At 36.2% G+C, this 288,358-nt stretch overlaps 17 protein-coding genes and 2 long non-coding RNA genes across 25 annotated transcripts; 12 read left to right on the plus strand and 7 right to left on the minus strand.

Annotated features, from left to right (window-relative positions):
- Positions 1–780: 780 nt before the first annotated feature.
- LOC141386830 (alpha-tocopherol transfer protein-like) lies at positions 781–1,955 on the plus strand. Its single transcript, XM_073955738.1, has 3 exons — positions 781–1,082; positions 1,259–1,628; positions 1,701–1,955. The coding sequence occupies exons 1-3, from the start codon at positions 781–783 to the stop codon at positions 1,953–1,955; spliced, it is 927 nt and encodes a 308-aa protein (XP_073811839.1).
- Positions 1,956–10,892: 8,937 nt separating this feature from the next.
- Positions 10,893–49,233, minus strand: LOC141387423 (retinol-binding protein pinta-like). Of its 5 annotated transcripts, none has more exons than XM_073957083.1 (5): positions 49,072–49,233; positions 13,189–13,244; positions 12,855–13,102; positions 12,406–12,775; positions 11,969–12,337 (listed from the first exon to the last, which is right to left on the minus strand). In XM_073957083.1, exons 2-5 carry the CDS (start codon positions 13,201–13,203, stop codon positions 12,080–12,082), a joined length of 891 nt encoding a protein of 296 aa, XP_073813184.1. In that variant the 5' UTR covers positions 13,204–13,244; positions 49,072–49,233; the 3' UTR covers positions 11,969–12,079. The 5 variants fall into 5 exon arrangements, with proteins under 5 accessions (XP_073813179.1, XP_073813180.1, XP_073813184.1 ...); XM_073957080.1 differs by lacking the exon at positions 49,072–49,233 and adding an exon at positions 26,355–26,387; XM_073957081.1 differs by lacking the exon at positions 49,072–49,233 and adding an exon at positions 26,107–26,261.
- On the plus strand, positions 22,434–23,749 carry LOC141387425 (alpha-tocopherol transfer protein-like). The gene is made up of 3 exons (XM_073957085.1): positions 22,434–22,804; positions 22,864–23,233; positions 23,394–23,749. Exons 1-3 carry the CDS (start codon positions 22,503–22,505, stop codon positions 23,646–23,648), a joined length of 927 nt encoding a protein of 308 aa, XP_073813186.1. The 5' UTR covers positions 22,434–22,502; the 3' UTR covers positions 23,649–23,749.
- Positions 47,227–192,695, plus strand: LOC141387428 (uncharacterized). The gene is made up of 2 exons (XR_012408562.1): positions 47,227–47,402; positions 191,645–192,695. It is a non-coding gene; the product is annotated as an uncharacterized lncRNA (long non-coding RNA).
- On the plus strand, positions 58,218–59,501 carry LOC141387701 (alpha-tocopherol transfer protein-like). Its single transcript, XM_073957777.1, has 3 exons — positions 58,218–58,555; positions 58,615–58,984; positions 59,146–59,501. Exons 1-3 carry the CDS (start codon positions 58,254–58,256, stop codon positions 59,398–59,400), a joined length of 927 nt encoding a protein of 308 aa, XP_073813878.1. The 5' UTR covers positions 58,218–58,253; the 3' UTR covers positions 59,401–59,501.
- Positions 62,400–63,451, plus strand: LOC141387702 (alpha-tocopherol transfer protein-like). The gene is made up of 2 exons (XM_073957778.1): positions 62,400–63,078; positions 63,142–63,451. The coding sequence occupies exons 1-2, from the start codon at positions 62,407–62,409 to the stop codon at positions 63,394–63,396; spliced, it is 927 nt and encodes a 308-aa protein (XP_073813879.1). The 5' UTR covers positions 62,400–62,406; the 3' UTR covers positions 63,397–63,451.
- On the plus strand, positions 82,262–83,445 carry LOC141405888 (alpha-tocopherol transfer protein-like). Its single transcript, XM_073990754.1, has 3 exons — positions 82,262–82,630; positions 82,694–83,063; positions 83,118–83,445. Exons 1-3 carry the CDS (start codon positions 82,329–82,331, stop codon positions 83,373–83,375), a joined length of 930 nt encoding a protein of 309 aa, XP_073846855.1. The 5' UTR covers positions 82,262–82,328; the 3' UTR covers positions 83,376–83,445.
- On the minus strand, positions 114,558–115,178 carry LOC141404909 (uncharacterized). The gene is made up of 2 exons (XM_073988744.1): positions 114,988–115,178; positions 114,558–114,924 (listed from the first exon to the last, which is right to left on the minus strand). The coding sequence occupies exons 1-2, from the start codon at positions 115,060–115,062 to the stop codon at positions 114,565–114,567; spliced, it is 435 nt and encodes a 144-aa protein (XP_073844845.1). The 5' UTR covers positions 115,063–115,178; the 3' UTR covers positions 114,558–114,564.
- LOC141387756 (retinol-binding protein pinta-like) lies at positions 129,921–134,620 on the minus strand. The gene is made up of 3 exons (XM_073957891.1): positions 134,095–134,620; positions 130,402–130,771; positions 129,921–130,333 (listed from the first exon to the last, which is right to left on the minus strand). Exons 1-3 carry the CDS (start codon positions 134,394–134,396, stop codon positions 130,073–130,075), a joined length of 933 nt encoding a protein of 310 aa, XP_073813992.1. The 5' UTR covers positions 134,397–134,620; the 3' UTR covers positions 129,921–130,072.
- LOC141406026 (alpha-tocopherol transfer protein-like) lies at positions 135,688–140,676 on the minus strand. The gene is made up of 3 exons (XM_073990993.1): positions 140,375–140,676; positions 139,924–140,293; positions 135,688–135,945 (listed from the first exon to the last, which is right to left on the minus strand). Exons 1-3 carry the CDS (start codon positions 140,674–140,676, stop codon positions 135,688–135,690), a joined length of 930 nt encoding a protein of 309 aa, XP_073847094.1.
- Positions 177,730–179,400, minus strand: LOC141387422 (alpha-tocopherol transfer protein-like). The gene is made up of 3 exons (XM_073957077.1): positions 178,673–179,400; positions 178,230–178,599; positions 177,730–178,171 (listed from the first exon to the last, which is right to left on the minus strand). The coding sequence occupies exons 1-3, from the start codon at positions 178,978–178,980 to the stop codon at positions 177,914–177,916; spliced, it is 936 nt and encodes a 311-aa protein (XP_073813178.1). The 5' UTR covers positions 178,981–179,400; the 3' UTR covers positions 177,730–177,913.
- LOC141387426 (retinol-binding protein pinta-like) lies at positions 186,837–192,695 on the plus strand. 2 transcript variants are annotated; one of them, XM_073957087.1, is made up of 4 exons: positions 186,837–186,962; positions 187,176–187,487; positions 187,558–187,927; positions 187,982–192,695. In XM_073957087.1, the coding sequence occupies exons 2-4, from the start codon at positions 187,186–187,188 to the stop codon at positions 188,234–188,236; spliced, it is 927 nt and encodes a 308-aa protein (XP_073813188.1). In that variant the 5' UTR covers positions 186,837–186,962; positions 187,176–187,185; the 3' UTR covers positions 188,237–192,695. The 2 variants fall into 2 exon arrangements, with proteins under 2 accessions (XP_073813188.1, XP_073813187.1); XM_073957086.1 differs by having other exon boundaries at positions 186,854–187,096.
- Positions 192,696–193,491: 796 nt separating this feature from the next.
- LOC141387431 (retinol-binding protein pinta-like) lies at positions 193,492–194,653 on the plus strand. Its single transcript, XM_073957091.1, has 3 exons — positions 193,492–193,870; positions 193,932–194,301; positions 194,369–194,653. The coding sequence occupies exons 1-3, from the start codon at positions 193,569–193,571 to the stop codon at positions 194,624–194,626; spliced, it is 930 nt and encodes a 309-aa protein (XP_073813192.1). The 5' UTR covers positions 193,492–193,568; the 3' UTR covers positions 194,627–194,653.
- A 10,459-nt stretch (positions 194,654–205,112) lies between these two features.
- On the plus strand, positions 205,113–231,279 carry LOC141387429 (retinol-binding protein pinta-like). 2 transcript variants are annotated; one of them, XM_073957089.1, is made up of 4 exons: positions 205,113–205,441; positions 222,061–222,418; positions 222,485–222,857; positions 230,854–231,279. In XM_073957089.1, the coding sequence occupies exons 2-4, from the start codon at positions 222,117–222,119 to the stop codon at positions 231,109–231,111; spliced, it is 933 nt and encodes a 310-aa protein (XP_073813190.1). In that variant the 5' UTR covers positions 205,113–205,441; positions 222,061–222,116; the 3' UTR covers positions 231,112–231,279. The 2 variants fall into 2 exon arrangements, with proteins under 2 accessions (XP_073813190.1, XP_073813191.1); XM_073957090.1 differs by lacking the exon at positions 205,113–205,441 and adding an exon at positions 205,561–205,580.
- Positions 231,280–251,879: 20,600 nt separating this feature from the next.
- LOC141386831 (alpha-tocopherol transfer protein-like) lies at positions 251,880–253,257 on the plus strand. The gene is made up of 3 exons (XM_073955739.1): positions 251,880–252,287; positions 252,353–252,725; positions 252,883–253,257. Exons 1-3 carry the CDS (start codon positions 251,986–251,988, stop codon positions 253,141–253,143), a joined length of 936 nt encoding a protein of 311 aa, XP_073811840.1. The 5' UTR covers positions 251,880–251,985; the 3' UTR covers positions 253,144–253,257.
- Positions 253,258–256,994: 3,737 nt separating this feature from the next.
- Aldh (Aldehyde dehydrogenase) lies at positions 256,995–260,856 on the minus strand. The gene is made up of 4 exons (XM_073956882.1): positions 260,380–260,856; positions 258,504–258,652; positions 258,349–258,445; positions 256,995–258,286 (listed from the first exon to the last, which is right to left on the minus strand). Exons 1-4 carry the CDS (start codon positions 260,518–260,520, stop codon positions 257,093–257,095), a joined length of 1,581 nt encoding a protein of 526 aa, XP_073812983.1. The 5' UTR covers positions 260,521–260,856; the 3' UTR covers positions 256,995–257,092.
- An 11,233-nt stretch (positions 260,857–272,089) lies between these two features.
- LOC141386593 (retinol-binding protein pinta-like) lies at positions 272,090–281,849 on the plus strand. Its single transcript, XM_073955443.1, has 4 exons — positions 272,090–272,399; positions 280,675–281,017; positions 281,077–281,449; positions 281,522–281,849. The coding sequence occupies exons 2-4, from the start codon at positions 280,722–280,724 to the stop codon at positions 281,777–281,779; spliced, it is 927 nt and encodes a 308-aa protein (XP_073811544.1). The 5' UTR covers positions 272,090–272,399; positions 280,675–280,721; the 3' UTR covers positions 281,780–281,849.
- LOC141386600 (uncharacterized) lies at positions 279,182–279,876 on the minus strand. Its single transcript, XR_012408413.1, has 2 exons — positions 279,686–279,876; positions 279,182–279,613 (listed from the first exon to the last, which is right to left on the minus strand). It is a non-coding gene; the product is annotated as an uncharacterized lncRNA (long non-coding RNA).
- Positions 281,850–285,728: 3,879 nt separating the features above from the next.
- On the plus strand, positions 285,729–287,463 carry LOC141386574 (alpha-tocopherol transfer protein-like). Its single transcript, XM_073955363.1, has 3 exons — positions 285,729–286,069; positions 286,431–286,803; positions 286,999–287,463. The coding sequence occupies exons 1-3, from the start codon at positions 285,768–285,770 to the stop codon at positions 287,251–287,253; spliced, it is 930 nt and encodes a 309-aa protein (XP_073811464.1). The 5' UTR covers positions 285,729–285,767; the 3' UTR covers positions 287,254–287,463.
- Positions 287,464–288,358: the final 895 nt, after the last annotated feature.

Genomic DNA, 288,358 nt, shown 5'->3' on the forward strand with positions numbered 1-288,358 from the left:
GATCTTCGCGATTTTTTAAATAATTTTTTGACTCCGTTCTTGGTTTTCATAGTTCCAAACTGTAATTTCTTTCACTATTTGCGATGCATCTTAGCTTTTTATTTATTTTTTACGCTTTTGTTAGGATAAGAAGCGGCGAATCATTTTTCACTGATTTTCTTAGAGACTAATGTCGGTAATGACCAAAATTAATAAAACATATTGTCAAAGAAATTAATGTAGGAAAATTGGAGAAAATAACCGCGAAGATATGTCGCAAGGTGGTGGAACTGGTGCCGAAACAGTTGTATAATGTGATAATCTCCAACGGTTACTATAAAAATCTTTAGCGTGTAACAAAAATGTATTTTTCTCAAAAAATATGTAAAAGGCGAAATACTTTTTTGAGGTAAAATATTTTGTGTTGTTATAGATTTTTGCCAATATCTAGAAAACCATTAAGCCTTTCGCAGCGGTTCTTGCAGCCATTGGATACTAAAATATCCACAAACATAATGCATACAAATATTCGACTTTCTGACCACTAATTTGATGGTTGTAAATGAATTTATTTATATTTTTTCAATTTTCTAAAGAGGCAAAATACTTAATTGACTCACTGTATATACATACATACATACATACATTTATATATTCAATTTTTTACATCTTCTTATATTTTATTAAATGATAAGTATGTATAACGACCTCTCCGAAAATTGTTTATTGTTGACAAAATGATCATGTCTATCCGTCTGCGAAATGCATTTTCAGTTGTAAACAACACTTCAATTGTAAAACATGGCTGCAATAAAACCACTGCCTACTGCGTTGCAAAAAATTGCCATCGATGAACTTAATGAAATACCCACAAGAATAGCAAAAGATTTGGGGGCCCTCAAGTTATGGATAAAACAACAACCACACCTCAAGGCTAGAATGGATGATCAATTTCTAATACAATTTCTTCGTGGCTGCAAATATAGCCTGGAAAAGGCTAAATCGAAAATTGAACGATTTTATACGATGAAAACTAAGTTTCCTCATTTTCTCGGCGTTTATGATTTGGACAATGAGAAATTACGGCAAGTGAATCGTTTGGGGTAAGATGATAAATGAAGTTTTTTGCTTTGTTCCAGAACCTGCAAATTTTATTACGATAACAATTACTTTCTTTATGATATCGAAAAAATAGTAAATTTAGTAGATTCTTGCAGGTTCTGGAACCGAGCATTAATTTTATAAAAACATTTTTTTTTTATATTTCAACTTCCTGTAGCTGTGTTCTCCCCCTTCCCACGCCACTAAATGACAATGGCTGTCGTCTGATAATGTGCAATTTCGATTATAATCCCAAGGAATATCAAATGGAAGAAATCTTCCATCCAGGAGTTGCCATGTATGAAATTTTCACTATCGATGATCCATATGCCAGTATTTGTGGTATTATTACCATAGTTGATATGTCCAGGATGACAATGGCCCACCTAATGCAAGCAAATGTAGTATTTTTCAAGGCCGTTGTAACATACATGGAAAAATCTCTACCGCTGAGAATTAAATCAATATGTTTTGTGAATATACCCGCATTGGCTCATAGTTTCTTCAAAATGTTATTGCCGCTATTTTCCGAGAAGTTGAGACAAAGGGTAGGTTATATCTTCCCCAAAAGAATTTGTTGATTGTTGTCATTAAAATTTCCATTTGCTGTTTTTTCATAGATTTTCCTATTTGCCAACCTGGAAGAATTGCAACAACACATACCCCTTAAGTATTTGCCAGCCTACTATGGTGGTGAGAATGGCACAATGGAAGAGCACATCAAGGACCTGGAATCCAAATTCGATGAATATAGAGATTTTTTCAAAGAGAATGCCAAATATGGTACAGATGAGTCTTTGCGTTATGGAGAAACTTCGGATGTAGACAATCTGTTTGGTATTGGTGGGTCATTTAGGAAGCTTGAAGTGGATTAGGATTGAACGAAGTATTGAAAAAAATATGTTCTTTGCAGAAATAAAATAAAATTTAATATAGTGTACTTAATATTCTTATCAGTAATTTTCAATTCTGGGAAGGTGCGCTTTTAGTTGGAATAGGAGTCTTACACAAATCTTAAACGTGGAGTTTTTATATCCTCCACCATAATACGGAGGGCATAATATTTGTTGGAGACCCTATAATAACCATATCCATCTGTTGAAATCAAGATACAGCTGGCAAATATTTAAGGAGAACTTTATAATTTGGTATAAGAGTGTATATTTCCATATTGAATATGGGCTACATTGGTAGACGTTTTGATATAGACGCCATTGCACGATACCTCCCGATTTTCGGTATTTCCAAGGTTGTGACCTCAATATCCAACCGAAATGGTTGAAATTTGGTATTTAATCTTCAGCGTCATTATCAAAAAGAAATGCATAATATATTCCAGAATAGATTTATGAGTATAGCTTTACGTTTTCACATAGCCCTCATATAATGGTACCTCCGATTTTCGGTATTTTGATGGTAGTAGCCTCAATATACCACCGAAATTGCTGAAATGTGGTCCATAGTTTTCATTGGGGTTATACAAAATTCCACCTGAAATTTGTCGGTATAGGTCCATATAGCCCCGATAGAACGGCACCTCTCGACTTTCCGTATTTTGAAGGTTTTAGCCTCATTATCACACGGAATTTGGTGAAATTTGGTATTTAGTTTTCGTATGGGGCACATCTCGATTTTCTGTATTTTAAAGGTTGTGACCTCACAGTGACCACCGACATTGCTGACATTTGGTATTTAGTCTACGTATAGGGTAACAAACTATAGGCCAGATTTTTTTCGGTATAGGTCCACGTCTTCATATGGTCTCATAGAATGGTACCTCCCGATTTTCGCTGTTTTGAAAGCTTTAGCCACATTATCTTACGGAAAAGGCTGAAATTTGTTACTTGTTCTTCGTTGAGTATACAAAATCTTCCCCCAAAAATTTTTCAGTCCAGGTCCACGTTTTGTTATACTCCCCATAGAAAGGTACCTCCCGATTTTCGGTATTTTGAGTGTTTTATCATCATTATCCACGAATAAAGTTATTAATATAGGTTCATATATTGCTATATTCTCCATATGAGGGTACCTCAGGATTTTACGCATTTTTAAAGGTAGCACACGCATCGTCCTAATGGAGTGATTGAAACATTGTATTTCGTATTCTAATGGGTAGAAAACATCGATATCTCATTGGTCATTAAACTTTGTTTAAAAGAAAGCGATAGTCTTCAGTTAGCGTGGCGAAAGAGCTTAACAATTTCATAACGCCATTTTTACCTCGATTACTCGATTACATGGTTCGAGCAAAAACGTCCAAATGTGTGTATTGAAATTGGTTTTTGGGACAGATCTTATATTGATTTGGAAACTTCACATTATAATTCCCAGCAAAAAAAATCATTACAAAATAATGGGTTTTATAGTACTTTTTGGTAGTCGTTATTACTTATAAAACCCCCTACCCATTAATTTAATAAGGACGAGTCGCACTGAATTACTAGTTATTCTATGACCACTAGAATAACCAGTTATTCTGTGGCCACTAGAAGTTGAAAAATAAGCTAAAACAGTTCTATTTTTAGAATAGTTGAGGTGGAATTTGTTTTCAATTTTAACACACTTTATATTTTTATTTTATTTCGCTCTCTGCTGAATTTGATCATGTGAACTTCTGAATTGTAGCCGAACACACTACACACTCTTCCACGGGAACGAACATTAAGGGTTGTTTAAACGCTAACATGTGCAACGCCATATGTTCCTTATTTTGTCAACAAAAAGCGTGCGTGACAACGCACACTGGTCGAAACCACAGATCTAGCGGCGCGAAAGTCCAAAAATCAAACTATAAAATTGCGAAATATTTTCCATTGTATCGTTTACAGACACTTTGCTGACAAAAATTTTGTTTTTTCATTTTTTTTTTTTTTTGTTGTAAATATTCACTCAGTTATTTACTATCAAATACAAGAAATTTTGCAGCATCAGATTTTAAAAAATTTGTTGCTAAAAAATTGTCTTCATATTTGTTTAAATGTTGAATAAATTCGTAATTAAACTGAACATAATTTTTTTTTTAATTGATAGCGGAGGGTGAGACTTAAATTATAAAAAATAATTTTGTTTCAGGAGGTACATAGTTATTTAGCAATAAATTTAAAAAATACAATTTTCTAGGGTTTTCATTGATTTTACGCTCTTTTTCCCTAGAGTGCATCTTGTAAACTTGGCCGAACTTGGGTTCGATTATTTTTTGGGGAATTAAAAAAATAAAAGGGGACTACATCAAAATATAAATCCACATTGAAAATGTTTTGTAAGAAGATTTTACACGCAGTGATAACACGGAATGCAAAATAACAGCCAAGTCGGTTGAAAAATGTGGTCATGATATTCAAAATACCTTAAATCGGGAGGTACGGTTACATGGGGACAATATCAATATCAATCTATGTCCATAATTTTTAGTAGAAATGTTTTGTGACCAAATTACAACTAATTTGCAATGAAAATGTGGCTTAAATCCTCCAAATACAGAAAATCGGAAGATACCGTTATATGGAGTCTATACCAAAACATAAGCCAATATTGTTCATATTTGGCACATGATTACCCACAGACACAGGCTGTTTGTGCAAAATTTCATCAACATATCTCAATTAGTTTTTAAGTTATTTATTTCGAGCCGCTAGATCAGTGGTTTCGACCGCCGTGCGACTGTGAGCGTTGAACACACAACCCTAGGTTTTGTAGTCGGACACACAATATCCGCGCCATCGTAATCATAACTCAGAAGGGAATAATAATATATGTATTTATTTTTGTTTACATTACTTTGTAATGGATTACTAGATTTTCGCATATATAAAAAATTCCAAAATCGTTATATTTCTATCCCCTCACATATACTATGCCTGATGAGTTATTTCAAACAAGCATCGAAACGATCTTAATATATTCAGGCATGTTGTGGATTTCACCGTGCTTCCATTTCACATCACACATGTACTTCCCCTGTGAAAGCAATGGCGTTACTGTATTTCACGTGAAAAGAACTTTTAAAGAACTTTCGAAAGCTTTATTAGAGCTTTTAAACTTTATAATGAATAATGGAAAACATTAGTCTTCGTTGGCGCATCAGCGAATACACATGCGTGTGTGGGTATTGTACGCTTCGTTCTTTTGATTGCTTACGAAACAGACGTAAACACAGAAACGAACTTCTACTTCTGAAATTGGCACCTTAAGAAAAATAATTTTTTATACCATATTTTATTAAGAAAATAAAACAATTTTTTAAATGTTCATAGAGAACTCATTAACAGCGTGTTTTTGTAAAAAGTGTTTGCCCATTCTTTCGTCGATTTCATGAACGAAGACACAATTTGGTTTTCATAGGGGTTGACGTTTGTATTCGTGTGACAAACAAATGAAAGCTTTTTATTTTCGTAATTTTTTTGGTTTTCGTAACAAAATCAGACGAACGAATACGTCAAAAATAAACGAATGGAAAAGACCTATCGTTTCGAATGAAAATTAAATAATTTGAGTAATAAATGGCACAAAACACACGAAAACTGGAAGGGAATGCAATTTTATTTATTTCCATAGAAGCACACGCGTATATGTACATCCGTTTCTTCATATTATCACAATTATTTTTGGACAAGTTTGATTGCATTTTTTTCTTATTTTTTGTTTTTCATTTGTTTATCGGGGTTGCCATCAAGTAACACATTTTACGTGCAGATGCCTATGCAAAATTCACAAAATAAGTATCATGGAAACCCTGTAATATAAAAGCTTTTAAGAAATAGACGAAAGCTTTCAGATAAAAACGAATGGTTCGTAAAATTTTACAAGAACCAAATTTTGAACGTATACGTTTTAGTACGAAAGGTTCGTGTGACAGGCAAGCATTTTTACAAAAACACCCTGTAAATCAATTTGTAAATCAAATTGAGATATGTTACAAAATGTTGCAAATATATATTTGTTTGGATCCAAACATATTTCTAGCAAAAATTTTTCTGCGTGTAGAAAAGTAATATTTTATATTTCAAAATATTTTTATTTTTACTACCCACACCAATAAATGACAATGGCTGTCTTTTGATAATGTGCATTTTCAACTATAATCCCAACGAATATGCCATTGAAGAAATCTTTCTTCCAGACATTGCCAGTATTTGTGGCATTACACTGTACAACACAAAAAATAATTACAAGATAATTCGGACAGATTATGAAAGAGGACCGAAAAAAAGTTTTCGTCGGGAAGTAACCTATATAGGCGTGGCAAGTTCCGCCCATTTCTACAGGTTTTGAAATATTCGATATCAGATTCCTTGGAATCCTTGCATTTTAGGTATAAAGTTTCTTTGGCAATATTGCTGACAATATTGCGGGGTACCTTTTTAGTGACTCATTCGAGTCACTAAACGGGTCTTTTTGGTCCTTTTTTTCAAAAACGTTTAAAAACTCCTTTTATTTGTCATAAAATTTTACTATAGGTCCCTGAATAAACCAAAACTCTAAATCGTACCTAAAAGCCAGGAATCTGCCAAAAATAAAATTACATTTTAGGGTTAATGTTTTACTTTATCTTAGTTTATTAAGTTTTGTCCCACAAAACTTCATTCTAGATAGAAGACGTCAAAGACAAAAATATTCTCTATCAAATTTCAATATAATTTCTAGGAGTAAAAGCAATTTTTGTAACAAAATTATAAAGCTCTATCTCAAATATTGCGAGCTGTATCTTGATTTCAACAGACAGACGCTCGGATGTACGAATATGGTTAAAGTGACTTAGAATTTTATGCTGATCAAGGGTCTCCGACGAATATTTCGATGTGTTACAAACGGAATGACAAATAGAATTATATCCTCCATATTATGGTGGAGGACATAAAAAGCTTTAAAAGCTCCCACGTTAATTGTCTAAAATGACTGGTGGGCACGATAACTATCGAAAGGAGTGGACTGACGTTACCTCTCCATTTGGACATCGCAATATTCGTATCTAATTGAAAAATCGTACTTATTTACTTATGTGACTTAGGGTCATTATTATATGTGTTCTTTTACTATTGGATGGATTTTAAAACGCAAAATAAACCAATTTGGAGGAATTAAAAATATAATTTTAACGTTAAAAGTTAATGCCAAGAAGGTCCTCCATGAAATTTAATGATCAATTTTAACTTTAAGTTAACCGGAACGCTATAAATCTGTTCGGTAAATCCAAACTATAACAAAAGAAGACTTATAATAATGGGGGTTAGACTGATAAGTGCTGTTCGACGATCCATTTTTAAATTTTTACCGAAGTTAATCTTGTTGTCCTGTTTAGCTAAATATATATTTTTCGTGGGGACGTCAATGCTTCCTACATATCAGTAGAAAAGGGGTGCACGACAATGGTCTATGCAACCTGTTACATTATCTCGATAATGGTTCGAATGCTCCAAAAATTCGCCGAAATGGTAAACTGAGTTGATATTGGCAGAAGGAAGGCGTACCCGAACGTGAGCATCCTATGTCCCGGCCACATGAAAGGAGATTATTATTTGTATTTATTTTATTAAGAGATGGTATAGCACTGTGCAACATTTTCAAGGTTATTTGGGCAAACAATTTAATATTCGGTTTTTATGAAAGTACAGACCCAAAAGACAAAAACACTATTTGGGTTTTGTTTTGTTAGATCGGTTCTAAAATGGCTAAATATTGACTTTTTAAAGAAAATCGGGGCTATATCTTTGAAACCAGTACGAATCTTTCCATGACATCCGCAGCAAACTTATAGATAAGAACAAGAAGAATGTATTTGGAAACATAATGAACACGAGTAACCTCATTTATTGCCCCAAATTTTGTAATATATCTAAAATTTCCGTGATTTGTATATATTTCACAGCGTGTCTCCAAAACTGTAAAATTTTTCTTAATATTATCTTTGGGAAAAATATTCTCTGGAATGTAATACACAACTCTTCAGAACATATCATTGTTGTAAAACTCCTCTATCGCGTTGTTTCTATCATATTTTTCAACGACAATTTGATAAATATATGAACAATACATTGAAACTTCAAATATGAGAATAAACAACATTGTTTGAAATATGTTTTGTAGTATGTATGATATGAAATACCACCTAAAGAACATGAAATAAGTGTTTTACAGTTTCAGAATGTTCTGAAGAATTGCTGAGGACATTATTTGGAAAAATGAAATTATGCAATCTTTCCTATATTTTATCAATTTTGATGCGTTATATGCGGTTTTTGTGGTTCGTCTGTCTGACATATAAGTTCTACTATTTCAGGACTACAATATTGCTGACGACCGCACGGATCAATTGAAACAAGTAAAAATGTATCAGTCGGCTTTGCCGACAGAGATATACCCTCAGCCTGTGTATTTTGAAACAATTTTTCCCAAAAAACCTATGTATTTAGGGGGTTTTAAAAATTTTGGGCGTTTGAACCGACAAAAATATTGATTAGGATTAAAGATCAAAAGTTTTGCGGAGGAGATACTAAAAGGAATGGATCGACACTGACCATTATGGAAGTGGATCTCCAGCCACTACATATGGTGTCATAGGGGGTTTTTACACCCTTCGGGCTGTTTGCTCAAGAAGTATAGACTTGCCCCTGAAAAAAACTTTTACCATCGTAATTGAGGCAGCGAATGCAAGTTGCTTCAACAAAGATCAAACTGATTCGATATCAGGTCTTAAAGTGAACTTATCCGAAATTTTGTGCTGGAGGTACCGGATGGAGTGGACAAATATAGTCCATATTTGAACCTGATATATATCTGGTAGATATATTAGGATGTGTAAAGTATGGACCAATTCGGCCACTCCCTTCAAGAGTTACCGTACGAACAATTTTTCCGAACATTTTTGAACATTTGTGGGGAGGTTCCCGAAGGAGTGGACCGATATGGCTTATCTTCAAACTTAAACTATGTTTTGACAAAATGTTACTAAGGCCAAATTTTGGACCGAATCGGCAGATCCGTTCTAGAGTTATCTTGCGTTTCAACCACCTCACACAGTGTCATAGAGGTTTTTTGCAACTTTCATGCTGTTTTCTCAGGAAGTATGGACTTGCCGCTAATGAAACTTGTACCGTCGTATGGGGGCAGTGAATACAAGTTGCTAAAACAAAAATCAAATTTTTTGTGGGAGGTACCCGAAGCAATGGGCCGATTGATTCCATATTGAAACCTTGTCTAAGTCTGGTACAAATTTCACGATGTGCAAAGTATGGACCAAATCAGTTACTCCCTTCAAGAGTTATCGTGCGCAAAAATGTTCCGAACATTTTTGAACTTTTGTGTGGGAGGTACCGGATGGAGTGGACCGATATAGCCCATCTTCGAACTTAAACTAAGTTTGGGCAAAATATTACGAAAGCCAAAATTTGAACCGAATCGGTTCATCGCTTCGAGAGTTATCGTGCGCTCCATCCAGCCAGACAGACAGACGGACGGACATTGCTCAATCGAATCCAAATTGTCTGAAACACATTTCGTCCAAACATAATTGGGGCCTAAAACCATTATTTCGATGAGGCACATTTTGCCCGTACGAAAGTGTATATGACGGAAAGTCAAAAAAATTTTACATTGTGAAGCCAAGGTTTGCACTATTGTAATACGCGAACTATTCAAGTGTACCACAAAATTTGACCATAGTTGGACCAATTTAAGTGTTTTTAATCGAAGCTCAAAATGTGGCTAATTTCAGCGGAACCTATGACTTCGTAAATGACTAAAAATAGGTAAAAACACGTTGAAGCAAGCGAGTTTTTTTACGTTGTTATTCGATTGCCGGTCAAACCGTTTAAAGTACGGATATCTACCCAAAGTAAAAGTAGAAGAATACAAAATGAAGATAACACTTCTAATGTATCACTTTTTAAAATTTCCACTGCATCCACCTTTTATGGATGCTGACATTTTGAAGCGCATTCTGCTTTTTCTAAGAATCACTAATAGGATTAAAGTACTCGCGATTACGCATAATTTGATATGTATATTGACTATGTAGCACACACAGCATCACATTAATCTACTGCCAAAGGCCAAAATTTAGTGTGATATTTTTTTCGAAAAACCGTATTTTTTGGGTACAGTATTTACAATATCCTTTTGATTGTGCTGGGACCCCAACATATTTTAGTTGACGGTCCGGATCATACAAATCATAGATCGTGAAAATCCATCCACTAGAACGGCGAAAACAGCAACTGCAAAAACCGAAAAATGTGCGAAAAATGTTTTTGAAAATATCGCGGACTTAATCGCGTTTTCTGTGGATCGTTTCCTTGTCAATGAAGAAACCGACACATCAATCGCGGTTTCACGAAAACAGCAGTTTAAAAAATTTAGTGGCATGGGAGCTGTATCCGATTTATCCCAAAAAATAGTGTGTGTTGCTACATCCACGGTTCTTGATGGATTTGATCGAAATAGGATTAGATCGATGTATTTTTCCACGGTTGATAGTGAAATCGGATGCGCATAAAAAGTGTATGCACTTTGTGCAAATTATAAGCGTTATACCGTTTTTTGCACACTACGCTGCAGGCGATGCTACATCCTAGCCGCCAAAGTAAATGCTGGCAAATTTGTACAAATTAAAAGAGAAGAATTCGCCGTATTGATAAACCGCATGCGCATCAAGTGATTTTGAGAATTTCGCGATTTACACGCATTTCAAAATGAATATTACCCGATACAGTTTTATTTAAAGATTATACTCCATTCAAAGGAACCCAACATTTATTTGAACGTTACCCATACCTTCCGCTAGATGTTAGTATGTGAAGTGATTAGAATAAAAAATGTGATTTTTTGCGTGAAATTTAACTGAAATAGAAGAATAACTCCGACCTAAATTTCTTACATTTTCTTCAAAATAAATTTGAAAAAATATTTTCTCCTACAAAAATTTTATAACTTCCCTCAACATACATATACATACATATTTTTTTGTTTTGCTATAATATGCAAACCGCTAAACAGATTTGTATATTTTTGGTTTCATTTGAATCTTCGCGATGTTTAGATTACGTACATATTTTTAAAATATTTTTCCGAATCATAAACAGCTTAAATTCTATTAAAACAAGTTGGAAGCAAGCAATTTTTTTGAATTCTTTCTTAATTTCCCCGAAAATTTACAACTTTTTCACTAAAGTTATGGGACCTCAGTAAACGTATAGTATGTAGGAAGTCATAAATTAACAGTGTTTCTCAATATAATGAATAGCGTTTTTATAAGATTTGTTCTTATAATCAGAATTGAAACCGCCATAACTTTTGCGCGCAATAACCAAAATTAGTATCTCTAACAGATTTGAGAATGGGCATTTTTTCTCAATTCATGTACCAAAATTCTTTCGTGTAGCTTCAAAAACAATTTTTAATTTTTTCCAAATGGAATATTAAAAAATTTTGACTTTTCCTCATATACCCTCGTTTGCATAAATACTGAGGGTATAAACAGAAAGTACACACCGCCACCATTCTACTAAATATCCTATATATGTATTTGGTTATCACCAATAGAATATGACACGTTCTCTCTTCGAATCAAATTAAAAAACTCGCGTTATTAAAAGTGCAAAAATCGACCTTTTGCCTAAAAACCTGTCCAAATTACCTATAGTGCATTGACCAGATATTTACCTTGCGAAATCCTGGGAAATGCCCAAGGTATGCAGATCGACCTCTACCATTTTTGGTCGATTATATGTGAAAGCCTCATACATACATTCAAAGTTATTCCACGACATGTCTTCTGATGCAAATACCAAATTTAAAGTAGTATCACCTAAAACATCGTGAAGTCTATTCTTTGCTCCGTTTCCATGCACCGAAATAAGTTTGTTATTGAAATGACATAATCGTAAACTTTATCAGAAGTTTTTTTTTTCCACAGAAGTTTTTTTCCACATTTCTCAAATTGCTCTACATATTTTATTTACTAACAAAACATATGTTATATTTTAGCATTTTTCACCACACATTTCTAATCCACTTGAAGTTTCCTAAACGATCCACCCATGCCAAATGCCTGTTCATCCCCATTCGTATGTTCTCCTTGTCTCAACGTTTCATCCACACCATAATTGGCATTTTCTTTGAAATAGTTGCGATATTCATCGAATTTAGCCTCCATTGATTGAATGTGTTCCTCCATGGAACCATTTTCACCACCATAATATTTTGGTAAATATTTTAGAGGTATATACTGTAACAATTCATCCACGGAGCTGCAGACGAATACCTACACATAACAAAAAAAAATAATAATTAACACTCTTCAAGAATTTTAGCACCTACCAAATGACTTACCCTCTTGCGAAGTTTATCCGACAATAATGCCAAAAACATTTTTAAAAAGTTATTGGCAACTGATGGAATATTTACAAAATACAGGGCCTTGACACGCATAGGCAAAGATTTTTCCAAATACGTAAGCATAATCTTAAGTAATGGAAAATCGATGCCGAGAATATGTGACATTGTTGCCTTGGACATATCCAATATAAGGGATGTGCCACAGATGCAAGCATGAGGATCATCTATCATTAGGTAATCATACATGGCAACAGCGGGATGAAATACTTCCGTGGGGGTGAACTCATTGGGGTCGTAGTTAAAATGGTACATCACTAGACGGCAACCATTGTCATTTAGAGGTGTAGGCAGAGGAGTAAAGCAGCTGCGAAGAAAGAAAAAAAATATGATGTGAGATTCAATTTTATTGCTTTTAACATTTAAAACTAGTTGTTCAAAATTACCCCAAACGTGTCGATTGACGAAATCTCTCATTATTCACATCAAAGATAGCCAACTTGTCCGTATATTTCGTTCGTATCGTGTAATAATGATCGATTTTCTCCTTGGCTCTTTCTAGACTATATTTACAGCCACGCAAAAATTGTATTAGAAATTGATCATCCATTCTGGCTTTCATGTGGGGTTGTTGTTCTATCCATGATTTAAATGTCTGCAGATCTTCTGGAATTCTAGACGATACTTCAAAGAGCTGCTCATTTGCGATTTTTTGCAAAACAGAATTTAGTGGCTTTATTTGAGACATGCTTAAACGGGAAATGCTGGAATTCAACTAACCTTCAAAACATACATCAGCCACAAATATGCATGCAAGTAGTAGGTTTATAAAAAAACTAGAAATTTAAGAAAGAAATATATAATTAATACGTTAAAATTAACAGTAATAAAACAAAGCGAACAGAGAAGGCGAACAAAAGAAACCGATAGCTGTACCAATCACACATAGCACAAATTTTTAATTTTTATACCCTCCACCATAGTATGGAGGGTAGATAAAGTTTGTTTTTCCGTTTGTAACACATGGAAATAATAATTTGCGACCCTATAAAGTATATATATATACTTGATCAGGATAAAATTCTGAGTCTATATACCTATGTCCGTCTGTTGTTATCACTCTAGCGTCCCCAAAAATTAAGCTAGAAACCTATATTTTCGCACTATAATGTATTTTTGCCATAGGCAGGTCATGTTCGAAGATGGGCTATATAGGCCCATGTTTTGGTATAGCCACCATATAATGGTACCTCCCGATTTTCGGTATTTTAAGGTTTTTAGCTAAAATTTTTAGCCGAACAAGCTGTAATTTGACATTTAAGGTTCTTAGGAATCACAACGCTACTCAACCAAAAACTGCCTACATAGATCCATGTTTAGGTATAGCCCCTTTATGACGGTACCTCCCAATTTTCTGTATTTTGAGTGTTTTAGGTACAATTTTTAACCGAACTAGCTGTAATTTGACATTTAAGGTTCTTAGTTGTCGCAACACTAAAAACTGTCAACATAGGTCCAAATGTTTAAGTATAGCCCCCTTATACCTGCACCTCAGGATTTCCGTATTGTGCGGATTATAGCTTCAATTTTTAATCGAACTAGCTGTAATTTGATATTTGAGGTTCTTATGTGTCAACCGAAACGAACTAAATCTAATTTGACATTTTAGGTTTTTACAGGTCACAACACATACTCATCAGAAATTGTCAATGTAGGTCCATGTTTAGGTGTAGCCCCATATAACGGTACGTCCCGATTTGCGATATTTTATGGTTTTAGCTAAATTTTCTGACTGAATTTGTCATTTGAGCTTCACTGCAGTTACGAAATTTCTCCAGCAAAAATTGTCGACATAGGTCCAAGGTTTGGTATGCCCTCCATATAACCGTACCTCCCGATTTTCGGTATTTTGAGGATTTCAGCTAAAAATTGTAAGCGAACTAGCTGTAATTTGACATTTGAGGTTCTCAGTGGTCACGAAAGTTATCCACCAAAAATCGTCAACGTATGCCCATGTTTTGACATAGCCCCCTCCAGGGACGTACGCAGGATTTCATTTCGGGGGGGGCCCAACTTGACCAAAAATTATGAAATTAAAAAATGTTGTGTAGCATTACGTAAAGCTATTTTAAAGGGGTTTTAGTTGATTTTATATGAAATATTGATACAAAGTATATAGTTTCAATTGAGAGAGTTTACAATATTTTAGATATAAATTTGAAATTTGGAACAGAGTATAATAAATTAGTCTTTGGATGTTTAGAATTGAAATTAACCATATCAGAACATGTTCAGTATAGTCCCCATACACAAATTCCGCCTGGTATTTTGAAGATTTTAACTAAATTCTCCAACGCAATTGACGCAATAACTAAAAAATCTTTCAAATGAACATTACCCATATAGGTTTACGTTTTAATGTATCCCAGAATTTTTAACCACAGTAGCTCTTACTTGGCATTTTCGATTCTATTTCAAAGATTTTCAGTATTTCTTCTTCTTTAACCCTACGATCCATAACCAGGGACCCAGGTACTTTTTGAACTTTAATGTGCTGCTGTTCCTTTATTATTGAAGATATCAACATGAAACTCCGGATCATCAGAGATTTCGGCTAAACTTAGAGACTGGAAATATCAAATTTGGCTAAATATATTAACTAAAAAATGAGTTGAAAGTTTTTGTATACGGGGATCCATGACCAGGGTACCCGGGTACACAAATAAAAAACCCAACATTTCTACCTAAAAACACAAAACCAGTCCCTTTTTGTGAGCCTTTCAGGTAGAAAATGCTCATAGAAACCAATTTTATCTTACAAACATGAAATTTGTACAGTTGAGATGTAAAAACTAAGCGTTTTTAATAATCTGTGCATATAAATATTATTTTATTTGAATATAAACGAAAAAACTTCACTTGGGTACCCGGGTTCCCTGGTTTTGGACTCCTGTTCGTCCAGGTGGTTATGGATCGTAGGGTTAATGTACATATCCATATATCCCACATTAACTTCAGTCCCATTAAAAATGTTTTGTCTTATTTTTGCCTTATTAAGTTATCAATTGGACACTTTTTTACCACGAGGACTGATTCTGACAAGAAGATCTATCTAAAAACCTATTAATGTTATTTGTATACCATTAATTAATTGAAATCAATAACTCCAAAAAAGAATAAATCGAATCCGCGAGTGCAGATTGGGCTTGTACCGAACTATTGTTAGAAAATAATATTCTTTTATGTCATAAAAACACAAAACTTTAATATTTTACCAGAAGTGATAGAGTCCATGCAAGCCAACTAAAAAATTCAGAAAATTACATTTATGGTCTGTTCCAGTACTGCAAGAATCTACTCATTTTTAGTAGCAAAAATGTGTAGATTCCTGCAGGTTCTGGAACAGGCATTTAGAAAAAAGATAAAACATTTTTATCAGGATTCGGGCGATACCAACTACTAATCATAGACTCCGAATTCTACTCCACATTCTGTCTCGGCAAAATTTTAGCTAAGTCCTGACAAAATAGGTTAAGTCGAAAAACTCCATCAGTAGTGCGATTGTCTAACACATTTTTTGAGTTACCGACAAAAATTATATATGAAAAGTTCAATAAAAAATTACAACAGTCTTACTATCGGTATAACTTTACACTGCTCTTTATTCGTCGCTAACTTACCAAAAAAATCGGTAATTACCGAAATTATAAGGATTTTAATTTTACCGACAATTGTCGGTAACTCAAAAATTGAGTTAGAGAATCGCTCTACTGATATCCCAATTGTTGTTAATTGTTCGATTAGATGTTTATGAACTGGATGACATTTAAAACCTTCCAAGGACTATGACTTCTGTCGGCACTGCGGAGGTAAACTTATGAAAATTCATAACTTTTGTAACTAACTTTTATTTTCTCGAAAACAAGTAAAAAATATCAATCGGGTTTGCCGACAGCCTGTGTAAGTTGAGACTTTTATCTATAGAAGAATACGGGCTTCATAACCAAAATCTTTGTCCTATAAATTGTGTAGTCAGGGAGTTTCAGAATTTCGTGGCTTTTTTTGGACGTATAAACTTTCCGACAAAAATATCGAAACATTTGGGTATAAAACTTCAAGCGCAAAAGTTTTGCACTTTTGTGGAGAAGATACCTGAAAGAATGGTCCATTTTGGAAGTGGACCTAATTTTGGAAGTCATTCCTTTTGATAGTTATGGTGTCAAGCCGTTATTATAGTTGATCATGGTAAGATTTAGAGCTTTTCAGGAAGCATGGACTTACCACGAAAAATAGAATATCGCTGTAACCAAGACCGCAAGCAGTAGCATTGGTCAAAATGTCCAAAGGATTCTCGAACAGCCCATAAATTGCACTTATGTTGAAATTTTGTGAGGGAGGTATCCGAAGGTGTTGTCGCATATAGACCCTCTTGGTACTTGATATACATATCGCTCATTTACTCAAAGAATGGCATAACTCAAAAAATACACTTTCTGAGTTAGCAATTTCTATTTTTTCTACGGCTTCTACTTTATCTTGTGTCAAATTTTCAAATTTTTTACAACTGATTTACTACGAGCTTCGCATAGTTCAACACAAAAGTTATTGGAGTTTATGAAGCAATAAAACACGTCAAATCATGCTTGATCTTGCACAGAAATTTAACACTGATATCTGGCTAGGTGTTTGAAAAATATGGTCCACGTAGTTATTTTGTTTTTTATGTAAAATTCTTTTTAGTTGGGAATTCAAATTTCAATCGCCAATTAAAATCGCATTTTTCTCGAAACTCGATTTTTTGAAATGTGTCACTCTTTGTCTAAATGAGCGATACGAGTATGTACGTCCGGAAGTAATTGTAGGATGTTCAAAGTTTCGGTGAAATCGGATATTGAAATTTTGTGTGCGAGGTACCTGAAGGAGTGAGCCGATATAATCCATATTCGAACCTAATCTATGTCTCGAAAAAATCGATTTGGACCTTCGAGAGTTATTGTGCGCACCATTTTCGCGAAATATTTTGTAGTCTTGTGGGAAAAAGGAATCTTCCAATATGACTTAAAGTTCGATTGATCCGTTCGAGAGTTCTCATGCGCTCGAGCCAGACAGAAGAACGAACTGGGCTAAATCGACGCCAAATTATTTGAAGCGGCTTTTGTCGAAAGATATGAGAAGTCAAAGGTCATTATTTCGATGAGGTACATTTTTATTGTTAGCCTAAAGGCCGAAATTACAGCAGATTTTAATACCATTTAACCAATGTTTGAGCATTAATTTCGTTTACGGTTGTTTTCAGCTACAACTTTGTTAATGGAAGGAAACAAATTCTGGTGGGTATGCTACTAATAGCAGATATTAGCACTTTATGACGCACAACAATAAATTTTTCTCCATTAAATAAATAACAAAAAAATTAAGGTAGTAAAACAATTTTCTAATTGGTTTTAGAGATATACTCCACGGAAAACACTTGATAAACAATAATAAACTCGTCATTTTTTGAATACAGAATGAGTTTAAAGCCTCAAGACCTTTATACTCATTATAGAATTCCTCGACCCTATATTATTTGATAATGAATGAGATAGAGAAGTAATTCTGATTTTACTGGAAGTTTTTCTCAAAAAGAGTATTCAAACAAAAAATTTTGGAAATATTTCTTAGATAACTTGTTCATACAGTACATTTTTAGTATATAACCTTCAGAACAAACTACCTTTTCTTTTCAAAATTCCAAAAATAAAAATTATTTTAGAGAAAAACATAATAATTTGTTAAAGTAGCTCAAAAAATTGTAGTCGACCAAATCATTTCTATAGAACTGAAGACCACAGTAGGGGTCTTCTATAGAACAAAAGACAACCGTAGGGGTCTTCTTTAGAACAGAAGTCCTCGGTAGGGGTCTTATATACAACGGAAGTCCTCCGTAGGGGTCCTCTATTAAACAGAAGACTTCCTTAGTGGACCACTACAGAAGATATGACTTCCGTAGGGGTCTTCTATAGCAGAGAAGATTTCCGTAGGGATCTTCTGTTGAATAGAAGACCTGCGTCGCAGTCTTCTGTAGAATAGAAGCCCTCTGTAGGTGGCTTCTATAGAATAGAAGACCTCAGGTGGTGGTCTATACAGAATAGAAGACCTCCATAGTTGGCTTCTTTAGAATAGAAGACTTCCGCAGCTGGCGTCTATGGAAAAGAAAAGTCTTCTTCTATCTAAGAAAAGATCTATAGGATAGCGGACCTACATAGAAGTCTTCCATAGTATAGAAGTATAAGCAGACCTATGCAGGAGTATTCCATAGAATAGAAAACCATCATAGGTGGCTTCTATAGCATAAAAGACCTCCGTAGGTGGCCCCTGTAGAACACAAAACCTCCATAAGTGCCTCCTTTAGAATAGAAGGTCTCCCTAGGTCGCACCTATAGAATAGAAGACCTCCGTAAGTCGCTTCTATATAATAGAAGACCGCCGTTGAATATTGCTACAGCATAGAAGACCTCCGTTGTAGCCTTCTATCGTATAGAAGACCTCCATATAAGTCTTCTTTAGAAGATACCACAGTAGTATTTTAAAGAAGAGAAGACCTACCTACCCAGCAAAATAAATTGGAAGCAGTGCAATGTGGACTAGTTCTGTCACGGCATGTTTTGATGCAGTTCAAACGGAGTCGTGAAAAAGGCACCCCAGTCCTCACATTTTAACTGCATTTGGATGCAATCCAAAGAATCACATCCACTTGTCACATTTTAACAACATCCGGATGCAGTTCAGCGGAGTCGTGAAAAAGGCACTCCAATTCCTCACAATTTAACAGCATCCGGATGCAGTCCAAACGGAGTCGTGAAAAAGGCACTCCGTTCGCTACATATTATTAGCAGTTGTTAGAGATCCCTACATGTACATAAATCAGTTTGTACATCTCTACAGGCAGCGACATAAATTTTCCAATAAGAGATAAGCGTGTTAATATTTTCAAACATTTGTTAATACAAACTGAATAATATTTCATTTGTGAACATTTTTCCGGTAACTCAAGAGAAGAACATTTCCGAATGGAGTGCTGTTGGAGTACATGTCGAAATCTTAACTGGTGATGGGAAGACAACCCATTTAGCAAATGAAACAAAAACTGTTCAGCTTGGAACAAATGGAGAGCGGAGGAAACACACATGTTTGCGATTGAATTCAATGGAGAATTTTCATAATTTGTGTTAATGTAATAAAGTTCTTAATATTTTTGTTTTACACAAATAATGCATTTTATTTGTTCTGGCATATTTTGTAATGGCTTGCACAATTTCCGCAGAATGCCTGTATCTAAACACGTGCTTTGGACTGCCTCCTATTCTACCCCAAAGGGTTAGTTAAAATGCAGTGCCAAAGGGTCAGTTAAAATGCAGTGCCAGAGGGTCAGTTAAAATGCAGTGCCAAAGGGTCAGTTAAAATGCAGTGCAATGGAGTGCCTCTTTCCGTAGTCACGCTCTTGTAAAAATCATGAGTGAAAATGCATAATTTGATGCACTTCCAGATCACTTGTACATATCATTTAACTGCCTCTTTGGAGGCAAACTTTTTGCTGGGTAGGAGTATTTCATAGAATAGAAGACCTGCGTAGATGACTTCTATGGAACAGAAGAGCTCCGCAAGGGTCATCTATAGAACAGAAGAGCTCCATAAAGGTTTTATATAGAAAAGAAGATCTTCGTAGAGGTCGTCTAGAGAACAGAAGGCCCCCGTAGGGGACTTCTATAGTACAGAAGACCTCCGTGGGAGTCTTCTGTAGAATAGAAGAACTCCGTCGGATACTTCTATAACATAGATGATCTCCGCAGCCGTCTTCTTTTGCATAAAACTCTCTGAGTTTTCTTTTCCGTTGAAGTCTTCTATCGCATAGAATACCTATATTTGAGTCTTCTTAAGAATGGTAGACCTGTGTAATGGGTTTCTATAGAATAGAAGACCACCGCAGGCGGATTCGATAAAATAGAAGAAGAGGTCTGTAGAATAACGGACTTACGTAAGAGTCTTCTTAAAAATAGAAGACCTCCCTGAGGGTTTTCTATATAACAGAAGACATCCGTAGGGGTTTTCTATAGCATAGAGGAGGATTCGTTTGTATTATAGAAAACCATCAAAGAAGTGATCTATATAATGGAAGAACTCACTAGATGGCTTCTATAGAATAAAAGAGTTCCGTAGACCTCTGTAGGAGCCTTCTTCTATAGAAGAAGATATCTATAGAATAGCGGATGTAGGAGACATCTTAAAAACAGAAGCCTTCCGCTTAGGTCTTCTATAGAAGAGAATACTTCTGTCATCTATTGAATAGAAGTCGTAGGGGTATTCTATAGAACAGAAGACCTCCGTATAGTTCTTCAGTAGCAAAGATGACCTCCGTAGGTGTCAACTATAGAAGACCTTCGTACATATCTTGTATAGAATGGTTTTCTGTTTTTAACCCACTTAAACCCACTGGCCGTTTAAACGCCACCAAAAATATTTGCAAAAATTTACGTAAAACTCGGGTATTTTCGCATGTTTTTGTGGAGTTTTTTGCATTTTGTAATAGTATTGTATGTTATCTGTCATTCCACGCCTATAAAGTTTCATTTGTCTTACGAATTTCCACGCATTTGGCATAAAACGCAAGAAATTAAAAAAATCTACTTTTTGTAATTTTTGACTTTTTATGACAAATTTAGGTGCCTGTTTATGTACCCAGCAAAAAAAGTCATTACTAAGTAATGACTTTATTCAGTAAAATTTGGCAGTAGTAACTACTTACAAATATGCCGTAAAAGTCATTATTTTTACATGGGGATGTCATAGGAAGGAAGTTCTTCCCTAAATATGTTTTTTAAGTACATACTTAACCACATACCGGCAGTCGAAAAGAAGCTAAAAAGCATAGTTCTATTTTTAGAAAAAATTGAGCTGAAATTATATTCAAATTCAACACTACACATTTTTTTATTTTTTCCTTTTCAATCGATACCTACCAGTTTTGAACACACGAACTTCTGATTTGTAGCCCAACAAACAAAACACACTAGGCCACTCGCACGAACAACAAGGGTTGGTTTAACTCATCCATGTACATCAACATGTTTTTGTAATTTTGTAAACAAAAAACACCCATGCCGACGCTGAGCTTTGAACACACAACTCTAGAATTTGTAGTCGGACACACTAGCTCTGTGCCACCATACTCATTACTTAGTAAGTAAGTAGTAAGTAAGGAAGTAATAAGTTATGTGTAAACTGTTATATATATACTGCCTGATAATGCGGAGTGTAATGAGCACTCATTACCCGGTAATGCAAGAAGTAATGACATGTGCTTACCAAATTTTTGCTGGGTATGTTGATAAGAGAATGAATGCGTAAGAAAAACTACCAAATTTGAGTTCGTTTTTCAAAATTTATTTTTTGTTTTGAAGCAAAAGCAAAGGAAATAATATTTCCAAAACTAAAGTTTGGGTGTGTTTCATGCGCACACATTTTCGTTTCGAAATACATAAACAGGGGGTAAATATGCCTTAAAAATTTAATCAAAAGTGTTACATTCATATTACTTCAGAGATTTGTTAGGAATGTAGTAAGAGTATTTTCTCAATCAAATACCAAGGATTGTCATGTAAGAATACACCTACATATATCCCCCTTCAAAGTTTTCGGCACTTTTAAAAGAAGGCCCGATTGCAGGAAAACTATTCGTTGTAGAGAAAAAAAGTAATTTATTAAGAAATGGTTAAAAAGTCGCAAAAATATAATTTTCATACAAAATTTTAAGTTTTCTCGAAAAAAATTCTCGGCGCTAAGTAGGTTAAATCGAAATTGAAATATTTGTCATAAAAATAATCGCTTGTATAAACGTAATCTAAGCTTGTTTCCGTTTTGCTTGTTTATCTACTCTAATGCATAATTAAATAGTTAGCAATTCAAATCTTATATTATCAGTGACAAAAACCAGTTTTCTGCGACTAATTACAACCGATACTTACAACGTCAATTGTCAATGAGTTGAAATAATCGAACTTCAGACTAAAGAACAAATTACAACTTAGTGTAGAATAGGCAGGGCGAACTACAACATGACCCAAATAAAGCCACTCCCTAAGGCGTTACAAAAAATTGCCAAAGACGAACTATTCGAAGATCCCTCAAGAATACCAAAAGATTTGGAGACCTTCAAATTATGGATTGAACAACAGCCGCATTTGAAAGTGAGAATGGACGAACAATTTCTAATACAATTTCTTCGTGGCTGTAAATACAGCATGGAAAAAGCAAAGGAGAAAATCGATCAGTACTATACGTTGAAGACCAAATATCCAAATATTTTGGGTGTTTACGATGTGGATAATGAGAGATTTCGTCAAACACGTCGTTTGGGGTAGGAATACAAACAAATTTTTGTCGTATAATGTATTATTGTCTTGTTTTATTTACCAGCACTATTGTTGCATTACCCAAACCTTTGAATGGCAATGGTTGCCGTATAATGGTTGGCCATATGAATTACAACCCCGATGAATACACCTTCGAAGAACTTCTTCGTCCGATTGTAGCCTTGTATGAATTATTCACCATCTACGATCCATATACCAGTATTTGTGGTGTTCGGACAATCATTGATGTGTCCAAACTGACAATGGCCCAAGTACTACACGTAAATGTGTCTCAACTGAAGACAGCGGTCAACTTTTTTGAAAAATCTCTGCCGTTACGCATTAAGGCCATATATTATGTGAATATACCTCCAGTAGCTAACAGCTTTTTTAAGATAGTTTTCCCATTATTTTCGGAAAAACTGCGACAAAGAGTAAGTTGCCAAATGGAAAACTTAAAAAAAAACATTTTGCGAACGATTTCTTTAGAGTTTCTACCCAATTTCTGATTATCAAACAAAAACGAATTCGTTCACATGTCATTTTACCGAAACAGACTGCAAAAATCGAAAAACTAAAAAAAATATTTTTCAGATTTTCTTATGTGGTACTGTGGAAGATTTAAAACAACATATACCCGTGGAATATTTGCCGCAATATTATGGTGGATCAAACGGTTCAATGGAGGAGCATATTCAGGACCTTAATGCCAAATATGATGAGCATTGGCATTTTTTCAAGGATAATGCAAACTATGGCATAGATGAAACCTTGAGACAAACAGAAACATTGAGTGGGGATAATTTATTCGGTGCAGGTGGCTCATTTCGAAAAATGGAAGTCGATTAAAATAGAATAATAAAAGTTGGGATACTAGTTGTGATTTAAAAGAAGGGTAAACAATAATGATTTAGAATAAAGTATGGATTTGTGTTGCTATATGATAAAAAGTTGACTACTGAATGTTATGAAACTGAATAATGTATCAGAGCCAAAGGGGCTATCAAAAGGGATGGTAGACACCAAGCTGGATTCAGGGCACTTCTATAGAAAACAAGACCGCCGTAGGAGACATCTATATAATACTTCTATACACGCACAGAAAAAATATTTTTCGCTTTTGTTGGAACAAAAATATATGTTTTGGTTCCAAAAATGTATTTGTTTTGTTCAAACATTGTAATCCAAATCCAAAAATACCATCTTTTGTTCCAAACATAGAAAACAAAAACAACTTTCGAATTTCCGCAATATTGTTAAAATCGTTAACAATACCGATTGTAGGAACTATCATAATCTAATTTTGTTTACAAAAAGTATTGTCAATACAGAAAACCAGCCCAGAAATTTTTGATTTGAGTGCATATACTTCTCATATACACTTTTCGCATAACTTGGATATAAATGTCGCGTATAATATTGCAATCATTGATGAACACAATACATGGCTTGCTGCATTGGCTGACAACAAAGACAAACAAAAAGCCACAAGAACCCACCACAACATAAGGAATAATTAAACACCATAACAAACATGAAAAGGAAAGAAGAATGAAACAAAACAGAAACAAATAAAAACTAAAGTTGGGTAATCTAGTTCCTAGTTCCTTGTACTAGTTCCAAAACGTATGAGTAACATCATGAAATATAACGTGTGATGTTAAGTATACGCAGCTTGTTCAAAGAAAAAATGTGGGCCATTGGAACTGCGAAGTGAACGAGATAGTTCCATATAGTTCCTTTGGCACAACTCTAATAAAAACAAGAGTCTCACAAGTACATACACACAAAAACAAAGGTAAAGGCAGCATGTCATACAAACACACCACAACTCACCAAAATTGTTTTTTCAACACGGCATCGAATAGCGAGAGAAGAGAAACAAATTTTCGAAGAAAAGAGAGAAATATTGTTCAGTTGACACAAACTATTTTTGGATTTACAATACTACATGAGGAATCCAACAATATGTTAACAATACATATTTTGCTCTTGGAATATTGTTGGATCAAACATATTTTTTTCTCTGCGTGTAGAATAGAAGATTTGCGCAGAAAACTTCTATGGAATAGAAGACCTCCGTAGGAGACTTCTATAGAATAGAAGGCCTCCGTAGGAGGCTTTTATAGAATGGAGGACCTCCGCAGGAGACTTCTATAGAATAGAAGACCTCCGTAGGAGACTTCTATAGAATAGAAGACCTCCGTAGGAGACTTCTATAGAATAGAAGACCTCCGTAGGAGACTTCTCTAGAATAGAAGACCTCCGTAGGAGACTTCTATAGAATAGAAGACCTCCGTAGTAGACTTGTATAGAATAGAAGACCTCCGTAGTAGACTTCTTTAGAATGGAAGACCTCCATAGGAGACTTCTATAGAATGGAAGACCTCTGTTGGAGACTTCTATAGAATAGAAGACCTCCGTTGGAGACTTCTATAGAATAGAAGACCTCCTTTGGAGACTTCTATAGAATAGAAGACCTCCGTATGAGTCTTCTATATAATAGAGGACCTCTTCTATAGTACAGAAGACCTCCGTAGGAGGGAGGAGGAGTAGGTAGGATTGTTGTCTTTAAGAACCGTTTCAGTAAACTACCGTAGCGTTTACACGAAGTGAACTATTTCATTTTTCCTCAGGTACTAAATTTTTTTGTGTGTATTAGTGGACTAGAACTTTTAGGGAACAGCCTTGAACAAAGTTGTGTTTTTACAGAATGATGCCCGAGAGTGTCCTCTTTCAGCCCATATATACTTCTGTACCCGTCCAGTTCCGTCCGTTTAACACTTCTTTAAATTTTTGAAATTACTTGGGTAAATATGTGTGACTTTTTTACACAAATGGGAATTTTTTACCCTCCACCACCAAGAAACAGCTCGCAATTTTGAAGATAGAGCTTTGTAATTTGGTATAGAAGATTCTACTACTCCTAAGATGATTGGTATTGGACATGGGCTATATCGGTCCACGTTTTGATATAGCTCCCATAGAACGGTACCACCCGATTTTCGGTATTTTGAAGGTTTTAGCCTCATTATCACCCCGAAATGGCTGAACGTTGGTATTTAGTATTCGTTAATGGTATTAAACATTCCCCCCTCATTCCCACGCTTTCATATAACCCCCATACAACGATACCTCCCAATATTCTGTGTTGTGAAGGTTGCCGCTTCATATTCCACAGAAATGACTGAAATTTGGTATTTAGTCTTCTTCATAAACGAAAGGGAACTAATTGTTCCATTCTACTGCAATACAACTCGTGGTGGAGGGTATAACAAGTTCGGCTCGAACTTAACACCGTTCTTACTTGTTTCTAATATATGAATTTTTGTAAGAGTTATACACTCTGTTTCATGTCAATAGCACATTTCAAATTGCTTATTTATTTATTTATTTATTTATTTAAGTTAAAGGATCTCCACTTGATAGGGTTAAAAAAATTAATTTCAGGCGCTTCCAACTGCGCCTATTATTAAATGAAACACAAGTTATTCACGTTTTTAAGGATCACTTTTAATTATCTTCAAATTTACAAATAATTATTTTAATTCTCACTTCAAGTTAACAAACGAAATTATTTAATTGATTCAACACTATACTCCAATACGTCGTAACCAAGACTGGCTGCTTCTCTTCATTCTTGTTGGCTTATCACTTGTCCACTCGAGTTGCAATCAACATGCGTTAATGTGCAGGCGCTTATCCAGCAAAATCGTTTTCCCATGAATTAAGTGCAAGCAGGCAAATTTAAATTAGACCGGATACGCGTGTAGAAATTATTAAATTGCTGGTAAATTATTAATTGCTGATTATGACAAATTAATTTGGCTGGCATTGCCAGCGGTGTTGTTAACTCCTCCCTCTTTAAACATCTGCGTCCCGCAGATCACATTTTTTGGTTGAAGAGTAGGATCGGCTGTCTGTGGAAACGTAATCGTTGGCAGGTTAATTCTTCTAGTTATTTTATGCCACAGGACTCCAACGCAAATGCCCATTGCAATAGCGATACCCATATGTGTTCCAAGTGACAGGTTTAATTTCAAGCCAAGATATTCAAGTTCATCCACGTTGTGCAAACTTATATTGTGAACTTGATCGATGTCCACTAGTAGTTTTTCTTCAGCCACGTTGGTTAGGACAGGGGGAAGTGGTTGAAGCCTCGAAACAGATGTGCTGGAGAATGTTTCATTGTTGATCAGTAAGGTTTCATTATATAGTTGTATCAGGTAACTCCCATTGAGCGTTTTTGTATGCTGGTTTTAAGGACACCCTCGAAGTTTGTTAGGAATATTATATCAGTTGTTAACATTTCTATTACATGAGTCCTGATCATCTTGTAACGGCAGTTCGCAATTCCTCCTTTGAGCAGGCGTGGTATACAGGTTTCTTCAGCCAGTTTGATAAGAGATGTTTGTTGGCAGACTGTCACTTTGTTGATGTTTAGACAGGGATTTTTCACACCAAACGTTTCATTTTGACTTATAAGTATTTCATTAAATGGTAGTTCAATTTGTCTACCGATTGTTATTGTTGCCCTCACTATGAGTCGGTGATAAAAGTCTTTCTGCAGCTTTGGGATGGAAAGGACATATAGCAACAGTGACCCATTTGTGAATATGGACGGATTTCCGTATTCGATAGCTTCAATGGCGTTAGCGTATGGAAGCGTTTCCATTTCGGAAATGGTATCCTCGACTTCGGCTCTATTCAATAAGTTTGTGTTGATAATTCCTCTTTTAGCCAATTGACAAGCCCTTACTATTTCATTAATAGTATCCTTCAGAATGAGAACTTGGTTCATCGTGTTCTGTCCAATTCTCTCGGCCTCCTTCCCATTGCTAATTTCATTCATCTTGATAATAAGTTCATTAGTTTTATGAACGATTTCATTAGTGGTATTCATAAGTTGTGCGTTGATCTTGTACTGTTCATTGTTGTTGCTAACTATTGCATTTTGACTTTTCAAAATAGATTTCCAGTCTGCTGCATCGGGACTGCCAGCGACCCACTTCCATGCGGAGCCTATCCAGTCGATTGATCTTCGGGTTCTGCCCCGTGTGGTTCCCAATTCGGTGAGTCTTTCTTGCACTTGCGTCAGATGGTAAACAATTATTTCTTTAGTCTTCCCGGGCGGCATGTGTTTGTGGATCAGCGCTGTTACATTATCCGCAATTGTTGCGTAGTCATCCAGGTTGATGACGTGAACCAATTTTAGATTGCCATTAATAGTCCAAGCGTTGCCGGCTCTCACAGTAACTATAGGGGCATCATAACGAAATATTTTTTCAGCATGAAGGGTAAAAATATATGCCATAAAAATAATGCTTGGTTTGAGAATCATTTTTCCTGAAAATATACTTATTTATGTTAAATTACATTAGTGGTTAGTGCAATTCTGGCAAAGCCGTTTTTTTCTCTTTTCCTTCTTTCTGTTTTTCTTTTCTTTGCTCCTTATTCTTTGGGTTCTTTATCCCTTCTTTCCTCGTTTGCAGAGCGCTTTATTGAGTTTTTATTATTAGTTGCTTTTGTGGAAATGAGCGCTGCCAGGGAGTCGAACCCCAGTGCCTAAGGCACTCACCAATTTTGCAGAACGCTTTATTTAGTTTTCATTGTTAGTTGCATTTTTATTTTAAATAAAAAAAAAAATCTTGTGAAAAAATAGAAGTTTTCGATTATTTATGGAACTATTTCAAATTTTTTATGTGAGCTTTGTGAATACTTCTACCGCTTACCGTGCGTACTGTAACTCTGTTGTCTTTCTCTACAATTTCTTTTCTAAAAACTGGCTTATTCTTGGCCTTAACATTCTTAATCTTAACAAAGATCGTATCGCCTTTCCTGTATTTCTTTGGAGACGTGCGCTTTCTGTTCATACGCTTGTTTCTTTCTTTGGCATTTTTCCTAATTAGTTCTCTAAGGTCTTTGTTAGTTTTAGAGCGGGCTTCGAACAGTTTGTTAATATCAAATGTTTTTACCCTGTTAAAGAAAATATCACTAGGTCTTCTTCCCGTGACGGAGTGAATAGTATTATTATATCTATCTACGGCTACATACATTAACTCCTGCACACTGAGTTCTTCTTTTTCTGCCCTTAGGCATCTGTAAATTTCTATAAGGGTTGAATGGACACGTTCTACTTGCCCGTTTACTTCGTTTCGTTGCGAAGGTGTCAAATAAATTTTAATGCCTAGTCTTTCGATAAAATCTTTTACTAAGGGGCTAAGGAAACTAATCTCGTTGTCGGTTACTAAAATTTTTGGAACTGTGAAATAATGGAGGATTTTAACTAATTTTTCTCGAACATTTAATACAGACCTATCACTTATGTGAAACAGTTTAACGAACTTAGAGAATTTATCCAGTACGGACAGGAATTTTTGATTTTGTATCTCTATTATATCCATATGCAATATTTCGCACGGTATGGTTGGTGTAGGAGTGTCTTGCAGTAAAGGTTTAGCTGGATTTCTGTCGTACTTATTGCTTTTACATATATCGCAACGCTCAACGAATTTTCTAATGTGGGCGTACATACGTGGAAAATAGTATTTATCCAAAATTTGTTTTTTATTTTCTCTAGCGTTCCTGTGCGCTCTATGGTGTTCCTTCTGGATAATTTCGAATTGAATATTATATGATCTTACGTCTTTGACTTCCTTTTGAGCAATTCTAATTTTATATCTTGAAAAATGTTGTAAATACAGATCTTGTAAAATCGCTAAGTAATTCTCTGGCACTTTAATGCCATTTATTACGTTGGGATTCAGTGTCTTCTTTAGCACATCCGAAAGCTTCTCAGTATCCCAGTCAGGTGATGAGACATAGTGACGCATGAAGTGCTCATATGGTATTTCACTGGACTGCAATTCAGGACCTATTTTGATAATTATCTGGTTTTTGAAAACGTTAATGGGTACTTCCACGTGAGGAATTAAGTCAGATGCATCTTGGAGAGCACTGTGAATGGTTGAACCTGTTGATTCCATGTCATCGTCCCTAACTTCTGATGCTGTCCTTGTTGCTTGTGAATCTCCTTCACTGGCCGTATCTGTGGAAACGTCACTTATGTGGTTAACGCTAGTTTTCAATCTTGAGAGTGCATCTGCCACGACGTTAGATCTACCGGGTTTGTAGATCAACTCGTGATTGTACTCCTCTATACGAGCCTTCCATCGCTTTAATTTTGCATTGAAGTTCCGGTTACCTAACGCGTAGGTAAGCGGTTGATGGTCGGTGTATATTCTGATCTTTTTTGCTCCATACAGGTAATTCCTTAAGTTGTCCAGCGCCCACACAATCGCCAACATCTCTTTTTCGTTAGTTGCGTAGCTCTCTTCAGTTTTGTTCAGCGATCGGGATATGTACGCAATCGGTTTATCTTTACCAAACTCACCTTGGGAGAGGACAGCTCCAATGGCGTAGTTGGATGCATCAGTCGTAAGGTTAAACGGCTTGTCAAAGTCTGGAAATGTAACAACCTCTGCTGTAGTCAGAAGGATCTTCAATTTTTTAAAGGCCATTAGTGTGTCGTCTTTTAAATCTATTGGGACCTTTTTGGAATGATTAGCTTTTACCTGGGCATTCTCACCTCTTGTCAAATTAGTAAGTGGTTTTGCTACTTTCGCGTAGTCCCTTATAAAGCGCCTATAATATGAAGTCATTCCCAAAAAGCCTTTAAGTTCCTTAAGATTGTTAGGGGGAACCAACCAATATTTCCTTAATGCGGATCTTAGACGATCTCAAGAATAAAAAGTATTTCGAAAACGAGATAAACAAATTATCGGTAGCAAAAATAATATGTTAAAAACCTTTTTTCTAAGAATTCATTACTTAAAACATTAGCGATCTTGTAAGAATGACTCGCCTTACCTCTAACAACATATAGAGGTAGAATAATATGTCAAAACAGTCGGCAATAGTTATGAATATATCGTTTTTAGTTATATTTCGTGGAAAAACTCAATTTGATTTATGTATCTTTAATAGGAGAAACCAATTACTTAAATTTGTTGTGCTCTCACGGAGGACCAATTGGAGTTCGCGAGTGGATCGCGACAGTCTGAATCTTAATATAAACTCGTTAAATAAGTGTCATTAAAATAAGGTAGTGCTAAATTAGAAAATATCTTTTTCCCTATTACTCTCAATTGCCCTAAGTCTAGCTTCTATTGCCTTCATCTCTTGCAAGAGACGATTTACTGCACCCGTTAGGGTGGTTAGGTTCCCTTGGATATCTTCCATAATTACAACAAGAAAAAGGTATAAGCGGTAAAAGGAAACTTGGACTCACCTGAGGATTAAAATGACTCGTATAAGTTTTCTTTGCTGCACTGCACTTCTATTTTATTCACTTTATTATATTTATATCTTTTTTATTGGGCTGTATTCTTTAAATTTTATTTTTCTTTAAAACTTTTTTTATTTTTTACAACTTTTTTATATCCTTTTTTCTTTTTTTTTAAATTCTCTTTTTTATTTTTTATATATATTTTTATTAATTTTTTTGCAGCCTTAAATTTTTCTTTCCTTCTTTATAGGAATAATTGTATTCTTTATACTTTATCTTTTTTTTCGTATAATATATATTTTTTGAATTTTTTGCAACTTTAAATTTGTCCTCTTTTTTCCTTTATTTTTTATAGGATAGTTGTATATTTTTTATAATATATTCTTTATTCGGTTATGCATAAATTTTCTTGCAACTTAGAAATTTTCTTTTATTTTCTCTTAATTCACCTTTTTTGTATTTGATTTTTCTTATATTTTCTTGTAAAATTAAATAAAATTTTTTCTTTATTTTCTTTTCAACAAACTTCTTTTCTTTTATATTTTTTATTCGAATATCTTTTCACTAAGCGAGCCTTGGTTACGTGCCGCGACGTGGAGAACCCTTTTATTTCCTCGCGGAAGCTTCGTAGGATTCCTTTTTGGAAATCCACTTTTATAATCGTGGATACCTACTAAGGTACGAGTAACTTCACTTTCGCTCGAATAACCTTTTGTGATTAGAATAGTTTGGAATCACCGGGTTTATTCGGTTGGCGAAGGAGGGACGAGTTTTATTTTTTATTAAGTTTTAATTTTTATACGTCCTGGAGTGCTCCGTGGAGATCGCAAGAGTGTTATTATTTATTTTATTTCTGGAGTGCTCCGTAGAGATCGCAGAAATTTTAATTTGTTATTAAGAGACCTTTACTCAGGGTCCCTGCTCGGGCGCCAGTTAAAGGATCTCCACTTGATAGGGTTAAAAAAATTAATTTGAGGCGCTTCCAACTGCGCCTATTATTAAATGAAACACAAGTTATTCACTTTTTAAAGGATCACTTTTAATTATCTTCAAATTTACAAATAATTATTTTAATTCTCACTTCAAGTTAACAAACGAAATTATTTAATTGATTCAACACTATACTCCAATACGTCGTATTATTATTTATTTATTTATTTATTTATTTATTTATTTATTTATTTATTTATTTATTTATTTATTTATTTATTTATTTATTTATTTATTTATTTATTTATTTATTTATTTATTTATTTATTTATTTATTTATTTATTTATTTATTTATTTATTTATTTATTTATTCATTTATTTATTTATTTATATAAATATAAGACAAATTTGGAGAATAGCATTAGCAGCTTAGGCCATCAGCCAGTTGTAAGGGGAGAAATGCCCAAATATTGGAATATAATTCCCTTAAGTTTTGGATTTATTATTTTTATTATTTATACTGGGACATGAATAAGTCGCAATGCAGTATTCGTCTTCAGTTTGGCATGCATTTGTAGCCTTGAGGCTTCCAATGTCTTAGCGAATAGTATTTTTTATATGTTTATTTGTTTTCCAAATAAAACAAGGTTACTTTTTGTTACTTCAGTATAGTCGATATCCGTGGAATAACCTCGGGAAAGTTTATATATCTTGGTTTGTTATTTTTAATTTTCTTTCAAAAATTCCAAAAATTGTACGGTATAAATTGTTTCATCGAAATAGCACATGCTTTTAATAAATTGAGTAAAAATTTAAATTTGGAATGCTACTGTTACGATTCTTTAAAATTGGAATAAATAAAAGCTATTTCAAGTTTAAAATGCTAAAATTGGTCGAACTACGACTTTAATACCGGGGAAATAAGACCTTATGAAAGCTGTGGACTTTAATCTATATATATAAAAGAGTAGTGAGGTGAGTGACTGACTGACTGACTGATTCATCAACGCCCAGACGAAACGGCTGAAGCTAGGAACTTGAAATTTTGAGTGTGGGTTGCTGTTGGTGTGTAGGGGTGAGATAAGGCTGGATTTTTCGAAATTCGAACTGGAAGGGTACGAAAAGTACCAAAAGGTACTAAATATGGTACCCCTTATATTAGGCAAACGGTAACAACTAGAATTCTGAAATTTGTAATGATGGTCACTGATGGAGAGTTAGAAAGATGTACCAAAGGGTTTATGGCAATTTGAACTACAAGGGTACGAAAAGTACTAAATGGTACTAAATTTATTACAATTTGGATTTGTGTGAACGGATAGAGCTGGAATCCTGAAATTTGAAATTAGGATCAATTGTGGAGAGTAACAAAAAAAGGTTTTTGGAAATTCGAACCATAAGTGCACGAAAAGTTCTAAATAGTACTAAATTTAGTACAATTTGGATATGGGTGAACGGATAGAGCTGGAATCCTGAAATTTGGAATGAGATTCACTGATGAAGAGTAAACATGAAAGGTTTTTGGAATTCGAACTATAAGTGTACGAAAAGTAATAAATGGTACTAAATTTAGTACAATTTGGTTTGGTACTAAATTTAGTACAATTTGGATTTTGGTGAACGGATAGAGCTGGAATACAGACATTTGGAATGAGGGTCACTGATGAAGAGTAACAATGAAAGGTTTGTGGAAATTCGAACTATAAGGGTACGAAAAGTACTAAATGGTACTAAATTTTGTACAATTTTGATTTGGGTGAACGGATTGAGCTGGAATACAGACATTTGGAATGAGGGTCACTGATGAAGAGTAACAATGAAAGGTTTTTGTGCACGAAAAGTTCTAAATGGTACTAAATTTAGTACAATTCGGACATGGGTGAACGGATAGAGCTGGAATCCTGAAATTTGGAATGAGAATCACTGATGAAGAGTAAAAATGAAAGGTTTTTGGAATTCGAACTATAAGTGTACGAAAAGTAATAAATGGTACTAAATTTAGTACAATTTGGTTTTGGGTGAACGAATAGAGCTGGAATCCTGAAATTTGGAATGACGGTCACTGATGGAGAGTAAAAAAGAAAGGTTTTTGGAAATTCGAATTAAAGGTATACGAAAAGTACTAAATAGTACTAAATATAGTACAATTTGGATTGAGCTTGAATCCTGAAATTTGTAATGAGGGTCACTGAAGGAGAATAACAAAGAAAGGTTTTTAGAAATTCGAAATATAAGTGCACGAAAAGTACTAAATGGTACTAAATTTAGTGCATTTTGGATTTGGGTGGACGGATAGAGCTGGAATCCTGAAATTTGGAATGAGAATCACTGATGAAGAGTTAAAATGAAAGGTTTTTGGAATTCGAACTATAAGTGTACGAAAAGTAATAAATGGTACTAAATTTAGTACAATTTGGTTTTGGGTGAACGAATAGAGCTGGAATCTTGAAATTTGGAATGAAGGTCACTGATGGAGAGTAAAAAAGAAAGGTTTTTGGAAATTCGAATTAAAAGTATACGAAAAGTACTAAATATAATACAATTTGGATACGGGTTAACGAATAGGGCCGGAATCCTGAAATTTGGAATGGGGGTCACTGATGAAGAGTACGAAAGATGTACCAAAGGTCGAAAAGTCCTAAATGATAGTGAGTTTAGTAATTTGGATTTAGATTTGAAGAGCTGGAATTCTAAAATTTGGAATTAAGATTACTGTTGGAATATAGAATTGAGATATGGAGGTAGCCTTAGAAAATCGTACTAATGTGCACGAAGCAGTACTAAATGGTACGGAATTCGCTACAATTTGTATTTGCGTAAACAGATTACTGTTGGAGTGTAGGATTGAGGTAGTTTTAGAAATTCGTACTTATGGAAAAGTGCTAAATGGAACTACATTGGCTATAAATTGGGTTTAGGTGAACGGATAAAGCTGAGATGTGAAAGTACATTTTGGAAAATCGTGTGCGAAAAGTGCCAAATGGTACAAAATTTGGTACCTTTTGGTATTTGCTATATGGTATAGAATTTTGTACAATTTGTGATTTTGTAAAGGTTAGAACTGGAATTTTGAAATTCGGTATTAGATTAGCAATTGGTGTTTAGAGTGGATGTAGGGAGGAGGTTTTGAAAAGTTGTACTTATTTATACAAAAAGTACTAAATAGTACTATAATGGGTTTCAGGGGAACAGATAAAGCTGGAATATAAGGAAGTAATTTTTTGAAACGTTTACCTATGTGTACGAAAAGTTTGGTAACATGTTGGTACCAAAACCATTTTGGTATTGTGTAAACAGTTAAGGTACTAAATTTGGTGTTGGGTGTAAGAACAAAGCTGGGATTATATAATTTGGAAATACACTATTTGTACAAAAAACACGAAATGGAAAAATATTTGTTGTGAAGATCACTCTAAAATTTGAGACAAAGTTCTGAGTTTGAAAAATTGTACTGAATATTGTTCCATTGATTTGATGTTTTATTTATTTACTAGCAAATGCCCGCTACTTCGTATGCGGAAAGGGAACAGAATATATAATCAATATTTAATACGGGAATGGTGAATGCTGGAGATTCTGTTGTACTAAGACCTATTTTTATTACCAATATTTTTTTTCGATTGTAGCCAGAATTTAAAAAAAAAAAAAAAAAAAAAAACTGCCGTATATTTCGAATTTCCAAAACTACGTATTTCAGATTTGACTCCTGGTTTTAACCCTTCTAACATATATTCAAACTCCAATTCACTTTTCCAGCTTTATCTTTTCCCCTGAAACCCATTATAGTACTATTAAGTACTTTTTGTATAAATAAGTACGAATTTTAAAAGCCTCCTCCCTACCTCCACTCTAAACACGAATTGCTAATCTAATGCCAAATTTCAAAATTCTAGTTCTACCCCTTACAAAATCACAAATTGTACAAAATTCTATACCATATAGCCAATACCAAAAGGTGCCAAATTTTGTACCATTTAGCACTTTTCGTACACGATTTTCCAAAATGTACTTTCATATCTATCCGTTCACCTAAACCCAATTTATAGCCAATGTAGTTCCATTTAGCACTTTTCCATAAGTACGAATTTCCAAAACTACCTCAATCACACACACCAATAGTAATCTGTTCACGCAAATAGAAATTGTAGCGAATTCTGTACCATTTAGTACTGCTTCGTGCACGTTAGTACGATTTTCCAAAGCTACGTCTATATCTCAATTCTATATTCCAACAGTAATCTTAATTCCATATTTCAGGATTCCAGCTCTTCAAATCCAAATCATACTAAGCTCACTACCATTCAGGACTTTTCGACCTTTGGTACATCTTTCTTACTCTTCATCAGTGACCCCCATTCCAAATTTCAGGATTCCAACTCTATCCGTTCACCCAAATCCAAATTGTACTAAATTTAGTGCCATTAAGAACTTTTCGTGCACTTATGTATAGTTCGAATTTCCAAAAACCTTTCCTTGTTACTCTCCACCAGTGACCCTAATTTCAAATTTCAGGATTCCAGCTCTATCCGTTCACCCAATTCAAAATTGTATTAAATGTAGTACCATTTAGTACTTTTCGTACCCTTATAGTTCGAATTTCCAAAAACCTTTCATTGTTACTCTTCATCAGTGACCCTCATTGCAAATGTTTGTATTCCACCTCTATCCGTTCACCCAAATCCAAATTGTACTATATTTAGTACCATTAAGTACTTTTCGTATACTTTTAATTCGAATTTCCAAAACCTTTCTTTTTTACTCTCCATCAGTGACCTTAATTCCAAATTTCAGGATTCCAGCTCTATCCGTCCACCCAAACTCAAATTGTACTAAATTTAGTACAATTTATTACTTTTCGTACACTTATAGTTCGAATTCCAAAAACCTTTAATTTTTACTCTTCATCAGTGATCCTCATTCCAAATTCCAGGAATCCGGCTCTATCCGTTCACCCAAATCTAAATTGTACTAAATTTAGTACCATTTAGTACTTTTCGTGCATTTATAGTTCGAATTTCTAAAAACCTTTCTTTGTTACTCTCCACCAGTGACCCTAATTTCAAATTTCAGGATTCCAGCTCTATTCGTTCACCCAAATCCAAATTGTATTAAATTTAGTACCATTTAGAACTTTTCGTGCACTTATAGTTCGGATTTCCAAAAACCTTTCTTTGTTACTCTCCACCACTGACCCTAATTTCAAATTTCAGGATTCCAGCTCTATCCGTTCACCCAAATCCAAATTGTACTAAATTTAGTACCATTTAGTACTTTTCGTACCCCTATAGTTCGAATTTACAAAAACCTTTCATTGTTACTCTTCATCAGTGACCCTCATTCCAAATGTCTGTATTCCAGCTCAATCTGTTCACCCAAATCAAAATTGTACTAAATTTAGTACCATTTAGTACTTTTCGTACCCTTATAGTTCGAACTTCCAAAAACCTTTCATTGTTACTCTTCATCAGTGACCCTCATTCCAAATGTTTGTATTCCAGCTCTATCCGTTCACCCAAATCCAAATTGTACTAAATTTAGTACCATTTAAAACTTTTCGTACCCCTATAGTTCGAATTTACAAAAACCTTTCATTGTTACTTTTCATCAGTGACCCTCATTCCAAATGTTTGTATTTCAATCTGTTCACCCAAATCAAAATTGTACTAGATTTAGTACCATTTAGTACTTTTCGTACCCTTATAGTTCGAATTTCCAAAAATCTATCATTGTTACTCTTCATCAGTGACCTTCATTCCAAATGTTTGTATTCCAGCTCTATCCGTTCACCCAAATCCAAATTGTACTAAATTTAGTACCATTTAGTACTATTCATGCACTTATAGTTCGAATTTCCAAAAACCTTTCTTTTCTACTCTCCATCAGTGACCTTAATTCCAAATTTCAGGATTCCAGCTCAATTCGTTCACCCAAACCCAAATTGTACTAAATTTAGTACAATTTATTACTTTTCGTACACTTATAGTTCGAATTCCAAAAACCTTTAATTTTTACTCTTCATCAGTGATCCTCATTCCAAATTTCACGATTCCAGCTCTATCCGTTCACCCAAATCCAAATTGTACTAAATTTAGTACCATTTAGTACTTTTCGTGTACTTATAGTTCGAATTTCTAAAAACCTTTCTTTGTTACTCTCCATCAGTGACCCTTATTACAAATTTCAGGATTCAAGCTCAACCGTTCACCCAAATTCAAATTGTACTAAATTTAGTACCATTTAGAACTTTTCGTGCACTTATAGTTCGGATTTCCAAAAACCTTTCTTTGTTACTCTCCACCACTGACCCTAATTTCAAATTTCAGGATTCCAGCTCTATCTGTTCACCCAAATCCAAATTGTACTAAATTTAGTACCATTAAGTACTTTTCGTGCACTTATAGTTCGAATTTCTAAAAACTTTTCTTTGTTACTCTCCATCAGTGACCCTCATTACAAATTTCAAGATTCCAGCTCAATCCGTTCACCCAAATCCAAATTGTACTAAATTTAGTACCATTTAGTACTTTTCGTACCCCTATAGTTCAAATTTCCAAAAACCTTTCATTGTTACTCTTCATCGGTGACCCTCATTCCAAATGTTTGTATTCCAGCTCTATCCGTTCACCCAAATCCAAATTGTACTAAATTTAGTACCATTTAGTACTTTTCGTACCCTTGTAGTTCGAATTTCCAAAAACCCGTTGGTACATCTTTCTAACTCTCCATCAGTTACCCTCATTCCAAATTTCAGAATTCTAGCTCTTCCCGTTTGCCTAATACCAAGGGTACCATATTTAGTACCTTTTAGTACTTTTCGTACACTTCTAGGTCGAATTTCCAAAAACCCAGCCTTATCTCACCCCTACACACCAACAGCAACCTACACCCAAAATTTCAAGTTTCTAGCTTCAGCCGTTTCGTCTGGGCGTTGATGAATCAGTCAGTCAGTCAGTCAGTCAGTCAGTCACTCACCTCACTACTCTTTTATATATATATAGATTTATTTTTGTTTATATGTTGCGAAGAAGCCATTTGGCCTATTAATGTCACAACATGCAAAAAAACTACAAATGTGTTCTTCGAATCAGGAAATGTATCTTAAAATATTACAATTCAAATCTTATAATAACAAGTATTTAATAAAATGTACACATGTGTGTGCGCAAAACAACTACAAGGCAAAAATAAGGCTCCCCAGCCAAAATGAAGAAAGAGTTATCATATGCCTATTGTTGGTAATATACAAATTGAATCAATGTATCAGTAATTCCAATACAGTAGAATCTACAAAAAATGACAAGATATATACGTGACTATAATATCACATCAGACCATCGTATTATTAACAGCAAAGCTTTCAAACCTTCGTCGAAATACACTTCTGGAAAACGAAAACTGCCGTAGCTCTGCAGGAAGTTGATTCCACAAACGTGCAGAGCGAATAATGAAATATCTTTCGTATAAAGATGTGGAAAAACATGGACAAATTAATTGTGTGTTTCTAGTAGATCTAAAGAAAACAAGCCGATCGCGCAGGAAACCAGGTAGTTCAAAAATTACCGATTTAAAAAGAAATGAAACCACTCGTTGCTGAACAAAAACATTAAAAGGCACTCCTAGGAAAATCATTGCCTGTTCCGAAATATGTTCAGATAGGCGCATGTTATATACATATCTTACAATCATGTTGAACAGTTTTTCTACTTTTCCAAAAAGTTCCTTCGTTGTACCCGATATCACTTCTATACCAAATACTAAATGATCGATATTAACATAGAATAAGCAAGCTTTTCCTTGACAAAGAGGGGCAAATAGAATTCAGTAGAATACAATTTCCGAAGCATATTAACTACTCTTGGGTATAAGGCATATGCGTTGCGCTGAAAAATAAACGATCAACGAACTCAATCGACAGTCAATTAAGTTGTATATTAATACTACTATTTAGACGACACAATGGACCCAGAATCATTGCTTTGGTTTTAGAAACATTCACAACAAGGTTATTGTTACCTAACCAACGCGATATAGAGCATAAGGTAGTATTTATATCATGCTCTAACTGAGCGCTAGATTTACCTTTAAAAGGTAAATGTATGTCATCAGCATACAAAAATGGACGACAACTGCTATTATATAACGAACTTCCAATGTCATTGACGTATAAAACGAAAAGCAGAGGGCCTAAAATGGAACCTTGAGGTACCCCACTGTATATATTTCATCTGCTGGAAATAACACCGTTAAGGGAAACGTACTGAGAACGTCCCGACAAATAGGAACAAATTAACTTACAAGAAGTGCTATCAAACGCATATTTACAGCGTAGCTTCTCTATTAACCTCGAATGGTCCACACAATAAAACGCCTTGGACAAATCCAGGACAACAAGAACACTACTCTCACCTCCATCAACAGTCTCCCTAATCAGATCCTTTAAATCTACACGCAGAAAAATGTATGTTAGAAATATGTTTGGATCCAAACAAATATACATATGTTTGGGACCGGTTGCAAACAAATATATGTTTGGATCCAAACATAATATGTTTGGGTCCAAACAAATATATGTTTGCAACATTTTGTAACATATCTCAATTTGGTATGTTTGGGTAAAACATATTTTTTATGTTAGAACATTTTTTTCATGTGTGGAGATGTTTGTCAACGAGAGTAATAACAGTTCTCTCGCAGCTGTGGAATGCTGTTTTATAATGAAGAGTTGTGTGTATTGTACAATAGAAGACGTAGAAGCGAAGAAGGGGGCTTTGGTGGCATGTATGAGTCAAACTCGTGTGTTTCTTGTTTTGCTGTTGTTAACCAACTTAGCGGGCGAAGAAGAAAAGGAGAAATGATATCGCTCATTTACTCAAAGAGTGACACATCTCGAAAAATCAAGTTTCGAGAAAAACGCGTTTTAAGTTGGCGATTGAAATTTGACTTCCCAACTTAAAAATATTATTACACTAAAACTAAAATAACTACTTGGACCATACTTTGCAACCAGATAGCCAGATATCAGTGCTAAATTTCTGTGCATGATCAAGCATGATTTGAAGTGTTATAGTGCTTCATAAGCTCAAAAACTTTTGTGTTGAATTATGCGAAACTCGTAGTAAATGAGCTGTAACGCCTCGAGTTTTAGAGATATCAGCATGAAAATTTGACACAAGATAAAGTAGAAGTCGTAGAAAAAATAGAAATTGCTAACTCAGAAAACGCATTTTTTGAGTTATGTCACTCTTTGAGTAAATGAGCGATATGAATTATATTTTTTTCTTTCTTCAGTGTTTTAGATGCCTTTGTAGAGTCAAGACGGTAAAGTGAGTGAATAAACAAGTAAGAAAGTATCAGTCAGCTGAGCCGACAGAGATATACCCTCAGCCTGTGCAAATTGATACACTTTTTTCACAAAAAACTTATGTATTTAGTGGGTTTCAAAATTTTGGTCGTATGAACCGATAAAAATGGTACTTAAAGGAATAGACCGACATAGACCATGGGGGTGCCATAGGGAGTTTTTACACCCTACGGGCTCTATTCTCAAGAAGTATGGACTTGCCCCTGAAACAAGTTTTACCATCGTAATTGAGGCAGCGAATGTAAGTTGCTTCAACAAAAATCAAAGTGATTCAATAGCAGATCTTAAAGTGAACTTATCCAAAATCTTGTGTGGGAGATACGGGATGGAGTGGACAAATATAGTCCATATTCGAACCTGATCTATATCTGGTAGACATTATGAGAATGTGTAAAGTATGGACTAATTCGGTCACTCCCATCAAGAGATATCGTGCGCACAATTTGTCCGAATATTTTTGAACTTTTGTGGGGTAGGTACCTTAAGGGAGTGGACCGATATGGCTTATCTACGAACTTAAACTTACCGGAAGGAGTGGACCAATATAATCCATCTTTGAACTTGAACTAAGTTTGGACAAAATATTACGAAAGCCAAATTTTGGACCGAATCGGCAGATCCGTTCGAGAGTTATCATGCGCTCCAACCACTACACACGGTGTCATATGGTTTTTGTAACTTTCAGGCTATTTTCTCAGGAAGTAGGGACTTGCCCCTAACAAATCTTACAGCGTCGTATAGAAGACAGCGAATACAACTTGTGTAAACAAAAATCAAAGCGATTCGAGACCAGATCCTAAACTGAACTTTTCCGAAATTTTGTGTGGGAGGTACCCGAAGGAGTGGACCGATTGAGTCCATATTGGAACCTCATCCAAGTTTGGAAGAAATTACACGATGTGCAAAGTATGGACCAAATCGGTTATTCCCTGCAAGAGTTATCGTGCGCACAAGTTTTGCGACAATTTTTGAACATTTGTGGGGGAGGTACCTGAAGGAGTGGACCTATATGGCCCATTTTCGAACTTAAATCGAATATGGACAAAATATTTCGATACTCAAAATTTGAACCGAATCGATTGATCCGTTCGAGAGTTATCGTGCGCACCAGCCAGCCAGACAGACAGACAGACAGACGGACGGACATTGCTAGATCGACTCAAAATTGTCCGAAACGGATATCGTACAAACATACTTGGGGTCTAAAACCATTATTTCGATGAGGCACATTTTTGGCCGTATCAAAGTGTAAATACCCTCATTAGCCTAAAGGCTGAGGGTATAATCAGTGTTTTGTGTTTTCTTAAAGAAATGGTGCTTTTTAGTAAATTAAATGCCCAATACATTTTATAATTGAATCGGAAAGTTGAATGTAATTGTTTTATTGGACAAGGAAGAAATCGCATTTAATATTGGTAATTACATACATACTTATGTATATTTGAAACATGGCATATCCATATTTATTTATTTATTACATTACATAATCATTTGATTCTAGATGCCGATTCCCCGCTGATGATTTCAACTATGAGGGCAATTTATTTTATTTCACAACTAAGGAGAAGCGTTCAACTACGTTTCTATATATTTTTCCTTTTTAAAAGTGTGACTATTTACAAATTATTTCAATCAGTTTTTCTTTTATTAAAGTGTGTTATGTATTTCTTTAGAATTTTGTATGTACCTATGTGTTTGTTGTTCTTTTGCCTTTCAATAAACAACCTCAACATTTGTGTGTATACTATAGAGATAGCCAGTGAGTTCTTACTAAGAGCAAGTGAGCAGACATTTCAAAGTGTTTTACATTGAATTTTACGCTCCCTTGCTCTCAGTAAGCGCCAGTGGTGCATGTGTTTTTTTTTGTGCCTTTTGGGTTTGTATTTTTTTGCACCCAAACATATAAAATGTTTGCACCTAAACATAAAATTGTTTCCACCCAAACATATCTTTGTTTGCACCCAAACATATATATCTTTGCACCCAAACATAAATATCTTTGCACCCAAACATATATATGTTTGCACCCAAACATATATTTGTTTCCACCCAAACATATATTTGTTTGCAGACCCAAACATATATTATGTTTGGGACTGTTGCAAACATATATATGTTTGCTGCAATATATGTTTGGGACATATGTTAGAGAGGCCGTTTTTTTGCGTGTACTAACAGAGAGGTGGTACTAAGTCCACGCCTGAAGCCATATTGATAACTATAGATAAATTTATGGTCATCAATAAATGCCTGCATTTGCTCCCGTATGAGGTCCTCAGCAACTTTAGATGTTAACGCCAAGGCGTTTCTAAGTAATGTACTGAAATTAAGTAGTCAAACGTGAAATATCTTTTCAAAAATGTTTTTCGTTCTGACCGCTTTGGTATGTTAATTTGAAAACGTGGTCCAATGCGACAATTTTTTAACTAGAAGTTATTTACGTTATTTACCCCCTGATAATAAAAAAAGCCTAAATTGAAATGCCTCCAAAAAATTTTCGGTTATATACGGTTGACATGTGCACGGGCATAAAGTACAATTTTTTGTAAAAAAGTTTTTCTAACCTTTCATGCCACAAATTCCGAATTTCGGTTGGAAAATGAGCAGAAGATCTTCAAAATACTCTAAATCTTCAAAATATCTCTTCTAATAAACGTAGATTGAAGTGGACATTTTTAAATTAAACTTTTTTATTCTCTGAGCATTCAAGGTCCAAATTTAAAAAAAATTGGACAATATAGATTTGTTCTTCTTTTAAAATACACTAAGTCGAGAGGTACGTTATATGGGGATATATGAAAACGTGGATTTTTATGGCCATTTTGAATGCCGAAAATTTAACGGGCCTATTCGGGTTCTGGGCGAAACCGCTAAAGCTAGAACCTTGCATTGTAAATGTGCGTGATTGTTGTTGTGAAGGGGTAAGATAAAGTTTAGTGTTTGGAAATTTGAACTGGAAGGGAATGCTGTGTTAGTGAAGGGTTAAACCAGGAAACAAATCTGTAATTTGCAATATGATACGTAGTTTTGGAAATTCGAAATAAAAAATATGGTAGTTGTGTAGGGATGCGATACGGCAGATTTTTTTTTAAATTCTGACTACAATCGAAAAAAAATATTTGTATTAAAATAGGTCTTAGTACAACAGAATCTCCAATATTCACCATTCCCGTATTAAATATTGTTTAAATATATTTTGTTCCCTTTCGCATACGAAGTAGCGGGCATTTGCTAGTTGTCTATAAGACGTTAACAATTTGGCATAAATTGACAGGTTCTTCTTAGTTTTATAAAAACCTAAAGAAAAACGAAGGAATGAAGAGAGATGGTGCAAAATAAACTTGAAATTCTACTGAAAATTGGGTATTTTTGATCGAGAAACTTCAAATTCCTACGACTTCTATTCCATAATACGGGTCAATGATGGCATTAAGATAAGTTAATCATTAAAATATTGCTCTGAGTCTGAGCCAACATACTATAAGGAAAAATCGAGATCTTTCCCATACACAGAAAGAAAATAGGTTAGTCTTCCTCACTAAAAATGATGGACATTTATTTATATAGCCCCCATATAGCGGTACCAACTGATTTCAAGTGTTTTGAGGATTTTATCTTCTTTTTTAACCCGACTAGGCTGTAATTTGGCATTTGGGGTTCCCAATTGTACTGAAACTTCCCTACCAAAAATTGTGGACATAGGTCCAGGTTTTGGTATAGCCCCCATAAATCGGTACGGCCCAATTTTAAGTGTTTTAAGGATTTTATCTTCATTTTTAGCCAGAATTGGCTGTCACTTGGCATTTGGAGTTCCCAATGGTACAGAAACTTCTCCACCAAAAATTATGGACATAAGTCCAGTTTTGGTATAGCCTTTATATAACGGTACTACACGATTTCAGGCATTTTAAAACTTTTATCAAAATTGTCGGCCTAAATTGACTATAACTTTGTTCTCAGTGGTAAAAAAATGTATTTACTAAAAAGATAAAAATAAAAAATAATTTAAAAAAATTAAGTTTCAGTGTTTTATTTGGAAATGCACTTAAAACTAGAAAATAATTTGTCGCTTAGCCTCAATAAATATATTCTTTCTCATGATGGAATCTCTCAAATAAAACGCTTGTATTTAAATTTTTAAATGGTGGCAAAATTAAATGGCATGCGTTTTATTTGAGACATTCCATCATGAGAAAGAATATATTTATTGAAGGTAATCGACAAATTATTTCTAAATAAAACACTGACTATATACTTTTTAAATTATTTTTTATTTTCCATACTGTTTTCCATATAAATTACAGCTTTTTTACACAAATGGAAAATTTTTTAAATATATGCGATTTTATTAGAGTTATATAAAGGAGTGATTTTTTTAATTTTGGAGAAAAAATTATGTTTCTTTTATTTTTTGTATTTTTATAGTTTGTTTATTGGATATTTCTCTACAATAGAAGATCTCAGTAGAATACATCTATAGAATAGAAGACCTCCGTAGAAACTTCTATAGAATAGAAGACCTCCGTAGGAGAATTCTATAGAATAGAAGACCTCCGTTGGATACTGATATAGCAGTAGAAGACCTCCGTAGATGGCTTCTTTGGAGTAGAAGACCTCCGTAGGAGCCTTTTTCTATAGAAGAAAATTTCTATAGAATAGCGGAACTCCATAAGAGTCTTCCATAGAATAGAAGACCTTCGGAGGAGACTTCTACAGTACAGCAGACCTCCGTGGAAGTCTTCTATAGAAAAGAGGACCTCCGTAGGGGACTTCTATAAAACGGAAGACCTCAATTGGATACAGGTATGGCATGGAAGACCTCCGTTGGAGTCTTCTGTCCTATAGAAGACCTAGAAGGGAAGACCTCCGTAGAAGTCTTAACAACGTAATACGCTATGTTTATGGATTAAAAAGAACCCAACCTATTTCCCATCTCTCTTATGCCCTTTATGGGGTTAGTTTTGACAAACTACTAAGTATAAAATCGTTAATATTTCTACACAAAATTATTGAAAAACAAGAACCTAAATACCTCTTCGACAAATTAAATTTTACTCGATCTAGCAGAGGCAGAAAACTTATTCCCTTCAGGCGGAGAAGCCTAGTATCTGAACGGCAGTTCTATATCAATTCTACGCGTCTTTGGAACTCCCTTTCACACTCAATACAAATCATTAGCAACGCGTTTATATTTAAGAAAAGGCTATTTAACTTCTTCAATAACTGAATTAAATAATCTATGTAATAATTCAAGTTTGCAATGTAATCATTCAAATTGTTTAATTTAAATTTAAATATATATATTTTTTATTTATTTATTGTAATACCATCTAATTATAATCATGTGTTATTGTTAAACATTAATCGGATATTTCATAACACAACTAAACCTGTACTCTAATTATAAGAGTTAATCTTGTTGCACAGGTATTAACAAATAAATAAATCAAATCAAATCAAATCAAATACAGCAGACCTACGTAGTCGTAGGTGGTAGAATAGAAAACATCCGTAGGTGGCCTCTATATAATAGAAGGCCTCCGTAGAAGGCTTCAATAGAATAAGATACCACCGTAAAAGTCTTTCAAACAACAGCATACATCCGTTGAATGCTGCTATAGCATAGAAGACCTCCAATGTAATTTTCTATCGCATAGAAGTCCTCCATATAAGTCTGCTATCGCATAGAAGACCTCTAACGCATAGAAGACCTCCAAATGAGTCTTATTTAGAAGGGAAGACCTCCACAGGAGGCTTCTATAGAAAAATATACCACCGTAGTAGTCTTTAAAAGAAGAGAAGACCTATGTAGGAGTATTCCATAGAATAGAAGATGCCTTCTATAGAACAAAAGAGCTCTATAGGGGTTTTATATAGAACAGAAAATCCTCGTAGAGGTCGTCTATAGAAGAGAAGGTTTTTGTTTAGCATTGTTTGGTATTTTATCGTGGAAAGACCTACGATTGAACAATGTTAGCAAATCGTTCAACTTTATTACGAAAATTCCCTTTCTTTGAGGAATGCGTTTCGAACCAAATTTTGTTCAGCGATGAGGCCCATTTCTGGCTTAATGGGTTTGTTTAAGTAGCCGCGTTTAGTTTAAGAGCAACCTAGGGAGATTTAAATGGTGTCACTTCATCTAGAAACAACAACGGTTTCCTGTGGTTTGTCCGCTGCACTATATTTAATTTGCCCTGTTTTTTGAGGCAAACATTAATAACGGCAGCATTAAAAGATTTTTTATACCCCAGCCTTTAGGCTAAGGAGGGTATATACACTTTGATACGATGAAAATGTGCCTCATCGAAATAATGGTTTTAGACCCCAAGTATGTTTGGACGAAATGTGTTTCAGGCAATTTGGAGTCGATCTAGCCATGTCCGTCCGTCTGTCTGTCCTGCTGGCTGGAGCGCACGATAACTCTCGAACGGATGAACCGATTCGGTTTAAATGTTGGCTTTCGTAATATTTTGCCCAAACTTAGTTTAAGTTCGAAGATGAGCTACATCGGTCCACTCCTTCCGGTACCTCCCCCACAAAAGTTCGAAAATGTTCGGAAAGTTTGTGCGCACGATAACTCTTGAAGGGAGTGACCGATTTGGTCCATACTTTGTATAGCGTAAACTTTCTACCAGAGTAATGTGAGGTTCCAATATGGTATCAATAGGTCCACTCCTTCGGTTACCTCCCACACAAAATTTCGGAAAAGTTCAGTTTAGGGCCATTTATCGTATCGCTTTGATTTTAGCAACTTGTATTCACTGCCCTCCATACGACGGTACAAGTTTCATCAGGGGCAAGTCCATACTTCCTGAGAAAATAGCATGAAAGTTGCAAAAAACCCCTATGACACCGTGTGAGGTGGTTGGAGCGCAAGATAACTCTCGAACGGATCTGCCTATTCGGTCCAAAATATGGCCTTAGTAATATTTTGTCCAAACATAGTTTAAGTTTGAAGATAAGCCAAATCGGTTCACTCCTGCAGGTACCTCCCCCACAAATGTTCAAAAATGTTCGGAAAATTGTTCGTACGGTAACTCTTGAAGGGAGTGGCCGAATTGGTCTACACTTAATCTACCAGATATAGATCAGGTTCAAATATGGACTGTATTTGTCCACTCCATACGGTACTTCCCACACAAAATTTCGGATAAGTTCACTTTAAGACCTAATACCGAATAACTTTGATTTTTGTTGAATCAACTTGCTTTCGCTGCCTCAATTACGATGGTAAAAGTTTTTTTAGGGACAAGTCCATACTTCTTGAGTAAACAGCCCGAAGAGTGTAAAAACCCACTATTGCACCATATGTTGTGCCTGGAGATCCATAACGGTCAATGTCGATCCATTCCTTTTAGTATCTCCTCCGCAAAACTTTTGATCTTTAATCCTAATCAACATTTTTGTCGGTTCAAAAGCCCAAAATTTTTAAAACCCCCTAAATACAGACGTATTTTGGGAAAAAATTGTTTCAATATACACAAGCTGAGGGTAAATCTCTGTCGGCAAAGCCGACTGATACTTTTTTACTTGTTTTTTAACTTTTTAAATGATTTATATGTAAAAGTGAGATAAAATAAAGATTTCTGCAGTTAAATTCGGATAAAGCGAACAAAGGACTATAAGCAACTACGTATATAACGAACAAACCTATTTGTTCCAATATCATTTTCATTAGTTTTCTTATACACACCAAACTGCTGAAAACAATCACGGTTGTACGCAGCAAAAATGTTTTTTTTTTGGTTCGGTCGCATGTCACTTACTCCCGCCCCACCCGACCGAGGGGGCCACCTCCCTATATCGTAGGGAACGCGTACAACCCATAGACCGGACTATGGAGGGTTAGTAGAATGATGGGATGACCGGCTACTAATTAAATCAGCCGGCAGACAGTAATATTAAACATATATATATATATCAAAATCATGCATACTTGTCTGCCGTACTAACGAATGGCAAATTTATTGGAATAAAATTACGAGTTAAACGAGCAATTAAATTTTATTTCGCCTAATAAAAATGGAGAATCGATTAATCCACAAGTCAGTTTTAAAATAAACATTAATTTCAACATGAAACGTCTTGTCTCGAGTGTGGGCAGGTCAATTAACATAAGACGACTTTCGTAAGGGGGAGCGGTACAGATATATACCAATTTAAGCCACGGAGAGCAAACAAAAGGAATTGACTTTGAACGGATTCAATTTTATCTGAATAACACTTGTATGAAGGACTCCATATAATACAGCCATATTGTAAGACCGGACGAAACAAGCTAACGTATAGACGTTTGGTCACGTAAGGATCCTGAAATTCTTTGGACCATCGCTTAATATATCCCAATAATGACTTGGCTTTATTATGAAGATGAAATCTTAGTTTATTATCCAAGATTACACCAAGATCAACGAAAAACAAAATATTTTCTAATATGTATGAACCAACATGGTATTCAGTGCAGATATGTTTAATCCTAAATAGTGAAAGATTTGTAAATTTTTTAAGATTTAAGGACATTCCATTGACGCTACACCAGTTAGCCAAAGAATGTAAATTGAATTGTAATTGAAGTGAATGGCTTGAAGTTGTTATTTGATGGAACAATATAACGTCGTCAGCGTACATTAACATTTTACGGAAACGTATAACAGAAGGGAGATCATTAAGGTATACACAAAAAGGAGAGGTCCTAAGTCACTATTTTGTGGAACACCAGACGAGACAGTAACATTTTTCGATAAACAACTATTAAATAACACATTCTGTGTACGACCTTCTAAGTAGGTGGATATCCAGTTTAAGAAAACGCAAGGAAACAACATTACGTTATGTTTGTAAAGCAACAGTTTATGTACAACCGTGTCGAAGGCTTTACTAAAGTCAGTATAAATAACATCAATTTGATTCTTATTACTAAATGCCTTATGCACATGCGTAGAAATTCTAAGAGATTTGTGGTTGTTGATCTTCCTTGAATAAACCCGTGTTGGAGAGCTGAAAATATTGATTTCATGAAATGTTTTAATCTGCGGGATATTAATAGTTCAAATAATTTAGGTATGGCGCTTAATTTCGCTATGCTTCTATAATTATCAACCAAACATCTAGTACCAGACTTATGAAGTGGAATAACATAGCTGGACCACCACTGGAGTGGAAAATATCCTTGACGTAAAGATTCGTTAAAAATCCTAGTAAGTGGTAAGCAAAATTCATTTTGCACAAGATTTAAGAATGGATGTGGGAACACCATCCGGTCCAGGTTTATTAGAAATACGTAATGAATTGAAAGCTGCTGAAAGCTCTTTATCAGTTAATGTAATACAGGGAAAATTATTAAATGTTTCAATAGAAAAATTATATTGACCATTAAATCCAATAGAGGAATAAGATGACTTAAAGAAATCAGCAAACATGTTTGAGATTTCTATGCTATCATAGGAATTGTTGTTACAATTTTGTATATTTTTGAAATATACGTTAAAAAAGACGATTTTCTTAGTGCTTTTAACCGCGTCCATAACAAATATGTAAAAGGGATATAAAATAAAGCGTTTTACTGCCGAACCGTTTAAATCAAACCCCGGATATAATGAATAATTTGTTACCATTACTTATTTTACTTGCAATGAAATTATAAACAGCAACATTTTCATATACATATGGGCAATATTATTGAAAATTTAACATCGTTGAAGCCAAGGTTTACCCGTTTATAACTCGCGAATAGTGGTTGTATATTGTACAATTTACATGCTTTTGGATAAAATGAAATGTTTTTAGACTTGGCAAAAAATGTTGGCCTTCAAAGTTGATTTGCGTGGAAGCTGTGGCTATATTTATGTTAAAAAATGGGTAAAAATGGGTTGAAGCCAACGTGTCTTTTTTTGTTTTCTCTCGATTTGTAATTAAACCACACTTTTCACGATTTTCCCGTTAAAGTAAAAGTAGAAAGCAACTAAATAAGGATCATCTCACTAGTGTATAACTTCTCAAAATTTGATCTGCGTCTACCATTAAATGATGCTGACATTTTGAAGCCAGATTTTAAGTGTTTTTTGAATTTTTCTTATAATTTCGTTCCGCAAACAGGTTTTTCAAAAAATCATATATAGGAATGAAGAACTCACGATTCTGATTTATTTGATATATGTGTCGTGAATGTAGCCTACACAGCTTCAGAGAAATCTGTATCCAAATACGAAAATTTTGTGCGAACAAATTTCTAAAAATCATATATTTCGGGTCTAATTTGTACAATTGGCATTCGATTTACTCGTGCATGCTTGCAAATTTTGGATTTTTACGTTGTGGATCTAATAAATCATTATTCGTTAAAATCCATCTACTAAAACGCGAGATAGGAGAAAAGATAAAAGATATGGTCTTGTTGTACAGGAAAATCACATACGGACAAAACGATTTTGATAATTACGCGATTTACACATATTTTAATAATGCATATAAGTTAAAGCGGTTTTTTTGAACTCTATTTCCGTTTAAGAAGTCTAATGATTTATTACATCAACCCGATAACTTTCCTCAATGGGAAACCTTCTATGTGAATGTAGATAAAGCAAAATTCGCCCATTTTCTTGGGAGTTTCAAGAAAAATAAAAGAAGTACTCCTATAGAATTTTTCCAATATTTTCAACTCTAGAATGCATGTGAAAACTATTATTCCACACCAAAATTTGTTTTTTGTAACACAAATATGTGCTCATTTTGGCTATAATATCCTAACTACTATCCCGATGTTTATAAGTTTGGTCTCATTTGATTCCCCGTGAAGTCTTTCTTTAAAACTGTTACTTTTTTCTAATTTTTGACGGGTAAATGGACCTATATTTTCAAACAATTCGGATTACATTTAAAATTTTGTCAATTTTTTGTAAATTCCGCGAATGCTGAGTAACATTTTACAAATATTATGCAATCTACTAAATGACGTCACTTCGTGATAACCACTTGTGCTCAATAAAATAACTAGCGTTTTTATAATAATTTTTTCTTAAAAGCAGAAGTAAAACCGCGATAACATTTGTCCGCAACAACCAAAAATTTGCTCGCGAGCGGATTTGTACTGGGGAATTTTTTCTTAACCTATGTACCAAAAATCGTTAATGTAGCGCGAAAAGAAAAAATTCAATTTTTTGGAAATGGAATATGAAATTATTGGCAGTTTTGCCCATATATTATTTATTTCCTCAACTTCCATAATTTTATGAATTTCTCTTGAGAAGTAACATAATAAAAATTGATAAATATCAAAAAACGGTAATGAAACCTACACGCAAAAAAAAAACGGCCTCTCTAACATATGTCCCAAACATATTTTGCAGCAAACATATATATGTTTGGGTCTGCAAACAAATATATGTTTGGATGGAAACAAATATATGTTTGGGTGCAAACATATATATGTTTGGGTGGAAACAATTTTATGTTTGGGTGCAAACATTTTATATGTTTGGGTGCAAAAAAATACAAACCCAAAAGGCACAAAAAAAAAAAACAAACACATGCACCAGTGGGCGCTTACTGAGAGCAAGGGAGCGTAAAATTCAATGTAAAACACTTTGAAATGTGTGCTCACTTGCTCTCAGTACGAACTCACTGGCTATCTCTATAGTATACACACAAATGTTGAGGTTGTTTATTGAAAGGCAAAAGAACAACAAACACATAGGTACATACAAAATTCCAAAGAAATACATAACACACTTTAATAAAAGAAAAACTGATTGAAATAATTTGTAAATTGTCACACTTTTAAAAAGGAAAAATATATAGAAACGTAGTTGAACGCTTCTCCTTAGTTGTGAAATAAAACAAATTGTCCTCAAAGTTGAAATCATCAGCGGGGAATCGGCATCTAGAATCAAATGATTATGTAATGTAATAAATAAATATGGATATGCCATATTTCAAATATAGATAAGTATGTATGTAATTACCAATATTAAATGCGATTTCATCCTTGTCCAATAAAATAATTCCATTCAACATTCCGATTCAATTATAAAATGTATTGGACATTTAATTTACTAAAAAGCACAATTTCTTTAAGAAAACACAAAACACTGATTTATTCCCTCACTTTACCGTGTTGACTCTACAAAGGCATCTAAAACACTGAAGAAAGAAAATAAATATAATTCATATCATTTCTTCTTCGCCTGCTAAGTTGGTTAACAACAACAAAACAAGAAACACACGAGTTTGACGCATACATGCCACCAAAGCCCCCTTCTTCGTTTCTACGTCTTCTTTTATACAATACCCACAACTCTTCATTATAAAACAGCATTCCACAGCCGCGAGAGCACTGTTATTACTCTCGTTGACAAACATCCTCTCTCCACCCATGAAAAAAATGTTCTTACATTAAAAATATGTTTTACCCAAACATATCAAATTGAGGTATGTTACAAAATGTTGCAAACATATATTTGTTTGGACACAAACATATTCTGTTTGGATCCAAACATATTTCTAACATAAATTTTTCTTCGTGTAGTAATATCAATGCGGAAGACTTTCAGTAATGCGTTTTAGCTGGCGAAATCACGGCCAAACCCGGCCAATTTAGTAAAAGTCTACATTAAGTAAGTTTAAGAAAAATAAAATATTTTTTGACATGTTGTGTTTTTGGTCGCTACGCAAAATGTTTAAGGTATTTTACATATGAAAAAAAATTCCTTCGCGATGACCAATATATTCCATTTTTCAAATATTTAGATTGGGTTTATATTTCCAGGGTCTTAAATGTATTAAAATAGGCCTTACAATTTAATTTTGTTTTAGTTTTTCTCAAAATTCTCACTTTGACTGCAATTTAAACCGCGATAATGGCAATATTTTGAAAAAACAAAATCATTTATTTAATTAATTCTCTTTCGAGTTGAGCTGTTAGGCCTTTAGAGATACATTGAAAAATTAGGAGTCTTAGCGTTCTAAGCCACCATCAACTTGTCAAAACTTTAGTAGACAATAATTGATGATCAAAAAAATAAAATCTTCTGATATAGAAGAGCAATTACTAATGATGTAGGAATAAAACTTACCATAGTATTTGTGAACATTGAAAAATGGGATTACCAAAGCAGGACTATAGGAAAAGTTTGGAGTTTCAATTAACTGACATAATTTCGCATATACATTTATCTAATGAAGTTCGATATATATACCAGTTACCAAGCTTTGCCTTCGTCTGCCACAAAAACAACATCCTAATACACCTGAAGATCGGATTTACCACCCGTGAAACGTAGTGTAATGGTTGGATGCGTGGGACTTCGGTAGACTCCTAATTTTTCAATGTATCTCTAAAGGCCTAACAGCTCAACTCAAAAGAGAATTAATTAAATATCACTATAAATGGCCTTCGCCTTAATAAGGCAAAAATAAAAAACAAAATCATTTATATTCATAAATTTTGACATGTTCTTTTTTCAATGCCAACTAAAAAACTATTTTTAAATGTTGCAAAATTGTCTTTTTGCCTCAAAAACTGGGAAAATTACCTGTAGTGCGCTGGTAGAACAATCCGCCCATATGTCTTCAAAAATGAAGTCGGTGAGTACATAACCTTCAATGGCGACCAGGGTAGCCGACTATTTGATGCTTGAAAATGAAGCTCGTGATTTTGGCTACATTTTGGTTTAAGGAAAACAACGCTTCTTCCACACATGGCATCAATCAATCAATGGATTCATTAAGAGAACACTTCGATTTGCAGACAATTTTAGGTTTTGGGACGGTCGACTGGCCACCAAGATCGTGTGATATCACACTGTTAGACTGTTTCCTGTGGGGATATGTAAAGTTTAAAGTTGGACCGTCTGAGACGCGGCCAATGTCCTTTTCGTCCTTTATTTTAAGAGCCGCTATAAAAGTACCACAAGATGACGTTTTTCAGATTCGAAATGTTCTGCAAAAATGTCGCTCAGAAAATTTTAGGTATGGCTCTAATCGATTAATCGATTTTGTCGCGTTTTCATGGTCATCTTTGACATTTACCCTGTTTTTGCTTAGAAAAAACTGTGTTTTGTGTTTTTGTATGTTCTGTTACGAATGTACAAGAAACAAAATATAGTCTTTTTCTGAACAAAAACAAGGTAAATGCACAAAACGACCACGAAAACGAGACAAAATCGAATAGTTGTCAATGAGAGCCGTACCTATAATCTTCTGAGCGACATTTTTGCATAACATTTCGAAGCTGAAAAATGTCTGCTTGTGGTACTTTTATAGCGGCTCTTAAAATAAAGGACGAAAAGGACATTGAAGGAAGTGAGTTAGAAGGTCGAAGTGCTTTATGAAAATAATCCTTCTTCGGTTTGACTGAAATCATGCCATCTCAAAAATAAACTAAAACAACAGTGAACAAAGATATAACTCTAATTCCTGATGGCTTACAGGGTCTCTAGCAAAAACTTGATCACGCCATAACGCGGAAGTTCGACTCACGGCGGATCTGTCTTTCGGGGTTCTTAATATACTCACCAAGGCCTTTCTTCATCAAGAGGAATTTTCCGTGTCCCAGACTTTCACCTCCATTTTGTTGCACAGTGTAATAAACATTTCCCATTCAATTAGAATTTTCTGTGTTTTTCTTTAAAAAAAGTTAGGAACCTCTAGTTGGATCACACTATATTTCCGTTGAAGTCTTCTATAGCATATAATAATAAAATAGAAGACCTCCGTAGAAGCATTCTTCTATAGAGGAAGAGATCTGTAGAACATCGCAACTACGTAGGAGCCTTCTTAAAAACAGAAGACCTCCGTAGAAGACATCTATAAAATATAAGTCTCCGTAGGTGGATTTTAGTACATAGTTTCTATGGAATAGAAGACGTCCGTAGGAACCTTCTTATATAGAAGAAATTATCTAGAAAATAGCGGACCTATGAGTCTTCAGAAGACTTCCGCTTAGGTCTTCTATAGAAAAGAAGTCTCCGTAGGTGGCTTCTATAAAATAAAAGATCTCAAGGAGTGTCTGCTATAGAACAGAAGGCCTCCATAGGTGTCAACTATAGAAGACCTTCGTACCTGTCTTCTATAGAATACAATCATACAGGCTTTAATAAATCTAAATAGAAATGTTTGTCATAAAAATAATCGCTTGTATAAACGTATCTAAGCTTGTTTCCGTTTTGCTTGTTTATCTATTCTAATGCATATTTAAATTGTTAGCAATGCAATTCTTACATTACACTGCACAACAAAATTTAACTTTTCTTAAAATTACAAGAAACCCCGCACAGATTATGAAAGAAGACCGGAAAAAAGAACACACGTGTATCGCCGTTTTGAAAGTTTACGTCGGGAAGTAACCTAAATAGGCGTGGCAAATTCCGCCCATTTCTAGATGTTTTGAAATATTCGACATCAGATTCCTTGGAATCCTTGCATTTTAGGCATAAAGTGCATTTGGCAATATTACTGACAACAATGCGGGGTATCTTTTTATGAAAAAACTAACCCTCATGCGAGTCACTAAAAGGGTCTTTTTGGTCCCTTTTTTCAAAAACTTTAAAAACTCATTTAAAATATGATCGTATCAGATCAAAATATGCTACCAAATTATTTGTCGTAAAATTTTACTGTAGGTCCCCGAATACACCAAACATGTAAATCGTACCTAAACGCCAGGAATCTGCCAAAAGTAAAATCACGTTTTAGGGTTAATGTTGCACTTTATCTGAGTTAATTAAGTTTTGTCCCACAAAACTTCATTCTAGATAGAAGACGCCAAAGACAAAAATATTCTCCATCAAATTTCAATATCAAATTTCAATATAAGTAGTATGAAGTGAAGTATTTTAGGAGATTTTGACTCAGTATGGAATAAATTTTAATTAAGAGTCTAAAAGTTTAACAAATAATTTCTACCTATAATATCTAATTTTGTAACGTAATTTTCTTAACAAGGTATTTTATTTAGATATCTAGTTTGTTCTGGGACTTATAGTGAAATTTTGTGTAGAATATTTCTTCTTTTATCACCTTTCGTCTAAAACTAAATTTTATGTTACTCTCATGCATCAACTCGAAAAAAGAACAAACCAAATTTTTTCAAAAAATATTTGGGTGTTTTGTTGGCATATATGTATATATTTTCTTGATATATATTGTAAATACATATTTCATTTATTTGGCGACTTATATTGAAATTTGATGGAGAATATTTTTGTCTTTGACGTCTTCTATCTAGAATGAAGTATTGTGGGACAAAACTTAAAACTCAGATAATGTACAACATTAACCCTAAAACGTGATTTTACTTTTGGCAGATTCCTGGCGTTTAGGTACGATTTACATTTTTGGTGTATTCGGGGACCTATAGTAAAATTTTACGACAAATAATTTTGTAGAATATTTTGATCTGATACGATCACATTTTAAAAGAGTTTTTAATGTTTTTGAATAAAGGAACCAAAAAGACCCGTTTAGTGACTCGCATGAGGGTTAATTTTTGTCATAAAAAGATACCCCGCATTGTTGTCAGTAATATTGCCAAATGCACTTTATACCTAAAATGCAAGGATTCCAAGGAAACTGATGTCGAATATTTCAAAATCTGTAGAGATGGGCGGAACTTGGCACGCCTATTTAGGTTACTTACCGACGCAAACTTTCAAAACGCCATACACGTGTCTTCTTTTTCGGCCTTCTTTCATAAGCTCCTCAAATTATCTTGTAATTATTTTTTGTGTTGTACAGTGTTATCTGTACCAAAACACCGGTTTTCTGGGACTAATTACAACCGATACTTACAACGTTAATAGTCAATGAGTTGAAATAATCGATCTCCAGACTAAAGAACAAATTACAACTTAGTGTAGAATAGGCAGCGCGAACTACAACATGACCCAAATAAAGCCTCTCCCTAAGGTGTTACAAAAAATTGCCAAAGACGAACTATTCGAAGATCCCTCAAGAATACCAAAAGATTTGGAGATCTTCAAATTATGGATTGAACAACAGCCGCATTTGAAAGTGAGAATGGACGAACAATTTCTAATACAATTTCTTCGTGGCTGTAAATACAGCATGGAAAAAGCAAAGGAGAAAATCGATCAGTACTATACGTTGAAGACCAAATATCCAAATATTTTGGGTGTTTACGATGTAGATAATGAGAGATTTCGTCAAATAAGTCATTCGGGGTAGGAATACAAACAAATTTTTGTCGTATAATGTATTATTGCCTTGTTTTATTTACCAGCATTATTGTTGCATTACCCAAACCTTTGAATGGCAATGGTGAACGTTTAATGGTTGGCCATATGAATTACAGCCCCGATGAATACACCTACGAAGAACTTCTTCGTCCGATTATGGCCATGTATGAATTATTCACCATCTATGATCCATATACCAGTATTTGTGGTGTTCGGACAATCATTGATGTGTCCAAACTGACAATGGCCCATATACTACACGCAAATCTGTCTCAACTGAAGACAGCGATCAACTTTTTTGAAAAATCTCTGCCGTTACGCATTAAGGCCATATATTATGTGAACATACCTCCAGTAGCTAATAGCTTTTTTAAGATACTTTTCCCATTACTTTCGGAAAAATTGCGACAAAGAGTAAGTTGTCAAATAGAAAACTTAAAAAAAAAACATTTTGCGAACGATTTCGTTAGAGTTTCTATCAAATTTCTGATTACCAAACAAAAACGAATTCGTTCACATGTCATTTTACCGAAACAGACTGCAAAAATCGAAAAACTAAAAAAACTATTTTTCAGATTTTCTTATGTGGTACTGTGGAAGATTTAAAACAACATATACCCGTGGAATATTTGCCGCAGTATTATGGTGGATCAAACGGTTCAATGGAGGAGCATATTCAGGACCTTAATGCCAAATATGATGAGCATAGGCAATTTTTCAAGGATAATGCAAACTATGGCATAGATGAAACATTGAGACAAACAGAAACATTGAGTGGGGATAATTTATTCGGTGCAGGTGGCTCATTTCGAAAAATGGAAGTCGATTAAAATAGAATAATAAAAGTTGGGATACTAGTTGTGATTTAAAAGAAGGGTAAACAATAATGATTTAGAATAAAGTATGGATTTGTGTTGCAATATGATAAAAAGTTGACTACTGAATGTTATGAAACTGATTAATGTATCAAAGCCAAAGGGACTATCGTAGGGGATGGTAGACACCAAGCTGAATTTAGGACACTACTATAAAAACAAGACCGCCGTAGGAGACATCTATATAATACTTCTATACAATAGAAGATTTGCGCAGGAAACTTCTATAAAATAGAAGACCTCCGTAGGAGACTTCCATAGAATAGAAGACCTCTGTAGGAGACTTCTATAGAATAGAAGACCTCCGTAGGAGACTTCTATAAAATAGAAGATCTCCGTAGAAGACTTCTATAAAATAAAAGACCACCGTAGGAGACTTCTATAGAATAGAAGACCTCCGTAAGAAACTTCTATAGAATAGAACACCTCCTATAGAATAGAAGAACTCCGCGGGGGACTTATATAGAAGAAAAGACCTCCGTATGAGACTTGTATAGAAGAGAAGACCTCCTTAGGAGATTTATATAGAAGGTAATACCTCCATAGAAAACTTCTATAGAATAGAAGACTTCCCCAAGAAAATTTTATTGAAAAGAAGACCTCCGTAGGAGACTTCTATAGAATAGAAGACCTCCGTAGGAGACTTCTATAGAATAGAAGACCTCCGTAGGAGACTTCTATAGAATAGAAGACCTCCGTAGGAGACTTCTATAGAATAGAAGACCTCCGTAGGAGACTTCTATAGAATAGAAGACCTCCGTAGGAGACTTCTATAGAATAGAAGACCTCCGTAGGAGACTTCTATAGAATAGAAGACCTCCGTAGGAGACTTCTATAGAATAGAAGACCTCCGTATGAGACTTCTATAGAATAGAAGACCTCCGTAGGAGACTTCTATAGAATAGAAGACCTCTGTAGGAGGCTTTTATTGTATAGGAGACCTCCGTAGGAGACTTCTATAGAATAGAAGACCTCCGTAGGAGACTCCTATAGAATAGAAGACATCCGTAGGAGACTTCTATGGAATAGAAGACCTCCGTAGTAGACTTCTATAGAATAAAAGACCTCCGTAGGAGACTTCTATAGAATAGAAGACCTCAGTAGGAGACTTCTATAGAATAGAAAAACAAATATCCGTATGGGGCCTTCCTTAAAATAAAAGACCGTCCTAAAGATCTTCTGTAGATTAAATGACCGCCTATGTAATAGAAGAGATTTTCTATAGAATAAAAAAATCTCCGTATGTGCCTCCTGTAGAAGAAAAGATCTCCGTAGGAGTCTTCTATAGAATAGACGAAGACCTCCGTAGGAGTCTTCGATACAATAGACGAAGACCTCCGTAGGAGTCTTCGATACAATAGACGAAGACCTCCGTAGGAGTCTTCGATAGAATAGAAGAAGACCTCCGTAGGAGTCTTCGATAGAATAGAAGAAGACCTCCGTAGGAGTCTTCGATGGAATAGAAGAAGACCTCCGTAGGAGTCTTCGATAGAATAGACGAAGACCTCCGTAGGAGTCTTCGATAGAATAGAAGAAGACCTCCGTAGGAGTCTTCGATGGAATAGAAGAAGACCTCCGTAGGAGTCTTCGATAGAATAGACGAAGACCTCCGTAGGAGTCTTCGATACAATAGACGAAGACCTCCGTAGGAGTCTTCGATACAATAGACGAAGACCTCCGTAGGAGTCTTCGATGGAATAGAAGAAGACCTCCGTAGGAGTCTTCGATAGAATAGACGAAGACCTCCGTAGGAGTCTTCGATACAATAGACGAAGACCTCCGTAGGAGTCTTCGATAGAATAGAAGAAGACCTCCGTAGGAGTCTTCGATGGAATAGAAGAAGACCTCCGTAGGAGTCTTCGATAGAATAGACGAAGACCTCCGTAGGAGTCTTCGATAGAATAGAAGAAGACCTCCGTAGGAGTCTTCGATGGAATAGAAGAAGACCTCCGTAGGAGTCTTCGATAGAATAGACGAAGACCTCCGTAGGAGTCTTCGATACAATAGACGAAGACCTCCGTAGGAGTCTTCGATAGAATAGAAGTAGACCTCCGTAGGAGTCTTCTATAGAATAGAAGAAGATCTCCGTAGGAGTCTTCTATAGAATAGAAGACCTCCGAGTCTTTCCTTTCGATAATCAACATGCCCACTTGTTTATTTTAGTTTATCACCGTTGGATTTTTTTTTAACTATTGGACAATTGAATCACGAGGTATGCATGGACCACAACGAATAACTTCGGAATTTTTCTTTTAATGATCTTCGATCAGCCATTAAACTAGACTTAAGTAAAAATGTTGAACTTTTGTGCGGGAGGTACCCGAAGTTTTCGTCCGATATAAACCTCCTTGAATCAAATCGGATATTCAGTTAGTGAGTTATCCTCATTAATATTTTTGGTTGCTCCAGGCTGTGTTTTTAAAGATTTTGAGCTATTATCTCAGGAATATGAATTTGCCCCTAAAAATGGTACCATATTGTTCTTCTGCAAGACGTGTCCTAAAATTGCATATTTGCTAAAGAGGGTCAGAACGCCGAAAGTTAAATTGGACCTTATAACCACTATTTCTGTACGGTCATACCACCCAAAGTTATGTTTGGTCATTATGACCGTTCATGTCCTTATTATGTCAGGTCGGCGCATTAGTTTCCCTTTAAGGGGCATATTTAAATTTATGCGTCTTCTACTTTTTTGAGCAACAATTGTTTTGTGGCGCATTATTGCCCTTTTAGCACTTTCTTATCAGAACTGGTTTACAAAGATAATACACAAAGAACTCTTCACACCGATAAACAGGTTTTAAATTTAGAAATTGGATTGCATTATTGGTAGATAAGGTCTCGGAGAAGGTGTGCAAGATCACGGGGAGGGCAATTAATTTAGCTATTTAATGCCGACAATTTATTTGTTTGGAAATTTCTTATTGTTTAGTTTCAAATAAAGCGTCTACGAATTTAAATATGGCCCAAATCCAATGCCTGTCGGAAACATTGCAAAACGTTGCAATTAAAGAGTTAAATGAAGTTCCCGAAAATATAGAAAATGTTTTAAATGAATTTAAACTATGGTTACAACAACAGCCACATTTAAAAGCCCGCACCGATGATCAATTTCTAATACAATTTTTAAGAAGTTGCGAATACAATATGGATAGGGCTAAGGAGAGAATCGATGCGTTTTATTCACTGAAAACAGCGTATCCCCAAATGTTGGGCATTTATGATGTGGAGAATGAGAAATTTCGTGAAATTAATCGTTTGGGTTGTTTCACAGCATTGCCACGACCATTTGAAGATACGGGTAGCCGTATGATATGGTTTGATTTTAATTACAGCACTGAAGAGTATACCACAGAAGAAATCTTCTATCCCGGCCTCGCCATGTATGAACTGTTTATAATTGATGATCCCCATGCCGCCATTCAGGGGATTATGACAATTTTGGATATGTCAAAGGCATCCATGGCACATTTACTGCAGGCAAGTCCATTGTTTCTGAAAACCATGGTCGACTATTTTGAAAACTGTTTGCCATTGCGTATAAGGGGAATTTATTTTTTCAATATACCAGCAGCAGCAAATAATTTTTTCAAAATGTTACTTTCATTATTTTCGGAGAAGAATCGTAACAGGGTAAGCAGTAAGTGAATAAAAATTCAACAGTTATTTCACGACAAATTTTCCTTCTTTTCATAGGTATTTCTTTGTGAAACTATGGATGATCTCATGCAGCACATACCCCAGAAATATTTACCTCGCCATTGTGGCGGAGAAAATGGTTCTTTGGAGGAGAATATTCAGGTCCTTGAGGAGAAATTTAATAAATATAGTAATTATTTTAAGGAAAATTCACATTATGGAACCGATGAATCGTTGCGCCAGGGGCCACCGTTGAATGTGAAACCTTCCTTTGGTGATGGTGGTTCATTTAGAAAATTGGCTGTGGATTAGTATTGAATATGTATATTGAATGTATATTTATGTATAAAATATAAACAAATAAGAAGTTGGCGTATTAGCCTTTAGGCTAATCATGATTTATAAAAGAGCTTAGTGAGAGAGTGACTGACAGATCATTGCCCAGACGAAACTAAAAGGTGCTAAATATTGTACCCTATTTGGAATGAGAGTCACTGATAGTTAGAAAGATGTACCAAAGGTTTTTGGAAATTCGACCTATAAACCTATACGAAAAGTACTCAAAGTTACTAAATTTGGCACCAATTGCATATTTTAAACGGTTATCGCTAGAATTTTGAAATTTGGTATGGGAATCAAGGTTAGGAAGTGGTGTTAATAGAAGGAAATGGTTTTCGAAGTTCGTACTTATGGGTACGGAAAGTACCAAATGGTACCAAATTTGGTACAATTTGGAGAAGTGAACCTAAACCGCACTTAGATACCCTAAGGAGAGGACCGATATGGGCCAAATTGGTTGCCCATTCAAGAGATATCGTGCATACCATTTTAGTGACATTTTTTAAATATTGGGGGAAGTACCGGAAGTTGTGGACTGGTATTGCCCATCTTCGAACTGAAACTAAATTTGGACAAAATATGACGAAGGCCCAATTTTGGACCAAATCGATTGATCAGTTAGAGTGTTATCGTGCTCTCCAGCCACTACATATGGTTCCATAAGGGGTTTTCTTACTAATTGGACTTGCCCTTTAGAAACCTTTACCGTCGTAAGTGAAGTGAATGCAAGTGCTTCAACAAAAATCAAAGTGATTCGAGAATAGGTCTTAAAGTGAACTTTTACGAAATTTTGTGTGAGAGGTACTCGAAGGAGTGAACAAATATAGTCCATATTCGAACCTTATCTATATCTTGCAGATATATTAGGATGTGTAAAGTATGGACCAAATCCGTCACTCACTTCAAGAATTATCGTGCTCACATTTTTGAACTTTTGTGGGAGAGGTACCAGAAAGAGTGGACCGATATAGCCTATCTTCGAACTTAAACTAAGTTTGAACAAAATATTACGAAGGTCAAATTTTGGACCGAATCTGCAGATACGTTCGACATTTATTTTGCGTTCCAACCACTACACACGGTGTCATAGGTGTTTTTTTTTGCACCTTTCAGGCTATTTTCTCTGAAAGTATGGACTTGCCCCAGATGAAACTTGTGCCGCCGTATGTGGGGCTGTGAATACAAGTTGCTACAACAAAAAATTCAAGCGATTCGAGAGCAGATCCTAAACTGAACTTTTCCGAAATGTTGTATGGGAGGTACCAGGAGGAGAGGACCGCCAGAGTCCATATTGGAACCTCATCTAAGTCTGATAGAAATTTCACGATGTGTAAAGTATGGATTAGTACCTTCAAGAGTTATCGTGCGCACAAATTTTCCGAACATTTTCGAATTTTTGTGGAGGAGGTACCGAAAGGAGTGAACCTATGTAATCAAACTTCGAAATTAAACTAAGTTTGAACAAAATATTATGGATCGAATCGGTTGATCCGTTCGAGAATTATCGTGCGTACCAGCCAGCCAGACATGATTCCAAATTTTCTGGAACGGATTTCGCCCAAATATACTTGGGGTCTAAAACCATTGTTGAAACTATTTAGGTTTTGCTGTGGATGGTGATGTTGTCTATGTTCTAGAGAGTGAAAGGCAGGTCTTTACTGTTCGGCATCTTTATTGAGAGTGATCTTATTCTACTTAAATGCTACACACGAAACCTTATTTCTACACATAGAACTATTTACAATGTGTGTGCATGATCCTAATTACATTTCATGATACAATTAGGAAGGTAGATGCATCGGCGAATTGCTACAACAAAGCAACTTTTTTTGTAATGTAAACTGTCAAAATTTTCGCCGAATGGTCTCTTGTTGTCTCTTTTTATCGCTTGTGTTTGTCTTTAAAGTGATGACATGCTATCTCTTACTTACCCAATCATATGGTTATTTGTTTTGATTTTTCATGGCGAATTCCTAGTTTTTTGACGTTTTAGATTCGATCAGCTGGGCTGATGCATCTACCTTCCTAATTGTGCCGTGTTACATTTCAATTACCTACCATGTATGTATGTGTGTTGCCATAATGTAACACATACATTTGGTACTTCCAACACTCCTCCTCAACACACATACATACGAATCTACACAAGATTCTAGCCGAATAATTCTTTATTTCCTAACTTACATACTACTCTTGTAAACACATTACAAATACACATCAAATACAGTTTTATCTTATTGTAAGTATAAAGAATTCTAATCAGTAATCATCAGGCTCCTCCTGAATGGTGTCTCCCATTGACGTACAATGGCACTCTTCTTCGAAACACATTCGAGATTTTCTATTGCTTGCGGTCTGGTTGTTGTCGTGGACTCTCTCCATTCGTACAACTGTTAGGTTATTGCTATTTCTCCGTTTGCCTGCCAGAAACACACTCGATGGCACGAACAGATGTTTGACCCTTTTCGCCGTCAGCTTGATTATTTAGGATCGTCGCTTCTCTCGCGTCAATCTTTACGACGTCGTTCTCTGCTACTTCACCAACCGCAATAAACGCTTCAGATTTGAGGCAAACAACACATCATTAGGCTCGATGTTTCCGTTGTTAATTACCACTTTCCCTTTCGTTCTGCGCTCGGTCATCATCATATGTCGTAAACTCATTACGATCGCTGTCTAGACACCAGATGTTTTTTTCCATTAACAATTTTATTGTTCATCGTTGCCAAAACCGTGTACGCATTCACTGTGGGGGTTTCCTTACCCTGTCTCTTTACCTGAGAACTCGGACATTGTGCTGCATTGTTTTTCTGCGTACTCGATGAACTTCTCCTTTGACTCTCTCTCTCTCCTGTTTGTTGCTACAATTTGCGTGGATATTGCTGCCTTTCCTCGATGCCTGCTCGTTTACAACGGACGTAAACACACACATGTACTCTTCAATGACCAACATCAATTTTTCATCGCCAATACCTGCTTGATTAAGGATGCCTTTGGTCGATGAATTTCTGCCAGAGTACTCCACGCTTCTTTTGCCGATTCACAGTTTCTGGTATCTCTCTTCTCTGAATGACATTCCACAGCTCTTGATGAACCTACACGGACTTCATCTTCACGCTCCAGGTATCGCAAATGTCATCTGACAATTTATTGACGTTGGAAAATGAACTCATCATTTTCATTCTCGGACTCGACACACGATTTTGATTGACAAAGAATCGTCACGAGAATTCCTGGGCACTTCCACTTTGGACACTTTCTGGCTGCTACTCACACAGTTTTATAGGAACATTTCTTCTTCTCCTCTGAGAGTGCTCCTGGGCCCATAACCTATTGAAACTATTTAGGTTTTGCTGTGGATGGTGATGTTGTCTATGTTCTAGAGAGTGAAAGGCAGGTCTTTACTGTTCGGCATCTTTATTGAGAGTGATCTTATTCTACTTAAATGCTACACACGAAACCTTATTTCTACACATAGAACTATTTACAATGTGTGTGCATGATCCTAATTACATTTCAATTACCTACCATGTATGTATGTGTGTTGCCATAATGTAACACATACATTTGGTACTTCCAACAACCATTATTTCGATGAGGCACATTTTGTCCGTATGAAAGTGTATATACCCTCGTTACCCCATATAATTGTAGTGGTCACAAAACTTCCCCACGATAAATTGTCAGCATAGGTCCTCCATATTCTAGGAGTTTTGAGAAAATTAGTTACCCGTAATGTGACATTGGTCACTTAACATCTCCACTAAAATATATGTATAAACATAGGTCCACACTTTGATGTAGCTCCAAAAAAAAAAGGTACCGATTGAAGACATATTTAGGTAACATCCTTAGACATATTTTAGTAACATCCTTGGTTGAAAAACTTCTCCGCCTAAAATTGTGGACAGGAAAGGAAACTAACTATTCCATTTTGCTTCAGAATATTCTATGGTGGAGTGTATACCGATAACGATTTTTTATTATTTATTATTTTTACTTGTAATATTCATTTTATCAAATGTTTATATTAATTTTATATTTTTTAATCTTCTAGTCAGTAGATCTTTTCTTTTATTTGGATTTTCTTCTTCTATTAACTTTATTACCCAATTAATATTTAAAAATGATTTATTAATAATAAGTGTTAATAATAGTAAACTTTATTATTTGTCAACAACTCGTTTAGGTGTCATTATCAATCATCACATACACATAAACGTCGCATAAAGTTCAATCGCATTTAGACAGTGAATTTAAACAGCATGAAAAACAATACTTGTACATTAGGATTATAACTTTTTTGAACTTTTGTAAGTAATAAAAATACTGTAAAGTGGTATTTTGCGTGTAGGAGAAAATTTTTCATGTAGGAGAAATGCGGTGTCAATTATTTTCTGCCGTAAAAAGATGCCGCACTGAAGTTTTGATATGCATTCTTATATATGTATATGCTTCGAATCTTATACTTAAACAGAATCTTACACTTAATTAGGAGACCAAAACAGTTTGATTTTTGCAGTGACGAAAGAGTTTTTTAATGTTGAATTTTATTCTTATTTTGATTTCGAGTTTCAAATTTTGCAATGTAGTAAGATCGTTCTGTAAACATTACTCTTTGCAATACAGAGTAATAGGACGTTAAACCCTTGGCGGAATACTCCAGACTTAAACAATAGTATAATATAAAACCGCAACATATTCAATGCAGCTAAAAAGCAGATACTGAATGTTCGCTAAATACAATCCTGAGAATTCAAAATGCAGCTATGAGTTATTATAATAAAATAATTAAAATAATTAGCTTCTAGCGTGTCAACATACGCGCCTAGATTGTGATAAAAGTAGTGGCAGATACATGTTCGCTATTAAAAAAAAACTAAAACTATATTATATTTTACAATTTGTGGCATTTTTCTTTAATGCTTTCTTCTGAGAAATTCTAAAAATGCTGATAAAAATGTATAATATTAATTAGAGAAGTCTCCCTTGTCCTCTCCGTTATATTTGTGGGAACATATGTGCGTATATATGTTATATAATAATATTAATACTAATAATATTAACATTAATTAGTATATATTAATTAGTAATGTTAATATTAATTAATATCTATTTATTAATAATATATTAATCCACATAAAGCCACTGGTCCAGAAAAAATGGTTGCAAAAATTGACGTAAAACTCAGATTGTGTCGCATATTTTTGTCGGTTATTTGTCATTCCTTATCTATGAAGTCTTATTTAGTCGATGCATTTCCACGCATTTGGCCGAAAACGCAAACAATTAAAAAAAAAATAATTTTTTTACAATTTTCGATTTTGATGAAAAATTTAAATATGCGATATAATTTTAACTATAAATGTTACGTTCATATAATTTCAAGGATATGCTAGGCATTTATTAAGAGTATTTTCTTAATCAAAAACCAAGGATTGGTATGTAAGAATACACTTACATTACCCTTCAAAGTTTTCGGCATTTTTAAATTTCGGCATTTTCTCCCAGAAATTTGTCGGTATAGGTCCACGCCTCAATATTCCAACGAAATGGCTGAGGTTCATTTGGGGTATTAAACGTTCCATATGACAATTGTAGGTAAAGGTCCACGCCTTATTATAGCCCCCATAGAACGGTACCTCTCTATTTCCGGTACCATTTGATGGTTGTGGCCTCAATGTTCCACCGAAATGGCTGAAATTTGATATTTGGTCTTCATTTGGGGTATTAAACGTTCCATATGAAATTTGTCGGTATATGTCAGGCCTTCATATAGCCCACATAGAACGGTACCACCCGATTTTCGGTATTTTGAAGGGTTTAGGTTCATTAACACATCGAAATGGCTGAAATTTGGTACTTAGTCTTCGTTGACTTTCTCCCAGAAATTTGTAGGTATAGGTCCACGTCTTCATATAGCCCCCATAGAACGGTTCCTCCAGATTTTCGATATTTTGAAAGTTGTGGCGTCAGCAACCCACCGAAATAGCTGAAGTCTGGTATTTAGTCTTTGAAAGCCTTTCTGACTGAAATTCGTCGGTATATGTACACAGCCGGTATATGTACACGTCGGTATGTGTATAGCCCACATAGAACGGTACCTCCCGATTTTCGTAATTCTGAAGGTTTTGACGTCAATATCCCGCCGAAAGACTGAAACTTGTTATTTAGTCTTCCATGGTGTTATATAATAAAATATTCCAGAAATGAATTATCAGTATAGATCCACGGGTTCTATTTGAAAGTTTTACCGAAATAACGGAAATTTGGTATTAAGTCTTTTGTGGGTCTAAAAACTTTCCGGCAGAAATTTGTAGGTATAGATCGACGTTTTGATATAGCCCCCGTGGAACGGTACCTCCCGAATTTCGGTATTTTAAAGGTTAGCCACATTGTTTTACCGAACTTGCTGACATTTGGTATTTAGTCTTCTTCATTAACGAAAGGAAATCAGTGTTCGAAAAGAAACAGTACACTAAAATAACGTACCGCTCCAGTTACGGTATCACTAAAAAATATTTTAGTGTACCGTACCGGAGCACAACCACTAAAAAATATTTTAGCGTACCGTACCGGAGCGCAACGAAAATCGTAGTGAACCGCAGGCGGTACACTAAAAAATCGTAGAGTACCGCAGTCGATACACTAAAATATCGTTGTGTACCACTGGTCGGTTCACTAAAAAAATAACGTACCGGTAATGTACCCCACATGTGTTTTTTATTTATGAGGAAATATGAATTTTTATGTGCTTTCTTGGCAAAGAATGCAAGTATAATAAATAAAATTCAATATTGTGTAAATTAATTATATTTTAATCGTTTATAAACATTGAGAAAATGACTAGAAAATATAATGTTGTTTACCATGTTAGGCACTTAGACATGTATATTATCCAAAAAGGGTGAAAAATCCTGAATTATAAAATCATTTACATGAATGAGTAAAGAATAGTTTTACTATTTTCACGTCATTAGCTTTTTTTGGAAAAAGATTATTCAGAAAAATGTAATATTTGCTATACAATCCACATTAATATTACCTGTACCAATAAAAAATACCAATCTATTTTGTTTGTAGTAAACAGTATTCGCTAAAGGTGAACGCTCATCACTAAGGTTTTTTCCAAGCTATTTTTATTTACACATTTAGAAGTATTTGTAGCCAAATTACAAATTTTAATATGATTTTTTCAATATGGAATGTATTTATCATGGGTGACGTAGGGGATGGAAGATACCAAGCAACGGTCCTGACCGGCTTTAACATGGCAAAGCCCAGGATTTATCTTGGTCCCTCTTTCATCTCAAGTGGACACTGACCTCCCCGTGGTGTCACCTGGGGAACTGCCTTTAACACCCGTTAAAGGTAGTGAGCTAACATGTGCCGCGCGTTCTCCCATAAGAACGTTAAAAACTTGGGTTTGGGCGTCGGGTTAGTAACCATCCCCTAGAAAAAACAGCATACTATGAAAAAACGAAAGAAAAGAAAAACAACCCCCTCTAAAGTTGACTAACCCCGCAAACGTTTTAAGGACCATAATCTGCGAATCTGCACCTGGAATGTTCGCACTCTTTATAGAGAAGGTGCAGTCTTCGCATTGGCAGACGTACTTGAAAAATACAAGGCCGATATTACTGCCATACAGGAAATACGATGGATTGGGAAAGGCGTCACAACAACACCTAAAGGTGACGCACTGTATTATAGCAGCCATGATGTAAAGCATGAGTTTGGTTGCGGATTTGTAGTTAGTCAGAGACTAAAACATCTGGTATCCAGCTTCACTCCAGTGAATGAAAGACTTGCTGCAATTCGAATAAAAGCTAAATTCTTCAACATCAGCTTTATTTGCGCTCATGCTCCCACTGAAGAAAAGGAGGAACAGACCAAAGATATATTTTACGAGCGCTTAGAAGAAACATATGACAGTTGCCCTGCCCATGACATTAAAATCATTCTAGGCGATTTTAGTGCTAAAATTGGAAAGGAGAATATCTTTGGCCCAACAGTCGGGAAATTCAGCCTCCACAGTGAAACATCTGACAATGGTATGAGGCTGATAGACTTTGCAGCTGCAAAAAACATGGTAGTTAGCAGTACCAGATTTAATCATCTCGATATTCATAAGGGCACCTGGCTGTCTCCAGATCAGAAAACAAGAAATCAAATTGATCATGTTGTGATAGATGGAAGACATTCATCGAGCGTGTTGGATGTACGATCGTTCCGAGGCGCAAACATTGATTCGGACCACTACCTTGTTGCAGCAAAGGTACGCACCCGCTTAAACGTGGCAAACAAAGTACGAACAGACACAACACGAAAGTTAGACATCGGTAAGCTGCAATCACAACAGATAGCCACAGCATATTCCACTCAACTAGCCCAATTGCTTAATCAACGCACTCCTCATCCCGATAACATATCAGCGCAATGGCAAAGCATTGCCCACTCCATGCAAACAGCCGCAAAATCCATACTTGGATACCAGAGGCCTCCACCAAGGAATCCATGGTATGATCAGGAGTGTCGTGCTGCCACCGAAGAGAAAAATGCGGCATATAGGGCTACTTTACAATCCGTAGCAACGCGTAGCGCACGAGAGAGATACAGGGAGAAAAGGAGAGAGGAGAAACGTCTTTTCCGCAGGAAAAAGAGAGAGATGGAAAAGCGGGAGTGTGAAAAAATCGAGATGTACAGGAGCCAGAATGAAGTCCGAAAATTCTACCAAAGAGTCGAGCATCAAACTGATGGCTTTGGTACAGGCACATCCTCCTGTAGAGACCAGCAAGGTAATTTGGTTACTGATACAGATAGTGTACTCAGGATATGGAAAGAAAATTTTTCAAAACTGTTGGTATCCAATAGCAGCGAAGACGACGAAGATACCACAGTCCCAATCCCAGGAGATGGTATTGAATGTATACCGCCTAGCCAAGATGAGGTAAAGACAGCAATAAATCGGCTGAAGAATAATAAGGCTGCAGGAGCCGATGGATTACCAGCCGAGCTGTTCAAAACCGGAGGCGACACGCTGATAAGGTGTATTCATCAGCTAGTTAGCACCATCTGGCAGGAAGAACGAGTACCCGACGATTGGAACCTGAGTATCCTGTGCCCCGTCCACAAGAAGGGAGATAAGACTGTATGCTCTAACTATAGGGGCATAAGTCTACTTCCTATTGCCTACAAGATCGTGCCAGGGATATTGTGCGAACGACTAAAGCCTATGGTCAACGAGATAATTGGACCATACCAATGCGGCTTTAGACCTGGCAAGTCCACCATTGACCAGATATTTACCCTGCGGCAAATCCTGGAGAAGACCCAAGAGATGCAGATCGACACCTACCACCTTTTTGTCGATTATAAAGCAGCCTTCGACAGCCCGCTGCGTTCAAAGGTATTCCAAGCCATGTCTGAATTTGGTATCCCCGCAAAGCTCATCCGGCTTTGCAAAATGACTTTAACTGACACGAGGTCCTCAGTTAAAATAGGAAAGAACATCTCCGAAGAGTTTGGTACCAAAAGAAGTTTCAGACAAAGAGACAGCCTTTCGTGTGATCTCTTTAACATCCTGCTGGAAAAGGTTATACGAGAGGCAAACGTCAAAAGAAGTGGCACAATCTACACCAATAGTCACATGTTACTTGCTTATGCTGATGATATAGACATCATAGGCCGATCAGTAAAAGAAGTAACTGATACCTTTATGAAGGTCGAAGGAGAATCTGCTAAAGTGGGTCTGGCGGTAAACGGTGAGAAGACCAAGTTGATGGTGTCGACACGCAATGCGTCCATTGAGCTCGGACCGACTGTGGAAGTTGGTTCCTATAATATTGAGGTAGTAAACGACTTCGTCTACCTCGGCACCTCCGTAAACACAACAAACGACATCAGTTGTGAAATAAAAAGAAGAATTGTATTGGCCAACAGATGCTACTTTGGTTTAAGTAAGCAGTTCAAAAACAAAGCCACATCTCGTCAAACAAAAAAACGCTCTACAAAACACTGATACTATCCGTGCTGATGTATGGCTCCGAAGCCTGGGTACTTGCGCAAGCAGACATGGCAGTGCTTGGTGTGTTTGAGAGAAAAATTCTTCGAAAGATCTACGGACCAATCTGCGTTGACGGTGAATATCGACGTCGCATGAACCACGAGCTGTATCTGCTGTACAACGACATCAATATTGTTAAACGTATCGAGATGCAGCGATTGCGTTGGCTAGGCCATATCATAAGAATGAGCGATGATGACCCCGCTAAAAAGGTGGCGGTGCACGCAGAATTGGCAGGCCAAGGAATAGATGGCGCAAACAAGTGGATGATGAGATGAAAAGGCGCAGTATTCCAGAAAGCGAAGCAACAAATAGAGAGAATTGGAGATCTTGTCTTAGTTCGGCCTATAGGACAAATGTTCTGTAATGGGCCAGCTAAGTAAGTAGTAATGTATTTATCATAACACCTGTATGAGGTTTCTAATTAACGTCATAAGGATGTTTATTTTCAACAAAAGTCCCCTCGTGCAAAATCAATATTATTGGTGGCACCAATAACAGAAAATCTATTCATAGTAAGGTAATGTGGACGATCAACGAGAATTTTGCCTGTTACTTTGTCGTGCCACTGAAAAAGTCGAAGCAGTAAAAATTCGTAGTTCGTATTGTTGGAACAATGAAAATAATATGCATATCTGTAATGTACCATACATGTGTTTTTATGAATTATGTGAAAATGTAAAATGTTTAATGGTTTTTGTTTTATTATGGAAGACTATATAAATTGACCCCATAATTGTGTTATATACATATGTGTATCCAAAATATTTGTATAAAGTAATAAGACACGTGTTGGTGTCACATTGATGTTTTTTGGGCCAAACGAACAGTGGAAAAATACCGATATAGCGCCCCAAAACTGAAAAAAAAATCACATACGCTGATTTAACAATTATTAGTGCAGTATTGATCTAAGGTGTCAATTTATGGACTGGTTTTTATAATATATTTTAGTAGTAAATTTGCGATCGTCGTACAAAGTAATTTTAAAGCTTTATTGTATTTAACATTTCTTGAAGACAGGTAAGTAAAAAATATTTTATATATGTTATTTATTGTAACTCGGATTTTACACATATGTAAATCACGTGACATCCGCTTTTCTTTCAAATTGTGTACTTTGTTAAAGCTATTTAGTAGGGAGTGTCGCAGGATGGCGCGTAGATTTTTTATTTTATTTTTAGTACATATAGTTCTTTTAGCTGCAACAAACTGCAACAAAATATTTTATAATTGTTTTTATTAATATTTTCTATCTAAAATTAGCGAAATTCGGGGGGTACCTTTCTATGGGGACCATATCAAAATGTGAACCTGTGCAGACAATTCTGCGTCGGAATATTTTATACTCCCAACGTAGACTAAATGCCAAGTTTCAACTAATTCGGTTGGATAACGTGGCTATAACCTTCAAAATAACCGATATCGGCGGAACCGTTCTATGGGGGCTATATAAAAACGTGGACCTTTACCGAAAATTCTTATAGGAATGTAAGTATAACCCCAACGGACACTAGATACCAAATCTAAGCCATTTTGGTGAGATAATGTAGTAGAAATCTTTAAAATACCGAATATCGGCAGGTACCGTTATATGGGTAAAAATAAAAATGTATTAAATATAATAATAAATAAGGTACACTTGTCGGTCTAGAGCTGTTCTTATCCAAATTATGGACAAACATACAATAAAACATCGACTTTTATTTTTGACGCGCTAAATCGGTACTTTTTTTCCACTGTGAAACGTAAACGTATTCTACCAGCAGGAATTACCACTACGAAGAAGCCCTCTAAAGTTTGAGTTTTTGAGGCATTATTCTCATATTCTTACCATTTTGTTTTGTTACCTATTACAAACGGATTTTATGTTTTATGCAATTTTATTTTAATTAATTCAAACATATGTAGAGTGGTGCTTGCCCTGATGGGGATCCGCAGCGGATATGTGTTTCTTAGGATTGGAAATGCTGCGGATCGGTTGGGTGGGCATACTGGGGGGGGGGGCAAGATCAAACAGACCCCTCGGTTCAAGTGTTCTAGCCACATAGGAATATAACCTCTATGCATCCTAGCATTCTGCTTTCTTTTCTTACTTCCTCTCTCGACCTTGAGCACGTAAACTAAAATAATTGCATGTAGGTGGAGTGATGGCATAGAAGTTGGAACCCATCCCTTAACGACGAGCGATAAGGCCGGTCACAGACGTGCTCAAACTTCATTAAAATGCCTATAATAACACCTTCTCCTCATGCTGTACGTTGTATGCTACAAACACCGCGTATTGCCAGGCACCACTTGATTTTTTTTTTTGGAAAGTTTGGCAATTTTTATCCTGGAGTTACTCAGGACAAATAAAGAGGGGGTCCAAAAGATGGTAGAAGAAATAAGCGATAACATCGCAAAGACGAAGGTATAAGAAGAACCAGGCGCGGCTTAACAAAAAACAACGGGATGCTCCAAAAGAGACCAATGATACCCCCTCCACTTCCTCGGAAGCGGCGAAGAGGATAAGGTCTGTTCCTCGGGAGACCTAAGCCACCGCTAAGCCGAGTAAGAAGAAAAAGAGCTTCCCACACTCGAATGCCCCGAGCAAACAAATTCAAAATCCACACGAAGGAGACTGCCCAAGGAACCCTTCGAAGGAGGGCGAAGAAGTGAGCTCAGACATGAAGGGTGTGAGTGCGACTGCAGAATCTTCTGGACGACCCGGTGACTCAATTAAGAAGTCCAAGACCTTCCAGAAGAGGAAGATGGTCGCAGAAAACGGAGCGGAGCCGCCAACTTCTTACTACAGGGACGAATAGTGCTATGCAGTGATCGACGCCAGTAGAGGGTCCGGCAGATTGCCAAAAGAACACCAGGAGGCCATCGAAAAACGATCGGCGACAAAATATTGGATCACATCCTGAGAAGTGGCCCAATAAACATAATTAGCAGCGAGCTCAAGTGGGACTTCCTGTGGTTCTACTTGGGCCCAAAAGCAAAACCGACCGCTCTCGAGGAGGTTATAAGTGGAGTAACCACCCCTTGGGAAGGCGGTAAATTGAAGCTGGTGAGGAAGGAGAACGTACCTCACCTGACTAAAGCGGCAGTCTTCGTAAAATGTTATGGCTGCAAGTTGGAGACAGAGCGCATGCTCGAAGTCTTTGAAAAACAAAATGAGACTTTGGCAGTGAAGAGATGGGAAGTCTTCCACAGGGAGGAGAAAGAAGATGGCACTCTCCTTGTGGTAGGAATTGACGACCTCTCACTAGCCAGTCTCTCAAAGACGAAGGGCAGTCACCTTCAAGATTGGATGGGCAAGAGTCGGAGAGGAGAAAGATGCCCAACCACCTAGCCGGGAGGAAAACCTACCGAGCGAAGACACAGAGGGAGACGAACCCATCATCGCCTCCCAAGAAAACCGTCTACTGGACGACCAATGATTGAGGTCATCCAGATCAACCTCCATCGGAGCGAAACGGCAACTCATGCGCTGATGGAGAAAATGAACAAAGGTAATATACATGTAGGTCTAATCCAGAAGGTCTCCAGAAGAACAAGGTCTCTGGATTGAACCATATAAATTATCAACTTTTCTACGCTAGTACAGGTACCCGCCCGAGGACCTGTATTATACTCCATAAAAATGTATGCTTTCTTTTCTCTCCAGAGTTGTCATCGTCTGACGCCACGGTATTGAAGCAAGGGAATGGTAATATATACCTAGCGTCTATATTAAAGTTGTGCCAAAGGAACTATATGGAACTATCTCGTTCACTTCGCAGTTCCAATGGCCCACATTTTTTCTTTGAACAAACTGCGTATACTTAACAACACACGTTACATTTCATGATGTTACTCATACGTTTTGGAACTAGTACAAGGAACTAGGAACTAGATTACGCAACTCTAGTCTATATACCTACCGTTCGACTCCCCGACATTACCACCTACGTCGGAATTGCAGCAGCTGGTGAGGAAAATCAAGCAAACAGGTAACGAAGTACTAGTAGGTAGCGATGCTAAATCACCACATTTCGTGGGGTAGTACTAACACTAACAAAAGGGGTCAAGCCCTTCTAGATTATTTGAATACTAACGACCTAATAACTCTTAACGTAGGAAATAAACCTACTTTTGTTAACAGAATTAGGGAGGAAGTACTAGATATAAAAATATGTTGAGAAAACCTAATAAAAGAGGTAAATTAAGGTACAGACTAGGGCAAGGAGAAGATGAGGAATGCCTAAGTAAAGAGGACATTGACAGTAAAGTCAACAAATTAGCCGAAGCCCTGGTAAAGTCTTTCGAGGATAGTTGTCCCCTACGAGAAAGGAAGTCTGCCTACGAAAAACCCTGGATGACAGGGGAAATTCGTAACAAAGGCAAAGAGGTCCGTAGACTTTACAATAGGGCAAAACGAAAAAAATTAGCTGTATTCTGGGACAACTACAAATCAAAACTAAAAGAATACAACAAACTGGCAAGGAACGCCAAACGTAACTCTCTTAATAATTTAAAAACATGGTTCTCCTCTCCAATTGAGGTAACCTATATGTTTTTATTCAAACCTTAATTTTTTTTATATTTTTAGGAAAAATAGGACTTTCCTCAATTATCAACCAAAACTCAAAGACAAAGGAAAAAAATAAATTCCAACTAAAAAATGTATAAATTGTTTGATTCCATGGCATTCAGAAATAATGTTACTAAAAAGATCACAGCCACAGAAGAAATATGGAAATTGAAATGTAAGAATTAGAAAATAGAATGAAAGATATACACGGCGGAATGGAATCATTCCCTGACCCACTTTTCCAGCCATGAAAAGATTGACATTTATACTTGTGCCCCAGCCTGTGGTCAGAACCAGCCTAAATAACCAGAATCTGAATTCCAATCAGTTTAAGAGCATAAATAAAAATATCACTGATAGCCAATGCACAGAGATTCATCTAGAAAATGGGTTACAAAGAAATGGTATTACTAACTCGATTCTTTGCACTTCCCTACTTTCGAGTCGAACTCAAAAGATGAAATAATAGAATAATTGAAAAGACACGAAAAAGAAATACGTGTGTTTTACGAAGCCGAACAAAAAAAATATTGAAGTCATACTTTATAAGCACAATCGACAAAAGGTGTTGTTTGTTATTAAGTATATTGTTCGGGCCCCACGTTGGGCGCCAAAAAAATAATCTAATATGTAGCATACAACGTACAGCATGAGGAGAAGGTGTTATTATAGGCATTTTAATGAAGTTTGAGCACGTCTGTGACCGGCCTTATCGCTCGTCGTTAAGGGATGGGTTCCAACTTCTATGCCATCACTCCAGCTACACGCAATTTTTTTTAGTTTACGTGCTCATGGTCGAGAGAGGAAGTAAGAAAAGAAAGCAGAATGCTAGGATGCATAGAGGTTATATTCCTATGTGGCTAGAACACTTGAACCGAGGGGTCTGTTTGATCTTGCCCCCCCAGTATGCCCACCCAACCGATCCGCAGCATTTCCAATCCTAAGAAACACATATCCGCTGCGGATCCCCATCAGGGCAAGCACCACTCTACACATATCAACATTAAAACTTCAACAGAATAAACATATTAAAAATTTTAAATATATTAGCGGGAGACTCAATCTTTAGTGATCCGACTGTGGCTGTTTTGTTTGTTCATGTGGATTGGACAACAAACATAACCTTTTTATGAATTGACTTCTGCCACAAATAAACATCCTTATGACACCAACATAATAACCGCTTTTTACTTGTAAAAACTGTCTAAACAGTGTTTTAATATGTACATTGACTACATGGACTCTAATGAGTCCATAATAAAATTTTCTCAAAGCGAGTAAATAGAAATACATACATTAATAATATGGGTTTTAAACCTAATGCTATAATAGAGTGTGGTTCACTTAAAACTTCTTATAGAATTAATTAAAATATGTTTTGGTTGGAAATTTTATCTATTTTCATATTTTACACTAATTTTCTCAAAATTCGTATACCGACCGAATTTACCACATTCGTGCTTTTAATTTATATAATCTTGAATTTTAGTTACTATTCTTGCCCTTATTCTCAAAAACATCAAACATATAAGTTTTCATCACAATTTACAAAACACACATGTACGGTACATTACCGGTACGTTATGTTTTAGTGAACCGACCAGTGCACTGTGGTCGAACTTGTATGGGAAGAGCGGCCAAAAATACTTCCTGAGCAGATAACAATACGAAAATTTCAGTAAAGGCTAGTTTAGCAACACAAATAAAAAGAAGCAAAAAAAATTCAATATAGGTCCAAGGTTAGGTATAGCTCCCATAGAACGGTACCCCCTGATTTCAGGCATTTTGGGGGTCTTGACCACATCTTTCAGTGAATTTGGCTAAAATTTGGCTATCGGTATTCCCTAGTGTTAGAATATCTTCTAGATTTTTTTGAACTGGGTCCACCTTTTTATAGGGTCCCCATGTAATTGTACTGCCCGATTTTCGGAATTTTGAGGGTTTCATATAAGTTATTAAATCGAAATGGCCGAAATGCCACTTAATCTTTCGTGGATGTAGGCTACCCCCAGAAAATTGTCGATTAATGTAGGTCCACCCTTTGATTTTGTCCCCATAAATAGGTACCGCCCAAAATTCGGTATTTTTAGGGTTCTAGCCGTAATAATCAATCAAAATGGCTGAATTTTTCAAATTTTACATTGAGGACCACATTTTAACGTATTCTCATATAACTGGACCTCACAATGCCTCTTCTATATATTTAAAAAGCTGAAATGTATCACCTGCACATTTGAAAAAATTACAAAAACACCCTGAAATGTACCCTTAGTATTTTGGGAACCAGTTCCAAAGATGCGGAAAGATGCAACTGAAAGTTTGGAAAATATAACACTTAGACTACTACTGATCTTTTAAAAAAAATTTCGTTAGGGGGAAAGAGGGGGAACATAATTAAAACTTTACATGAAATTGAATTATATTGAAGAAATGACATTACAAAAGTCCTTTAGTCAACACACGTATTCAATAATGAATCCCAAAAATTAACAAACACAAAACTGCATAAAAATTAAGTTAATACATTGTTTTTCAATATTCGAATTATGTTTGGTCAATATAGAGTTCATTTAGTTTGATATTGATATTTTACGTTCACCTAACTTTTGCACTGAATTCACCTAGAAATCCAACCTCTTAAATTTTCTCTTTCTTGGTGCCATTCTCAAAGAGTACAGTAAGAAGTAGTCCATAACAAAATTGTTTTAGAGAAATTTAACATGTTAGTATTAGATATGAACACATTTGGTACCAAAAATTAGACTTTTATTTTTTAATTTTGGCCAATGCCAGCGACCACTGTGCAGTGGTACACTACGATAATCGTACTGTACCCCAGTCGGTTCACTAAAAAATCGTAGCGTGCCGCAGTCGGTACACTGAAAATCGTTGTTTACCGCTGTCGGTACAGTAAGATTTTCGTTGTGCTCCGGTACAGTATCACTAAAATATTTTTTAGTGTTTGTGTACCGGTACGGTACATTATCGTAGCGTACCTATCCACCTTGGTACGGTACAGAACGGTACGGTACAATACCATAGTGTTTATTTTCGAACACTAAAGTAAATTAGTTGTTCCATTTTACTTCAATACAACTCGTGGTGGAAAGTATAACAAGTTCAAATATAAGTATCAACGGAATATTTTTTTTTATTTGAAAATTTTGCCTTTTTAGGCGAGGATCATTTTTAGTATTAATTTTTAATTCATTTCTCGTTGGAATCGAGCTTAATGATCAATAATGCATCTGAAAAAGGAAAGTCGACGATTCGAACCCGACGATTCTGTGACATGCATGTTTCGCCTTCGGCAAAGGCTCTTCAGACATATCGGATGTGCATCGGCTTCGCTGTCTCGAACTTTTCTTCTTTCAAATGCATTTTCTTTTGTTTTTTTTACAACGACAATGGGGATTTTCCCATTTAGTTATGCTTTCATGACAAACGCTTAGCGCTGCCTTTAAAAGTAAAGAGTTTGGCTCTGAACGCTAACACGCCGTAATAAAGTCTATAGTGGAGATGGGTCGGCATATGATAACCTATAGCACTACCGCCGTGCATACCTTAATAGTCACGACTTCAAGTAACTATAGTTAAGTATAAGTTATAAGTTAAGTATAAGTATACTTATTTTAGTGGCCAAAAATAACCGCTTATTTCGCGCGACATGCTCTTGTTAAGACAAGGGATTAGTAAAGGATTTTGTAATGAATATTTTTGCTGGGAAGAACTATCTATGACAAAATTGTCAATCCAATCCAAGGGGTGCGCCTAAGCAACATAATTGTGTAATATTAACATTTTCGAAAATTCAAGACTCATATCCTGCGAAGTATGGACTACCGACGGAAAAATTTATAACATTGTGATCAGAATAACAAGGACTACCTATGGTGAACATTTCAACTAGATCGGTGGGATGCTCCAAAAACAAACTCTTAATGACAATTTTTTTTAAATTTCACAGTCTTTCCTAACCGGATAGGATGAATAAGGTTATTGTAAAATTTTCCTGTTTTCAGTATTTCAATACGATCTCCAAACAGAAATATTATTTGCATACATAAATCTTTAATAACATCTATAAATTGTATAAGAAATTATATTGACAAAATAAATGCAATGTAACACAGTTCGTTCGTCGTTCAATGTTTGCATTCAATTACGGATATAAATTAATTAATATTGCCATAATAAAATGTTCAAACAAATCGAGTTTGTCGACGAAATTAATTCAGTTTGAATGCAACAGTTGATATTGAAAGAACAACTTACACAATGAGAAATATCTCAATACTAAGTGAAGAATTGCAAAAAATTGCCAATGAGGAATTGGGTGAAGTTCCAACTCGAATTGCTGAGGACTTGGCCACCCTACGTTTATGGTTAGAACATCAGCCGCACATAAAATATCGTGATGATGATCAATTCCTGTTGCAATTTTTACGAGGTTCTAAATATAGCATGGAAAAGGCTAAAACAAAATTGGATTTATACTATTCGCTGAAATCCCGATATCCTGAAATGTTAAATCTCTGTGATGTTGATGATGTGAAATTTCGTGAAGTTTGTAATTTGGGGTAAGTATATTAAATAAAATTTCAAATTAAATACAATTTGCTGATTTAATGTTTATTTTGCAGCACCTTTCAAACTTTGCCCAAACCTGTCAATGATATTGGCCCTCGCATTATTGTTGGACGTTTTTGTTATCCCACAAATAAATATACCATTGAGGACATATTTCAAGCTGGGTGTGGCCTACACGAAATGTTACTAGTCCAAGATCCTTATGCCTGTATCTGTGGCATTGTCTACATTGTTGACTTTAAAGAGGCCACTGCTAGCCACTTTCTGCAAATGACACCGAACTTTTGCATGAAACTTGTTTCATTTTTTGAAAAAGCTATGCCTCTGCGCATCAAATCTGTGTATTACATTAATACCTCGGAGGCAGCTCAGCAATTTTTTAAGATTTTATTTCCATTCTTTTCACAAAAGTTAAGGGAAAGAGTAAGATATCTTGAAAAGAATTATGTAATAGTCATCTAATATGGTTTCTTTTAGATACATGTCATGGGCGATGATTTAACCGAAATGATAAAAGATCTTTCACCGGAGAGTTTACCCCAAGATTATGGTGGTAACTTGAAAAGTCTTAGGGAACTTACCTTGGATTTTAACAAAAACTGGGACAGCTTTCGTGAGTTTTTCAAGGAAAATTTGAACTATGGCACAGATGAAACTCTACGTCCTGGCAAGCCACTTGATATTGATGGACTTTTTGGTGTTGGTGGTTCTTTTAGAAAACTTAATGTGGATTAATTTTAATTGTGCGAATAATTTTCTTGGTAAATGTTAACGAAATCAGTGCCAGAGTATTTATATTTTTTCTTTTCAATAAAAAATCGATATTTTATTATCAATTATAAAACGTGGATTTTTAAAGAATATTTTCCAGAGTACCTTCCCATCAACAAACGTAGATTTTTAAAGAATATTTTCTAGAGGACCTTCCCATCAACAAACGTGGATTTTTAAAGAATATTTTCTAGAGGACCTTCCATCAACAAATGTGGATTTTTAAAGAATATTTTCTAGAGGACCTTCCCATCAACAAACGTGGATTTTTAAAGAATATTTTCTAGAGGACCTTCCCATCAACAAACGTAGATTTTTAAAGAATATTTTCTAGAGGACCTTCCCATAAACAAACGTAGATTTTTAAAGAATATTTTCTAGACGACCTTCCCATCAACAAACGTAGATTTTTAAAGAATATTTCCTAGAGGACTTTCCAAAGGTGGATTTTTAAAGAATATTTTTTAGAGGACCTTCCCATCAACAAACGTGGATTTTTAAAGAATATTTTCTAGAGGACCCTCCCATCAACAAACGTTGATTTTTAAGGAATATTTTCTAGAGGACCTTCCCATCACCAAACTTGAATTTTTAAAGAATATTCTGTAGAGGACCCTCCCATCAACAAACGTTGATTTTTAAGGAATATTTTCTAGAGGACCTTCCCATCACCAAATGTGAATGTTTAAAGAATATTTTCCAGAAGACTCTGCCAGGAATAAACGTGGAGTTTTAAAGAATATTTTCTAGAGAACATTCCCATCAAGAAACGTGGATTTTTAAAGAATATTTTCTAGAGGACCTTTCCATCAAGAAACCTGGATTTTTAAAGAATATTTTCTAGAGGACCTTCTCATCAACAAACGTGGATTTTTAAAGAATATTTTCTAGAGGACCCTGCCAGCAATAAACGTGGAGTTTTAAAGAATATTTTCTAGAGGACCATGCCAGGAATAAACGTGGAGTTTTAAAGAATATTTTCTAGAGGACCCTGCCAGGAATGAACGTGGAGTTTTAAAGAATATTTTCTAGAGGACCTTCCCATCAAGACACGTGGATTTTTAAAGAATATTTTCCTTCCCATCAAGAAACGTGAATTTTTAAAGAATATTTTCTAGAGGACCTTCTCATCAACAAACGTGGATTTTTAAAGAATATTTTCTAGAGGAACTTCCCATCTAAAAACGTGGATTTTAAAAGAAAATTTCCAGAAGACCTTCCCATCAACAAACTTGGATTTTTAAAGAAAATTTGAATTTGAATTTGAATTTTTAAAAGAATATTTTCTAGACGACCTTCCCATCAATAAACGTGGATTTTTAAAAGAATATTTTCTAGACGACCTTCCCATCAATAAACGTGGATTTTTAAAAGAATATTTTCTAGACGACCTTCCCATCAATAAACGTGGATTTTTAAAAGAATATTTTCTAGACGACCTTCCCATCAATAAACGTGGATTTTTAAAAGAATATTTTCTAGACGACCTTCCCATCAATAAACGTGGATTTTTGAAAGAATATTTTCTAAACGTGGATTTTTAAAGAATAAAGAATAAATTCCCATCAACACACGTGGATTTTGAAAGAATATTTTCTAGAGGACCTTCCCATCAATAAACGTGGATTTTTAAAAGAATATTTTCTAGGTCCTCTAGAGAGGACCTTCCCATCAAGACACGTGGATTTTTAAAGAATATTTTTTAGGTCCTCTAGAGAGGACCTTCCCATCAAGAAACGTGGATTTTTAAAGAATATTTTCTGGAGGACCTTCCCATCAATAAACGTGGATTCTTAAAGAATATTTCCTGGAGGACCTACCCTCTAGAGAGGACCTTCCCATCAAGAAACGTGGATTTTTAAAGAATATTTTCTGGAGGACCTTCCCATCAATAAACGTGGATTCTTAAAGAATATTTCCTGGAGGACCTACCCATCAGCAAACATGGATTTTTAAAGAATATTTTCTGGAGGACCTTCCCATCAAAAACGTGGATTTTTAAAGAATATTTCCTGGAGGACCTTCCCATCAATAAACGTGGAGTTTTAAAGAATATTTTCTAGAGGACCTATCCATCAATAAACTTGGAGTTTTAAAGAATATTTTCCAGACGACCTTCCCATCAATAAACGTGGATTTTTAAAGAATATTTTCTAGAGGACCCTGCCAGCAATAAACGTGGAGTTTTAAAGAATATTTTCTAGAGGACCCTGCCAGCAATAAACGTGGAGTTTTAAAGAATATTTTCTAGAGAACCCGTGAATTGTTAAAGAATATTTTCTAGGTGACCCTGCCAGCAATAAACGTGGAGTTTTAAAGAATATTTTCTAGAGAACCCGTGAATTGTTAAAGAATATTTTCTAGAGGACCCTGCCAGCAATAAACGTGGAGTTTTAAAGAATATTTTCTAGAGGACCCTGCCAGCAATAAACGTGGAGTTTTAAAGAATATTTTCTAGAGGATCTTCCTACCAATAAACGTGGAGTTTTAAAGAATATTTTCTAGAGGATCTTCCTACCAATAAACGTGGATTTTTAAAAATATTTTTTAGAGGACCTTCCCATCACCAAACGTGGATTTTTAACGAATATTTTCTAGAGAACCCGTGAATTTTTAAAGAATTTTTTCTAGAACACTCTGCCAGGAAAAAATGTTCGTAACATTGCAGTTTTCAGAGTTCGAAATATCGAAGTCATACCATACGAAAAATCTGATGGTACCTTTATATAAGGAATATACCAAAGTATGAATCTAGATGGATCAGTTTATTCGTGGAGCTATTCTACCCATTGATAATGCGAAATACCAAGTTACAGCCACTAGACTAATCCTTTAAAAGACTTTACATCAAGCGGTATCGTAATACCTTCCAATCCGAGAACCCACAATACCTCTTCTATGGAGGCTATATTAAAACGTACCTACTTTATACCTATTCGAATATTAAATACCAAATTACAGCCATTTCGGTAGGAAAATGCCGCTAAAAACTTTAAATAAATCGGGAGGCACAGTTCTATGGGGGCTATACCAAAATATGAACCTGTACTGAAAAAATGCTTGGAAAAGTTTTGTAATCCCAAAGAGGAGTAAATACAAAATTTCAGCCATTTCGGTGTGATGATGAGGCTAAAACCTTCAAAATACCGAAAATCGGGAGGCACCATTCTGTGGGGGCTATATTAAAATGTGGACCTATACTGACAAATATCTCGGGGAATGTTTGGTAGCTTAAACAAGTAAAAAAGTATCAGTCGACTTTGCCGACAGAGATATACCCTCAGCCGATGTGAATTAAAACTTTCATTTACGGTCATATCGAATGCATTTATGATCTTTTCATTATCTTGTGGCCTTTTTTGGACCTTTGAATTTGCCGACGAAAATATGGATTAGGATTAAAGTTCAAAAGTGTTGCAGAGGAGGAACTTAAAGGAATGGACCGACATAGTTCATTATGGAAGTGGATATTATTTTCGATAGATATCGCGCCACTAGTCATTTCAGTGGGTGGTCATCGTATAACTTATGGACCAGTATGCCAGGAAGCATGCAATTGTCCTCGGAAAACATAATAACGTTGTAAGCAGACAACAACGAACAGCATCGGCATACATTTCCAAAGGATCTTCGAACAGACCTTAAACTGCACTTAAACACAAATGTTGGACTTTTGTGGAGGAGGTACCCTAAGGTACATTCATTTTAGAAGTTAAATTAAATTTGGACAAAATATTAGGAGATCCCAATTTTGGACCAAATTTGATCAAGAGATATCGTGCATACCATTTAAGTGACAATTTTTAAAGATTCTAGGGAACTACCGGAATTTGTGGACCGGTATTGACTATCTTCTAACTGAAACTATGGCAAAATATGAAGGCGAAATTTTGGACCAAATCGGTTGATCCGTTCGAGAGTTAGCTTGCGCTCCAGCCACTACATTTGGTGCCATAGGGTTTTTTACACCTATCGGGCTGTTTTCTCAAGAAGTATGGACTTGCCCCTAAAAAACGTTTACCGTCGTAATTGAGGCAGCGAATGCAAGTTGCCCCAAAAAAACAAAGACATTGCAAATGGACTCTTAATTGTCTGAAACACATTTCGTCCAAACATACTTGGGGTCTAAAACATTAGGCACATTTATCCCGTATGAATGTGTATATATCCTCCTTAGCATAAATGCTGAGGGTATAAAAAGGAGCAAATACCGAATTTCAGAGGCATTTTGGCAAGATAATGTGGCTAAAACCTTTAAAATTCCAAAAATTGGCAAGTAGCGTTTCCATGGGGGCCCCATCAGGGCTTGGACCTACACCGACAAATTTTTGGGACAATTTTTGTGGCCCTAAAGAAGAAAAAATACCAAATTTCAGAAAAATTTCAAGATAATGTGGCTAAAACCTTCAAAATACCAAAAATCGGAAGGTACATTATATAGGGGCTAAATCAAGAGGTGGACCTATACTGACAAATTTCTCGGGGAAAGTCTGGAGTCTTTAAGAAGGAGAAAATTTCAGCTATTTAGGTAAGATAATGTGTCTAAAACCTTAAAAAACCCGAAAGTCGGGAGTTGCCGTTCTATGGGATTATACCCGAAGGTAGACCTATAGTGCCAACTTTTTGGGAGGAAATTTTTTTGGCCCCATAGAAGACTATGTACCAAATGTATGCATTTGGTAAGATATTGTGGCTAAAGCCTTCAAAATTCCGAAAATCTAGAGATTCCATTCTTTGGGGTCTATATCAAAACGTGGACCGATATAGACCACTTTCAATACCAAACATTCTAGGAGTGATAAAAACTTCTGTACCATATTATGGAGCTCTATCTTAAATACTGCAAGCTGTATCTTGATTTCAACAGACGGACATAGTTATATCGATTTAGAATTTTATACCGATCAAAAACATACTTCATAAGGTCTTCACGAATATTTCGACGTGTTACAAAAGGAATGACAAAGTTAATTATACCCTCCATATTATAGTGGAGGATATATACACCTTAAAAACCCCTACCACTATTATTCGTAGTGGATAGAGCGCACGACAACTTTCGGACTGGATACTGCGGTGGTCCGAACTTTGCCAATTTTAATATTTTTGAGAATCTTAAGTAACAATCAGGACTGAACTTCTTTAGTGATTAACATGGCACACCCTAATACATATAACACAATCTACATTTATACCATATCTACCATAGCAGCGTCAATTAACATAGAATTTATTGCGAAACCAGATTAAAACAAAGAATATAAAACAAATAACAAAGAACATATAAAGAAATAAATATATTAATTAAATTAAAATGAATACAAATGAAATAAACCTAATGATCACACTCAGAATTTCAATCAAAACGACAATTAATTACTCAAAGAATAATCCCTAAGAAAACGAAAACAATTATTCGAATGTCTGTCGATTTTAATTTTCTTCAACAAAAACTATTTCATATAAGAAGAAATCTCATAAGAAACAAACAACAGTCGACTTTGCCGACAAAGACATACCCTCAGCATGTGACAATAAGAAAAGAAACAAGTAAGATCGGCCTTAAGTTCGGCCGGACCGAACTTTTTAAATATTGAAGTAAAACGGATAGTTAGATTCATATCACGCCAAGGCTTTTTTCAAGGAGAAATGAAATATGCTAACTGAAGAATATCACTTTCTTTTAAACAAGGTTTAATTCGAATGAGACGTCGCACAGAGGGGAAATGTATGTCAAAAGTGGATTAAAACTAATGAAAAGCTAATTTATAATCCGAATGATATAATATAATATAATATTTTGCACAAATCATGTCTTCGGTCCAAGGACTATTTCTGTAGGAAATAATCAAAATCGGTCCAGATTTGGATATAGCTCCAATATATATTAGCATCGTATATAAGGTAAATAATGCACTAAAAGCGTAATGTAGGTCCGATCATGCTGAAAATTGGTACAAACATACAAAACTAGCCTAGAACACAATGTTTAAATTTTGGTTGAAATCGGTTCAGATTTATATATAGTCCCCATATAGTTTTAATAGATTTTCTTATTCAATTGCACGACAGCTCTAATATATCATGGTGATTTTTTGTAATATATCCGAAATGAACATACATACACATATGACTCAGTCTATTTCATAAAATTACACTAAAATGCCGATGAAATTTGGTACAGAAAGGATAAAATTAAAAATAAGACAAATTTATTATGAATTTGCTATAAATACCAACATATTTCGAAATAAGCACTGGTTGTATTACCCATATTTTATTTGAGAAAAAACGTGATTTTTTCTGAAAAATAGGAATCCCGGTTATAAGACCGACCCAAATTTAGTGTTGGCAAATATTGCCAAAATATTTTTTTAATTTTTTAAATTTGCTTTACATAAATGATTCCAATTTTACTTGAGAAAAATCCGTGATTTTCGGAATGGCGCAAGCATATATCAAAAGTTTTGATTTATTCTTATAAATAACAGTCCCGGTTATAAGACAGATCAAAAATTAGTGTTGGCAAACGTTGCCAAACGTTGCCCCCAATGTGCTATACCTATCTCGACGAGATAAAGCGATTTTGAGATGTGTGTCCGTCCGCCCGTCCGCCTGTCCATTATAAATTGTAAACACGCTCCAGGCCGCAATTATGGACCGATCGTCACGAAATTTTGTATGGAGGTCGGGTTCAGATCAGAATAGATCCCTATTCTTATTGGTGATGATCGTGAAATATTTAGCGGGTGAAATGGACCAAAAACATAACATTTATCCAATTTTCTAGCGGCTCTGTAGGTCTCAATAATAGTCCGATGAACGCGTAATTTAAAATAAGGTAAGAGTATATCACAAAGGAGAAGCTTTCAATTTGAGATGGCGATCGGATAATATTTAGAGGGTTAAATGGACCAAAACTTTTGTGTGAAAATTGTGAAAATTTTTAATATACAGCTTATATTTTAATTCCTAGAAGTGACATTCCGGACAAATGAGATATACTTGAAAGTGGAACGCTTGACCTTTCAATTGATGCCAATTATGTTGGTGTGCATGATCAGATAACAGAGTTACAGCCTAATATATTCCGTTATTTGTTTGCGCTAGACGTCGCAATTATACATCAATAGTCACGAAATTTTGCACCGGGTAAGAGTATAGGTCGAAAAAGATGCCTAAAATTTTGAATGATGATCTGATATTCTTTAGCGGGTGAAATGGACCATTACTTTTGTATGAAAAATATAACAATTTTATTTGTGGTCGATATTTTAATTTCTTGAGGACATATATATTTCGCAAAGTTGCCTACATATGGAAAAAAACTACTGACCTTTCCTCTGATGTAAATTGCAATAAAGTGTTTGCTAGATAACTGGCCTACTGCCTAATACATAATGGGTTCTGTGTAGAGAACCACATTTTTATTCCATGCTACTTATTGTCTCTCCAAAAGTTTATGTAACACCACGAAATATTCGTCCTAGACCCCTTATTTGGTATGCCAAATTGCATATCTCGACGAGATAAAGCGATTTAGCGATGTGTGTCCGTCCATTAAAAATTGTAAACAAGCTTAAGGCCGCAATTATGGACCGATTATAACGAATTTTTTAAGGAGGTTGGGTTCGGGCCAGAATAAAAATGATTAGTTTTTGCTGATGATCGTGAAATGTTCAGGGAATGAAATGGACCAAAAACTAAATTTTAACCAATTTTGTAGCGGCTCTGTAGGTCAACATAATAACCCGCAAAATTTTAAACAAAGTTTGAGTTTATGATGAAGAATAAGGGTACAAACCAACGAGAACGTCAGATAATACTTAGCGAGTTAAATGGACTGACACTTTTGTGTGAAATTGGTAAAAATTTCAATAACGTAGCGGTTAAACAACGGAAGTTGTAGTACTACATAAGTGGGTTTCATTACATTTTAGTTTGTGTGAACTAAATTTGCCTTCCTTGCTAAAAATGTCTTTGTCATGCTAGATAACTTTTTGGTTTTGGTCATAAGTATTATACATTACATCTCTGATATTTGATAATTAAATTTTCACAATCATTGAAAAGAAGTTCCGTGGAGAGCGATTGTCCAGGGATAGTGGTATAGGGTATCCCATGGTCGGCTCCGTCCGACTATAGACTTTTTTTACTTGTTTTTCTTCATTTTTATGTAATTTTCAAGATTATTATCTTAATGTGTTTTTAATACATTATATTGATCTGCCAAAATCATAGTTATCTCTACCCATGGCTGCAAGACATTTCATTCAACTTGGGGTTCCGTTTTAACAACATTCCATAAATTATGTGCCAATCTCTGCACCAGGCTCTTCATTTGGGAAATCTAGTATAAATTTGAATTCTATTATTTTTAAACAATTTATTATGTAATAGTTACCATGTTTTGGTGGTCACATTTATTCTTATTTAGATGGCTTTTATTTTAAACAGAACATATTGTTACATAAGCCGAACTATGAATATATTTCCAAACGCACCGACCTTCTGCTATGCTTCTCCAATTTTGGATGCCATGTTTTGTGACATCATATCAATTTGGTCTTTCCATTGGAGTTTTGTCGTTAAACGGCTCGTATTCGTGTGCCGGTGGCTATATTCATCCTCTTGACATGGCCCAGCCAACGCAATAGTTGCAGCTCGATACGTTTTAATTATCGGTGTCGGTCGGCGGGTACAGCTCATGGTTTATAGACCGGGTCTCTTTTATACCTATTTTTAATTCCACAAAATTAAACAGGTTTCCAAACACCAAATATATTTTTATTTTTGTTTATAACAATTTACATAGTCTTTTTAATAAAAATATGTAAATTTTGCCACTATCGATCACTTTCTTCTGAGTTTTATTTTCATTTTAACAATTTCTTTTGCAAGTAAACAATTATTCGGGTACATGACTATTTGATCATTTATTGTACGGGTATTTATCAATTTATTTAAACTCATGACAATGTCATGACAAAGATAGGATATTTTACCACTTCATTTGCACTCATGAAAATTTGATGAGAAAGATCGGATCTTTCACGACTTCAATTGCACTCATGAAAATTCAATGAAAATTATGGGATCGTTCACGACTCCAGTCGAACTCATGATAATTCGATGTAAAAGATCGGATCTTTCACGACTTCATTTGAACTCATGCAAAAGAAAAAGTGAAATCATGATTTCACATGAAACCACTTCCATTTAATTTTGCTGGGAATGTTCATGGCGTTTCTGTAGTCCCACTTACTAAATTTAGAGATCTTATCTGTAATTATAAAGTTAGCAAAATCGCAAGTGATCGCGGTATTTTACTTCCAAAACAACCATTAATGATAATTACCATTGTACTGCATATACATTTTCTAAACAATACGTCTAATATTCTCTGAAATGTTGCTTTTTTTGTTAATACCCTTATAGTACGTTTATATATAACCGGATTTAACAAACCCACTGGTTTTGAAATGTCAATTCCATTGGTTATATGTCAAATAAATCCTCACAAAGAAGGTTAACCCGGCAATAAGGCTCTAATGTGTACGGCGTTTTATATTAGAAGAATTCTAAATCGACATCAATCTATATTGTTGTTAGATGATAACTCGTTAAGTGTGAATACCGTTATATTAATTTAAATTAATTTCTGTTTACAGTAATGGTTTATGAATTGGATCGATGTTGATCGTGTACTAAAAACCATAATTTTACCACAATAAAATGTATTGGATATTCTCAACGTGCTGAGGTGAATTGTGCGATTAGCAACAATGCTTTGGTAAGCAACCTGTTTGTTTTTACTCGTAAATTATAGAAGTTTTTATAACCTCCCAATAATATGGAGAGTATAATTAAATTTGTCATTCCGTTTGTAACAAATAGAAATATTCATCGGAGACCCTATAAAGTATATACATATATTCTTGATCAGGGTAAAATTCTAAGTCGATATAACCATGTCCGTCTGTTGAAATCAGGATACAGCTCGCAATTTTTAAAATAGAGCTTTGTAATTTAGTATAGAAGTTTCAATTACTCCTAGGATGTTTGGTAGTGCAAATGGGCTATATCGGTTTACGTTTTGATATAGCCCCCATAGAACGGTACCACGCGATTTTCAGTATTTTAAATGGTTAGCCTTATTATCCCACCGAAAGGGTGAAACTTGATATTTATTCTTAATTGGGGCTACAAAATGTTCTCCAGAAATTTATCGGTGCACGTTTTGATAGAAAGGTATATCCAGATTTTTGTAACTTTAAAGGCTTTAGCCTCATTATCCCATTAGAATGCCGGAAATTTGGTATTTAGTCTTCGATGGGGCTACAAAACTTTCCCCCAAAATTTGTTTAGTACAGGTCCACGTTTTCGGTATTTTGAAGGTTTAGCCTCATTATCATACCGAATTTCAGAAATTTAATATTTTTTCTTCTTCGGGGCTACAAAACTCTACTCCAGAAATTAGGCAGTACAGGCTGACATTTTGATCCAGCCCCGATAGAACGGTACCTTCCCGATCTTCTGAATTTTAAAAGATTTAGCCTCATTTTAACATCGAAATGGTTGAAATTTCGTATTCAGTCTGAAATTTCATATTCAAAACTTTCCCCCAAAAATGTGTTGCCATAGGTACCTCCAGATTTTCGACATTTTCAAGGTTTTATACTAAATATCACACCGAAATGGCTGACATTTGATAGTTAGTCTTCTTTGGGTCTACAAAACTTTTCCCCAGAAAATTGTCTGTACAGGTCCACATTTTTTATACAGCCCCCATAGAACGGTACCACTTGATTTTCGGTTTTTTGAAATTGATTTTTTTGTTTAGGTTTTGCTAGGGCTATAAACTATTTCTACAGATAATTACTGGTATATGTCTCGTTTTGGTATAGTCCTCATAGAATAATATTGCCGATTTTCGGTATTTTTAAGGTTTTGGCAACCTTATCCTACCGATGCACAATGGTAGGCCAAATACCATATATTAGATAGCCACAACCTCAAAATATCGAAAATCTGGAGATACCGTTCTATGGGTTGTATATGAAGACGTGGACCTATAACGACAAATTTCAGGTGGTTTATTCCCCCAACGAGGAATAAATAGCAAAGTTCAGTCATTTCGGTGGTATATTAAGGTCACAACCTTCAAAATACCGAAAATCGGGAGGTACTGTTCTATGGGGACCGTATAAGAACGTAGACCTATACGGATTGATTTCAGGTGGAAATGTTTATCCCCCAACGAGGAATAAATATCAAATTTCAGACATTTGGGCTAAAACCTTGAAAATACCGAAAATCTGGAGTTCTATACCAAATACCAAACATCCTAAGAGAAACTTCTTTACAAAATTATAAGGCTCTATCTTAACAACTAAGAAATTATCAGACAATTGTGCGGACGGAAATATACTCTCAGCCACTATCCAGAAAACCCAACAAAAAACCCAACACAATAATGTATAAAATATATTTTGTATCACGAGTTTGCTTTAAAATCTGTACGTACCGTAATGTTGGGCTATTCCAAATCATTGACATATACCAAACGTTTTTAGTAACCAAACTTCTTCATAAATAACTCGAAATATTAAATTACGTAATACTAAGTTTGAAAGAAATTTTTGAAAAAGTTTTAGAGTTATCGTGCACAATAGCCATTTTAGTATATGACGGCAGGGTTTTGGAGCTTTTGAGCCATTATCTCAGGAAGTATTGACATACTCCGGAAAAAATGTACCGTTGTAAACGAAGCCGCTAGAACGACCTACTGAAAAAAGAATCAAAACGATGCGAGGGGAGCTCTTAAACTTCATTTTTTCCGAATTTTGTGTGGGAGGAACCCGAAAGAAGAGAGAGAACCGATTAGTCCATATTCCAACCTGATACATGACTGGATGAAATAATACGATGTGCAAAGTCTGCACCAATCAGAAACTCCCTGCGAAAATTATCTTGCGGATTTCCATTTTGGTTGGTGCCGTCTGGGTTTCTTGGGGCTTTTAGGCCAATATCTCAGAAAGTATAGACTTGCGCAAGAAAAAAATTGTACCGTTGCAAAGGGAGCAGCACGAACAACCTACTGAACAAAACTTCAGAACGATCAGAGAGGAGCTCTTAAATTTCACTTTATCGGAATTTTGTGTGGTAGGTACCCGAAGGAGTGGACCGATATAGTCCATATTCGAACGCGATATATATCTGGATGGGATAGTGTGAAGTTTGGACCAAATCAATTCCACCCTTCGAGAGTTATCGTTCACGCCATTTTAAGAAAATTGTTTAACTTGGAGGTGACCGCCCATCTTCGAACTTAAACTACGAGTAATTTTGGACAAAATATAACGATGCCCAAAAATTGGTTCGAAAATTATCGTGCGCACCAGCCAGTCAGACGGACAGACAGACAGACAGACAGACGGACGGACGGACGGATGGACGAATCGACTCCAAATTGTCTGAAACAAATTTCGTCCAAACATACTTGGGGTCTAAAACCGTTATTTCAATGAGGCACATTTTTGGTCGCATCAAAGTGTATAGGAGGGCTGCACGAAAACTACCTGGCCTAGGCAACACCGCGTGTTGCCAGACACCACTTGATTTTTTTTTTTTTTGGAAAGTTTGGCAATTTTTATCCTGGACTTACTTAGGACAAATAAAGAGGAGGTCCAAAAGATGGTAGAAGAAATAAGCGATAACATCGCAAAACTTACAACAAATAAAGTGCGGTGGACTGGGGCTCAAAGACGAAGGTATAAGAAGAACCAGGCGCGGCTTAACAAAAAACAACGGGATGCTCCAAAAGAGACCAATGATACTCCCTCCACTTCCTCGGAAGCGACGAAGAGGATAAGGTCTCCCGAGGAACAGAACACCGCTAAGCCGAGTAAAAAGAAAAAGAGCTTCCCACACTCGAATGCCCCGAGCAAACCAATTCAAAACCCACACGAAGGAGACTGCGCAAAGAACCCTTCGAAGGAGGGCGGAGAAGTGAGCTCAGACATGAAGGGTGTGAGTGCGACTGCAGAATCTTCTGGAAGACCCGGTGACTCAATTAAGAAGTCCAAGACCTTCCAGAAGAGGAAGATGGTCGCAGAAAACGGAGCGGAGCCGCAAACTTCTTACTCCAAGGTAGCCAGGAAGTACTACAGGGACGAACAGTGCTATGCAGTGATCAACGCCAGTAGAGGGTCCGGCAGATTGCCAAAAGAACACCAGGAGGCCTTTGAAAAAACGATCGGCGACAAAATATTGGATCACATCCTGAGATGTGGCCCAATAAACATAATTAGCAGCGAGCTCAAGGGGGACTTCCTGTGGTTCTACTTGGGCCCAAAAGCAAAACCGACCGCTCTCGAGGAGGTTATAAGTGGAGTAACCACCCCTTGGGAAGGCGGTAAATTGAAGCTGGTGAGGAAGGAGAACGTACCTCACCTGACTTAAGCGGCAGTCTTCGTAAAAGGTTATGGCTGCAAGTTGGAGACAGAGCGCATGCTCGAAGTCTTTGAAAAACAAAATGAGACTTTGGAAGTGAAGAGGTGGGAAGTCTTCCACAGGGAGGAGAAAGAAGATGGGACTCTCCTTGTGGTGGGAATTGACGACCTCTCACTAGCCAGTCTCTCAAAGACAAAGGGCAGGGCGTTCTATATCTGCAACGCAGTCACCTTCAAGACTGAAAGGGCAAGAGTCGGAGAGGAGGAAGATGCCCGACCACCTAGCCGGGAGAAAAACCTACCGAGCTAAGACACAGAGGGAGACGAACCCATCAGCGCCTCCCAAGAAAACCGTATAATGGACGACCAGTGATTGAGGTCATCCAGATCAACCTCCATCGGAGGGAAACGGCAGCTCAGGCGCTGATGGAGAAAATTAACAAAGGTAATATACATATAGGTCTAATCCAGGAACCTTGGACAGTGAAGAACAAGGTCTCTGGATTGAACCATATAAATTACCAACTTTTCTACGCTAGTACAGGTACCCGCCCGAGGACCTGTATTATAGTCCATAAAAATGTATGCTTTCTTTTCTCTCCAGAGTTGTCATCGTCGGACGCCACGGTATTGAAGCAAGGGAATGATAATATATACCTAGCGTCTATAATATAGACTCTATATACCTACCGTTCGACTCCCCGACATTACCACCTACGTCGGAATTGCAGCAGCTGGTGAGGAAAATCAAGCAAACAGTTAACGAAGTACTAGTAGGTAGCGATGCTAACTCACACATTTCGTGGGGTAGTACTAACACTAACAAAAGGGGTCAAGCCCTTCTAGATTATTTGAGTACTAACGACCTAATAACTCTTAACGTAGGAAATAAATTAGGGAGGAAGTACTAGATATAACAATATGTTGAGAAAACCTAATAAACGAGGTACATGACTGGAGGGTCTCAGATCACCACTCCTCTGACCACAGGTATATTAGGTTCAAAATATCAAGGTCACCGCCAAACCCAATAACATTCCGCAACAAATTCAAAACAAACTGGACCAAGTTCGGAATTAAATTAAGGTACAGACTAGGGCAAGAAGAAGATGAGGAATGCCTAAGTAAAGAGGACATTGACAGTAAAGTCAACAAATTAGCCGAAGCCCTGGTAAAGTCTTTCGAGGATAGTTGTCCCCTACGAGAAAGGAAGTCTGCCTACGAAAAACCCTGGATGACAGGGGAAATTCGTAACAAAGGCAAAGAGGTCCGTAGACTTTACAATAGGGCAAAACGAAAAAAATTAGCTGTATTTTGGGACAACTACAAATCAAAACTAAAAGAATACAACAAACTGGCAAGGAACGCAAAACGTAACTCCTGGAAACTTTTCTGCGAACAGGTAGATAGCGTAAACGCCGTATCAAAAATTAAAAAGTTTCTATCCAAAACCCATACACAAGCCGAGCTATTAGTTGATGAAATGGGAAGGAAGATGGAAACAAGCGAGGAAACCTTAGGCCTTCTGATGAGAACACACTTCCCTTCGAGCACTGCGGCCCAAACAGTGCTTTCGACGGAAAATGTCCACACATCAGAAGAAGTACCAAAAATAGACAGCTCTATGGTTAAGCAAGCCATAATGAGCTTCTCACCAAACAAAGCAGCAGGACCTGACCACATCTTCCCGGCCTTACTTCAAAGGGTAGTGGACTACATTTCGTCCAAGCTGGTCAGAATTTTCAACGCGTGCTTAAAATTTGCGTATACTCCCATAGACTGGCAGGAGGCACGGGTTGTTTTTATACCCAAACCAGGTAAGGCAAGTTACGCAGTACCAAAATCTTATCGCCCGATAAGTTTAACATCTTTTTTACTCAAGACAATGGAACGGAAAGTCGATACCATGATCAAGAGCAAAATCCCCAACGACATGTTGATATATAAACAACATGCATACGTGAAACGTAGATCAGTGGAAACCGCATTGCATGAGGTAGTACACCACATAGAGAGGACCTTCGAAATGAAGATGTACACACTCGCAGTTTGCATCGACATAGAAGGTGCTTTCAACAACGTCAGCACGGAAACGCTGATCCACTCCTTAGACGAATTTCGTGTAGACAGAACGCTGAGGAACTGGATAGACGACATGCTAAGGAACAGATGGATAAGCTGCGCGCTACATGACGTAACAAGAAGAGACAAAGTAGGGCAGGGAACGCCACAGAGGGGGATTTTATCGCCGCTTCTGTGGGTCACTACCATAAATAGTCTACTAAGGTCCTTAACCAAGGAAGGATTTGAACCAGTCTTTAATGCAGACGACGTTATAATACTTCTAAGGGGAAAGAATCCAAATCTACTTTGCAGGAGAGCCGAAGAGGCTCTAAATATAGCTTACAACTGGGCTAGACCAAGAGGTCTTAATGTTAACCCGGAAAAAAACAGAGTTATGTCTTTTCACTAGGAAAACGAAATTGGGTTCCGTCGAAGAACCAGTTTTCCTGAATAAGACATTAACTATATCTCCAACAGTAAAATATCTGAGGGTAATTCTAGATAGGAAATTCAAATGGAAAGACCATATTCAGGAAAGGGCTGCCAAAGCACACATATGTTGGTCAACTTGTAGAAGGGCTATAGGCTCAAAATGGGGTTTTAATCCTAGAATGATACACTGGCTATACAGAAGCGTAATAAGACCGATTCTTACTTACGCATCTGTTGTATGATGGACAGCTATGGACAAAAAGTACAATGTGGAAACATTGCAAAGAGTCCAAAGAATGTGCTGCCTAGGCATTAGCAAGGCGATGAGGACTACACCAACTAGGGCTTTAGAGACAATTCTATTTGTCCACCCGATAGAAATACAGGTAAGGTATGAAGCAGCCATCGCGGCTATAAGACTGAAAGCGATGAGCGAGTGGATCGAAAGAGACCACCAAACATACCACCAATGCATATTACGGTTCACAACGGGTGAATCTATAAATCAAATAGTATCGGACCGGATACCAGAATCAATTGAAGTAGCTCTGTGTGAAGTTCTAATACCGGACAGAGATATGTGGATCGATGGAACCCTTGCACAGATTCCCGCTGAAAGCTGCGGGTTTACGGACGGGGCTGTGTTAGGGGGGAGTACGGGACTGGGTCTTTATATCGTAGACACGGAAACGAGGATCTCCCTTCGTCTGCCGGATCATAACACGATCCTCCAGGCCGAAATCCGAGCGATCACAGAATGTCTGAACTGGTTTAAAACAAATACAAGGCCACTCACAGTTAACATCCTTAAGGATAGTAAAGCAGCAATTAGAGCTATAACAAGTAAGGCAACAATATCGAAAACTGTCTTAGAGTGTAAAAATTCAATTAACGACTATTCCCATTATGGCTCGGTAAACATTATATGGGTACCAGGACACATAGGGATTACGGGAAACGAAGTAGTAAACTTCTTAGCAAAACAAGCCAGGGAGCTACCTACAAACCTTTAAAGGCGGCGCGTATAGAACTAAAAGTTTGGGTAAAGAATGCTCATGTATCCCTATGGAATAACCAGGAAAAGGGAAAAACTACAAAAATCCTATGGGGAAACCCAGACCAGGACAAAACAAGTGACCTCCTAGTGATGAGTAAAAAGGATATCAGTAGACTGATCGGTGTCCTCACAGGGCATCTAGGACTACAAGCGCATCTGCACAGGATAGGCTGTGCAGAGAATAGTGAATGCAGGGCATGTGGCGAGGACAACGAAACGTTGGAACACTATCTCTCCCACTGCCAGGCTTTCACAAACTTAAGAACTCAACTAATGGGAAACGTCATAATTACAGGACTCGACCATATCAAGGACAACTGGTTCAAAAACTTGAGGGACTACGTCAATGGGACGGAACTCCTAAACTAGCAACAACAACTTCCAGGACACATAAAATTAGAGCGCACAACAGGCCTCTTCTGGCTTAAGTGTATGTCCTTTCTTTTTAAGGACATGTAGTGATCTTGAATCACCCCTCTTCTCAACCTAACCTAACCTACTCAGGACAGTTTGTCGTACGACCATTTTATATGTTGTTTACAGTGATTTGAAAAAAAATCACATTGCGAAAACTTTCGATGTGGATAATCAGAGCAACAGTGCATCGATCAAATTAAATGTTTGTATGTCAAAAAAGGACCATCATATGGGGCTATGAAAAACTGGTTTAATGAATTCAACCGCAAAAATGGATTTTTCTCGTTACATCCAACAAACTTGGACAATCGCTCAAAAAAGCCTCCTGTGAATTGGTTCAAAGAAATTGTTCATAAAATCGATCGCGGTGCTTCAATTGACGTTTATAAGATCGCCACAGACGACGAATCTACGATCTATGCTTATAAGCCTTAAACAACAGCAGGAATCGGCCGTTTGGGTCTTCGAAAACGAGCCAAATCAAACGAAAGTTATTCATGTAAGAAGCACTTCGAAGCAAAAGGTTGCCTGTTTCTTTAGAAAAACTGACCGTGTGGCGACTATACGGCTTGAGAAATATAGGACGGCTAATTCTGAGTGGTACACTATAATTTGTTTGCCTGAAGTCTCCTGAGAAATTCGAAAAACGAACATGAGAAGACAAATCATTCTACATCATGACAATGTGGGCTCTCACACATCGATTCAAACCAGCGCCTGTTTGACCGGAAAAAACGTGAAATTGGTGGGTCATCCGCCGTACAGCCTTGACTGGGGATCCAATAACTTCATTTGATTCCAGCACATCAAGAAAAAAGGCGTGGTCATCGATTTTTGTTGCATGAAGGTGCTGAAAAAGCATCCAAAAACCATGTTTTTGAGGTGTCTCATTCGGAGTGCAAAAAGTGATTCGCCAATAAGTTTGAGCACACGAAAAAGTTTATAAATCATGCTGGAGACTACTTAAGAAAACAATAAAACCGTTTTTGATGGTAAATATTTGCGTTTTCATTGTTAGGCCAGATAGTTATCGTTCAGCCCTCGTATAAAAATTGTATCTTGATTGCACCAGACAGACGGACGGACGGCCTGACAGACGGACATCGCTATTTCGACTTAGAATTTTATGCTGATCAATAGACAGCGGAATTTTATGCAACCCCTATTTTTGGTCCGATTCATGTCAAATGTGGGGACTGGGCATATTTTTGGCTTCTGATTAAATTGGCATTGGAACATATGACATATGCAAAATTATGCAAAATACATATTTTCTTATGCAACAAATATTTCAATAATAATAGGTACAGAAATGTTTGTATGTACAACTTTCTGAAGCCTGAAGCTAAACCGACAAATTTTAGGTGGAAAGTGTTTAGCCCAAGGAAGACTTATTACCACATTTCTGCCATTTTGGCGGGATATTTAGGCCACAACCTTCAAAATATCGGATATCGGGAGGTGCCGTACTATGGTGCTATATGAACACGTGGACCTATACCGACAAATTTTAGGTGGAAAGTTTTATACCCCCAAGGTAGACTTAAATTTCACCCATTTCGGAGGGCTATTGAGCCCACAACCTTCTAAATACTACAAATCCGGAGGTACCGTTCTATGGGGGCTATATGAAGACGTGGACCCATACCGACAAATTTCAGGTAGAAAGTTTTATACCCCCAAGGAAGACTTAGTACCAAATTTCAGCCATTTTGGAGGGATATTGAGGCCACAACCTTCAAAATACTAGAAATCCGCAGGTACCGTTCTATGGGGGCTATATGAAGACGTGGGCCTATACTGACAAATTTCAGATGGAAAGTTTTATACTCCCAACGAAGACTTTATACAAAATGTCAGCAATTTAAGTTTGATGTTGAGGCCACAACCTTCAAAATACCGGAAATCGGGAGGTACCGTTCTATGGGGGCTATATGTAGACGTGGACACATGCGGGCAAATTTCAGGTGTAAAGACGTGGACACATGTCGAGAAATTTCAGGTGGAATGTCATATACTCCAAAGGAAGACTTAATACCAAATTTCAGCCATTTCGGAGGGAAATTGAGGCCACAACCTTCAAAATACCAGAAATCTGGAGGTACCGTTCTATATGAAGACTATATGAAGACGTGGACCTATATCGAGAAATTTCAAGTTGAAAGTTTTATACCTCCAACGAAGACTAAATACCAAATTTCAGTCATTTCGGTGGGATATTGAGATTACAACTTTCAAAATACCGAAAATCGGGAGGTACGGTTCTATGGGGGCTATATGTGGACCTGGGCCTATACTGACAAATTTCAGGTGGAAAGTTTTATACTCCCAACAAAGACTTTATACAAAATGCCAGCCATTTATGTTTGATGTTGAGGCCACAACCTTCAAAATATCGGAAATCGGGAGGTACCGTTCTATGGGGGCTATATGAAAACGTGTACCCATGCGGACAAATTTCAGGTGTAAAGTTTCATACCCCTAACGAAAACTTAATACCAAATTTCAGCCATTTCGGTGGGATTTTTAGACCACAAATCCATGTATATATTTTTGCATAAACAGTTAAACAAGTCATACGCTTCAACTATGTACATATGTATGTAAATATTTTAATTTTTAGAAATAGTTCTATTATTGAAGTGAAACAAAATGTTTAAATTATATGACACATATTAAACAATTAACAACACTATTAAGCTGTCATTGTTTGTCAAAAGAACCACCGAACCATTTCATGCCGAAACCCTATAATTTTCTTATTTAAACTCAAATGCAGGCAGCAACATTATGATTATTTTTCACAACTTGCAACAATGAAAGCTCATCTAATTCTTTGTGGACTATTGGTGTTGGTATTAATTTCGGATTTCGCCCAAATATCCATGGTATGTTAATGTTATTTTAAATTTCACAGTTTTATGTAGGTTTTCGTCTTTATATCTACAGGCAGAAAGCGAAATGTCGGCCATTGTAAAATATACCATAGATAAATGTGCCAAAAGCACAAGTGTCCCAGTTGAACAGGTGGAACATTTTATGCCTGCCAAAGCAGCTGATTTGGACAATTTTACGCATAATATGAAATGTTTTCTCCTGTGTTTGTATAGGAAAATGGATTTAATAACCTATGACGATCATCCAAACCACGAACTATTTGGTACATTAATGGAAAAACGTTTTGCTGCTAATAAGGATAAGGTAAAGCCTGCTTTAGCTAAATGCATGACCATCGACGATAAAGATCCATGTGAGGAGGTTTATAAATTTGAAGTATGTATGTTGCAAAACGTTCAGGGATGAACAGTTTGAAACAAAAGTCCAGAAATTTGGCATATTAATTGAATAAAAATGTTTATATAATAAATTTGAATTCAGAATGGATTCTTTTATTTACTTTGCCATCAGAAGTAGTTTTTAAATGGAAATTTGTAGTTATTAAAGCAAAGTCCAATAAATTAGGTCGTTATTTGGGCTGTTTGTACTTTTTATATCCTCCACCATAGTATGGACGGTATATTAAGTTTGTTTTTCCGTTTGTAAAACATCGAACTAATCTTTTGCGATCCTACGAAGTATATATCACCAATATTTTTAAAAATTTAACATAGCTGAAGCCAAGGTTTACCCTTGTGGAACATGCGACTTGTGATTTTATATGATACAAATTAAATATTTTTGGATAAAATGAAATGTTTTTGGACGTGGCAAACATATTGGCCTTAAAAGATAATTTGCGTGGAAGCTGTGACTATATTTATGTTAAAAAATGGTTTGAAGCCAACTTGTCTTTTATTGTAAAAGTAGATGCAAACTACATAGAGATCATCTCATTAATGTATTATCTTTCAAAATTTCGTCTGCTTCTACCATTAAATAATGCTGACATTTTGAAGCCAGATTTACACTATTTTTTGAAATTTTCTTCTAATTTCATTTCGCAAACAGGGTTTTCAAAAATCATATATAGGATTGTAGTACTTGCGATGCTGAGTTATTTAATACGACTATCGTGAACGTAGTCTGCAAATCTTCATAGAAATCTGCATCCAAATGCGGAAATTTTTTCTAATAAAAATAGGTAAAAAAATTTTTTAAGTTAAACGGTTTTATGTTAAACATACATTGCAATGTTTAAGATAAATGTACTAAAAACCAAAAAATAATAAAATAGATACAGTCGTGGGAATTATAAACATATGCATAGACTAGACTAAAATAAAACCGTGGGGCACGTCAATTGTCTACACTATAATTAGGCAGTTGTTCAACCGACAACGATGGACGTGTGATAAGGAGGGCTAGAATGTGGAAACAAGCTAGCAAGCTCGATTATAAGCGAGTTTTAGGGTTTCATAGTGGTGAGCGAGTAGTACCTTGTGGATTAAAGACAAACTACGAGCAGTGAAACGCTTCCTCGCCAGGCAGCAGTGTGAATGTCCAACGATCAACTAGTTGAAACATCTCTTTTTTTACATGGAGTGTATAACTATTGGAATTTCCATGAGCAAGAAATAGTAAGTAATTTCCTCACCGTCTGCGGGCCAACTGCCTAACGACGAATTAAACGATTCTTCTATTGCACATTAAGTCGATAATTTGTAGACAATTGACGTGCCCCACGGTTTTATTTTAGTCTAGTCTATGCATATGTTTATAATTCCCACGACTGTATCTATTTTATTATTTTTTGGTTTTTAGTACATTTATCTTAAACATTGCAATGTATGTTTAACATAAAACCGTTTAACTTAAAAAGTTTTTTTTACCTATTTTTATTTTCTAGTTTTTAGTTTTTATTTCGCATTCTGTTTAATTCGTTTAGTGCTTCATTATTGCAAGGTTTCTTGCCCGTTAGTTTTTTGCAGTCCAACTCCTCTATACGTAGTCCCTGCAAAGATCTTACTCTACTAAGAGCCACGTAGGCTTGACCTTCTTCAAACAGTTTCGCACCTAAATATACGACTGCGTGATCCACAGTGCTGGCCTGCATTTTATGTATTGTAGAAGCCCATGATAGTATTAAAGGCAACACACATCTGTGTGTATCGCTCCCGTTGTTTTGTTAACCTGGCTTCATATTCTTCAGGCGTTTCTGACGCTATCATCTGTGTGTATCGCTCACGTTGCTTTGTTAACCTGGCTTCATATTCTTCAGGCGTTTCTGACGCCGTCATTTGTGTATATCGCTGACGTTGCTTTTTTAACCTGGCCTCATATTGCTCAGGTGTTTTTGACGCTAATTGTTCCCGTCGTTTCTGTAATCGACTATTTCTATCACCTTCACTTTCTTTAGCTCGTTTTGCTTTATACTTTTCTTTCGCTTTTTGAAGCCTTCGTTTACGTTGTGTTGCAGTTTCTGTTTTATTTGTGTTTGTATTTTTTATATTTTTTTACCATTTTGTTCCCACGAGTAATGGACATTTAAACGGTCGACCCCCCAGAGGTCCAATAAAGGGGCAAGGCTATGTACAACAATATGCGCCTGAGTCTTGAGAAGAAACGCTAACGACATATCATTTTTATCCACCCTAATGCCATACAGTTCTAGGCGCGTTTTAACCTTTCACCTTAACTTGGGTGGTGTACCGCTAACGACGTATCATTTTTAGCCACCCTAACGAAACACAGTCCTCAACACGATAAAAAATCTTGACTTGGGTGGTAGATTCAGGCTGGATTAATCAGATACCTAAATTATAGATTCAATTTCTAAATTTAAATCTTAATTATACGCCATTTAGTGGCTGCGCCCATCTTAAATATTGAGGTTGTATAGTGCACTGTATTCTTTTTGTCAAGCCCTTTTATTTGATACCCATACTGGTGGGATTGATAAAAAATTGTTATCAGCCATTTGGTAGCCGCGGCCATCTTAGATTTCAATTTTGCATAGTAAATTGTATACTACTTGTTGAGACCTTTCATTTGATACCCATGTTGATGGGATTGATAAAACCTAAGTTATCCGCCATTTTGTAGACGCCGCCATCTTGGATTTTAATTTTATATAGTACATTGTATTCTACTGGTTGAGCACTTTCATTTGATACCCATATTGATGGGATTGATAAAACCTACGTTATCCGCCATTTTGTAGCGGCCGCCATCTTGGATTTAAATTTTTTATAGTATATTGTATTCTGCTTGTTGAGCCCTTTCATTTGATACCCATATTGATGGGATTGCTAATACCTACGTTATCCGCCATTTTGTAGCGGCGGCCATCTTGAATTTATAATGATAATGAATAAACATAATTGCATTGTCACCAAAATCCAAAGTGTATACAAAATTTCAGTTTAATCGGTTGACAGGAAGAGGGTGAAATTTGAGTTACTAAATTTGACCCAAGAATAAAACAAACGGGGTGAGCTAAATAAAACCATTTAAAAATGGGTTGAAGCCAACTTGTCTTTTATTGTTTGCTCTCGATTTGTGATTCCACGAGTTTCGTGCCAAAGTAAAAGTAGATGCAAACTACATAGGGATCATCTCATTAATGTATTACCTTTCAAAATTTCATCTGCTTCTACCATTAAATAATGCTGGCATTTTGAAGCCAGATTTACAGTATTTTTGAAATTTTTTTCTAATTTGGTCCATACTTTGCACATCGTGAAATTTCTACCAGACATAAATGAGGTTGCAATATGGACTCTATCGGCCTACTCTTTCGCGTATCTCTCACACAAAATTCCGGAAAAGTTCGGTTTAGGACCTGCTCTCGGATCGTTTTGATTTTTGTTTTAGCAGCTTGTATTCGTCCGGAAAAGTTCGGTTTAGGACCTGCTCTCGGATCGTTTTGATTTTTGTTTTAGCAACTTGTATTCGTCCATACTCTCTGAGAAGATACCCAGAAAGCTATAAAAATCTCTATCGCACTATGGGACGATAACTCTCGAACGGATCTGCCGATTCGGTTCAAAATTAGACCTTCGTAGTATTTAGTCCAAACTAAGTTCAAGTTTGAAGATTGGCACTATCGGTGCGCACCTACCGGTACCTTCTCCCAATTTTTTTTTTGTCGGCAAATTTCACAAAGTGCTACAAAATCCGTAATCCGTAGATTCGATATTGTCAATAGATGGACGTTTCAATTCACACAGGCTGTCGGTATAAATTCTTAAAATGATTGGTTTCGGGTTTTGTATTCTTCGGGTACGATTGGATTATTGATTTGATTAAAACAGTAAGCTTGGGTCCTGATGGCAAAGTCAATAAATTTTAGCTCAAAGATCTTTGGTATAACTCTTTTTATGCATCTTTCCATTTCAGTTTTGGAATTTCTAGGCAACGCCTGATTTCTGCTAGGTAAATACTTTCTGCTAGGTAAATTTTGCTTCTTCAATAAAAAGCCACAGTTCCGTTCAACTCCCACTTGCATCGATCCATTGTAACGCTCAAAAGTCGTGGTATTAAATAACAAAACCCTGACCTTTGTGAAAATACATTAGATGGTAACGTCTACGTAAGCAATTGGTGTTGAACACGTAAAAAAGTATCAGTCGGCTTTGAGGACAGCTCGAAGGTATTCAGGGTATTTCAGAATTTTGTGGCATTTTTTTGGACATTTGAACTTGCCGACAAAAATGTGGATTAGGACTAAAGTTCAGAGGTATGCGGAGTAGGTATTTAAAGAATGGACCGAGATAGTCCATTATGGAAGTGGATCTTATTTTAGGAGTTTATGTTTTCGATAAATATCGCGTTCACTAGTCATAACTTTTGGACCAGTATGCCAGGAAACATAGACTTGTCCACAAAAAACATAATATCGCTTTAAACAGGACCGCAACGAACAGCTTCGGTCTACATTTCCAAAGGATCTTCGAACAGACCATGAACTTTTGTGGGGGAAATACCCTAAGTAGGGGACTGATATGGGCCATTTTAGAATTTAAACTAAATTTGGACAAAATATTAAGAGATCCAAAGTTTGGACCAAGTTGGTTGCCCGGTTCAAGAGATATCGTACATACCATTTTAGTGCCTTTTTTTAAATATTGTGGGGAAGTACCGATGTTGTGGACTGGTATTGCCCATCTTCGCACTGAAACAGTTTGGACAATATATAAGGCCAAATTTTCGACAAAATCGGTTGAGCAGTACGAGGGCTAACGTGATACTTTCGGGCTGTTTTCTCAAGAAGTATGGATTTGCCCATGAAAAAACGTTTACCGCCGTAATTGAGGCAGCGAATGCAAATTGCTTCAACAGAAATCAAAGTGATTCGAGAGCAGGTGAACTTATCCGAAATTTTGTGTGATAGGTACCAGAAGGATTGGACAGATATAGTCCATATTTGAACTTGATCTATATCAGGTAGACATATTATGACGTGTAAAGTATGGAACAAATCGGTAGCTCCCTTCACGAGTTATCTTGCGCACAATTTTTCCGAACATGTTTGAACTTTTGTGGGGAGGTAACGGAAGAAGTGGACCGATATAACCCATCTTCGAACTTAAACTAAGTTTGGACAAAATATTACGAAAGCTAAAATTTGGACCGAATCGGTTGATCCGTTCGAGAGTTATCGGGCGCTCCAGCTAGCCAGACAGACGGACATGGCTAAATCAACTCTAAATTGTCTGAAACGGATTTCGTCTAAACATACTTGGGGTCTAAAACTATTATTTCGATGAGGCACATTTTGTCCGTATGAAAGTGTATATGCCCTCGTTAGCATAAATGCTGAGGGTATAAAAACAAAACCTCGGCTATCAGTGGAAGTAGGCGTGGCGTAGTCTCTGTGTCGTAGTTTCTGCCTCGTCGAGAGGGGTGCAAAACGAACCTCGGCTGGTGCAGAAGCTAGTTGTGGTCATCGTACGGGTATCTCGGATGTGTTGCCGTGCCCTTGGCTTTTCGACAAGACATCAGCGTAGACATTGCGCCATCACTGCCTTAGCTGGTGACGTTGTCGTCTAAGTCCAGTGGGGTTGAAAAACGTTACCTTGGCTTTACGACAGCATTCATCGGGCCGCTGATGTGTCAAAGCCGCCACCAACCGTCTTGACATCCGTTTTCATCATTAGTTTACCTATAAATGATAGTGAATCAAGAGGTCTTCACCTAGAATATCAAGATATCTTCTCGTAGAAGGCAGTGAGAGATTTCCTCAGAGGTCTGCTTGTACAAATCTATGAGTTATTCTTATACAAAGCCTTATCATTGAAATGAAGGAGGCCTTTTCATGGAAGACCAAGAGGACTTTTCATAGAAGTCCATGTGTTAATTGGCCATACGTTCTTTTAATTAATACCACGAAGACTTCTTATAAACAACCAAGAAGCTTTCCACAGAGGTCCATGTGGAGTTTTCGTAGACCTTTTCATACAAGTTAATTAAGACAATCTTATACAGCATCACGATTTATCTTTGATTTGAAGACCACAAGGCATTTGTATAGAAGATCACGAAGTCTTTGTATAGAAGACTCCACGAAAAACAAATTAAAGAGGACCGTGAAGTCTGCTCGCTGATGATCGCAAGATTTTCTCATAAAATACCAAGAGGTTTTCCACGATCTTTTCATGGAAGACAAACAATTGGGTCTCCTCATTTTCTTGTGGAAGAGGGTTTTACAGAAGATTATTAGTCTTCTTAAAAAAGGCCAATAGGCCTTCTTATAGAATAACATGAGTTGTTCTCCGACCGTGAGGCCTTCTGATAAAAAACCAAAATGTCTTCATATATAAGACCATGCGGACTTCTCATAGACAACCATGAGGACGTCTTCTTGAAGATCTTCTTATAGAAAACTAAGAGGCATTTATAAAGAAGACAATGAAGCCTTCTTATAGGAGACCAAGAGAACTTCTTAGAAAACCAAGAAGTCTTCCATGAGAAGAACATCTCCTAAAAGAGGTCTTTCCTCGGAAGACCATGCGAGGACCAAGAAGACTTCTTATAGAAGACAACTAGGTTATCCCATGGAAGACCAGGAAGTGTTCTCATGGAAGAAAATAGAAAACCCTAGGTTCTTCTCATAGAAGTGTTTTTTTACAAAACAGTAAAGTGGGATTTTATTCTGTCCTTTAAATAGTCATTAAAAAAAGCGAGTAAAAAGGTATCAGTCGGCTTTGCCGACAGAGATATACCCTTAGCCTATGTGAATTGAAACTTTCATCTACGGACAGATCGAATGTATTTAGGGTCTTATCAGAATTTTGTGGCCCTTTTTGAACATTGAATTGGATTGGATTATGATTAAAGTTGCACTTGACGGAATGGACCGACATAGTCAATAATGAAAGTGGATCTTTGTTTGGGAGTCACAACTTTTCGATAGATAGTGTGCCAGCAAGTAATTTCAGTGATCATGTCAGGAAGCATGATCTTGTCTACGGAAAACATAATAACGCTGTAAACAGGACCACAACCAATAGCAACGGTATACATTACCCTAAACTGCACTTAAACAAAAATGTTCAAACTTTGCGGACAAAATAAATTTGGACAACATATTAGAAGATCCAAAGTTTAAACCAAATTGGTTACCCTGGTCACGAAAGTGTTCCGTGCATACCATTTTAGTGTCATTTTTAAATTTTGGGGGTAAGTACTGGAAGTTGTGAACCGGTATTACCCATCTTCGAACTGAAACTAAGTTCGGACAAAATATGACGAAGGCCAAATTTCGGACCAAATCCATTGACCAGTTCAAGTGCTATAGTCTACTCCAGCCACTTCACATGGTGCCATGTGGATTTTTACAGCTTTTGGGATATTTTCTCAGAAAGTATTTACTTGCTCCTGAAAAAAAAAACTTTTACCATCGTAAAGGGGGTCAGTGAAAGCAAGTTGCAGGTCTTAAAGTGAGCTTATCCGAAATTTTTTGGAGGAGGTACACGAAGGAGTGGACAAATATAGTCCATATGCGAACCTGATCTATACCTGTAAAGTATGTAAAGTATGGACTAAATCGGTCACTCCCTTCAAGAGTTATCGTACGCACAATTTTTCCGAACATTTTTTAACTTTTGTGGGGGAGGTACCTGAAGTTTGCACAACATAAAATGTTGGACCGAATCGGCGATACGTCCGAGAGTTATCTTGCACTCCGACAACTGCACACGGTGTCATAGGGGTTTTTTGCACCTTTCAGGTTATTTTGTCAGGAAGTATGGACTTGTTCCTAAAGAAACTAGTACCGTCGTATGCAGGGCAGTGAATACAAGTTGCTACAACAAAAATCAAGGCGATTCATGAGCTAGTCCTAAACTGAACTTTTGGGCTTTTTTCTCAGAAAGTATTTACTTGCTCCTGAAAAAAAACTTGTACCATCGTAAAGGGGGTCAGTGAAAGCAAGTTGCAGGTCTTAAAGTGAGCTTATCCGAAATATTGTGGAGGAGGTACACGAAGGGTTGGACAAATATAGTCCATATTCGAACCTGATCTATACCTGGCAGATATATTCGGATGTGTAAAGTATGGACTAAATCGGTCACTCCCTTTAAGAGTTATCGTAGGCACAATTTTTCCGAACATGTTCTAACTTTTGTGGGGGAGGTGCCCGAAGTAGTGGACCGATATCGCCCATCTTCGAACTTAAACTAAGTTTAGGCAAAATATTACGATACCCGAAATTTGGTTCGAATCGGTTGATCCGTTCGAGAGTTATCGGGCGCTCCAGCTAGACAGACAAACGGACATGGCTAAATCAACTCTAAATTGTCTGAAACGGATTTCGTCCAAACATACTTGGGGTCTAAAACTATCATTTCGATGAGGCACATTTTGCCCGTATGAAAGTGTATATACCCTCGTTAGCATAAATGCTGAGGGTATAAAAAAACAAGTAAGAACGGCGTTAAGTTCGGCCGGGCCGAACTTGTTATACCCTCCACCACAAGTTGTATTGAAGTAAAATGGAATAATTAGTTTGCTTTCGTGTATGAAGAAGACTTAATACTAAATTTCAGCAATTTCGGTAAAAGGCACCATTCTATGGGAGCTATTTCAAAACGTCGATCAAATTTCTGACGGAAAATTGTTAGGCTCAAAGAAGACAAAATACCAAATTTCCTATATTTCGGTAAGAGAATGTGGCTAAAACTAAAAAAAAATATCGAAAATCAAGAAGTAAGCTTCTATGGGGATATAGGAAGACGTGGACCTTTACTGATAATACTCTTCTGGAATATTTTATAACTCTTGGAAGACGAAATAATGAATTTCAGCCATTTCGGTTGGATACTGACGTCACAATCTTCAGTACTACGAAAATCCGGAGGTACCGTTCTATGCGGGCTATATCGAAACGTGAACCTATACCGACGAATTTTAGTCAGAAATGGGGCAATATGAAAGCGTGGACCTGTACAGACATATTTCTGGCGAACAGTTTTATATCACATTGAAGACTAAATACCAAATTTCAGCCATTTTGGTGGAATATTGAGGCCACAACGTTCAAAATACCGAAAATCGGGAGGTACCGTTCTATGGGGGCTATATGAAGGCATGGACCGATACCGACAAAGAACCGTTATATGGGGGCTATATGAAGGTGTGGACCGATACCGACAAAATTCTGGGGGAAAGTTTTGTACCCCTAAAGAAGACTACGTACCAAATTTCAGCCATTTTGGTAGGATAATGAAGCTAAAACCTTAAAAATACCGAAAATCGGGAGGTACCGTTCTATGGGGGCTATATGAAGGTGTGGACCGATACCGACAAAATTCTGGGGGAAAGTTTTATACCCCTAAAGAAGACTACGTACTAAATTTCAGCCAATTTGGGTAGGATAATGAAGCTAAAACCTTAAAAATACCGAAAATCGGGAGGTACCGTTCTATGGGGGCTATATGAAGGTGTAAACCGATACCGACAAAATTCTGGGGGAAAGTTTTATGCCCCTAAAGAAGACTACGTACCAAATTTCAGCCATTTTGGGTAGGATAATGAAGCTAAAACCTTAAAAATACCGAAAATCGGGAGGTACCGTTCTATGGGGGCTATATGAAGGTGTGGACCGATACCGACAAAATTCTGGGGGAAAGTTTTGTACCCCTAAAGAAGACTACGTACCAAATTTTAGCCATTTTTGTAGGATAATGAAGCTAAAACCTTAAAAATAGCGAAAATCGGGAGGTACCGTTCTATGGGGGCTATATCAAAACGTGGACCGATATATCCCATTTTCAATACCAACCATCCTGCAAGTAATAAAAACTTCGGTACCAAATTTTGACTCTCTACCTTTAAAATTGCGAGCTGTATCTTGATTTCAACAGACAGACAGACGGACGGACAGACGGACATGGTCAAATCGACATAGAATTTTATGCTGATCAATAATATACATATATACTTTATAGGGTCTCCGACGAATATTTCGATGTGTTACAAACGGAATGACAAATTTAATTATACCCTCCATATGGTGGAGGGTATAAAAAAGTCAAAAACAAGGCTTAGGTGCAGTTTCATGTTATCTCTAAAATAGCTTTAAAATTTTTACCGCTTGTGAACTAAAGTTCTTACGAAACATATTGTCATAAACCAAAACTTTGATTCTATATAAATAAACAATTTAAGGGAAAATATTTTTATTTGATGTACATATTTAGTCAATGTTACTCTGTCGATACGGCAAAATCAAAAATTTGCGACAGAAGCCAGCCATCTACAGCATTTTTTATAATCCATATACGGCTAATATTAATTGCAGTCATGGGTTGAGGATATTTTTTGTTGTTTAAGCAGATTTGTTTTATTATTATCCTTGAATATGTTTTATCATACACGCTTCAACTTGATAAATTTCCTCACATGCATCTTTATTCTCGATATTCAAACATTGCTTAAGTGCCGGACGAACTTTATGTTTATTCGCCGCATAACGTAGTTCCAAGAAGTCCGCAAACTCTTCATATTTTGGATGGTCCATATAGTCAATGAAATCAACTTTACGATAGAAACACACTAGGAAACACTTCATATGATGAGTAAAATTATCCAAAATTGTTGTGTCACCAAGAATAAAATTAGCTGCTTCTAATATACCAGCTTCTGTACCGTTGGCACAAGTGAGTACTATATGTGAGAAGACGGATTCTATTTCATCATCCGTTAGGTTCTGCAAAAAATAGTGATCGTAATTCACTCGATGATTGTTATGGATTACAAATATTAGACTTACCGCCTGCGAGTGGTTTTGAAAACCAAAAAATAATCCCAATACCAAGAGACCGGATAGAAATTGATTAGCCTTCATTGTTGCAAGTTGTGGTAAATAATCATAACTTTGCCGTTCGCCATTTGGACTTAAATATCAAAATTATAGGGGTTGGTCTTTGCCATGGTTGGACGGTTGTGTTGACAAATGGTGACAGTTTAATAAATGTTAATAATTCCGTAAAAAAAAAAATTAAAAATTATATAAATTATAAATATTTTGTTGCAATTTGTCATCAAATTTTTTTATACCCTCCACCATAGGATGGGGGTATATTAAGTTTGTAATTCCGTTTGTAACTACTCGAAATAATCATTGTAGACCCACAAACTACATATATTCATGATCAGCGTGCAATTCTACATCGATATAGCCATGTCCGTCCGTCCGTCTGTCTGTCTGTCTGTGGAAATCGCTCTAGCGTCCGAACGGATTGAAGTAGGTGGATGAAATTTTAGTAAAATCTATTATATGTATGTAGGACTTTTGGTATTGAAAGCGGGCTATGTAGGTCCACTTTTTCGTATAGCCCCCATATAAAGTGACGCGTGACGCGTCGTCGTTTTAAGGAAATTTTAAGATATTTGTCCCATTTGTCCCCAACGAATTGGTTGTAATTTGGTATTTTGTGTCTCCAGAGGCTAAAAAATATTTCTACCAAATTTTGTTTATATAGGTCCACGTTTTGATATAGCCCCCATATAAGGCCCCATATATAGTACGCGTCATTTTAAGATATTTTGTAGGTATTAGTCCCATTTGACCACAGAATCGGTTGTAACTTTGTATTTTGTGTTTCAAGAGTCTAGGTTAGGTTAGGTTAAAGGACGCGCAGCTGTCGTGTTGGACAGCCACTCCACTCGGAGACCTTATGGTCCATTGTGTTCATCCTATAGTAAGGGTAGGAGAAAAGAAAAGAAATAATAGCATAGGAGGTATCGAGTTTAGAAGTAGGAAAAAGGAATAATTATGTAAATTAGAAGATAGTTGAGAATGATTAAGTAAGTGCTACGGATTGAGAAATTATTTGTAAAGAGAGAGAGAGAGAGCGAGTAAGGAGGTTTGCCGTATTAAGATGCTGTAGTTTGTTCATGTTGAAGCCACTTCAGCCCCTTGGCGAGAAGAAGCAGTGTTGTCGGCTCGGCTTGGCAGAATGTTGTCAGAGATGATAACGTATGTTCACCCATTGTTTGAATTCTCCTGGTCCTGAGCATTGGACAACGGCATAATAAGTGCTCAATCGTCTCTGTTTTTTCTTCGTCTTCGCATAATCTGCAGTAGTCCGTGGGGTCATCTCTATCCCATTTGCAGGTCATTGATCTTATCCTGCAGTGTCCCGTGATGACTCCAATCAGCGTTTGTGGGAACTTCCCGGTGATCATTATGACCACGTCATCAGCATAAGCTACAATCTTTATACGTAGTTGGTCAAATTCCTTAAGTATTTCGTTAATCACCGGGAGCCACAGCAGTGGTGATAATACGCCTCCTTGTGGTGTGCCCCTGGTGACAGACTTCCGAATGGAGGTCTCACCGATATTTGAATTGATTATCCTACCGCTAAGCATTCCATCGATCCAATTGATCAGTGTGGTGGAAACACCTAAGTTCAAGAGTGAATTGTGGATGGATTCGAGTTTGACGTTATTAAAGGCGCCTTCTATATCGAGAAACGCTGCTAACGTATAATTTGAGCCCATCATATTCCTCTCGACTAAACCAACGACTTCATTAAGTGCAGTCTCCACCGATCTGCCTTTGATGTAGGCGTGTTGGGCAGGACTAATAACACTGTTTTCAAGTTTGGACCTTATTCCTAGGTCAAGCAATCTTTCTAACGTTTTCAATAGAAAGGAAGATAGGCTGATTGGTCTGTAGTCTTTGGGAAAGCGTGTGACTTGACTTCCCCGCTTTGGGGATGTATGTCACCGTGACCTCCCTCCACAGAGCCGGTGTGAACGATAGACGTAGACAGGCCCTATAAATATGATCCAGGTGTGGTATCAACACCTCCAATGCATTTTGTAGCATAGCAGGGAAGATACTATCTGGACCAGGTGATTTAAAAGGCTTAAAAGTGTTTATCGCCCAAGCTATCTTTGTGTGACTTATGATCTCCTCGATGACACTCACTTCCCCTGTGGCTTGGTTGCACATTGGTGGATCGGCTGAGCGATCTGGTGCATCCATGCAGTTGGGAAAGTGGGTTTTGGCCAGGAGATCCAGAGTTTCTAGACCGGAGTTAGTCCATGTGCCATCATCCCGTTTGATACTGCCGATGGATTTAGGGTCCTTCGACAGTACTCTACGAAACCTGGCTACATCCTTTACTCCCTCTATAGACTCGCTAAAGCAGACCCATGATCTGCGTTTAGCCTTCTTTATTTCGCTGTTGTACTTATTGAAAGATACCTTGTAGTTCTCCCAATCTGTGGACAACTTCGTTTTGTTGGCTTTGTTGTAGAGCCTTCTGCTAATCTTCCTGAGATTAGCCAGATCTTTCGACCACCAGACCGGTTGACATCTTCTGCCTGGGTAAGTGAGTGGGCAGGCGGTCTCATAGCTGTCCACCAAAACCTCTGTCACGTGATTCACTGCACTATTAACCTCTGTGGCTGTTTGGGGGTATCGTGATACTCCCAGCTTGGAGCTTACTAGTTCTTGAATTTGTTCCAGTCGGTTTTCCTTGGATTTCTAAAAGGTGGCTGTCGAATGCCATTAACAGAGACTTGGAAGAATATCTTCCGATGATCCGAAAAGGAGCATTCTTCCGATACCCTCCAGTCACTGATAATAGATTCGTCCTTATTAGTGAGGGTTATGTCTATAACCTCCCCCCTGATTCTATTTTGAAAAGTGTATTCATTTCCCCTGTTGCATATTCTGAGATTATGTCTCTGCTGCCCCAGTGGAAATGGTGAGCATTGGCATCACATCCTAGGATGATGAGGCAAGTGCTACCCATCTCTTTGACAAGCTTCTCCACGTCATTACCCGGTGGGTCAGGGCTATCGAATGGCATGTATATGGACGAGAATATGGTGGCTCCATGGGAGCTGCATTCCATCCTTACAGCCGTAATATCACCTCCGCTGAAATTAGAGAGAAATATTAGTTTAAGACTCTTCTTAGCAACTACACAGGTTCTTACCTTGTCCAAGAAACATATTTACCATAAAATGCTTACATAGGTCCACGTTTTGGTATAGCCCCCATATAACGCCCCATATATAGTACGCGTCACTTTAATTTTGAATGTATTAGTCCCATTTTACCACAGAATTGGTTGTAAGTTTGTATTTTGTGTTTCCAGAGGCTAAGAAATATTTCTACCATAAAATGTTTATATAGGTCCAGGTTTTGATATAGACCCCATAGGACGATATCTCCTGATTTTGAAGATTTTAGCCTCATTATCACAGCGAAATGGCTGAAATTTGGTATTTAGTCTTCGTAGGAGGTATAAAACTTTCCCCCGGAAGTTTGTAGGTATCGGTCCACGCCTTCATATAGCCCCCATTGGACGGTACCTTCCGATTTTCGATTTCCGATTTGGTACATAGTCTTCGTTGTGGGTATAAGACATTCCACCTGAAATAAGTCGGTATAGGTCAATGTCTTCATATAGCTCCCATAGAACGGCACCGTCCGGTTTTCGGTATTTTGAAGGTTTTAGCCTCATTATTCCACCTCATGTGGCTGAAATTCGGTATTTAGTCTTTTTCCGGCCTACAAAAAATTCTCTCAGAAATTTGTCGGTATATGTCAACGTTTTGAAAGAACGGTACCTCCCGATTATCGGTATTTTGAATTTTATAGCCTCATTATTTCACCGAAGTAGCTGTAATTTGGTATTTAGTCTTTTTCTGGGCTACAAAAATTTCCCACAGAAATTTGTCGGTATACGTGCATGTTTTGAGGGGTACCCCAATAGAACGGTATATCGCAATTTTTCGGTATATTGAAGGATTTAGCCTCATTTTAACACGGAAATGGCTGGAAGATGCTACTTTGTCTTCGTTGAAGGTATAAAACTTTCCACCTGAAATTTGTCTGTATAGGTCCATGTCTTCATATAGCCCCCATAGAACAGTACCTCCCGATTTTCTACATATAGCTCGTTCTTCACCAAATACATAGCTGATATTTGGTATTAAGTTTTTAATAGAGGTATGAAACATTCCGGCCGAAATGTGCCGGTATAGGTCGACGTCCTCAAATACCCCCATAGGACCGTACCTCTCGATATGACTGAAATTAAATATTTAAATTGCCATGGGAGTATAAAATGTTGCAGAAGAGAATTATCAGTATAAACCCTTTTCTTCAAATAACCCCCATAGAAGCGTACTTCCCGATTCCCATCGAAACGGATGAAATTTAATATTTAATCTCTGTTGGTGGTATAAAACTTCCCACCTGAAAATTTCCGGTATTGTTCCATGTTTTTATATACCCCTCTATAGAAAGATCCCTCACAATTTTGCGATATTTTGAAAGTTTTAGCCACAATATTCAATGGGAATAACTGCAATTTGGTATTTAGTCTTCGCTGGAGTTACGAAACTTTCCTCAAGGAATTTATCGGTACAGGTTAACGTTTTATACAGCCTCCATAGAACCGTGCTCCCGCTGTTCTTAACTATCCAAATCCAGATATCCAGGTTTAGGTCTATACGGTTTTGCCCAATTTTATGTATTTCGCTCAATTCGGAAAATTGTAAATATTGGTCCATGTTTTGGAAAGAACAAAAATGTCGCCCCATATTAACTGTCTTGAAGGGAGTATTATCAGTTGAGATATATGTACTGCTCCTGCAATAAAAGGAAGAGTTTAGTACTTTCATAAACGAAATAAAACTAATTGTTCCTATTCACTTCAATACAGTTCGTTGTGGAGGGTATAAAAAGTTTGGCCCGGCCGAACTTAACGCTTTTCTTACTTGTTTTCTTTCAGATATTTATTTGTGGTAAAGATGTCACTTCGTTGCCCTTTATCCCTTAAATATCTGCCTCGGGAATATGGTGGTGAAAATGGCGATCTTAATCAATTGCGTGAGGATTGTTGTCAAATGTGGCCAAAATATAGGGCATTTTTTAAGCAAAATGCGAATGTGAACTTTGATGAAAATCTATTTATTGATGAATCAATTTAACGAGAGAATGAAGTTCAGTTTGGTGCTGGAGGGTCATTTAGAAAAATTGAAGTAGATTAGATTATTAAAATAAATATGAAAATTAATATTTAAAATCTCATAATGAAATGTTTTAAATTTCTAGGACCTAATTATGTGATTCGATATTGAAATGTTTCGAACCGAGTACTCAAAGTTGGGATGACAACATTCGCTATCGAGTAAAATTATCGAGTTGTAGAACATAAATTTGCGAGTAATTTTTCATAGCTAAATTACCTATCGTAAACAAACAAAATGGAAGACTTCTTATTGTATTTTTTTGTTTAAAATGTAAAAATTGTTATTTGTTGTCGGTTTATAGAAGAAAAATTAAACTATTTCGATTATTAAATTATATTATTTATTATTAAAAATAAATGCATGCCAGTATTTTTTTACACAAAATAACAAGAGAAATTGGGAAAAGTCCTTTGCAGTCGTTTGAGAAATAATAATAAAATTAGAATTAAAATAAATAAACAAATGAATGCACTCATTGGCCAAATTTTACTGATTGTAGTTATTAAAACTAAGTTGAAAAAAGTAGGTATTTCTGCAAAAAAAATAATTTAATATTAATAGCCTTTATTTTACAGGTGAATAAAATTTACCCCTTACCGCTTGGCGAACAGTGCCGAATTTTCTCCACTAATAAATAAGCTGTTTTAAAATATTAAAACAACAACAACAATGGGATCAAGCCAGACTATTTTGAAAATAAACAAAATAAATAACAAGTGAGCAAAGGCTATAGTCGGGACGGGATCGACCATGTGATACCCTACACCACTACCTCTGTGCATAAGCTGTTCACTTTTAGGGAATACAATCCGACTGCCACCAAACATAATATGCCTTTTTCTCTCTGGGACCTCCATAAACAACTAAAATTTCGTGACCATCCGATCAAAATTGCGACATAATATACCTCTTTCTCTCTCGGACCTCCATAAACAACCAAAATTTCGTGACGATCCGATCAAAATTGCGACCTGTAGCGTGATTACAAAAAAATCGGAATATGGGATGCATTACCGACTATTGCGATATCTCTGTTGTTTGACCACCTACAACAGCCAAATTTACATCGTTGTAAAGGTGATATTTTCTACATTCCTGGCCAGGTTTTGCTTTTGATATACCTCTTAAAGAAACAGAGCTATTGACTTTGAAATAAAACGTTGAACTTTTCCGAAATAAGTTTTTGCCTATTCCGACCACCGAATATTATCCGACCATCATCAAAATCAATAGGCTTCTTGCTCTGTGGGACCCCCAATAACTCCCAAAATTTCGTGACGATCCAATCAAAATTGCGACCTGCAGCGATATTTCGTAAAAAAATGAAAAATGGGATGTATTACCGACTATTGCTATATCTCTATTATTTGACCACCTACACCAACTTTGCATAATTTTTAATATGCGATTTTCTACATTGTTAGTCAGGCTTTGCTTTTAGAAGGTCCCCAACCAAATGTGTGATATCCGTCATTATTATTAAAATCGCAAAAATGAAAAGTTGGGTTCTATTAGCGGCTATTGCGATATCTCTGTTATTTGAGCACCTATGACAACCTTCGTTACATCGATGTAAAGGTGATATTTTCTACTTTCATCGCCAGGTTTTGCTTTTTGTATACCCCTTATAGACTCTGAGATATTTGCTTTGGAATAAAATGTTGACTTTTTCTCCAAATAAAATTTTTGCTCATTCCGACCCCTAAATATTATCCGATCATGACCAAAATCAATAGGCTTCTTCTCCTGTGAAACCCCCACTAACCCTCGAAATTTTGTGACGATCCGTTAAAAATTGCGACCTGTAGCGTGATTTCCAAAAAATAGAAAAATGGGATGTATTACCTATTATTGCGATATCTCCGTTATTTGGTTACCTACGCCGGCCTAGTTTGCATCATTGTAAAGACGAGATCTTCTACTTTCATAGTCAGGCTTTGCTTTTGGAAAGTTTCCAACCAAAGCTGTGATATTCGTCATTATAATTAAAATCGCAAAAATGAAAACTAGGGTTTTATTTGCTACTATTGGGATATCTTCGTTGTTTGATTACCTACGAGCACCTACTTTAAAAAATTTGAAAGGTGATATTTTCTACTTTCATTGTCAGGTTTTGCTTTTGGTATACCCCATACAGAAGCTGAGATATTCGCTTTGGAAAAAACGTTGTCTTTTTATCCACCTAAGTGTTTTGCCCTTTCCGACCACTAAATATTATCCGACCATCACCAAAATTAATAGGCTTCTTCCCCTTCGGTACCCTCATCAACACCCAAGATCCGATCAAAATTGCGACCTGTAGCGTGATTACAAGGTTTAGATGGACAGACGGACAGACGGACGGACATAGCCACATAGCCAGATCGACTCAGCTCGTCGAGACATCCATTTTGGTATATATAAGTATGGGTCTACGACCATTATTTCGATGCGTTACAAACTTTTTGGGCAAAACCAACTTATAATACCCTCCCCACATAGTAGTGTAGGGTATAAAAAACAAAATTGAAAACGCTATCCAAATAAAACAAGTAAGCCAAGGCTATAGTCGGACGGGGCCGACCATATGATACCCTACACCGTTACCACTGGGAAGTAGCTTTTCACAAATCAAAATTTCTATATGGAACAAATAAACTTATTGTAAGAAATAACTTTGTGGATTCTGGTACCGTATCACGCTAAGCTTAAATAATAATATAATAATTGTTTCACAAACATCTCATAAGGGACAAGGGAGACTTCTCGCATATCAATGAGTGAGTGTACCCCGATTCATATTCGCTCAATGATATGGGACCCACAGCTTATCTCCGAGTCCGAACGGCGTGCCCTAAGACACCACTTGTAGAGAAGTTTTATATGGCTGAAATACTTAGAAAATGTCGCAAACCTTACTGAAGGATATTTTGCACCGTTAAAAATTTGATTTTGCTTGGGTGCAATGTATGTATAAAAATCCAATTGGACAATTAAAACGTTAGGGGACCATGTAATTTGCAATAATGCAAAACTGGGAATAGGAAAATGTGGTTCTCTACACAAAACACATTATATATTAAGCAGTAGGTCCGTTATCTAGCAGACACGTGATTGCAATTTGCATCAGGGGGAAGATCAGTAGTTCTATTTCCATACGTAGCTTACTTTGCCGGCATATGAACTCCAGGAAATAAAATATAGACCAAAAATATTTTTTTGTAGTTTTCATACAAAAGTAATGGTCCGTTTCACCCGCTAAATAATATCAGATCATCATCCAAAATTGTAAGCCTCTTCTGCTACCTAAACTTTTACCTTACTACCTAAACTTTACAGAATAGGCCTACTGAACTTTAATTTAAAAAAATAAAAAAAAAAAAAAAAAAAACGTTTCCAACCGCAAGCGTGCACAATCTCAATGACTTGTGATTTGACGATGACAAATACTGCAGCAATCATATGTTCAGAGCATTTCTCTCTGTCTATATAAACATTGCATGAACTCTGAATTTATTTAAAAGGTCACTCACCTATAACCAGTTTTCACAAATAAATCCAAATAACAAAACGAATTTGCATTTCAATATAGTCGTATTTGAACGATACATTTCCGCCTTTATAAATTAGAACATAAATATGTAAATATGTAAAACCAACTCTGATGACAAATGGTTCGAAATCTATTTCAAACAAAGTAATAAATAACAACAACAAATATTATTATGTATTTGAAACTAGTTTTAAATATTCCCACTTGAATGAAGATACTGAAACTTTAGTTTATAACCGGTTTAGTTTTAGTTTATATCGTACAAGCGGCAAAATGATACTTTAGTTTGTAAGCGGTAGACACAGTGCACTGTGGTCGAAATTGTATGGGAAGAGCAGCCAAAAATGCTTCCTGTGCAGATATCAATACGAAAATTTCAGTAAAGGTTAGTTTAGCAACACAAATAAAAAAAGCAAACAAAAATTAACATAGGTCCAACTTTAGATATAGCACCCATAGAACGGTACCCCCTGTTTTCTGGCATTTTGGGGGTCTGGACCACATCTTTCAATGAAATTGGCTAAAATTTGGCTATCGGTATTCCTCCTTGCAAAAAATTTTTGAATTGGGTCCACGTTTTAATTTGGTCCCCATATAATGGTACCGCCCGTTTTTCGGAATTTTGAAGGTTTTATATAAATTATTAATTCGAAATGGCCGAAATGCCACTTAATCTTCCCTGGAGGTAGGCTAACTCCAGAAAATTGTAGATTTATGTAGGTTCACCATTTGATGTTGTTCCCATAAATCGGTTCCACCCAATATTCTGTATTTTTAGGGTTCTAGCCGTAATAATCAATCAAACTGGCTGAATTTTCGAAATTTTACATTGATGACCACTTTTGACGTATCCTTCATATATGTAACTGATCTGCACAATGTCTCTACTATATATTTAGAAAGAAAATTTGAAAAAATTACAAAAACACTCTGAAAGGTATCCTTAGTATTTTGGGAACAAGTTCCAAAGATGCAAAAAGATGCAGCTGATATTTTGAAAATATAATCTTTAGACTACTACTGATCTTTAAAAAACAAGTAAGAACGGCGTTAAGTTCGGCCGGGCCGAACTTGTTATACCCTCCACCACAAGTTGTATTGAAGTAAAATGGAATAATTAATTTCCATTCGTGTATATGAAGACATAGTCCCAATTTACATTAGGCGAGTTTACTTGCGGCAATTGTCAGTTTGTAGGTGAGAGAGGGTGCTGAGAGGCAAAGGGTTACCATATGCCTCACCTCTCTCTCCTACAAAATGACAATTGCCGCAAGTAAACTCGCCCAATGTAAATTGGGACTTAATACTAAACTTCAGCAATTTCGGTAAAACAATATGAGGCACCATTCTATGGGGGCTATTTCAAAACGTCGATCTATACCGACAAATTTCTGAAGGATAGTTTTTAGGCTCAAAGAAGACAAAATATTAAATTTCCTATATTTCGGTAAGAGAATGTGGCTAAAACTTAAAAAATAACGAAAATCAAGAAGTACGCTTCTATGGGGATATAGGAAGACGTATGCCTATACTGATAATACTCTTCTGGAATATTTTATAACTCTTGGAAGACGAAATAACGAATTTCAGCCATTTCGGTTGGATATTGACGTCACAATCTTCAGTATTACGAAAATCGGGAGGTACCGTTCTATGGGGGCTATATCGAAACGTGGACCTATACCGACGATTTTTAGTCAGAAATGGGGCAATATGAAAGCGTGGACATGTACAGACATATTTCTGGCGAACATTTTTATATCACATTGAAGACTAAATACCAAATTTCAGCCATTTCCGTGGAATATTGAGGCCATAACGTTCAAAATACGGAAAATCGGGAGGTACCGTTCTATGGGGGCTATATGAAGGCATGGACCGATACCGACAAAGTTCTGGGGGAAAGTTTTATACCACCAACGTAGACTAATTACAAAATTTCAGCCATTATGGTGTGATAATGAAGCTAAAATCTTCAAAATACCGAAAATCTGGAGTTACCGTCCTATGGGGGCTATATGAAGGTGTGGACCGATACCGACAAAATTCTGGGAGAAAGTTTTATACCCCAAAAGAAGACTACGTACCAAATTTCAGCCATTTTGGTAGGATAATGAAGTTCAAACCTTCAAAATACCGAAAATCGGGAGGTACCGTTCTATGGGGGCTATATGAAGGTGTGGACCGATACCGACAAAATTCTGGGGGAAAGTTTTATACCCCTAAAGAAGACTACGTACCAAATTTCAGCCATTTTGGTGGGATAATGAAGCTAAAACCTTCAAAATACCGAAAATCGGGAGGTATCGTTCTATGGGGGCTATATCAAAACATGGACCGATATATCCCATTTTCAATACCAACCATCCTGCAAGTAATAAAAACTTCTGTACCAAATTTTGGGGTGACGTAGGGGATGGAAGATACCAAGCAACGGTCCTGACCGGTTTTAACATGGCAAAGCCCAGGATTTATCTTGGTCCCTCTTTCATCTCAAGTGGACACTGACCTCCCCGTGGTGTCACCTGGGGAACTGCCTTTAACACCCGTTAAAGGTAGTGAGCTAACATGTGCCGCGCGTTCACCCATAAGAACGTTAAAAACTTGGGTTTGGGAGTCGGGTTAGTAACCCTCCCCTAGAAAAAACAGCCTACTATGAAAAAACGAAAGAAAAGAAAAACAAACCCCTCTAAAGTTGACGAACCCCGCAAACGTTTTAAGGACCATGATCTGCGAATCTGCACCTGGAATGTTCGCACTCTTTATAGAGAAGGTGCAGTCTTCGCATTGGCAGACGTACTTGAAAAGTACAAGACCGATATTACTGCCATACAGGAAATACGATGGATTGGGAAAGGCGTCACAACAACACCTAAAGGTGACGCACTGTATTATAGCTGCCATGACGTAAAGCATGAGTTTGGTTGTGGATTCGTAGTTAGTCGGAGACTAAAACATCTGGTATCCAGCTTCACCCCAGTGAATGAAAGACTTGCTGCAATTCGAATAAAAGCTAAATTCTTCAACATCAGCTTTATTTGCGCTCATGCTCCCACTGAAGAAAAGGACGAACAGACCAAAGATATATTTTACGAGCGCTTAGAAGAAACATACGACCGTTGCCCTGCCCATGACATTAAAATCATTCTAGGCGATTTTAATGCCAAAATTGGAAAGGAGAATATCTTTGGCCCAACAGTCGGGAAATTCAGTCTCCACAGTGAAACATCTGACAATGGTATGAGGCTGATAGACTTTGCAGCTGCAAAAAACATGGTAGTTAGCAGTACCAGATTTAATCATCTCGATATTCATAAGGGCACCTGGCTGTCTCCAGATCAGAAAACAAGAAACCAAATTGATCATGTTGTGATAGATGGAAGACACTCATCGAGCGTGTTGGATGTACGATCGTTCCGAGGTGCAAACATTGATTCGGACCACTACCTTGTTGCAGCAAAGGTACGCACCCGCTTAAACGTAGCAAACAAAGTACGAACAGACACAACACGAAAGTTAGACATCGGTAAGCTGCAATCACAACAGATAGCCACAGCATATTCCACTCAACTAGCCCAATTGCTTAATCAAAGCACTCCTCATCCCGATAACATATCAGCGCAATGGCAAAGCATTGCCCACTCCATGCAAATAGCCGCAAAATCCATACTTGGATACCAGAGACCTCCACCAAGGAATCCATGGTATGATGAGGAGTGTCGTGCTGCCACTGAAGAGAAAAATGCGGCATATAAGGCTACTTTACAATCCGTAGCAACGCGTAGCGCACAAGAGAGATACAGGGAGAAAAGGAGAGAGGAGAAACGTCTTTTCCGCAGGAAAAAGAGAGAGATGGAAAAGCGGGAGTGTGAAAAAATCGAGATGTACAGGAGCCAGAATGAAGTCCGAAAACAGGCACATCCTCCTGTAGAGACCAGAAAGGTAATTTGGTAACTGATACAGATAGTGTACTCAGGATATGGAAAGAACATTTTTCAAATCTGTTGGTATCCAATAGCAGCGAAGACGACGAAGATACCACAGTCCCAATCCCAGAAGATGGTATTGAATGTATACCGCCCAGCCAAGATGAGGTAAAGACAGCAATAAATCGGCTGAAGAATAATAAGACAGCAGGGGCCGATGGCTTACCAGCCGAGCTGTTCAAAACCGGAGGCGACACGCTGATAAGGTGTATTCATCAGCTAGTTAGCACCATCTGGCAGAAAGAACGAGTACCCGACGATTGGAACCTGAGTATCCTGTGCCCCGTCCACAAGAAGGGAGATAAGACTGTATGCTCTAACTATAGGGGCATAAGTCTACTCCCTATTGCCTATAAGATAGTGTCAGGGATATTGTGCGAACGACTAAAGCCAATGGTCAACGAAATAATTGGACCATACCAATGTGGCTTTAGACCTGGCAAGTCCATCATTGACCATATATTTACCCTGCGGCAAATCCTAGAGAAGACCCAAGAGATGCAGATCGACATATTTCACCTTTTTGTCGATTATAAAGCAGCATCCTCAGTTAAAATTGGAAAGAACCTCTCCGAAGAATTTTGTACCAAAAGAGGTTTCAGACAAGGAGACAGCCTTTCGTGTGACCTATTCAACATTTTGCTGGAAAAGGTAATACGAGATGCAAATGTCAAAAGAAATGGCACAATTTACACCAATAGCCACATGTTAATTGCCTATGCTGATGACCTAGACATCATGGGACGATCAGTAAAGGAAGTAACTGATACCTTTAGGAAGGTCGAAGCAGAATCTGCGAAAGTGGGTCTGGCGGTAAACGGCGAAAAGACCAAATTTATGGTGTCGACGCGCAAAGCGTCCATAGAGCTCGGACCAACTTTGGAAGTTGGTACCTACAATTTTGAGATAGTTAAAGACTTCGTCTACCTCGGCACTGCCATAAACACAACAAACAACATCAGTTGTGAAATAAGAAGAAGAATTGTATTGGCCAACAGATGCTACTATGGTCTAAGTAAGCCATTTAAAAACAAAGCCACATCTCGTCAAACAAAAATAACACTATACAAAACGCTGATACTACCCGTGCTAATGTATGGCTCCGAAGCATGGGTACTTGCGCAAGCAGATAAGGCAGTGATTGGTGTGTAAGAATGACTGAAATTATGTACTTAGTCTTCTTTGGGGCTACATAACTTTGAATTTGGTCTTCCTTGGGGCTACAGAACTGTTTCCCAGAAATTCACAAAAACGTAGAGAAGTAAAGACTAGAAGAAATGCATTTTCCAAAAACATATGCTAATAGTTCCACATTTTGGTTACAGATGGCTACACAACTCACTGGAATTGATAACAGCAATGCCAATCGTTTTTGATTCCCATTTCTCGCGGCAGAAAACATTAACGTCGTATTTTGTGGCTTAAATTTATTTCTTCACTATTTCTTATTTTTTATTTAATAAAAAAAACAAAAGTCAACGCCGTAAAATTTGAGTTTTAATGTTTTTCTTGTCAATATTCCAATGAGTAACAGTTTTCGTTTAACAGAATGTTGCTATGATATCGTAGCAACAGAGGGTAACTCCCTCTACAGTTAATTTTTCACAATTGACTTTTCCTATCTTATAATATTGACATCTTTGAAATTCAACTACACAATTAAAAGTTATTCTCACACCAAAATGACTGACATTTGGCAGTTAGACTTCTTTGAGGCTACAAAAATTTTCGTCATAAAGCTGTCAGTACAGGTCCACATTCTGATATATCCCTCATAAAGGGTACCTACCGATTTTCGGTATTTTTAAGGGAACACGTAGATAACAGGCTGATTTTCTAATAATGATAGTGATTGCCTTGGTGAGGGACCTGTTTCACGGTGCTCTTGAACCAAATTTAAATGGAATGTGCTTATACCTAGCAAGTTTTTGCGGATTCCGAAACTACAATGTTCATAGATGAGAAAAATCAAAAACAAAAAATCGCCAGAGCGCATTTTAAATAAATCGCGATTAAAGTTGACATTTTTAAGGGTTGTTTAGGTTTTCACGATTTCCCTTGGAAACCGCAAGTCCTTTCGAAATGGGACTAAAGGATATGTTGTAGCTGTATATGTACTCAGCCTTATGGATAAAGAGGCCACCCATAAGGCTGAGTAAATATATAAAAAGTCAAGACATATGCATATTCCACATTTTATAATGATAATTCCGAAGACTACCACAATATGCTTTATTAATATTATTCCTACGTTTGTATATACACTATTTAACTAATATATGTATGTATGTTTTTGGTATAATTCAATTTAAAGCCATTTTAAAGGCCAACTCTCAATCCACATCCAGTTTCCTAAATGATCCACCCGATACTCCCAATTCATCATCAAAATTCATAGACTTGCCATAACGTAAACGTTCATTGCTGCCATAATTGGCATTTTGTTCGAAATAGCTGCGGTATTTATCCCATATTTTATTATTGTCCTCAATTACCTGAGGCAATGAACCATTTTCTCCACCATACTCCCGAGGTAGATATTTAAGGGGTATATGTGCGGAGATATCAGTGAAATTACGGCCACATATGAATATCTAACAAAGAAAAAATAATAGTATGAATAATATTTTTTTTTTCGAGCCTGCGTGTCCTGCTTACTTACTCTCTTTTGTATTTTCTCAGGAAAACATGAGAATACCAGCCTTTGTAAATATTCAGCAGCCGGAGAAAGATTGATTACCGTCAGTGACTTGACACGTATTGGCATGGTATTTTCAAAAAATTCCAAAAACTTCTTGAGATGTGTTGGGGTGAGTGTCAAGGCATGTTGCAGGGTAAGCTGGGACAAATCAACAACATAACACAGACCATAGACGCAAGCATATGGATCAGAAATCATGGCCACTTCATGTATGGCTGTCATATATTGACTAACTTGTTCCACTGTAAAATCCTTGGCATCATAGTTGCAACGATAGAATATGATGCGAGGGCCACATCCATTTAATGGTATGGGTAGGGGGACAAAGGTTCTATTTATAAATAAAAATATAAAAATTCAAATATCAAAAGTTGTAATTTCCTACGTAAAACCTTATTCAGCCAGGCTGAATTGAAGTTTTCCTTTGGAAGCCTTTATTCAACCAAGCTGAATTGCAGATTTCCTATGGAAAACATTATTCAGCCAGGCTGAATTGAAGTTTTCCTTTGGAAACCTTTATTCAGCCAAGCTGAATTGCAGATTTCCTATGGAAAACCTTATTCAGCCAGGCTGAATTAAAGTTTTCCTATGTAAAACCTTATTCAGCCAGGCTGAATTAAAGTTTTCCTATGTAAAACCTTATTCAGCCAGGCTGAATTAAAGTTTTCCTATGTAAAACCTTATTCAGCCAGGCTGAATTAAAGTTTTCCTATGTAAAACCTTATTCAGCCAGGCTGAATTAAAGTTTTCCTATGTAAAACCTTATTCAGCCCGGCTGAATTAAAGTTTTCCTATGGAAACCTTTATTCAGCCAGGCTGAATTAAAGTTTTCCTATGTAAAACCTTATTCAGCCCGGCTGAATTAAAGTTTTCCTATGGAAACCTTTATTCAGCCAGGCTGAATTAAAGTTTTCCTATGGAAACCTTTATTCAGCCAGGCTGAATTAAAGTTTTCCTATGGAAACCTTTATTCAGCCCGGCTGAATTAAAGTTTTCCTATGGAAACCTTTATTCAGCCCGGCTGAATTAAAGTTTTCCTATGGAAACCTTTATTCAGCCCGGCTGAATTAAAGTTTTCCTATGGAAACCTTTATTCAGCCAGGCTGAATTAAAGTTTTCCTATAGAAACCTTTATTCAGCCAGGCTGAATTAAAGTTTTCCTATAGAAACCTTTATTCAGCCAGGCTGAATTAAAGTTTTCCTATAGAAACCTTTATTCAGCCAGGCTGAATTAAAGTTTTCCTATAGAAACCTTTATTCAGCCAGGCTGAATTAAAGTTTTCCTATGGAAACCTTTATTCAGCCAGGCTGAATTAAAGTTTTCCTATGGAAACCTTTATTCAGCCAGGCTGAATTAAAGTTTTCCTATGGAAACCTTTATTCAGCCAGGCTGAATTAAAGTTTTCCTATGGAAACCTTTATTCAGCCAGGCTGAATTAAAGTTTTCCTATGGAAACCTTTATTCAGCCAGGCTGAATTAAAGTTTTCCTATGGAAACCTTTATTCAGCCAGGCTGAATTAAAGTTTTCCTATGGAAACCTTTATTCAGCCAGGCTGAATTAAAGTTTTCCTATGGAAACCTTTATTCAGCCAGGCTGAATTAAAGTTTTCCTATGGAAACCTTTATTCAGCCAGGCTGAATTAAAGTTTTCCTATGGAAACCTTTATTCAGCCAGGCTGAATTAAAGTTTTCCTATGGAAACCTTTATTCAGCCAGGCTGAATTAAAGTTTTCCTATGGAAACCTTTATTCAGCCAGGCTGAATTAAAGTTTTCCTATGGAAACCTTTATTCAGCCAGGCTGAATTAAAGTTTTCCTATGGAAACCTTTATTCAGCCAGGCTGAATTAAAGTTTTCCTATGGAAACCTTTATTCAGCCAGGCTGAATTAAAGTTTTCCTATGGAAACCTTTATTCAGCCAGGCTGAATTAAAGTTTTCCTATGGAAACCTTTATTCAGCCAGGCTGAATTAAAGTTTTCCTATGGAAACCTTTATTCAGCCAGGCTGAATTAAAGTTTTCCTATGGAAACCTTTATTCAGCCAGGCTGAATTAAAGTTTTCCTATGGAAACCTTTATTCAGCCAGGCTGAATTAAAGTTTTCCTATGGAAACCTTTATTCAGCCAGGCTGAATTAAAGTTTTCCTATGGAAACCTTTATTCAGCCAGGCTGAATTAAAGTTTTCCTATGGAAACCTTTATTCAGCCAGGCTGAATTAAAGTTTTCCTATGGAAACCTTTATTCAGCCAGGCTGAATTAAAGTTTTCCTATGGAAACCTTTATTCAGCCAGGCTGAATTAAAGTTTTCCTATGGAAACCTTTATTCAGCCAGGCTGAATTAAAGTTTTCCTATGGAAACCTTTATTCAGCCAGGCTGAATTAAAGTTTTCCTATGGAAACCTTTATTCAGCCAGACTGAATTAAAGTTTTCCTATGGAAACCTTTATTCAGCCAGGCTGAATTAAAGTTTTCCTATGGAAACCTTTATTCAGCCAGGCTGAATTAAAGTTTTCCTATGGAAACCTTTATTCAGCCAGGCTGAATTAAAGTTTTCCTATGGAAACCTTTATTCAGCCAGGCTGAATTAAAGTTTTCCTATGGAAACCTTTATTCAGCCAGGCTGAATTAAAGTTTTCCTATGGAAACCTTTATTCAGCCAGGCTGAATTAAAGTTTTCCTATGGAAACCTTTATTCAGCCAGGGTGAATTAAAGTTTTCCTATGGAAACCTTTATTCAGCCAGGGTGAATTAAAGTTTTCCTATGGAAACCTTTATTCAGCCAGGCTGAATTAAAGTTTTCCTATGGAAACCTTTATTCAGCCAGGCTGAATTAAAGTTTTCCTATGGAAACCTTTATTCAGCCAGGCTGAATTAAAGTTTTCCTATGGAAACCTTTATTCAGCCAGGCTGAATTAAAGTTTTCCTATGGAAACCTTTATTCAGCCAGGCTGAATTAAAGTTTTCCTATGGAAACCTTTATTCAGCCAGGCTATGGAAACCTTTATTCAGCCAGGCTGAATTAAAGTTTTCCTATGGAAACCTTTATTCAGCCAGGGTGAATTAAAGTTTTCCTATGGAAACCTTTATTCAGCCAGGCTGAATTAAAGTTTTCCTATGGAAACCTTTATTCAGCCAGGCTGAATTAAAGTTTTCCTATGGAAACCTTTATTCAGCCAGGCTGAATTCCAGCAAAGTTTTCCTAGGGAAACCTTTATTCAGCCAGGCTGAATTAAAGTTTTCCTATGGAAACCTTTATTCAGCCAGGCTGAATTAAAGTTTTCCTAGGGAAACCTTTATTCAGCCAGGCTGAATTAAAGTTTTCCTATGGAAACCTTTATTCAGCCAGGCTGAATTCCAGCAAAGTTTTCCTAGGGAAACCTTTATTCAGCCAGGCTGAATTAAAGTTTTCCTATGGAAACCTTTATTCAGCCAGGCTGAATTAAAGTTTTCCTAGGGAAACCTTTATTCAGCCAGGCTGAATTAAAGTTTTCCTATGGAAACCTTTATTCAGCCAGGCTGAATTAAAGTTTTCCTATGGAAACCTTTATTCAGCCAGGCTGAATTAAGGTTTTCATAGACAGGGATTGTCATAGGAAAACTGCAATTCATCCTGGCTGAATAAAGATTGCCATAGGAAAACTAGTATTCACTTACCCAGTGTTGTGAATTTTACGAAATGTTATATCATCCACATCGGTAATCCCAAATAATTCCGAACATTTTGTCTTCATGGCATAGAACATGTCCAATTTCTGTTTAGCTTTCTCCAAACTAAATTTACAGCCTCTGAGAAATTGTATGAGGAATTGATCATCCGTACGGGCCTTTAAGTGAGGCTGTTTTACTATCCATGTCTTCAGTGCTATTATATCATCAGATATCCTTGATGGTTTCTCACCCAATTCAGTTATGGCCACCTTTTGTAAATCTTCGTTAAGAACTAAAAACTGTAGCATGTTGAACGGTGAAAGTTTGCAAGGCAACTAATTCTGACTCTAAAACAGCTTCGAAAGTAAATCTATTTTATTGAGTTTGAGGAAAACATTGTAAAACTTTTAATTGCACAAAGATATTTTTTGCCATTGATTGTCACTAGGGGAGAGACTGCGTACATCTGGTTAATTTACTATGCAGGTATTAAATGTTAAGCATTTTTAAAACTATTCTAATTTCTATAATTAAATCGATGCCATATTTTATTACACATACATATATACATATGTATCTCATATCTGGCGATATTTGTTTACAAGCCAAATTAATCTGATAAAAAATATAATTATACTTTAAGAAAGTGTCAAAGCCAATTTTATTTGCAGTGGCCAGTAACCGGTTACGACAGAGTTTTACATAACAATAAGGTGACCAAGAACATGCCGTTGTATCTTAAAAACATTTTATTACGTACATCCAAGAACTTTCGCGGAAAACGACAATTATAATCACGTTACAACCATATTGTATATTTCATTATTCAGCAATCGAACCATAGGAAAACTTTAATTCTGAATAAAGGTTTCCATAGGAAAACTTTAATTCAGCCTGGCTGAATAAAGGTTTCCATAGGAAAACTTTAATTCAGCCTGGCTGAATAAAGGTTTCAGCCTGGCTGAATAAAGGTTTCCATAGGAAAACTTTAATTCAGCCTGGCTGAATAAAGGTTTCCATAGGAAAACTTTAATTCAGCCTTGCTGAATAAAGGTTTCCATAGGAAAACTTTAATTCAGCCTTGCTGAATAAAGGTTTCCATAGGAAAACTTTAATTCAGCCTGGCTGAATAAAGGTTTCCATAGGAAAACTTTAGTTCAGCCTGGCTGAATAAAAGTTTCCATAGGAAAACTTTAATTCAGCCTGGCTGAATAAAGGTTTCCATAGGAAAACTTTAATTCAGCCTGGCTGAATAAAGGTTTCCATAGGAAAACTTTAATTCAGCCTGGCTGAATAAAGGTTTCCATAGGAAAACTTTAATTCAGCCTGGCTGAATAAAGGTTTCCATAGGAAAACTTTAATTCAGCCTGGCTGAATAAAGGTTTCCATAGGAAAACTTTAATTCAGCCTGGCTGAATAAAGGTTTCCATAGGAAAACTTTAATTCAGCCTGGCTGAATAAAGGTTTCCATAGGAAAACTTTAATTCAGCCTGGTTACATGGTTTAATCAAATAAAAGTTTTGTTGATTTTTTCCTTTATCTTAAATTTATTTAAAAAACATATTCCAACAAAAACAAATCAAAAAATACTTTTTTGTTTTAATCTACTTCAATTTTTCTAAATGAACCTCCTATGGCAACGTTTCCTTCGAAGTCCATTTTTTTGCCCACTCGCAAGTGTTCATCGGTACCATAATTTGCATTTTCCTTGAAATATTGGCGATGTGCATCCCAAACCTTATTAAAGTCCTTGTATAATTCACTTAGAGAACCATTTTCTCCGCCATGCTCTGTGGGGAAATATTTCTTGGGTATATGTTCCTCGATAGCGCTCAGGTCATTGCCGCAAAGGAAAATCTAAGGAAGAAACAGAGAACAAAGTATTTACGTGCATCAGCTAGGCTTGCAAAACATTTCAAACTAATCCATTGAGCTACAAGTTTTCAAAGAGAGTTGTATCATTCTCCTTAAAAATTAAAAATGTTCAAATCGGTAACCAAGGATACCAAGTTGTTGGTTTTCTCGCTATTTGTGGTGATTTTTGACGTACAAAAACCACTGTTTAACCAGGGATATTTACCTCGGAACAGTTGGCATCCCTATCTGTAACTTCGTAACATAATCAGGCTGAATAGATGTTTTCCTATGGAAACCCTTACTCAGCCAGGCACTCTCAAAATTCCATATTATAACTTACTCTATTTCGGATTTTTTTCTGGTGCATATCCGAGTAGCAATTGCAAGGCCTGCAAGGCATATGGCGCTAGATTTATGAAGCATATGCTCTTAATTCGTAGAGGCAAACTTTTTATGTAATAATCAATCATTCTTTTAATAATTGTTGGTGTGATGGCCATAACATGACCGGTCGTAGATTTGGAAAAATCCATGATGAAAACTATACCACTGATACAGGCTTTAGGGTCACTAACTAACAGCACATCATTTAGAGCGATACCATAACTAATAACTTTTTCGATAGGAAAATCACTCGCTGAGTAATTGTATTGATTCACCATAATGCGCGGACCATTGCCATGCAGGGGTGTGGGCAGGATACCAACTGATCTGCAAGGTAGAAATTAAATTGTGCATTGGCCAAGTGTGTGATGACCCGAAAGATGGATGGATAGTTTCGATCACCCTTACCCAATATTATGAAAACGACGAAACTCCGAATCATCAATATTTGTGGTTAAAAATAGTGCGGGACATTTTGTTTTTATGCTAAAATAATTTTCATTTTTTTCTTTGGCCTTTTCCAAACTATATTTGCAACCTCTAAGAAATTGTATCGAAATTGATCATCAATGCGTGCCCTGAGATGAGGTTGCATACTAATCCAATCTTTGAGAGCCTGCAGATCTTGGGGTATTCTTGAGGGTACTTCACCCAATTCGTTGATGGCAACTTTTTGTAGCTCAGCACTTAGAGGTTGAATATTGACCCTTTTTTACGTTTCACTTTCAAATTAGAACTGAATCGTGTTAGACACAATATTTGCCCAAAATCCAAATTATTTGGCAATAAAATGCAGAACATGGTGTATGATTAAATCTAATATTGAAAAATTGTTTTGCGTATTTTTATTATTACAGTGTTTTTTACAGTGTTTTATTAACTTGCCTTGGTGTGTGTTTAGTTCAAATCTGGTAACTCATTTTTAACATGGTTGCAGTTGACCAATCGAACTAAAAGTTTGCACACTTCTCAGATTTGGATGACAATACACGAATATGAAATCAAAACCAATATTGGTCCATTTTTACACTGTTTTACAGTGTTTTATCTAATTTGCTTTTCAAATCTGGTAACTCGTTTTTCACGCAGTTGCAGGTGACCAATCGTACTTAAACTTGCACACTTTTCAGATTTGGATGACAATACATGAATATGAAATCAAAACTAATATTGGTCCATTTTTACAGTGTTTTTACGGTGTCTAACTTGACCCCCTTTTAAAATCTGGTAACTGATTTTTAGCACGGTTGCAGTTGACCAATCGAACTAACACTTTGCACATTTTTCAGATTTAGATGACAATACATGAATATGAAACCAAAACAAATATGGGTCCATTGTTTTCTATAGCCCCCATATAACGGTACCACCCGATTTCCGGTATTTTGCTTTTCAAACCTGGTAACTCGTTTTTCACGCATTTGCAGGTGACCAATCGTACTTAAACTTGCACACTTTTCAGATTTGGATGACAATCCATGAATATGAAATCAAAACTAATATTGGTCCATTTTTACAGTGTTTTTACGGTGTCTAACTTGGCCCCCTTTTAAAATCTGGTAACTGATTTTTAGCACGGTTGCAGTTGACCAATCGAACTAACACTTTGCACATTTTTCAGATTTAAATGACAATACATGAATATGAAACCAAAACCAATATGGGTCCATTTTTTCCTATAGCCTCCATATAACGGTACCACCCGACTTCTGGTATTTTGAGGATTTTGTCTTCATTTTTATGAATTTTCTGTAACTTGGCATTTGGAGTTCTCAATAGTCCAGGAACTTCCCCACTAAAAATTGTGGACGTAGGTCAAGGTTTAATATAGCATCCATATAACTGTACCACCCAATTTCAAGCATTTTAATCTACATTTTCTTCTCAAATGGACTGTAAATCGGCATTTGGGGTTCTCAGTGGTCAAAAAAATGTATTTACTAAAATGTTAAAAATAAAAAATAATTTAAAAAAATAAGTTTCAGTGTTTTATTTAGAAATGCACTTAAAACTAAAAAATAATTTGTCGCTTAGCCTCAATAAATATATTCTTTCCCATGATATAATCTCTCAAATAAAACGCTTGCCGTTTAATTTTGCCACCATTCATAATTTGAATGCAAGCGTTTTATTTGAGAGATTCTATCATGGGAAAGAATATATTTACTGAGGCTAAGCGACAAATTATGTTTTAGTTTTAAGTGCATTTCTAAATAAAACACTGAAACTTAATTTTTTTAAATTATTTTTTATTGGTCTATAAGAACCTGTTCTCATGAAAGACTCTGTTCTTAATATTGTTAAGAAGTTCACTGTCAATACATGTATTTCTATTGAGAACTTATTGTGAAAATGTTTTCCAGGCTGAATTAAAGTTTTCCTATGGAAAGCTCTATTCGGTCAGGCTGAATTAAAGTTTTCCTATGGAAAGCTCTATTCGGTCAGGCTGAATTAGAGATTTCCTATGGAAACCTCTATTCAGCCAGGCTGAATTAGAGATTTCCTATGGAAACCTCTATTCAGCCAGGCTGAATTAGAGATTTCCTATGGAAACCTCTATTCAGCCAGGCTGAATTAGAGATTTCCTATGGAAACCTCTATTCAGCCAGGCTGAATTAGAGATTTCCTATGGAAACCTCTATTCAGCCAGGCTGAATTAGAGATTTCCTATGGAAACCTCTATTCAGCCAGACTGAATTAGAGATTTCCTATGGAAACCTCTATTCAGCCAGGCTGAATTAGAGATTTCCAATGGAAACCTCTATTCAGCCAGGCTGAATTAGAGATTTCCAATGGAAACCTCTATTCAGCCAGGCTGAATTAGAGATTTCCAATGGAAACCTCTATTCAGCCAGGCTGAATTAGAGATTTCCAATGGAAACCTCTATTCAGCCAGGCTGAATTAGAGATTTCCAATGGAAACCTCTATTCAGCCAGGCTGAATTAGATATTTCCTGTGGAAACCTCTATTCAGCCAGGCTGAATTACATATTTCCTATGGAAACCTCTATTCAGCTAGGCTGAATTAGATATTTCCTATGAAAACCTCTATTCAGCCAGGCTGTATTAGAGATTTCCTATGGAAACTTCTATTCAGCCTATGGAAACCTCTATTCAGCCAGGCTGAATTAGAGATTTCCTATGGAAACCTCTGTTCAGCCTGGCTGAATTAGAGATTTCCTATCTAAACCTCTATTCAGCCAGGCTGAATTAGAGATTTCCTATGGAAACCTCTATTCAGCCAGGCTGAATTAAAGTCTTCCTAAGGAAACCTCTATTCAGCCAGGCTGAATTAAAGTTTTCCTATGGAAACCTCTATTCAGCCAGGCTGAATGAAAGTTATCCTATGGAAACCTCTATTCAGCCAGGCTGAATGAAAGTTATCCTATGGAAACCTCTATTCAGCCAGGCTGAATGAAAGTTTTCCTATGGAACCCTCTATTCAGCCAGGCTGAATGAAAGTTATCCTATGGAAACCTCTATTCAGCCAGGCTGAATTAAAGCTTTCTTACGGGAAAACGTTATTTAGCCAGGCTGAATTAAAATTGTTTTGCCTTTCGAATTGCACTCTCAAAATTCCATGTTATAACTTACTCTATCCTTGATTTTTTCCGGTGCATATACCATTAGCAATTGCAGGGCGTGCAGGGCATAGGGAGCTAGATTTATGGCGCATATGTACTTAATGCGAAACGGCAAACTTTTTATGTAATAATCAATCAGTTTTTTAATAATTGTTGGGGTGATGGCCATAACATGACTAGCGGTAGCTTTGGCAAAATCGAAGATGTAACACACACCATTGATACAGGCTTGAGGGTCACTTATTATCAGGACATCATGTATAGTGGCAGCATAATTAATAGCGTGCTCGATAGGGAAATCACTTGCTGGGTAATTGTATTGATTCACCATAATGCGTGGACCATTGCCATGCAGGGGTGTGGGCAAGACACCAATTGATCTGCAAGGTAGAAATTATATTGTGTATTTTCCGAGGGTAAGATGACCAGAAAGACGGATGCATTGTACCGATTACTCTTACCCAATGTTATGAAAACGACGAAACTCCGAATCGTCAATATTTGTGGTTAAAAATAGTGCGGGACATTTTGTTTTTATGCTAAAATAATTGTCAATCTTTTCTTTGGCCTTTTCCAAACTATATTTGCAACCTCTAAGAAATTGTATCAGAAATTGATCATCAGTGCGTGCCCTCAGATGAGGTTGCATACTAATCCAATCTTTGAGAGCCTGAAGATCTTGTGGTATTCTTGAGGGTACTTCACCCAATTCGTTGATGGCTACTTTTTGCAGCTCAGCACTTAGAGGTTGGATATCGACCATCTTTCACGTTTCACTTTCAAATTAGAACTGAATCGTGTTAGACACAATATTTGCCCAAAATCCAAATTATTTGGCAATAAAATTCCGGTTCCATTTATACTTTATTGCACTAATATGCATATTAATTAATTCATAAGGCAAAACTAGCCCTGCAGAACATGGTGTATGATTAAATCTAATATTGAAAAATTGTTTTGCGTATTTATGGTCTATAATATTACGTTTATATACAACCGGATTTAACAAACCCACTGGGTTTTAAATGTCAATTACATTACATATACGTCAAACAAATCCTCATAAAGAAGGTTAACGCTGGAAAAGGTTATAATATAAACATGGCCTAAGAACCTGTTCTCATGAAAGTCTCTGTTCTTAATTTTGTTAAGAAATTCACTGTCAATACTTGTATTTCTATTGAGAACTTATTGTGAAAATGTTTTACAGGCTGAACTAAAGTTTTCCTATGGAAACCTCTATTCAACCAGGCTGAATTAAAGTTTTCCTATGGAAACCTCTATTCAGCCAGGCTGAATTAAAGTTTTCCTATGGAAACCTCTATTCAGCCAGGCTGAATTAAAGTTTTCCTATGGAAACCTCTATTCAGTCAGGCTGAATTAAAGTTTTCCTATGGAAACCTCTATTCAGTCAGGCTGAATTAAAGTTTTCCTATGGAAACCTCTATTCAGCCAGGCTGAATTAAAGTTTTCCTATGGAAACCTCTATTCAGCCAGGCTGAATTAAAGTTTTCCTAAGGAAACCTCTATTCAGCCAGGCTGAATTAAAGTTTTCCTATGGAAACCTCTATTCAGCCAGGCTGAATTAAAGTTTTCCTATGGAAACCTCTATTCAGCCAGGCTGAATTAAAGTTTTCCTGTGGAAACCTCTATTCAGCCAGGCTGAATTAGAGATTTCCTATGGGCTGAATTAGAGATTTCCTATGGAAACCTCTATTCAGCCAGGCTGAATTAGAGATTTCCTATGGAAACCTCTATTCAGCCAGGCTGAATTAGAGATTTCCTATGGAAACCTCTATTCAGCCAGGCTGAATTAGAGATTTCCTATGGAAACCTCTATTCAGCCAGGCTGAATTAGAGATTTCCTATGGAAACCTCTATTCAGCCAGGCTGAATTAGAGATTTCCTATGGAAACCTCTATTCAGCCAGGCTGAATTAGAGATTTCCTATGGAAACCTCTATTCAGCCAGGCTGAATTAGAGATTTCCTATGGAAACCTCTATTCAGCCAGGCTGAATTAGAGATTTCCTATGGAAACCTCTATTCAGCAAGGCTGAATTAGAGATTTCCTATGGAAACCTCTATTCAGCCAGGCTGAATTAGAGATTTCCTATGGAAACCTCTATTCAGCCAGGCTGAATTAGAGATTTCCTATGGAAACCTCTATTCAGCCAGGCTGAATTAGAGATTTCCTATGGAAACCTCTATTCAGCCAGGCTGAATTAGAGATTTCCTATGGAAACCTCTATTCAGCCAGGCTGAATTAGAGATTTCCTATGGAAACCTCTATTCAGCCAGGCTGAATTAGAGATTTCCTATGGAAACCTCTATTCAGCCAGGCTGAATTAGAGATTTCCTATGGAAACCTCTATTCAGCCAGGCTGAATTAGAGATTTCCTATGGAAACCTCTATTCAGCCAGGCTGAATTAGAGATTTCCTATGGAAACCTCTATTCAGCCAGGCTGAATTAGAGATTTCCTATGGAAACCTCTATTCAGCCAGGCTGAATTAGAGATTTCCTATGGAAACCTCTATTCAGCCAGGCTGAATTAGAGATTTCCTATGGAAACCTCTATTCAGCCAGGCTGAATTAGAGATTTCCTATGGAAACCTCTATTCAGCCAGGCTGAATTAGAGATTTCCTATGGAAACCTCTATTCAGCCAGGCTGAATTAGAGATTTCCTATGGAAACCTCTATTCAGCCAGGCTGAATTAGAGATTTCCTATGGAAACCTCTATTCAGCTAGGCTGAATTAGAGATTTCCTATGGAAACCTCTATTCATCGAATAGATGAATTAAAGTTTTCCTATGGAACCCTCTATTCAGCCAGGCTGAATGAAAGTTTTCCTATGGAAACCTCTATTCAACCAGGCTGAATTAAAGCTTTCTTACGGGAAAACGTTATTTAGCCAGGCTGAATTAAAATTGTTTTGCCTTTAGAATTGCACTCTCAAAATTCCATGTTATAACTTACTCTATCCTTGATTTTTTCCGGTGCATATACCATTAGCAATTGCAGGGCGTGCAGGGCATAGGGAGCTAGTTTTATGGCGCATATGTACTTAATGCGAGATTTCCTATGGAAACCTCTATTCAGCCAGGCTGAATTAGAGATTTCCTATTGAAACCTCTATTCAGCCATGCTGAATTAGAGATTGCCTATGGAGACCTCTATTCAGCCAGGCTGAATTAGAGATTTCCTATGGAGACCTCTATTCAGCCAGGCTGAATTAGAGATTTCCTATGGAGACCTCTATTCAGCCAGGCTGAATTAGAGATTTCCTATGGAGACCTCTATTCAGCCAGGCTGAATTAGAGATTGCCTATGGAAACCTCTATTCAGCCAGGCTGAATTAGAGATTGCCTATGGAAACCTCTATTCAGCCAGGCTGAATTAGAGATTTCCTATTGAAACCTCTATTCAGCCATGCTGAATTAGAGATTTCCTATGGAGACCTCTATTCAGCCATGCTGAATTAGAGATTTCCTATGGAGACCTCGATTCAGCCAGGCTGAATTAGAGATTTCCTATGGAGACCTCTATTCAGCCATGCTGAATTAGAGATTTCCTATGGAGACCTCTATTCAGCCAGGCTGAATTAGAGATTTCCTATGGAGACCTCTATTCAGCCAGGCTGAATTAGAGATTTCCTATTGAAACCTCTATTCAGCCATGCTGAATTAGAGATTTCCTATGGAGACCTCTATTCAGCCAGGCTGAATTAGAGATTTCCTATGGAGACCTCTATTCAGCCAGGCTGAATTAGAGATTTCCTATGGAAACCTCTATTCAGCCAGGCTGAATTAGAGATTTCCTATGGAGACCTCTATTCAGCCAGGCTGAATTAAAGTTTTCCTATGAAAACCTCTATTCAGCCAGACTGAATTTAAGTTTTCCTATGGAAGCTTCTAGTCAGCCAGGCCGAATTAATGTTTTCCTATGGAAACCTCAATTTAGCCAGACCGAATTAAAGCTTTCTTACGGGAAAACGTTATTTAGCCAGTCTGAATTAAAATTGTTTTGCCTTTCAAATTGCACTCTCAAAATTCCATGTTATAACTTACTCTATTTTTGATTTTTTCCGGTGCATATACCATTAGCATTTGCAGGGCGTGCAGGGCATATGGCGCTAGATTTATGGCGCATATGTACTTAATGCGAAACGGCAAACTTTTTATGTAATAATCAATCATTTTTTTAATAATTGTTGGGGTGATGGCCATAACATGACCAGCGGTAGCTTTGGCAAAATCGATGATGTAAAACACACCATTGATACAGGCTTGAGGGTCACTTATTATCAGGACATCATGTATAGTGACAGCATAATTAATAACGTGCTCGATAGGGAAATCACTTGCTGGGTAATTGTATTGATTCACCATAATGCGTGGACCATTGCCATGCAGGGGTGTGGGCAAGACACCAAATGATCTGCAAGGTAGAAATTATATTGTGTATTTTCCGAGGGTAAGATGACCGGAAAGACGAATGCATTGTACCGATTAATCTTACCCAATGTTATGAAAACGACGAAACTCCGAATCATCAATATTTGTGGTTAAAAATAGTGCGGGACATTTTGTTTTTATGCTAAAATAATTGTCAATCTTTTCTTTGGCCTTTTCCAAACTATATTTGCAACCTCTAAGAAATTGTATCAGAAATTGATCATCAGTGCGTGCCCTGAGATGAGGTTGCATACTAATCCAATCTTTGAGAGCCTGCAGATCTTCTGGTATTCTTGAGGGTACTTCACCCAATTCGTTGATGGCTACTTTTTGCAGCTCAGCACTTAGAGGTTGGATATCGAACATCTTTCACGTTTCTCTATTAAATTAGAACTAACTCGTATTGGACAAAATATATGTTCGAAATCAAATTAGTTTTTGTCCAATAAAATACCGGTTCCGTTTACAGTATTTAATTTAAAACCCAATCTTGCCGTGCTGAACTTCGTTTAGGCTTTATTCTAATATAGAGAAAGATTTTATTGCCTAATTTTGTATTAGTTGTTAAGATGTCAATAAGAACCTGTTCTCGTGAAAGACTCTGTTCCTAGTTGTGGTTAGAAATTTACTATCATTAATTGTATGCCTATCAAAAACCTATTGTTTCTTATGGTAAACCCTATTCAGCCAGGCTGAATAGAAACCTTCCGTAGGAAAACCTTTTCTCGATGTATTAATTTGAACAATTTCCATTTAAAATATTTAAAATAAATTTAAAATATTCATTTAATTTTTTTGTCACTTACCCTATTCTTGACTTTTTCCGGAGCATATTCCACCAACATCTTCAAAGCATGCAGGGCATATGACGAAAGATTTATACAGCACATTCCCTTGATGCGACAGGGGAAAGTTTTGATGTAATAATCGATTATTTTCTTTATCAGGCTTGGTGTTAGCGACATGATATGGGCTGTGGTAGCCTTGGCAAAATCAATGACATGAAATACACCATTGATACAAGCTTCAGGATCACTAATTAATAAGACATCCGCAACAGCTACACCATAACATAACACCTGCTCAATGGAGAAATCATTTGGACCATAGGTGTAGTGATTGAAGAGAATGCGTGGACCATTGCCGTGTAAAGGTGTGGGCAAAATGCAATAAGATCTAATATCGAAAGAATCCCTGATTATGTAAGATGTCTCTTCAAATTGTGTATTCTTTATCTTACCCCACATTGTGGAAGCGACGAAATTCTGGATCATCAACATCGGTTGTGGAAAATAATTCTGGATATTTTGTTTTCAGTGCATAATAATGATCGATTTTCTCTTTAGCCTTTTCCAAACTAAATTTACAACCTCTCAGAAATTGCAAAAGAAATTGATCATCTGTGCGGGCCCTTAAATGAGGCTGTTTCTTAATCCAATCTTTGAGAGCCTGTAAATCTTGTGGTATCCTCGAGGTTACTTCACCCAGCTCGGTAATGGCAACTTTTTGTAATTCAGCAGTTAAAGCTTGTATTTCGACCATCTTGAATGTTTCAGCGACAAATTAGAACTAATTTTGAAATGAAATTTTAGTTTTACACATAACATTGGACTGTAACGCACATCTTGTATTCGACTGGTCCCATAAAATAATGTATTACAACTCATTTACATATAAACAAGATGATTGTAAATAATAAAATATCGAAATGAAAGTAAAAACTTAATATGATATCTATTTTGGGAGAATCTTTTCGAACAAACTATTGTTTCAATAAAACGTTTGAATCGAAAACCAGTTACAACACAAGATTTGCTTTCAAATCTAATCAGCTATTCACTACCGTGTTTTAGTTAAAAAGTTTTCAAATTTGAATTTTTTGGATGCGAATGACCTGATCTTGTTCAAGTTGAAGGTCAATGAGTCATTTCAGGTAAGCCATTAAGCTATATTAAAAATCTTGTAATATGAACATTAGAGTGTCCAATATTGATTTCATGGCTCTTGGAAAAATATGTTATAAAAATCTAACCTTATGACTTGTATGGCCCTTGCAAAAATACTTAAGGTCCTCTAAGGAACGTTTTTATAAATGTATAGCCGAACTATTTCTTTTCTTTCCCTATTTTGAATATGATGCAATATTCTCCATTAGTTGTCGCTAATGAAGGAAGTCCATATGGATGCAGCATAATTTTATAACTGATCAGCTGATGTTTTATAGATAACCAATTGAATCTCTTTATCTTTACCCCACTTGGTACGCGAGATTGCTTTAAGCACCTTGTTCCGTTTTCGGACTTTATTCTTTAGGGCTGAGGAATGTTTGGAGAATGAAACTGTCGACAGTTGGAATTGTCCCTCCTTCGAGTTTGATCCTGTTATTTCACCTTCTTTGTTCAAAGAAAAAAATAAGGTTACAGAAGATTTTCGTGGCGAGATCTGTAACTTTTTTTCCTAAATGAGAGTGGTGGCTGTTGTTTTGAGCCTAGATAACATAGATAATATATTATAAGGCTTCGGATAACATGGATAATGTATTATCAATCTCCGGATAGGATAGCCTATGTATTATAAAGCTTCGGATTACATTAATAATTCATTATAATGTTCCATATAACATGTATATAATATTATAAGGCTCTGGATAACATGGATTATATATTACAAAGCTTCGGATAACGTGGATAAGGTATTATTAGGCTCCCAATAACGTGGATAAGGTTTTCAGGCTCCAGAGAACATGGATAATATTTTATAATGCTCCGGATAACATGGACAATGTATTATAATCCTCCAGATAACATGGATAACATATTATAATGCTCCGGATAACATGGATAACATATTATAATGCTCCGGATAACATGCATAATGTATTATAATGCTACATATAAAATGGATAACGTATTATAATACTCCATATAACATGGGTAATGTATTATAATCGTCTAATTAACATGGATAATGTGTTATAAAGCGCCAGATAATATGGATAATTTATTACAATACTTAAGCTAACATGGATAATGTAATATAGTACCAGATAACATTCATAATGTATTATAGCGCTCCGGATAATATGGATAATTTATTAAAAACTCCATATAACATGGATAACGTATTCAGATAACATTATAATGCTCCTGATAACATGAATAATGTATTACAAGGCTCCAAATAACATGGATAACGTACCACAATGCTGCAGATAACATGGATAATGTATTATAATGCTCCAGATAATGCTCCATATTATAAAGCAATAAAAAAATGCATAAGGTATAATAAGGCTCCAGAGAACATGGCTAATATTTTCAAGTGTTCCGGATAACATGGATAATGTTTAATGTAATATGGATAATGTATTATAGTGCTTCAGATAGCATGGATAACGCATTATTATACTGCAGATAACATGAATAACGTATTATAATGCTCCGGATAAAATTTATAATGTATTACGATGCTCCGAATTACCTGGATAACGTATTATAATGCTTCATATAACATGTATAATGTGTTGTAATGATCCAGATAACATGCTCTGGATAATACGTATAATGTACTATAAGGCTCCAGATAATATAGATAATGTATTATAATGCTCCGGATAACAGGTATAACGTATTATAATGTTCCGGATAAAATGGATAACGTATTTTAATGCTTCAGGTAACATGAATAACTTAATATAATGCTCCGGATGCCATGGATAATGTATTACAATGATCCTGATAACACGTATAACGTATTATAATGCTCCGGATAACATGGATAACGTATTATATTGCGCCAGATAACTTATTACAACATGGATGACGTATTTTAATGCTCCAGATAACATGAATAACTTAATATAAGGCTTCGGATAACATGGATAATATATTATAATGCTCGGAATAATATAGATAAGGTACTATAAGGCTCCAGAGAACATGGCGAATATTGTATAATGTTCCGGATGCCATGCATAATGTATTACAATGCTCCTGATAACACGTATAACGTATTATAATGCTCCAGATAACATGGATAAGGTATTATAATCGTCCGGACATCCTGGAAAATGTATTATAATACTCCAGGTAACATGGATAACGTATTATAATGCTCCGGATAGCATGTATAATGTGTTATAATGCTCCTGATAACACGTATAACGTATTATAATGCTCCAGATAACATGAATAAGGTGTTATAATCGTCCGGACATCGTGGAAAATATATTATAATACTCCAGGTAATATGGATAACGTATTATAATGCTCCGGATAGCATGTATAATGTGTTATAATGCTCCTGATAACACGTAAACGTATTATAATGCTCCGGATAACATGGATATCGTATTATATTGCGCCAGATAACTTATTACAACATGGATGACGTATTTTAATGCTCCAGATAACATGAATAACTTAATATAAGACTTCGGATAACATGGATAACATATTATAGTGCTCGGAATAATATAGATAAGGTACTATAGAGCTCCAGAGAACATGGTGAATATTGTATAATGCTCCGGATGCCATGGATAATGTATTACAATGCTCCTGATAACACGTATAACGTATTATAATGCTCCAGATAACATGGATAAGGTATTATAATCGTCCTGACATCGTGGAAAATGTATTATAATACTCCAGGTAACATGGATAACGTATTATAATGCTCCGGATAGCATGTATAATGTGTTATAATGCTCCTGATAACACGTATAACGTATTATAATGCTCCAGATAATATGGATAACGTATTATAATCTTCCAGACATCGTGGATAATGTATTATAATACTCCAGGTAACATGGAGAACGTATTATAATGCTCCGGATAGCATGGATAATGAATTATAATGTTCCGGATAACATGTATAACGTATTATAATGCTCCGGATAGCATGGAAAACGTATTATTATGCTCGAGATAACATGCATAACGTATTATAATGATCCAGATAGCATGGATAACGTACTATAATACTCCAGATAACATGGCTAATTTATTAAATACTCCAGATAACATAGGTAACGTATTATAATGCTCCGGATAATATGGACAACGTGTTATAATGTTCCAGATAACATGCATAATGTATTAAATACTCTAGATAACATGGATAATATTGCTCCATATAAATGGGTAATGTATTATAATGCCCTGGATAATATAAAAAACATATTATAATGCTTCAGATAACACGGATAAGGGTATGCTCCACATACCATGAATAATGTGTTATAACCGTGCGGATAACATGAATAACGTTTTATAATGCTGCAGATAACATGGATAATGTATTATATGCCGCCAGATAATATCGATAATGTATTATAGTGCTTCATATAGCATAGATAACGTATTGTAATACTCCAGATAACATGTATAATGTTTTTTAATGCTCCAGATAACATGGGTAACGTATTATAATGCTGCGGATAATATAGATAACGTATTATAATGCTCGAAATAACATGGTTAACGTATTATAAGGCACAAGATAACATGGACTATGTATTATAATGCTTCAGATAACATGAATAATGTATTATAATGCTCCGGATAACAAGGATAATGTATTAGAATACTGCAGATAACATGGATAATTTATTATAAGGTTCCAGATAACATATACAGATAATTACTGCATTTCAGGAATAGTGTTCATAAAGTCTTGCCGTGGTTCAAATTTCTGTATTTCATGAACGCCTTTCATAAAGCAAAAAAATACTGTTTTTTTTCTGAGAGATTAAAAAAAAAACGATTTTGGTGAGTTGTTGTTTTTGTTATTATTGGACTAACAACCACCACACTCCACCAACCAAACCAGAGACAAATTTTGCTACTTTTATTAATTCTTTTATTTTGTATTATTGTAACTTAGCGTTTCTTCTAATGATTTTCACTGTAGTTGTTATCGTCTTGTGAACATAGCAGAACAATACGAACCCTATGTACATACATGTTGAGTCTATCAGCACTAGGTTGAAATATTAGATGTTGCCTTTATATTAAAGTAATTGCAAATTTGTACTTGCGAAGTATTTGACTATACGAACTTTGTTTTCTTTTCGACACCAAACGCACTGTAGTTGTTTGGTTTGTCAGTTAACTAACAACACTGGTAGTTTACCCAGCAAACCAAATGTCGGATGTTCGACATATCGGAACAATTTCGGAAGAAAAATCGTTCAGATTTCGTATCGATTTCTATAAGATTTTTCGTAGGGGAATTCGTTCAGATTTCGTTCCGATTTCGGAGAAATTGTCGGAAGTAAATTTCCCTTCGAATTTGCTAATGTTTTTCTTCCGATTTCGTTACGAATTCGGATCGATATGTCAGAAACAAATTTCCCTTCGCACAACAACCACCTTTTGTATATATCTAACAAGCAACATTTTAGTTTGTTGTCGAAAAACAAAATGGTTGGTTATAAAATTCGCATATAAATTTTTTAAATATTTTAAATATAAATGCAACATATAATAATTCAAGCTAGTGCTGATAGACTCAATATATTCGTACACAAAGTTTACATTGTTCTACTATAACTACAAAATTATAATAACAGTGAAAATCATTAGATATCTTTGAAATTATAATCTTCCAATAAAAAACATAACAAAGAAAATTTATCAATAAAAAAGATGCATCGGAGAAAAATTTGTTCCTTTGATAATCATACGAAATTATTCCAAAATCGTTCAGAAATCTTTACAAAAGTTCGGAAGGTACCTCAGATTTTCATACGACATTATTCGGAAATCGTTCAGAAATCTGTACGAAAATTCGGAGGAAAAAATTAGAATTCCGAATTTCCCAAGGATTTTCTTCCGATTTCGTTGCGAATTCTGACCGAAATCGATCCGATTTCGCTCCGACATTTCGTTCCGAAATTATGTCAACCACTTCATACAACTTTCGTTAAGATATCGTTACGATTTCGGATCAGATATCGGACGTATCGTCCGAATTTTGTTCCGATTTCGTTACGATGTCGGGGGTATATTCCCAGCAAACCAATCGTACCGACATCGTAACGAAATCGGAACAAAATTCGGACGATACGTCCGATATCTGATCCGAAATCGTAACGATATCTTAACGAAAGTTGTATGAAGTGGTTGACATAATTTCGGAACGAAATGTCGGAGCGACATCGGATCGATTTCGGTCCGATTTCGTAACGAAATCTGAAGAAAATCCTTGGGAAATTCGGAAAGGAAATTTCTATCCGACATTCGTTCCGAAATCTGAACGAAATCGGTACAAAATCTGAACTATTTCCTCTCCGAAAAATCGTTTAGAAATCGGAACGAAATCTGAACGACTTTGCTTCCGAAATTGTTCAGACGTGTCGGATATCAGACATTTGGTTTGCTGGGTTGTTGTGGTATGTGTGTGTGGTGTGGTTTGTTGATACATTGCCAATACGATGGTGAGACGACGAGACCATTCAAAAGAAAACAAGTAAAAAAGCATTAAGTTCGGCCGGGCCGAACTTTTCATACCCTCCACCATAAAATATTCATTCCTGTCCCCAACTTTAAGTGAGTACGTTAAAATGTCAGATAATGTACATAAAATGCTTCATTCGGGAGGTCCTTTTTTATGGTGCCTATATCTAACTGTTGACAATTTTTGGTGGGCTAGAAATTGGGAGGTACTGTTATATAGGGGTTATAATAAAGCATGGGCCTATGTTGACAGTTTTTGATGGGAGCCTTTAATGTCAAATAGCTCCTAATTCGGTTAAAAAATTTAGCTAGAATCTCAAAATATCGAAAATCGGTACATAACGTGGGAACTTCAAATGTCATTAACAGCTAGTTCGGAGGTATCTGGGCTATATGAAAATATGAACTTAAATGAACAAATTATAGAAAGTTCGTCCAAAAAATAAAGCTAAGGTACGGAAAATCGGGAGGTTTGTTTTGTGGCTATACAAAAACATGGGCCTACGTTCGGTTAAACATTTTAAGTAAAATCCTCAAAGTACCGAAAATCGGGAAGTATCGTTATATTGGGGCTATGTTGAAAATTGTTGATGCAGATGTGTGGTGACCACTACAACCTTCAAATGTCAAATTACAGTTAGTTCTGTTAAAAATTGTAGCTAAAATTGCCAAATTACAGAAAATTGGGAGGTACCGTTACATGGAAGCTATATCCGAACATGGACCTATGTTGGCAATTTTTGATGGAGAGGTGTTGTGACCACTAAGAACTTCAAATGTCAAATTACTGCTAGTTCGGTTTTATATTGTAGGTAAAATCATCAAATTACTGAAAATCGGGAGGTACCGTTATATGGGGGCTTTCTTGACAATTTTTGGTGGAGAGGTGTGGTGACCACTAAGAATTTAAAATGTCAAATGTTCATATTACAGATAATTCGGTTAAAACTTGTAGGTAAAATTCTCAAAATACCTGAAATCGGGCGGTAACGTTATATGGGGGCTATTCCAAAACATGGACCTATGTCCAATAGTTATAAAGGTTTATTGACATTTAAGAACCCTAAATGTCAATTGATAGCTAAATCGGTCTGAAAATGTAGATAAAAACGTCAAAATGCCGTATATCGGTGGTACCGTTATATGGGGGCTATACCAAAGTGGACCTAGTTCCACAACTTTTGTTATATAAGTTTAGTTACACTTAAGAACCCTAAATGTCAAATTATAGCTATATCGGTCTGAAAATGTAGCTAAAAACGTCAAAATACCGTAAATCGGGGGGTACCGTTATATGGGGGCTATACCAAAACGTGGACCTATGTCCACAACTTCTAATATATAAGTTTATTAACACTTAAGAACCCTAAATGTCAAATTATAGCTATATCGGTCTGAAAATGTAGCCAAAAGCGTCAAAATGCCGTAAATCGGGGGTACCATTATATGGGGGCTATACCAAAACGTGGACCTATGTCCACAACTTCTAATATATAAGTTTATTAACACTTAAGAACCCTAAATGTCAAATTATAGCTACATCGGTCTGATAATGTAGCTAAAAACGTCAAAATACCGTATATCGGGGGGTACCGTTATATGGGGGCTATATCAAAACGTGGACCTATGTCCACAACTTTTGTTATATAACTTTATTGATACTTAAGAACCCTAAATGTCAAATTATAGCTAAATCGGTCTAAAAATGTAGCTAAAAACGTCAAAATACCGCAAATCGGGGGGTACCGTTGTATGGGGGCTATACCAAAACGTGGACCTATGTCCACAAGTTTTGTTATATATGTTTATTGACACTTAAGAACCCTAAATGTCAAATTATAGCCAAATCGGTGTGAAAATGTAGCTAAAAACGTCAAAATACCGTAAATCGGGGGGTACCGTTATATGGGGGCTATACCAAAACGTGGACCGATATAGCCCATCATCGAACTTGACCTGCCTGCAAACAAAAGACGCATTTTCCCAAAATTTCAGCGTCCTATCTCCATTTTTGTGGATGCTAGAGTGATTACCACAGACGGACGGACGGACGGACGGACGGACGTGCTCAGATCGACTTAGAATTTTACCCTGATCAAGAATATATATACTTTATAGGGTCGCAAATGAGTATTTCAATGCGTTACAAACGGAAAAACAAACTTAATATACCCTCCATACTATGGTGGAGGGTATAACGAGAACAAAGTTGAGAGCATTTACCAAACAAGAGAGGAAATATGAGAGCAAATAGTGGAATATCGGCATTGGTGTCCAAAATAAATGAGAGAGAATTGTTGGGAGAGTAATGTCCCGTTGTTAAACAACGGCAGACATGGCTCTCATTTGGATTTGTTATTCTCTGTTGTTACGACAACGTGCAGGCGTGTACATCAACGAATATCGGGGAAAATAGGAAAGTGATTTTGCATCTCATGAAAATCTTAAATATTTTGGAAAGAATAGTGGCTTTCGGATGGAAATAAGAAACTGCACATGTATCTTATGTGAGATACCTGTACAGTATGAAAAAACTACATCACCAACGAAAATATGTAAAAATTCTTGAAATATTTTTTTCTGTGTACTTACTTACTTAGCTGGCGCCTTACAGAACATTTACCATAGGTCGAACTAAGAAAAGATCTCCATTTCCCTCTGTTAATTGCTTCGCTTTCTGGAATACCGCGCCTTTCATCCAGTTGTTTGTTCCATGTATTATTTGGCCTACCAATTCTGCGTGCCGCATGGTGGGCCCGTATTTATACGCCAAATTCAGGCATGGCTTGAAATTCCTTTGAACGTAGCGTGCTGTCGAAGGCTGCTTTAAAATCGACAAAAAGGTTGTAGGTGTCGATCTGCTTCTTTTGGGGTTTCTCCAGGATTTGCCGCTTGGCAAATATCTGGCCAATGGTGGACTTGCCATGTCCAAAGCCGCATTGGTATGGTCCAATTAATTCGTTGACCATAGGCTTTAGTCGTTCGCACAATATCCCTGACACTATCTTGTAGGCATTAGGGAGAAGACTTGTGGCCCTATAGTTGAAGCATACAGTCTTATATCCTTTCTTGTGGACGGGACAAAGGATGCTCAGGTTCCTATCGTGGAATACGCGTTCTTCCTGCCAGATGGTGCTAATTAGCTGATGCATACACCTTATCAGCGTGTCGCCTCCGGTTTTGAACAGCTCGGCTGGTAGGCCATCGGCTCCTGCTGCCTTATTATTCTTCAGCCGGTTTATTGCTGTCTTTACCTCATCTTGGCTGGGCGGTATACATTCAATACGATCTTCTGGGATTGATTCTGTGGTATCTTCGTTACTATTGGATACCAACAGTTTGTAAAAATGCTTTTTCCATATCCTCAGCACACTATCTGTATCAGTTACCAAATTACCTTGCTGGTCTCTACAGGACGATGTGCCTGTACCAAAACCATCAGTTTGATGTTTCACTCTTTGGTAGAATTTTCGGACTTCATTCTGGCTCCTGTACATCTCGACTTATTCACACTCCCGCCTTTCCATCTCTCTCTTTTTCCTGCGGAAAAGACGTTTCTCCTCTCTCCTTTTCTCCCGATACCTCTCTCGTGCGTTGCTACTTATTGTAAAGTAGCCCTATATGCCGCAGGATGATGGCCTGTACCAAAGCCATCAGTTTGATGTTTCACTCTTTGGTAGAATTTTCGGACTTCATTCTGGCTCATGTACATCTCGATTTGTTCACACTCCCGCCTTTCATTTCTCTCTCTTTTTCCTGCGGAAAAGACGTTTCTCCTCTCTCCTTTTCTCCCGATGCCTCTCTCGTGCGTTGCTACTGATTGTAAAGTAGCCCTATATGCCGCATTTTTTTCTTCGGTAGCAGCACGGCACTCTTGGTCATACCATGGATTCCTCGGTGGAGGTCTCTGGAATGGAGCGGCCAATATTTTGCTATTGTGCTGATACACAGAAAGAAAAGCCACACGGAAATTTTTATTAAAAGCTTATCACCATATTTTTGTCGAATGGCAATAAAATATTACGAATATATTGGGAAAATGTTTATCAAACATGAAAATGTTACTAGAAAGCGATCGAAAAACGATTTCAAACAAATAATTTATTGAAATTTGTTTATGGTTATTAATGAATTTCCGTTGTTAAAATGGTTTTCAACGTTTGTCGCATGTTCCCCCCCTCACGAGCGAGAGAAAAAAACTTTTTTACGGCATAGAGAGAGAGAGAGAGCGCTACAACAATGTGCTGTGTTTTTTCTTGAGATGTGAGTGTCGTTGCTATGAGCATTTTTGGCATGGAGCGATGATGCGTTTGTTTGGCATTTGGGTTGTTTATCTACTTGTGCTCGGGCGAAGGCTTGTACATACATATGTATACAATAAGTTTCTTAATGTTTTTTTTATGACCTAACGAACGAAGAGGGAAGGAAAAAATGGTACGAGTTCTCATGTTTTGTTCTGTTTGTGGTTAAGAAAGGCAGATAACATTTTTTAACCGTCAGTTTGGTATTTTTGGCAGCCTCTTTAAAGCAGTCGTTGTGTGTGGATCGGTAGTGCAGAAATAAATCAATGTTTGTGTGTTTTCTTAAAGTAAAGGCGCCTTTCAAGTAAATTAAATGCCCAATACATTTTATAATTGAATTCACGTATCTGAAGAAGGAGAATAAGAATATTTTATTGGACAAAGAAGCAACCGCATGTGATATTGGTAATAACATAAATACATTTTATATATTTGAAATATGTATGTAATATATGTATTTGTAATTACAGATATCCATTTTCCGCTGACGATTTTCAATGTGGCAGAAGAGTGTGTTTTATTTCACAACTAACGAGAAACGTTCAACGATGTTCCCTGCATTTTATAAAATGTGATTTTTTGTTTTCTTTTATTATAAAAATAGGTAAAAAAAACTTTTTAAGTTAAACGGTTTTATGTTAAACATACATTGCAATGTTTAAGATAAATGTACTAAAAACCAAAAATTAATAAAATAGATACAGTCGTGGGAATTATAAACATATGCATAGACTAGACTAAAATAAAACCGTGGGGCACGTCAATTGTCTACAAATTATCGACTTAATGTGCGATAGAAGAATCGTTTAATTCGTCGTTAGGCAGTTGGCCCGCAGACGGTGAGGAAATTACTTACTATTTCTTGCTCATGGAAATTCCAATAGTTATACACTCCATGTAAATAAAAGAGATGTTTCAACTAGTTTATCGTTGGACATTCACACTGCTGCCTGGCGAGGAAGCGTTTCACTGCTCGTAGTTTGTCTTTAATCGACAAAGTACTACTCACTCACCACTATGAAACCCTATAACTCGCTTATAATCGAGCTTGCTAGCTTGTTTCCACATTCTAGCCCTACTTATCACACGTCCATCGTTGTCGGTTGAACAACTGCCTAATTATAGTGTAACATTACAAAACAAACATTTTAATCAGCGATTGTAGACAATTGACGTGCCCCACGGTTTTATTTTAGTCTAGTCTATGCATATGTTTATAATTCCCACGACTGTATCTATTTTATTATTTTTTGGTTTTAAGTGCATTTATCTTAAACATTACAATGTATGTTTAACATAAAACCGTTTAACTTAAAAAGTTTTTTTACCTATTTTTATTTTCTAGTTTTTAGTTTTTATTTCGCATTCTGTTTAATTCGTTTAGTGCTTCATTATTGCAAGGTTTCTTGTCCGTTAGTTTATTGCAGTCCAACTCCTCTATACGTAGTCCCTGCAAAGATCTTACTCTACTAAGAGCCACGTAGGCTTGACCTTCTTCAAACAGTTTCGCACCTAAGTATACGACTGCGTAATCCACAGTGCTGCCCTGCATTTTATGTATAGTAGAAGCCCATGATAGTATTAAAGGCAACATTCTTCTTTCAGCCGTCCCGTAATTGTACTTAGCTGGAAACTGTATGGCTTTCGGATTTATAAGATGTACTGTATAGTGCACTGTATTCTTCTTGTCAAGCCCTTTTATTTGATACCCATATTGGTGGGATTGATAAAAAATCGTTATCAGCCATTTGGTAGCGGCGGCCATCTTAGATTTCAATTTTGCATACTAATTGTATTCTACTTGTTGAGACCTTTCATTTGATATCCATTTTGAGCGGATTGATAAAACCTAAGTTATCCGCCATTTAGTAGAGGCCGCCATCTTATATTTTAATTTTATATAGTACATTGTATTCTACTGGTTGAGCACTTTCATTTGACACCCATATTGATGGGATTGATAAAACCTACGTTATCCGCCATTTTGTAGCGGCCGCCATCTTGGATTTCAATTTTTTACAGTATATTGTATTCTGCTTGTTGAGCCCTTTCATTTGATACCCATATTGATGGGATTGATAAACCTACGTTATCCACCATTTTGTAGCGGCCGCCATCTTGGATTTCAATTTTTATAGTATATTGTATTCTGCTTGTTGAGCCCTTTCATTTGATACCCATATTGATGGGATTGATAAAACCTACGTTATCCGCCATTTTGTAGCGGCCGCCATCTTGGATTTCAATTTTTATAGTATATTGTATTCTGCTTGTTGAGCCCTTTCATTTGATACCCATATTGATGGGATTGATAAAACCTACGTTATCCGCCATTTTGTAGCGGCCGCCATCTTGGATTTCAATTTTTTACAGTATATTGTATTATGCTTGCTGAGCACTTTCATTTGATACCCATATTGATGGGATTGATAAAACCTACGTTATCCGCCATTTTGTAGCGGCCGCCATCTTGAATTTATAATGATAATGAATAAATATAATTGTATTGTCACCAAAATCAAAAGTGTATACAAAATTTCAGATTAATCGGTTGACAGGAAAATTGTGAAATTTGAGTTACTAAATTTGACCCAAGAATAAAACAAACGGGTTGAGCTAAATAAAACCATTTAAAAATTGAAGTGTGGCACTAAATAATTGTTTACATCTGTTATTTATTATTCCATTCCGTTTTTCTTTCTTTCATCTGTTATTTCTTGTATCTGTTATTTTTATGTGCCTATGTGTGTGCTGTTGCTTTTTGTTTGGCATTTTTATGCGTTTTAATTAAATAAATAACCACCACCACCATTTATAAATGTGTGTATGTATGTATCTTTTTTTGTTGCTTTTGGGTTTGTATTTAACAAAAAACAACGAAAAAATTGTAAATATGAAAATTTGTTTATCGATTGAAAAAATGCATTCAACAATTTTTTTAATCAAGAAAATATTTTGTTTTTATCAAGCAAAATGTGGAATAATTTGATAAATATTTTTGTCAATATGTGAAATATTTTATCAGTTCATGATAAACAGATTCGATAAATATTTTAGTCAATATTACAATTTTATTTTATCAAACTGTATTTTTACTTTGTGATCAAATAATTTTATCGAACTTTGTCAATATGACAATTTTTTTTTATTGCCGGAAAATCGATAAATTTTTGGTTGAATCTTTGAATTTCTTTATCAAATGGCTACAATTTTTTTCTATGTATGTTATCGGGACGAGTAGTGCTTTGATAGAGCAATTGGGCCAGTTGGGTGAAATATGCTGTGGCTATCTGTTGTGATTGCAGCATACCGATGTCCAACTTCCGTGTTGTGTCTGTTCGTCCTTGTCTTCAGTGGGATCATTAGCGCAAATAAAGCTGATGTTGAAGAATTCAGTCTTTCATTCACAGGGGTGAAGCTGAAGACCAGATGGTTTAACCTCCGACCAACTACAATCCCGGGGAGGGTAACTAACCCGGCGCCCAAATCCAAGTTTTTAACGTTCTTAGGGGCACATTTTAGCTCACTACCTTTAACGCGTATTAAAGGCACCTACCCCACGGGGAGATCAGTGTTCACTTGAAATGAGAGAGGGACCAAGATAAATCCTGGACTTTGCCATGTTAAAGCCGGTCAGGACCGTTCCTTTGTATCTTCCATCCCCTACGTCATAAGGATAACGTATTATAATGCTCCAGATAACTTTATAATACTTCGGATAGCATGGATTAGTTATTTTAAATTTTCAGATAACATGTACAAATAACATGGATAACGTATTTTAATAGATAATTATGTATTATAGTGCTCCAGAGAACATGGATAATAATGGGGCGTTCGACATGTCTTGTGTGATTTATTCCATTAGCAATACTATTGACATATGTATATAAAGGCAGTGGTGGAGCCGCGTGCTTTTTTAAAGCCAATCTCATGTTGTGCAAGCTTTAATTCTTCTGTCATATTTGAAAGCAAGAGCGATTCCAAGACAAGTAGTCCTTTTTATACCCTCAGCCTTTAGGCTAAAGAGGGTATTTACACTTTGATACGACCAAAATTGTGCCTCATCGAAATAATGGTTTTAGACCCCAAGTATGTTTATACGATATCCGTTTCAGACAATTTTGAGTAGATCTAGCAATGTCCGTCCGTCTGTCTGTCTGTCCGTCTGTCTGTCTGGCTGGCTGGTGCGCACGATAACTCTCGAACGGATCAATCGATTCGGTTCAAATTTTGGGTATCGAAATATTTTGTCCAGATTCGATTTAAGTTCGAAGATGGGCCATATAGGTCCACTCCTTCAGGTACCTCCCCCACAAATGTTCAAAAATTGTCGCAAAACTTGTGCGCACGATAACTCTTGTAGGGAACAACCGATTTTGTCCATACTTTACACATCGTGTAATTTCTACCAAACTTAGATGAGGTTCCAATATGGACTCAATAGGTCCACTCCTTCGGGTACCTCCCACACAACATTTCGGAAAAGTTCAGTTTAGGACCTGGTCTCGAATAGCTTTGATTTTTGTTTACGCAAGTTGTATTCGCTGTCGTCTATACGACGCTGTAAGTTTCATTAGGGGCAAGTCCATACTTCCTGAGAAAATAGCCTGAAAGTTACAAAAAAAGCCCTATGACACCGTGTGTAGTGGTTGGAGCGCAAGATAACTCTCGAACGGATCTGCCGATTCGGTCCAAAATTTGGCTTTCGTAATATTTTGTCCAAACTTAGTTCAAGTTCAAAGATGGATTATATCGGTCCACTCCTTCCGGTACCTCCCCCACAATAGTTCGAAAATGTTCGGAAAATTTGTCCGTACGATAACTCTTGAAGGGAGTAACCGATTAGGTCCATACTTTGCACATTATGAAATTTATACCAGACTTAGATGAGGTTCCAATATGGACTCAATCGGTAAACTCCTTCGAGTACCTCCCACACAAAATTTCGGAAAAGTTCACTTTAGGACCTGCTCTCGAATCGCTTTGGTTTTTGTTGTGACATCTTGTATTCACTGTCCCCTATGCGAAGGTACAAGTTTCCTCAGGGGCAAGTCCATACTTCCTGAAAAAATAGTCTGAAGGTTGAAAAACAAACCTTATGACACCATGTTTATGGGTGGAAGCGAAAGATAATTCTCGAAACTTAGTTTAAGTTCGTAGATAAGCCATATCGGTCCACTCCTTCAGGTACCTACCCCACAAATATTCAGAAAAATTGTGCGCACGATAACTCTTGATGGGAGAGACCAATTCGGTCCATACTTTACACATTCTCATAATATCTACCAGATATAGATCAGGTTCGAATATTTGTCCACTCCATCCGTTACCTCCCACACAAAATTTTGGATAAGTTAACTTTAAGACCTGCTATTAAATTTTTGATTTTTGTTAAAGCAACTTACATTCGCTGCCTCAATTACGATGGTAAAAGTTGTTTCAGGGGCAAGTCCATACTTCTTGAGAAAACAGCCCGAAGGGTGTAAAAAACCCCTATGGCACCCCCATGGTCTATGTCGGCCCATTCCTTTAAGTACCTTTTCCGCAAAATTTTAGAACTTTAATCTTAATCAACATTTTTGTCGGTTCGTACGACCAAAATTTGAAAAATTTGAAACCCCCTAAATACATAATTTTTTTGTGAAAAAAGTGTTTCAATATGCACAGGCTGAGGGTATATCTCTGTCGGCAAAGCCGACTGATACTTTTTTACTTGTTCTCTGTAACTAACAGTTAACCAACCTAGCAAGTAAAGAGGAAGCAGTCTTTGGCAAGCAGTCATTTATTTTTTCTGTAACTCACAGTTAACCAACCCAGCAAAGGGAAGAGGAAAAAAAATGGTATGAATTATTTTTGTTCTTTTAGCTAGGGTTGCGAGGTCGGAGTCTAGCAAATTTTGCTGGAGTCGGAGTCGCAGTCGTGAAAAAAGCTCGACTCCGACTCCGTGCAAAATTCTAAATTTATCAAAAGAATTTTTATTTTATTTTTATATGGTAGAGAGATGGACATTAATACATTTTGCGAATCGTTTATTAAATTTATAAGAAAACAATGAGGAAACGTGTAAGCAAAGGCTTTATTATAATTATTTATAGGTCCAAATGATCCACTTAATTTTTGCAACAAAATGTAAAGTTCAATGAAAATATAATTATAATTGCACCTTTTGTGTAAGTGTTCAAGCTGAATCGATTTCTTAACATACCGCCACATTTATGGCAAATTTATATACACTTTGAAACACTGGTTTTAGATTCTGATAGATTTACAACTTCACTATAATGTGTAAAGTGTATTACAAATTTGTTTTGACCAAAATCCATGTAACACTGCGAAATAATCAACAACATTCCATAGGATGAATTTTGTTTAGAAAACTTGACATCGATTTTTAGATATAAGTTTCATATTAGAAGTGACAGGGTGCAAAATGTGCCTCGTCGAAATAATGGTTTTAGACCCCAAATATGTTTGGACCAAATCCGTTTCAGACAATTTGGAGTCGATTTAGCAATGTCCGTCAGTCTGTCTGGCTGGCTGGAGCGCACGATAACTCTCGAACAGATCAACCGATTCGGTTCAAAATTTGGGCTTCGTAATATTTTGTCCAAACTTAGTATAAGTTCGAAGATAAGCCATATCCGTCCACATCTTCAGGTACCTCCCCAACAAAAGTTTAAAAATGTTCGGAAAAATTGTGCGCACGATAACTCTTGAAGGGAGTGACCGATTTGGTCCATATTTTACACATCCTAATTAGAGTTGGGCAATTGAACGACCTAGTTCACTATCTAGATCATTGGACACCGGTTGTTTCTATGAACAAAATGCGTATACTTAATACCTCACGTTAGTTTGTATGATGTTACTCATACGTTTTTGAACTAGGACAGTGAACTAGGTCGTTCAATTGCCCAACTCTAATCCTAATACATCTGCCATATGTATATCAGGTTTGAATATGGACTACAGTCGAAATCGCTTATAACGTCGGTCAAGGGACTGACGGAATTTGTCGCTATAACCGATATGTCGTTATAAGCGATAGCGCTATAAAAGTCCACAGAGATTTGGGACTTTTGGATATCGTCGTTATAACCGATATGACGTTATAAACGACGACGTTATAAGCGATTTCAACTGTATTTTTGTCCACTCATTCGGGTACCTCCCACACAAAATTTTGGATAAATTCACTTTAAGACCTACTCTCGAATCACTTTGATTTCTGTTGAAGCAACATCCATTCGCTGCCTCAATTACGGCAGTAAATGCTTTTTCAGGGGCAAGTCCATACTTATTGAGAAAACGGCCCAAAAGTTGTCCAAACTTAGATTCGGTTAGAAGATTGGCAACAACTTCCTGTACTTCCCTCCAATATTTCAGAAATGTCACTAAAATGGTATGCACGATATCCTTTGAACGGGCAAGCAAATTTATCCAAACGATCTCCTAATATTTTGTCCAAATTTAGTTTTACCTCTAAAATGGCCGATATCGATCTTCCCTTTATGTTACCTCCCCCTCACAAGTTCAACAATTGTGTCTATCTGTCCGTAGATGAATATTTTAATTCACATAGGCTGAGGGTATATCTCCGTAGGCAAAGCCGACTGATACTTTTTTATTTGTTAATTGGAATTTAACACATATTAACCAAAACTTTATTATATTTAGAGGGAACTGAAAAACTCAGAGATCCAGTTAAAAACTAAGCGGCAAATTTGTACTCTGCTCCTGGAATAACGTATATATGGCGAAAAACAAAAATCATTTGCAATTCCATTTAAAAAAAATTAAAAAAATTTTTTGCGAGCTCATCTTATTTGTTGTTATAAGAAAATATATGCATAAATCGTTAACAGCATTGCATATCTATTCGTAGATGCTTTAATAGTTATTAAATTTATTATTATTTTCGCGGAAAATCAACAAATAATATAAAAAATTTGAAGAAAATCCAAATTATCCTGTCCCAGAGTCCGTACAAACACTCAAAAAATAAATTAAGAAATATATGCAGAGTCTAGACAATGCGTAGAAAAATATGATACCAAATTTGTAGAGATTGGGTACATAAACTGCATATTATAGCAACAACAAAAGAGAAAAACTTATTTTTCTACATTGATGCCAACCAGTGACCTGCAACCGTTGCCAATTTTATGAATTGCGGTAGACACAAGAAAAAGCGATACTAGCACTATGCAACACTGAAAATGCAAACAACTTCTAGTATGCATTTTTTGAAAGTACATATTTAGACTACAAAAACCCTAGTAGAGTTTTGTCCTGTCAGATCCAGTTCGGATTTTACGGATTTTATTTTATGGCCTCATCTAAACAGGGCAAAATCTACACTTTTTTGCATTTATCAGGCCTTTATCTCAGAAACGAATAGGAATTTGGCCTTGCTGTCTTTAGCAATATTGTAGCTCTAAAATAGTAGAAATTATCTTTTAAAAAAACCGCATAAGAAAAACTCCATCTAGGGCATCAAAATCTATAAAATATAGAAAATTTTTCGTAATTGCTGAAATTCTGGTCAGTATCGGCTAAACTATTGGGAATTGAACCAGTAACCTTTTGCAAAAATCTTCAAAAAAAAGTTCTCAACAATTCTTTAGAACATTTTGAAACTCTAAAATGCTTACTTCATGTTGTTTTAGCGGTATTTTGCATCATATCTTTTACAACACGTATTTCAAACACAGTTCACACCAACAGTTTATTCTCGCATTTCGGATTTCACTACTTTATTATAATTTTTATTAAATCGTCGTTGAAAAATGTACTGAAAACAACGAGATAAAGGCATTTGCAACAATGACACGTTCTGAAGAGTTGTGTATTACATTCCAGGGAATATTTTTCCAAAAGAAAATATTCAGAAAAAATTAACGGTTTTGGATATACGATGCGAAATGTATAAAAATTGTAGAATTTTTGCATATATTTTGAAATTTGAGGCAATAAATGTAGTTTTTCGAGTTCATTATTTCTCCAAATATTTTATTCTTGTCCTTATCTACAAATTTGCTTCAGAGGTCAGAAGAAGATTCGCATTGGTTTCAGAGATATAGCCCCGAATTTCTTTAAATACTCAATATTTAACCATGTTTAGATGGGGCCATAAAATCCGAGCTGGATCTGACACAACAAAACCCAACTAGGGTTTCTTGTCGTTTGGGTCTGTACTTTCAAAAAATCCTCAGTTCGAATTGTTTGCACAAGATCACCTTAAAAATGTTGCACAGTGTAGTACGCACTCTCTTTTTTGCGTTAGAATTTAATCAATATTGTGTTGAAAGTCAAACACAAACATTGCTGATTCATATTTAACGCATTGTATGTAAAGACTTTACTGCTTCGTACAAATTACTACCTCTTGCTCGAATTGTTCGTGTTGACTTCGTTTCGAGTATATTTTATGCATACAACTAGCGAAAAGAAAAACAATCGAAAACACATAAAAAATCTAAACGCATCAAATGAATCACAGTTATGTCCGCCTATGTACGTTGTCGTAACACCAAAACAAACGCATTCTCTGTTTAGCTAACACATCCTTTGTATAACACAACAACACACCTCTCTCATAAATTCCCCATATTTGTAGACAGCTATGTTTAGACAACTGTGTTGTTTTTGTTTTCAGTTCTCTCATACTTTATGCCTTGTAGGATTACTACTCTCTCTTCATGTGGTGTTTGTATGTACAATGTACATTGTACATTAACGATCACAGATTAGTAGCATAGCTGCCAGATTTGACGATTTATCGTCATTTTGACGATTTTTTGGTCAAAAATTGATAAATGACGATTTGACGATTTTTACCCAAAAAATGACGATTTTTGGATATTTTGTTAATACAGTCATAAAAAATGTTGTAAGATATGAATTTGTAAAAACTGATCAAATATTCTTAGCTGATTTTTAAAATTATTTGTTAAACAATAATCACATACATATTTTTCAGTGTACATGCAAAGGAATTTTTAACTAGAACCAAACTGAATTCAATGGAAACAAGCAAAATATATAATTGCACTGCTCCAGAACCTGCAAAAATTTCCTATTTTTTGGTAAATTTTTAAAGAACGAAAAATTAGAAATTTCGACACTAACAAATTCTGTTCTGTACTGGGCAATTAACTGCGTTAACTTTTATATTGAGCTTTGTGCAGAAATTTTAAAAGTTTAATAGATTTGATTTTGAAAACAATTTAATTGTTTTTTCCACATCCTTAACGAATTTTCACATTTTGTAAACAAGAAGGATTCAGCAACAAGCAACAATTGGATTCAGATTTTCGTAAAGTAAAGCTTTTGGATATTGAGGAAATGTTTGAAAATAATGAAACGGATTTATTTCGCAAATGAAAAATTTGATTTGAAACGTGTCGTTTGTGGAGTAAATCTTCAAAAAAAAACCAAATAGGTATTTAAATTCTCTTCATAAGGATTCAATGTAGAGTATACTTAACAAAACAAATTGTTTGACACATTGATTAAACACTACATGTTAAGAACTTTGACTAAAATATTTATTTAAAAAATCGTTTAATTAATTATTTAATTTAATACTGATTTGAAGTAAAACTTGTTTACTAACATGAATATTCATTTTATGTTTATTTTAATTAAAAATATATTTAAATATAACTAAATGTCCCCATTTTAATTTTTGACGATTTTGTAAAATAGATTTGACGATTTTAATTTTAAAAATCGTCATTTTGACGATTTTCCATAAAAATAATCTGGCAGCCCTGATTAGTAGTTCGTATATCATACACATTTATGAATGAATCAAACCGATTGTTTGAGATAAGAAATCCATTCTTGTGGTAGTCATTGGCGTATGCTGATTTTTGGTAAAATGAATGATTTGTTTACGAAATGATGCGATACACTACATAGTTGCGTTGATTCAACGCAGGCCTCTGATGCCAACATAGCTTCCACGTAAATTAATTTTAATGGTCGACCTTATGGGATTCCTCCTAAAACACTTCATTTTAAAGAATTTCAATCATACTATATAGAATATGTTAACAGTTCACGAATTCTGAATGGGTAAAACTCGGATTCATCGATTGTAAAACATTTTTGGTTTTCGCCATATATATTGTAATTGTAATTTTTAACAGGAAAAAATCTTTCATATGAAAGGAAAATTTTAGATTTTTTTTCCGTCAGGATATGGATAGCTTGAGATGGTTTTTACCGGGTATTTACCCGGTAAATACCCACACGGTGGGTAAATACCGGGTAAATACCCATTTGTGGGTATTTATTTGGGTATTTACTCTATTGAATCGCCAATACAACATCTTACACCCAATTTTTGGGTATAGGTTGTGAAATCGTTTTAAAATGGACAGTTTTACAATACTTTAAGCAAGTGGGTAAATACTTGGGTAAATACCCAGGTATTTACCCAAATGTTGGGTAAAAACTCTCTTTAACTGTCGAGCCACTTGACGTAGGCTGACGAAATTTGGCTCAAAACTTTCTTATATCAATAGTATTAAAGGTGTTGAAAATGGAGTCCCTGGGTCCATGTTTTGATATAGCCCCCATATAGCCGTACCTCCCGATTTAAGGTATTTTTCACCTATTAACCACATTTTACAAACAAATTGGCTGTAATTTGGCACAGTGAGTCCTCAATGAGTATAAAATATACTTGCAAACATTTGTCAACGTAGGTCCACGTTTTCTTACAGCCCCCATATAAGGGTACCGCGATTTCGAGTATTTACCCAAATTTTGGGTAAAAACTCTTTATCTGCCGAACCACTTGACGTAGGCTGACAAAATTTGGCTCAAAACTTTCTTATATCAATAGTATTAAAGGTATTGAAAATTGAGTCCCTGGGTCCATGTTTTGGTATAGCCCCCATATAGCCGGGATATATTATACTCATTGAGGACTCACTGCGCCAAATTACAGCCAATTTGGTTGGAAAATGTGGCTAATAGATGAAAAATACCTTAAATCGGGAGGTACGGCTATATGGAGGCTATACCAAAACATGGATCCAGGGACTCCATTCTTAATACCTTTAATACTATTAGTATAAGAAATTTTAGAGCCAATTTTTGTCAGCCTACGTCAAGTGGTTCGACAGTCAAAGAGTTTTTACCCACTTTTGGGTAAATACTCGAAATCGGGGTACCCTAATAGGGGGGCTATAAGAAAACGTGGACCTACGCTATATACTCATTGAGGACTCACTTTGCCAAATTACACCTAATTTTGTTGTAAAATGCGGCTAATAGGAGAAAAATACCCTAAATCGGGAGGTACTGTTATATGGGGGCTATATCACAACATGGACCCAGAGACTACATTTTCAATTCCAGATGTTCTCTTGATATAAGTAAGATTTGAGCCAAATTTCGTCAGCCTACGTCAAGTGGTTCGGCAGTTAAAGAGTTTTTACCCAAGGTTTGGGTAAATACTCGAAATCGGGGTACCCTTATATGGGGGCTATTAGAAAACGTGGACCTATGTTGACAAATTTTTGCAAGGATATTTTCTACATATGTAGAACTCATTGTGCCAAATTTCAGCCAATATGATTGAAAAATGTGGCTAGTAGGTGAAAAATGCCTTAAATCGGGAGGTACGGTTATATGGGGGCTATATGAAAAAATGGACCCAGAGACCCCATTTTCAATACCAGATGTTCTCTTGATATAAGTAAGATTTGAGCCAAATTTCGTCAGGCTACGTCAAGTGGTTCGGCAGTTAAAGAGTTTTTACCCAACATTTGGGTAAATACCCAGCATTTGGGTAAATACCCGAGTATTTACCCACTTCTTTAAAGTATTATAAAACTATCCATTTTGAAACGATTTCACAACCTAAACCAAGAAATAGGGTGTAAGATGTTGTATTGGCGATTCAATATAGTAAATACCCAAATAAATACCGACAAATGGGTATTTACCCGGTATTTACCCAATTTACCGGGTATTTACCCATTGGGTATTTACCCACTGTCCATCTCTATGGATTGCAACTGTATGTAAAGTTTACGACCCAATTCTTCGTAAATAGTTGACTTTACCTGTTTGCAATGCTAGGGCATGTGCTTAAAATATTATGTAAAGTTTTCAGGCACCTTTTTGGAATTTCAAAAATTAAGCCGATAATACATATATTTTCCTTTCAGTTAAGACCTGTAACATGTATAGCATGATAATCGATTCTAATATGTAACAGATCTCTTGCAATCGATGTCAAATGGATAATATCCAAACTTTTTAACCAAAAGTATTCCTGTCGAATGATTAATAGTACCAAATTTGAGGTCTTATTAAAGTAATTCATTTTGACTGTGTGTCGTTTATTAGATTTTGTTATATATTTTCCTACATAACAATATATTGGGATCCAAGTGTTGTTCTTTCAGATCTAACTTAGATATATAAAGCATTTAAAATATACTTTTTAATGTAATTCAAAACATTTCGTGGAAAGTTAGTGTCCAGGAGTAGTGGTGTAGGATATCATATGGTCATCCCCTTCACTTCACATGTTTTAATTATATTTTCTTTATAAAGACCTGCAAGTCTCCACTGGTCTTCTCATCTTATCTTCTATGAGAGGACGTATTGGACTACTTTGAAAGACCTTATGGTCTTCTGTGAGAAGTCCTACTGATCATTAACATGAAGTGCAACATGTTCTCTACATAAGTCCTTAGATATTTTATTAGGAAACATACTAGACTTCAAGGAAGAGATTAGAACAATTTCTATGAAAAGACCTACTGATCTGTGTTGGCTGATGTTCACGATAAATCTGGAATATTTTGATAACATTTTTGATTCCACTCCTTCGATACAATTCCACAAATTTTTAAAATGTGTGGGCTTATGCTAAGTGCTACAAACGTTTGCATTGGATTCAGATTAAGACCTGGTCTTGTATTGCTTACCCCATGTAGTACTTATGATCCAGATTACACTAACATTAATTTACATATTTTGTCATTTGCATTAAACTATCCGAGGAAGATTTTGTTGTCATATCCCACATTCTTGAACAAAGTTTTTCTACTTCAGAACCTCTTAAAATTTTGATGAAATATGTATGCAGATAAATGTTATTACTTCGTGGTGATCTCTCCTTGCATGTTAAATTATCGGCATTGTCTTCGATCGCCGTCCACCATGAATCTGTGAAAACAATATAGAGCTTTAACAATGTCTATCTGCTCGTATTTGCCGTTACATATATTTCGGCAAAACCGTCTAAAACTTTTAAACTTGTTTCTGTTTCAACTGTTCGATGTATGATATAGCAGTATCAATATGAAACATGCATTACAAAATACCTGAGTGAAAACAACATATAAGTGAATATGGTCCAAGTATAGGAAAAAAGTTAAAAATGGTGCGTGTTTAATTCATTTTCAGTGGTATATGAAATTACCCTCGGAGTCGACTCCGGAGTCGGAGTCGTAAAAAAAACTGGCCTGGAGTCGGAGTCGAAGGAAAAATTGCTCGACTCCGCAGCCCTGCTTTTTGCGATGAAGGCAGAGAGCATTTTTTCTTCAGTTTCCTCAAGACAATCGTTGATTAAAAACGGTCATGTGAGTGAATAAATCGGTGTTTTGTGTTTTCTTAACGAAATGAAGCTTTTTGGTAAATGAAATGCCCAATATATTTTACTAGCAAATGCCCGCTACTTCGTATGCGGAAAGGGAACAAAATATATATAACAATTTTTTAATACGGAAATGGTGAATACTGGAGTTTCTGTTGTACTTAGACCTATTTTTATTACCAATATTTTCTTCGATTGTAGCCAGAATTTTCTAAAAAAAACTGCCGTATCGCATCCCAACACAACTACCATATTTTTAATTTCGAGTTTCCAAAACTACGTATCATATTGCAAATTTCAGATTTGGTTTTAACCCTTCACTAACACAGCATTCCCTTCCAGTACGAATTTCCAAACACTAAACTTTATCTCACCCCTTCACAATAACAATCACGCACATTTACAATGCAAGGTTCTAGCTTCCGTTAAATTTTCGGCATTTAAAATGGCCATAAAAATCCACGTTTTCGTATATCCCCATATAACGGTACCACTCGGCTAAGTGTATTTTAAAAGAAGAACAAATCTTTATTGTCCAATTCTCTTTAAATTTGGACCTTGAATACTCAGAGGATATAAAAGTTTAATTTAAAAAATGTCCACTTCAATCCACGTTTATTAGAAGCGATATTTTGAAGTTTTAGAGTATTTTGACGATTTTCTGCACATTTTCCAACCGAAATTCGGAATTTGTGGCATGAAAGGTTAGAAAAACTTTTTTACAAAAAATTTTACTTAATGTGCACGGGTATGCCAACCGTATATAACAGAAAATTAGTTTGGAGGCATTTCAATTTAGGTTTTTTTATAGGCTTTATTTAAATAACATCTAGTTAACAAAATTGTCGCATTGGACCACGTTTTCAAATTAACATACCAAAGCGTTCAGAACAAAAACCATTTTTGAAAAAATACTTCACGTTTGACTACTTAATTTCAGTACATTATTTAGAAACGCCTTGGCGTTAACATCAAATCAATGCAACAATATTCAGTACAATTTTTCAAACTCAGAAATTTGTCTCAAATTTTAAAGTAATCTTCATAACAAATATTTTTCCATTTCGTATTTTTGGTACAAATAGCGTATTTCCAAATTATATAATCCCAGCTTTAGTACCTTAACCGCTTACACAATACCAAAATGGTTTTTGTACCAACATGTTACCCATCTCTTCGTATACATAGGTAAACGTTTCAAAAATTACTTCCTTATATTCAACATATGTATATCCTAACCCCAATTCACTTTTACAGCTTTATCTGTTCCCCTGAAACCCATTAGAGTACTATTTAGTACTTTTTGTATAAATAAGTACGAAATTTCAAAACCTCCTCCCTACCTCCACTCTAAACACCAATTGCTAATCTAATACCGAATTTCACAATTCCAGTTCTACCCTTTACAAAATCACAAATTGTACAAAATTCTATACCATATAGCAAATACCAAAAGGTACCATTTAGCACTTTTCGTACACGATTTTCCAAAATGTACTTCCATATCTCAGCTCTATCCGTTCACCTAAACCTAATTTATAGCCAATGTAGTTCCATTTAGCACTTTTCCATAACTACGAATTTCCAAAACTACCTCAATCCTACACTCACGCAAATAAAAATTGTAGCGAATTCCGTACAATTTAATACTGCTTCGTGCAAATTAGTACGATTTTCCAATGCTACCCCCATATCTCAATTCAATATTGCAACAGTAATCTTAATTCCAAATTTCAGGATTCCAGCTCTTCAAATGCAAATCCAAATCATACTAAACTCACTACCATTTAGGACTTTTCGACCTTTGGTACATCTTTCTTACTCATCATCAGTGACCACCAATCCAAATTTCAGGATTCCGGCTCTATTCGTTAACCCATATCCAAATTGTACTATATTTAGTACTATTTAGTACTTTTCGTATACTTTTAATTTGAATTTCCAAAAACCTTTTTTTACCCTCCATCAGTGACCTTCATTCCAAATTTTAGGATTCCAGCTCAATTCGTTCACCCAAACCCAAATTGTACTAAATATGGTACCATTTATTACTTTTCCAACTCTTATAGTTCGAATTCCAGAAACCTTTCATTTTTACTCTTCATCAGTGATTCTCATTCCAAATTTCAGGATTCCAGCTCTATCCGTTCACCCAAATCCAAATTGTACTAAATTTAGTACCATTTAGTACTTTTCGTGCACGTATAGTTCGAATTTCCAAAAACCTTTCTTTGTTACTCTCCACCAGTGAGCCTAATTTCAAATTTCAGGATTCTAGATCTATCCGTTCACCCAAATCCAAATTGTACTAAATTTAGTACCATTTAGTACTTTTCGTACCCTTATAGTTCGAATTTACAAAAACCTTTCATTGTTACTCTTTATCAGTGATCCTCATTCCAAATGTCTGTATTCCAGCTCAATCCATTCACCCAAATCAAAATTGTACTAAATTTAGTAACATTTAGTACTTTTCGTACCCTTAAGTTCGAATTTCCAAAAACCTGTCATTGTTACTCTTCATCAGTGACCCTCACTCCAAATGTTTGTATTCCAGCTCTATTCGTTCACCCAAATCCAAGTTGTACTATATTTAGTACCATTTAGTACTCTACCTATACTTTTAATTAGAATTTTCAAAAACCTTTCTTTTTTCCTCTCCATCAGTGACCTTAATTCCAAATTTCAGGATTCCAGCTCTATTCGTCCACCCAAACCCAAATTGTACTAAATTTAGTACCATTTATTACTTTTCGTACGCTTATAGTTCGAATTTCTAAAAACCTTTCTTTGTTACTCTCCACAAGTTACCCTAATTTCAAATTTCAGGATTGCAGCTCTATCCGTTCACACAAATCCAAATTGTACTAAATTTAGTACCATTTAGTACTATTCGTGCACTTAAAGTTCGAATTTCCAAATACCTTTCTTTGTTACTCTCCACAAGTTACCCTAATTTCAAATTTCAGGATTGCAGCTCTATCCGTTCACACAAATCCAAATTGTACTAAATTTAGTACCATTTAGTACTTTTCGTACCCTTGTAGTTCGAATTTCCAAAAACCCTTTGGTACATCTTTCTAGCTCTCCATCAGTTACCCTCACTCCAAATTTCAGAATTCTAGCTCTTACCGTTTGCCTAATACAAAGGGTACCATATTTAGTACCTTTTAGTACTTTTCGTACACTTCTAGGTCGAATTTCCAAAAACCCAGCCTTATCTCACCCCTACACATCAACAGCAACGTACACCCAAAATTTCAACTTTCTAGCGTCAGCGGTTTCGTCTGGGCGCTGATGAATCAGTCAGTCAGTCAGTCACTCACCTCACTACTATTTTATATATATAGATAATTGAATCAAAACGGTGAATGGAAATATTTTATTGGACAAGGAAAAAATAGAATTTATAATTGGTAATGACATTAACATATTTTCCTTATACATGCATATATTTGAAATATGGATGTACATATTTATTACATTATATAACCATTTGATTCCATATACCGGTTTCCCGTTGATGATTTCAATTTTGAGAAGAATGTGTTTTATTTCACAACTAACGAGAAACGTTCTATGATGTTTCTATATTTTATAATTAACTAGCTGAACCCGGTGCGCTTCGCTACCCCTTTAGATTGATATGCATTTGAAATTTTACGGATTTTTTGAAATCAAAAAGAAATCAAATTATTTATTGTAATGCTTTAGGATATACAATGTTTTTTGTTTTTCCTTCAGGAGCGTAAACAAACAAATCGGCCGGTCTACCAACACGTGAACATGCAACGTAGAGCTGACCATGAGAAAAGCAAGAACATGCTAAATTTAGGCCCCATACACGAAGAGTCTGTCCTTGGGATTTATTTATAGTCATTGCAAATGCTAAAAGTACAGGAAACTGCAATCTTTTAAAATTGAAGGGCGTTTCTGTTGCTATTAGAGGGATTCGAGGTAGCAGTACATCTGAACCTATATACTTCCCAGTAATAATCGTTGGCTCAATTAAATAGTTATGTAGTTTTTTTTCTGTTAACCTTGTACCATTGCAAAGGCGAGGTGGGTCTATGTTTCTTTATAAAATAATAGGAACACCAACTTTTAGCACTAAATTATGTGGTAGAAAGCCTGGAAGATCCAACGAATTTAGTAATTCAACTGGATAGTTAACCGCGTCGTCTTCAGTTGCCACAGTAACAATGGATTTGTACGTTCGTGCATTTTCTGAAATTCTATTGACTGAAATTCTTTCAATATAATTTACCAATTTGTTTTGTAGACCAATTTTCGCAACATATTCCAAATTTCATTGAAATTGGGCTTACATAGCGTGTTTGGTGCATCAAATACATGAAATCGACCGAAAATATATGTGGGTGCTATATGTAAATCTGAACCGATTTTAATATAATTTGACAAATTTTTTTGTAGATCAATTTCCGCCACATATTTCAAATTTCATTGAAATTGGACATACATAAGGTATATATTGCATAAAATACATGAAATCGGCCAAATCTGATCCGATTTCAATATAATTTTGCAAACTAATTTTAGGATCAATTCCGTCAAAGATTCCAAATTTCGTCAAAATTAAACATACTGGGCGTGTTTGGTGTAGAAAATACATGAAATCGGCAAAAAATATATATGTTAGCTTTATCCCAATCTGAACCGATTTCAAAATAGTTTGGAACATTTATTTCTGCAATAAATTCCGTCACACATTCAAAATTTCATTGGAATTGGGCATACAAAACGTGTTTTATGCATCAAATGCATTAAATCTGCCGAAAATATATATCCAAATCTGAGCCGATTTCAAATTACCTTGGCAAATTTATTTTTAGACTAAATTCCGTCACCCATTCCAAATCTGAAGACTGTATCGATAATCGTTCGTTAGATATCATCATACAAAGTCTACATTTTTTGGTGGTACCTCCGATCCTGAGGCTATATCTCCAGATCGGGGCGGAATTTTTAAGATTTATATTGCCTGTGAGACTTTCAGGCCATGTGGTAATATACTCTGAAAGTTTCAGGAAGATCGGTTCAGCGGTTTTTGAGTCCATAAACTTCAAACAAACAAACAAACGTACAAACATTTTCCTCGTTTATAGATATAGAATACCGCACAAATTTCATTGAAATAAATATGGGAGCTATAGCCAAATCAACACCGATTTCAATACTTATTTCTACACCAAATTTAGATACACATTGGACATACATAGCGTGTTTGGGGCATCAAATACATGAAATCGGCCGAAAATATATATAGGAGCTATATCCAAATATGAACCGATTTCAATATAATTTGCCATACTCATTTCTACAACAAATTTAGTCACACATTCCAAATTTCATTGAAATTGGACATACATAGTGGGTTGGGTGCATCAAATACATGAAATCGGCCGAAAATATATATAGGAGCTATATCCAAATCTGAAACGATTTCAATATAATTCTGCATACTCATTTCTACAACAAATTTAGTCACACATTCCAAATTTCATTGAAATTGGACATACATAGTGGGTTGGGTGCATCAAATACATGAAATCGGCCGAAAATATATATAGGAGCTGTATCCAAATCTGAACCGATTTCAACATAATTTGGCATACTCATTTCTACAACAAATTTAGTCACACATTCCAAATTTCATTGAAATTGGACATATGTAGCGTGTTTGGTATATCAAATACTTGAAATAGGCCGAAAATATATATAGGAGCTATATCCAAATCTGAACCGATTTCAATATAATTTGGCATACTCATTTCTACAACAAATTTAGTCACACATTCCAAATTTCATTGAAATTGGACATACATAGTGGGTTTGTTGCATCAAATACATGAAATCGTCCGAAAATATATATAGGAGCTATATCCAAATCTGAACCGATTTCAATATAATTTGGCATACTCATTTCTACGACAAATTTAGTCGCACATTCCAAATTTCATGGAAATCGGACATATATAGCGTGTTTGGTACATCAAATACTTGAAATCGGACGAAAATATATATGGGAGCTATATCCAAATCTGGACCGATTTCGATATATTTTGGCACATTTATTTTTAGGCAAAAATTCATTACACGTTTCAAATTTGGAGTCTGTATCTGTAACCGTTCTATAGATACTTGCATACAAAGTTTAAATTTTTTGGAGGTACCTCCGATTCTGATGCTATATCTCCGGATCAGAGCGGAATTTCGAAACTTTTTAAAGCCTATGTTACTTTCAGGCGATGTAGTAATATACCCTGAAAATTTCAGCAAGATCGGTTCAGCGGTTTTTGAGTCTATAAATTTCAAACAAACAAACACACAAACAAACATACAAACATTTTTCTATTTTATATATATAGATAGATAGTTTTTATTTGTTTTTCTTTCCAAAAGTGTGACACTATATTATTTTTAACGTTTTTAATAAATTTTACTATTCCGTATTTCTTTCATCAAAGCAGGTTATGTGTTTCTTGTATTTAGAATTTTGTATGTACCTATACGTCTGTTGTTGCTTTTGTGTTTGGTACTTCTATGCATTTCAATAAAAGAAGCAACCACCAACATTTATAAATGTGTGTATGTTTTTTTGTGACTTTTGGGTTTGTATTTATATTTCATCCAAACAAATATTTGTTTGCATCCAAACATATATATGGTTGCTGCAAAATATATTTGGGACACATGTTAGAGACACATGTTAGAGAGCCCTTTGTTTCCTCCGTGTAGCTTAAATGACGTTTAAAAAGTGTAGAAATTTATATATAAAACCCATCCACAAACCTAAATAATGATGGATAAAATGGGTAATAAGATGGAAACAATTAAAACATCTTCATCTATAGCTTAGACGATCCACACAAGTTATGTTTATAAATTTCCACATAAAATGTTGATAATACTTTAAAATAGAAATACAATTTCAACATTCGAGCATAGAATTCAAAATTTTATAGTTTTTCTTTATTAAGATTTATTTGACATATACCTACTAAATGTAATTGATATTTAAAACCCAATGGGTTTTTTTAATTCCTTTTATATGTAAAGGTACTATTACTACTCCTTCCTTGTGTATAATATAACACTTTTTAACAACATTCCTCAACTGTTCTTCAGTCCACATCAAGTTTTCTAAACGTGCCACCCATTCCAAATATTCCATCAAAATCGAATGGCTTTCCAGCACGTAAACTTTCAATGGTTCCATAGTTTATATTTTCTTGAAAATATTCCCGATATTCATTCCATTTTTGATTAAATTCCACACATAACTGATCCAATTGGCCATTTTGTCCACCATAATCCAGCGGCAAATATTTCTGAGGAATATTGGAGAATATGCTGTCGAATTGTTTGCCATAAATAAAAACCTAAGAAGAAATAAAAGTAGAAATCTATGTTCTTTAAAAAAAAACTACCTCCACTTACCCTTTTCCTTAACTTTTCACCCATTATGGATAACAACAACTTTATCAGCTGCTCAGCTATTCTATTCACATTTATGCAATAAATTCCCTTTATACGGAATGGCAAAATATTCTCATAATAAGTTACAATCTTTTTTAGAAATGGTGGTGTCAATTGTAACAAATGTGCCGAAGTGAATTCAGACATATCCACGATAAAGACAAGACCACAAATACAGGCATAGGCGTCATCAATCAGCAAAACTTGGGGTATTGCATTTATGGAGTGAAAAAGAGCATCGATGGGAACACTCTTTGGTGAATAATTAAAACGAAAAACCATTATGCGTGGACCAAACTCGTTTAGGGGTGTTGTTAGAGGTAAAAACGTTCTAAGATGGGAAGGAATAAAAAACAAAAAAATATTAAAATAAGTTTGCCATGTATAGATTTCGAGAAGCTTACCCCAAATTGTAGTTGGTTCGAAATGTAACATCATCAACATTTGTTATGCAAAATATTTCGGGATACTTAGTTTCTAGGGTATAATATCGATCAAATTTTTCCTTTGCCTTTTCCACATTATATTTACAACCTCTTAAGAATTGTATAAGAAATTGATCATCTTCTCTGGCCCTTAAGTGCTGTTGCTGTTGTATCCATTGTCTGAAGTTTTCCAAATCATTTGGTATACGTTCTGCAACTTCTTCCAGTTCTCCTTCGGCAATTTGTTGTAAATGCGAATTAAGTGGTTTGATTGTTAACATATTCATTACCGTAATTGTCAACTGAAGGTGTTTGCTTCACAGACTAAGCTTAATGCCTGTTTTTTGATATTGAAACTAGTTTTATTATTTACAAGTATGCCTACAATTATAATAATTGTATACCCTACAGTTAGTAGCTCAAGTTCTTTATACACATATTTTAGTTTCAAAGAGTAACCCTTTTAAATTAATGAAATCCTTCCAATGATCAAGAGGGAACATGGTATTTCCTTGGGTACCTTATGGAAACCAACCATCATGCTAGCTAAACATTAAGTCTTACAGCTTGCAATCGTTCTATATATTAAGCTACAGCCTATAGAATGCTGTTCAGTGATTTTCGGTCGCTCTGAACTGATGTTTTTTTCTTCATTGTTATCTACTATTAGCTTTCGATTAATAGCAACTAAAGTTCAATGTGTAACTGGTCAGTAATCATGAGCATTGATTGGGTGGCGTAAATATTGTAAATGTTATAAATATTGTAAATGCCGAGGAAATACTTAACACTAATTTGTATATTTTAAACACTTCGAGTGGAATTTTAATGCAAAAGTTTAAATGTTGTGCATTGTAAATTGAAAAATTAGTTTTGTATTGTTTATGGGGGTTATATCAATATTCTCTGTATGAATATTGTATACCCCTAGTAAGGACTAAATACCAAATTCAAGTCATCTTTCATGTCATCACCAACATCAGAACGTGGACCTACACCTACAATTCAATGTACATGGAGGAAAAAAGGCCTCTGTAACATATGTCCCAAACATAATTTTCAGAAAACATATATTTGTTTGCAACTATTCCCAAACATAAGATATGTTTGGGTCCTGCAATCAAATATATGTTTGGGTGCAAACAAATATTTGTTTAGATGAAATATAAATACAAACCCAAAATCCACAAAAACACATACACATATACCAGAGTAACGCAATGTGTCACCAGTGAGCGTAAATTTACTCTCGCTCACAACCTGTGTAGACTCTAACGGTGGTGACCGAGAGTAAATTTACGCTTACGGGAGACCCATTGTCTTATTCCGGCATACACACAAATTTATAAATGCTGGTGGTTTTTCTTTTATTGAAATGTATAGAAATACCAAACACAAAAGCAACAACAGACGCGTAGATACATACAAAATTCCAAATACAAGAAATATGTCACACTTTTGGAAAGAAAAACAAATAAAAACTATTAATTGCAAAAATATAGAAACATCATTGAACTCGTTCTCGTTAGTTGTAAAATAAAACACATTCTCCTCAAAATTGAAATCATCAACGGGAAATTGGCATCGGAAATCCAATGATTATATAATGTAATAAATAGGTACATGCATATTTCAAACATATGCATGTATGTATATGAAAAATTCATTAATGTTATTACCAATATTAAATGCGATTTCTTCCTTGCCCAATAAAATATTTCCATTCACCTTTTTGATTCAGTTATAAAATTTCCAATTATAAAATGTATTGGGCATTTAATTTACTAAAAAACACTATTTCTTTAAAATACACAAACATTGATTTATTCACTCACTATACCGTCTTTATTGAAGAAACTGGAGAAAAATGTCTTTCTCGGAAAAATAACAAAAAAAAACATATTTTTTTCTTTTCCTCTTCGCTTGTGAATGATTAAATCGCAACAATAACAAAGAACGGAACACACGTGTTTGGCCGCGATATGCGATATGCATACACACCACCAAAGCAAACACAAACTTTTTCACCCTCCCGTCACCGCTTCTACGTCTTCTATTGCACCATACACACAGCATTTTGTTATACAGGGCTCTCGCTTACTCTGTTGTTAGGATCTTTGACAAAAATCCTCTCTCCACCCATAAAAAATATGTTCAAACATACAAAATATGTTGTTATCCAAACAAATAAAATTGAGATCTGTCGCAAACATGTATTCGTTTGGACCCAATTATAGTATGTTTGGATCCAAACATATATTTGTTTGCAACCAGTCCCAAACATATATTTTTTTGGATCCAAACATATTTCTAACATATATTTTTTGCGTGTAGGCATGTTTTGTACTGCTTCGCTAGAACCGCCTTATGCAAATAATGGTTTTGGACCCCAAGTACATATACATGCGCGCCAAGGTTATTCTCGAAAGAGAGCCCCCCTTCGCATGGGATAGAAATTGGTAGTAACTCGGTTGTGGGATCCAACCATGGGTCCTTTTCTGGTATCGCAGGAGTTTGAGGGAACCAAAAGGAAAGTGAAGTCCATACAGTGAATCTTCAAATTGGTGCCTGGTGGATAGGCCTGGAAATTGGACCTCATACATATTTACATCGTTACTATGTATCTCGTAAGGAAGTCCATGCCAAAAAAAAAACTCTAGAAAAACCTACGGAGATAAACTGAATTGACTGATTGGCACTATACCTATCAAAATGAGTTAATGATATTGGCCCAACCTTTGTACAACGTAATAATTCTCTCAGCCTTAAACATCATTCGAATATGGACTATATCAGCCATATATTTGGGGGAACATTAAAAGGTCATCTCTCTTCTTGGAAAGACCTTAAACAGTCTTCTGCATACTATAGAAGACCTTAACAGGTCTTCTGTACTAAAGAAAGGTCTTCTGTACTAAAAGTACTTCTGTCTACTATACAAGTCCTTAAAAAGCCTTCTGTCTACCTTAAAAGGGGTTCTGTTTCCTAGAAATGACCCCTAAAGAACTTCTGTCTAGTGTAGAAAACCTTAAAAGGTCTTCTGTCTAAAAGAGAAGATCTTAAAAGGTCTCTGTTTACTAAAGAAGACTTTAAGAGGTCTTATGTCTTATGGAAGACCTTGAAAAGTCTTCTGCCTACTAGCGAATACCATAAAAGGGTCTGTCTACTTAAGATGACCCTAATAAAACTTATATCTACTATAGAAGATTTTAAAAGGTCTTCTATCTACTAGCGAATACCTACTAGAGAAGACCTTAAAAAGCCTTCTACTAGGGAAGACCTTAAAAAGTCTTCTGTCTACTAGGGAAGACCTTAAAAATTCTTCTGTATATTAAACATTACCTTTAAATGTATTCTTTCTACTATAGAAATCCCTGAGAGGTTTTCAGTGTACTAGTGAAGACTTTAGAGGTCTTCTGCCTACTAGAGAAGACCTTAAAGGTCTTCTGTCTACTAAATTAAAGGTCTTCTGTCTACTAGGGAAAACCTTAAAAGGTCTTCTGCCTGCCATAGAAAGCCTTGAAAGGTCTTCTGTCTACAAAAAAGACCTTAAAAAGTCTTCTGTCTACAAGAAAAGACCTTAAAAGGTCTTCTGTCTACTAAAGAAGACTTTGAAAAGGTCTTATGTCTACTAGAGAAGACCTTCTACCTGTACCGTGACAATGCGACCCATATTTACACGACTTTTAAGTGGGTTCACCATCACCCATTCTTATGAAATGGCCTAGCCAACTGAATCGTTGTAACTCGATACCTTTAACTTGCTGATGTCGTAATATTGCCGATACCATAGATCAAACACACAAAGACTTATGTGCTTGCGCAGCTGTGGCGGTGGTCGTAATGAGGTAGATCATCTAGTGGTGTTGCATTGTTACAAATAGCCATAAGCTAATTAATCTTTCTTCTTCTCTATTAAAGCCGATGGACCATCAACGCCTTACATGCGTTGGTTGGACACATTGAGAAGAATATGGACATTTCAAACTTTGCGTTAGCCCATGATAATGGTCTTGGAGTCACAGCAGGGAAGACAGAACTTGTACTATTCTCCAGAAAACGCAAAATTCCCGATTTCCTGGACATGGAAAAGGAACATCGAGGAACGGACGAAGAAATGCACAAAGACACTACTCCTGCAAGAATTCCATTGACAAAAATTGGAGACTCACACCACAAATCATACTCCGGTTGTATGTAACTGTTGTTCTTTTCCGAACTAACATCTGTGCAAATGGCTGCGCATTACCGGAGCATGCAAAATCACCTAAACTGCGAGGACGCCTTTTTGACTCCGAAAATCAGGAATGTTGCTGGTTTCACAGTCTGGACATATGAATGTCTTAAACATAATTTATAGTCAGCTGAATCCAGTAATCGTACAGAGGATTACATGTCCATTAACCCTAAGTAATTTTCAATTCCAAACAGAGACATTTGGTCGATCTATTTACCACTTGATTAATCTGTTAGGCCACCGATGTGCTCCTACATCGGCAATCTTCATAACATCTACCTTTGGAAGCCGTGCGGCAGAGGGCTTATGAAACATCGATGCTGGATATTCAAAGAAATCTGGCCTGTGGTCTCTCGTCGTAGAACAACCTCTTTTTCTCATACTCGATAAGTTAGGCATGGAGATCGACTACTGTATATTGCATAGAGATTCAGAAGCGCTGGAGACGGTCTAGTGTCTACTTTGCAGGTGTCCCTTGCTGTACACAACTTGCCAAAACCCCATCATGTCTTGGCAAAAACACATAAATACTCTCCTTTTTATACCCTCCACCATAATATGAAGGAATTGTGAAATTTGTCATTCCGTTCGGAACTCCTCGAAATATTCATTTTAGATCTCACAAAGTATATTACTATGCAACACTGAAAATGCAAACAACTTCTAGTATGCATTTTTTGAAAGTATATATTTAGACTACAAAAACCCTAGTAGGGGTTTGTCCTGTCAGGTCCAGTTCGGATTTTATGACCTCATCTAAACCGGGCTAAAACTACAGTTTTTTGCATTTATAGGACCTTTATCTTAGAAACGATTAGGAATTTCGCCTTGTTGTCTTTGGCCCTAAACTAGTAGAATTTATATTTTGAAAAAAAAACCACATAAGAAAAACTACATCTAGGGCATCAAAATCTATAAAGTATAGAAATTTTTACATAATTGCTGAAATTCTGATCAGTATCGGCTAAACTATTGGGAGTTGAACCAAGTAGCGTAACCCAAATAAAGTTCTCAACAATTCGTTAGAACATTCCGAAACTCTAAAATGCTTACTTCATGTTGTTTCAGCGGTATTTTGCATCATATCTTTTACAACACGTATTTCAAACACAGTTCACACCAACAGTTTATTCTCGCATTTCGAATTTCACTACTTTATTATAATTTTTATTAAATCGTCGTTGAAAAATGTACTGAAAACAACGAGATAAAGGCATTTGCAACAATGACACGTTCTGAAGAGTTGTCTATTACATTCCAGGGAATATTTTTCCAAAAGAAAATATTCAGAAAAAATTAACGGTTTTGGAGATACGGTGCGAAATGTATAAAAATTGTGGCATTTTTTGCATATATTTTGAAATTTGAGGCAATAAATGTTGTTTTTCGAGTTCATTATTTCTCCAAATATTTTATTCTTGTCCTTATCTACAAATTTGCTTCAGAGGTCAGAAGAAGATTCGCATTGGTTTCAGAGATATAGCCCCGAATTTCTTTAAATACTCAATATGTAACCATGTTTAGATGGGTCATAAAATCCGAGCAGGATCTGACACAACAAAACCCAACTAGGGTTTCTCGTCGTTTGGGTCTGTACTTTCAAAAAATCCTCAGTTCGAATTGTTTGCACAAGATCACCTTAAAAATGTTGCACAGTGTATATGTACATACATATATTCGATATAGCCATGTCATTCTACCAAGCCGACTGAGCTTTGCAGGAATACCAAAATCCGTCATAGCTTGGAACACCTTTGAACGTATAGGGCTGTCGAAGGCTGCTTTATAATCGACGAAAAGATGGAAGGTGTCGATCTGCATTTTTTGGGTCTTTTCCAGGATTTGTCTCAATGTAAATATCTGGTCAATGGTGGATTTACCCGGTCTAAAGCCGCACTGTTAGGGTCCAATAATTTCATTGACCATAGGCTTTAGTCTCTCACACAATATGGCAGATACTATCTTATATGCAATAGGGTGCTCCCTATAATTGGAGAACACAGTCTTATCTCCCTTCTTGTGGACTGGACATAGGATGCTCACGTTCCAATCGTCGGGTACACGTTCTTCCTGCCAGATGGTGCTGCTAACTAGCTAATGCATACACCTTATCAACGTGTCGCCTCCGGTTTTGAACAGCTCGGCTGGCAAGCCATCGGCTCCTGCTGCCTTATTATTCTTCAGCCGGTTTATTGCTGTCTTTACCTCATCCTGGCTGGGAGGTATACATTCAATACCATATTCTGGGATTGGATCTGTGGCATTTTCGCCGTCATCGCTACTATCGGATACTAACAGTTTGGAAAAATGTTCTTTCCATAACCTGAACACACTATCTGTATCAGTTACCAAATTACCTTGCTGGTCTCTACAGGAGAATGCGCCTATACCAAAGCCATCAGTTTGATGTTTTACTCTTTGGTAGAACTTTCGGACTTCATTCTGGCTCCTGTAAATTTCAATTTTTTCACACTCCCGCCTTTCCATTTCTCTCTTTTTCCTGCGGAAAAGACGTTTCTCCTCTCTCCTTTTCTCACGATACCTACACGTTGCTACTGACGGTAGAGTAGCCCTATACGCCGAATTTTTCTCTTCGGTAGCAGCACGACACTCCTGGTCATACCATGGATTCCTTAGAGGAGGTCTCTGGTATCGAAGTATGGATTTTGCGGCTGTTTGCATGGAGTGGGCAATATTTTGCCATTGTGCCCATTGTGTTAATATGTTATCGGGACGAGGAGTGCTTTCATTAAGCAATTGGGCTAGTAGAATGGAATATGCTGTGGCTATCTATTGTGTTTGCAGCTTACCGATGTCTAACTTCCGTGTTTTACAACACGCTTGATGCATGTCTTCCATTTATCACAACATGATCAATTTGATTTCTTGTTCTTTAATCTGGCGACAGCCAGGAGCCCTTATGAATATCGATATGCTTAAATCTGGTACTGCTAACCACCATGTTTTGTGCAGCTGCAAAGTCTATCAGCCTCATACCATTGTCAGATGTTTCACTGTGGACACTGAATTTCCCGACTGTTGGGCCAAAGATATTCTACTTTCCCATTTTGGCATTAAAATCGCCTAGTATAATTTGAATGTCATGGGCATGTCGCACGCTAAATATTTCACGATCATCACCAATAACAATGGTTATTGGTCTGAACCCGAGCTGCATATAAAATTTCGTGACGATCGGTCCAAAATTGCGGCCTGGAGTTTGACGGACGAAAACACATCTCAAAATCGCTTTATCTCGTCGAGATATGAAGATTGGTATACCACATTGGGGGTCTCCGACGAATATTTCGCGGTGTTACATGAATTTTTGCCAAAACAAACTTATAACACCCTTTCCAAATAGTGGTGAAGGGTATAAATATCAGTAATTCGTTATTTAAGGTTTCTAGGAGTCAGAAAATTTATCTACGAAAAATTGGTCCCATATGTCCACATTTTGTTATTACCCGCATATCACGGTACCTCACGCGTTTTGCTACTTTGAGGACTTTAGCTACATTTGCCAACCAAAGCAGTTATAATTTGCTATTTAAGGTGTCTAGCGGTTTGAAAACTTATCCACAAAAATTTTAAAAATTGATGTGAAGTCTTTTAAAGTATTTTTTCTACTTAAGTTGCTACACCTCTGTATTTTGGATTATATATTGGTAGAAAACAGTTATGCATCAATATAGGCTCATATTTTGATATATAAGGTACTTTAATTAAACATGTTTTTGTTTGTTGCACCTTCTCATACAAATGGTGCACACTATGTACCGTGTGGTAATAATGCATTATGATGCAGGCTTTGAAACATTTTTTTTTAGGTCAATTATTATATTCGCTTAATGCGACTAGTACTGATAACCGCTAAACAAGTTAAAAAAATAATTCTATTAATAGACATAATACGAATATGTAAAATGTTAGTGCTGTAGTAGATGTTCACAGAGTTGGTTGATTAAACAATTGCGAAAACTGCGTACAGTCGTCAATGTGGAGTTATTATCTGAATGAGATAGTTGACAGGCAATTTAAATAATTGAAATAAATATTAAATAAACAATAATTAAAAATCTGTACAATATAAATTTATTGTGGTTTAAAACTGATAATTGCAAAACAAAGTTAAAAGCCATTACCTCTGAAAGCCTATTTGTCTGGCAAGTGCAAAGTTCAAAACAAACAACAAAGTTGGGATATAACCAATTAAATGTAATTAAACTGTTCTCCTCTTTACAGTTAACTTAAAATGTCACTAATCCAACCTTTGGATGAAAACTTACAAAAAGTGGCCATAGAAGAGTTGGGTGAGGTGGCCTCAAGATTGCCCGCTGATTTGCTGGCCTTAGAGCAATGGATTCAACAACAACCACATTTGCGGGCATGCAACGATCATCAATTTTTGGTACAATTTCTAAGAGGTTGTAAATTTAGTCTCGAAAGAGCCAAAGAAAAATTGGATAGTTATTATTCGTTCAAATCAAAATATCCGGAATTACTGAGGCCCACAGATGTGGATGCCACGCAGCTGAGGAATTTATTTCAAATGGGGTACAAATTAATAACATTTCTTTCATTCACATAAAATCAATAATTAACATTATTTTATTCTGCTGCTTAGCTGCATTGTCCCCCTACCCCAACCCCTCAATGATTGTGGCCCCCGCATAATGCTCTATCGCTACAATTATCCGGTAGAAATATTCTCCATAGAGGATGTAATTTTATTGGATGTACTTCTCCACGATATTCTAATGATTGATGATCCTTATGCCTGCATTTACGGTGTAATTTATCTTGTGGATTTGTCCTGCTTTTCTGCCAGTCATATTTTACAATTTTCCCCAAGTGTCCTAAAGCAATCCCTTAGCTATATGGAAAACTCTCTACCGTTGCGTGTCAAATCAATGGGCCTTATTAATATGCCGGCTTTTGCGGAACATTTTTGTAATTTGTTTATGTCATTTTTATCCAAGAAACTAAGGGAGAGGGTAAGTCCGGGATGTAGAATTAATGATAAAAAATAAGTTATATGTTTTTTGCAGGTTTTCTTTTGTAGCAAAAAGCTAGAACATCTCAAGGAGAGAATACCTTTTAAATATTTACCCATGGATTATGGTGGTGAAAATGGTAGTATAGCAGATATATGTGATGATTATACCAAAATATGGGATAAATATCGAGATTTCTTTAAAGAGAGTTCAAAATACGGTGTTGATGAACATCTAAGACCCGCCAAAGCCATGAGTGATGACATGTTTGGCATAGGAGGATCATTTAGAAAAATTGATGTCGATTAAATCGAAACAACGCAATTTCCTTCAATAGGTCTTGGCGGAAAACTGCATAGTCAAAGTGGTGACACCAAACTTTACATTTCAATAGCGTTGAAAAAATAAACTATTAAAAAACGCGACCCTGTCGAACTTTTCATACCTTCCATCACGAGTTGTGTGGAATAATTAGTTTCCTTTAGTTTATGAAAATACTAAGCTCCTCGGCCACGGTGATCTTACCAAAGCATTATCCTGTATTAACAATTTTCGGAATAACATTTTGTATCCACATTTCGGTTCGAAAATGTGACAAAGAACCAACGACCTACACCAAACATGTGGTTCCATTGCAGGGGCTATATCAAATCGTGGATCCCCTACCCCTAGGGAAGACAAAATACAAATTTTCAGCCGTTTAGGTGTGACAATGAGCCAAAGACTTTGAAAATATCAAAAATCGGGAGTTCAAAACAATTACCTGCTCCGTCAAATTTCTGGAGAAAAGTTTTGTAGCCCAAGCGAAGACTAAATACCAAATACCACTTCGAAACCTTAAAAATACCAAAAATCGGGAGGTACAGTTCTATGGGGGCTATATCAAAACGTGGGCCGATAGCAACAAAGTTGTGGGGGAAATTTCTGATCTCCCAACGAAGACTAAATACACAATTTACGCCACTATCAGTGTTATAATGAGGCTAAAAACTTGAAAATATTGAAAATTGGGCGGTACCATTCTATGGGGCTTATATCAATACGTTGACCTGCACTTAAAAACTTACTGGGAAATGTTTTGTGGTCCAAAAGCAAACCAAATTTCAGCCATTTCGATGGGATAATAAGGCTAAAACCTTAAAAATTCCGAAAATCGGGAGGTACCAATCTATGGGGGTTGTATCAAAACGTGGACTGGTACTAACAGACAGGAACTATACCGACAAATTTCAGGTGGAAAGTTTTATACCCCCACCAAAGACTAAATACCAAATTCCAGCCACTTTGGTGGGATTTTGTGGCCACAACCTTCAAAATACCGAAAATCGAGGTGTACCGTTCCATGGGGACTATATGAAGACGTGGCCCTATACCGAGAAATTTCAGGTGTAAAGTTTTATACTCCCAACAATGACTAAATACAAAATTTTAGCCATTTAGAAGGGATATTGAGGTCACAACCTTCAAAATAACGAAAATCGGGATGTACCATTATATGGGGGCTACATGAAGACGTGGACCTATACCGACAAATTTCAGGTGGAAATTAGTATACCGCCAATGAATTACAGCCATTTTGGCGGGTTATTGTGGCCCAAACCTTCAAAATACCGAAAATCGGGAAGTGCAGCTATATGGGGGCTATATGAAGACGTGGACCTATACCGACAAATTTCGGGCAGATAGTTTTATAGCCTTATCGAAGACAACTAACTAAATTTTAGCCATTTCGGTGGTCGAAATATCGAAAATGGGAAGGTAATTTCTGGGGGAAAGTTTTGTAGCCTCAAAGAAGACTAAATACCACCTTCCAGCCATTTCATATAGATAAGGTGGCAAAAACCTTTTAAATATCGAAAATCGGGACGTACCTTTCTTAGGGGGGCTATATCAAGACGTGGGCCGATATAGCCCAAAATTAATTGTATCCTCCATATTATGGTAGAGGGTATAAAAGTTGAGATTATTTTTAGGGGGAAAATACAACATAGGTCTTGCCGCTCAGTACTTTTAGATTTTATGCGAAGATGCACTGATTGAAGTGATTTTGGTAGTAGTGATTTTCTCGCTAACCATCTTCGCCATCGAGGCATACGACGGAAACTGAGAATCGTAAGGCAAAGGCCAAAGTGCAATAGTCTCGATGAATTCATATCTGTGGTAGTTTACGAATTATAAAAAATTAGCTTTGAAGTGAGACATTTTTATACCCTCAGCCTCTAGGCTAACGACCAAAAATGTGCCTCATCGAAATAATGGTTTATGCCCCAAAGTATGTTTGGACGAAATCAGTTTCAGAAAATTTGTAGTCGATATGACTGACAGGTCCGCACGATAATTGTTGAACAGAATTGGTGGTTGAAAATCCGACCCTAGGTACATATTTAGGTCCTAAAGACCCGACCATGCCTTTTTTAAATATGTTATATATCTAAAACTACTGGACCTATTTTCACGTAATTTTCAGATGATATACAGGGATATCCCCTGGTGAAAATAAGTTGTATATTTTGTTGAGTTTCGGCAGAGCGGGGTTTGAAAATTAATTCGATAGACAATGATGGTTGTGTCTCCGACCCGAGGCAATTAAGGCCTGGGTACATAAGCTGCCACGCCTGCTTGCCTTGCTTTCCTACTTCATTTCTGACCTAATAAAAATAAAAGAATAAAGAAGGCCGAGCAAATTCCGGACTGGGTTGCTCTTTTCTTTTTTATTCTTTTATCAGAAGCAAGCAAGGTAAGCAGGCGAGGCAGCTTATGTACCTATGCCTTTATTTGTGGACTTCAGACCCGACCACGCCCAATTTTTAAATATGTTATATCTCCAAAACTTCCAAATCGATTTCCATGTAATTTTCAGATGATGTACAGGGATGGCCCTTGGTGGAAATAGGCTATATATTTTGTTGATGCAGGTTATCCCCTGTGCCCTATTATTTAAATGCGTTATATCGACCTTTTTGTAGAAAATTAACTTATGTTGAAACCAGGGTTTCGGATTCGAGCCATTTTTAGTTCGACTCCGACTCTCGAGTCGACTTTTTTCACGACTCCGAGGGTAATTTTCAAAACCACTCAAAAAGGTTAAATATGTAAAAATTCCCAATTTTTTTCTATATGTTGGCTTCTTCATAAGATATTCCTTGAGAGAACATTCGTTCTAATATAATACTTAACTACAAAACTTGCATATAAATCCTGAAATCCCATTAAAATGAAAACTCAACAATAAAAAGTATCAGTTGGCTTTGCCGACAGAGATATACCCTCAGCCTATGTGAATTGAAACTTTCATATACGGGCAGATCAAATGTATTTAGGGTCTTTTCAGAATTTTGTGGTTCTTTTGAACAAAAATGTGGATTAGGAATAAAGTTGTACTTGAAGGAATGGACCGACATAGTCCATTATGAAAGTGGATCTTATTTTCGGAGTCATATCTTTTCGATAGATATCGCGTCCACTAGTCATTTCAGTGGGTTATCGTATAACATTTGGACCAGTATGCCAGGGAGCATGAATTTGTCCACGGAAAACATAATATCAGGAACAGGACCACATCCAATAGCATCGGTATACATTTCCAAAGGATCTTCGAACAGACCCTAAACTGCACTTAAACAAAATTGTTGAAGTTTTGCGATGGAGGTACCTTAAGGAGAGGACTAATATGGACCATTTTAGAAGTTAAACTAAATTTGGACAAAATATTTGAAGATTGTAACGTGACCGTTTCATACAATTCTCACATCTCATTCGACCCACATTGATATCCAACCCACCTTAATATTTCCATTATACCGTCAGTACCAAACATACATACAAACTTACCCCATACTCAATAGTGGCCTATCATCCATCATATAGCATATGTTCGGTTCGGTGCAGTCAACTACAATCCCATTCAATTATAATTCTCATTCACTTCGTGCAACCACCCGAATATGTATTCTGGTTTTATTCACCCAGGTCGTCGATCACCAGCCGAACAAAGTACGAACAGACGTGTGGCTCGTCCGCAGTCTACCATACTAGTTAGCTACGATTCGATCCAGCTCATAGCAAGCTCTCAGCTCTTAGCAAGCTCCCAGCTCATAGCAAGCTCTCAGCGCTTACACGCTCCCAGCTCTTAGCAAGCTCACAGCTCCTAGCAAGCTCCCAGCTCATAGCAAGCTCTCAGCGCTTACACGTTTCCAGCTCTTAGCAAGCTCTCAGTCAGCTCAAGCTCATAGCCAGCTCCATGCTCTTAGTCAGCTCCCATTAACCGATCTCTTCCCCACAGCAACCCGAGCCGAGGCACACACCCGACGACTACCGACAGCAACCCGAATACGACAGAGCCGAGCCACATATCCGACGATTGCCAACAAGCCGACAGCAACACGATTACCACAGGGCCGAGCTACATACCCAACGGGCCGACATCAATCCGAATGCCACATACCCGACGATTGCCAACGAGCCGACAGCAACCCGAATACAACAGACGACCCGACGACTGCCGAGTTGACAGTCACCCGAATAGCCGACAACATCCGAATACATCAGAACCCACGCAAGCATACACGATTGCCATCGAGTCAACAACAACAACAACAACCCGGCTACCATTGAGCCCACATCTAAAACCCGATCACCATCGAGCCGATTACAACAACCATATTGTTGTCATCTATCCATTGGTTATGTAAGATACACCTCATTCATATTCCTCACACATATTGTTCGTCTATCAAACACCAAGAGTTTTATAATAAACATTGAAATTGTAAACACTCGTGTTTTACTTAAGGTTTGTGGGTCCTTAGGTCGACCCAGGCAGCGACTGAGCTTACCTCAGCCCTAGTCAAAACCACTCGTTATTCGTTAAGATTCAAAGTTTATACCAAATTGGTTACCCTGTTTAAGAAAGTGTAGCTTTGGTCTTATTGGAAAGCAATTGTGTAGATTAGAAGGCAACATATCGATAGCTATCGCTTCATCAGGTATATAAGATACATTATAAGAAGGTGGAAGGACGACACAGTCGGCCCTTAAGTTGTCACTGCACATTCATTTGAATGAAGGGCACAGATGCAATAATAAATAGAAGTTGTCATCTAGAACGAATGTACGATGGCACATAAAGATCCCTAGAAGCTTTAGATCGATTCTTGAAGGATTTAAGAAGCAATTCATCAGTTCCTTGGCGGTATATTAAAATTACATATCGACACCAACATTTCTGAAGATTTTTTATTTAAAGTCACTTGCAGATCCCGACTAATTAGCGATGCAAGAAAAATATAAAAATTAGGGGTAGGAAATGAAAACAAACAAGATTTTTTTTTGGTCACCCTAATGCACACCACTAAGGGTCTTTACAAGTGTATTTATTACTCATTCGCACTCGCTCAGAAAACCCTAGTTATAAGAAAAAATATTACCAAGGGTACAAAAGGCGAAGGGTGTATCATAAGATAACTCATTTATTGACATGACAAAGCACACATACACACCCTTGTATATAAAAAATATATAGACACCCACTCAATAAAGTAGTAAAAATATAGATAGGTATTAAAACTGTGGGCTTATTTGAAAATGCATTTAGTTCAACAAACTCATTCGATTACCTACAACAAAAATAACACCAATTAATATGACGAATATCAAACCTTTGCCTTTGCATTTACAACAAATTGCCGAGCAAGAACTGGGTGAAGTTGTCGAGCGTATACCAAATGATTTGGAAATCTTAAAGCATTGGATACAACAGCAACCTCACTTGAATTCCCGACAAGATGATCAATTTCTTATACAATTCTTAAGGGGTAGTAAATATAGCCTGGAAAAGGCCAAGGAGAAGCTAGATCGGTTTTATACATTTCAAACAAAATATCCGGAAATTTTTCGCATAACAAATGTTGATGATGTCACTTTTCGTAATAATTATAGTTTGGGGTAAGTTTAATTTGACAAAATTCATTAAAATTATTTTTAAATGATAATTTTTTCTTCGAAGATCTCTTCTACCCTTACCCAAACCTCTTAATGAGTGCGGTCCCCGTATTTTGGTATTTCGCTATAATTTTTCACCAAAAACCGTACCCATTGAAGTTCTTTTTAACACCATAAATGCCATACCCCAAGTGTTATTGCTAGATGACCCCTATGCTTGCATTTATGGTACCATATATGTGGCAGATATGTCTCAACTCTCCACGGGTCACTTGTTGCAATTGACTCCAACATTTTTGAAAAAAGTCGTAACCTATTACGAGAACACTTTGCCATTGCGTATAAAGGCAATTTATTGTATTAATGCCCCAAAAATTGCCGAACAATTGTTGAATTTATTTCTATCACTTATGGGTGAAAAACTGCGTAAGAGGGTAAGTGGGATGGACTTCTGTGAGGGGAAAAATTATAAAATAAAGTTAATTATTTTGTTTTTTCTAGGTTTTTATCTTTGGCACCAATTTCGATGGCATGTTCACCAATGTACCTCTGAAATTTTTACCCGAGGATTATGGCGGACAAAATGGTCGTCTGAGTGATATATGCGCGGAATTCAACAACAAATGGAACGAATACCGGGAATATTTTCAAGATAATGCCAAATATGGAACAGTTGAAAGTTTACGTCTTGGAACTCCAATTGATTTTGATGGTATTTTCGGTATGGGTGGCTCGTTTCGGAAATTAAATGTAGATTGAAGGAATGATAATAAATATGGAAATATATTTAAATTTGTCTTCTCTTTCTGTGCAAAAATATGTAGAAACAGAACTGCAGAAATCCCAATACAGAAGTTGTTTAAGATAGTCTAGCTGAGCAAAGCAGACAGCTTCTAGCCCTTCTGAAGCAGACGATGGCCCTGAGTCTCGATCAGGGTAGTGCTTCAGCTGAGGCCGAAGACATTCGTCGATAAACTATCCTCTACCTCAATGGAAATCCCAAACCCCTAAAACCAGGGCCATCGAAAACTCAGAAGGCCCGTACATCGGCCAAAGCCTATAGAACTAGTCTCTCAAGGCCCAAAAAGTTCCCACCGCCTCAACTAGCTCTACAAATGGGTTGACTTAAGAGAAGACGGTTTACTGTAGGTCGATGCACTAACTCAGGAAGTACGTCGGCTGAGAGGCCTCGTAAATCTCGATTAAAGAGTGTAATTGTAAGTTTGAAAGAAGATACCCTCACTTACCCAAGAGAAATCTTGACCTTAACAATCTCTCTTATCCCGATGGCCGAAGAAGCCAAGTTTAGTTCAACATTGACCCTTATAACCATTAAAGGCCAAAGCGGTAGAGATGGTGAATTGGCTTAAGGACTCACGAATGATTCATCTCCTTTGACCTCAACACCTTCTTCAAACGGAGGCTCTCCCACTATACACGCAGGACGCCCCTTTATATTAAAGAATGTGCTGTCAAAGGAGTTGAATCAGCCTCAGGAAAAGTCAAGGATGCAGAACCAACCAAACCTTCTTCTTTAAAAATGAATGGAGGAACCACACCCTAAGGTCAAGATACCGCCTGAACTTGCTATGGATTCGCTAAAGAGAACTTACAGTGGGTCAATAAGTACATCGACAGAAAACCCTCGTCTATCTCGTTGAGAGAGTGTATGTTAATTAGGATCAACCTAAAGATGGTGAGCAAGTTCGAAGTAAGGTAACCTCACATGACCAAGAGAAATGCTGACGTCTCTCTCAACCCAATGACCGAAGAGGCCAAGTTGAGTTCAACGTCAACATCGACCCCTATAGTCCATAAGGGACAAACCAGGAGCGATGGGGACTTGACTCAACATCCCCACCTGAGGGAGGCTCTTCCACTACACAAATAGGACACCCCTTAAAGTTGAAGGATGTGAAGTCAAAGGAGATGAATCAGCCCGAGATAAAATCAAGAATGCGCTGGTCCATCTCAGAGAGTTAGGTCAATGGAGGAACTACACCTTACGGCCAAGAGACCGCTTTAACTAGCTATGCAAATCGGTACGCAAAAGTACATCGTCAGAGAACCCTCGACCATCTCGATGAGATAGTGCAAGTTAATCAGGATAAATTTCAAGGTGGTGACAAAGTTCGAAAGAAGGTACCCTCTCACTTGTCCAAGGAAAATGCTCTCTCATCCCAATGAACAAAGAGGCCAAGTTGAGTTAAATGTTAACATCGACCATTATAACCCCTAAATGCCAAACAACGATGGGGACTTTACTCAACACCTTTTTCTAAGGGAAGCTTTGCCACTACACTGGTTTTGAAGTCAAAGGGAGAAGAATCAGTCCCATTTAACGTCTGTATCAGGAGTGTGGTTCTTACCAACACTTCTTCATTAAAGAACACTGTGCAGAGAGTTGGGTCAATGAAGAAACCACACCCTAAGGCCAACAGACCTAATCCGAGTCTGGACTCCAAACCTTCTACCCCCTCTGCCTGCTATCAAAAGAATGACAGCAGGAAAGACACCACTATCAAAGTAGTCTTTTCAGGCTTTCAGTAGGTAGAAGAGAGTTTTTAGAAGACCTTTATGAGATCTTCTATAGGTACAATGCCTTTGTGAGCTCTTCAGTAAATAGAAGATTTTTATAAGATCTTCTGTAGAAAGAAGACGTTATGAGATCATCTGTAGTTAGAATATCTTTATGGGGTCTTCTGCAGATAGAAGACTTTATATGATTATCAGTAGGCAGAATACAGTTTTAGAAGACCTTTATGAGATCTTCTGTAGGTATAAGGCCTTTATAAGCTCTTCAATAAGTGGAGGATTTTTATAAGATCTTCTGTAGATAGAAGACTTTATGAGATCATCTGTAGTTAGGATACCTTTATGAGGCCGTCAATAGGTTGAAATGTTTTATGTGGTATTTTGTAGGTAGAATACATATATGAGTTTTTCAATAAGTAGAACACATGTACAGCCCTAGAAATAATTATATGGCACAGCTATGTTTATCTTTAAACTTATAGTTAAGGACTATTATCCAGATGTTATTTATTAACGATAGTAGTGGTTAGTGTGCTTGTTCATACCTATGACTGCCGACCTTGTGTGCCTTATATACATATCAGTAATATTATTCAAATTAATTTTTCTTTGGAAATAATTATATGGTACAGGGAAAATTTTTAAAGTTATACTTTCACTACAAAGGACCCGAACAAAATTATTGACACAAAATGTATTTGGGATTAAGTACAATAAAGAAGCATCCAATTTAGGAACAACTGGAATGGATCCCATTGGGTTCTGTCCCAGGCTGCAGCCCTGGGAAACAATAAAATCGTGGAAACTGTTTTATGAACAGAAATCATGTAATCTAAAAAAGCTATATCACGATTTTTTACTTTTCTTACAATTTTAAATCAGATCTGTCGAATATAACCAATTACTTTCAATATAAATGACACAAGGTGTTTTTAAACTGCCTGGCGACTACAATTTGAGTCTGGATCAAATTAGTCACCAACAAAACCTTATGTAATCAAACGGTGCGCTCTTTTTACAACTTCTAATTGTAGAAAATGAACAAATGATAAAATAAAAATTAAAAATGGCAAGTTATAGTAATGTTAAATAATAAAATAATAGCAGAATTCCCTGAAAACATCAATGAGCAAAACATTACAGTTGCTTACTCAGTTGTTCGATATAGTACCCTATTGTACGTTCTCGAAACGGGTATATATCATCTAAATTTCTAGTTTTATGCCACTTTAAATGATATTGCACCGTTATATTGTGCATATGTATCTGTCTAACAGGTACGTGTGTTTTATTATGCTTCGACACAATAAAGGACAAGTTTGGTGTTAAATTTGGCCTTTCTAACAGTACGAAAACTTCCAATTTTTGCATTTTTTTAAATCATCTGCTAGTTATCTATCATTTAAAATTGAAAAATCTGCATATTGTTTGATTACGTAACGTTTTGCAGGTCACTTATTTGGTCCTGACCCAAATTATAGCCGTCAGGCATGTTATTAACTACTCATTTGGATGTATTACACAATTGATATTGAAAATATTTATTTCTGTTATTTAGTTTCAATTGAAATTTTTGTAAAAATTTACAAAAATCTTGGTCAAACCTTGCAGTTTAACAAAATTTTGGCCTATATGCCAATATCCAATTGTCATCTTGTTTCCAGGGTCATATTAAGAGACGGAATGATATACGAGCCATTCTGGTTGTACTTAAAGATCATGCAACTACGTTGCACATAATCCAAAATTAATTTTATGCCAATATCTGTACTTAATCTTTTTGTATTAAAATAAGAACATAAATATGTATTTTACATTGTACCATATAAATATTTCTCAAGAAAAGTCTTTAAAAAAATATTGTTATTAAAATAACGGTATATGTATAAATGCCACAAGGTGAACAGTTATATGTTATAATAAGCACCTAATACACTAAAAACATAAATTATGAAAATCCCGGTTATGTACATTTTTAAGAAAAATTTGGACATATTTATATTTGTACCATATAATTATTTCTAGGGCTGTATGAGGGCTTCAGCGGAGCCTTACGCGATCTTCTAGAAATGGAAGACCTTTACGAGACCTTCATTAGGTAGAAGCTTTATTAGTTCTTTTACGATGTCTTCTAGAGTTGGAAGAACTTTAAGAGACTTACAGTAGGTGTAAGATTTATTATGTCTTCAGTAGGTAGAACACCTCCATTGAATACTTTTGTAAAACTTCTTTACAAGTGGTGTCTTCAGACACGCCGTTCGGACACGGCAATAAACAGTAGGTCCCATATCATTGAGCCAATATGAATCGGGGTGCACTCATTGATATGAGAGAAGTCTCCCTTGTCACTTATGGGATGTTTGTGGAACAACTAGATGACCCTTATGAGGTCGTTTATAGATAGCAGAGCTTTATGCGGTTTTTAGAGATGGTAGACTACTAGAAGGTTTGCAGTCTTTATGAGGTATTCTAGAGATTAAAGACCTCTATACGGTTTCTGTATATAAGACTGTTGTGAGATCTTTCGTAGATAGAAGATCTTTATGAGGCCTACATCAAAGTCAATAAGGCTAATCGTAAATCTTGGATTTGCTTTAGCGAGTCTCTAGAGGGAGTCATGTACGTAGCCAGATCAAGTAGGGTAATTTTGAAGTGTCCCAAATCCGCGATAGTGTCAAATGGGAAGATAGTATGTACATGGACATGAACGGCTTGTATACCCCAAAATCAACCGATAGAATAAAGATATCGGAATAAGGCTAGCCAGATTTGGCAAAACGATGGTATCCAAGGCAATCTGATCATACATGTCCAAGCAAAAACCTCATTTTTACTTTTCATGAAGAAATCCGACCTAGCACTAACGGTAGGAATAATTACGGGTCACAGCTGAATACCTGTCGAATACCCACGACCAGAAGACTGTCAATCATGGGTGAATACACAATCCAATCTCTGACAGCCCACCGTCAAAGCGAGCCTACAAGTCTGCTTCTCTTCGCCAAGGATCTGAGATGGCCTCAGCGAGAAGGAATAAGCGCACCAGGAAACATGGCAAGTATTCCCTCTACCTACATTCGTCAATATCTTCCTTAAAATTCGATAATATCTTTTCTCTGTTCACAATGTATATTCTACTAGGATGAACACAATGGACCACAAGGTCTCTTCAACCTAACCTATCCTAAGGTGGACTATATCCTCAATATTTCAACACTTTAAGCTTTAATAAATTTTAAGGATACGTCTTCGTTCGTCCGCCACTTCTTTTATTGTTTTGTACAGACATAGGCTGAGGATATTTAGGTGTCGGCAAAACCAACTGATTCTCATTTACTTGTTGATCGTATCAAAGTATAGTCTGAGGGTATAAAAATAAGCGTAAATAGCAAATGATAGTGGAAATAGTCAAATTAATCATCTGAGCTCCAAACTGCTGCGCAAAACCAGACATCAATAACTCAGATGATTAATTTGACTAATCGAAACAATGGTAATTGCTTCCAAAACCGGTTTTAGATAAAACCCCTCACATTAGTTGTCCAATCCATTCAATATATGTCAAATAAATAACGTGTTCTTGGATGCCAGCGTAAACTAGTGTATAAAGATGATAATTTGCAAGCAAAACTATAGCATTAATAGCAAAAAATAAAATATAATTTTTGAAAAAACGTGTTGGTGACACTCTTCTGTGATAATTTGTGAGAGAGGTGGTTAAAAACAAAATATAGAAGCATATTGTGCACTGCCATTCTCATTCATCTGTTTTATCTTACTACCCATAGCAAGATGAAACAGTGACAGGTGTTTAAGTTCTTTACAGTTTTTAATTTCGTACGCTGATTTTATTTTTCGATGATAATTACTATGATGATTTCGTAAAAGGTGTCAACAAATATAGTTTTGTGGAATTTTTATTGCACATTGTAAAAGTCAACAAATTTATTACGACGCTACTAAAAAGGCTACATATGTGTGTGTGTCATAATTGTTTTCATTACATAAAGTGGCCGCACTTCGGTACGAATGAACAATGGGATGATTCACAATTTTTCACACTTATTTATCAAAACACTAATAATAAATACAAACACTATTTATATTAGGTATGTTTAATAACACAACAATTTTTAAAAATTGTAGCTGTATGTTCTTCAAATCTGTTAAAAGAAATTACTGATTGTTGTTGGTAAAATTTTCAAACAAATCTATTACATATTTTAGAATTTTTGGCATATATAGAAAACAAAGCAAGTTCAGTGAACAGGTATCTGATTGGGATTATTTTTAACAAATTAAATTAAAATAGAATATTGACCGATAAGTGGTAACTCAGAGCCTAATGAGTTGTTTTGAGTTTTCGGAAGAGATCTTCTTCTCCACTTGGTCATCCCCTCTCTTCAACAAAGCGGTGGCGAAGAGACGGTTCCAAATTTTTGACTTAGTGCCAACCACTGTTAATGACCTTATGGGCAGCAATAAAAGCTATAACATCCAAGAAAATGAAGTCAATAACTGCATACTGGGTACCAGGACATGCAGGGATTATGGAGTAACTAGTAAGTAACCGAAGGCTGGGTTTTTAAAATTTGAAAACAACAAATCTGTGATTAAGCTGGGTCTTACTTTAAAAATAAAAAGTAAACACACATCACAACAAAACTGTCAAAGTGAATCTAAAATAGTCACACAGCACGGTGGACGATTTGTTTGTTGTTATTTTCGACAAACTATCAACATAGTTATGATGATTCTCTGCATTGTGGAGACGCATAACAGTGGGAGTAGTTAATTTGGTTTGCATATGCGGCTACGAGAGTTTTTAAATGTTTCTGTTGAATTCGCATTTAAACGAATTCGTCGGTCACATTTATTCTTGAGCTCGAGTCGTCGTAAAATTCGGGAAGAGTTCTTTGCTTAAAAACTTGTTGTTTTTAAAATTTAAAAACAATAAATCTGTGATTAGGCTGGGTCTTACTTTAAAAATAAAAACTGGGTACTTACGCAGTGTGTTTCAGAAAAAAAGATTTACGGGTCAATTTGCTTACCGTGAATATCGACGTCATATGAACCATGAACCGCTAAAAAGGCGTATAAATACGTGCCACATGGCGGTGCACGCAGAATTGGCAGGCCTAAGCTTAGATGGAGCAAATAAGTGGATGAAGAGATAAAAAAACGGGGTATTCCAGAAAGCGAATCAGCAAACGGAGAGAATTGGAGATCTTTTTTTAGTACCACTTATGGAACAAATGGACCAGCTAAGTAAGTAAGGTAAGTAACAAACTACGGTAAGCCCATAAGGGTATTATGTGCGACGTGTCTAGAGTTAAAAGTATGGATGAGATATTGAAAAATACCAAAATCCTATGGGGAAACCCAGTTGAGGACAAAACAAGGAAACTACTATTGATGAGTAGAAATTAATAGACTTACTCGTACATGCATCCTTACAAAACACATTGGGCTACAAGGGATCTGCTGTGTGTGATTAATTTATTTCAGCATCTAATCAAACAACTTTCAATTAAAAAAATAATTTTTATATTTATTGTTTGTTTTGTTTATTGTTGCAGATTCAATCTCATTCTGCAACATCAACACAGTTGCCTGTGAGGTTGTTGTTGGAATATTTTGATTTTGGTGTTTCTTTGGAAAAACCGAAAAGTGAGTGTGATTCTCATTCATATGGAAATACTAGACACTTAAAGAGTTCGGTTTTTCGCTAAACAGGCATCATTTCAAAAACTGAGAATTTGTTTTAAAAAATATTTTTATTTATTTAAAAAAATATTTTTTATCTGTTTTAAAAATTAATTTCATTATTTATTTTTAATAAAACAATATTTTTAAAACAAATAAAAAAATAATTTTTTAAATAAAAAAGTACATATTTTTTAAAATAAATAAACAAATTTTGAATAATCAAAAAAGTATTTTATTAAATAAATATAAAAATATATATTTTTTTATATATTTTAATTTAATTTTAATAATTTTTTATTACAAAACTATTTTTTAAACGTCCACGTCATAAAAGGTATTTAAAAAATCCGGGTTAGTTAAAAATATTTTTTTCGTAAAAATCCACGTCCGTGAAAAAATATTAAAAAACAAGCCATTGAAATTTATTTTGTAAAAAAATAATAAATAATTTAGTTAATAAATAAAATTAGCAAATAAATCCACGTAAATGAAAAATATTGTTGAAAAATTCTATTCATTGTAAAATATTAAAAAAAGTTTATTTTATAATAAATTCAAATTAAAAAACATTAAAATTTGTTTTATTTATAGTTTATTATTATAAAAAATTAAGTTCTTAAAAACTATTTTAAAAACATCCACGACTTAAATTCACGTCATTGAAAATCCGCATCATAGTCTTATGCCAGACTATGAACATTTTCATGTACGTGAAAATGAGTTTATACGCAAGAGGTGTGAAGGGGGTGAAACTCTGTACACAAGGTTCTGTAATCTGAAATTATTCTTTGTGTTTAAATTCGTAACTCTCAAACCAATGCAAAGCAATGAAAATATCAAAATTTTCATATGATTTCATATATGTGTGTAGACGTCAATGAAAATTTGGAAGAAAATTGCAAAACGTTTTCAATGAAAATTTTCATAGTCTGGCATAAGACATTGAAAAATATTTGTGAAAAGTTTAATTTATTGAAAACATTTTTGAGAAACTTAAATTATTGAACATATTAAAAAAATGATTTATTATAAAAATATATTTATTTATTTATTTAAGAAAATGGTTTTTTATTTAATTTAAAAAATCTAATTTCTATATTTATTAAAAATATATATATCTATATTACTAATAAAGCATTAGTAGCATTATGTTTTTTAAGCTTCTTATTTTTAATATTATTATTTTATTTATTTTAAACAAAAATATTTTTGAGAAAGTATTTTTAAAACATATTTTTTTTAAAAAATTCGTGTCATTAAGAAATAATATTAAAAAAATTAAGTCTTAAAAAATTATAAAAAATCTAGATATAAAAAAATATTTTTGGAAAAATTCACGTCTTAAAGTAAAAAAAAAAAAAAAACTTGATCTAAGAAATATATCTAAAAAAATTCACTTCTTAAAAAACAAATCTTAAAAAATATTATTAAAAATTCCGTTTCATTGAAATATATTTATAAAAAATTATCTATTGAAAAATATATTTTTTTTTAAATCACGTCATTGAAAACTATTAAAAAATCCACGTAGGTAATTGATATTTTTAAATTCCCGTCGTTGTTTTTTAAAAAATCCCCATCATTAAAAACTATTATTTCAAAAACCCACGTCACTGAAAATATTTTTAAAAAATGCACGCCTTAAAAAATTCTTTTAAAATACACATTTTTAAAAAATATTTAAAAATCCACATCTTAAACAAGTATCAAAAAGTCCATTTCTATGTTTATAATCCACGCTTTAATAATAAATCCGTTAAAAAACCATTCTACAATGTGCCGTTCTACAGAGATGGATAGTAATTCGAACGAATTTGATTTCGAATTGTCTTTCAAAAAAATATCATTTTATTTTTTTTTTAAATATATTTTTTTGTATATTTTAAAAATTAGTTTCTTTATTTACATTAAAATTTCTTTTCGTATTTTAAAAAATCACTTTTCTATTAATTTAAAGAAAATAATTAAATTTCTTGAACAATATTTTGAAAACATTTACGGCCTAAAATATATTTTTAGAACATTAATCTTTAGAAAAAATCATTTATTAAAATGTCGATGTTAAAAATGTTCTTAAAAATAAATGTCTTAACTTTTTTAAACCTCACGTCTTAAAAATATTTTTGAAACATCCACGTCTTAAAAAATATTTTTAAGAAAATCCGTATCATTAAAAAATATTTTTTATATAAAATAAATATATGTAGTTAAAAAATTAAGTTACAGTGTTTTATTTATAAATGCACTAAAAACTACAAAACGTATTTTTTATTGAGGATAAGAGAAGAATTATTTTGTAGTCTTTACTGAAATTATAAATTTTTTTACATTTTTACATTTTTTTACTTTTATCTGTTTTTATTTTTGATCTATTAATAAATAAATTTGTTGACCACTGAAAACCCCATAACCAAGTTACAGCCAATTTACACCGGAATGTTGATAAAAACTTGAAATCGGGTGGCACCGTTATATGGGGGCTATACGAAAACCTAGACCTATGATGTCCACAATTTTTGGCGGAGAAATTTCTGGGAAAAAATCTACTTTATTGAAAAATAATGTTTAAAATATCCACATCATGAAATTTATTTTTTAAAAAATCCACACCATTAAAAATTCCTCCTCTTTAGAAAACATAAAAAAATTCACATCCTAAAAATATGTAAAAATACATGCCTTAAATATATAAAAAATCTTTGTTTTAAAAAATATTTTAAAAATCCATTTTACAATTTGATGTTCGAATCATCTTAGAGAAACCACCATTAATGGATTTTTTTTCAATGACACAGAATTAATGGTAATAAATATTTGTTCAGGGTTAAAAATATTATTTCGAACGTTACCAAAAACATCGAAAATTCTTCAAATTTCTATCACTCCAATGTCAACCTTTTAGGTTCGTTAGCATGTCGAGTAGATGTTTATCTAAATTCTTGCTTATATGAACAAACTCAACAATGCCTGACAGGGTTTATTAAATTGTTGTATCTGTTGCTTGATAATTATTTGGTTGGGCGGTTATTATTTAGACCTAACACGAATGACTAATAAAATTTGGAAAAAAAAAAAAGATACAGCATTTTGTTGTGACTGCGAGCTACACCGTGCATTGTACGATAAAATTTGCTATACAATTACTTTGTGGCCACTCATATTTTCAGATAAAGCTACAAATGAATTCGAATAATACTTTCATTAGCTAAACGGAGGTGAAATTGTAAACAGTGTAAAATAAAATATTAAGAGAAATTTGGAAGTAAATATTATAACGGAATAAATTGAATTGTTTGTCTTATGAAAGTGAAAACGGGAAAGAAGAATTTGGTAAATAATAATATGCCTGTTGCAGAACCTGCAAGAATCTACAACTTTTTACTACGATTACAATTTTTCCTTTATGTTATCGAAAAAATAGTAAGAAATAGTAGATTCTTGCAGTTCTGGAACAGACCACGTTTTTGAGGTTTGTGTATAAAATGTGTAAAATTGTTTCGCTATACATGTGTATGTACATTAGGGTTATGACTTTTTTACAACCTTGTATCCCGGTTTGATATTTAGATGAGTTTTTACCTAAGATTACATAAAATCTTAATTATGAAGTGATTCAATAAAAAAAGCTTCCGCACAAAAAACTTTTAAAGTTTTAATTTTTCAGAACTTTTGAAAATTTTTGAAGTCACTGTAAGCAGATATTTAACTGAAAATAAGGTATAAGGGCACACGACATAAGCACCGTATTATTACATATATGTATATCATTTTCAAATGGAATAAAAGTTATTTTAGTAATTAATAGGTAAAAGGTCATTTATTATGGTACAACAATATAAGGTAACAGCAAAACCCAGCTGACTGAACTGGGCTGTAAATCTAGTGTCAAATTCCATACGACTTTTAAAATATTTATTTCTATTATAAATATATCATTCCGAAAAAACTATTTCCTATAAAGACTTCTTCATATCAATGACATGTAACCTTCTCCAAGTCCGAACGACGACTAAAACAACACTTATAGAGGCGGCAAAACATTTGTTAATATGTGTGATATTTTGTTAAATTTGAAATAAAGCCCTAATAAACACGTGCTTCTTTGATTTCAAAAACAAAAGATTGAAACAGTTTCTCCTTTTTCAATGAATTTCCAACGATCCCAAAAATTTTTGCAAGAATTCTACTATTTGTGAGAAATTATGCACTAAGTGGAATAATTTGGAAACATTCAAATTAAAAATGTAACGAATTTTCATTCATGTTTTCCAAAATATTCAATCAAACGTGAAACATTATTAGTTTTTTTAAATTCCAATAATTTAAAGACATTTCCTTATTTTGTTTACATATACCGGTGACTTTAGCATTACAAACAAAAGCAAATTTATACGTGGTTGTTGTTGAGTTGTATTTGTTGTAGTATTTACTTTACCTTATTTGTTTACCATGGTCATTCCTTGAGAATTTCTTTTTCATTTCATAGTATTTAAAAAAAAATCAAATTGGTTTGTGTAGAACTTTTTTTATAATAAAATTTCATTCTCACTAAAAGAAATAATTTTTGAGAAAAAAATGTCACAAAGTCATAACCCTAATGCACATACATACTTCTTATAATTCTGAATCTGTACCGATAATATTAAAATTGTATTCATGCAGAGTAGTGATATTGTAATTTAAAAATATAAATATTGTCGATTTCACAATATATTATGGTAATTATGGTAATACATAGTGTCTTTTGCCTGACACAAAATATATGATTGAAGCAACAATATATATTTTAAAATTTTGTTCTTAGAATATTATTGCTCCTACAATATACCTTCTCTGTTTGTAGGGTATACTAGTCAAGTCAGTCCGATAACAAAATCCACGCTTTGGTAAAAAAAACGTCCAGCGGAAAATATCGTGAATTTTCGATTGTCTATTCTACGAAAGTGAAAACTAAAAACAAATCTGAAAGAAGAAATTTTAGTAAATAGTATTTTTATACCCTCAGCCTTTAGGCTAAGGAGGGTATATACACTTTGATACGATGAAAATGTGCCTCAGCGAAATAATGGTTTTAGACCCCAAGTATGTTTGGACGAAATGTGTTTCAGACAATTTGGAGTCGATTTAGCCATGTCCGTCCGTCTGTCTGTCCGTCTGTCTGTCTGTCCTGCTGGCTGGAGCGCACGATAACTCTCGAACGGACTAACCGATTCGGTTCTAATTTTGGCATTCGTAATATTTTGCCCAAACTTAGTTTAAGTTCGAAGATGAGCAACATCGGTCCACTCCTTCCGGTACCTCCCCCACAAAAGTTCGAAAATGTTCGGAAAGTTTGTGCGCACGATAATTCTTGAAGAGAGTGACCGATTTGGTCCATACTTTGTATAGCGTAAACTTTCTACCAGAGTAATATCAGGTTCCAATATGGTCTCAATAGGTCGACTCCTTCGGGTACCTCCCACACAAAATTTCGGAAAAGTTCCGTTTAGGGCCATCTCTCGAATCGCTTTGATTTTTGTTTTAGCAACTTGTATTCACTGCCCTCCATACAACGGTACAAGTTTCATCAGGGGCAAGTCCATACTTCCTGAGAAAATAGCATGAAAGTTGCAAAAAACCCCTAAGACATTGTGTGAGGTGGTTGGTGTGCAAGATAACTCTCGAACGGATCTGCCGATTCGGTCCAAAATATGGCCTTAGTAATATTTTGTCCAAACATAGTTTAAGTTTGAAGATAAGCCATATCGGTCCACTCCTTTAGGTACCTCCCCCACAAAGGTTCAAAATTGTTCGTACGGTAACTCTTGAAGGGAGTGGCCGAATTGGTCTATACTATACACATCCTAATATATCTACCAGATATAGATCAGGTTCAAATATGGACTATATTTGTCCACTCCATCCGGTACCTCCCACACAAAATTTCGGTTAAGTTCACTATAAGACATGCTCTCGAATCACTTTAATTTTTGTTGAAGCAACTTTCATTCGCTTCCTCAATTACGATGGTAAAAGTTTTTTAGGGGCAAGTCCATACTTCTTGAGCAAACAGCCCGAAGAGTGTAAAAACCCCCTATGGCACAATATGTTGAGGCTGGGGATCCACTTCCATAACGGTCAATGTCGATCTTTCCTTTTAGTATCTCCTCCGCAAAACTTTTGATCTTTAATCCTAATTAACATTTATTGTCTGTTCAAACGCCCAAAAATTTTAAAACCCCCTAAATACATACGTATTTTGGGAAAAAAATTTTTCAATATGAACAGGCTGAGGGTATATCTCTGTCGGCAAAGCCGACTGATTCTCTTTTACTTGTTTGGTGTTTCTTTATAAAATTGTACGGCGAATACCTCTTGTAATTTAACATCACTAGCTAAAATGTTCATTACCTGTCTGTTTGTGTGGTTAGTTGACACGATAACTATATACATACATACATACTAGCTGACCGGGTCCGCGTTGCTGGCCCGTTGTTCTCCGTTGGGTTCTCCGTGTAAACTTTAGTTATCTATCCAGTATTGATACACCCATAATTAGGCATCCCTCTAGAAACTTCATAATATAAATCAATGTTTTGACATAAATTCCATATAATGGTATCCCCCAAATTTAAGATATAAAATCTCTTTTATTATACCCTTCACCATAAATCGACAGTTTAAAGCACTTTGTGACCCACATATAATGGTCGGTGCACGTCAATAAACATTGCTATATATTGGATTGTTGGTCTCGGTTGGGGTCGTAATTATTACTGCAAAGAATTGTTGGTATAGGTCCACGTTTTGATATAGCTCCCATAGAATGGTACCGGCTGATTTTCGCTATTTTTGATTTGGATTTCACATCATTATCACACCGAAATGGCTGAAATCTGGCTTTAATATATTTTAAAGAGGAGAGCATAAATATTCGTATCGACCGAAAGACACGCCTTTTTATTTGCGCTCGGTATGTTACAGTAATAGGTTCACGTTTTGATATAGCTTCCATAAAACAGTACCTCCCGATTTTCGATAGTTCAGAGATATAGCCACTGTTCAGTATACGTCCTCGTTTTGATATAGCTCCCATAGAACGGTGGCGCCTGATTTTCGCTTTTTTTGGTGGATTTAACCTCATTCAGGCCGATCGAACGTAACGCTTTTTTTCTTCGCGCTCTATATGCAATAGTGGTAAAATATGTATGTTCCTTCGGGATATGTATGACAACATTTATATAATTCATAAAAAAATACTTCTATAAATTATAGTTGTTATTATCGAGATTTTGCTGTATTTAAAAAATGTATCTTTACCTAGCTATTCCAAGGACTGAAATCAATGCTCATGAAGTTTCACTTCCCACATTTTGAGATTTTATCCGTAATTATAATATTTTCAAAAATCGAACACGATCGCGGTATTCTGATTCCAATGATGATATTGTATTGTATATCAATAACTTTGTCTGATTTCCAATGGATCTTTCTGGAATTTCGATCTTGTGACATCTCAAGTTATCCGGATTTTACTGTATTCCAAAATGTGGAGTTGATCGCGCTGTCCCACTTATTGGTTAGTGTTCAGCGTTTATAGCGTTTTTAGGCACGCTTACAAAATTATGTATGTTATCTGAAATAATAAATGTTTGCAAATTTTGTGATGACCGCGATATTTCACTTTTCGCGATATTTCACTTCCGCGAAGACCATTCAGGGTCAAGAAAGTAATTACAGTAGTATTGCAAACAATCTGTAAACAATACGTTCAAAAATATCATGGACTTCAGATTTAAAAACAAAAAATTTTGAAGGAGAACCTCCGGTCACTACACTTAGCCGTATTAAAATAGCTCACGACCGCTCTATGCCACTTGTTCAAGCTAGTGTTTATATCATTTTTGTGTCACGCTTACTAAAATTATGTATATTAATTGAAATAATACATTTTTGAAAACTTTGTAATGACCGCGATCATTCAGGGAAAACAATCTGTAAACAATACGTTCAAAAATATCAAAGATTTCAGATTTTCTTAAAAACATTGTGGGGGAGGACCACCGGTCACTACTCCTAGCCGTATAAAAACAGCTTACGACAGTTCTAATTAATTGAAATAATACATTTTTGAAAATTTTGGGATGACCGCGATTTTCACTTCCGCGACGACCATTCAGGGTCAAGACTGTAATTACCATAGCATTGCAAACAATTGGTAAACAATATATTAAAACGTATCTTAAATTTCGCGGTTTTCTTAAAAAAATTGTGGGGAGGACCACCGGTCACTACACTTATCGCGATAAAAAAATAGATTACGACCTATTCTCAGACCTAAAAACTCCACATACAAAATTTCATAAAGCATAGTACACACGGTCCAACAAAACTGACAGTCAACGTACTTTTACGGCAATTTTCTGGCAAATAAAAACCGTTTTGTTAGCAAAAAATGATTGAAATACAACATTTAAGGTATAATTTAGTGATTAGGAAAGTAATTATTCAGCTAGATTTTGATATTAACGAAATAGACCTCGATGACTGTCAGTTTTGTTGGACCGTGTGTACTATGCTTAAGATTTCTCAATCGATTTTTCGGAATTTCTATATAGTGACATCTCAAGTCATCGGGATTTTACTGTATTCCAAAATATGGCGTTGACCGCCTAAATAGCCTATTTTCACCACCGGTGTTCCCAGTACATTATCTGAAATTTTCAAGAAAATCTATTCAGCCGTTTTTGAGTCTATTCGGAACATACACGCAAAAAAACGGGCTCTCTAACATATGTCCCAAACATATTTTGCAGCAAACATATATATGTTTGCAACAGTCCCAAACATAATATATGTTTGGGTCTGCAAACAAATATATGTTTGGGTGGAAACAAATATATGTTTGGGTGCAAACATATATATGTTTGGGTGAAGAGATATTTATGTTTGGGTGCAAAGAGCGTAAAATTCAATGTAAAACACTTTAAAATGTGTGCTCACTTGCTCTCAGTAAGAACTCACTGGCTATCTCTATAGTATACACACAAATGTTGTGGTTTTTTATAGAAAGGCAAAAGAACAACAAACACATAGGTACATACAAAATTCCAAAGAAATACATAGCACACTTTAATAAAAGAAAAACTGATTGAAATAATTTGTAAATAGTCACACTTTTAAAAAGGAAAAATATATAGAAACGTAGTTGAACGCTTCTCCTTAGTTGTGAAATAAAACAAATTGTCCTCATAGTTGAAATCATCAGCGGGGAATCGGCATCTAGAATCAAATGATTATGTAATGTAATAAATAAATATGGATATGCCATATTTCAAATATACATAAGTATGTATGTAATTACCAATATTAAATGCGATTTCTTCCTTGTCCAATAAAATAATTCCATTCAACTTTCCGATTCAATTATAAAATGTATTGGGCATTTAATTTACTAAAAATCACAATTTCTTTACGAAAACACAAAACACTGATTTATTCACTCACTTTACCGTCTTGACTCTACAAAGGCAATTAAAACACTGAAGAAAGAAAAAAAATAAATCATATCATTTCTTCTTTTCTTCTTCTTGGTTAACAACAACAAAACAAGAAACACACGAGTTTGACGCATACATGCCACCAAAGCCCCCTCCATCGCTTCTACGTCTTCTATTATACAATACACACAACTCTTTATTATAAAACAGCATTCCACAGCCGCGAGAGCACTGTTATTACTCTCGTTGACAAACATCCTCTCTCCACCCATGAAAAAAATGTTCTAACATAAAAAATATGTTTTACCCAAACATATCAAATTGAGATATGTTACAAAATGTTGCAAACATATATTTGTTTGGATCCAAACATATTTCTAACATAAATTTTTCTGCTTGTACAAACATACTAACTGTACAAACAAATGTTGTACATGCTTTTGGTTGAAATTTGGCCGCTGGAAAATCCTCTTATAAAAATAGATTTTGGGAATTTTCAGCTCTCCAGCAGGCAAAGAAAGTAATAAAAGATTCAGTGATCTCGTACTCTTGTGCATACGACTGGGTGATAATAAAGGTCATGGCCACACAAATACACACTCACATATCGCTGTGCTCAAAGGGTAGAAAAGACCACTTGAATGATAGGCAAGCAGCGCGCTGCAGCGTTCCAATATTCTCTATTTATTATTAGAAAAGATAAGAGTGATTGTAGTTGCATTAGGTTAAGTTACATTTTCATAAGTAGTTTATAAGTAGTATTTTATTCAATAAATATCAGTGTTGTAAGAGCACTCACTAAGAACAGACCTCGTGTCTCTTCTTCTTTAAACACTAACATACACACATTGCCTTTTATATATTAGATGTATATTCCAAGCCGATAAAGGTATTCGCTAGTGATTTGAGCTATATTAATATTTTATAGATAAATATTTAAATTGGTAGACATATTCCTGCAGAGAATTGTCGGTGCAGGACCGCGCTTTCATAGAGCGCACAATAGAGCAGTTCCACCCGATTTTGGAAATTATTTAATTTGATACCCTAGACAGATGGCAGAGTTAATGTGCATTAAAAATTCCTTAATTTGAATTAATTTTTCACCCTGACAGACGATAGTTTCTTCATTTATGAAACAGCTGATTTATGAAACAGCTGTTTGTGTTGTTTGTTTGTACCCAGCAGACCATTGCATAAAGTTTGACAAAAGTTCGCCAAAATATGAAGCAAATATACTTTCCACCACTGACTTTCTCACCACGATAAAGCAAAAATAAATTTAATTTATTCGCGTTATTTTTTGAGTCTTTTTAATATTATAAAACTGTCGCAAAACTGTAAAAAAACATTTGAAGAAGATATTATTTTGAATAGAATTATTTTGAATAGAATTGGTAAATGTTAAAAATAGATTTGATAGAAGGCTCGAAAAACGATTAGCTGCTACGCTATTTGCGAAAGAGCACTACTTATTTTTAAGAAACGCGAAAATTGCTGATTTGTTTTCCTTTTTTATTTTGATAAACATGGAAATTTGGCAAAAGACAATTGATTTTCAACAGCACTGCCATATTGAAGTTGCTAAATTCAGTACAAATTCAATTTGATTTTGTGCATTAAAAATGGGGATATTGTTCAAATTAATTTGAATAATGCTAAAGACCAAGTTCGACCTAATACCCTATACAGACACGTTAATTTGCATTAAGATGTGTATTTTTTAACCTGACAGACGACAGTTTCTGCATTTACGAAACAGCTGTTTGCTGGTTTTGTTGTCGTTTGCAATGCAAATTGTGTCTCAGAGTATGAATATGCTCACTCTCCTACATGAATATGGGCCCTCTTTTACAGCATTGCCATATTGAAATACCTAAATTCAGTATAAATTCCCTTTTGATTTTGTGCATTAAGAATGTGAATAATGCACGAATTAATTTGAATTAAGGCAGTTTATGTAAATTAACGCTGCCGTCTCTCTAGGGTATAATTCAAACGTGATTCTGAAATTTTTTTATTAGGTCGAACTTGGTCTTTTGTCTTTTATAAGATACTAGCAAAATGCCCGCTACTTCGTATGCGGAAAAGGAATAATATACAAATAAACAATATTTAATATGGAGAACACTGAAAATTTTGATATACTAATACCTATTTGTATTGACATTTAATTTCTTTCAAGTACTGCTCGTACACGTTTTGTTCGAATTTAAAAAAGACCTCTACACTTCAACAGCGGCCTACATTTTAAATTCCAGTCCATGTTTTATTAGAACGTTATGGGTATTTTGAAAATTTTATCCGCATTTTCCAACCTAATTATGGAATTTGTGGTATAAAAATGTAGAATACCATTATTCAGAAGATGTTACCCTATATAAGAGTTAATTTTTGAGACATTTTATTTTAGGCCTTTTTTTCTCAGGATGTAAAAACCTTCTTGTAAAACATTAGCCGCATAGATCTTCCTTTTCAAATGTACTTACTGTAACGTTCAGAATAGACAACAAATATAAAAACAATTTTGTTGAAAAGTTACGTCTGGCTTTTTGATTTAAGTACATTATTTAAAAACCGAATTCGTGTTAACCTAGAAACAATAGTACACTATTCAGTACAATTTTTAAAATCCAGGACCTTAGCTCAAATGTTGCACTTTTAGCTCTACTTGTTCACCCAGTGTCAATGGTATTACATGTGGAAACCTTTCATTCATTTAAATGCAGACTTAAATAAACATGCTGATCCAATCTCAACAGTTAACCTCAAAACAAATTTCATTTCTCGATTCACCCAATACCATTACTTCAATATTTAGTATTATTTAATACTTCTAGTACACTTATTGTACGACCACCTCTAACAATGAACCTGACAAATCAATAATATATCAGAATTTCACTTCTATTCCTTAGCCCAATACCAAATTTATTGCAATTTTGTACTTTTCAAGCACTAATCATATAATTCCATCTTCACTGCTACACCCAATGTTAAATTTAATAGCATATAGTACATTTAGAATTTCTCAATAAATCATCCAGCCCTCAGCCTAATTTTAGAATTTGTATGCATTTCAAAAAATCCGTATGTAAACACCAACACAATCCCTCATACAACAATTCGAAATTCCACCTATGTATATCCCTTCATGCAACACCAAACTGGTACTAAATTTAGCACTTATAGTATGTATAAGTTTCAAAAATTACTTCCTTTTATCCAAAACTATATCCCAACCGCGATTTAGTATTTTTCGTATACATTAGTACGAATTTCCAAAACTTCCTCTCTATCTCCACTCTAAACGTCAACTGCTATGCTAATACCGAATTTCACAATTTCAGCTCTACCCCTTTACACAATAACAATTTGGACCAAATTCTGTGCCATTTAGTAATTTTCGTACACTTATTGTACGTATATCTACAACCACATCCATATCTAAACCCTACACACCAACAGCGGCTATAATACCAAATTTCCGAATTCCACCTCTATTCATAATACCATTAATACTTTTCGTATGAAAGTACGAATTTCAATAACTATCTCTAACAGTAATTGCGAATTTCAGGATTCCACCTCTATTCATCCATCCAAATCTAAATTGTACCAAATTTAGTACCATTTATTACTTTTCGTACCAGTACGAATTTCCAAAACTTCCTCAATCCTACACTCCAACAGTAACCTTAACTCGAAATTTCAGGATTCCAGCTGTATCCGTTCACCCAAATATAAATTGTACCAAATTTAGTACCATTTAGTACTTTCCGTACCCATAGGTACGAATTTCTAAAACTACCTCAATCCTACACTCCATAAGTAATCTTAATTATAAATTTCAGGATTCCAGCTCTCTTCACCAAAATCCAAAATGTACCAAACTTAGTACCATTTAGTACTTTCCGTACCCATAAGTACGAATTTTCGAAACTACCTCAATCCTACACTCCAAAAGTAATCCTAATTCCAAATTTCGGGATTACAGCTCTATCCGTCCAACTAAATTTAAATTGTACCAAATTTAGTACCATTTAGTACTTTCCGTACCCATAATTACGAATTTCCAAGACTAAGTCAATCCAACAGTAATCTTAATTCCAAATTTCAGGATTCCAACTCTATTCGTTCCCAAAATCCAAATTGTACCAAATTTAGTACTTATCGTTCCCATATATACGAATTTCCAAAACTTCCTCAATCCTACACTCCAACAGTAACCGTAACTCGAAATTTCAGTATTCCAGCTGTATCCGCTCACCCAAATATCAATTGTACCAAATTTAGTACCATTTAGTACTTTCCGTACCCATAAGTACGAATTTCCAAAACTACCTCCATGCTACACTCCATAAGTAATCTTAATTATAAATTTCAGGATTCCAGCTCTATCTGTTCACCAAAATTCAAAATATACCAAACTTAGTACCATTTAGTGCTTTCCGTACCCATAAGTACGAATTTCCGAAACTACCTCAATCCTACACTCCATAAGTAATCTTAATTCCAAATTTCAGGATTACAGCTCTATCCGTCCACCTAAATTTAAATTTTACCAAATTTAGTACCATTTAGTACTTTCCGTACCCACAAGTACAAATATCCAAGACTAAGTCAATCCTACAGTCCAACAGTAATCTTAATTCCAAATTTCGGGATCCCAGCTCTATTCGTTCCTCTATCCTACACACCATTTGTAATCTTAATTCCAATTTTCAGCACTCCAGCTCTATCCGTTCACCCAAATCCAAATTGCGTACCATTTAGTACTTTTCGTACCCCCTAAGTACGAATTTCCAAAACTTGCTCAATCCTACACCCCAATTGTAATCTTAAATCAAAGTTTCAGGATCCGTTCAACTAAATTTAAATTGTACCAAATTTAGTACCATTTAGTACTTTCCGTACCCATAAGTACGAATTTCCAAGACTAACTCAATCCTACACTCCAAAAGTAATTAAATTCCAAATTTCAGGATTCCAGCTCTATTTGTTCACCCAAATCCAATTTGTACGAAATTTAGTACCGTTTACTACTTTTCGTACCCATAAGTAAGAATTTCTAAAACTGCCTCAATCCTTCACTCCATCAGTAATCTTAATTTCAAATTTCAGGTTTTCATGTCTATCTAAATTCAAATTGTACCAAATTTGGTACCATTCAGTACTTTTCGTACACATAAGTATGAATTTCCAAAACTACCCCCATATCTCAATCGTACACTTCAACGGTAATCTAAATTCCAAATTTCAGGTTTTCAGCTCTATCCGTTCAAATCCAAATTGTACCATTTAGTACTTCTCGTACACATAAGTACGAACTTCCAAAATCATTTCCTTCCCACCACTTCCCAACCTTGATTCCCATATCAAATATGAAGATTGTAGCTATATCCGCTGAAAATATACAATTGGTACCCAATTTACTAACTTTTCGTACACTTATAGGTCGATTTTCTAAAAACCCTTTGGTACATCTTTCTAACTCTCCATCAGTTACCCTCATTCCAAATTTCAGAATTCTAGCTCTTCCCGTTTGTCTAATACAAAGGGTACCATATTTAGTACATTTTAGTACTTTTCGTACCCTTCTAAGTCGAATTTCCAAAAACCCAGCCTTATCTCACCCCTACACACCGACAGCAACCCACAGTCAAAATTTCAGCTTTCTAGCTTCAGCGGTTTCGTCTGGGCGATGATATGTCAGTCACTCACTCAGTCACTCACTCACTAAGCTCTTTTATATATATAGATGACTTTAGCAAGAATGCCATGCTTTCTATGTGTCGAGGCCTTTAAGTCTGTTAATACAAATTAAGACTGCCGTCTGTCTAGGCTATGAATCACATTATTCAATGTGGTATTCAGTATTTCATTCTTACAAAGGATTGTGGGTATAGATCTATATTGTAATATTGCCTCCATCAAATGGATACCTTATATCCGATTTTCGGTATTTTCTAATGTTCTATTCTTTAATTTGCATCTTCTATTTCAAATATTGTTTTTTTTTTTTTTTTAATTAGAGTTATGATATAAAGTGATTATTTTCTTTGCAGGCTTTTGGTCTCAGACATACATATTTTTTTGAACATCTTATCTTGATTTTGTTTACCAATTAGTCATAAATACTATTATGTGTATAAATATGTATGTATGTTACCTGTATGTTTTCACACCGTACAGTCATCAATTGTTCTAGACGAAAGTCTGAACAATAAAGTACAATGACCCTTATCTAATATACAATTTTGGCAAGTTTGTTTATATTCCCCATTTTATATCCACATAATCACGCCGCATGCCAATGATTTGTGTTTGAATGTCAATAAAAAGATAATGAAATCATAAAAACAAATGAAAATCGCATTTGGGTTGGCCAAATGGAACCTTATACAGCCTTTGAAATGAGGAACGGGTTGAGGTAGTTAAGGTTAAAATATATGTCTCAATGTATTTCTAGAGGCCCCTTAATATGGGTAATTTTCTGAGGGCGGAAATTTGACCAAAAACAAGTTAGCACAGCGTTTAGTTCGGCCGGGTCGAACTTTGTATACCCTCCACCACGAGTTGTACTGAAGTGAAATGGAAAACTTTGTTTTCTATCGTTTATGGAAGTACTAAGCTCTTCACACTTTAATAGTTTATACCACAAGCAAAAACTAGACACAAAATATAAGCAGTGTCGGTTAAATAACGTGACTACACCTTTTCCACATGTAATTCGAAACATTCCAGTTGTAATTCGTAACATTTCAATTGTAATTCGATTATTCTATTTGTAATTCGTAACATTTTATTTGTAATTCGAGAATTCCATTTGTAATTCGAATTATTACATTTGTAATTCGAATTATTCCGTTTGTAATTCGAATTATTACATTTGTAATTCGAATTATTCCATTTGAAATTCGAATTATTCCATTTGTAATTCGAATTATTCTATTTGTAATTCGAATTATTCTATTTGTAATTTGATTTATTTTATTTGTAATTCGAATTATTCTATGAAATTCTATGAAATTCGAATTATTCCATTTGTAATTCGAATTATTTCAATTGAAATTACAAACATAATAATTCGAATTACAAATAAAATAATTCGAATTTCAAATGGAATAATTCGAATTACAAATGGAAAAATTGGAATTTCAAATGGAATAATTCAATTTACAAATGGAATATTTCGAATTACAAATAGAATAATTCGAATTACAAATGGAATAATTCGAATTACAAATGGAATAATTCGAATTACAAATAGAATAATTCGAATTACAAATAGAATAATTCAAATTACAAATGGACTAATTCGAATTACAATTGAAATGTTTCGAATTACAAATGGAATTCTCGAATTACAACTAAAATGATTCGAATTACATCTGAAAAAGGTGTAAAGTCTTAAAAATATTTTTTAGCCCCAAAGAAGACTAAATACCAAATTTCAGCCATTTCGGTATGATATGAGACTAAAACCTTTTAAATACTGAAAAATCGAAATGTACCGTTCTATGGAAGCTTTATCAAAACATGGACCTGTACTGACAAATTACTGAGGGAAATTTCGGTTGCCCCCATAGAAAATTAACTAAACATTTTCAGAATTTTCGGTGTGACAATGAGGCTAAAACCTTCAAAATACCGCAAATCGGGGGGTACTGTTCTATGGGGCCTATATCAAAAGATTTCTGGAGAATATTTTTGTAGCCCCAAAGAAGACTAAATGCCAAATTTCAGCCATTTCGGTGTGATAATGAGGTTAAACCCTTTAAAATACCAAAAGTCGGGAAATACCGTTCTAGGGGGGGGCAATATTAAAACGTGCTGCTTGATAGCAGGTCTCGGGTCGGTCAGCAATTTCACCTCGTTCCCATTTGCAAGACATTGATTAAGACTAATTATCCGAAGTTCCTCGTTCTTCGCTTGGAGAGGAGGAGGACCAGATTGCCTTGGATACGTTACAGCTGGATTCATTTTGCCAAATCTGGATAGCCATAACCCGATATCTTTGTTCTAAGTGTGGCATAAAACTGATTTGTCAACTTCAATATCGGTTGATTCCGATCTGCAACTTACCAGTTAATTTCTTTTGATGTTACAATTACCCGGGCCCAAACACATAGTGATGTGAGGTTCTCCAATCGGTCTCCAAAACCGCCGCAGACTCATATCCTGTTCCCGTTTCCATCTTGGAGCCATCGGTACGTTATCTTAATTCCAATAAACTAAAAATGTATGCTGCTGCTACTCAGCTTCAGGAGTCAGACGCAGACCAGCCAGACGGCAAGACTCAAGGCATCGGCACATCAGAAGCCTCGCCGGCTGGCTTTCTTGCTTCGCTAATTTCTGACCTAATACAAATAAAAAAAATAAAGAAGAAAAGGGTGAAATTGGCTCGGCCTTCTTTATTCTTTTATTTTAATGAAGCGGAGTAAGAAAGCCAGCCGGCGAGGCTTCTTGTGTATCGAGGTCTTCAGGATCCGACGCTGCTGCATTTATGTCTATAAAAGCATACCGAAAAGAAGGATGTTTAGTTTGACATGGATATTTGCGAAAGCAGACGGGACGTGTCGTCAATAGGTTGCACATAAATCATGCCCCATGCACGATTGCATGGGAAAAGTGATACCATTCATCGGCCAACACCTCTTTCGGTATTACTTAAAGAGTTTCTAGAGAGTGATTGTCTTTCACAGAGCCACCAGGTCTAAAAGCCTCTAGTCAGGCTTCATAGTCAACGCTACTTCCAGTTTTAGTTCCATACAAATCGGGAACAGTGACACTAGGCATCGTCGAAATCTTATTTGGGACTCCTAGAGAGTGATTGCCCTCCACAAAGCTTTCGGGTTTACTCTGAAGCGCCATTTCGAAGATCCATTGTATGGCTTTACCTCCGTGTTGGTAAAGGCGGTGAGATCTATCTTTCACCAGAAAGAAGTCTTTGTAGTTGACACTATTACCAGTTTTAGTTCCAAAAAAAATCGATACGGATCGCCCAGCTATAAATAACAAGTAAAAAGTCATTAAGTTCGGTCGGGCCAAACTTTGTATATTCACCACCATAAAATATTCTTAACTAAAATCGAATAATTTATTTATTTTCTTGTCCACAATTTTAGGTCCAAACATTTTTCGACCGCGGATACCCCAAATGCCTAAATTATCTAATCTAAAAAATGTGTTCATCCATGTGTTACCTATATATGGTGGGCTATATCTAAGTGTGGACCTTTGTTGACAATTTTTGGTGGAAAAGTTTTGTGACTACAGGGAACTTCAAATGTCAAACAATGTGACTAAGATACTTAAAATACCGAAAATCGCGGGTACTGTTATATGGGGCCTATACCAAAACATGAACCTATGTTTACAAGTTTTGGTTGGGAAGTTTCGTGACTGAAGAGAATCTCAAGGGTTAACTTTCGGGTAGTTCCGTCAAAAAATGATGCAAAACCCTCAAAATACCGAAAATTTGGATGTACCGTTATATGGGGCTTATACCAAAACATAACCTCTAATAACAACTTTGGGTGGAAAAGTGTTGTGACCAATATGAGTTTAAAATGTCAAATTGCAGCAAGTTCGGCCAAGAAATACAGCTAAAATTCTCGAAATACCAAAAATCGAGAGCTATACTTGATGGGTTATATTGAAAAATTTCAGTCAGACCGTTTTGTGACCGCTGCGAATGTCAAATTACGGGTAGTTCCGTCAAATAATATATGGCGGCTATACCAAAACATGGACCTATGTTGAAAATTTTTGGTGGAGAACTTTCGTAACCACAGAGAACCTTAAACGTCAAATTACAATTAGTTTGGGCAAAAATTGTAGCTAAAATCCTCAAAATACCGAAAATCGGGTGCGAGGTATATTTACCTCGTCCGCTTTGGAACTGGTGGACGGCAATCTATTTATTTGTGAAAGATAGCAAAAAGATCTGTGATGGTGTGGAGTGTTGAAATGCTCTAACACCCTGCTAAATTGGGGTTCGCACAGTCGTTAAGCCCGTTATTATCTTTCGACAATACTCTTAAGGTATTCGATCTGTCATACATTAACTTGAAATTTTAACAAAACATAAGGAAAAATTTTGATTACGAAAGTTTTGAGGTATATGTATCTATATAAGCGATATGTAAGTTTTCATTTCCATATATGTACGTATGTATTCCGGTAGTGTTAGTCCCCACTCTTGTTTTCAAAACATTAAATGACTCATCGATCATCAGATAAAAAAAAACTAACAGCTTAATTGATTAGAAACACTGTTAGCCATTTGGCAAATCATTGTAGGTATAATAAATAAAATAATAAACAACAACACAATAATTTTTTATCTAATCTTGTATTTACACTATTACGTATTCGCTGGCTATTTTACAACTTGTATTCCGCTAATCACAGCAATTTGTCAAATATTATCTAACATTTAGTTTCCTCATTACATGCTTACAGTTAAGATACCTCACATTTCCGCAGTAGTGCGAAAAAAACACAACACAACGGTAAACATGCCAAATATTCGAGCCCTACCCGAGACATTGCAAAAAATTGCCTGTGAAGAGTTAAATGAAATCCCCGAAAGAATTGATGACGACCTAAGAGATTTTCGTGAATGGATACAACGACAACGTCATCTTAAGGCACGCACGGATGATCAATTTCTCATAAGTTTCCTGCGAGGTTGTAAATATAGTTTGGAAAAGGCCAAAAGTAAAATTGATAAATATTATACCCTGAAAAGCAAATATCCTGAATTTTATACCATACAAGATATAGATGATCCCAAGGTGATAGAACTTTATAAAATGGGGTAAATTTAAGAAATACGATTTTTTTAGTTTCTCTTTTATTAAATTTTATTTTTTTCTTTTTTCAGCATTGGCTTACATTTACCCACACCCTTGCATGACAATGGTCCCCGCATCCAATATGTCCGTCCCGGCAATTACCCTACCGACAAATACACCTTTACCGATGTCATGGCCATCGCCAATGCCTTCCAAGAGTTAAACATGCGTTTCGATGATTATTGTGTCGTCAATGGGTATATTCAAATTTTGGATATGTCGTGTTACAGTGCCTCACATATTCTACAAATGACACCGAATGTGGTGAGAAAAATATCAACCTTTGCCGAAGATGCCTTACCTCTGAGGCAGCGAGCGGTCCACATAATAAATGCCTCACCGACTTTTGATATATTACTGAATATGGTGAGATCCTTAATGCCAGTGAAACAACAACAAAGGGTAAGTAAAATGCGGACTATATCAGTCCACTTCTTGGGATCGGGTTGTTTAGAAATTTTTACAGCGGATGAACCCTATAACGACGTTAAAATTTTTTTTCGGGGCAATTGCATAGTTTCTTAGTTATTGTCCCGAAAGCTCTAAAACACCTACTGACACCAACTGAATTGACTGATGAGCACGCTAACTTATGAATTGAGTATTCGAGTTGGACGAAGTTCCTATAAGACCAACATTCAAAATGTTCGCTAAAGTGTAGTTTAAATGCTGGCGGCTTGGCACGTAAAAGTAAATTCAAATCCAATTAATTATGAGATTCCGTTCGGTCCATTCCTTCTTTTAATTCAATTTAAGGGCATATCCCGGATCGTAGGTACTCATAGTGATCATGAGAACAATGGTATGCTTATACCTCCTGAGATAAGGGCACCTCAAGATGTCGCAATATTTAGGGCCTGTCCTTCATACGCAATTCGCACTAAAGGCCTGCGTACATAAGCTGCTTTGCCTGGTTGCCTTGCTTTTCTGCTTCATTTTTTGACATAATAAAAATAAAAGAATAAAGGAGGCCGACCAAATTTCGAACTGGGTTGCTCTTTTCTTTTTTATTCTTTTATCAGAAGCAAGCAAGGCAACCAGGCGAGGCAGCTTATGTACGTAGGCCTTAAAGGTCTGGGTATATATAAGTAGCTTCGTCGTCTGACTTTCTTACCTTGCTCCTTTTCTGACATAATAAAAATAAAAGAATAAAGAAGGCCGAGTCAATTTCGAACTAGGTTTCCCTTTTCTTTTATGTTTATTATGTCAGAAATGAAGCAGGAAAACAGACGAGGCGCCTTAAGGCCTCGACACATAAGAAGCGTGGCATTCTTGCTGAAGTCATATCTGATAAAAGACTAAAGACCAAGTTCGACCTAATAAAAATATTTCAGAATCACATTTGAATTAGGTTGAACTTGGTCTTTAGTCATTTGCCAGATATGACTTAAGCAAGAATGCCATGCTTCTTATGTGTCGAGGCCTTTAATTTTTTTCGCTTCGCTTTCTTGGATAAGTAAAAGAATAGAGAACGTCAGAGCAAAATTCGAACTGGGTTACCCTTAGCCTTTTAGTTATTTATCAGAAATAACTTCAGCAAGAAACCGAAACGGTAAAATACCCAACAAAAAACCATCGGTACATAATCAGCTAGGCGTTCTTGCTTTAGTCATTTCTGGTAAAACAAAATAGAACGACCGAGCTAAATTCGAACTGGGTCGCTCTTTGCCTTTTAGTATCTTACCATAATTTGCTTAAGCAACAATACCAAGTTTCTTATATGCCGAAGCCATTTCCATGATTTTTTCCATACATTGTATCGATCTCGAGCTTTTGACTGATTCGTCTTCCTGAAAATATGGTACCATAGGGCCAATTCTTCATGCACCTCTAGTACTAAGTTTTTTGTCTGGATCTTTGCCTTTGCCTTCATTACAACATCTTGCTCTAATTTCTTCTTTAGACGATCCATCATTTCCATGATATCATCCATATTTTTATACCCTCCACCATAGGATGGGGGTATATTAAGTTTGTCCCTACGTTTGTAACTACTCGAAATAATCATTGTAGACCCCACAAAGTATATATATTCTTGATCAGTGTGCAATTCTACATTGATATAGCCATGTCCGTCCGTCTGTCCGTCTGTCTGTCTGTCCGTCTGTCCGTCTGTGGAAATCACTCTAGCGTCCGAACGGATTGACGTAGGTTGATGAAATTTTGGGAAAATATGTTATATTTACGTAGGACTTTTGGTATTGAAAGCGGGCTATGTAGGTCCACGCTTTCGTATAGCCCCCATACAAAATGACGCGTGACGCGTCGTCGTTTTAAGGAATTTTTAAGATATTTGGCCCATTTTACCACCGAATTGGTTGTAATTTGGTACTTTGTGTCTCCAGAGGCCAAAAAATATTCCTACCAAAGTTGGGTTATATAGGTCCACGTTTTGGTATAGACCCCATAGAAGGCCCCATATAAAGTACGCGTCATTTTAATATATTTTGAATGTATTTGGCCCATTTTACCACCGAATTGGTTGTAATTTGGTACTTTGTGTCTCCAGAGGCCAAAAAATATTCCTACCAAAGTTGGGTTATATAGGTCAACGTTTTGGTATAGCCCCCATATAAGGCCCCATATAAAGTACGCGTCATTTTAATATATTTTGAATGTATTAGACCCATTTGACCACAGAATTGGATGTAGTTTGGTATTTTGTGTCTTCAGAGGCCAGAAAACATTCCTACCAAAGTTGGGTTATATAGGTCCACGTTTTGGTATAGTCCCCACATAAGACCCCTTATAAAGTACGCGTCATTTTAATATATTTTGAATGTATTAGACCCATTTGACCAAAGAATCGGTTGTAACTTTGTATTTTGTGTTTCCAGAGGCTAAGAAACATTTCTACCATAAAATGTTTATATAGGTCCACGTGTTGATATAGCCCCCATAATACAATATCTCCCGATTTTCGATATTTTGAACGTTTTAGCCTCATTATCACACCGATATCGCTGAAATTTGGTATTTAGTCTTCTTTAGGCGTATAAAACTTTCCCCCAGAAATTTGTAGGTATAGGTCTACGCCATCATATAGCCCCCATAGAACGGACCTTCCGAATTTCGGTATTTTGAAGGTTGTGGCCACATTAATCCACCGAAATGGCTGAAATTTGTGGTGGAGGGTATAAAAAGTTCGGCCCGACCGAACTTAACGCTTTTCTTACTTGTTTCATCTACCTTGCTCTTGGTTGGTGTCAAACTTTTGACCGATTCGTCATCCTGGGAATATAGCCCCATAGCTTTATGCCTTCTGTCTGCCACTTCCCCTTCTCGCACTATATTTTCGAAACTATACATTCGAAAAAAGACCACATGCCTCTCTGGATCTTTGGCTTGCTTGACTTTTATAGCAACAGTAGTGCCGACCTTTTGATCGATTCGTCCTCCTGAGAATGAGACCAAATAGCCTCATCCCTTCTGTATATCGCTTCTTTGCTCAGAATTGAAACCCCTCGCCTGGTTTGCTCGCCGTCATCATCGCTTTCATTGCAGCAGTCTCTTTCTGACTTAGCTTCCTAAGAATTTGCAATTGATTGTCGTTTGCATGCACTGCATTTCTTTCTGGTATATTTTGAAAAAAAAAAAACTATACTTCTTTTCGTTTTCCGTGAAATAATTAGGCGAAAAAACACAACACGTCATTCTTCAATGAGTGATTGTAATTCCGTCCTTCTCTGGATCTTTGTCTTGCTTGACTTCCATAGCAATCGTGAGCTCTAATTCTGCCTTTAGGCTATCCATATTTGTCATGTTATTTTCCATATTTTGGAGAATAGTTTTTGTCCCCACCACGTTCTCAGTGGAGCATTAGACCGATTCGTTCTCCTGGGAGTATGATCCCATTGCCTAACTCTTTCTGTTTGCCTTCCATCCTCTCACTGTCGAATTCGCTTTGAAGCTCCCCCATTTGTTTGTCAACTCCATGGAGTTTCATATTCATTGCCTTTAATTTCGCCAATGTACGCTCAGATTTTTCCTACTCTCTTTAACGGCATTCTCACGTTCACGTTCATCAGATTACATGGCTATATCAGGAAATTTATTTTTTATTATCCTTCGTATTACTGATTCCCGCAAATCAACCATGATCACCCATATACTTTAACGTGACTGCAACAACATACATATGTTCTCTTTATTCTCTTCTGTCGTGGTTTAGCAAAGGAAATACTCGCTCAGAGAGACTACTTACTTACTTACTTAGCTGGCCCATTACAGAACATTTGTTCTATAGGCCGAACTAAGAAGAGATCTCCATTCCTCTCTATTTGTTGCTTTGCTCTCTGGAATACCGCGCCTTTTCATCTCAACATCCACTTGTTTGCGCCATCTATTCCTTGGCCTGCCAATTCTGCGTGCACCGCCATGTGGCATGTATTCATACGCCTTTTTAGCGGGTTCATCATCGCTCATTCTTATGATATGGCCTAGCCAACGCAATCGCTGCATCTCGATACGTTTAACAATATTGATGTCGTTGTATAGCAGATACAGCTCGTGGTTCATGCGACGTCGATATTCACCGTCAACGCAGATTGGTCCATAGATCTTTCGAAGAATTTTTCTCTCAAACACACCAAGCACTGCCATGTCTGCTTGCGCAAGTACCCAGGCTTCGGAGCCATACATCAGCACGGGTAGTATCAGTGTTTTGTAGAGCGTTATTTTTGTTTGACGAGATGTGGCTTTGTTTTTAAACTGCTTACTTAATCCAAAGTAGCATCTGTTGGCCAATACAATTCTTCTTTTTATTTCACAACTGATGTCGTTTGTTGTGTTGACGGAGGTGCCGAGGTAGACGAAGTCTTTTACTACCTCAATATTATAGGAACCAACTTCCACAGTCGGTCCGAGCTCAATGGACGCATTGCGCGTCGACACCATCAACTTGGTCTTTTCGCCGTTTACCGCCAGACCCACTTTCGCAGATTCTGCTTCGACCTTCCTAAAGGCATCAGTTACTTCCTTTACTGATCGTCCCATGATGTCTATGTCATCAGCATAGGCAAGTAACATGTGACTATTGGTGTAGATTGTGCCACTTCTTTTGACGTTTGCCTCTCGTATAACCTTTTCTAGCAGGATGTTGAAGAGGTCACACGAAAGGCTGTCTCCTTGTCTGAAACCTCTTTTGGTACCAAACTCTTCGGAGAGGTTCTTTCCTATTTTAACTGAGGACCTCGTGTCAGTTAAAGTCATTTTACAAAGCCGGATGAGCTTTGCGGGAATACCAAATTCAGACATGGCTTGGAATACCTTTGAGCGCAGCGGGCTGTCGAAGGCTGCTTTATAATCGACAAAAAGGTTGTAGGTGTCGATCTGCATCTCTTGGGTCTTCTCCAGGATTTGCCGCAGGGTAAATATCTGGTCAATGGTGGACTTGCCAGGTCTAAAGCCGCATTGGTATGGTCCAATAATCTCGTTGACCATTGGCTTTAGTCGTTCGCACAATATCCCTGATATGATCTTGTAGGCAATAGGGAGTAGACTTATGCCCCTATAGTTAGAGCATACAGTCTTATCTCCCTTCTTGTGGACGGGGCACAGGATACTCAGGTTCCAATCGTCGGGTACTCGTTCTTCCTGCCAGATGGTGCTAACTAGCTGATGAATACACCTTATCAGCGTGTCGCCTCCGGTTTTGAACAGCTCGGCTGGTAAGCCATCGGCCCCTGCTGCCTTATTATTCTTCAGCCGATTTATTGCTGTCTTTACCTCATCTTGGCTGGGCGGTATACATTCAATACCATCTTCTGGGATTGGGACTGTGGTATCTTCGTCGTCTTCGCTGCTATTGGATACCAACAGATTTGAAAAATGTTCTTTCCATATCCTGAGTACACTATCTGTATCAGTTACCAAATTACCTTGCTGGTCTCTACAGGAGGATGTGCCTGTACCAAAGCCATCAGTTTGATGCTTGACTCTTTGGTAGAATTTTCGGACTTCATTCTGGCTCCTGTACATCTCGATTTTTTCACACTCCCGCTTTTCCATCTCTCTCTTTTTCCTGCGGAAAAGACGTTTCTCCTCTCTCCTTTTCTCCCTGTATCTCTCTCGTGTGCTACGCGTTGCTACGGATTGTAAAGTAGCCTTATATGCCGCATTTTTCTCTTCGGTGGCAGCACGACACTCCTCATCATACCATGGATTCCTTGGTGGAGGTCTCTGGTATCCAAGTATGGATTTTGCGGCTGTTTGCATGGAGTGGGCAATGCTTTGCCATTGCGCTGATATGTTATCGGGATGAGGAGGGCTTTGATTAAGCAATTGGGCTAGTTGAGTGGAATATGCTGTGGCTATCTGTTGTGATTGCAGCTTACCGATGTCTAACTTTCGTGTTGTGTCTGTTCGTACTTTGTTTGCTACGTTTAAGCGGGTGCGTACCTTTGCTGCAACAAGGTAGTGGTCCGAATCAATGTTTGCGCCTCGGAACGATCGTACATCCAACACGCTCGATGAATGTCTTCCATCTATCACAACATGATCAATTTGGTTTCTTGTTTTCTGATCTGGAGACAGCCAGGTGCCCTTATGAATATCGAGATGATTAAATCTGGTACTGCTAACTACCATGTTTTTTGCAGCTGCAAAGTCTATCAGTCTCATACCATTGTCAGATGTTTCACTGTGGAGACTGAATTTCCCGACTGTTGGGCCAAAGATATTCTCCTTTCCAATTTTGGCATTAAAATCGCCTAGAATGATTTTAATGTCATGGGCAGGGCAACGGTCATATGTTTCTTCTAAGCGCTCGTAAAATATATCTTTGGTCTGTTCGTCCTTTTCTTCAGTGGGAGCATGAGCGCAAATAAAGCTGATGTTGAAGAATTTAGCTTTTATTCGAATTGCAGCAAGTCTTTCATTCACTGGGGTGAAGCTGGATACAAGATGTTTTAGTCTCCGACTAACTACGAATCCACAACCAAACTCATGCTTTACGTCATGGCAGCTATAATACAGTGCGTCACCTTTAGGTGTTGTTGTGACGCCTTTCCCAATCCATCGTATTTCCTGTATGGCAGTAATATCGGTCTTGTACTTTTCAAGTACGTCTGCCAATGCGAAGACTGCACCTTCTCTATAAAGAGTGCGAACATTCCAGGTGCAGATTCGCAGATCATGGTCCTTAAAACGTTTGCGGGGTTCGTCAACTTTAGAGGGGTTTGTTTTTCTTTTCTTTCGTTTTTTCATAGTAGGCTGTTTTTTCTAGGGGAGGGTTACTAACCCGACGCCCAAACCCAAGTTTTTAACGTTCTTATGGGTGAACGCGCGGCACATGTTAGCTCACTACCTTTAACGGGTGTTAAAGGCAGTTCCCCAGGTGACACCACGGGGAGGTCAGTGTCCACTTGGGATGAAAGAGGGACCAAGATAAATCCTGGGCTTTGCCATGTTAAAACCGGTCAGGACCGTTCCTTGGTATCTTCCATCCCCTACGTCACCCCGCTCAGAGAGACTAATGCACAAAATATTATAAGCACCACCGCCGCAAATCAATCTTCTTAGTAAGCATTCGGAGCATTCTCTTGTTTACAATTTTTTTTTTTTGCTGCCTGCAGCCAACTTTCGACTTATAAGTTTCGTCGTGGTACTCTTACGACTGGATCCATCAATCTTCTGAATCGAGTTGATGAAAACAAAAGAGCCGAAAACAGTTTTGCGTCATTTCTGGTATTAGAATAAAGAAAAATTTCAAACTTGGTTATACTTTGTCTTTATTCTCTCAACATAAATTAGAAAACTTAGCTCAAACTGTCATTATATTTTCGGTTTAAGTATCTCGAATTCATGCTCAACTTTTGTTGCATTCTGACGCAGCAGATTGGCAATCTTTTTCGTAAAGTTCAGAAAATTCTCCTGGGTGATAGTTTGTAGGACTCCAGCACTGCTTATTCTTGCTATCCGAATGTCCTCCCTATTGAGGCAAATTCTTCAGCTTTACACGCATTGTTTATGATACTTACCACACAAACGGTTAAAATGTATTACGATTTAGTGACTCATTTTGCCATTACCGACTAAAATCTGTAGATTTGAATTGTCTTTATTTTCGGTTATTAATGAGTTTCGCTAAGTTTGCAATCAAAATAAAGTAGCGCTAAACTCTACATAGCAACTTTGATGCCAATTTTAATTTAAATTTTTATTCACAATTTTGAGTTTTAATTTACCAATTTTTCTTGGTAAATTCCGATATGTCTGAGGTGCCTTTACCAAAGGCGAAACATTTGATGTCACATAGTGGTGGTTCGAATCGTCGGTTTTCAATATTGGACCCACGTTTAACATACGAACTACTTCTTCAGCCCGATACTGGATCATTATTGCCCTCTAATATTTATATATATTTTTTAATTATAATTTTATATTATTTTTTTTGCAGCTCTTCATCCACGGCAGTAACATGGAATCTCTGTACGAACACATACCGCTAAAATATCTACCCAAAGAATTGGGTGGTGAAAATAGTTCCTTTGACGAGATCAATAAGCTACAATGGAAAGTCTTCCAAGAATATCGTGATTATTTTATAGAGAATAAAAAATACGGTGTCGACGAAAGCCTAAGGGAAAATAAATCATCAGATTATGCTCAAATCTTTGGAATCGAAGGATCTTTTCGTAAATTGATAGTGGATTAGTAATTAAGTATTCAAAATACATAGGCTTTATATGGTTGTGATAACTTAATTTTGAATATACATAGTTAGAATAGTATTATTGTTATTAGAATAAGTAATAACTAATAAGATTGTGTATAGTTTTTAAATAGTATTTTATAAAATAAAAATATAACCAGCATAAAACAATAGTATGAACTCTTTATAAAGATCTTGTTTTATTAGATTAAAATAAAGCATTTTAAACTTAATTTTGTTCCGATCGGCGTGAAGTGGTAAGTGGTTCTATGGAAGCGTAGTAAGATACAGATATGGAATCACATGTGTACCATACAGCTTGGGAACTCAATCTAAGAACGCATATTTTAATGAAATATCCTTTATGAAACTACTCTAGTTTGGACTGGGACTTCAAAGTACGCTTCCTAAAGAAATTTCTACAATTGATAAAAACTATAGAAACAAACGTTGTAAACTCTAATGGTACACGTTGAAAGATGCTTACAGTGCCTCAACATGACCGAAAGTATGTACGAAAGTTACTTGTACATCCACATTACATGACTTATAATTTTTTTGCTGGGATTTTTCTTTGAGATCACATTGGCACCCTGCCACACTGCGAAATAAACTTCATTAAATTATGTACTCTTAGAGTAAATTCATTAAATTGCTGTAGTGGGCAACTCGATCTAAAGGCCTGAGAACATAAGCAGCTTGCTTCATTTCTGACATAATTAAAAATAAAAGAATAAAGAAGGATAGGGAAACCTAGTTCGAAATTAGCTCGGCATTCCTTATTTTTTTATTTTTATTATGTCAGTAATGAAGCAGCAAGGTAAGCAGGCAAGGCTGCTTATGTACCAAGCCCCTCAGAACCCCTATAAAATGGTAAAGTTTTTAGTGTAGGTTTCAACGTGTATCATAAGACTTGCGAACTGTTGTCGCTGCATTGACACCGTCTGTGGACTCACTGAAACTTATCCCAGAACTTGCTGAAGTAAGGGAACATTTTTTTAGTTAAAATTTTAAAAAACTGCAATGGTAATGGCATCACTTGAGAACGGCTGGACCGATTTGGATAATTCCTTTTGTGGATTGTTTGCCATAACCCGACTTAGATTTTTATGGAAAGGTTTGACCACGCTCACTTTTTTCAATTTCCAATTATTATCTTTTCTACAAGAAGTCTGGAATGTATAGGGATGACCCCGGTTAAAATGGGCTACAAATATTATTGAATTTCGGAGGGGCGGGGTATATTTTTATAAATAAAAATCAAATGTCGTTTGTTAGTAATGGCATCAGTTGAAAACGGCTGGACCGATTTGGATAATTCTATTTGTGGAATGTTCGCCATAACCCGACTTACATAGATTTTTATGGGAAGTATTGACCGCACCCACTTTTTCCAATTTTCAATTTTTATCTTTCCTACAAAAACTACCGACAATCTAAGTACTTATTTGGGGCCTAAAGACCCGACCACGCCTGATATTTTAACAAATTTTATAAATACTTCCATGAAATTTGCAGCAAAAGCTCAACATTTGTCGTTGCTATGTATATTTTATGAATTTCGGAGGAGGTGAGGTACCTTCCCCACGTCTTTCTTTTATCCAAACCTATTATTATATCGGTTCCAGCATACATTTTGGGAGCCAATGGGGTTGCGTGTACCCTAGGTACATATTTGGAGCCGGAATACCGGACCACGCCCACTCTTTTCAATACATTGTTTTTCCAAAACTACAGAACCTAATGAACAAAAATATATATGTAAGTCTCAATAAGCGGGAGAATTCGATTTAACAATTTTTTTTTAACTTTTATGTTGGATGAACACATCTAGAAAATGTTTGATGGGTAAACCTGTCAATATGAATTGTCATTGTCATTCATGCAAAAATACATTGATCAACAAAGAATAGTTTTGTCCTTTTCTATTCCATTTCATTTGCTGTTTTAGTATGTTCTGTCATTTCATTTAATTTTGTTTTTTCCTTTTTGATTCTAATGTTCCGTTATTTTAAAGAAGTAGGCCTTGCTTTTGTATGTATTCTTTTTGGATATGAAAAACTTTTTTTTTGTCAGTCTGGTGTTACGAGTAATGAAGACAAGTTGGTTGATAACAACAAGATAAATAAAAAGAATTGAATCGTTTAAATCTAAAAGAAAAGTGTTTCAATCAAAGGGCATAATAATCTAACAGGTTATGGGCCCAGTTAACGCCCGATATATATAAAAATGGATAAAGGAAAAAGAAACATTAAACCCTTTGATGGTGAAAGATATTCAGTGTGGAAGTTTAGAGTAAGAGCACTCTTGGAAGAAATTGACGCGCTGAAAGTTATAGACGGTGAAGTTCCAAAAGACATAACAGAAGAATGGAAAAGAAGTGAAAGAAATGCAAAAAGCATAATCATCGAATATTTAGGTGATTCTTTTCTTGGTTTTGCAAATTCTAAAAGTACAGCAAAACAAATATTTAAAGACTTGGATGCCATATATGAACGAAAAAGTTTAGCATCACAATTGGCTGTGCGGAAAAAGCTACTATCGTTAAAGTTAAAAGGTGATACGGTGTTAATGAATCATTTCATCATATTCGATGACTTGATTACAGAATTGTTGGCATCCGGAGCTAAAATTGATGAAATGGACAAGGTGTCCCATCTGTTGTTAACATTGCCTCCAGCTTATGACGGCGTTATAACTGCTATAGAGACATTATCGGAAGACAACTTAACATTGGCATTTGTAAAAACTAGACTACTTGATCACGAAATAAAATTAAAAACTGATAACCGTGACACCAGCACCAAAGTATTACAAGCAGTGGTTACAAATCCAAGAAACAATAACAAAGATTTTTCAAGCAAATATAAAAATAAAAACAAATTTCAACCTTTCAAGATTGATTATAAAGCAAGTGTGAAGTGTCATTACTGTGGTAAAAGAGGACATATTAAAAAAGATTGCTATGGTTATAAAAAACTCTTGAGTGACAAAAATCGTGATAATGGAAAAACAGTTCAAACTGCAACAGCACAAATAGAAAAAGGTTTTGCATTCATGATAAGACAAAATTCGAGCATTGCCTCCAAAAATAACATTTCATTTCTTTTGGACTCTGGCGCCTCCGACCACATGATAAACGACTCTAGTTTGTATTCGGATTTCATTACCCTGGAGTATCCAATCAAAATTGGAATTGCTAAACAAGGAGAGTTTATATATGCAACCAAAAAGGGAATAGTAAATTTATGTGGAAAATCCCAAAAACAAATTACACTGGAGAATGTTTTATATTGCCAAGATGTGCCACAAAATTTACTTTCCGTAAAAAGGATGCAAGATGCTGGATTAACAATTGAATTTAATCCAGGGGGTGTTGTGGTCACCAAAGACGGAGAAGTTCTCATGGATGGTAAATATAACAATAATATACCAATTATTAGTCTTGAGCCAGTTCCAAGAGTTTATGCATCAAAAAGAAATTGTGATTATCGATTGTGGCATGAGCGGTTAGGGCATATAAGCAAAGGAAAATTTTTAGAAATTAAAACAAAGAATTTGTTCAATGACACTGGTCTTTTAGAAAATGTACAACCAGACAATGACTTATGCGAAGCGTGTATAGAAGGAAAACAAAGTAGATTACCGTTTAACAAAAACAAAGATAAACAATATATAAGAAGACCACTTTTTATTGTTCATTCAGACGTTTGTGGTCCAATAACGCCTTCGACAATTGATGGGAAGAATTACTATGTAATTTTTGTTGACCAATATACACATTATTGTGTAACATATTTAGTAACGCATAAGTCAGATGTATTTTCTATGTTCAAGGATTTTGTAGCTAAAAGCGAATCTCACTTTAATTTGAAAGTTGTCAATCTGTACATAGATAACGGGAGAGAATATTTATCTTCTGAGATGAAAGATTATTGTGTTGAGAAAGGCATAAGTTACCATTTGACAGTTCCACATACCCCTCAATTAAATGGAGTGTCTGAACGCATGATAAGAACAATAACTGAAAAAGCCCGCGCAATGGTGAGTGGAGCTAAATTGGACAAGTCTCTTTGGGGTGAAGCTGTTCTAACAGCAACTTATTTAATAAACAGAAGTCCAAGTAAAGCATTGGGTAACGACACAAAAACACCTTATGAGAAATGGCATGGTAGAAAGCCAGATTTAAAATACTTAAAAGTTTTTGGTTCAACGGTGTATGTGCACAACAAAATAAGAAAACGCAAATTTGATGAAAAGTCATCAAAGGGCATACTCGTGGGATATGAACCAAATGGATATAAGGTGTGGGATGTGGAAACTGGAAAATTTTCGATAGCTAGAGATGTTATCGTGGATGAAATAAATATGATAAATTCCAGGACTGTCATTGAAGATGGTGTTGAACCAAGCAGTTCTACAAGTGAAGTTAAAATCCCGAATGATAGTACGGATAGAACACATTTCCCGAATGATAGTAAGGAAAATAATACAGCTTTCCCGAATGATAGTAAGGAAGAGAATAAAGCTTTCCCGAATGATAGTAAGGAAAGAAATACAGTTTTCCCGAATGAAAGTACGGAACAGAACACAAGTGAAGAATTCTTGGATGTATTAAATAAGTCCAGTCAAAATGAATCCGATCACTTGGAAAAAGAAATTAGAAGAAGTGAAAGGCTAAAAGAGAAGCCCAAAGTATCATATAATGAAAATGAATCTATATTTTATGAATGTATGATGGGTGTCCAAACTCAAGCTGACGTACCACAATCATTTGAAGACATCAAGAATAGAAATGATAAGAAAAACTGGGAAGAAGCAATCAATGACGAGCTTAGGTCACATTCTCAGAACAATACATGGTCTCTCGTACCAAAACCTGTGGGTAAGAACATAGTGGACAGTAAATGGGTTTTTACATTGAAGCATGATGAAATGGGTAACCCGGTTAGATACAAGGCCAGGCTTGTTGCTCGTGGTTTCACACAAGAGTATTTGGTTGATTACGATGAAACATTTGCCCCCGTAGCAAGAATTTCCAGTCTTCGTTTGCTAATAGCTTTCTCTAACCAATTCAATTTAAAGGTTCACCATATGGATGTTAAAACAGCTTTTCTGAATGGAATGTTGAAAGAGGAAATTTACATGAAAATTCCTCAGGGTTTGTTGTGTGATGGTGAACATGTATGTAAACTAAATACATAAGTCAATTTATGGATTGAAACAGTCTGCAAGATGTTGGTTTGAAGTTTTTGAACAATGCTTGAAAGATATAGGGTTTGTTAACTCTGCAGTGGATCGTTGTATGTACATTCTTGACAAGGGAAATACACTTGAAAATTTGTATGTATTGTTGTATGTAGACGACTTGGTAATAGCTACAGCTAATGATGATACCTTAACCAATTTCAAGAAATACCTAATGAATAGATTTGAAATGACAGATTTATTTGAGATTAAATACTTCATTGGGATAAAAATAGAAAGACACGATGATACAGTTTATTTTAGTCAATCGGCATATATTACAAACATTCTTAAGAGATTTAAAATGGACGATTGTAAACCAGTAAGCACTCCGTTACCAAACAAACTGAATTATGAAGAGCTTAACTCCGATGAGAAATATGATGCACCATGTCGTAATTTAATTGGATGCCTAATGTACGTTATGTTATGTACGCGACCAGATCTAAGTACAGCAATTAATATATTGAGTCGCTATAGTAACAAAAACAATAAAGAGTTATGGCAATGTCTAAAACGAGTGCTAAGATACCTCAAGGGTACAATTAATTTGAAATTGGTTTACAAAAGAAATGCTAGTTACAGTGACATGCTTACTGGATACGTGGACTCTGATTGGGGAGGAAGTGAGCTTGATCGGAAAAGTACAACTGGATACTTGTTTAAAATGTTTGAAACATGTCTAATTTGTTGGAATACAAAGAAACAAAATTCTGTAGCAGCATCATCCACTGAAGCTGAATATATGGCATTGTTTGAAGCAGTAAGGGAAGCTCTGTGGCTAAAATCATTATTGATTAGTATAAACATAGAGTTAAACATACCAATCAGAATCTACGAAGACAATCAGGGCTGCATAAGCATAGCTAAAAACCCGACATGCCACAAACGTTCGAAACATATTGATATAAAATATCATTTTTCAAGAGAACAGGTCGAAAGTAAACTTATAACCATTGAGTATATTCCTACAGATAAACAGATAGCCGATATTCTAACGAAGCCTCTGGCAGCTCCTAGATTTTTGAACCTAAGATGTCAACTCGGATTGATGGAAGAATGATCAAGTATTCTATAAACAGTTTAAAATTACCAATATTTATTGAATTTTATATTATTATTATTATTTTTGGGTCTGATTAGGTTTTTCTGGGTTTTCCCTAATCCTTGCAACAAATGTTGGACCATATTAATTTTCCCAGAAATAACAACTTGTCTCATTACATAGTTATTGTTATGTTACTATTGTATTAATACTTTAATTCTACTTGTAATGATCAATATATTTTTGAGGGGGTGTGTTGGATGAACACATCTAGAAAATGTTTGATGGGTAAACCTGTCAATATGAATTGTCATTGTCATTCATGCAAAAATACATTGATCAACAAAGAATAGTTTTGTCCTTTTCTATTCCATTTCATTTGCTGTTTTAGTATGTTCTGTCATTTCATTTAATTTTGTTTTTTCCTTTTTGATTCTAATGTTCCGTTATTTTAAAGAAGTAGGCCTTGCTTTTGTATGTATTCTTTTTGGATATGAAAAACTTTTTTTTTGTCAGTCTGGTGTTACGAGTAATGAAGACAAGTTGGTTGATAACAACAAGATAAATAAAAAGAATTGAATCGTTTAAATCTAAAAGAAAAGTGTTTCAATCAAAGGGCATAATAATCTAACATTTTATAATTTGATCGCTTTATGAAAAAGACAGGGGACATGGACGATCATAAGTCCTAAACAGCATCAATGGACGAAAAAAATCCGAACGACCAACATTAGTAATACACTAACAGACCAACTTTCTTCTAATCGACTGATTTGCAAAATGTAAGCAACACGCCAACCGAACGAAGCCACACGAAGATAGTGTGGAAGAATGACTTCCTTCGACGTAGGAAGGATAGTATGCCCAAAGCTAGAAAGGTGAAGCCGTTAAAGAAGGATGAGAATCTTCTACACAGGAAGAAAAATATATACAAAGCTAGAATGAAGAAGCAGCCAAATGGAGATGATTCAGACTGGAAGATGAAGCCGGCCGACAAAGGTGATACGTGCAAGAGCGACTGGCTGGAAAGATAGAGGAGCTTTCTGGGTACAATCACTTAGGTATCTGTTAGAATAACATTGACTTTTTATATTTAGAATTTTTTTTTCTACAGTATAGTCTCGATAATCCGGACACTCTTTAATCCGGACAACGCGGTAATCCGGACACTAAAATTGTTTACATAGTAGACTCTGTAGTCCGGACATCTCACATTTTTCGTACCTCTATAAACCGAACATCAACATATTTTTCTTTCTTGAGCATATAATTCCTATTTATTTCCTTGACGTTTTCGTTCCTAGCAATCGCAATTGTTTTATGAATACGAATTGTGCTCAAACTTTGGAAATATTAAAATCTAACAAAAACTAAACACTTTAGGGGGGATGCATAAAAAATCCGATATAGATTTTTTAAAACCACTCTAGTATATACTTTATAGGGTTGCACATAAATATTTCAATGCGTTGCAAACGTATAAACAAACTTAAATCTACTGGATTTACTAAATCCAATTATATGTAAACATACTATAACCTTATGCCGACTCAGTTTATAAATAAACTACTGTAGTATAGGCAGATATTGTTTTTGTTCCTTGAACAATAAAGCCAACTACTATCTACATTATGACTATTTTCTACATCTACAGATCTACAGAACAGATTATCAGTTTTGAATGACAGCTTTACTCCAATACCCGTTAAGCCGAAAACACATCCAACCTTCCAGTAAAGTTGGGCATCATTTCTGATAAAAGAATTAACCCTGATAAAGCCACTGGTCGTTTTGTATAATTAAATTTGTCATTCAGTTTGTAATACATCGAAATATTCGTCGGAGACCCTATAAAGTATATATATTATTGAACAATATAAAATTCTATGTAGATTTAACTACATACATATGTCCGTCCGTCTGTCTGTTGAAATAAAGATACAGCTCGCAATTTTAAAGATAGAGAGTCAACACTTGGTACAGAAGTTTTTATTATTTGCAGGATGGTTGGTATTGAAAATGGGATCGGTCCACGTTTTGATATAGCCCCCATAGAACGGTTACTCCCGATTTTCGGTATTTTTACGGTTTTAGATTCATTATCCTAACAAAATGGCTGAAATTTGGTATTTAGTTATCGTTGCGTGTATAAAACTTTCCACCTGGAATTTGTTGGTATAAGTCCACGCATTCATATAGCCCCCATACAACGGTACCTCCCGATATTCGGTATTTTGAAGGTTTTAGCTTCATTATCCCACCAAAATGGCTAAAATTTGGTATTAGTTACGGTTGGGTGTATAGAACTTTCCACCTGAAATTTGTTGGTATAGGTTCACGCCTTTATATAGCCCCCATAGAACGGTACCTCCCGATTTTCGTAATTCTGAAGATTGTGAAGTGAATATCCCACCGAAATGACTGGAATTTGTTATGTAGTCTTCCATGGGGTTATAACATATTCCAGAAAAGAATTATTAGTGTAGGTCCACGCCTTCTTATAGCTCCCATTGAAGCATACCTCTCGATTTTTGGTCTTTTTTACATTTTAGCCACATTATCTTACAGAGATATTGGTATTTGTCTTCTTCATAAACGAAAGGAAACTAATTGTTTCATTTTACTTCAATACAACTCGTGGTGGAGGGTATAACAAGTTCGGTCCGGCCGAACTTAACGTTCGGCATACATACCTTAATTAAGGTATGTTATAGGGCAAATACCGCCTTGGACCCCAAACACACAATTTCAAAAGTAAAGCACAGAGGAGACTCTGTTGTGGTATGGCGTTGTATGAGTGCTTCCGGTGTAGGAAATCGTGTCTTTATCGAAGGAATTAAGGATAAGATGTATTATTTAAACATTCTGAAAGGATAATTTGAAATTTATTCGCTGAAAAAATGGGATTTGGGACAAAATTTCAATTTTATCAATATTTGAGCCCGAGCACAAATCACATATTTTTCCAAAATGGATGCTATGTAACTGTCCAAAAGTGATTCAAACAACTCCCCGATCCCCGGATTTGAATCCTATAGATAATTTTTGGAGTATTTCGGAGACAAATATAAAAAACTCGTAACATCTAAAGTATAGGAACTCTGAAATATGCCTTGCAAGAAGAATGGGGGGAAATTCTGATATCTTGCCCCGAAAACTTAGTTAAATCTTTGCCAAAAAGGCTAAAAGCTGTAAAGGATAACAAAGGATGTCATACCAAGGGCTGAAACCCTAACAAATCCTTTTTGTTTCATGAAACTTTTAGAGTGCATACTTTTCACTGTGAGGGAGAAATCGATGTTTTTTAACCATTTGTATTTTTTTTATCTAAATTTACCTGAATTTCGTTAATTTTATTTTATTATATTTAAGTTAAGACCCTAATGTAAAAATATAAAAAGGAATGAAATCGCTATAGCAATTCTTAGCAATCGCAGTTTTAATGAATGAAACTGAAGTGGATACTTTTGACTGTGATTCACTGTAGATCTGTACGATAACCCAAAAATTTGTACAAATTTGTACTGAATGCTGTTCGATAACAAAATTATCCAGCAAAAGAGAGCGAGTTTGGAGAGTTTTGTGACTGAGAACTTGCAAATTTTTGCTGGGAAAATTTGTCCCGCAAAAATTTGCAATTCTGATCAGCTGACTTTTAATCACCTGTTCAATGTAACCAACTCAAAATGTTAACATTAGCTTCGTTCCAGAACTAAAAAGTTTTTACACATTTAACACATTTTTGCCCAAAATGCGTTCCCGTACACCAAAAAAGTTGCAAAATGTTCACTTTTCCTTATCACATCGAAATGCCTGAAATTCGATATTTATTCTTCCTTGGGACTACCAAAGTTTCTTCCAGAAATTTGTCAGTACAGGTCCACGTTTTGATATAGCCCCCATAAAACGCTACCTCCTGATTTTCAGTATTTTGAAGGTTTTACCTTCATTACCACTTTGAAACGGCTAAAATTTGGTGTTTAGTCTTTTTTGGGTGCCCAGAAATTTGTTAGAACATGTCCACCTTTTGCTAAAGCCCCCATAGAACGGTACCTTCCGAAAGGCATGGAATTTGGTATTTAGTCTTCTTTGGAGACTACAAAACTATATACCAGAAATGTGTCAGTGCAGGTCCACGTTTTGATATAGCCCCGATAGAACGGTACCTTCAGATTTTCGGTATTATCAAGGTTTAACAGCCTGTTTCTGTATGTCGAAACGAAAATGTGTGCGAAACTTTTGCGTGTTTTTCAAATTTGTTTTTTGTATTCAAGCAAAAGCAAAGGTAAACATATTTCGAAAACTAAAGTTTGGGCGTGTTTCTTTCGCACACATTTTCGTTTCGACATACAGAAACAGGCTGTAAGTCTCATGATCACACCAAAATGGCTGAAATTTAGTATGAACAGCCAGTTTCTGTATGTCGAAAGAAGAATGTGTGCGAATGAAACACGCCCGAACTTTAGTTTTCGAAATAATTTCACATTTGCTTTTGCTTCAAAACAAAAAACAAATTTGAAAAACACAAAAGAGTTTGGGCGTGTTTCTTTCGCACACATTCTTCTTTTGACATACAGAAACAGGCCGTATGTCTTCTTGGTCCACGTTTTGATATAGCTCCCTTAGAACGGTATCAGCGGATTATCGCAATTTTGAAGGTTTAAGCCTCACTTTCACATCGATGGCTGGAATTTGGTATTTAGATATTCACTCTAGATATCGAAGTCACGAGCTATTTCGTAAATGATCACAACAAAAACGGAGGAGGATTTGACCATATACTTGGATTTCTAGGGGAAATTATGTAAAATTTGTCATTTTAGACCCATCGAAACGCCCCAGATAGAATATAGCACCTTCTTTGAATTGATGTATCTATGTTTGTAAGTAGGTGCAATAAAACCATCCTATTTCGCAACTAATTATACTTTTAATTAAACTTAATGTAGAATATTTTCTGATAAGAAACGGCCTTACAATGACATTTAAAGAAAACGTGCCGATAACTAACATTTACAGATAACCAAAAATTACAACTATAAGTCAACTTTATAATCGATAAGATTAATTTCTATCATTTTCTTTAAATCAGCCAACATCATTGGTGATCACTTCCTTACGGTAGCGTAAAAACAAACCACACATATTCTCTCTTTATTTCTCATTTGCCATTGCTTAGTCTGTGTTTAGACTAGGGGTGAGCACGCCTGTGTGCTAGCACACAGCCAAATTGTGAAAACGTACTCTTAGTTTTTTGTGAACCATAAACAATTAAAAGTTTATGCAATTTTTTATTTATATTTTTTAAAAATTTGCATTGTGGACGATTTTAGACAACATTAATTTTTAAAAAATGTTGAAATAAGTACTGAAACATCAAGAAAAATTAAATACTAATTCTCTCTTAAATTTGCCTCTCTCTCGATTTTGCTCAGCTCTGGTTTAGACCATAGATGGGCTTTCTCGCACGCCAGCGTTGCTGTGGTTTGTTTCTCTTTTTCGTTGTTACAACATAAATAAACATTTACGGGTTGTTTTGTTATTTTATTATTTATAAAATCGTTTTTTGTAATTGTTTAGATGTCGTCTGTGTGTTAAAAATATTAAAAAAGTAAACAAATTCTAACAAAAACGCTGTTTTATTTTTCCCTTAAAACATATTTAAGAGTAATTTTGACCATCTATGGTTTAGACCATAGATGGGCAAAATGTCTCTTAAATAGAATTTAAGGGAAAATTAGAACGGGGTTTTTGTTAAAATTTGTTTGCTTTTTTAATATTTTTTAAACACAGACGGTATCTTAACAAGTCCAAAAAACTGTTATATTAAAAAAAATGTGCAAAATTACCCGTAAATGTTTATTTATGTTGTATCAACGAAAAAGAGAAACAAAACATAGCAACGCTGGCGTGCAAGAAAGCCCATCTACGGTTTAGACCAATGTACGGCAAAAAGGGGCACACGTGCCCTTGATGAGAATAACAACAGAACAACCACCTCTCAGTCTTCGTTCAGAAGTCAAAGAAGAAGGTTCTGTTGTCGGTTGTTTCAATGATTTTTAATTTTAGCAATGCATTAACGCACACGCTGTTTGTGGAGAGAGCGAGAGAGAGTCGTATGCGTGAGGCCGCAAACAATGCATTTGTATTGGTGCCGATACCTGGTTTAGACACACAAATTTCTCGGGAAAGTAAATTGAGGTTTTTGGGAGAGAGCGGAGAGGAAAGAGCTCCTCAATTCTCTTTCCTACCCCCTATTGCCTAAAACAGCCAAGATCATCCATATACGTTAACGTATGTGAAAATAACAATCAGTCGTCGTTGAGCAGCCGACAAGTAAACATGTGCATGGATATACGCATAATTTTAGTGGGGAGACTGAACAAAACCGCACACACCCGCCACATGTTTACTGGTCACAGGTCTAGCAACCACTGAATGCTGATACAAATTTTCTTGTGATTCTCTCACTACTTTACTCTCTTTTTAATTTTGAGCATCAATGGCCTAAAAACTGAATTTACTTTCCCGAGAAATATGTGTGTCTAAACTAGGGCTGAGCAAAATGGAGAGAGAGGGAAATTTAAGAGAGAATTAATATTTAATTTTTCTTGGTGTTTCATTACTTATTTCAAAATTTTTTAAACATTAATGTTGTCTAAAATCGTCCACAATGCCAATTATTAAAAAATATAAATAAAAAATTGCATAAACTTTTAATTGTTAATGGTTCACAAAAAACTAAGAGTACGTTTTCACAATTTGGCTGTGTGCTAGCCATAGATGTTCAAAATTACTCTTAAATATGTTTTAAGGGAAAAATAAAACAGCGTTTTTGTTAGAATTTGTTTACTTTTTTAATATTTTTAACACACAGACGACATCTAAACAATTACAAAAAACGATTTTATAAATAATAAAATAACAAAACAACCCGTAAATGTTTATTTATGTTGTAACAACGAAAAAGAGAAACAAACCACAGCAACGCTGGCGTGCGAGAAAGCCCATCTATGGTGCTAGCACACAGGCGAGCTCACCCCTGGTCTAAACCATAGCCGACCAAGAAGAGCGAGCGCTTAAATTGTTTATGTGTGGGTAAAATTACACTGACAGAACAGGGTGATGATTTTCATATTGAGTGTGAAATGAAAAATATATTGTTGGCGCGTTCGCTTTGTATGACTTAAATTAAAAATAATATAAATAACTTCATAATTTGAAAAGTATTTTTCTTCATATGTTAATTTTTTTGAGAGAAAAAACAAATTGTATATAAAAATGATTTTTTAAGACTTTCTAAGCATACATACATTTTTTATTTGTTGCATTGCAGACGAGGCATTCTGCGTCATTAAAAATATTAATACAAAACAAAAATCATTTTCAAATTCTTCCCTCCACATATTTGCTGTACAACTGCAAAATCTTTTCTGTGTACCCAAAAATAAACAAATAAAGCGGCATCAACCTGCTTGCATGAAATTCAGTACAAGACTGAAGTAAAAAAAATCAAAACATTTGCTCTCTTACTTTGCGTTCGGGTCGCGTGTGTGTGATTTGCCGAAAAACTTCGTAACCAAATCAATACCCACGAACGGGTTTGGTCTAAACACGGACTTAGTAATGGGGAGAGTGTCTTACCACTACTAATACACGAACTATTCTGAGCACCCCTGCTTTAAATGATCCGTTAAAATCAGTGTGGCCATTTTAGCATTTTCGCAGCTAAATTTAGCATTATTTTTTTGTATTTAGCCGCAAAATTTCCATTTGGCATTTAGCATTTTTCTTAGCATTTTCCATTATCAATTTAGCATTATTATATCCACGAAATCTGAGATATTTTAGTACCATTTTTTATTAAAAAATCTGATAAATGAATAATACTGATAAGTGAATAAGCAAATAAAATATGTATAAAATATTACTTACTTACTTAGCTGGCCCATTACAGAACATTTGTTCTATAGGCCGAACTAAGAAGAGATCTCCATTCCTCTCTATTTGTTGCTTTGCACTCTGGAATACCGCGTCTTTTCATCGCAACATCCACTTGTTTGCGCCATCTATTCCTTGGCCTGCCAATTCTGCGTGCACCGCCATGTGGCATGTATTCATACGCCTTTTTAGCGGGTTCATCATCGCTCATTCTTATGATATGGCCTAGCCAACGCAATCGCTGCATCTCGATACGTTTAACAATATTGATGTCGTTGTATAGCAGATACAGCTCGTGGTTCATGCGACGTCGATATTCACCGTCAACGCAGATTGGTCCGTAGATCTTTCGAAGAATTTTTCTCTCAAACACACCAAGCACTGCCATGTCTGCTTGCGCAAGTACCCAGGCTTCGGAGCCATACATCAGCACGGGTAGTATCAGTGTTTTGTAGAGCGTTATTTTTGTTTGACGAGATGTGGCTTTGTTTTTAAACTGCTTACTTAATCCAAAGTAGCATCTGTTGGCCAATACAATTCTTCTTTTTATTTCACAACTGATGTCGTTTGTTGTGTTGACGGAGGTGCCGAGGTAGACGAAGTCTTTTACTACCTCAATATTATAGGAACCAACTTCCACAGTCGGTCCGAGCTCAATGGACGCATTGCGCGTCGACACCATCAACTTGGTCTTCTCACCGTTTACCGCCAGACCCACTTTAGCAGATTCTCCTTCGACCTTTATAAAGGTATCAGTTACTTCTTTTACTGATCGACCCATGATGTCTATATCATCAGCATAAGCAAGTAACATGTGACTATTGGTGTAGATTGTGCCACTTCTTTTGACGTTTGCCTCTCGTATAACCTTTTCTAGCAGGATGTTGAAGAGGTCACACGAAAGGCTGTCTCCTTGTCTGAAACCTCTTTTGGTACCAAACTCTTCGGAGAGGTTCTTTCCTATTTTAACTGAGGACCTCGTGTCAGTTAAAGTCATTTTACAAAGCCGGATGAGCTTTGCGGGAATACCAAATTCAGACATGGCTTGGAATACCTTTGAGCGCAGCGGACTGTCGAAGGCTGCTTTATAATCGACAAAAAGGTGGTAGGTGTCGATCTGCATCTCTTGGGTCTTCTCCAGGATTTGCCGCAGGGTAAATATCTGGTCAATGGTGGACTTGCCAGGTCTAAAGCCGCATTGGTATGGTCCAATAATCTCGTTGACCATTGGCTTTAGTCGTTCGCACAATATCCCTGACACGATCTTGTAGGCAATAGGGAGTAGACTTATGCCCCTATAGTTAGAGCATACAGTCTTATCTCCCTTCTTGTGGACGGGGCACAGGATACTCAGGTTCCAATCGTCGGGTACTCGTTCTTCCTGCCAGATGGTGCTAACTAGCTGATGAATACACCTTATCAGCGTGTCGCCTCCGGTTTTGAACAGCTCGGCTGGTAAGCCATCGGCCCCTGCTGCCTTATTATTCTTCAGCCGATTTATTGCTGTCTTTACCTCATCTTGGCTGGGCAGTATACATTCAATACCATCTTCTGGGATTGGGACTGTGGTATCATCGTCTTCTTCGCTGCTATTGGACACCAACAGATTTGAAAAATGTTCTTTCCATATCCTGAGTATACTATCTGTATCAGTTACCAAATTACCTTGCTGGTCTCTACAGGAGGATGTGCCTGTACCAAAGCCTTCAGTTTGATGCTTGACTCTTTGGTAGAATTTTCGGACTTCATTCTGGCTCCTGTACATCTCGATTTTTTCACACTCCCGCTTTTCCATCTCTCTCTTTTTCCTGCGGAAAAGACGTTTCTCCTCTCTCCTTTTCTCCCTGTATCTCTCTCGTGCGCTACGCGTTGCTACGGATTGTAAAGTAGCCTTATATGCCGCATTTTTCTCTTCGGTGGCAGCACGACACTCCTCATCATACCATGGATTCCTTGGTGGAGGTCTCTGGTATCCAAGTATGGATTTTGCGGCTGTTTGCATGGAGTGGGCAATGCTTTGCCATTGCGCTGATATGTTATCGGGATGAGGAGGGCTTTGATTAAGCAATTGGGCTAGTTGAGTGGAATATGCTGTGGCTATCGTTGTGATTGCAGCTTACCGATGTCTAACTTTCGTGTTGTGTCTGCTCGTACTTTGTTTGCTACGTTTAAGCGGGTGCGTACCTTTGCTGCAACAAGGTAGTGGTCCGAATCAATGTTTGCGCCTCGGAACGATCGTACATCCAACACGCTCGATGAATGTCTTCCATCTATCACAACATGATCAATTTGGTTTCTTGTTTTCTGATCTGGAGACAGCCAGGTGCCCTTATGAATATCGAGATGATTAAATCTGGTACTGCTAACTACCATGTTTTTTGCAGCTGCAAAGTCTATCAGTCTCATACCATTGTCAGATGTTTCACTGTGGAGACTGAATTTCCCGACTGTTGGGCCAAAGATATTCTCCTTTCCAATTTTGGCATTAAAATCGCCTAGAATGATTTTAATGTCATGGGCAGGGCAACGGTTATATGTTTCTTCTAAGCACTCGTAAAATATATCTTTGGTCTGTTCGTCCTTTTCTTCAGTGGGAGCATGAGCGCAAATAAAGCTGATGTTGAAGAATTTAGCTTTTATTCGAATTGCAGCAAGTCTTTCATTCACTGGAGTGAAGCTGGATACAAGATGTTTTAGTCTCCGACTAACTACGAATCCACAACCAAACTCATGCTTTACGTCATGGCAGCTATAATACAGTGCGTCACCTTTAGGTGTTGTTGTGACGCCTTTCCCAATCCATCGTATTTCCTGTATGGCAGTAATATCGGTCTTGTACTTTTCAAGTACGTCTGCCAATGCGAAGACTGCACCTTCTCTATAAAGAGTGCGAACATTCCAGGTGCAGATTCGCAGATCATGGTCCTTAAAACGTTTGCGGGGTTCGTCAACTTTAGAGGGGTTTGTTTTTCTTTTCTTTCGTTTTTTCATAGTAGGCTGTTTTTTCTAGGGGAGGGTTACTAACCCGACGCCCAAACCCAAGTTTTTAACGTTCTTATGGGTGAACGCGCGGCACATGTTAGCTCACTACCTTTAACGGGTGTTAAAGGCAGTTCCCCAGGTGACACCACGGGGAGGTCAGTGTCCACTTGGGATGAAAGAGGGACCAAGATAAATCCTGGGCTTTGCCAGGTTAAAACCGGTCAGGACCGTTCCTTGGTATCTTCCATCCCCTACGTCACCCAATAAAAATATAACATACATGTATAAAATATAACATGTAAAAAACTTTAAGTTTGCCAAGGTTGAACTTGTTATACCCTCCACACGAAATATTCAGAACTGATATGGAATAGTCAGTTTTTCTTTTTGTTACGAAAGTGCCAATGCCACTATTTTAGGTGGAAAAGTTTTTTTAACACTGGGAACCCCAAATACTTAATAATTCAGTCATCTAAAGACTTGAAACCACCTGAAATCGGGCGGTGCCGTTATATGGGGGCTATAGCAAAAATTGAGTCTATGTAGTCAATTTTCGATTGAGAAGTTTTTATCTACAGCGAACTTTAAACAGCAAATGATATCCAATTTTGCACGAAGATGTAAATAAAAATAAAAAAAAAAAATAAAACCGATGGTGCCGTTATATAAGCATGTGCCCTTGATTTATGTTGAAGAAGTTGTTTAACTACTTTGAACCCAAATGACACCCAAAATAACTTTAATTAGCCAGTACCTTTTTATGGGACCTATTCAAAAACCTGGACTCTATGTCCACATTTTTTGGTGGAGAAGGTTTTTGGAAGCTTAAATACCAAATCATAGCTAATAAAATGTAACCGCTTTATAGGGGCTGTATCAAAACATGGACCGCCAAGCAAAACAGCATGCTCTTCAATCATTTCCATTATAGCAACATCAATCCCAATCGCATTATCCCTATTTATTCTACAAACGTAGAAAAAAGAAAAAACATGGATGTTTTCCAGACTTCGTATGGGCCACACTATTGCCACACATCCACACCTCCTTCTTTTTTAATTTGTAATTAACGTTATAAAAGCGATAGCTGATGGCCTTAGTAGCCAATGCTACCTTCTTATTAACTATGTATTTACTACTAGTTAATGTAAATAAAATAAATAAATAAAACATGGACCGATCTAGTCCATCTTTGACCCGACTGCAAACAAAAGGCGCATTTTTCAAAAATTCAGTGCCCTATCTCAATTTTTGTGGATGTTAGAGTGATTACGACAGACGGACAGACATGCATAGATCGACTAAGAATTTTATCATGAATATATACTTTATGATTAGTTCAATGCGCTACAAATGGAAAAAACAACCTTATATACCTTCTATACTGTGGTGGAGGGTATATTTTATTAAAAAATAACGTTTTTAAATTTAGCATTATGTTTTGGCATTTTAATATTTATTTTAGCATTTTTTAGCATTATTTTAACGGTGATTTAGCTGCAACACTTTTTCAAATCTGGTCACACTGGTTAAAATATTAGCAAACATTTGTTATGTTGGAGAGAGAGAGAGAGGGTAATAATTTGGTTGACTTATACCAATGGTGTGCACGGCCATCCCCTGGTGCTTTCTGTTAAATAATCTTAATTTAATTAATTTAACAACACTTGGGCGTTTAAGTATTTTTTGTAATAATTCTTTAATAATTCATTTGTAGCACGATTTTAGGTAACAGTAGTGCTTAAAAATGTCTAAATATGTAATGTAACAACAAGAAAAAATAAATATTAATTCTCTCTTAAATTTTCTCTTTTCTTATTTTGCTCACCATTGACTTATACCAATGGTGCACAAGAAGAGAATGCTATTTTGGGTTTTGTATGGGAAAGAGAGTTGTAGTTAACGTTTTCGTAAAGACGCGTGCATGGCTGACTTATACCGACATCTCCCAGTATAAAAATCATAATATCTGTTCCAAAAACATCCCAGAAGGGACAAGAGAGACTTATCTCATATCACCCCGATTCCTATTAGCGCAATGATATGGGACATAATTTTTAACGCCGATTCCGAACGGCATGTCTTAAGACACCACTTGCAAAGAAGTTTTTCAAGGCTGCAATACTCAGGAAATGTCGAAGGATTTTTTTTGCCACCGTTGAAAATGTGCTGTTGCCTGGAAATCGAATCCGGACAATCAGTAAACAGCAATTAATTATGATTTATCACGAGATATCATTATTTACAGTACGTTCAGACTATCCTTGATTTAGAAAATACAGTGGATTTAAGTTGTCATTTCCTTACAAAATATGTCAAATAAATCGAGATAAGATAATGGGTGCCACCGTGGTGGTATGCACACACACCCGCCTTGCACGCAGAAGTTCGTGGGTTCGATTCCCCAGCTAGGCAACATCAAATTTTCAACGGTGGCAAAATTCCCCCCCAGTAATGTTTCCTGACATTTCCTGAGTATTTCAGCCATGTAAAACTTCTCTACAAGTGGTTTCTTAGGACACACCGTTCGGACTCGGCGATAAACAGTAGGTTCCATATCAGTGAGCTAATCAGGTATGTGATGAAAATCGATTTCGAGCTCAAAACGAGTCAAAAACGACTGTAGGTGTGATGCATTGTACATTTTCCGACATCGAATTGTTTTCGATATCGGTTCCATATTCCATTTCGTTCTATGGAAAAAATTGATCAAAAAGACGCGTGATGCAATCCGATAATCGTTTATTTGTCTCGTTTTGAAAACGGTCATATTTTTGTGGTCGATTGAAAAACGATGTAATAAATTTGGATAGGTTTTTTATGAGAAAAAGTTTGAAATGTAAGAACGGGAATAAAAAGATAAATTAACATTTATTTTCCTTATTTTTGTTAACAACATATTTGATATTTTGATAAAAAAAAAGCACAGAACAAAAAATCTACTTTTAACATCTGTGTTTTCTCCAAATTGGTGAAGACACCCGCTTAATATGTTGTTATGCGCTGTTTGTGGTTCTCATAATGTAATAGCACAAGAATTTCCTCACTAAGCTCTCATATAGGCCAATTTAAATAAGAACACACATTCATTTTATTTTCCATTAAATTTTACTTCGGCTTTTGCCTTCGCCACAACAAAAAGTCTTTTATGTCGTTTTCAGCTGGAGATTCGGGATCACTAGTCCGTTTTTTGTATGTGGGAATTTAATGAAATTGAAACAAAGTGGAATTGATATTCGATGCGGTTCCCATCACATCTAAATACAATTCACTCGTTTTGGACAAATCGTTTTCATACCAAATCGATTCGAAATTCATCACATACCTGAATATGTGTCGGGGTGCACTCATTGATATGAGAGAAGTCTCCCTTGACCGATATTCTTAAAAAAAGCAAAACCCAACTGAATACTCTACCCCCATATACATAATTCCCACCTTGACCAAACAAAAAAAAACTTTGAACTTCTCTATTTTAGGTGTTCGAAAACTTATCAGCCAAACTTTTTTTAATCTAAAATTCGAATCTTTGTTGTATTTATCTTATCCCCCGACAACAGACATTTGTTTTTGCCCCCAACTATATTTCATTGCTAATGTTACGATTTCAATAACATTTGTTAGTCGATTTAGGATCATCGAACATTTTAGTTTTGTTAAAAATGCCCAATATAAGACCATTACCAGAAGATTTACAAAAAATTGCCTGTGAGGAGCTAAATGAAGTTCCCGAGCGTATTGAACAGGATCTAAAAGATTTTCGTGATTGGATTGAAAAACAACAGCATTTGAGGGCACGGACAGATGATCAATTTTTGATTGCCTTTTTGAGAGGCTGTAAATATAGCTTGGAAAAGGCTAAATCCAAAATTGATAAATACTACACATTGCGGACTAAATATCCTGATTTTTATACAGTGCAAAATGTTGATGATCCTAAATTTATTGAGTTATTTAAATTGGGGTAAGTAAAGGAATTTTTAAGTTTTCTTAAGAAACCCTATTAAAATGTCTGTCCATAACTTCCAGAGTTGGTTTGAGTTTACCCACACCTCTAAATGAAAATGGTCCCCGCATTCAATATATTCGCACAGCCATTTATCCCACAGAAAAGTATTCCTTTGCCGATGTCATGTGCCTGGCCAATGGTACCCAGGAATTGACAATGCGTGAAGATGACTATTGTGTTGTCAATGGTTATGTACAACTTTTAGATATGGCTAATTATACCACGGCTCATGCCATGCAAATGACCCCCACAGTTGTTAAGAAAATGTCCACCTTTGCTGAAGATGCCACACCGTTGCGTCAACGGTCAGTTCATGTTATCAATGCACCAGCAAGTTTTGAAAAACTCTTCAATATGATTAAATCCTTTATGCCAGCCAAACAACAAGAAAGGGTAAGAGAATATTTCTCTGTTCCAGAAACTGCAAGAATCGATATCACAAAGGAAAAATTCGTATCGTAGCAAAATTTTTTAGATTTTTGCAGGTTCTGGACAGTGTTTATGCTAACAGGAAAGGTTTATAATTGATCTCTTTTAATTATCTTTATAGCTCTTCATCCACGGCACCAATTGGCAAGAAACCCTCTTAAAACATGTCCCACAAAAATATCTGCCCAAAGAATTGGGTGGTGAAAATGGTAGCATTGATGAAATTAAACAAAGCCATTGGGATATTTTTGTCAAATATCACGATCATTTTGTTGAGGAGCACAAATATGGTGTCGATGAAAAGCTGAGAGTTGGTCCTTCCGTTAATTATGATCAAATATTCGGAGTTGAAGGTTCTTTCCGTAAACTGCAAGTGGATTAAATGACTTGTGGGTGGAGGATCACGAAAACAAGGAACGGCTTAACGTCCATTACAATTTAAGAAACATAACCTACAAAATACCTCTATTGGAAAGTCAATAAAATCTGAATTTAATGGCCTATACGTTTTTTTCGGAAGATTCGCAAAACCTATTGACCCTGGTGCAGACTGTCATTATCATAATTCGAGTAAAAGTTGAACATTGTGGAACTTGTCGAATAAGTTTTCTGTAGGATTAGTTGTTATTGAACATCTTTTCAATTGAAATATTATAATCGAACAACTTTCTTGTGGGAAAAGTTTCTATCGAACAACGTTTCTATGTCCCGGTCCATACTAGAGTGATTTTAATGATAAATTTCATGAAATTAGCCGTTCTTAGATCGAGTTCCCCACCACGCAATATTGTAAAATTACTTTAGTATGGAACTCGATCAAAGAACGCATAATTTCATGAAATTTTTTTAATGAATTTGCTCTAGTGTGGACCGGGACTATAAGAAAAAGTTGTTAAAAGCTGATATCGAATAAATTTTGTATAGGGAAAGTTGTTATCGAAAACTTATTATGGGAAAAGTTTTTATCGAATAAGTTTTCTTTGATAACAGTTGTTATCGAACAACTTTTCTATGGGAAAAGTTGTTATCGAACAATTGGACAAAGTCTATAGAAAAGATTTTTTTAGAAAAAGTTTTCTATTGTTATCGAACAACTTTTCCATGGAAAAGATGTTTTCGAGCAAGCTTTCAATGAGAAAAATTTTTATCGAGCAACTTTTCTATAGAAAAAGTTGTTTGAGAACAAGTTTTCTATTGTTATCAAAGAACTTTTCAATGGAAATGTTGTTATCGAATAATTTTTCTATGAGAAAAGTTGATATCGAATAGGTATCGAATAACTTGGAAAAAGTTATTATGTTGTTGTTGTAACAGTGTTTTTGTTACGTTTATTTGTTCGTTTCTCTGTTCAATCTGACTCTGGGTCTATCTCTAGTTCCAGAAAAGTGGTTGCTTCGATGGGATGTAGCCACAGATCCACTGGAGTTAGATGGGTAGGTTTGGCGGGGCAGTTAAAAAGGTGTTGTGTGTCGTGCGGGCCCATGCCGCATACTGGGCATATGTCTTGCACGGCGCGATCGATTTCCGCCCAATACGAATTTAGGCGACTGCAATATCCCGAGCGTAGTTGAGCCAAAACTACTCTGGTTTGTCGTGGCAGCTGACGCTCCTCAGCTGCGATAGATGGAGGATGTACTCCGAGTACTTTATTCACACTATAATTGCTTAAGGCCTTGGCAACTGCGTCCGTGTGAATGCTATTCAATCCTGCTTGATATGCTTGTTGATCTAGGGGTTCTCTCCTGTATCGTTGGACCTCTCCCTCTAGAGCATGGATATCCTTCCTGATCTCCCTGAATGGGCCGGGCCTACCCACAAGATGGTGATTGGGATGGCTCACACGATAACATCCAAGCAGGTACTGCAACGAAAGCATCTCATTGTGTTGCTTTACAGGAAGAATTTTTGCCTCCTCATGTAGATGGTCCACTGAAGATTTGAGGAGGCACCCTGTCGCTGTTCTCAGGGCGGCATTCTGGCAAGTTTGAATCTTTTTCCAGTTCGAATCACATAATCTCGGGAACCAGACTGGAGCCGCATAGCTTACCACAGACCGACCTATCGCGTTATACGTGGCCAACAAGGTTTCTTTATCTGCACCCCAAGTGCTGCCGGCCAGGGACTTGAGGACCTTGTTCCTACTTTTCAACTTGTCGCAGATAGCTGTGGCGTGTGCGCACGACGTGAATGTAGTGTCGAATGTGACCCCTAAAATTTTAGGGCAGTTTGTGGTCGGAATTCTGCTACCGTCGACCACGACATTCAACTCACGTGAACACGATTATGACCTTGCAAGAGCGGGCTAATGTCAGGCCTATAATCAGGGATACAGCAATTTCTCGGCGGGATGTATACATTCAGCAACTCTATCTCGGCAGCTCCACACCTGACTGCTACCCCCATACATTCCATGTACGGGTCATTAGAGACAGGCTCAAGCGAGATAGGTCTGTATTAGACAGACTGGTGCAATAGGAAAGCCAATCCCCCAACTCCACTTCTGGTGCGATCTTTCGTCAGAACATTGTAACCATCACAATGCTCTAAGCTGTGGTTGTTGTTCAGCTTGGTTTCCTGCACCGCTGCGACCTTGATGTTCTTCCGACTCATAAAATCTACTATCTCCTCGATCTTACCTCGGAGTCCATTGCAATTCAATTGCAAAAAGGCTGCATTTTCGGGGATTGGGACAACAACGGCTGGTGTTAAAGGCTGCGTGTGCGGTTGTTGTCGAGGGGACTGCGGGGGAGTTTCGTAATCAGACGACGAGGGAGTCTCGTAATCCGACGACGACTCACTAGGGACTGTGTTTACACAGCATGCAACAACATAGTCCCTGTCGTAGTCCCTCACGTGGACGAGTCCAGAACAACCCCTTAGATGCACCCACTCCTGACATCTATTGCATCTCACCGAAGGTTGGATGTGGGTGAAGATTCGGATGTGACAAACTGAGCACAGACATATTGGTCCTGGGTTTTCCTCCGTCCCGGCTCGGACCAATAGAATTCGGAGCAGGCATTCCGGGATATCCTGCTCCCAATACAGAAAAACGAAACACATACGAACATGTACACACTGATCAAAGAACTTTTCAATGGAAATGTTATTATCGTTTCTATGGAAAAGTTGTTATCAAGCAACTATTCTTCGGAATTTTTTTTTTTGTTATCGAAAAAAATTTTTAAAGAAATGTATGCAACACGCTAAAGTGCAGTGCACATTGTCAGTTTTGAATGTAGATTTTTCGCAATTATCGATAACTGTCCAACAACCACAAAATAGTTTGTGGTCGCATGATGAATGACGAAACGAACTGCCACACTAGCAAGCAACCGCAAAACTGTAATTCAAAACTGACAATGTATACCCAGGGGCCTAATTCTCGCATCCGTTATCGAGCGAGTTTTTGTTCGAAGACAAATTACGAACGATCGAAATTTTTGGATTCCCGTATACGATCGAAATTATTTAAAAAAGTTATCGATACATACTGTTATCGAACGGTGAAACATATGGCAAACACAAAATATTACAAACAAAGAAGATGTTGCGCGGCAAGTTTCTCGTAAAATGAAATGAAAACATGAAATTTGTATAAAATAATAGAAAATTGTGAAAAATTAAAAGTAATAGTGACTCCGAAATAAATTCCACTATGTAAAAATATAAAAATCTCATTCTGGCACTGGAAAATATATTTTTAATTTTTAAGAAACAGTCCCTTTTTGTCTAGTTTTTTACTAATTTTATTAGAAAAAGTCTTTAGTATGTGATTTTGATTGGTTTTATTGCAAAATGTTTCATTAAAGTTCGTTTTGTGCCACAAAAATAATCAGTTCGACAGCAAATGTGTGGCGGGCAGAAACTCGAAAGATTCCACTCGAAAGTGTATTCGACAACGGATGCCGTAATCCAAATACTGAAAATATCGATCGAAATAACTCGATCACGTATGCGAGAATTAGGCCCCAGCTTAAAGAGGGGTACACACGATCAGTTTTGACTGTCCGTTTTGCTCAAATAATCGGTTGCTTGCCAGTGTGGCCGTTCATTTTTGTAAGTCATCAGGCAACCACAAAATATTTTGTGGTTGCTGGACTGTTTGACATTTATCGACATTTCCGAAAAATCGACAGTCAAAACTGATTGTGTGTAGTCCGCTTAAGAAATGGGATGAAATTGGGCAGTTTTTCAAAGAGAAAGCAAATTATGGTAATGTGGACAGTGGGATTATAAAATTCTGGGTTTATATTTCTTCAAACATAGCTATTAACAAAGATATTTATACCTTACATATGTATGTGATGTATTACAAGATAATAAATTTCTTATGAATTCTTTTGGGCCAACTTAACAATAACACTTTTAACTTCGGTATAGTTTTGTAGGGCATATTCACCATTTTCACGACCATGACCTGACATTTTATAGCCACCGAAAGGCACTTGGGCACACAAAGCATTATAGGTATTAACCCAAACTGTGCCAGCACGTAGACCCTGGACAATATAGTTGGCCTTGTCAATGTCCTTGGTGAAGACAGCAGCTGCTAAACCATAGTCAGAGTTGTTGGCTCTTTCAATGACTTCATCGAGTTTCTTGAAGCGAATAATTTGTTGCACGGGACCAAAGATTTCCTCACGGGCAATTGTCATGTCATCCTTGACATCGGCAAAGACAGTGGGTTCCACAAAGTAACCGGGCAAACCTTGAGGACGATTACCACCAGCAACCAATTTGGCTCCCTGCTTCTTACCGGTATCAATGAGACCCAAAATCTTTTGCATTTGTTCCTCATTCACTTGGGGTCCTTGTTCAACATTCAAATCGAAGGGATTGCCGACGGTGCGTTTCTTGGCACGCTCAGCACTGCGCTCAACAAATTCATCATAGATTTTATCTTCAACAAAGGTACGTGAACCAGCACAACAACATTGACCCATGTTAAAGAACAAACCAAAGTGGGAAGTTTCAACGGCATAACTCATATCGGAATCGGCCAAGACAATGTTGGGACTCTTTCCACCCAATTCCAAGGTGACACGTTTCAAATTGGTATTACCCGAGGCCTGTTGGATCAATTTGCCCACTTCAGTGGAGCCGGTAAAGGCAACCTTATCGACATCCGTGTGATTGGCCAAAGCGGCACCGGTATCACCAAAACCAGGCAAAACATTGACAACACCCTCCGGGAAACCAGCCTCCTTAACCAATTGGGCAATGTAAAGGGCTGTCAAACTGGTTTGTTCGGCTGGTTTCAGGACAATGGTGTTGCCGGTGGCTAATGCAGGACCCAATTTCCAGGCCATCATCAAGATGGGGAAATTCCAGGGGATGATTTGAGCGCAAACACCCACAGGTTCGTGACGGGTGTAGGCGAAGAAATCACCATCCATGGGTATGGTTTTGCCATGGTTTTTATCCGCCCAACCGGCAAAGTAACGCAAATTCTTAATGGACATGGGCAAATCGACATTGTAGGACATGGCGAAAGGTTTGCCGTTATCCAAGGTTTCCAAACTCTACAAAAAGAAATAAAAATTACTAAAGATATGTCGCACTAATATTCCTCACAAGTACTTACAGCCAAGTAGACAATATCACGTTCCATGAGATCGGCCAAACGATTGATCAGCACACCACGTTGGGAGGCATCCATGCGGCGCCAAGGGGAACCCAATCTAGAAATTAAAGGTTTTTTAATATGGATTTCAAAATATTTTAAGAGGAAAAACTCACTTAAATGCATTTCTGGCAGCCTGTACAGCCAAGTTGACATCTTCCTTGCCAGCGCATTGGATTTCTGCAATCGATTTTTCAGTCGAAGGGTCAATGGTTTCAAAAGTTTTACCCGATTTGCTTTTGTGCCATTCGTTGTTTATGAAAAGCTAAAACGAAAAAATCGAATTAGTAAAATATTCCATCACTACAAAATGTTTACATTAAGTTTCGCTATGGATGCATGACTGTAATAATTCCGCTTGTTTTTGTTATGTTTACATATTTCAATATAAATAGGTACGATTTGCATATCCCGCCTTACTTTTCTTGATAATCGTTCGAAATTGACACTCTCCATTGTTCGGAAACAACATTTGCAAAATATTATCACAATAAAATTTACTGATAAGCGAAAAAATTGAAGTTGATAAACATGGATTAAGTGAGGAATATTGTACAAGTGATTGTACTACAAAAATACAAGAGTGCAAATATACACAATGCAGCCTGGCTGAATAAAGTTTTCTATAGGAAAACTTCCCATTCAGCCCGGGTGAATAAAGGGCTGACTTCCGAAACGTCAGTTGCTTTGTATTCGCGCATGAATAAAGTTTTCTATAACAAAACTTCCCATTCAGCCTGGCTGAACACAGTTTTCTATAGGAAAACTTCCCATTCAGCCTGGCTGAATAAAGTTTTATTTAGGAAAACTTTCCATTCAGCCTGACTGAATAAACTTTTCATTGGAAAACTTCCCATTCAGCCTGGCTGAATACAGTTTTCTATGCTAAAATTTGCATTCAATGTGTTAAAAATGAAGTATTTACGCTTTAATGCAGAACAAAATATTTCTAAATACCCCTAATATGTTTAAGTTGTCGATCACATATTCCCTTTATTTCTTCTCAATACACACACATACCTCCGTATGTATACTTTGCTTTGTTCTACACTATTTGCATAGATAATTGAAATTTGTTTAAAGAAATCCCAAAAGACAATGTCATTGCAAACTTGAACATACAATGTATTCAAAATCAAAAACAGGTCTTCAGAATTATGCAGGGAATTGGCAAACAACACATGTATCATGTATTCATAGTGAGAATCAACTTGAATTCCTGTTTTATTAATTGTTCCCAAACAATTATACAATCACTCCAGAGAGATCAGGTATGGAACATTTAGTTCACATGTACTATTCTCAGTACCAATGTGCAGAATTCGGATTCATATTTTGACAAATTTTAAATTTTAATAAATAAATAAAAAATTTTACCGATATCTTCCTATGAATACCTAAAATGATACAAACTTTGATCCAATTTATAGGTCAATATCGAATATTGATTCACTTCAATTGGATTTCCTATAAAGGCCAAACTGCTATAAATATGAACTGGAACTGCAATGGAGTTGACATTTGAACCTTTGCGTCCAGTTTGGTGCCCCCTTATCACCAAATACTTCTTCTGATACGATAAAAGATTGACAGATCGAATAAGTTGGTCCAGAACTGGATGTTGTATTCCTTTTGTAAATTATAGTACATTAATATATAACCGGATTTAACAAACCAACTGGGTTTCAAATGTCAATTCCTTTGCGCATACGTCAAATAAATCTTCATTAAGAAGGTTAACCCTGCAAAAGGCTATAATATAAACATGGCCTTACTTGTTGAAATTTACACTTTGCCCGTTTACTAAATTCCCTCTCTGGTACAATTTCAAAACATTTGTTTCAATTCCCATCCCTATCGGTCGGCTATCAACCTCTTGAGCACTTTGTTGTTATCTCTTCTCGTTGGCGAACTTACGAAATTCCTAGCTAATAACGCACTAACAAAAACATGTATTTTATTAAAATTTCAATATATTATTTTAGAACTTACCCCAGTATACAAAATATCAGGATTTGTATTTGGTTCAGGCATAGCAGCATAGCCAGCCTTGGCATTGGTGCTAGGCAAATTTGCCGCTAAAATTCTTCCAGAATTTTTCAATAAATTTGTTGTTCTTAATAAGCGTAACATTTTCTCTATTCAAAAACTATTAAAACCACGAGAATAAAGCAATGCACACGCAACAAACGAATGACGACTGACTGATACGACCGGCCGGCAAACAGAAAAAATAAATAAATTCGCGAAACAACGTCGTCCGTCCGTCCAACTAGTATAACATAGAGTTGTATAGTTCATGAACGAACTAGTTCAATTGAACGATTCATTGAAAAGAGCGTATGAACTAGATCAGTCGATAAGTTCAATAGTTCACACAATACATAAAGTGACGGCGTCGTCTATGTTAAGGGATGCCTTCGTAATGTGATCAGTTTGTTTATGTTTTGGATCAAGGTAAATGGAATAGACTTCTACAAAAACATGAGACATAACATATTACATATGCTCTGTTCCAGAACCTGCAAGAAGCTACTAATTTTTACTACGATAACATTTTTTCCTTTATGTTATCGATAAAAATAGTAAAAATTAGTAGATTCTTGCAGTTCTGGAACAAACCAAATATGTCGAATCCATTACCTATTGAATCTGCATTGGATAGATAAAACGGGAACAAAATAAAAAGAAACACACACGCACGAAGCTTTTTCGCAATGACAATTTCTACACACACAACATAAGATTTTTTGCCAGCCACCTAAATGAAGGATGTTTTTTTTTCTAAAATTAATTAATCTTTCTTTAAGAATGCAATAAAACTATGTAAATGTAATATTTATACCCTACACCACTATGTGTAAAGGGTATTATAAGTTTGTTTTGGGGAAAATTCATGTAACACCGCGAAATATTCGTCGGAGACCCCCAATGTGGTATACCAATCTTCATATCTCGGCGAGATAAAGCGATTTTGAGATGTGTGTCCGTCCGTCCGTCCGTGTGTCCGTCTGTCCATTATAAATTGTAATCAAACTCCAGGCCGCAATTATGGACCGATCGTCACGAAATTTGGTATGGAGGTCGGTTTCACATCAGAATAGATCGCTATTTTAATTGGTGATGATCGTAAAATATTTAGCGGGTGAAATGGACCAAAAACATAATTTTTATCCGATTTTGTAGCTGCTCTGTAGTTCGCAATAATAGTCCGATCGCCTCGAAATTTTAAATAAGGTAAGAGTATATGACAAAGAAGAAGTTTGCAATTTGAGATGGCGATCAGATAATATTTAGAGGGTTAAATGGACCACAACTTTTGTGTGAAAATTGTGAAAATTTTTAATAAACAGCTTATATCTTTGTTCCTGAAAGACACAATCGCCACTCGTGAGTTATATCCGGAAGACGATCTCTTGACCTTTCAATTGATGTCAATTATGTTGATGTACGTGATCAGATAACAGTGTTACAGCCTAATATATCCAGTTTTTTGTTTGCAGTGTAATCAGAAACCCACTAGAGGTCGCAATTATAGCTTAATAGTCACGAAATTTTGCACGAGGTAAGAGTATAGATTGCAGAAAATGCCTATAATTTTGCATGATGATCTGATATTATTTAGCGGTTGACATACACCATTACTTTTGTATGAAAAATACACAAATTTTATTTTTGGTTCATATTTTGATTCCTGGAGGGCATATACCGGCAAAGTAGCCTACACATGGAATAATAACTACTGACCTTTCTTCTGATGCAAATTGCAATAATGTGTCTGCTAGATAACCCACCTACTGCCTGATATATAATGTGTTTTGTGCAGAGAACCACAATTTCCTCCCATGCTACAAATTGTCTCTTTCATGACAGAGAAATTTTCAGTTCAGTTGTCAAATTGGATTTTTATACAAATATTGCAACATGGGGTCGCCTCGCCACCTATTTTATACCTCAGGATTTAGGGTAAAGGGGATACAAACAAAATACGACCAAATATGTGTCTCATCGAAATATTGGTTTTAGACTCAAGAATATTTGGACGAAATTCGTCCTGTCCGTTCATCTGTCTCTCTTAATGTCTAGCTGGCTGGTGTGCACGGTAACTCTCGAACGGATCTACCGATTAGAACCATACTTTATATATCGTAATATTTTGCCCAAACGTTGTTTAAGTTGGAATGAAGGCTATGTCGGTCCACATCTCCCCCAAAAAAGTTCAAATTTGTTTTCGAAAAATTGTGTGAACGATAACTAGCGAAGTGAGCAATCGATTTGCTCCAAGCTTTCCATATATTCCTTTCAGATATAGATCAGATAAGACTATATCGGAGAAATTTAAGAGTCCTCTCGAATCGTTTTGAATTTTTTCAGCATATTGTACGTGCGCCGCAAATCCGCAAGATAACTCCCAAGGGGATTTTCTGATTGGTCGAAACTTTACACATCGTATTATTTCATCCAGTTATGTGTCAGGTTGGAATACAGACTATATCGGTCCGTCCTTCGAGTACTTCCCACACATAATTTGGGAAAAGTGCAGTTTGAGGACCCGTATCGGATCTATTTGATCATTATTTTCTCTTTTTTTTTAAAAGAAGAATGCTCTTTTTACGGTCCCTATTCTGGTCCCTTTCCCGGGGTAAGTCATACTTCCTGAGATTATAGTCCAGAAGTTCCAAAATCCCCTGCCGGCTCCAACTAAAATTACAAATCTGAAAAAATAATTCTCAAACTTTTCCAAACTCAGAAGTTAGCTTACTAAAATTGATTTGTATAGCGCCATATTACGATACCTACAGATTCCACGTATTTTGAAGCAAACTCGTGTTACATCTTCTATCTTCTTTACTGTATAATTGAACATGAATAATTTTGGGATTTATAAATTTGTTTGCATGCATGTTTTTGAATTTCTATTCATTGTTATTTATTTCTACCGGTATAAAATATATTTTTGATATCACAATATATTATTTTCGAATATTTTTTAGAAATGTAAAATTTATGTATTTTTCCGCAAACATCCCAGTAAAGACAAGGGAGGCTTCTCTTATATCAATGGATTAATATTAAGTTATTGATATGTGACATATTTTTTATCGCCGAGTCCGAACGGCGTGTCCTAAGTTGCCACTTGTAGAGACGTTTTTCATGGCTGAAATACTCAGGAAATATCGCCAACATTATTAAGGGTATTTTGTAACCGTAGACAATTTGATGGGAATCGAACCCGGACATCCAGCGTGCAAGGCGGTTGCACATAACTAATTCCTACAAGTTGTGGTGTAGGGTATCACATGGTCGGCCCCGTCCGACTATAGCCTTTGCTTACTTGTTTTGTTATGGAGTAGTTAACCCAGCAAAATGTTTGCTTCCAAAGATGCAGTTAAATGATATGTACAAGTGATCTGGATGTGCATCAAATTATGCATTTTCACTGATGATTTTTACAAGAGCGTGACTACTGAAAGATGCACTCCAAAGCACTGCATTTTAACTAACCCTTTGGCACTGCATTTTAACTGACCCTTTGGCATTGCATTTTAACTAACCCTTTTGCACTGCATTTTAACTGACCCTCTGGCACTGCATTTTAACTGACCCTTTGGCATTGCATTTTAACTAACCCTTTGGGGTAGAATAGGAGGCAGTCCAAAGCACGTGTTTGGTACAGGCATTCTGCGGAAATTGTGCAAGCCATTACAAAATATGCCAGAACAAATAAAATGCATTTATTATTTGTGCAAAACAAAAATATTAACAACTTTATTACATTAACACAAATTATGAAAATTCTCCATTGAATTCAATCGCAAACATGCGTGTTTCCTCCGCTTGCATTTGTTCCAAGCTTAACTGTTTTTGCTTCATTTGCTAAATGGGTTGTCTTCCCATCACCAGTTAAGATTTCGACACGTACTCCAACAGCACTCCATTCGGAAATTTTCTTCTGGTGAGTTGCCGGAAAAATGTTCACAAATTAAATATTATTTAAATATTATTCAGTTTGTATTAACAATAGGGATAGGTAAGTCGACTTTCGATTAATCGATTAGTCGACTTTTTGCAGTTAAAAGTCTAAAAATCGTGGTCGACTTTTGGCTGGAGGGAAAATCGCATAATCGATTATTTTGTGATCGATTTTCGAGTTTGCCCATTGTGTGCTGACTTGGCGGTTTTACAGTTTTGGCGGTTTTACATTTTCAAAAGAAAACTCGAAAATCGACGAATAATCGATTTGCTGTGGTTATGAAAAAGTCGAAAGTCGAGTTTTATGATAAGTGAAATAATCGCCAGACCAAAAAATCGCATTTTTAGTTTTAGACCAAAATCGAAAAGTCGAAAAATCGATTATTGCTTTCCATTACCTATCCCTAATTAACAAATGTTTGGACATGTTAACACGCTTATCTCTTTTTGGAAAATGAAAGCCGCTGCCTGTAGAGATGTACAATCTGATTTATGTACATATAGGGATCTCTAACAACTGCTAATAAAATGTAGCGAACGGAGTGCCTTTTTCACGACTCCGTTTGGACTGCATCCGGATGCTGTTAAATTGTGAGGAATTGGAGTGCCTTTTTCACGACTCCGTTGAACTGCATCCGGATGTTGTTAAAATGTGACAAGTGGATGTGATTCTTTGGATTGCATCCAAATGCGGTTAAAATGTGAGGACTGGAGTGCCTTTTTCACGACTCCAGTTGAACTGCATCAAAACATGCCGTGACAGAACTAGTCCACATTGCACTACTTCCAATTTATTTTGCTGGGTAAATTATATTATCCTTTTGTTTGTTTGTATTTGGTGTATGTATGCGTTTTCATAAAACGACCGATTAAGATTGAACTGGACAGTGAACTATGAACTAGATTACTGACCTAGTTCAGTTTAAAGAGCTGAGCTATTGAACTAGATCTTTCAAATGAACTAGATTGTACAACTCTAGTATAACATGCGAAAAAAGCTTTTAGTGATGAGATTTCTGCAAATCGTACGAAAATTGTTACCAGTGGAAATTGTATTATATTGAATTGTCGGAGATGGGTGTTAATAAAGGCATTTAAGATTCAAAATTTTAATTAATTATTTTATTTAAACATTTGTAATAATTATTACAAATTATCGAGTACGCAGACAGGCATATAATTACCTAAACAAAAGTTTTTATTTGCCAGAAAATTGTAGCAAAAGTTCATTGACTGTCAGTTTTGACTGATGGTGTGTACTCCCCTTAACTATTTAATTTAAAAGCTTCACTTTCGTTTAAGTTAAAAAAAATTGGGATTCAAAGAACATAAACGGTAAAACAGCAGTGTCATCCCTATTTTGCTTTTTGAATGTGTGTTGCAAACAGCTGACTACACGTTGAGCGAAAGCTTTTTAAACCGTGAGAGAGCATACGAAGGATGAGTGTTGCCACATCACGTATTTTAAAACGAATAATGACCATTATTGGTCAATTAACAAAAAATTCACTAGAAATTGGAAAAATAACAGTTTTTCAGAGACTATCAATATTGTGAAGGTGGAATTAAGAGATATGGAATCCACTTTTCCCTTGTTTACTTATTTTGAAATGAAACCGATGACGACTCTATACATTGATAAAAGACAACGATTTGGAACATCGAACGTAAATACACCATACCAAGCCCGTAAAAAATTATTACAAGTCTGTAGGATAGTCGATGGTCAGACTAGCAAGGTTTCTTGAAACCAATTTCGTTAAAATTTCTTTTCAAGTTTCGTTAGTGTCCACACACGTTAACGTGAAATTTAAGATTTTTTCGTGTCCTCTTTATTTTACCATTCGCGTTTGTTGTGTTTCTCATACCAATAAAAACAAAACAAACATAAATAAACTAAAAACAGCACAAAATAATTAACATTTATAATTAAATTAATATTAATACATAGTTAAATTTTCACTATTTCATTAATTTAATGTTTTTATTAAATCTTTTTATGCTTGCTTTGTTGTTAACGTTTGCTTGAGAAAATAAAAATGAAAGAAAATGGAAGAAAAAATCTTGCAACGAACAACAAGAAGAGGCAACACAACAAACACAGAAACCCATGTACATGGTTTTCTGTGTTTGTTGTGTTGCCTCTTCTTGATGTTCGTTGCAATTTTTTTCTTCCATTTTCTTTCATTTTTATTTTCTCAAGCAAACGTTAACAACAAAACAAGCATAAAAAGATTTAATAAAAACATTTGATTAATAAAAGAGTGAAAATTTAACTATTAATATTAATTTAAATATTAATGTTAATTATTTTGTGTTGCTTTTTAGTTTTTTTTACGTTTGTTTTGTTTTTATTGGTATGAGAAACACAACAAATGCGAATGGTAAAATAAAGAGGACACGCAAAAATCTTAAATTTCACGTTAACGTGTGTGGACACTAACGAAACCTGAAAAGAAACTTTAACGAAATTGGTTTCAAGAAACCTTACTAGTCTGACCATCGACTAATAATGCAATATAAGTCCCGGCCACACTAGAGTAATTTCAATGAAATTTTGACATGAAACTTTGCATTTTTGGGGAAAATGCATAATTTCAATGCATAAAACAACAAAGCAAAATTTCAGAACAAATGAAACCGTGTATCATTTGTTCTAAAATTTTTTTGCAATATTCGTATGAAACAAACAGACCGTTTTATTTTACATTTTCTTTACTTTCATGTCAAAATTTCAGTGAAATTACTCTTAGTGTGGTCCGGGACTAAGCTATCTTTTATTGGAATGAGCGAAGTTCGATGAAACAAATCCCTCCAATTAAAAAGAAATGGTGGTCATATTTTGTATTGGTTTATAATTGTATTAACGAACGGACAATGTCTGTGAGATTTAAAGGCCATGAGATAAGCCTGGCCGTAATACAATGCTATGCCCCCACAAAGGATGCATCGGAACTACACAAACAATACGAAACTCACAGGATTTTATCTAAAATAATCAACCGATTTAGCTAACAATTTAAATATAACGATCTCTACGATTCAAGTATCTCCTTACCAAAAATTGTCAATATAAGTCCACATCTTGATATAGCCCCCATATAACGGTACCTCCCATTTAAAGATTTTTAAGGTTCTGGCCCAATTTTTGAACCAAATTGGCTGAAAATTGACATTTTGGGATCTTAGTGAGACATCCCTGCAAAAAAGTCTTAATCTAGGTCCTCGTTTTGATATAACGGTACCGCCGCTACCGCCGCTTTAAGGTTATAAATTGAAATATATATGCATTTTTTGTAACTCTTAAAAATAAAAGATCTCCATTCGATAAAAATCTCCTTCTATTTTCATAGCTCTATCTTTATCCGTGTTCCGGCCAGCAGCTGCCACTCAGTCCCCCAACATCATCAACAACATCCCCCAACCATGCATCCTTTTTGCAATTTAATTGCAATGGACTCCAAGGTAAGATGCAGAAAATAGTGGATTTTATGATGGTTATATGTAGACAGCGGAATCCTAAGCAAATGCATATATGGTTAGGATGGTCGTAGAGAAATTCAGATTAGACAGAAACTCGTTTTATCACAAAATAAAACGAATTAGGCCCAGAAATTTTTGCATATTGTGCATATTTTGACATATTTGCATAAAATATGCATATGAAAAACATATGCAGGTATTTGTGGCCTGAATATACCACCGAAATGGCCGAAATTTGGTATTAGGTCTTCGTTGGGGGTATGAAACTATACATCTAAAATGTGTCCGCGTAGGTCCACCTCTTCTTATAACCCCCATAGAACGGTACCTCCCGATTTCCGATATTTTGAAGTTTGTGGCCTCAACATCGCACTGAAATGGCTGAAATTTGATATTTAGTCTTCGTTGGGGGTATAAAACTTTCCACTTGAAATTTGTCGGTATAGGTCCACGTCTTCATATAGCCCTCATTGAACGGTACCTCCCGATTTTCGGTATTTTGATGGTTTTAGCCTCATTATCACACCGAAATGGCTGAAATTTGGTACTTAGTCTTCGTTTTTTGGTTACGTCCACGCCTTTATACAGCCCCCACAGAACGGTACCCCCGATTTTCGGTTTTTTGAAGGGTTTGGCCTCATTATTCCACCGAAATGGCTGAAATTTAGCACTAAGTCTTCATTGGGGGTATAAAACTTCATAGGTCCACGTATTCTTATAGCCCCCATAAAACGGTACATCCCGATTTTCGGTATTTTGAAGGTTGTAGCCTCAATATTCCACAGAAACGAAATGGCTGAAATTTAGCACTAAGTCTTCATTGGGGGTATAAAACTTCATAGGTCTACGTCTTCTTATAGCCCCCATAAAACGGTACATCCCGATTTTCGGTATTTTGAAGGTTGTACCCTCAATATTCCACAGAAACGACTGAAATTTGGTATTTTGTTTTCGTTGGGTATAGGTCCACGTTCAGTATAGGTCCACGTCTTCATATTGCCCCCATAGAACGGTACCTCCGGATTTCTGGTATTTAGATGGTTGTGGCGTCAATATCCCTCCGGAATGGCTGAAATTTCATATTAAGTCTTCCTTAGTACTAAAAAGCTTTTCACTTAAAAGAACGATACCTCCAGATTTTCGGTATTTTGAAGGTTGTTGCTGTGGTTATACATTTCTCTATTTTATTGACTTGTCTGAAGAGAATTTTAAACAGAAAAATTTTACACACAAAAATTTGTGTACCTATTACCAGTGGGTTTATTAAATCCGGTTAAGTGCAAACGGGGTATGTTTGAGTAGCAGAAAGGTCGTTCCGAGAGTTCATCGCAGCTCAGCCGTTACCTTCTGGTCAAATACCAGAATTTAGACCAAATTTCCCAGCAGAGGCCAAAAAAATAAGCTTGATGAGCTGCGTCGAACCAATTTTAGTGACCCCAGAGTTAAGGCATCGCTACATAAGTAAGTATGGCCTTCTTGCTTAAGTCATTTCTGGTAAAAGAAAAACATAAGCAAGAAAGCCAGCCGCTTACGTACCAAGACCTTTAGGGAGCTGGCACTGGAAGTTAGTACCAAGCGACCAACCGGTAAGTACAAGCGAAACAAGTAGCTAAATCATCTGCAGAGTTACAATATTGGATTCGGAATAAGTGAATTGGAGGCAATGGTTATGTAAGTCTCTCTCGAGCCTTGGGAAGAAGGAAGATATGTCCTCAGTCACGTTTGGCGAAGATACGCTGACTGATCCGAAGAAGTGCGCAAGTTATTTTAATCAACAATTTGTCGATCCCCTTGGAATAGCATGAATAAGAGAAGAAAGAGAACATAGTCGCATTAGGCCCTTTCCTGACGATGAGAAACATCCTTAATTTACTTAATTAATTCTCTTTCGAGTTGAGCTTTCCTCAATTTAAAATGGATGGTTCGCTCCCTGATGTCAATTATGAAAGGCCTTTTTCCACGCGGGGAATATGCAAATATCAGCCACTAAATCTAAGGTCACTCTGTTCAGAATTCCGACCACTAACTACCCAAGATTCTAGGGATCACACTCGTCGTCCGCGCATACCACAGATATCTGCGACAAGCTGAGATGTAGGAACAAGATCTCTGTCTGAAAGTGAGTTTTTTGATTAATGGGTTCTCGTGCCAGTACCTTCCTCCATCTTTGACTCATCTGTATATATTGCCAGAACGTCCAGAGGAGAGTTACCTTCAGCCCAAATGCCCCTAATGTAAAAATTTGGGGATAATGAGTCAAACATATAGAAGATGGGCATACAATCTTTCGCGACCCCTATCGTTTGATTAATGCTGACTATCAATCAAGATTAAGACCTTCGTATGGCCAATATGTAAAATCCGCCACAATCCTGACTCTAGGAACGTAAAAGCCTTATCGCAATCTGAAGCTGGATCAGGATATGCAGCGGTTGGAAATTCAGGATCATGTTCAAGGCGGCCTGGGGAGTGACTTTGATTGCGCGGCAATCAAAATTAACGCAGATCTATGCATACACGATATTTTGGACAGTAGGTTACGATGGCCTTGTGGTCTAAGTCTGCAATAAGGTATTCCTTTTCCACGTCAAGCGATGGAACAGCTTGCCAGTTGTACCTTGCATAAGGTCAGCCAGGGTTGGTAAAAATGTGTCACTTAAAAACACTGCTACATCATCAGCATAGGCCGCCACCTTGGTTTTCAGCTGGTCGAAACACACAAGAATTTAGTAGAGGTGAGAGAACCAAACCTTGATGTAAGCGTCATCGTCTTTAATAGAAAGGAAGTTAGATAAGGATTGGTTTTTAGGGAGTTTTTTACACGCCTTCCTCGCTTAGTGGATGTCACCTTTACCTGTTTCCATAACCGAGTTTGTGTAGGCATCTCAATCGGTACTGATTTTCGTCTTACTGGCTTTATTAAAGGAATTCCTAGCTGCTTTACGAACTGTTTATTTCACCAAACAGTCATCATAACAAGTCAGGAGAGTATTGGTTAGGAAATCCACAGTTCCCTCAACTCCTTGCAAGCAAAAATAACAAAAATATTCTGAAATTACTTCAATTAAGAAAATTTAGAGTTTACTTCACATTTATTCCATTACATCTATGTTACTACTGCCCTTCGACAAGCTTCAATATATTGATAATTAATAAGGAGGAATACAATAAGAGAATCTCTATGAAAAATACTCTGTTATACTGATAGAAATATGCTATACATTTTACAGCGACAGTTTTAGTATATTAGCCGTTTTCAGAACTTAATCTGCATTCAATTTACGGAATGAACCTTCCATGCCAAATAGGTATTCAAAATCTACCGGTTTACCAGTTTTTATTCATTTAATCATCTGCGAAGTAGTTAGTATACTCCAGGAATTTCATATGCCATTATTCGATGATTTCTGGTACTGAACCATGTTCACCACCATATCCTTTCGGTATATATTTAAGGGGAATTTTTTCGTACATTTTCTCTGTATTGGAACAATAGATGTTCATCTGAAAATATAAACAGTATTTAATAATCCGCAATTAGAGCCCATTCACAACACATACCCTATCCACTTGTTTTTTAGGTATCATTGGCTTAGGCATATTTAAGAAAGATTCAAATATTGATGGAGCATTAATGACATGCGGTGCAAAGGCCTTCTCCGAATACACGTTCATTTTCTTAATTCGACTCTGGTTAACTTGGAAGAAATGTTCCTTGTTCAATCCGCTGGTTGCTCCTGAATTCAGTCCTTTAAAGCTTGATTATCATCATTGACACGCCCAGGATCTTCATTAAGTTCTTCGATTGCAATTTATTGGTGGTAATGGTCGAACCATGATAATTTCTTATCCAATACAAATAGGTCGTGGTTTGTGGCTCTTTCTTTGTACCACTGATATGTGTGTATTGTTTTCAAATGGACGCTAAAGTTAGTAGCGACTAATCAAACGACATGTTGGATATCAATTGATAAGGCGTTATGCGATTTTATTTCGTTTGAAAACACTAAAATTCTGATAAGATTTCAATTATTTTGCCGAGTCATAATGTGGCTGAAGTTAATAGACTTTGGTGTACCCTGCTTTATAATGAATGGGATGGCATGTAGACATACAATGGTATTAAACTGTGATTGGAACCTGTTTGGCATTAGCTGCAAACACTTCAGAAACACAATGGAAGTTAAGTAAAGTTCAACACTGTTTCCCCAAATAAATATCGAGAAATTACTTCAATTATAACCAGTTAATTAGTGATATAGGGGATGAAAGAAACCAAAGGAACTGTTCTGACCGGCTTTAATATAGCAAAGCCTAGGACTCTCCCTGGTTTTTCTCAAGCGCACAATAATTAAACCACAGAAGCTGATGAGTTACCAGGTGCTTAAGACTGTAGGCCAAGTTGATATCGACGCTTAATGCGTCCATAGAACTCGGGCCAACTGTAGAAGTTGGTACCTACAATTTTGAGGTTGTTAAAGGTCACAGTGTAGATGGAGGGAGGACGTCACAGGCAAGGTCACGCAGGAGCTGTGACAGTGACATAAATACCTGAGGTGAGCCCATATTCAATTTTTTTTAAGTATAGTTTAGGTTATTGATATATACAAGGACGACTGTGAGATAAAGAATTGGAGGGTCTTTCAGTTAGCCACACGTCGCAAAACAGCTCGAAAATCTTATAATAACTGTACTGATTGGATATATAGAGGTATTAAATGAAGCGGCCAAGTCTCGAATGATAATGATTTCAACTCCATAGGTGTTATAAGACGGAGAGACGGTTCGTGGACTTACTCTGTTTTAGAGACTCTCGATCTACTATCAGAGGTTCGCTTTATTTGTTGCGCGGACTTTGATGGTGTTCTCCCTACAATAAGCCTCCTAATGGGATATATAGAGGGAGTAAATGAGCTGCCAAGTCTCGAAAGATAGGCATTTATTCATAGGTGGTATTGAATGGAGCGACGGTTCGTGGACTTAATCTGATTTAGAGACTCTCGATCTACTATCAGGGGTTCACGTTGCATGTTGCGCGGACTTTGATGGTGTTCAGCCTACAACAGCTGAAGGCCTGCGTACATAAGCTGCTTTGCCTGGTTGCCTTGCTTTCCTGCTTCATTTCTGACATAATAAAAATAGAAGAATAAAGAAGGCCGATCAAATTTCAAACTGTGTGGCCCTTTTCCTTTTTATTCTTTTATCAGAAGTAAGCAAGGTAAGCAGGCAAGGCAGCTTATGTACGCAGGCCTTTAGAGATAAACTAGTCTCCCAAGACTTCAATGGGCGATTAAACACTTTCAGAATGCAGCGAATCCGGTTTTAAATAATCTCGTGGAGATTTTTAAGACATGTCTTCGCTTCTCAAACATACCCGGTTATGGAAAGAGGTAAAGGTGACTTACAACCCCAAAGCAGGGAAGCTGATTCTCACATTACCTAAATACTATGGTCTTCCTTTCTATTAAAGACAATGGAAAGTTTACTGGATCTGAAAGTTAGGGCAGAATTAGATATCAAACAGATCATTAGATCTTAGCACTCCTACATGAAGGGCAAATCCTTGGCAACCGTCCTACCTGGTTATTGGACACGTTAAGAAGAATATGGATGATTCAAACTTCACCCTGGCGGCTTTTCTCGAAATGGAGGAGGCCTTCAATAATATAATAACAATTGCTCCACAAACATTCCAGAAAGGTCGAGGGAGACTTCTCTTATATCAATGAGTGTACCCCAATTCATATTGGCTCAATGATATGGGATCTAATTTGTATTGCCGAGTCCGAAGACACAGCTTAAGACACCGCTTTTAGGGACTTTTTAATGGCTCAAATACTCAGGAAATGTCGCCAACATTACACCGATGGGTATTTTGCTATCGTTGAAACGGAGATGTTGTCTGACCTAGGAATCGAACCACGGACGTTTAGCCTGCAAGGCGGGTGTGCATACCATTGCACCACGGTGGCACCCGGAGGCTATCAATAATGTGAAGCTTAATTCCATCCATACTGCTCTCACGTACGTAGGATTTTCCTCCATCATTGTGGAGGCACACCTCAGTGGGGTTCCTTCACTTCTAATCCAGTTTATGGTGATAAACCAACTGAAAACTAAGGTGGTAAGTTATGCTGATGATGTTGTAGTGCTGATTAGCGGCAAAGTTTTACAAACCCTGTCTGACCATATGCAAGGTGCTCTGATACAACTATCAAGCTGGACCCACGAGAATTGTCTTGCAGTCAACCCGAAGAAGAGGAACTCGTGTTATTAACCAGAATACGCAATCAGTTTTGGACTGGGACTTTGGACTTCGTTACAATCCTGCATCATCGACTGACATGGAAAAGGAATACCGAGGAAAACTGCATTGGAAAAACTTGGGAACTCAGAGCACAAGTCAGACACTGGCTATGTGTAACCGTGAATCTGCCCATCATAACCTAGAGTGGACTTTTCTGGTGGCAAGCACTTGGAAATAATAGTCTGTTTTTATTATAGCCTTTTGACGGGTTAACCATCTTTATGAGGATTTACTTGACGTATAAGCAATGGAATTGATATTTGAAACCCAGTGAGGTTATTAAATCAGGTTATATGTAAAGGTACTCTAAGGTGCTACTGCTCAAGCTTTCAAGTGTACGAATGAGCTCCTCAGATCGCTTTGAACGTGATCCTGGATTTACAGCCTATGGATATCCTGAACCAGTTTCAGACTGGGTGGACGGCTTTTAGGCAACGAGAGTCAGGAATGTTATTGGGACATGCGAAGGTCTTAAGCTTAATTGATAGTCAACTTGAATTAGACGACAATTTTCGCATAAGCGATTAAGTATATCCCACCTAAATTAGAATCTTGGTGGGAGAACAACAGCATTTAGTACTGCAGGCTGTGTGAAGATTTGGAAGAAACTGAAACCTCTGTCTGTTTCCTAGACTGGCAGTCAATAGACTAGGGCTGTTTGAAGTGCATGAGATAATATCCCAGCAAAATGTTTGCCTCCAAAGATGCAGTTAAATGATATGTACAAGTGATCTGGATGTGCATCAAATTATGCATTTTCACTGATGATTTTTACAAGAGCGTGACTACTGAAAGATGCACTCCAAAGCACTGCATTTTAACTAACCCTTTGGCACTGCATTTTAACTGACCCTTTGGCATTGCATTTTAACTAACCCTTTTGCACTGCATTTTAACTGACCCTCTGGCACTGCATTTTAACTGACCCTTTGGCATTGCATTTTAACTAACCCTTTGGGGTAGAATAGGAGGCAGTCCAAAGCACGTGTTTGGTACAGGCATTCTGCGGAAATTGTGCAAGCCATTACAAAATATGCCAGACCAAATAAAATGCATTTATTATTTGTGCAAAACAAAAATATTAACAACTTTATTACATTAACACAAATTATGAAAATTCTCCATTGAATTCAATCGCAAACATGCGTGTTTCCTCCGCTTGCATTTGTTCCAAGCTGATTTGTTTTTGCTTCATTTGCTAAATGGGTTGTCTTCCCATCACCAGTTAAGATATCGACACGTACTCCAACAGCACTCCATTCGGAAATTTTCTTCTGGTGAGTTGCCGGAAAAATGTTCACAAATTAAATATTATTTAAATATTAAATATTATTTAGTTTGTATTAACAAATGTTTGGACATGTTAACACGCGTATCTCTTTTTGGAAAATGAAAGCCGCTGCCTGTAGAGATGTACAATCTGATTTATGTACATATAGGGATCTCTAACAACTGCTAATAAAATGTAGCGAACGGAGTGCCTTTTTCACGACTCCGTTGAACTGCATCCGGATGTTGTTAAAATGTGAGGAATTGGAGTGCCTTTTTCACGACTCCGTTGAACTGCATCCGGATGTTGTTAAAATGTGACAAGTGGATGTGATTCTTTGGATTGCATCCAAATGCGGTTAAAATGTGAGGACTGGAGTGCCTTTTTCACGACTCCAGTTGAACTGCATCAAAACATGCCGTGACAGAACTAGTCCACATTGCACTACTTCCAATTTATTTTGCTGGGATCTCTCTTTTATTTGTACTTCATACCCCTGTTAACTTATTACTAGACAGCGGAATCCTATGCAAATGCATATATGGTTAGGATGGTCGTAGAGAAAATCTGATTAGACAGAAACTCATTTTATCACAAAATAAAACGAATTAGGCCCAGAAATTTTTGCATATCGTGCACATTTTGACATATTTTTACATGTGACATATTTTTACATGAGCATATGCAAAAATATATACAAGGATTTGTGGTCTAAAAGTCACACCGAAATGGCTGAAATGTGGTATTAAGTTTTCATTAGGGGTATGAAACTTTACACCTGAAATTTGTCCTTATGGGTCCACGTCTTCATATAGCCCCCATAGAACGGTACGTCCCGATTTCCGATATTTTGAAGGTTGAGGCCTCAACATCACACATTTTGTATAAAGTCTTCGTTGGGAGTATAAAACTTTCCATGCTGAAATTTGTCGGTATAGGTCTACGTCTTCATATAGCCCCCATAGAACGGTACCTCCCGATTTTCGGTGTTTTGGAGGTTGTGGTCTCAATATCCCTCCGAAATGGCTGAAATTTGGTATTAAGTCTTCCTTGGGGGTACAAAACTTTCCACCTGAAATTTCACGATATAGGTCCACGTCTTCATATAGCATATGCAAAAACTTATGCATTTTGCATATGTCATATGTTTCGATTGCAATTTAATCAGAAGCCAAAAATATGCCCCAAAATTTGATATGAATCGGACCAAAAATAGGGGTTGCATAAAATTCCGCTGTCTACTTATTACAGGAGCCTACATCTTTCCTGACCTTCTCCCCTAGGTTGCCCATTGCCTTTTAGTCAGAAATGAATAAAGCCGGAATGCCATTCCGTTTACGTACCGAGGCGTTATAGCCCACGTTTTAAAAGTTCCACACTTCTTACCATCAATAAAAATATCCAGAAATTACTTCAATTAAAATCCAGTTAATCTACATGACAAATTTGTGAAACTCCCTGGGGGTTTTAATGGACTTTCAACTATATCGATCGTTCTGACATATAAAAGACTGCATACACGCAGAAAAATTTATGTTAGAAATATGTTTGGATCCAAACAACCGGTTGCAAACAAATATATGTTTGCAAATTTTGTAACATATCTCAATTTGATATGTTTGGGTAAAACATATTTTTTATGTTAGAACATTTTTTTCATGGGTGCACAATGGTCCCAAATCCAAATTCTTTTTGTAAATATTATGAAAGTACTCATTAACAGCTTCCTGATTCATAATAACTTTGGTCTCACTTCTATATATTTATGCAGCGACGCAATACAACAAAAATTGTATATTTTACAGCACAAAGTCCGTTTTATTTTTACATAAAAAGTGTCAACTTTGGTACTGCGCCAATCAACGAATACTAACGTTATTTACAAAAACTAATTATTTTCAGATGACTTGAGGTGTTTTTTATTATTCTGTGCAAAAAAAGTTAAAATTTCGAAACTTCAAAAATAGGGTTTTGGCCAAAAATTTCCTTATTGAAACCTATGTGGGGTGGAGAGAGGATGTTTGTCAACGAGAGTAATAACAGTGCTCTCGCGGCTGTGGAATGCTGTTTTATAATGAAGAGTTGTGTGTATTGCAGAGCGAGGCAGAGAAATTTTTTGGATCTCCCTTGTGCTCTCAATGAGCGTAAATTTGTTGTTGCTCGCAACGTGTTAGCATCTACACAGGCTGTGAGCGACAACCAATTTACGCTCACTTAGAGCACATGGGCTCTCTTGTGAGTCACAATGCCTTCCCCTGGTGTATTGTATAATAGAAGACGTAGAAGGGAAGAAGGGGGCTTTGGTGGTATGTATGCGACAAACTCGTGTGTTTCTTGTTTTGTTGTTGTTAACCAACTTAGCAGGCGAAAAAGAAAAGAAGAAATGACATGAATTATATTTTTTTATTTCTTCAGTGTTTTAGATGCCTTTGTAGAGTCAAGACGGTAAAGTGAGTGAATAAATCAGTGTTTTGTGTTTTCTTAAAGAAATTGTGCTTTTTAGTAAATTAAATGCCCAATACATTTTATAATTGAATCGGTCATAGGGATAGGTAAGTCGACATTCGGTTAATCGATTAATCGATTTTTTGCAGTCAAAAATCCAAAAATCGTAGTCGACTTTTGTCTGGAATGAAAATCGCATAATCGATTATCTTGTAATCGATTTACGAGTTTGACCATAGATTGTTGACTTGGTGGTTTTACACTTTTGTCGGTTTTACAGTTTCAAAAGAAAACTCGATAATCGACGAATAGTCGATTTTCTGCGGTTATGAAAAAGTCGAATGTCGAGTTTTAAGACAACTGAAATAATCGCAAGACCGAAAAATCGCATTTTTAGATTTAGACCATAATCGAATAGTCGAAAAATCGATTATTGCTTTCCATTACCTATCCCTAATCGGTCATAGAGAACGTTTCTGCGGCTGGAGAATAAAAGTTTGTATTTTTTGCGTTTCTCGGTCCTCTTAACGTACAAAGAGTTCCAGCTTGAATGTTATTGCATTGTTATTCGTGGAAGGAAAAGACAAATTACAGAAACGAGCATTTAATTGCCAGCAATGTTCAAGGTTTTTATTCACCCTGATCTCGGCAACGATATCCCCACACGCTCACGGTAACTAGCATTAACCTTATGGCCGGCTGCCAGCAAAAAAGCTGGTAAGTAAATGTTTGGAGCGAAGATGAGTGGATTTGTATTTTGATGTTGAATGTGTGCTGCTTGTTACAGGTCACCAAATCTCTGTCGAATCATTGGACACTGGTAGGGCCGTTGCATGTATTCTTCGTGTCTGCGGTGGCGGTATTCATCGCTGTGGTCCTGTGCTTTTGGTAACACATGCCGTGATGGTCGCCTCTACTAAGACATTTCGCAGTTGGAACAGGAAGGTCAGTATACCCAACGCCGCTACTATTTGCTATCTGCCTTTTTAATTGATGGCGTGTATGAATTTCCTTAGCAAAAAAGTTGCAAAAGTCCGAACAGGCTATTTTCCTCAGGCGCTTGAAGAACTGGACTGACATCCAAAAGGTGTACAAATCCCAACAATTCCGTGTTGGTCATGGTACCATACGCGACCGCCGTGGACCTCTCATCGAATACCACAAAGATTAATAGTTCCACCTTGAAGAAGGAATTGGCTAAGAACCATTTTGCTGTTGCAACCACCAAAACTGCTACCAACCGCGCTAAAACGCTATAGAACACGTGAAGCTAGAAAGAAGAAAGCCGCCAGTGCCCCCAAGATGTAAAATCTGTGTTTTGTATTATTTTTATTCTACAAAATATATTATAATATTTAAGAAAATCTATCTTTATTTTGTCTTTACAAAAATAAAAATCTTACAAGGAAAAACATATAGTGTTGTAGTCATTATACACGTCATTATATACATGATTATACGCTGGATCTTATTTGGGGAGTCATTTCAATATTTATCGTGCCAAACATCCAATTTAGTGTCACCGTATGATTTTTTGAGATTTGGGTCATGTTTGGGAGAAATGTTCCGATGTGCAAAGCCATTTATATTGGTCGCTGTAGGAGCTTTAAACTTTTTGAACAATTATATTTGAAAGCATAGACTTGATCACGAAACACATCATATCACTGTTAACAGGACCATAAGGAATTTCGAAGCAGCTACTCGAAGGACTGGATCAATATAGTCCATGCTTGATATATGTATGTCTGGAAAAAAATATTGCGAGGAATAAGTTTTAGGCAGAATCAGTTAATCCGTTCGTGAGCTATCGTACGCACCAAATCTTTGGACTTTTATGGAGGAGGTACCGGAATATGTGGACCGATATGTCTTATTCTTGAAATTGATTAATATTTTGAAAAAATATGACGAGGCCAATATTTGGACAACATCTGCTTATCCGTTCGAGAGTTATCCTTCAGACGGGCGGGCAGACGGGGAAAAATCGACACCAAATTGTCTGAAAATTTAAAAAATTTAAATTAAATTAGTTTGGAATTTGAAATGTAAATAAACCTGACATACATATATATGTTTTAACGTATACATACAAAGTTCGTCAAAATCATTTTGTCAATGAAGGTACGGCAAAGCGAATACAACTCTGTGAGCTATGAGCGTGAGGTTACCTTGTATCATTGTGAGTTCTTACTGAGAGCAAGTGAGCACACATTTCAAAGTGTTTTACATTGAATTTTACGCTCCCTTGCTCTCAGTAAGCGCCCACTGGTGCATGTGTTTTTTTTTTGTGCCTTTTGGGTTTGTATTTTTTTGCACCCAAACATATAAAATGTTTGCACCCAAACTTAAAATTGTTTCCACCCAAACATATATATTTTTGCACCCAAACATAAATATCTTTGCACCCAAACATATATCTGTTTGCAACCAAACATATATTTGTTTCCACCCAAACATATATTTGTTTGCAGACCCAAGCATATATTATGTTTGGGACTGTTGCAAACATATATATGTTTGCTGCAAAATATGTTTGGGACATATGTTTTTTTTGCGTGTATGTAACAAATGTTTCGAAAAACTACCAGTACCTTATTCTTCTCCCAAAACCTCCCATAAAAACGTGCTATAAATTTGTATATTTTTCTAGTCTTCACATCTTATCAATGTTAAATGCCTTCACAACATTTCCATAGTCCGACAACAAACAACAGAATCGTATAACACCTTATCAATTGATATCCATTTGATTTGATAGCAAATTCATAGTTTACTTTGCTAGGTCTTTTATTTTATTTAATTTTAGTATTGACTGAATTCGATTGGTTAATAGACGCCGTACACACACGAAATATGGTGAGACCATTACCGCCCGGTTTGCAAAAAGTTGCAATTGAAGAACTGCACGAAGATCCTGCTCGTGTTAATGATGACATACAAGCCTTGAAGACATGGATTGAACAACAACCACATTTGAGAGCTCGTACCGATGATCAATTTTTATTGGCATTTTTGCGCGGCTGTAAATACAGTTTGGAAAAGGCCAAATCAAAAATTGATAAATATTATATGTTGAGGTCGAAATTCCCAGAATTGTTTTCATTGCGGGACATTGATGATCCCAAGATCCAAGAGATTATTAAATTGGGGTAAGTTGAAGAAGTTGTCAGGTTAATTAGTAAATTAAAAACTCGATTACCCTTTCCAGAATTGGTTTGTCTTTACCGACCCCCTTAAATGGAGATGGTCCCCGCATTGTGATTATACGCAACGGTTGTTATGACCCAGAAAAGCATAGCTTTGGCGATATTATGCGTGTATTCCAGGCCTGGAATGAAATCACCATGTGGGAAGATGATTATGCCATTGTGAATGGATTTGTTCACATTGCCGATTTGAAAAATTGGGGAAAACAACACTTCTTCCAAATGACACCAAGTTTAATGAAAAAAATGACCGTCTATTCGGAGGAAGCACTGCCTCTCAGGCCCAAGTCATCGAATTTCATTAATGTCCCATCAATATTTGAGTCCCTATTTAATATAGTGAAACCAATGATGAGTGAGAAACAACTAAATAGGGTGGGTAAAAAAACATGAAAAGGTTTTTCCCATAGGTTTTGCTATTTATTATTTTTTTCGTATCCTTTTTAGATGGTTGTTTACGGTTCGAATTTGGATAAATTCTATGAAAAGGTGCCCCTGAAATATTTGCCCAAGGAGTATGGTGGTGAAAATGGCTCAATCCCTGAAATCATTGCCGATTGGGAAAAGAAATTCCAAGAATACAGAGATTACTTTAAGGAAGATGCCAAATATGGTACCGATGAACATTTGAGACCGGGAAAACCGATTGATTTTAATAATTTGTTTGGCATGGAAGGCTCATTCCGTAAGCTGAATGTGGATTAGAAAATAAGTGGAAATTTTAATTACCACAAATTTGTAAATAAAGAATATTTTTTTAATTTGTCGGAACCAAGATTTCACAACTAGATTTCATTAATTTTTACAAAGAATTGAGTTCAGCTCGAAAAAAAACCTAAAATGTCTTCAATATATGCTAAAACTGGTAGGAAACAATTTGGAATAAGGCACTGATGTTTAAACTATCAACTGAACAAAGAGCTGATTACTGGAGCAACAAAAACACTCCACAGGCTGCTTTGAACGTGATCCTGGATCTCCAACTTCTGGATACGCTTGTCCAGTTTCAGGCTGGGTGGGCCACTTTAAGGCTACGAGGTTCAGCAACTTTGTGCGACATGAGAATGTTTTAAACTTAATTGATAGTAAGCTTGAATTGGACAACAAGAATCGCATAAGCGATTATGTACATTCCCACCTCATTCAGATTTGACTCACCCTCAGTTATTATTTCAAGCATAGATATTTGGACAAAAGGTAATTCTCCTTTGTACGGTCTGGCAATATATTTAGATGAATCCAATATGGAGGAAAGCCCTGTCGCCGGCATCTATTGCGAAAATGCATTAATAAATCTCTCCTTTAAGCTTAATGCTAGCTGTAGCGTCTTTCAAGCAGAGATTGTTGCTAACATCTATAATATTTCTCTTCAAAAGACGTCCATGGAAGTACGACTATAAAGCAGAAAAGAAAACTCTTTCGATATCTCCGAAGGCTCCTGTATGGTCGTTCCTGTTGTAAGGTTGGCAATCTCAGGACGCAGAACTGCTTCCCGTATATCGTTACGCAAATCAGAATCGCTGTTTGTGTCATTGCTGGTCATTGCAGCATTAGTGGGAAGACAACAACATTGAGTGAGTACTGCAGACTATGTGAGGAAGTGAAAGGGACTGAAACAATCGATCACCCCCTCTGTCTGTGTCCTAGACTGGCAGTCAAACGACTCAGGCCTTTTGAAGTGCATGATATTGTATCTCTCTCTTATTGTTCCTAAATAGCCCTGTTAACTTATTAGAGGATCCTTAAATGGCTGTGGGCGGGTCATCCTAGACGCAACTCAACCCTCATTTCCTACCCAATCTCTATTATATCTACTTTCCGCTTCATATTTCTTGTCTTCTCCCCTAGGTTACAGATGCTCAAATTGGAACCATTAGCATGGCAAGGATATGAGGTAAAATTGTGAATCGTTCCACATGTTTTCCCCCGCTTGGGATAACAATCTTGACGCTATACGGGGCTTTTTCTTTCATCCGACATTCTAGAACCCTTAGAATAGAGTATCGGTGTTCTGGAGGATTCGCTAATCTTGAGTAAAGGAAACTGTGACTGAACAAAAATTTATCCAGGTAGTGATCTCCTAACCACCAGAGATTCTCCAATGCCGGGGTGTCAAGCGACAACGTATTCATCGGTGTTCTTAGCTTTGCAGTAGGGTACCAATTGTATTTTAATGGAACCTCGTTAATACTTGGGCGCCTTAATGAGTATAGACTTAGTTGTCGAGTTCTTGCCATGGTAAAGGTGGGCTACGCCATGGTTGACCTCAGTACCCACAATAAATCAATGACGCATGGATAATAACCGGCAATTCAAAATGCTATCGACAAATTCTACACTGGCGTAGGTCAGTCTGCAGTCCTGATTTAAATTAAATTCACGACAATTTGACGGAACAAAGTAGGAAACATTTAGCCCTTCTAGATAAGACGCTGATTCTGCGACTCAGTCGTGGCAGCTCTGACGCCAACAAAATCGACTGCTCATCCTCATGTAAAAGGGTCCTTCGTTGGTCGATGCCGATAAACCCAGACTCCCTATACAAGATGCGGTCGTGGTAGGAATGCAGCGATCTGCAACCGCTTTCCGTTGAAGCAAAAAAGAAAAAGTGTTTATAAAAGGTAGTTGAATTTCCTAAGGAAGCTGACAGTGGAAGTTAATAGGTTGGTTTGTGATGAAAAGCAGAACAAAATGGTAAAACATTTAAAGACAAGGAATTAGTAAAATGTGGGTTACGGTCAAGTCACTCTCGATCCCTGGAAAGAAGGAAAATAGGACCTTAGTCGCGTTAGGCGTCGTTACGCCGATTGATCCGAAGAGGTGCGCAAGTTATTTTAATCGATAGTTTGTCTAGCACTCCGAGAGTGATAGGGCGAAGAGAAGAGTGATACATCGCATTAGATCTCTCGCCGCCGAGGAGGAACCACCACAATTTACAATGGATGATGCTGCGAATGCCATCAGGAACGCTAAATCATCCAAAGTTTTAGACTTCTCGTAAATCGCACTGCATTACAACAGCGCTGCCAATCCCAGCACTGACAACCCCACAGCAGCGGTTTCGTCGTTTCGTCCAGCGGCTGCCAGCCCAGCACCAAACCTATTCTTCTATGTAGGTTTCATGCTGCTACAACAACAGCAGCGCTGCACATATAATCTCCATACATATTAGTAGAGGACACAACCAGAACAAGCCGTGCCATACGACAGTGTTGGTGGCGCCCGATTTATCAATTGCCTTTGATACTGTCAAGCACTCCACGCTGTTTAAGGACATCTAGCAGACTACCCTACGGCCAAGTTTGAAATGTACGGACGCCAGTCGTAGGTGGAATTCAGGAACAAAAACCCCGAAGCCCCGTAGAGTGAAACAGGGAGTTCTCCAAGAAGTATTCGTCGGAGACTCTATAAGGTATATATATTATTGATCGGCATACAATTCTTAGTCGATATAACCATGTCCGTCCGTCTGTCTGCCCGTCCTTCTGTTGAAATCAAAATACAGCTAGCAATATTTAATATAGAGCTTTATAATTTGGTACAGAAGTCTCTTCTATTACTCCTAGGATGTTTGGTATTGAAAATGGACTATATCGGCCCCGGTTTTGATAAAAGGTTCCTCCCAATTTTCGGCATTTTAAAAATTTTAGCCTAAATATCACACCGAAATGAATGAAATTTGGTAGTTAGTCTTCCATGGGGCTACAAAACTTTCCCCCAGAAATATGTATGTTAGTGCAGGTCCACGTTTTGATATATCCCCATAGGATGGTACCTCCCGAATTTCGGTATTGTGAAAGTTTTAGCCTCATTATCACACTGAAATGACTGAAATTTGGCATTGCTACTGAAGGAATGGTCCTAAATGATCCAATTAGAAATTGAATCTGATTTTTGCAATCATTCCTTTCGATAGTTATCGGGCCAACCAGCCAAAACAGTTGGTGCCGGCAGCTTTTTATATCTCAGGAAGTATGGACTTGCCTCCGAAATGATGCCAGTGTAATAGGGACCGCAACCTTCAAAGAAATCAAAACGACCCAAGACATGTTCTCAAACTTCACTTCTGCGAAAAATGTTGAAGTTCTGTTTAGCAGGTACCCGAAGGAATGGAACGATATAGTCCATATTCGAACCTGATCTATGTCTGGAAGAAATATTAAGAAGATCAAATTTTGGACCAAACCGTGCGTACCGTTTTAAAGAAAAATTTTATCTACTTTTTGGACCGAACTACCTGCAATTTTACATTTGATGTTCCCAATGTTAACAAAACTTCTCGAGGCCTTTATTAAGACTGAGGGCATAAACAGGTTGTAAATCAGCATTTTGCATCAAAGGAATACATTTTAAAAACGTTACCTTTCCGATCCATCTATAAACCATTAATCTGTTAACTTTTACTTTTCCTCAAGTCATTGCTGCCGGTTATTGGTATCAATGTTCCAAATAGGTATTTTTGTATGTATGTTCGCAAATACGAAGCTAAAATTGCAATGTTTACAATTCCAGCTACCTTGAGTTGTATTTTTGGGGTGGACCTTTGATAATTTAATCTAATCGCCGCGTTAAACATAGTCTTTGACAACAAATATTTTGACCAATATAAAAGTTAATAATCGGATCTATTCATAACATTGCAGTAATCGCAATCGACGATAGGCACTCCAAAGAGTCAGTTAGTTTGTCCAACATGGCATTGCAATTACGTCCTCTAACGCCCGCCTTGCAACAAAAGGCTATAGATGAGCTAAATGAAAATCCCAATCGTATTGCCGAGGATCTGCAAATGTTTAGAGAATGGATTTTGAAACAACCGCACATTAGATCACGCATGGATGATCAATTTTTAATTGCCTTCTTACGTGGTTGTAAGTACAGCTTGGAGAAGGCCAAGAAAAAATTGGATGGATACTATACAATGCGTACGAATTTTCCTGAACTCTTTGAATCGTTGATAGATGAACAAAGAGCCAGAGCTATTTTGAGAATGTGGTAAGTAAAAGAGAAAAGTTTACAAAATTCCATTGCTGTTGGCTTTCTTGCTTAAGTCATTTGTGGTAAAGACTAAAAGGCAAAGGGCAACCTAGTTCGAATTTGGTTCGAGCGTTCTTTACCAAAAATGACCTAGGTAGGTAAGAGACTGGCGTTCTTGCTCCGCTTCATTTCTGATTAAAGAATAAAGAAGGCAGAGCCAATTTCGAACTACATGGCCCTTTTCTTGTTAATTCTTTTATCAGAAATGAAGCGAAACTTGAAACCCAGCCGCTTATGTACCTAGGCCTTAATGTCAAGCTGCTTATCTACAGAGGCCTTTATTATGGTTTTCTTTTATATATGAATTTCCCTTTTTCAGCCTTGGTGCCCATTTACCGCTGCCCCTGGGTGATGATGGTCCACGCATTGTACTTATGCGTCCCGGCCAATATAATCCCGATTTGGCTTCACTCTATGAACTTATGCGTCTCGATTTGCTATTCAAAGATTTGATTATTCTGGAAGATGATCATGTTGTGGTCAGTGGTTATGTACATCTGGTAGATTTTGCTGGATTTTCATCGAAACATGCTCTACAATTTCAACCGGCCAAAATGAGACAACTTATTTATTACACGGAAGAAGCGTTGCCGATTCGCACAAGGGCTCAACATTTATTTAATACCGGTTCAGCATTTGAAACAATTTTCAGTATGATAAAGCCATTGATGCCCGCTAAAGTTAAGGAAAGGGTAAGTTCAAGCGGTAAAGGGGCCAATCAGAATCGGTATGTTGAGTGTTAAGTTAAAACACCCACAGGAAGACTTCAAAAGAAAACATGACGTCACTCTCTGAACGCAACACTTAAAGAACCTATCCTGGTTGGCACTTAGCCACGATATCGAGTTTCCTGTTGCTGATAAACTGTTTATTTTCCTTTTCTTCAGATCATGGTCCACACCAGCATGGAATCGGTTTATGAAAAAGTCCCCCTGAAATATTTCCCCAAAGAGTATGGCGGTAAAAATGGTAGCATTGAAGAAATTTCCGCAGCAGGTGAGGAAATGCTGATGAGATATCGTGAATATTTGGCTGAACAAAAACAATATGGCACCGATGAGAAATTGAGACCCGGTAAACCCATTAATTTTGATGCCATTTTTGGTGCTGAAGGTTCATTCCGTAAATTGGAAGTTGATTAAGGAGCGATAGACTGATTTTTTGGCAATTTTTCTGTAATTTTATGAATATCTGCTCTGTTCCAGAACTACAAGAATCTACTAATTTTTACTAATTTTGCCGATAACATAAAGGACAAATTGTTATCGTAGTAAAAATTAGTAGATTCCTGCATTTTCTGGAACAGAGCAATCGTGATGGTGTTATAGAAAATAAAGATATCTTATAGCATATTTACATTAGAGCTTTTTTGTCGATTTAACCTCTCCTATGCTCTGTTCCAGAACCTGCATGAAGCTACTATTTTTTACTTCGATAACATTTGTTCTTTTATGTTATCGAAAAAAATAGTAAAAATTAGTAGATTCTTGCAGTACTGGAACGGACCATTAAGTACAGTACACATTGTCAGTTTTGAATGACGATCTTTTGTAATTATCGATAACTGTCCAACCGTCCATCAACCACAAAATATTTTGTGGTTGCATGATGAATGACAAAAATGAACGGCCACACTAGCAAGCAACAACAAAGCTGTCATTCAAAACTGACAATGTGTACCCAGCATTATGTCAGGGATAGGCAATGGAAAGCAATAATCGATTTTGGTCTAAAACTTAAAATACGATTTTTCGGTCTGACTATTATTTCAGTTGGCCTAAAACTCGACTTTTCTTTTGTAAGTATAAAACCGCCAAAACTGTAAAACGCCAAGTGAACAATCTATGGGCAAACTCGAAAATGAATCACAGGATAAAAAAAGCCGACTACGATTTTTAGACTTTTGACTGCAAAAAGTCGATTAATCGAAAGTCGACTTGCCTACATTAAGAATTTCCGTCTCGTGAATTACCGCAAAAATGTCCGTGTTTAGCTTGTATTTCTTTATTTTGTAACAAATTCTTAGAAATTTAAACAATTTAAACAAACTTTTTTGTTGTCTTTAGAAAAAAAACTGCTACCGCTGAATAGGGATCAACCAACTGTTTTTTTTTTTTGTAGGGATCTCTAAAGCAACTGCTTATAAAATGTATCGAATGGAGTGCATTTTTCATAACTCTGTTAGACTACATTGAAAAATGTTGTGAAATCATAACTCCAATTGCATAACTTCCAATTTTTTTGCTG

Source organism: Musca autumnalis, unplaced genomic scaffold, assembly GCF_047663935.1.
Source record: "Musca autumnalis isolate F117 unplaced genomic scaffold, ASM4766393v1 scaffold_5, whole genome shotgun sequence".
In the NCBI taxonomy this organism is placed as follows: Eukaryota; Metazoa; Arthropoda; class Insecta; order Diptera; family Muscidae; genus Musca; species Musca autumnalis.

Excerpts from the sequence above, each read along its gene's own strand:
- LOC141406026 (XM_073990993.1), bottom strand. The coding sequence starts at position 140,676 with ATGGTCGATATCCAACCTCTAAGTGCTGAGCTGCAAAAAGTAGCCATC. Across the intron at positions 140,294-140,374 it reads CGTCGTTTTCATAACATTGG|ATCAATTGGTGTCTTGCCCA; the intron begins GTAAGAGTAATC and ends TCTACCTTGCAG. Across the intron at positions 135,946-139,923 it reads CGGAAAAAATCAAGGATAGA|ATTTTCCTTTGCGGCAATGA; the intron begins GTAAGTTATAAC and ends TTTCTTCCTTAG.
- LOC141405888 (XM_073990754.1), top strand. The coding sequence starts at position 82,329 with ATGAGAAATATCTCAATACTAAGTGAAGAATTGCAAAAAATTGCCAAT. Across the intron at positions 82,631-82,693 it reads CGTGAAGTTTGTAATTTGGG|CACCTTTCAAACTTTGCCCA; the intron begins GTAAGTATATTA and ends TTTATTTTGCAG. Across the intron at positions 83,064-83,117 it reads CACAAAAGTTAAGGGAAAGA|ATACATGTCATGGGCGATGA; the intron begins GTAAGATATCTT and ends GGTTTCTTTTAG.
- LOC141387422 (XM_073957077.1), bottom strand. The coding sequence starts at position 178,980 with ATGAATATGTTAACAATCAAACCACTTAATTCGCATTTACAACAAATT. Across the intron at positions 178,600-178,672 it reads CGAACCAACTACAATTTGGG|AACGTTTTTACCTCTAACAA; the intron begins GTAAGCTTCTCG and ends TTCCCATCTTAG. Across the intron at positions 178,172-178,229 it reads GTGAAAAGTTAAGGAAAAGG|GTTTTTATTTATGGCAAACA; the intron begins GTAAGTGGAGGT and ends ATTTCTTCTTAG.
- LOC141387431 (XM_073957091.1), top strand. The coding sequence starts at position 193,569 with ATGACGAATATCAAACCTTTGCCTTTGCATTTACAACAAATTGCCGAG. Across the intron at positions 193,871-193,931 it reads CGTAATAATTATAGTTTGGG|ATCTCTTCTACCCTTACCCA; the intron begins GTAAGTTTAATT and ends TTTTCTTCGAAG. Across the intron at positions 194,302-194,368 it reads GTGAAAAACTGCGTAAGAGG|GTTTTTATCTTTGGCACCAA; the intron begins GTAAGTGGGATG and ends TGTTTTTTCTAG.
- LOC141387701 (XM_073957777.1), top strand. The coding sequence starts at position 58,254 with ATGACCCAAATAAAGCCTCTCCCTAAGGTGTTACAAAAAATTGCCAAA. Across the intron at positions 58,556-58,614 it reads CGTCAAATAAGTCATTCGGG|CATTATTGTTGCATTACCCA; the intron begins GTAGGAATACAA and ends TTTATTTACCAG. Across the intron at positions 58,985-59,145 it reads CGGAAAAATTGCGACAAAGA|ATTTTCTTATGTGGTACTGT; the intron begins GTAAGTTGTCAA and ends ACTATTTTTCAG.
- LOC141387423 (XM_073957078.1), bottom strand. The coding sequence starts at position 13,156 with ATGTCTCAAATAAAGCCACTAAATTCTGTTTTGCAAAAAATCGCAAAT. Across the intron at positions 12,776-12,854 it reads CGTCAATCGACACGTTTGGG|CTGCTTTACTCCTCTGCCTA; the intron begins GTAATTTTGAAC and ends CTTTCTTCGCAG. Across the intron at positions 12,338-12,405 it reads CGGATAAACTTCGCAAGAGG|GTATTCGTCTGCAGCTCCGT; the intron begins GTAAGTCATTTG and ends TGTTATGTGTAG.
- LOC141387426 (XM_073957087.1), top strand. The coding sequence starts at position 187,186 with ATGTCACTAATCCAACCTTTGGATGAAAACTTACAAAAAGTGGCCATA. Across the intron at positions 187,488-187,557 it reads AGGAATTTATTTCAAATGGG|CTGCATTGTCCCCCTACCCC; the intron begins GTACAAATTAAT and ends TCTGCTGCTTAG. Across the intron at positions 187,928-187,981 it reads CCAAGAAACTAAGGGAGAGG|GTTTTCTTTTGTAGCAAAAA; the intron begins GTAAGTCCGGGA and ends TGTTTTTTGCAG.
- LOC141404909 (XM_073988744.1), bottom strand. The coding sequence starts at position 115,062 with ATGAAGGCTAATCAATTTCTATCCGGTCTCTTGGTATTGGGATTATTT. Across the intron at positions 114,925-114,987 it reads TTCAAAACCACTCGCAGGCG|AACCTAACGGATGATGAAAT; the intron begins GTAAGTCTAATA and ends TATTTTTTGCAG.
- LOC141387429 (XM_073957089.1), top strand. The coding sequence starts at position 222,117 with ATGCCAAATATTCGAGCCCTACCCGAGACATTGCAAAAAATTGCCTGT. Across the intron at positions 222,419-222,484 it reads ATAGAACTTTATAAAATGGG|CATTGGCTTACATTTACCCA; the intron begins GTAAATTTAAGA and ends TTCTTTTTTCAG. Across the intron at positions 222,858-230,853 it reads CAGTGAAACAACAACAAAGG|CTCTTCATCCACGGCAGTAA; the intron begins GTAAGTAAAATG and ends TTTTTTTTGCAG.
- Aldh (XM_073956882.1), bottom strand. The coding sequence starts at position 260,520 with ATGTTACGCTTATTAAGAACAACAAATTTATTGAAAAATTCTGGAAGA. Across the intron at positions 258,653-260,379 it reads CTGATATTTTGTATACTGGG|CTTTTCATAAACAACGAATG; the intron begins GTAAGTTCTAAA and ends TTTTCGTTTTAG. Across the intron at positions 258,287-258,348 it reads GTGATATTGTCTACTTGGCT|AGTTTGGAAACCTTGGATAA; the intron begins GTAAGTACTTGT and ends TTCTTTTTGTAG.
- LOC141386574 (XM_073955363.1), top strand. The coding sequence starts at position 285,768 with ATGGCATTGCAATTACGTCCTCTAACGCCCGCCTTGCAACAAAAGGCT. Across the intron at positions 286,070-286,430 it reads AGAGCTATTTTGAGAATGTG|CCTTGGTGCCCATTTACCGC; the intron begins GTAAGTAAAAGA and ends TCCCTTTTTCAG. Across the intron at positions 286,804-286,998 it reads CCGCTAAAGTTAAGGAAAGG|ATCATGGTCCACACCAGCAT; the intron begins GTAAGTTCAAGC and ends CCTTTTCTTCAG.
- LOC141387756 (XM_073957891.1), bottom strand. The coding sequence starts at position 134,396 with ATGCTACAGTTTTTAGTTCTTAACGAAGATTTACAAAAGGTGGCCATA. Across the intron at positions 130,772-134,094 it reads CGTAAAATTCACAACACTGG|AACCTTTGTCCCCCTACCCA; the intron begins GTAAGTGAATAC and ends ATTTATAAATAG. Across the intron at positions 130,334-130,401 it reads CTGAGAAAATACAAAAGAGA|ATATTCATATGTGGCCGTAA; the intron begins GTAAGTAAGCAG and ends TTTCTTTGTTAG.
- LOC141386830 (XM_073955738.1), top strand. The coding sequence starts at position 781 with ATGGCTGCAATAAAACCACTGCCTACTGCGTTGCAAAAAATTGCCATC. Across the intron at positions 1,083-1,258 it reads CGGCAAGTGAATCGTTTGGG|CTGTGTTCTCCCCCTTCCCA; the intron begins GTAAGATGATAA and ends AACTTCCTGTAG. Across the intron at positions 1,629-1,700 it reads CCGAGAAGTTGAGACAAAGG|ATTTTCCTATTTGCCAACCT; the intron begins GTAGGTTATATC and ends GTTTTTTCATAG.
- LOC141387702 (XM_073957778.1), top strand. The coding sequence starts at position 62,407 with ATGGCCCAAATCCAATGCCTGTCGGAAACATTGCAAAACGTTGCAATT. Across the intron at positions 63,079-63,141 it reads CGGAGAAGAATCGTAACAGG|GTATTTCTTTGTGAAACTAT; the intron begins GTAAGCAGTAAG and ends TTCTTTTCATAG.
- LOC141387425 (XM_073957085.1), top strand. The coding sequence starts at position 22,503 with ATGACCCAAATAAAGCCACTCCCTAAGGCGTTACAAAAAATTGCCAAA. Across the intron at positions 22,805-22,863 it reads CGTCAAACACGTCGTTTGGG|CACTATTGTTGCATTACCCA; the intron begins GTAGGAATACAA and ends TTTATTTACCAG. Across the intron at positions 23,234-23,393 it reads CGGAAAAACTGCGACAAAGA|ATTTTCTTATGTGGTACTGT; the intron begins GTAAGTTGCCAA and ends AATATTTTTCAG.
- LOC141386831 (XM_073955739.1), top strand. The coding sequence starts at position 251,986 with ATGCCCAATATAAGACCATTACCAGAAGATTTACAAAAAATTGCCTGT. Across the intron at positions 252,288-252,352 it reads ATTGAGTTATTTAAATTGGG|AGTTGGTTTGAGTTTACCCA; the intron begins GTAAGTAAAGGA and ends CATAACTTCCAG. Across the intron at positions 252,726-252,882 it reads CAGCCAAACAACAAGAAAGG|CTCTTCATCCACGGCACCAA; the intron begins GTAAGAGAATAT and ends TTATCTTTATAG.
- LOC141386593 (XM_073955443.1), top strand. The coding sequence starts at position 280,722 with ATGGTGAGACCATTACCGCCCGGTTTGCAAAAAGTTGCAATTGAAGAA. Across the intron at positions 281,018-281,076 it reads CAAGAGATTATTAAATTGGG|AATTGGTTTGTCTTTACCGA; the intron begins GTAAGTTGAAGA and ends TACCCTTTCCAG. Across the intron at positions 281,450-281,521 it reads GTGAGAAACAACTAAATAGG|ATGGTTGTTTACGGTTCGAA; the intron begins GTGGGTAAAAAA and ends TATCCTTTTTAG.